The sequence below is a fragment of the Mesoplodon densirostris genome, chromosome 5 (assembly GCF_025265405.1).
Source record: "Mesoplodon densirostris isolate mMesDen1 chromosome 5, mMesDen1 primary haplotype, whole genome shotgun sequence".
Taxonomy (NCBI): domain Eukaryota; kingdom Metazoa; phylum Chordata; class Mammalia; order Artiodactyla; family Ziphiidae; genus Mesoplodon; species Mesoplodon densirostris.
In genome coordinates, this window is record NC_082665.1 from 84346464 (window position 1) to 84609449 (window position 262986).

General features: G+C 42.4%; 2 protein-coding genes, 1 long non-coding RNA gene and 1 pseudogene across 10 annotated transcripts; 2 read left to right on the plus strand and 2 right to left on the minus strand.

Annotated features, from left to right (window-relative positions):
- Positions 1-15491: 15491 nt before the first annotated feature.
- SCHIP1 (schwannomin interacting protein 1) lies at positions 15492-142267 on the plus strand. 6 transcript variants are annotated; one of them, XM_060099076.1, is made up of 9 exons: positions 15492-15648; positions 16175-16861; positions 112724-112842; positions 132705-132822; positions 133799-133996; positions 134966-135089; positions 137696-137789; positions 138216-138331; positions 141662-142267. In XM_060099076.1, exons 2-8 carry the CDS (start codon positions 16193-16195, stop codon positions 138295-138297), a joined length of 1404 nt encoding a protein of 467 aa, XP_059955059.1. In that variant the 5' UTR covers positions 15492-15648; positions 16175-16192; the 3' UTR covers positions 138298-138331; positions 141662-142267. The 6 variants fall into 6 exon arrangements, with proteins under 6 accessions (XP_059955059.1, XP_059955058.1, XP_059955055.1 ...); XM_060099075.1 differs by lacking the exon at positions 15492-15648 and adding an exon at positions 15676-15957; XM_060099072.1 differs by lacking the exon at positions 15492-15648 and having other exon boundaries at positions 15981-16861.
- A 12195-nt stretch (positions 142268-154462) lies between these two features.
- On the minus strand, positions 154463-174832 carry LOC132490479 (small ribosomal subunit protein uS2-like; annotated as a pseudogene).
- A 55258-nt stretch (positions 174833-230090) lies between these two features.
- Positions 230091-252886, minus strand: LOC132491155 (uncharacterized). 2 transcript variants are annotated; one of them, XR_009532638.1, is made up of 6 exons: positions 252810-252886; positions 238344-238436; positions 236419-236491; positions 235532-235648; positions 232972-233267; positions 230091-230475 (listed from the first exon to the last, which is right to left on the minus strand). It is a non-coding gene; the product is annotated as an uncharacterized LOC132491155 (long non-coding RNA). The 2 variants fall into 2 exon arrangements; XR_009532637.1 differs by having other exon boundaries at positions 238292-238436.
- Positions 252861-259094, plus strand: IL12A (interleukin 12A). 2 transcript variants are annotated; one of them, XM_060100001.1, is made up of 6 exons: positions 252861-252891; positions 253544-253698; positions 256662-256775; positions 257126-257167; positions 257228-257413; positions 258939-259094. In XM_060100001.1, the coding sequence occupies exons 1-6, from the start codon at positions 252876-252878 to the stop codon at positions 259092-259094; spliced, it is 669 nt and encodes a 222-aa protein (XP_059955984.1). In that variant the 5' UTR covers positions 252861-252875. The 2 variants fall into 2 exon arrangements, with proteins under 2 accessions (XP_059955984.1, XP_059955985.1); XM_060100002.1 differs by having other exon boundaries at positions 257270-257413.
- Positions 259095-262986: the final 3892 nt, after the last annotated feature.

Below are 262986 nucleotides of genomic sequence, written 5' to 3' on the forward strand. Positions count from 1 at the left end.
GGTCAATGCTCTTGGTCCTGGGAAGCCCCTTCAGGCTTTGCCTCCTAACTGCCTTCTTCAACCTACCTGACCCACCTGGTTCTAGCTGTAACCCAACTGTCCCTTTCTCTACTGAGTCCTTCATACTTGGTGCTCCATCTAGACAAGTGTTGCCCAAAATGTGATACACAATAATTTTAGGTGATACTCAGACAAATGTATTTTGAAAGTCTTGTATTTACATTCATATATTTGGCAGCAGGAATTGAGCACATAAAACCTGTAATTTCATAGAGAATATTGCTCAGAATGAGACAAATGTAGTAGTGCCATGGTAATCAACCTTACCTGGACCTCATAAATCAGGGGTGGGATGCTCAGGTATAATCATAAGTGTTCCAAGCCCTCAATAACTGAACCATTAGAAGCACAGACAGCCAGGACTCACACCAATAGGGAAGAACTCCCATTCACTGAATTCTACAGGCACCTCTGTGTTTTATTCGGTGATATGTTGAAATATCACTTCCTGAAGTTGCTGAGTATGTATATATACATTTAAATAATACAGATAAAACAGTTAATATCTTTTGAGCTGTCTAACTATATCCTCATGGGAGTTCAGCTTTTTAGTGGGTTAATATAGAAACTGACAGATTTGTCTCATTGATGTAGATCCTCATCTTTGTCTGAAATTATCAGTTAGGATTTCTAGCTATTTTGATCCAAAAGTTCCATTGTCATCAACAAGAAACTTATATTCAGCCATACATTTTATACATTTTCATGTATTATATTTTTCATTTGTCATTTTTCCTTTTCATTTTTAAAAGTTTAATAACTTTGTTTTTTATAGAATTTACTATATTTCATCAAATCTAATATACCACTGATAAGTAAAACACATCATTATTTTATGTGCTACTAAAATATGATGATGCCAATTACAATTGCAAGATGCCATTGATTCTAAGATACATCCAAATTTCAGAGGTGTTAAATTATTTTTAAAATTGATAAAATGTAGTTTGTGTACACTTCACTTCTATTTTAGCAGATAATACTTATATTCCATTTATCATAGTGATATAAAGCTTCCCCTTCGAATGAATTTAATTTAAAAACAATTGATTTAAAGAAAAATATTATGTAAATAGGAGTAGAGGTGGTATACAGTATGGCAAAATCCTGGAGGTGGTAGCCAAGTGACTGTGACTTGGACAGAAAACCTAGACCCAGATACTGCCCCTTGCCCTATCTGCCAGCTCAGGCCAACCCGACCACCCTCCAGCACCGTGCCCAGGTCCACCTGAGGGAGAGCCTGGGTCCTCCACTGAGAATGGGAGAGGAGTTTGAGGTGATCCCTATGCTCAGGTTGAGGAATATGGCTTTCATTCATTGAAGGTATTTTATGAGAGTGAAAAGAAATTCCTAGGAAGTAGACTCATTATAGGTACTGGAATAATGTGGACTTGCCTCTATTTAAATAACAGCATACTCGGAGGTTTCTGTTTTGTTTTCTTTTGAACCCAAGAAATAAGTAAGGAGGGGAAAAAGGCACTTTAGTCTCTGGGCAATTTATTCACTGATAATGGCTACCTAAACCCTAAACACTCAGTTTCAGTGATTATCAAATGAAAGAATGGTCAACTTAATTCTTCATAATAGATTTATCAGTTGAGAATAACTATGAATAACGTGAAGCAAAATGTATTTCATTGAGAGAGTAGAGAAGTAGCTGATTTCCTTGTTTCAGAATAGGAAAAGTGAAGAGAAATCACTTTAGAGGGAGGAGGGAAAAATGGTTAAGTTTCCATTGGGGAAACTCTGTGCTTTGTATAGCATCTACCTGGCTATTGCAGGGGATTTGTGTTCACCATGCCTCCAGCTCTCACTCTGCGCTAGATCCAGCCCTTGGACTGCTGTGCACATTTCTCTGAGAGCTATGCACAGAAAGAACCCTATGATTTACTCAGTGCTTATTTTTGAAGGTTATTATGAATCATTAACCAGATGCTATAGTGCACGAGGTCACAAACCATATAGGCGCGACTGCTGGCCTGTTTTTGCAAACTTGATTTTGAAGTTTTTAATGTAGGTGTAATTGAGAAGATAAATTGAATACATATGCATATTCTAATAAAGGTATTCTTCTGAGTCAGCAAATAATCACATCATAGTAAGCATCAATGAACCCATTACAGTATAATAAAATGGGAAAGTCTTATAATAAAAGATTATTTATAGCCTATTGGTTATTAGTATAATTTTAAAAATGTAATCAGAAACAATTATCAAAATTGATAATATTGGAGATGCAGCTGTTTCTACTCACTAGCACAAATCATTCTAGCAATAATTCTATATAGTAATGTCAATTGAAAGCTAAATCTCTTCCAAGTTCTTTGTTTATCCTTATGGGTGTTTTTGTTTATCAGATCATTGCTGCATATTTTATAAGAACTACGTCCTGGTATTCATAAAAGTTACTGACATCATACAGTAAATTTTGAAATGTATTCTAATTTTTGAAATTAGAATAAAATTATAAGAATAACCCAGTCCTGTATCCTTTCTCCAAGCAGATGTAGTTGTCAGAAAGCCAAATATATTTAGAAAGTAGAATCATTGAGATTTGGTGTCTTAGGTCAGGTTCCCTAGAAGCAGAGCCTGAGACAGGGATTTGGGTGCAGGTGGTTTATTAAGGGATAGACCTCTAAGGAAGTGAGAGAAGCAGGATGGGACAGGAGAAATGTCAAGTAGGATGCAAATCAGATGGTCTATCCATGGCCTGATGAAGGTGGAGGGATAAATTGCACTGTAGAGGATAGCTATGAGCCTTCCTAAGCCAATATTCACAGCAGCTGGGGGGTGGGTGTAGTGGCCAGGAACAGGGATCTGCTTGGAGTACTAACAGCATTAAATACATCATCTGGTGACGGGAGGCAAGGCCCAGGTGGGGAGGGACAAAGATGGCTTCCAGGTTTGTGGCTTGAACAAGTGAATAGATTCTTGTATATAACAGCAACACTCCCCTCATAGTACCAAAAATCTAAGATTATAGAATTGTGAAAAATTCTTCATTTTAAAAGTAAAGAAATTTTCCTTTAGCTTTTAATTTCTAGGTAAAAATAACAACTTCTTGACATATTTGCATAGGATCAGTTTTCCATTAAAAAATATATAAACTTTTGGGGCTTCCCTGGTGGCGCAGTGGTTGAGAGTCCGCCTGCCAATGCAGGGCACACGGGTTCGTGCGCCAGTCCGGGAAGATCCCACATGCCGCGGAGCAGCTGGGCCCGTGAGCCATGGCTGCTGAGTCTGCACGTCCGGAGCCTGTGCTCTGCAACGGGAGAGGCCACAACAGTGAGAGGCCCGCGTACCGCAAAAAAAAAAAAAAAAAATATATATATATATATATATATACATATATATATATATGTATATATATATATAAACTTTTTAAAAATGTTTGCTCTTTTTCCATTTATTCTGCTTCCTGTTGAAAATAGATCCCAACCGGTTCTAGGACTCTAATAATTGAAGATTCACCTAGGTTCAATCCCAATATTATGTTAGCTTTTAATGAAAAAGTAGTTATGTGTTGTTCTTATGTATTCATCCTTTACCCCAGAGGTCATCAAACTATGGTCTGTGGGCCATATCCAGCCTGCAATCTCGTTTTGTATGGCCAGAGAACTAAGAGTTTTTACATTTTTAAAGGGTTACTTAGGGAAAAAAAAAAAGAATATTCAACATGACTGTATGACTCACAAAGTCAAAAACATTTACTACTTAGCCATTCACAAAAGAAGTTTGCCGGCGCCTACTTCCCATTCATTAGGACTTCAAACTTTTTTGAAGTGTGCTGACTCAATCTATATTTTAAAGGAAAATTTGATATTCAGAAACTTTAATAAGTGATTTATGGAACCATAAAATTATTTGTTTTATAAAAGGATTCATCACAAAATATATATATATATATATTCTAGCCCATCTGAAAAATTATCTTAATGGACTTCTTTAACAAATTTAGAATCATTCATTTTAAGTAAAATAAATATGCATAATTTGTTCTCTGTTTTATAAAATATTCCCACCTGTTTTGTGATGATTGTAAAGAAATTGAAAAACACAAATAGATACAAAGGTTAAAAAATCACCTGTAATTTTGCCATCCAGAGTTAACCACTGTTAACATTTGGCTACATCTTTTTCTAGGCATATAACCATTTAATTTTTAAAATGTGGATCACAATGTATGTCTAATAATATACCCTCTTTTATTCATTTAATGTTATAATTTTCAGAAGTATCTTATTTGACTGCATTTATTCCACAGACTGAATATGTCACAATTTATTTAAATGCCTTCCCATTCTTTGACATTTAGGTTGAAGCTAATTTTTCACTATTGTAAATTCCACAATGAGCATCTTTATGCATAAATCTAGATCCTCATTTCTGTGTCCTTAGGCTACATTTTTAAAAGAGTAACTATTGTCTCTCTTCCCATTCTGTTCCTTGTCTTCCTTATAAACACATTCTTCTTCCTCCTATATCTATACATGATAGGGCTCCTCAGGGCTAGAGACTTGGCCTTCTCTTCTCACTCTATTTGTCTCCAGAGGATGTCACCTATACCCAAGCTTTCAAATACCATCTATATGCTGAGACTTCCATGTTTACATCACCAGCCCCAGATGATTCTTCTAAGCTCCAGACCTATATATCCAAATACCTTCATGTCATCTCCACTTGTATGTCTTATACCACCTCAAACAGAAAATGTCCAAAAAGGAGTCGATATTTCCCTTCCTTCTGCTCCCCTGCCCAAACTCCCCCCTCCTAATTGCCCAATTCAGTAGAGAGACATCACCTTTCCACTAAGTTCCCTACAGTAACAACCTGGAAACCATCAGTGACATCTCTCTCTCCCTCACCACCCCCATCTATTCAGTCACCAGGCTCTGTTGAGTCTACAATCTAAATATATCTTTAATATTTCCATTTCGCTCCATCTCCCCAACTCCCACCTAAGCCACAGCCATCTCTTTCCTGGACCACTATATTTGCTTCCTAATCAGTCTCTCTGCATCCACTCTTGTCCTGCTCTAACCTCTCCCCACGCAATTCTCCACCATGGAGAAAGTTTCTAAAATATCAGTCTGCTTTTAGAACCCCTAAGTAGCTGGTAGGATGAAAATCTTCATGGCAACCTGTTCTCACCTTTCCACTTTCATTTTGCCACTTTCCCTGAACTCTCTTGTTCCAAGCTAGTGGTTTCCTTTCAGTTACTCAATTGTGCTAAGTTTTTTCAGCCTCCAAACCTTTGTCCAAGATGTTCCTTCTGCCTGTAAGACCCCTCCCTCCCTCTTCAGCTGACCAGTCCATCTCCTGACCCTCCCCCAACACACAACACTACCTCCATGTGCCTCTCGGTGTCATATCTGTCTACCTTTTGGTACTTATTATAAATTGTAATCTAAATTGTTCCATATTTTTTTTCCTATGTAATGTCTTTTTCTCCCCTACAATGAAGTTCCATTTTGGGGCAAATAGTATTTGTCTCTTTCACCTCTATATCTCCCAGTGCCTGGCACGTAGTAGGTGCTCAATAAACATTCGTTGAATTAACAGATCATGGAGTATGAACTTTGTAAAAACATTTAAAAGATATCATCACATAGTATTTCAGAAAGTTTGTATGAACCAATTTATAAGCCCACCAACAGTATATGAGTGTTCCTACGATCACACCCATCCTGACACTGAGTGTTGTAGTTCTAAATAATTTTTAAACATTTTTACAGGCAAAATTTTACCTCATTATGATTGAAATTGCCTTTCTTTGATTACTTGTGAAGTTGAACACTTTACACAAATTGATAGCCTCATATATTTTCTGTGATTTTTAAAATTCATGACGTAATGCTTTATTGAACCATTTTTGTTACAATAAACAGTGCCACCAAACCTGCTTACCTTCATCTGAAGGTCTGGACAGATCTAGGAAATACTCCTCCACAAGGTTTATGTTTAGTCATTGATGATTTCCCCTTACCTGGGATGCTCATGTAATTTATCATGGAAATTGGGACACTTCTGAGAGTGAAGGAGGGTGTCATTAATAATTATGCCAAGACAACAGGTAGAAAGCAGGACTGTCCTGTACAAGCCAAGATGTTTGGTCTCCCTAACTCATTTTTATATAGACTTAAAACTCTAAGGATGTAGGGCTCAGAGTAGCGGTCCAAGTGGTGATCCAGGGATAAACTGAGGATAAACCTGCATTTTGTTCTGGATTTTAACCCAGATGGCCCTGTGCTGTGCTGTTCAGTGATTCAGTGGCTCACCCTGTGACTTCCTGTTGTCCCTGCTGCCATTCACTCATTTACCTCACCTACCTGACCCTTGGAGGCATCTGATAATTTCATACAACTCTCCTTTCATGATGAGGCCAGTGGCCCAAAGAGCTACAGGGACCACCTTGCCCATAAATGCAGAGCTGGTCAGAGGCAAAGCCAAGTCTCTTGGGAGAGTTCTCTCCTATCCCACCTCACCGCCTCCTTCTTCACTTTGAATGAATTCCTCCTGCTCACGTTGCACTGAAAATGCCAGCAGCTATTTTCTAATTTTAGAGTGCTTCCAAAGTTATGTCAAGAAGTGACCAGAACAGAGTTTTCACTTCCTAGAGCATCCTGCGAGGATGTTCCTCTTTGACAAGCATAACACATCAAAGTACAAGGCACGCAGTTTCTGAGCACTTCGTCCCGTATCGGGTAATGTGCACATGCGCTTCAGTTCCCCTCACTTGTAACGCTTCCCTGAGCTCAAGCAGTGTGTCTACAAACTTTCCCGGCTTTTCCTAAACGTCTTTTTATGTAATTTATACCCTTCAATAAAGCTCAAAAAATATTCAGAGTTGCTTGCAGACTTGCATTTTCAAGAATTGCGAGGAACTTAATGGAAAGTAGAACCTGATGACAGAAAACTTCTGGAAAAAGATGGAGAGTTTAGACAAGTTGAATTTGTGTCAGTGCCATCCAATCTGAGGTATGACTTGATTAGGAAAAGAACAGCGGCCTTCCTCTTCCAATCTTGTCAACAGAGAACAAATTTATCAGTGGAGTTCCTAATAGAACCTACGTGTACTGCTGTGCACTGAACAACTCCAGGGGGCGTCATTTACATTGCCATCTATGGGAATGGTGCCAAGTGGCCCCTCCTGGCAAGGACCTGTGGTGCAGTTCACAATCCTCCTGGCACTGTACAGGGCACATTCTGTGTGGCCGTATGCTAAGGTCCTGACTGACATCTTCTGTGTGACTTTTCTCTGATAAAGATGCTGTCCCTTTGTCACAGTTAGAGTTGCTTTCTTCACCAATGCCTACAGATTTTTCAGGGTAATCTTCATTTCAAACATGCATTCACCTAGTTTCTGTAAGTGCTGTAGTATTTGTCAAGCCAAGTGTCCTGGTTTCAGGTTTAGAAAATAGGTCATTGGAGCTCTCTTTTAAGGGCTGAGTTTTGCCCACATTTTGCTATTTCATTTTTATTGAGGAAAACGTAGGAAATAAATGCAATCTCATGGTTTGCTAGAGAATCAAAACATTTCAGATGTTAATGTTTTTTTAAAGTTTGTTTTCACTAAAATATAGCTCTATAAATGGAAGAAAGAAAAAATTATTTTAGGTGTGTATAGGATCCATCTCCAAAATATCTACACATACAGACTAATAAGTTAAGATCAACTCATTTGCTCTACAGAAATAAAGGAGAAACACCGTGTATTCAACCTACCTAAGGGAGATAGACCTTGGTTTTGAACTAGTAGAGGAACCAACTTTGTATCTCCTAAGAAGGAAAGTGATAAAATGACACAGAGACATTTCCTTTCAGTGCATTCACTTATTCATTCATTCAATTAATTCTTAATATTTGCTTAATACCCTGATCATGAAATCCAGTCCCTTCCTGAGGAAACTGAGGTCACAAAGGTGGTTAGAGACAGGGCTGGAAAGAAACCCCAGATGCTCTATATCAAGGACACTTCACCCCATAGTGCTGTTAAATATTACCATGTAGTTACACTCAGGTGATGAAATAGGAGAGCATCTGTGTACTGCGTGTGACTTGCATGTAATTCATGTAATAAAGATAAAATACAAACCCCTCTGCCAGCCATTTCTTTATTACTCTAAATGCCACAACTTAGAGAAGGTTCAGCGTTAGGGCTAATATCTTCAGAATTCGTTTGGGAATTTTGCAAATATAGTAAATCTTTTTTTTTTTTAACATCTTTATTGGAGTATAACTGCTTTACAATGGTGTGTTAGCTTCTGCTTTACAACAAAGTGAATCAGCTATACATATACATATATCCCCATATCTCCTCCCTCTCGCATCTCCCTCCCACCGTCCCTATCCCAGCCTTCTAGGTGGTCACAAAGCACCGAGCTGATCTCCCTGTGCTATGCGCTGCTTCCCACTAGCTAGCTATTTTACATTTGGTAGTGTATATATGTCCATTCTACTCTCTCACTTCGTCCCAGCTTACCATTCCCCCTCCCCATGTCCTCAAGTCCATTCTCTACATCTGCGTCTTTATTCCTGTCCGGCCCCTAGGTACTTCGGAACCCTTTTTATTTTTTTTTTTAGATTCCATATATATGTGTTAGCATACAGTATTTGTTTTTCTCTTTCTGACTTACTTCACTCTGTATGACAGACTCTAGGTCCACCCACCACACTACAAATAACTAAATTTCATTTCTTTTATGGCTGAGTAATATTCCATTGTATATATGTGCCACATCTTCCTTATCCATTCATCTGTTGATGGACACCTAGGTTGCTTCCATGTCCTGGCTATTGCAAATAGAGCTGCAATGAACATTGTGGTACATGACTCTGTTTGAATTATGGCTTTCTCAGGGTATATGTCTAGTAGAGGGATTGCTGGGTTGTATGCTAGTTCTATTTTTAGTACTTTAAGGAACCTCCATACTGTTCTCCATAGTGGCTGTATCAATTTACGTTCCCACCAACAGTGCAAGAGGGTTCCCTTTTCTCCACACTCTCTCCAGCATTTATTGTTTGTAGATATTTTGATGATGGCCATTCTGACTGGTGTGAGGTGATACCTCATTGTAGTTTTGATTGGCATTTCTCTAATAATTAGTGTTGTTGAGCATCCTTTCATGTGTTTGTTGGCAATCTGTATATCTTCTTTAGAGGAATGTCTATTTAGGTCTTCTGCCCATTTTTGGATTGGGTTGTTTGTGTTTTTTGATAATGAGCTACTTGAGCTGCTTGTAAATTTTGGAGATGAATCCTTTGTCAGTTGCTTCATTTCCAAATATTTTCTCCCATTCTGAGGGTTGTCTTTTCGTCTTGTTTATGGTTTCCTTTGCTGTGCAAGTTTTAAGTTTCCTTAGGTCCCATTTGTTTATTTTTGTTTTTATTTCCATTTCTCTAGGACGTGGGTCCAAAAGGATCTTGCTGTGATTTATGTCATAGAGTGTTCTGCCTGTGTTTTCCTCTAAGAGTTTGATAGTGTCTGGCCTTACATTTAGGTCTTTAATCCACTTTGAGTTTATTTTTGTGTATGGTGTTAGGGAGTGTTGTAATTTCATTATTTTACATGTAGCTGTCCAGTTTCCCCAGCACCACTTATTGAAGAGGCTGTCTTTTCTCCATTGTATATTCTTGCCTCCTTTATCAAAAATAAGGTGACCATATGTGCGTCGGTTTATCTCTAGGCTTTCTATCCTGTTCCACTGATCTATATTTCTGTTTTTGTGCCAGTACCATACTGTCTTGATTACTGTAGCTTTGTAGTATAGTTTGAAGTCAGGGAGCCAGATTCCTCCAGCTCCATTTTTCTTTCTCAAGATTGCTTTGGTTATTCAGGGTCTTTTGTGTTTCCATACAAATTGTGAAATTTTTTGTTCTAGTGCTGTGAAAAATGCCATTGGTAATTTGATAGGGATTGCATTGAATCTGTAGATTGCTTTGGGTAGTACAGTCATTTTCACAATGTTGATTCTTCCAATCCAAAGACATGATATATCTCTCCATCTGTTTGTATCATCTTTAATTTCTTTCATCTGTGCCTTATTGTTTTCTGCATACCAGTCTTTTGTCCCCTTAGGTAGGTTTATTCCTAGGTGTTTTATTCTCTTTGTTGCAATGGTAAATGGGAGTGTTTCCTTAATTTCTCTTTCAGATTTTTCATCATTAGTGTATAGGAATGCAAGGGATTTCTGTGCATTAATTTTGTATCCTGCTACTTTACCGGATTCATGGATTACCTCTAGGAGTTTTCTGGTGGCATGTTTAGGATTCTCTATGTATTCATGTCATTCATGTCTCTATGTATTCATGTCATCTGCAAACAGTGACAGCTTTACTTCTTTTCATATTTGTATTCCTTTCATTTCTTTTTCTTCTCTGATTGCTGTGGCTAAAACTTCCAAAACTATGTTGAATAATAGTGGTGAGAGTGGACAACCTTGTCTTGTTCCTGATCTTGGTGGAAATGGTTTCAGTTTTTCACCATTGAAAACGATGTTGGCTGTGGCTTTGTCATATATGGCCTTTATTATGTTGAGGTAAGTTCCTTCTATGCCTACTTCTGGAGGGTTTTTATCATAAACGGGTGTTGAATTTTGTTGAAAGCTTTTTCTGCATCTATTGAGATGATCATATGATTTTTCTCCTTCAATTTGTTAATATCATTTATCACACTGATTGATTTGCATATATTGAAGAATCCTTGCATTCCTGGGATAAACCCCACTTAATTATGGTGTATGATCCTTTTCATGTGCTGTTGGATTCTGTTTGCTAGTATTTTATTAAGGATGTTTGCATCTATGTTCATCAGTGATATTGGCCTATAGTTTTCTTTCTTTGTGACATCTTTGTCTGGTTTTGGTATCAGGGTGATGGTGGCCTCGTAGAATGAGTTTGGGAGTCTTCCTCCCTCTGCTATATTTTGGAAGAGTTTGAGAAGGATAGGTGTTAGCTCTTCTCTAAATGTTTGATAGAATTCGCCTGTGAAGCCATCTGGTCCTGGGCTTTTGTTTGTTGGAAGATTTTTAATCACAGTCTCAATTTCAGTGCTTGGGATTGGTCTGTTTATATTTTCTGTTTCTTCCAGGTTCAGTCTCAGAAGGTTGTGCTTTTCTAAGAATTTGTCCATTTCTTCCAGGTTGTCCATTTTATTGACATATAGTTGCTTGTAGTAATCTCTCATGATCCTTTGTATTTCTGCAGTGTCAGTTGTTACTTCTCCTTTTTCATTTCTAATTCTATTGTTTTGAGTCTTCTCCCTTTTTTTCTTGATGAGTCTGGCTAATGGTTTATCAATTTTGTTTATCTTCTCAAAGAACCAGCTTTTAGTTTTATTGATCTTTGCTATTGTTTCCTTCAGCAAATATAATAAATCTTTTCCCCACTTCTTCTTACTCTTTATGATATAAATATTTCAGTCATGCCTTTTCTCAAATGTTGCCTTTACAGATTAAAATCCTATAAATAGCACTGACCCCTAAGGAAGATGATCTCATCCATACCTTTAGACTGTTATTCCAGACAGTTTCCTATCCATGTCAAAATGAATACCCCAATCTCAGGGTGGCTACCTTCTTAAAAGATTTGTTTTAGGGGGAACTTAAGGCATCTAATTCATAACAATGTGAAATTCGTTTTCTGAGGTGTCTATACTCTTCCTTTAGACAATGAAATCCCTCAACTTGCTGATTATTGCTGAACTTGTTGACAGTTGAGGAGGTTGACTGGAGCACCTCTGAGCGGAGGGGAACAGCTGCTCTTGCCAGCTGCCTTTTCCTCTGCATAGACATAAATACTGCCCAAGGAGGCTCTGCAGGGCAGGAGACAGAGAACTCATTGAGGTTGCTGCAAGGAGACCCTGTCTGATATTTTTGCTTAGTCAGTACATCTGTATGCATCTGGACCAAGGGATGCTGAGCTCTTAGCTCAATGACTAAGAGCAAGGATTCTGAAGCCCATCTACCTGGTTCAAATCCTGGCTCTGCCACCTGGCTTTGACGTTAGTTACTTAACCTTACTGTCTTCAGCTTCCTTACCTATAGATGGAGAAACTATTTTTTTTTAAATATATATAGGGTTTTTGAGGATTAAATGTTACTATTAATAATTCCAGCAACAAATATCAAGTTCCTATTCCATTCCAATTACCATGAACAAGATAGAAATGGCCCCTTCCTTCATGGAATTTAGAGTACTTTTTCATACTAGGAACTCTGACCCATTTAAGGGTTGTGAAGTCGGTGGTGAAGTGTGACCACATTTTGTTTTCAATGACTTAGGATAGAATTTTACAAAATAAGAGTTTTAGGAAACTTTAAAAATATTTTTATATGTATGTGTGGCCTGGGTCTTGATATAAAATGGATTTCTTGAGTCTAGTAAAGAAGACAAGAAATTAAACAGCAACCTGGATTCAGCATATGTGATAAGTTCAGTGAGTGTCATGGGAACACAGGAAAGTCACATGATCCCCTTTGGGTGGGTACGAAGAATCAGGGAAGCCTTCCAGGAGGAAGTGGCATTGAAGCTGAGACTTAAAGGATGAGTAGAAATTAACCAAAAGAAGTTGGGGGAGGTTGGGCAGGAAGCAGTTCCTTTAAGGGCAGTGAGGAGCCCTGGTGTGGGAGGAGGTGTGGGGTGGCGGTTGGTTAATGAAGCAAGGAGAGACTTGCTCAGATTTGCATTTTAGAAAGGCACTCTGGCTGCTTGCAGAGAATGGGCAGGGAGAGTAGGGAGACTGTTTAGTTATTTCAGGACACAGTGGTCTAGACTAGGGTGGGGACAGTGGGTATTGAGAGGGACAGGACCCTGGTGATTGATGGGGAAAGGTGCTAGTCTGGGATGACACCCATCTGACTCACACGTCTGACATCTAATTTACAGAGGTTGCAGGGGACAAATCTAAGTCTGTAAGCCCCAAGCCCCTGACTTGAGGAACTGTTCCTGTAAACAGGAAGACAGGGCCTTTCAATCACTTTGCAAATCATCTCTCCATCCCGCTGGACATATCTGTAAACTGTTGCTGGCCTAGCAGTTGGCAGGGCTTCCTGTTCCAAAGTGGGACGGTTCTTGGCAGGAGATGGATAGCTGGAAACAGAATGCGAACTGGGCTAGCCAGGCACCTTTCATAAAGAGAAAAGAAAAGAAAGGAAACCTGGCACTTTCCCATCTGATCCAGAATATCTGGTCAGAAAATAATTTAAAAGGACAGATAATTCAAAGATGTTTCTATTTGGCTTTGAAATGCCATGCATTTTTGGCAGTGGATTTACCTTGCCAAATGTTTTTCTAAGGCGTCATTTTGCATTCCCTGAACACAGACCATCTGGGCAGCAAAGGGCTGAACCAGAGCCCAGGAGGGAGTCTGGGTGGCTGGCTGAGGAGGTACCGATACGTGAAAATTGGACGGAGACCACAACTCTCCCTTATCACCCCAGCTGATCAATACTTGTCTGTCTACCTCTGTCCTGCCACAGAGCAGGGAGCTTTTTCTGACCTAAGCCTTGCCAAGTCACATGGTGACTTGAAAAGCAGCTATCTAGTTCCCAGGACGCACCCAATGCTTTCTTGCCATATCTCTGAACACTCACGGGGCCACCTCTACTCCACAGGGGGGCAGCCAGCTGACCCAGGGCTCCACAGCAACCTCAAAATCAAACCATATTTGGAGCACGGGGCAGGCTGTTTACAGATGTCACCATAAAAGATATTTTCAGTTATAATCAGTCCTGTTTTATAGAAGGGCTGTAAAGGGGCCAGACCAGAAGGCCCCCTTTCCTGTTATTCATAAGATAGATAGCTGCTTCCAGACAAGTTAAAAGATTAGTTTATCTTCCCTGGCTCAAGCCTACCTAAGAGAGGAAAGGGTCACACTTCACAGAAATCACTTAAACAAAGGGTCTCTCCCATTTAGGACCTAGAAGAAATGTCAGGGTGGCAGCCACTCCCTACTAAACAATTCCAAGCATTCCCCCATTCCTCCATCTGGAGGGTGCCAAGCCAGGGTAGTGGCCTGGTCCAGACTAGAATTCACTGGGAATAATCAGTAACAGGCCCAAATCTGGAAGTTCAAGGAAACTGGTTTTCCCCAATCTGTAGTAAAATTAAGCAGATTCTTTTTTTCTTCTTTTTCTTAAAAAAATTTTTTTGGCTTTATTGAAATATAATTGACATATAAAATTGTAAGATATTTAAAGTGTCCACTATGGTGAAAATACACACACACACACACATGTTGTGGAAGGATTCCCCCCATCTAGTTACATCCATCACCACACATATTTATCTTTTTTTCCCTGTGGGAGGACATTTAACTTCTAAGTGCTGTTTTTCATAATCAGAGAAGAGGGCATTTCCTACTTCCCCAGGGTTGGGTAACAGTTTCTTCACAGTAAATTCTTAATCCTTAAAAGGTGCTCTGTGACCCATATCCGTTTTCCAAGTGTTGGTTATCTTTCCCTCCATGGAACCTTGTTCCTAAAGAGGACGAGCTGCCAAACTAAGGCCGTCGCTGTGTTTTGAAAAATCCAGCAGAGGTTTTTTTTCGACTCGGTTTCCTGAAAAATTTAAGGAAGCTAAGCCAGTGTCTATGCCAGGAGCTTGTGACCTGACACCCACCTCTTCCCCTCCTTTAATGTCCCCTTGATTGGAGGTGGCCAAAGGGGACTCTGGAGGCTCGCCCAAACCTTTAGCTCAGATTCCCCACCTCCATGCCAGACAGCAATCCCATCTCACACTCCTCCATTCCTCATACACACACCTCTCATAGGTCATCCTCGGCGTGCAGCCGGGAGGGGAAAGAAAACGTGAGCTAACGCAACAGGTTCCACCCACAGCCTGAACTTACAAGGGGAGACGGCCAGTTGACTAGAGCTGGGCGGTGGAGGGAGAGGAAGCGGCGAAGAGGAAGGTGGAAGGGAAATGATGGTGCATGACCACCAAGCACACGTCACTCGGACTCCCACATGGGCTTGTGTATGTGCGCATGTAGCGGGAGGGAGGTCCTGCAAGGGGTCACTTGGGGACTTCCGCGCGGGTTTGGGAGACACCGGGCCTGCGCTTTGGGATGCGCGGGGATTTAGGCGGGGTAATGAGCCCCGCAGAGAGGGCTTGAGGCTCTCCCAGGAAATATGAGTGTGTCTGGGGGTTAAAATTCACCACCCTCCCCAGGGCTCCGCCCCTACTAAGTGGTCCTGTCTGCGCCCCTAAAGCCCCGAGTCCCCTTCCCTCGGGCCTTTTCCCGGCCCCTCCAACGCGATCCCCGCCCGGCCTCCCACCCCAGCCTGCTTCCGAGAAAGCCGGGAGAGCGGACTGCGCCGCGCCCGGCAGCCTCTGGGCATGCTCGGTGGCGGGACCGGCTCCGTGCCGGCAGGGCGCGTCCTCCCTCCCCCAGGGCGGCGGCGGCGCCTGCAGCTACGGCCGCCGCGCCCCGGCCCCGCACACCTTTGGGGGCCGCGGGGGCCACCCTGCCCGGTGGGAGCCGAGAGCGGCCCCCACCCCGAGGCTTCCGGCGAGCCGAGGAGGGGCCGGCCGGGGAGGCGCGGAGGCGGGAGTGAGACCTCCGAGCTGCCTGCGGTTCCTTAGAAAGTAAAGCTCGGCTCGCCAGCGGAGCCGGGCTCCCGGCCGCCGGCGGGGGCGGGGCGGGGCCGGGTAGGGGGTGGTCTCGGCGCCCTGCGCTAGGTGCGAATTTAGTAGCCGCCCACCCTCTTCTCGGTCCCCGCCCCCAGGGAATTATAATTCTCTGGGAAAGTGTCTGGTTCTCGGAGAATCCCTGGGGCGGGGTGCGGGGGCGCGCCCGGCGCAAAATGGTTAAAACAAAGTCCATGCGCGCCCCGGGGTCCCTCTTATGGAAAGTCTACGTGCCGGTGGCTGGGCACCCCCTTTGCTGATTTGAGGGTTAGTTACCCGGAGGAAGTCTGCCTGTCGCAGGGGAGGGGATGGGATGAGGAAAGCCTCAGGCTGGTGCCGGCTGCCCCCCCGCAGGCCTCTTTGGGGGACGCACCTCCAGCCAGGCGGGCGCGGAGCCCTGGGCCGGGGCGTTCGCGGCGGGCGGCGGGCGGCGGCCGGAACAGGCTCGGCCCGGCGGCTCACTCTTTCTGCCTCCTCCCCCCAGGATTACCGAGAGGATGGGATGGATCTAGGCAGTGACGCCGGCAGCAGCAGCAGCAGTAGCCGCGCCAGTTCGCAGTCCAACTCCACCAAAGTGACCCCTTGCTCCGAGTGCAAATCCTCGCCGTCGCCGGGGGGCAGCCTGGACTTGGTGTCTGCCCTGGAGGGCTATGAGGAGCCCTTCCCGGTCTACCAGAAGAAGGTGATTAATGAGTGGGCGCCGGAGGAGGACGCGGAGAAGGAAGACGAGGAGGAGCGCAGCGAGCGAGGGTACCGGGATGACCGCTGTCCTGCCCAGGAGCCGGGGGACGTGAGCGCCAGGACCCGCAGCGGCGGCGGCAGGGGCGCCACCACCGCCATGCCGCCCCCCGTGCCCAACGGCAACCTCCACCCGCACGACCCCCAGGACCTCAGGCACAATGGTAACGTGGTGGTGGCCAGCCGGCCGAGCGGCTCCCGGGGCCCCCGCCGGGCGGTCCAGAAGCCTCAGCCGGCTGGGGGCCGGCGCGGTGGCCGGGGCCCGGCGGCCGGGAGCCTCTGTCTTCAGCCCACGGACAGCGGGACGTGCGTCCCGGAGGAGCCCCCGGTGCCCCCTATGGACTGGGAGGCTCTGGAGAAGCATCTGGCTGGGCTGCAGTTCCGGGAGCAGGAGGTGCGGAACCAGGGCCAGGCGAGGACCAACTCCACCTCGGTAAGTTGCCCGGGGTGCGTGCCCACGCGCGCACACACGTACACACTCCGCGCACAGCCCGCACGCGCCCTACCCGCGCTCCCGCCCGGCGGCGGCCCCATTCATCCTGCCCCGAGGGTGGGTGCCGGGCAGGAGAGCCTGATTTATGCTCCCCTGGGGTACCGTTGCTCAGTCTCTGAGCTGTCTGGGTTTGCAGGATGGGCGGAGAGGAGGGAGGGGCAGCCGGAGGGCAGCGGAAAGTCCGGTTAGTGGAACCAACGACTCATTTTAATGGAATTACTTATGGAGACGAGGTTGTGAGTCACTTGCCTGAAAATAAATCCGGGGAGATTTTGGCACCGAAGTCGGTGGCCTGTGCGTGGGTGATATTTCAGGTCGTAATAGTTGTGGCTTTGTCAGCCGTGGTGGGTGTCCCTTCGTTGCCACTAATGTCTCGTCCATATACAGGCTGTCCCTGCGCACAAGCACGCATTCGCCTGCCCACACCTCCGGTGAGGCAACAGGGATTGTTCCCTCTTGGCGTTTGAGCGGATGCTCCTGAATTGTAATGGGTTGACCGCCCTCCTCTGAGATTTTTTCCTTTCTGAAACCCGATCTATTGTTGACCTGAGGGAACGGGTGAATTGACCTGCTGGGATGAGGGAGTGGTTCTTTCCTCTGTGGGCTGACTCACCCCCTCTCCGCTGAATCCCTCCTAGTTTTGATAAGCAGTTCCTTACCGGAGGCTTGTGCCTCAGTTCAGGAAACCCAGAGAGGTAAGGGTGCTGGAGTGGAAAAGAGAGAGGTAGGGAAGGAGGGATACATCTATAATAAGAAGCTCTGGCAGGTTCACACTTGTCTCAACATCTTTTTTGCCCCTGAGAGGAGAGCAGATCAATGACTTAAAAGAAAAGCGTCATGAATGTGGCTCCCCTATTTATCACTGTTTTGAGATAAAGCAACAGTTGTAATTTGAAATCATTAATGAACGGATCCCAAATGGGGCTGAAGGGCATACAGTTTAAATGAGCTGCTTTCTGTGTGTGGCAGTGTGGGAGAATGCTTGCTTGCAGGTGTAATTTTTCGGCTCCAGGGCCCTGGAGCTACTGGAAATTGGGTGCATGCACTTCTGACTTCAGGGGTAAGGACAGTTAATTGGCACGGTTTCTATCAGAGAGAGCCCTTGGCTGACAGAGCCCACTGGTTAGTGTCCCTTGAGAAACTACCTATTAAATTAACACACTCATTTTAATACCAGCTGTTTACCATGGCCACTCGCAGACACGGAATCTTTCCATTACAGCCAGTACTCTGTCTTGTACCTTGCAATTCAAAACATGCTTTTCCCACCTAGTGCTGAGAAAAATACCTGATTAAGCTCCCTGGACTTAAACAGTGACTTGAAGATACATAAGATTCCTTTACTATGGCCTGACATTTTTACATTCCAGGAAAATGTAATAATTGTGTATACATGCAAAGTTAGGGTTTGATGATGACAATGAGTTCCATTATTCAAAAAGTTCTTGAGCACCCATGTGTTCTGTGCTAAATTCAAGGTGTGATTCTCACCGCTGCAGTTACACATCTGACCACGTGGGCCTGGAATTATGGTGAGCGAGGTAGGGATGCAGCCAGACTCCCCGTCCCCACCCCCAGGAACTTATAATTTAATGGCTAACGTAACAGACCAGCCTACCCCAACACACACACACATCTTCTTCTTCCTTATTGTTGTAGAGACTGAATCTTTCCTTCTTGGGCCATCTTTGAAACCTGAGGGTGTCTTGTCTCCTCACCTAGCGAACAGTTTGCATTGTGGGTTCCTCCCCTCTCCTTCCCTCGCCCTCCTGAAAATGTCCCCCCCTGGGCATTTCCTCCACAAGTCACACCGAAATTTGGGTTCCATCGATTCAAAGTAAGTATATGTACAAAAAAATGGCAGAAGGAAGTGGCCTGTGAAGTTGTTTAATATTGAAATTTTCAGTATTTTGGTTTGTATTGGAACAAAATTACTAGCTGCTGTTAGTTTAGAATAGTGTTTTTCAAATTGCAAGTTCCCCATGAAATCACCTTATCACTTTTAAAAAAATAAGATAGAATGTACTGCCGTGTGTTGCAGGAAGTCACAGTAAGATTTTTTTTTTTTTTTTTAGAAAGTTTTGTTTCAGTTTTATGTAGACGCCGGGTTACAGTGTAAGATTTCTTTCCCACTATGGGTCGCTGTCATAAAAGTTTGGAAAACACTGGTTAAAATCCTGTTTACCCCTGCCTGGAATAAGTGCAAGAATTTATAACCCTGAGGACAGAAGTTTGAGAGTAACAAAGGAGTTGGTGCAAAAGAAGAAGTCTGTCCTGAAGGAGTTGCTCAAATCGAGTGATATTTTTGCTCCTCCTTAAAAAGTTGTGTGTAGGGCTTCCCTGGTGGCGCAGTGGTTGAGAGTCCGCCTGCCGATGCAGGGGACACGGGTTCATGCCCCGGTACGGGAAGATCCCACATGCCGCGGAGCGGCTGGGCCTGTGAGCCATGGCCACTGAGCCTGCGTGTCCGGAGCCTGTGCTCCACAACGGGAGAGGCCACAACAGTGAGAGGCCCGCGTACCGCAAAAAAAAAAAAAAAAAAGTTGTGTGTAAATACATTTAAGTGAAATTAATACATAGTACTGGGAGGAGGGGTATAAAATGAAAAAGGCAGGTACAGTTCCGTCACCTGTGAAGAGACCCAAATAAGCTATTCCCACCACATGACTTTTGCCTGTGCAGTTACCTCTGCTGGGAATCCAGTGGCTGGTTCCTCCTCATCATTCCAGACTGTGCTCAACTCACCTCCTGAGAGAGGCTGTCCCTGGCCCCCCTCCCTAATACAGAGTAAGGCACTCCACCCCCTACCAAGGCACTTCTCGTGTATTTTCTTAGTGCTTATCACTGCCTGACATTATCATGTTCAGTTCTCCTTCATTTTTGGTTCTCTAGAATCGAATTGGAGTGCAGGGGTCTTGCCTGCATCGTTTAATTGTTGGAACCTAGTGCGTGCGATAGTGTCTGAGAAGTAGTAGGTTCTCAAATACTGAATAAATGAAGTGTTTATAAGACTCACACGGCCCAGACCTAAGCCAGCCCCCTTACTGTACAGTTGAGAAAATTGAGGCCTAGAGAGGTTAAGAGATTTGCCGAAGATCCCAGTAAGAAAACTACGAAAGGGCTTTTGTCCTTCCTTCTGATGCCAGGCTAGGTGTTTTCCTTTTGATGCTCAAAATTAGTTGAAACAAAAGGAAAGGAAAGAGCTTCCACCTTCCTGAAATAACTTAAAGGGTTTCCTAATGACAGTCCTCTCTTGGATTTCCTTAATGTTAAGTAAACTAGGAAATAATCAAAACCCCATGACTTTACGAGTCTCTTCTCACAGACAGGGTTTGGTTTGGTTTGGTTTGAGTGGAAACACGTTGAGCTCTGCCCAGCAAAGCAGCGACAGCCTCCTCATCCCTGTCCAACGCCCCTTTCTTCCTCTTGGCTACAGTGATACACTCAAAATGAAAGCCTGAGATCACAAGGATGTGTTGACGATCAGCTGTCTCTAATCCAGGGAAGATTTAGAGGCACGTTGAAAAACACACAATGTTTGGGTAGGACTTAAAACCTAGGGCTGACCTTTACCTTGTGAAGTTGTGAGCAGCTCATCTCTCCCTTGGTGCCAGTGGAGGGGGATGAGCTTGGAGGCTCCTGGGAACCACCTTTGGTGTCAGAGCAGGAGGTGCCTGGGGAGTCTTGAAGGAAGTTCTGGTGGCCTGACTTCCTGCTGTCTTCTCAGGGCTGCTCCATCACAAACCTGCATCGCCTCCCGCAGCCCACCCCCTCCTCAACGTCCCAACCCCTCACCTCGATGTCAGAGCCCTGAGGGCAGCGAGGTCACTTTATTCCACTGCCTTATCCCCAACAGCTCCCTTGTGCCTGAAGCACTCTTTGGGGGAAGGGGGAGCGGAGGGGGAGGGGAGAGGTTTCACCCAATAAACAGAACTACTCCTGGAAGTGCCCCCTCCAGTTGGCCAGACCCCTCCCCGCCCCCATCCCGTGTCCCTGTGTTTCTCATGGTCCTGCCCTGGACCTGCAGGTGTGTGAACACCCCTGGTCAACTCAAGGGCCACATACAACCCAGGAGTGAGATTTAGAACCAGGGTGCCAAGTTACATGAGTCCTGCCCCCATCTGTTCGCATTCATCCTCAATTCTCTTCTCCCTGCCTGCTCTATGGGAACTGGCGCAGACAATCCTGAGGGACAGTCCTGAGGGAAACCTGTAGCTTCTCTTCCCGTTTCCCTCTTCTGAGCACAGCCCCAAGCTTCTGTCTTTCTCCTGCTTCTCCAGGACCTTAGTGTGTCACAGTATCATTCTTCTGCCTCCCCATCACCAAGTGGAGGGGGGGGTGCCCACTGCCTCAACCTACTCGTCTTCCTAAGTGGAGTATAACTTTACCCTTTTTTCTCCGTGGTCCTTCTGTGAGGGTTTCTTTCCCTCAGAGTCTGTGATCCTCCATGCTGAGCCTGTTCTGCTTCTGGAAACTCACCCCTTTTTTCTCCCTCCTACTTCTCCCTCCTTTTGATTCTTTATTTTTTAAAAAATAGCTCCATTGAGGTAGAATTGACATACAGTTAACTGCACATTTAAAGTCAAGGTGATGCATCTATCTCTCACCCGCAAAAGTATCCTCTTGCTGCTTTGCAGTCCTTCCCATTCTGTTCCTTGGCAACCACTGATCTTAGTTCTATCACTATAAGTTAGCTTGCATTTTCTAAAACTAATGTAAAAGGAATCATATAATATGTACTCAATTTTGTCTGGCATCTTTCAGTCAGCATATAATTATTTTGTGATTCATCTGTGTTATCGTGTACGTCAATAGCTCATTCCTTTTTATGGCTCAGTAGAGTTCCATTCTATGGATATACCCTACTCCCTGGTTGATGGACCTTTGGGTGGTTTCTAGTTTTTGTCTATGACAAATAAAAAGTGCTGTGAACATTCACGTACAAGTCTTTGTACGGACATATCCTTTCATTTCTCTTGGGAAAATACCAAAGAGTGGAATGGCTAGATCCTATGGGAGCTGTGTGTTTAACTGTTTGAGAACTTGCCCGTTTTCCAAAGAATTTGCACCATTTGATGTTGGTTTCCTCTCCCACCTGTTGGTGTATTCCATCTGTGTCCTTGGGGATTTGCAGGACATCTCTCTTCAGGTGACTGGGGTGACTGATCCCCTATCTCTTAAGAGAAAACAACAACAAAGTACCAGGATCACATTTTATAGCCAACCAAAGTCATTACACCCATTGTTCAAAAAAAGGAAAGGACTCTTTTTTAAATTAAAGAGGAGTTCTAGTTGTAGACCTGACACATTTTCATTGCACTTTTATTATTTTTTACTGCCTGTGACAGATGCATTTTCCTCCATTAATGAGAAGATAAGAATAATTTTAATTAACATGTTAATTGAAGGCAAATTCTGATGAAGTTATTTCCAAAGTACTTGAAAGCAATTTGTCTTTTTATTTGTTTGTACTATTAACTAGTAGCAAACTTTAAATAACCTACATTTCTTCCGAGAATGGTACTAATTACAGGTTATTTTCAATGTATTATTCTGAAAGAATTACAGCCTAGTTACTCCTCCGTCGATGACACTACTAAAGTAGCTTGAATGGCTGAGTAGTTTGTTTCCTTAGTTACTCAGGCTATGTTTAAATTGCATGAATTCCCATTTTTAGAGACTGAATTAAGAGGTCTTTATTATTCCTGCAAAATACAGTAAAGTTTATAAGTTTAATAAGTTATGTGATTCATCAACCTGGGATACCACAGTGAAAACATTCTGAGTGGTTTGTAGTTATCACTTATCCCTCTTAGAGGGCACGACATGACAGTGTTAAAATCATTTTTTTTTTTTTACCATAACCGGCTTAGCTATATTCTCTTTTTTTTTTTTTTTTTTTGCGGTACGTGGGCCTCTCACTGCTGTGGCCTCTCCCGTTGCGGAGCACAGGCTCCGGACACACAGGCTCCGCGGCCATGGCTCGCAGGCCCAGCCGCTCCGCGGCATGTGGGATCTTCCCAGACCGGGGCACGAACCCGTGTCCCCTGCATCGGCAGGCGAACTCTCAACCACTGCGCCACCAGGGAAGCCCCTACTTAGCTATATTCTTTGCTTCAGCCTTTACCTTGAAACGTTTAGTGTCATCATTGTCTGCTTTTCTAATTTATGTTGATTTCTGTTTAAGAGCTGCAAAGGCTGCTCTCTGCATTAGCATGTACTCAAGACTTTAAAGAAATATGGTTGGGTTTTCCAAAAACTTAGGTTGCAGGTAAACCACAGGTTCTGAGGCTGTTTGTGTATTTCAGCTACCATCAGATAGTTCATCCTACTGCAGAAGAGCCTTTTGAAAATATTGTAGTTGGATTAAAGGAAATCTTTGCCCACCAAGCAGTTTGCACATAGTGGTCCTTTAGAACATTCTAAGGATCACTGTCGTGCCACAGATCTGAAAAACAGATAGAGATATTCTCATCACACATTCATTGAGCTGTTTGAACATCTCACCACTGACATCACGTCACCTTCCTCCATCCCTTTCTAGCTCAGAATGCACTTTCAACTCTAGAACCTTTGCCTGGCATTCCTTGTGACTTCACTCCCAGGAAGGCCCAGCACAAGCCCTTTGCTCTGTAGCAGGTCTGGACGCTGCTGTCCACCAAACCGCCCAGCACTCTCTTCCCCAAGGCGTGCTCTGATTCAGCTTCTTTGGGAAGCTGTGCCTGATCATCTCGGCTCTAAGCAACCTCTCTTCCGAACTTCTTACTCCACTTGTGTTCCACTTCTTCATTCTTAGGTTTTAAAAGGCTCATCCCTGGGCTTCCCTGGTGGCGCAGTGATTGAGAGTCCGCCTGCTGATTCAGGGGACGCAGGTTCGTGCCCCGGTCCAGGAGGATCCCACATGCCGCGGAGCAGCTGGGCCCGTGAGCCATGGCCGCTGAGCCTGTGCGTCCGGAGCCTGTTGCTCCGCAACGGGAGAGGCCACAACAGTGAGAGGCCCGCATACAGCAAAATAAATAAATAAAGAAAAGGCTCATCCCTAACAAAACTCAAACCAGACCTGTCAATCTCTGGTTCCAGGCTCTTTCAGTGACATGGTTTGCATTCTCTTTCTGTGGGTATGTCTCTTATCTGCCCAACTAGTTTAAATCCGTCCTCCCCTTCAAACACATACATGTACAGGCTCAGGCATTTCCTGAGGACTGGACATTTGATGAATGCTTGTTACCTGGTTAATGTATTTTGTACCACCTTTCTGTCTAGTTTTTAAATTTGCTCAAAGCCAGTATACTACGAACTTTATTAATGCTAATAATAGTAATTACAGATCCTTCCTTAAAAGTTTATCTGGACTCTGTGACATTACATTTGCATTTTAAAATAGAAATTTGTTTTTACTCCTGGACCTTTGCCTCTGAAGACATGAATGGTTTTGTTTTCTTACCTCTGAAACTCAGTCCTAAGTTGTTTTTTTTTAACAACAAGGACCTTTGCAAATGCTTTTCTTTAGCTGCTTTATGTTCCCTGAGCTGTTGGGACAGATGACACTTCATACTGTTGCTGCTTTATACTGTCAGTGACTGGGAGATTATTTTGCACACAGCTTTTGTAGAAATTCAAGCGCCATTTATGAAACTGAGCATTTTTCATAGAAAAGTAATAGGATTTTAAAGATAGAAAGGATCTGAGAGGTCATCTCATCAAACCCTCGCCACTTTCAAAGGAGGAAGCAGGCTTATGAAGATTAAATGTCTTTGCCCACCTTCCTCAGCCCAGGCCTGACCCAGCCTCAAGTCATCTGACTCACAATTCCCACTTTTAATGAACTCGGCCTCCTTCAGCTACCTTTTTAAAAAAGAGTCTTTTCACAACTTAACTGGAGGATAGATCTAGCCTCATCACTTAAGAGCTTCAAGACTGGAAGTAGCTTCTAATTTTTATCACCTGATAGAAAAGTTTCATTTTATTGTTTATTTCTTTTTCTTTTTTTAAAACTCATGTTGCAATACAATCATAAAATTGCTTCCTTCCATTCGGATTTCAGCTCATCACCGTATTTCTGCCAGCAGAACAGTACTCTTCCTGGGTTGACAGATTTTTTATTTTCTGTCCTTTTTCCTTTCCCATCTGTAAACACCTTTTCCTGGCTGTCCACCCTCCTCTCCAGCACTGGGCAACACGCAGTCCTCTCCTCTCATAGGTTCAGGGCTGACTGGCCCTTGAGGACCGTGAAAGGAGCCGCCTGAGTACCAGGAGGCAGAGGAGGGAGCAGCGAGGGTGAGGGCTGACCGTTGTGCATGTCACTTCCATTTACAATCCGTCCATTGACTGACTGTCAGGCTATGAGGCGGTGCCCGGGTTCAGAAAGACAGGGCGAAGAAGATTTCCATGTGGCTCACCGCACAAGTGGAAACATTTTGTTCTAACTAGACAGAGTTCTAAGTGAATCGTTTATTATAAGCCCAAAAAAGAGCAAAATAACAAAACCAAGAAGAGACTAGAAAGAAAAGCATTTGTGGAGTTCAGGAGAGGCCCATAAAGTAGTCTCTATTAGGACACTGGCTTTGTTAGAACATGGATGAAAACTAGGAATAGAAAAATGGACGTCAGGGAAGGGAGATGTGTTTGGGTTTTTATGTTGCCTGTATGACGTTTTTGAGTTTCCCAGTTAAATCTGTAGAAGTGAATCATCACTCTTTCTTCTTGTCAGGTCCAGGAGAGTTGTAATAATCACTCTCCTTCATTTACCAAGTCTTATGAAATCCATAAGAGCACTCATTGTTTCAGATGTTCTTGGTGTGTTTGCTTTGTTTTGGTTTGGTTTGGTTACTACTATTCACTTTTGTGAATGATTCTGTTATTTTCCTTATATATTTGTTAAATAATTATGTCAAGCATGTTCTATCCCCAATTTTCATCACTTGTTTTTCTCTGTTTTCATTCATACATATATTTAACCTAATTTTATTCTCTCCACCTGACCTGTTTTTTAGTATTTGTGTTATTATAGGTTATTCCCATTTTTTCCTACTTTGTGGTATTTTCTCTATAAAGTATCAATATATGCGATTCAAAGCTGACCATTGGGAATTCCCTGGCTGTCCACTGGTTAGGACTCTGCGTTTTCACTGCCAGGGCCCGAGTTTGATCCCTGGTCGGTGAACTAAGATCCTGGGAGGTGTGTGGCAGAGCCAAAAAAAAAAAAAAGAGAGAGAGAAAAAGGTGATGGTTTAGGCTAGGAAACACCAGGTGATAGGAATGAACTCAACCACTGCTTGTTCAGTACCAGATTGATGGTTTTTAAAGTACTTGTAAAATATTTTTTAGTTATGTTTTACTGACATGAGGTTATACTTAAAGCAAAGCTTACTGGAAGTGAAAAAGTTACCAGTTTTCCTCAGTCTAGCTTTGTATATCAGATTTCCTAATAATTGCCTCTTGTATCTGTACATTTTACTGATGCCTCTGTATCTCCATCCAAATATTTTATATTTACTTGTAATTGAGTGAACTTTTTGGTGTATCCATCATCAGCAATATCATGTCACCTTTCTCTCTCTTTTTTTCCTTCCATTTCTCAAAGTCTCTCCTTAATATTTGTGACTCATGAAAGTGATTGTGAATCTTCCTTGGGATATTAGCATAGTATACCAAAAAAAAATTTCAGTTTTTATGGATTACAAGGAGCATTGCATTAGTCAGCAGCTGATTTCTGCAGATTCATCAGTTCAAGAGTTTTATTACCCATGTCCTAATAGAGATGATTGATTCTTCAAAACTCTTCCTTGTAGAAATAAATGTCTTAGTTATTCGTGAATTTTTGGTTTTCTTTTTTTTTTTTTTTTATGTTACAAAAAGCTTCTATCAAGAAAGTGGTGGCGGCGTGGGGTTGGGGGCTTTTCCAGGTGATGCTCCATTTGCCCAGGTGGATGGGGTTGTTTTCACGGTGCTTGAGGAAGAGCAGAGAACAAAGCAGCATCTCTACAGCCTCACAATCAGGCCTCCAACAGGCAGATTTTCTACTGGCGCCTTCTGGACACACACCAGCCAGGCTGATAGGTCATTGTCCCCGTGGCAGCACATACCCATTGCTTCCTCCTCTCAGATCCCCCCGCTGTGATCCGCAGCCTGCCTCTGTTTCCCATTTCACTCCTGTGTGGGTGACCTGTCTGTGCAGAGAACCAATACAAAGTCCATAAGAAAGTGGCTCCTCTAGTACTGGGCACCTCTGGTGGCCAGAGCCCCTGGCCAGGCTCCCTCATGGACCTCTTAGTGATGGAGAGTTGAGGACAAGCACTCTCCGAGGCTAGCTAGCTGTGGCCAGGGACCGCTTGCTCACTAATAGCCTGTAGACATGCCCCGAACAAAACAACAGGTAAGTCTAGACAGCTACTTGGTTCTTGATGCTGTTTCCTTCTTGGTTTGCCATATATGGAAAGAACTTCGCTGTCTAAAAAAGTTTAAAGGGAATGAGGTAATTTCCTCGTAATTCCTGAGATCTCCAGCCGTGTTTTAAATTTAGGTTTGAGGTTAGAGCATTAAAAAAATAAAAACAGAAAAGTTGCTGTGTTATGAAATGCTAGGGCATTTTAAATGTCAAGTCCATCAGCATGATAGCTTGTACCCCCATTTTCTCCATCCAAAGAAAGAATAGTGTTAAACTTCTTTCTAAAATAGGAAGGGTCTGGACCTCTGGGAACCTGGCACAGTGTCTTCTTAGCAAAGAACGTAAAGCCTAATCTCCACTCCTATAAAAATAACATGTTTTCACATAGTTTCAAAACCAACTTAGCCTTCTGTTTTTCTCCTCATGGCACCAGAGGCTAAAAATTATGCCACTTATGAAAATTACAATTTTTTTCTTTGTGCAGTCTTACATAATTTTGGTCCATTTTGACCGGGGCTGACATTTTATTATAAGCAACAACATCTTAAGTTTTCTGTCCTTTTTGTTTTCCACTCTAAAATTGCTTCTGTGAGGAGTAGGACAAGACCACTGGGATTTTATTTTTGAATACTTAAATTATGTAAATTATGTAATCAATGATCTCCTGTTAGAGTTGTTATCCGGCCAACAGTGACCCCACCGTCTGACCCAAATAGCCCTTAAAGTAAGATTTTGTTCTAGAAGAACAACTTTAGGCAGCAGTAATTTAAAATTTTTCTGAATACTGGCTCTACTATGGTATGGTGGTTTCAGTATTAGATGTATTTTTCTTGTGTTTCTTATGGAAACTTTCAACAAAGTAAACGTACAATGGTTGTGCTTAAACTAACATGTAAGACCTCTGCAGAAAGTCCAGTGCACTGGAAGCAAATTGAAATTCTCTTTTACTAGCAAACAATCACACTGAGAATGTGAATATTAGAGCTGGAAGGCACTCCATAGCAAGGGTGGCAAAATCAGATGCTTCCAGAGGCCACGGAGGAAACTAATGAGAGGAGTGGAGGACAGGTCCCAGGGACAGAAGACAGCTGTTCTTTCATACTGCTGACTTGTTGCTGTGCCAGAATCTCAGAGTTATGATATGTCAGGAGAAGCCCAAGACCCAGGTTTTTATGAGGAGTATCTTGAATACTAAATGCACTGAAAATAACTTTAAATAAATACAGTTTTGTGGAGCTAAGAAACAGGTCTGTGGTTCAAAAGATGGCCTTGGGCTACCAGTTTTCCATCCCACACTTAACCCAACCCCTTCATTTTACAGGTAAGAAAACTGAGACCCAAAGATGTTAGATGACTTACCTGAAGTGGGGATGAGGTGGGGATGACTTGCTAAGAGGTTTGGTAAGAGTCTGGAAATGAGAGATGTCAGGGAGGAAAACTCCTGAAGGAGTGTTGGTCTTATTTACTGACACCAGCGTAACATATTTCCCCCTTTCAATGCTTAAAGTAATTTGAAACAATAACATCCAGAGGAAAAAAATAAGAGATGCCTTAGGTACACACCTTCCTATATTTCACTTTATTTTTATATACATTCCATTACTTAGAATTTAGTTTTCTCTTTCATCTTCAGAGCAGTTCAAAAATTGATTTGTTGTTTGGATTTGGGGTATTTCGTTATTTATGATGATGAAAAGGGAAGGGCTCTTTAAGAACAGATTGTCTTAAACATAAACATGCGTGTGCACACAGACACACACACACACACACACATACAATGCAGGATATGTGGCCTCAGTTCTTTTATCTGCTGGAAACTCATCTGAGACCATTTAATTCCATGGGGTGGTGGTAGGGGTGAGTTCTAATAAAATTTTTTGTTATATAGAATCTAATGAAACTTTAATATTGATGAATTGTATTGTTTTCATTTAACTAAATATATAGTATTTAGGAGGACTTATTGAAAGTATAGAGATTGGGAAGTTTTTTTTTTCTTCTTTAGAACTATTGGCTAGAAGTCCAAAGTCAACAGATTTCAAACAAATGAGACAAGTTTGGGGTGTTAATTCACTTTCCTTTGGAAAAATGGGAAATGTTCACTTAGCTTTTTTTAAAAAAAACTTTTTATCTGGGAATAACTTTAGATTTACAGAGGTGTTACAAAGGTAGTACAGAAAGTTTCTGAATATCCTTTACCAGCCTCCCCTGATGTTGACATTGTATATAATATGTATATTATATATAATATACACATATATAATTATTAAGAGAAATATACTTGTTTTCTGATATTTCTTCAAATATAATAAACAGTTTGAGTATATGTCAGTGTGTGTGTTGTATATATAACTGTGGTACACTTGTCAAAACTAGGAAATGAACGTTGGCACAGTATTATTACCTAAACTGGAGGCTTTAATTGGATTTATATTAGCTTTTAACATCAAGAAGGTTGTATTAAAACTACCCAACAAAGGTAATAAATAACATACAGGCTGTGGCTTGAGGAGAGAGGGGAGAGTTGGGTCCTTCGTATTGTCTCTCGGCTTCCACAAAGTCATCCCAAGTGAACTTGAACAAAGATTCTGCTAGTGTGTTTGCTTTGTAGATGCATTTTGAAGACTCCTACCTCCTCTTCCGATGAGGTTGGCTTCCCTCAGTCTCTCCGCTGCAGGAGGCATGTGTTGTGAAGGATCCGGAGAGGCAGGTGAAGAGAGAAACTCCACAGGCCTGTGGAGGGCAGGCTCCTCCAAGCAGGAAGGCAGGAGTCAGGGGACTGTGTTGTGAGCCATAGTCTGCTTTCACAGGCTGTGGCCAGCCTCAAATTGTCACTGTCCTTTGGAACGGTATTTGGCTCGCCAACATCTGAATCGTTTGTTTATTTGTTTTTTAATGATTTTTTAACATCTCTATTGGAGTATCATTGCTTTACAATGGTGTGTTAGTTTCTGCTGTATAACAAAGTGTATCAGCTATACATATACATATATCCCCATATCTCCTCCCTCTTGCGTCTCCCTCCCTCCCACCCTCCCTATCCCACGCTATGGTGGTCACAAAGAACCGAGCTGATCTCCCTGTGCTGTGTGGCTGCTTCCCACTAGCTGTCTATTTTACTTTTGGTAGTGTATATATGTCCATGCCACTCTCTCACCTCGTCCCAGCTTACCCTTCCCCCTCCCCATGTCCTCAAGTCCATTCTCTACATCTGCATCTTTATTCCTGTCCTGCCCCTAGGTTCTTCAGAACCATCAGAAAGAGAAAAATAAATACCATATGTTTATTTGTTTTTTAATGAGGAAGCAGCATTTTGGCCTGGGAGTCTCCTTCTTTAAAGTTAAGGGTCTGATGGAATTGTGAAGGCTCTGTGAGCCTGTGGTGTGAAAATTCCCGCAGAAGGGAGTAAGTTACAGTTGACTAGAAAGAGGTGTAAGTGGCCTGGGGGACAAAGCCCACTCAGGCTGTGAAATGAGGGCTACACATTTGGGAGACGTCACAGGCTAGAAATGGTGAGGAAAGAGGTTTGAGACTCGTGAAAATGGAAAAGGAAAGGAACTTGGCATATCAGAATGTTCAGTATTTGCTGACTGATTGAATAATCCGAATTTTCAAAACTAAACTGGCTGTGGGCTCCAGGCATAGTTTTATCAGCAATAGAAGGATGTCCCCATGACTCAGTGACTTCTCATAAGGAGCGTTCCGGTTACTCATTCCCTGCCTTTGTGTGGCCTGGTTTGGCTGGCAGGATCAGTGATTTCCTCTTAGGACTTCTACAAATTTCCCAGAATTCTTTTACTAATTACATGTTCAATGTATTGTGGATTATGATACTACTAAGTAAATGTTTCTTTCAGTAAAACCCATATAATCAGGTTGAAAACTGTGTGTTCTCCAGACCAAAATGTTTTTTTTCTTTTTTTTTATATTGAAGTGTAGCTGATTGACAATGCTGTGCCCATATCTGCTGTGAAGCAAAGTAACTCAGTTATACACATATAGACATTCTTTTTTTTTTTTTTTTTTTTTTTGCGGTACATGGGCCTCTCACTGTTGTGGCCTCTCCCGTTGCGGAGCACAGGCTCCGGACGCACAGGCTCAGCGGCCATGGCTCACGGGCCCAGCCGCTCCGCGTCATGTGGGATCTTCCCGGACCGGGGCATGAACCCGTGTCCCCTGCATCAGCAGGCGGACTCTCAACCACTGCACCACCAGGGAAGCCCTAGACATTCTTTTTTTTATATTCTTTTCCATTATGGTTTATCACAGGATATTGCAGGCCAAATGGTTTTACTAGCTGCTTCAATTTATATACTCCTTTGAAATTCACTAGATGCTATGCTCGAGGATGGGACGTATGCACATCACTGACGTCTATATTCTTAGGTTCTTCTTCCTGCGGTGGATGTGCATGGGGTTTCTGCCCAGCATGGGTTTACCCTTCCTAACAGCACCCAGGTTCTTTCTAGGGAATTACCTCTTTTCTGCTGTGTGCGATTTTGGTGGGAGGGCAATTGCAAGTGGCTGACTCCTGTTCGGGCAACCTTAGCCTAGGTTCTCCCTCCCCTGACTCTGCCACAGGTGGAAGAGCTCCCCTGGGACTTTGGGTCTAGAGCGTTCCCTGCGAGGCCCTCAGGAGCAATGGGAGGCCTCCTCGCGGTGGTGACCGCTGCAGAACCCTTCCCATGAGGGGACCACGGCCATGGCTTCTGCTTCCCAACCTTCCCTGCCTCCCCTGGTTTCTCAGTGCCCACCTCCTGTTGATTCTCTGAGCTTAAATCAGCCAGGGTTGGTTTTATTGCTTTCGAATCAGGAACCCTAACTAACAGTAGGCAGTCTCTCGACTTATGGCTCAGATTCAGACGTGACAGTTGTAGGGCCAATAGCACTAAGTAGAGGCCTTTAAGGTTTTTCGAGTCTTTCACAGAATCATTGAATATCAGAGGTGGAATGGGGACTTCCTGGTGGCGCAGTGGTTAAGAATCCGCCTTCCAATGCAGGGGACACGGGTTTGATCCCTGGTCCAGGAAGATCCCACCTGGCGCGGAGCAACTAATAAGCCCGTGAGTCACAACTACTGAGCCTGCACATCTAGAGCCCATGCTCCGCAACAAGAGAAGCCACCGCAATGAGAAGCCCACGCACTGCAACAAAGAGTAGCCCGTGCTCGCCACAACTAGAGAAAGCCCACATGCAGCAATGAAGACCCAACACAGCCATAAATAAATAAATTTATAAAAAAAAATAAGGTGGAATGGTCCTTAGAGCTAGAAGGGTAACTCATGCTGGGTGCAGTCCCCTTCTTTTTTATAGGTGAGGAAATAACCACATAAAGTGAAAGTGACTTTCAAGGTGTCATAAACAGAACATGCCGCATTGACATCCTATGCTGAGATCTCATGATTCAGCTACCCAGGGCATCTGGACCTCACACCCTCCTTCTACTTCCCTGACCCTGTGAGCCATGGTACCCATTTATAGGGTGACTGGCCAGAAGTAAAGACAGCCATCTGTGGCCTTGGAGACGATCAGTGGCCTTGGAAAGGAGCAAAGGTAACTGGACCACATAGGACTTCAACCTATGGCTGGTGGTGTTATAACCAATATTCAAACACTGAGCTGAAAGGTGCCCTCTGATGCCAGTCCAGACGTGTCCTCTTGATGCAGCTCAGACTTTGTATAAGGAAGTGATTATCAGCAGGCTCTGGAATCAGGTAGACCTGGCCCAAAACAGCAGTAGTAGCATCCTTATGATTAGGGGCATAAAAACAACCAATATTATGGTATAAATCTCATGGATTTTTAATGTGGATTAAAGATTGTCTTCTAGACATCCCTTATTTTATAGAAATTGTGCTTTTATGTTGTAAGTTGTAGTAAGTATGTTGTAAGTGTAGCAAGTCTCCAAGCTTTGAGAGGGTAAATTTTCTGAATTCATTTTGGAGCAAAAGCTATATTTTTAAAATTGCTTATGTGAAACTTTTCAGCAAAGTGAAAAGTCTGCAATATGATGTCTGCATGATGTCTGCCAAGACGTTCCTTAATATATGTCATTATTTTTTCTTCTTAGCTTTATTCAGTCAGTGACTATATATTTGCATATCTGCTATGCGTCAGGTATGGCGGATAAAGATGGGCAGAAGCTCACGTGTGGCTGTCATGTCATAGGGCTTCTTGCCCTCACGGAGCTTGCAGTCAAGCAGGGGAGACGCACATAAATCATATAAGGACACAAATGTGGCAGGTGCTGCCGAAGAAGGCCATGATGCTGTGAGAACTGCAGAGACATGCCCTAAGCCTGTTTTAATGAGAGAAACAAGCTGTTGCTTATTGAGTGCCTACTGGGCACACACTGATCTGGCTGCTTTTCATTTATTTGCCTAATGCACGACGGGGCAAGTTGAATGCTGTTACTCCCATTTTATAGACAAAAAAACTGAAGTGTGTGGTGAGATCACAGAGCTAGTGCAGGTCCCTCTGGCTCCAAGGGCCATGTGCTTTCCACTTCTCCTAGAAACCACTACACCAACTATTTGGAATTTAGCCCCTCTGACTTTTCATCACGCAATAACTGCTTATTTTTGCTGGTGGCTATGGCCACGTCTGAATATCTGTGATCTCTTGATATATAATATCCACTTACACCCATGTGCTTCTATTCGAGAATTTTTCATAAACAGAAACTTTAATTAATAATTAGAAATTCATTTGACCATAAATGCGTGGCTTTCTGTTTGTTTTCTCTGTTTTGGAGGTCCCCATCATCACCCCTATGCTTACGTTTAATCATCAAATCTATCCAGTTGTTAAGGCTCAGTCAAAAACTCACCCTATGTATTGGCTTGAAGGGAACATAATGATCCTCTGGTTGGGTGGAGGCACACGGAGGTAAAACTGTGCATTCTCACTCCCTTGACACCCAATCCGGAGCTGACTGCACCTCATAAACTGTTTTGTGCATAGAATGGGACAATGGGTCCCTGAGGTTCCAGGCAGCCCTGAATGGATGGAGCATGCCTCGGGAGCCCTTACCATCCAGTGGGCAATGCATTCGGAGAGCTTTCCCCCCAAAAGTCCTGGGACCACATTCAGCAATGGCTTCATCTGTGCCAGTAGGTCTAACAAAAGAGACTGTTACCTGAGGGACCAGGAAGAGGGACAAGGTTGGGTAGGGTGAAGCAGAGGGGCTCAAGCTGCAGCTGAACCCTCTGCCTTCTGTGATTTTTATTTTTATTTTGCTCGTTCATGTACTTACTTAATAGTCATTCACTCAGTAGCTGCACTGTGCTAGACACTAAGGAGATAAAATAGCTGTGATCTTGCCCAAAGGGCCAAGTTATTCTGGTGAGGGAGGTGGACATTAAACAGCTTCCTCGGTTATGTATTGAATGCCCGAGGTAAGTGCTGTGAAGGAGAGGTCCAGGAGGCAGAGGTAGCAGGCGGAGGACAGCGGAATGGAGATCTGGAGAGGAGGGGGCCCGGCGCAAGGCGGGATGGTAAGAGTTTCCTGGGGCGGAAGGGCCGTGGGGCAGGAGGGAGTTTGGAAACATTTGTGGAAATCAGCCAGGGGATCCCTGACCAAAATCACTCTCTTTCTCAACACACACATCCCAGGCATTTGAGTCTGTACTTCACTTTTGGAACTTTCTACCATCACTCTTAAGCCATCTTTTTCACAATAAAATCACCTTGCAATTTTCCTATAGTAAATTTTAAAAATGTTTATGCTGCAAGGTTTAATAATAGAGGCAATGCTTGAAATGCCATTTCCTTGTACCCAGAGAATTGGGGTACAGTGAGGAATAGAGCCTTTTAGGAAAATAAGAGGGAAGAAGCTATTTGAATTCAGAAGTGAATTCATGTTAAACTTCTCAGGCTCCAGGAACTTCTTGAGTGTTTTGGTTTAAAGGAGTTGGCGTATTCGTGGGGTTTTCTGCTCAGGTCTCCTGGATGCTGTGGGCTGGGAATATGTTAGAAACCGAAGTCCCAGCCTTTTTCCAAATGAGCTATTTGTGCTTTAGACACACTAAACTAGGGTGGGGCAGAGATGTCGAAATGCCAGATGCTGACAGGATTGGGGACAGAACGTCAGGCATTCTGATGCCGGCCATGTGAGCATTCCGTCCCGGGACTTCCTTTCAGAAACACCCACAATGCTCTGTGGGCAGGACCAGGGAGGTTAGAGAAACCCCTCACCTCCCCCATCCATCCAATTCGAGATGATTGGATCTGAAGTCTTGGTTAGGAGCTAACGGGTAATTTCTGGGTCAGAGCAGGACCAGTGAATTGTATGGGCTGAGGTAAAGCTTAATCCTCTCTTCTACCTACCCACAAGGAAAAGCTGTTGAAGGTCAAATAGGGTTTGCAACTTTGAAGTGAAGACGCTTCCTGCCACATAGCATCGAGTTGAACAAGTCCACACCTGTTCGTCTGGTCGTTGGTTAGTAAAAGGAATGAAAGAGAAGAACTGCGTGCCTTTGAGCTAAGGCTTTTTTTTTTTTTTCTTTTTTTTTGCGGTACGCGGGCCTCTCACTATGGTGGCCTTTCCCGCTGTGGAGCACAGGCTCCGGATGCGCAGGCTCAGCGGCCATGGCTCACGGGCCCAGCCGCTCCGCGGCATGTGGGATCTTCCCGGACCGGGGCACGAACCCATGTTCCCTGCATTAGCAGACAGACTCTCAACCACTGTGCCACCAGGGAAGCCCGAGCTAAGGCATTTTAAATACTTATTACTCTGATTCACTTTCTACCATTCACCTTCACTGCAGTTTTCCTTTCATCTTAACATTGTAAGTAATGCATCAGCCTTCCCTATGGGACAGTGCAGATCTCATTTAAATGGTAGAAACGTCTCCAGCTCAGGCCCATTTGCTACACAAGAAACGGGAAATATTTTTCTCAGGTTGGAGCCTAAGGATTCCCTGTAACGTGGGTACCTCCCGTTGGTTTCCATGACTATATTCCTTTAACCAATGGTTTCTGTTCTTTCAGTTTTCCTATAGACTAAATGGAAAAATAAACGGCCTCATAACATTGTGCTGGGTCTGAGAAAATTGTTTATACATCTCTATCAAAAGCAAAACTGCAAAATACTAAGTAAAAGTCAAAAAACCAATCGGAATTTTCTCCTTAGTATGGCTCCTTGGCTTTATAACCTAGAGGCTGAACTAGGGCCTAGAGGTTATGAACTAGACAAGTATTGCATGTTTTTTTGTTTTTTTTTTCCAAACACCCTTACCCGTTAAAAAAGAAAAAAGCCTTAGGGTGAACTCTAAGGTCTGTATTACTTTTTTAAAAAATCGCAACTATGTATTATTTGGGTCATCTACCCACCAAAGGCAATACACTTAAAATGCCATATCAGAGCGGTTGTGCAACTTCTCAATTTGATAGCTTTTCTGAAAAGCGTAACCGTGCATCCATAAATGTAATGAGAGCTTTTTTCATATTAAAGGCATGTTATTTGGAGATGGAATGTTTCCTTCTCCCTACATAACTGCACAGTGATTAAATATTGACTAAGAGCCAGGAGCTGACAGCCCTCGGCCTCACACTGGTAGATGCTGATGTGTGAGGCTGAATGTAAATACAGAGCCATCCCCAGCAGGGCCACAGTCTTCTGTTGGGAAGTGGGGAGCAGCAAGTTGTGAGTTTTGCACGCCATGCAGTGTCGAGTGCTCAAGAGAAGGATGCAATTTGAAACAAGTAATTCCTTAAAAAGCAACCCAACTCTGTCAAAAGAAAAAGATATTTTCCTAATCAATCTGAATAATAAAGAGGATGTTAGTCAGAAATTTTAACAAAACATCCAGGGTATCCACTGAACACTGCTGTTTGCAGAAACAAAAGAGCTATCTGTCACTGGAACGGCTTATTCTTTCACAGACAGTGATTACTTGGTTTCTATGAAACAGACTGGTTGAAATCATCAGATTTATTTCTGTGATACTCACTTGATTAGGAAATTTCAATACATCATCTGTAGTTTTCTTGTGTGTATATTTTCTTATTTATTGTTGTTTTAAGCAGTCTGACCATTTAATGCACACAATTAGCTGTTTCTCTCCTTCTATGGGGGGAGGGGAGGGGAAATGCGATGTTCTGCTTGGTTTCTGAAAGAAAATAGTTTTCATTCCATCCTTCTGTTAATAAGGTTCATTATGTATCCAATTATTTTTAGTCTAAGACTTGTAAACCCTGCAGCAAATACCTGGAATTTGTTTCAAAATAGCTCCTGTCCAGGCTGAAGGTAGAATATGAGCTTCAGCCTAAACTCCAACCCGTTTTGTTTGTTTTGGTTTGGGTTTGGGCTGTCTCTTAAGCACTAGACGTTGCTGAGGCACCTTCCTCTAATTTTGCAATCCCTGTTCATCCCTCACACATTCACACCCACTTGGCTCAGGCCTGTACGTTCCGACTCCGGAAGCTGAATGACAGTGCCTGCCAGGGCCTTGCCCCAGAGTCTGCCCCCCGCTGAGTACTTAGTGTGCTGAATGGATTCATGGCGAAATGATGAATCCCTTTCCTCAAATTCTGTTTTTAAGGTGAGTGGAGAGCAAATCCAACAGACTACTTCTTAGTGTTTTTCCCCTCCGAAAAAACACCTTTGTGGTTGAACTGGGCTTTCAAAGATCCAACCCAAGGACTGACTACTGTGTTGGAGAGGTCAGCTGTCAGCCTTGAGTCCTCCTTTCTGCTGGCCTCTGCCCTTCCACTGCACTGGGACCAGCTCCCCTCAGCCCTGCCTGAGGCAGTCAGCCAGCACAGAAAATCGGCTCTGGTTTCCATGAAACTTGACTTGGGCTTCAGTAGGTGGAATGGAGAAGGTTAGCCGAGGAATGTTTACTTTTTCCGATTTCGTGTGGCAGATAGAATGACCATCCCTGAGGTTTCAAAGTAGTTGAATGAAGATGACTTGACCCATGCTCCGAGCAGTCCCCTCCACCTGGAGACCAAGCCCTGCCTTTGTTCCTCGTTAGCTGCCCCACTGAGTGGCTAACACGGAAGGGAAGGGGAGCGTCCTTGTCCCTGAGTTCTGTTTCTGTCACCCAGGAAAGCACATTGTTTAGATTTTTTTAGATTACCGTTTTGGGGCAGACATTAAAATAGACAATGTTTGAGACTAAGTTTTCAATTTCATTCTTTCCAGAAAAGCAATATACTGATAACAGAAGTGACAAGATGCAGTCACCATGCTCATGACACTTAAACGAGTGGGTCCTGTGGATAGCACAGAATCTTAAGAATGGCCTGCTGAGTGCTGAGCATGCTTTCACTTGTAAGAAATTAAATTCAGAAACACTAAACACAATTCCTTGATGTGATTTCCTGTTGGTTCATCTATATACTCTAGAAGATTCCTGAGGAGAGGTTTATTGCTCACAGGAATTCAGTGCAAGTGTCCTCCAACAGTGTTGACTCTTTTCCAAGAGCCCCCTCTCAGGGCCAAATTATCCACTTCCCTTTCTCAGTGAGTTTACTGCAGATCATACATTTATAAAAAATATAGAGAGAGCCTATTATATCCTGGGCACTGAGCATATAGTACCAGAAGAAACCGGTAGAATCCTCATCCTTATGTAGACACATACATTAAACCTACGAACCCACCTGTGTTAGTGAGGGTTCTCCAGAGATCAAAACCAATAGGATGTGTTTGTGTTTGCCTGTCTGTCTGTCTATCTATTGAGAGAGATTTATTTTAAGGAAATAACTCTTGTCCAGGATGGCAAGTCTGAAATCTACAGGGCAGGCCACCAGGAGTTGATGCTTCAACTTTTAAATCCAAAGGCAGTCTGGAGACAGAGTTCCTTCCAAGTCAGGGGACCTCAGTTTTTTGTTTTTTGTTTTTTGTTTTTTTTTTTTTTTTTTTTGCAGTACGCGGGCCTCTCACTGCTGTGGCCTCTCCTGTTGCGGAGCACAGGGTCCGGACGCGCAGGCTCAGCGGCCATGGCTCACGGGCCCAGCCGCTCCATGGCATGTGGGATCCTCCCAGACCGGGGCACGAACCCATGTCCCCTGCATCAGCAGGAGGACTCTCAACCACTGCGCCACCAGGGAAGCCCAGGACCTCAGTTCTTTTCTCTTAAGGCCTTCAGCTGATTAGATGAGACTGACCCACACTGTGGAGGGTAATCTGCTTTACATAAAGCCTATGTAAAATCTTAGTCACATCTAAAAAATACATCTTCACAGCAACATCTAGACTGGCATTTGACCAAGCAACTGGGCATCATGGCCTTGCCAGGTTGACACATAAAATTAACCATCAATCCCCTACCACCACCCCCAAATAACTATGTCATTTCAATTTAATGGCTCTCAAACTTAAGCAGGTATCAGAAACCTCTGGAGTGCTTGTTAAAACAGAATGCTGGCTCCTGTTCCCTTGACTCAGGAGGTCTGGGATTGGGCCCAAGAATTTGCAATTCTAACAAGTCCCAGGTGATGCTGATGCTGCCGATGCAGGGACCACACCTTGAGAACCACTGGTCTGTGTAATCCAGGAGCTGCCCCTTAGCCTCATGGCTCAGAAACTGATTTTGTGATCATAAGAAAGGTTGTTTTATTTCTCAGGGATGGATGCAAACAAACCAAGATTACTAAGCTGCTGTGTAAAACATCAATGCAAATTTATAGATTTATATTAAGAACTAAAACTACCACAGTGAGCAGAATAATCATATCAGCTTGGGAGGGATCTTCTCCCCTAGGGCCGCTCCATGGAATGCTGAGCAACGATCAGAAGAAGCTGGAGAATCAGAGCCAGGGAATGGGGATGATTGACTGTCTTCTGCAGCTACCACACCACAAGGTCGGTCCTGTTCTCAGGGGCCCCTGGTCAAGGCCCTCTCTCCTTGGACTTTGTACATGGATTAAGACAGGGCTATTGTTTGGGGAATGGATGCTCTAAGTGGACAACTTGTTTGTACTGGTCTGAAAGAATGCTTCTCTCTGCACTGCAAACTCTACTCAGCAGTGGGGCTCAAAGTCCACAGAGATTGGAAATACTTCCAGTGAATCATTAAAAATTTAGTTTTTATAGTAACTTTTCATTAGGTGTAACACATACCGGTTTTTCTGTTTCTTTTTTTTTTTTTTAATAGTGTGCTCGGGGCACACTATCACCTATTTTGCCCTTTATTAATTTTATTTATTTATTTTTACTGTGTTGGGTCTTCGTTTCTGTGCGAGGGCTTTCTCCAGTTGCGGCAAGCGGGGGCCACTCTTCATCGCGGTGCGCGGGCCCCTCACTATCGTGGCCTCTCTTGTTGCGGAGCACAGGCTCCAGACGCGCAGGCTCAGTAGTTGTGGCTCACGGATCCAGTTGCTCCGCGGCATGTGGAATCCTCCCAGACCAGGGCTCAAACCCGTGTCCACTGCAATAGCAGGCAGATTCTCAACCACTGCGCCACCAGGGAAGCCCCAACACATACCGTTTTTATGAAAGTGGAGATTGGGCAGCATTAGAATTTGTTAGTGTGTGCCCTTTATATGCTGGGTATCCTTTCTTGGTTGTAATTTGAGTGAATTTATAATCTCCCCTTCAAAGGCTATTTTAATCTTTCTTTGCACATTAAGGGGATTTGGCTTTGAAAAAAAGTTATACATTTCATATTTTCAAAATGTTCCATGGCCGTTTAGAAGCCATTTTTCTCTGAGTTTTGGCTTTCTGCCTCCATTGTGCTATTTTTAGATTTTTACATTAAGAATGGGATTCTTAATACAGACCTTTGAACCAAATTGTGTTGCAAGAAAGTTATATTATTTATTTCAGTGTTCGTTTTTTAAGAATCCTGCAGTTGCCTTCCTCATTGTGAAAAGTTTGGCCTTTTGAGTAAAGATAGACCCTTAAAACTGGTTCTGAGAAATCTGTGGGCTGTCTCCGTCACCCCTCCCACCCGGCCTGCCTTGAACTTCTTGTGAAAGACAATTGAATAAATAGCCTTCGGACAGAGGGATAGGTGGCCGTGGAGCTGCCCCTGGGTTACTGTACCCAGACCTCAGTACCGATAAGAAGTAGATCTAGGGCTCCCCTGGTGGCGCAGTGGTTGAGAGTCCGCCTGCCGATGCAGGGGACACGGGTTCGTGCCCCGGTCCGGGAAGATCCCACATGCCGCGGAGCGGCTGGGCCCGTGAGCCATGGCCACTGAGCCTGCGCGTCCAGAGCCTGTGCTCCGCAACGGGAGAGGCCACAGCAGTGAGAGGCCCGCGTACCGCAAAAAACAAACAAACAAACAAACAAAAAGAAGTAGATCTACAGCAGTCTCAGTGACACGGCAAAGGCAGGTGCATTCTCATGCTTAACCTTCCAGTCTCATTGTCCTACCAACCCAGGATCCAGTCAGCAAACAGAAGCCATTCTAGGAATTTCAGGGAGCTGATTTAATATAGGGAACTTGTTACATGAGTGAAGGGAGGCTGAACGAGCAAAGAAGTGGACACAGAGGTAACTTAGAGACATGTAACTGCAAGAAGCAGCCACCACCCCTAGAATTGAGGCAACAAATGGGAAGAGATGATATGACCAGAATCTTCCTGGGAGGTGCCTCGTGTGGTTAGGGCACAGCCCCTGGAGGACATGGCAAAGTTTGGGGAGCATCCTGGGGGTTGGGCACCTGGCAGCCACAGTCAGGTCACAGAAGGGTCACCCCAGGGCTGGCACTCTCTGTAGCTGCTGAAGGAATGGACCTCACAGAGCACATGCCTCTCCCCTCCACTGGCCAGTCTCCCACTGGTGCTTCCCATGGACAGGATCTAGTGAGGAGCCAGGTGGCAAAGGAGCCTGAGTGCGGTTTGCATAGTCCCAGCCTTGGCATCGTAGAGCAGAGCCTTCCTTGGCTTTCTTTGCTTTCCTTCCTTCCTATGTTGGTCTTTGCTCTCTGTTCTATTCACTTATTTCTATAAAAAACTTAGTATCTCAAGTGAGGGTAATGTCAGTGATAAAGGGATCTCTAAGAACAAGGGAGGAGATCTATTAATCCATTCAGGTGATCCTACAGATGCTTCCCCGGTCGTTATTAGGAAATACTTCTATGTTAATGAGGGAAAGAAAAATTTCAGCTTATTTTTAACATTACATTTAAGTTTCCCAGAGACTTGAATGACTGTGTAATATTATCATTTCACTTTTGAGATTTTAAGTCTTGTTTTTATTTGGGGATAAAAGTATGTCCTCATAATAACCATTCTTATGTGCATGCCTATCTTGCATCTAGAAAAATTGATTCATTTTTCTCCTAAAGATTTTAGGAGAAAAATCTTTCATGGGCATCACTTTTTGCTACAATTCCTTTGTTTGTTCATATCAGAGATGATGGAGTTGGCAATGATAATGCCCTCCTTGTATTGGATTCAGCTTAGTTCAAGGAGCCTTTTGAAGGGCTTGTCCAATGCCCGGCTGTGCCCCGAAGGCAAGGGGGAGAGCATGGCTTTGGGCTTAGGACAGACTTGGCTTTGAGTTCCAGCTCAACCACCGAAGTTTCTTACCCTGTCAAGCTCAGTTTCCCCATCTATGATATGAGAATAAACACTAGTGTTGCAGGGCTGTTAAAGGATTATATATGACAAAGCACTTGACATCATGTCTGGGACATAGTAAGTGTTCTATAAATGGTAACATGTTTTTACTGTTATTATTATTATTGGCAATAATTCATAGTTTGGGTAGGCTTTGTAGACATTATTAAATTTAATAGTAAATTTTTCATTGCTTAGATATTTGTGTTTCATCTGTACAGTTAATCAGCATTTTAGTTGTTATTGGCCTAGAAGGGAATTTTTCTTTTAAAATTTTAAAATCTTTAAACTCATAAGTTTGTTTAGGATTTATACAACTCACTTTCCTACCTCCAGAAAGGATTTTAGGTGGCTGGCTTGTCATTTATAAGGTTTTAATAAGATAATTAAAAATAAATAACTCACATGTTTAAATCATTTTTTAGGTCTTTGGCTTTCATACTTACTTACAGGTTGACAGTTTGTTAATCAGAATGGAGATTTGATGTGGACTTGGGTAGGGAGATGTATTCTATTCCAGTGACAAGAGCACTGAATTGAAATTTTAGAAAGAACTTGGATTCTATTTTTAACCATGTCAGAGATTTGCCCATAACTGCAGGCAAACTATTTTATTCTCTCTGCTTGTTTTCATTTTGTATTTGCCATCTTCTTGATTCACAATGGTCTTATAAGAATTAATGAGAATGTTTATAAATAGCATATAGCATATATTTACCTTGGATGAAAAGGGCTGTGTGCTGTGTACAAACTATATCTTACCCTTCTTTTGTTGGTATGGGGCAAGGTTCTTAGCTCTCCCTGAGTATCAAATCCCTTAGAGCCTTCAATATATTCAGATCCAAGGCATCACCCACCCTACCCTAAGATTCTGATTCAGTTGGGACCCTATCATTAGCGTGTGTGTGTGTGTGTGTGTGTGTGTGTGTGTGTGTGTGTGTGTGGTCTATCTATTATCTATTTATCTATCATCTCTCTCTCTCTCTCTCTCTCTCTCTCTCTCTCTCTCTCTCTCTGAGGAGGTTCTGACATGCCACCAGGGTTGAGAAACACTGGTATAAAGGATCAAGCTAACCTATGTATTTGGTTCTTTCTCTTATGTTGTATCTATTGGCCATTTCATTGCTTATTGCATATGGGCAGATGCATTAGTTTCCTCCTGCTGCTATGATAAATTGCCAAAAACTTGGTGGCTTAAAACAACACATATTTATGATCTTACAGTTCTGGAGGCCAGAGTCGGAAATGGCCTTACAGGGCTAAAATCAACTTGTTGGCAAGGCTAATTCCTTCTGGAGGCTCTAGAGGGAAATCTATTTCCTTGCCTTTTCCAGCTTCTAGAGGCTGCCTGCACTCCTTGGACATCATTCCTACCTCTGCTTCTGTCATTACATCTCATTCTCTGACTCTACCTGCCTCTCTCTTATAAGGGACCTTGTAATTACATTGGGACCACCTGGATAATCCAGGGTACTCTCCCTATCCCAAGACCTTAACTTAATCACATCTACGAAGTCCCTTTGGCATGTAAGGAAATTTATATTAGGACATGGACATATCGGGAGAGACCATTATTCTGCCTACCACAGCAGGAAAAAAATTCAAATCCCCCCATTTTTCTTGAGTACAGAAATCTCTTGAGTTAACCACAGCTTGCCTTCTCTACAGTTTTGATAGGCAAGAAAAGAACACTTTGCAGAGGCTGGAAGAGATGACACCATGTTCAAAAATTTGATTTCATTGATTTTTTAGAAGGCTACCAATTTTTAAATTTTCAGTTGCCTTAGGAATTGTTTCAGAAATAGATTGCATGACATTTGAATTTCATCAGCTCTGAAATGGTGCATTGCTAATGTATCCCTCAGGTGGGGTACTTTTCTGATACTAAAACAGTGATTCTCAACTTAATCTAGAATTTATTCCTCCAATGAGCAATTATTGAGCCCCAAGTGTGTGTGTGATCTCTAGACACAAGAAGACTGCATTCCTGACCTCAAAGTCAGGGTCAAAGAAGTCACCCCAAGTGGTTAATATTTTTGTATTTTAATATAATTGATTTCTTTGTAATCCTATTTTTTTTTTTTACTATATGCATGTGAAAAACATTGTTCTGAGAGGGGGTCCACAGGCTTCGCCAGAGTGCCAAAGGGATCCTCTTGACATAAAAATAATTAGCTCCTATGAGAGGCCAACAAATAGGATTCTACTAGAATGGTAGTTCTCACCAAAAAGATGATCATGAGACACAGGAAGCTGCCCAAGGGAGGGGGAAGCTCCTGGAAGTGGTTTTCAACTCTAGCTACTTATTAGGATGATGGTCAGAAAGTGGGTGGGTGGTGCTACTTAAAAATACCAGTGCCTGGGACCCACCAACAGAGATTCTGACTTCCAAGGAAGGCTCCAACATCTGACACAGAAGTGATGTTGAGTTCGGTCTTGTAGAAGTGAAGCAGAATGGGGAGACCTGGAGAGTGTGGTAGAAGTCAAGGGTAAAGCCTCTGTAAACAGTTCCATAGAACTGAGACGAGGACACGGCCAGTAACTCCATTAGCTCATCCTGCCCCCTGCCCGACACCCCCCTGCCTGGCCCGATTCTTCTGCCAAACACTGTCTGCTGAAGACTCTGTGACCTTGGAGCAAGACAGAACCAAACTTAGACACTTGGCAGCTCAACAATCCTCTGTTCCCCCCCGCCCCCCCCACCGCCGCTTAGCCAGCTCATTTCCTTATAGGGAAGACAGGTTTCCAGTAGTTAAGAATGTGGGCATGAGCCAGACTGCTTGGAGGCTAATCCCAACTCCTCCACTTAAATAGCTGTGCGATCTTTGGAAATTTACTTAATCTCCTTACCTCAGTTTCCTCACTAATAATAACGTCCTAGGATAGTTACCAACAGCTGAGTAGGGTAGGTACTTTTATTGGCTCTATTTCACAGATGAAACTTCGAGATATTAAGTAACTCCTCCAAGGTATCACAGCTGCTGTTATGGCCTGAATGTTTATGTCTCCTAAAAATTCATATGTTCAAGCCCTAACTCCCAATGTGATGATATTAGGAAGTGGGGCTTTGGGGAGCTAATTAGGTTTAAAGAAGGATGAAGCCCCAGTGATGGGATTAGTGCCTTTATAAGAGGAGTAATAGAGACCAGAGCTCCTTTCTCTGCCATATGAGGACATGGCAAAAAGCCAGGAAGAGGGCCCTTCAAAGAATCAAATCTGCTGGCACCTTGATCTTGGCCTTCCCAGCCTCCAGGATTATGAGAAATAAATGTCTGTTGTTTAAGTCACCCATTCTATGGTAGTTATAACAGCCCGAATGGGCTAAGATAGCTAGCAAAGGGGCAGAGCTGGAATTGGAGACCGTATCTTTGACTCCCAAATAGAGATGCCTCACAAATAGGGTAGTCAATGTGATAAAAGTATGCACTAGGCACAGTGGTGGCCCAGAGGAAGGATTCACTTCATTTGAGTAGGTTAGAGGAAAAGAATCTTTAGCTGGGTCTTGAAACAAATGAATCCACCTGGATTTACCAGAGGATGTGGGAGAAGGCATTCCAGGAAAGGAAACAGCACATGGAAAATTATAGACACATGGAAGAGAGGCTGCGTTGGGGCACATTTGGCCATAGAGTAGGATATATGGAGGGAAGCCAGCAGCAATAGGGGGTGCTGTGGAGCAGGGTTTCTCCAGGGTTGTGCTGCATCAGGTATATATATTAGAGGCACTGGATATGCAGAATCCGGGCCTCTCCCGGGAATAATGAATCAAAATCACTGAGGTTAGAGCCTGGCCATCTGCATTTTAAATGAAACATGTCCTATGCATCTAAGAAGACTAAAGTTTGGTGAACCACATGCAAGGATATAGGGGAAAGATAAGTCATAGAGGGTCTTCTGTGTTATCTGAGGTGTTTGGACTCGGGCAGAGCCACTGCAGGTCAAATTTGGATTTTTAGGAAGATCAATCTGAACACAGTGTAGAAGAGGAAGGTGAGGTCTTTGCGGGGGGATGGCATCTGGTGTGGCGGGAGTGCATTCTAGCAGGGGGATAATGGTCCTAAGTGAAAACACTCCTGAACTAAGATAGCGGATGGCAGCAGAAGAGAAAAGGGCAGAAATAGAAGCCATATAAAGCGTGGAGCATCATCAGAACGTAGTGAGAGGTGGTCTGTGTGTGGAGGCGGATGGGAGAGGTGGGAGGTGTATCAGAGCGGAGTCTGGATTGTTGGTGGGCACGAAGTGACTGCTTGGAATCCACTGAGTCTTTGATGTACTACTTCTTGCAAAAGAGACCTGCCAGGGTTGAGTGTCATGTACCCATCCTTCCCAGATTCCCCAGAGGGAAACAGAGATGGAAACAGAGCATGACCAGGTGAGATCATCTGGAGGTAACAGAGAGAAAGCCATTTGTGTAACCATCGTCCTCCCTCTGTGACACTTGTAGGTAATGATAACCACAGTAAAGGAGATTTGCAGTTTTGATTCGGGATAGAAGTTGTGATGCAAAGAGTTGAGAGTCATTGTGCTAAAGCAAAGTGCTGATCTAGAGAAATACTTTGGTGACAAAGAAGCCTTAACATTGACCATGGAAAAGAATCACTCTGAGAGCATACCAAGACCATGAAATCATGAAAGGGAGATTAAAAACCGAAACTATGCGCTCTGTATGTCAGGGAGGGAGAATAACTGAAAGTTTCTGGACAAGCACCACTGTGTTTTTCTTCCAGATGATGTCATTCAGTTAGAACAAGGACTTAAAAGACCAGTGACTGATTATCTATTTTTCCATGACTAACTGGCATCTCCCGTTGTGTTTGGTGTTTGTATTTCTGCACCTTGGGAGATCCACATATACTAGTTCAACCTCATACCCTTCAAAATTATTGACATGAATGGCTATTGTTTAATTCCTCTAAATTGATGGGAGGCAATGGTACCACCCATTTCTGCAGCATGGAATTAATAAGTGGTAAGGTCATTGCATGCTTTTGACCCTGGATATTTATTTTGCCCGTTGGTAACAATTTCCAGCAGGTCATTATAAAACTTGATTTTATAAGATGTCCTTAAATTTCTCTTAGGTTAAAATGTGGAGTCCTACAGCCCCTTATTTCTTAAGACCTTCCTTCAGATTTTTCCTCCAAGGGATTTTTCTCTTTCTTCCCTTCCATTGTTACCTTAAAAAAAAATTAAGCATTATATCAACTTTGTGAAGTTTCTTATTGTAGACAACACATTTATAAGATACAAATTAGTATTGAAGTGTTTTAAAAGTAATTCTGTACTACATCGTTCTTAAAAAGGTAAAACTAAGTATTAGAAAGTGTACTTTATATTAGTATTACACAAACTAGAAAGTTGGTATTCCCTAGAGCAAGTTTTGGAGGCAGCTGGGCCGGGTCTAATCCTTTCTGTCCCATCTAGCTGTGTGACCTTGAGCAAATCACTTGACCTCTCTGTGCTTTGACTTCTGCATCTGTAAAATGGGGGTATTGATAGTACCTAACTTCAGGTCTGTTAGAGGATTAATTTGTGATGTGTATACCTGACCCATAATTAAGGTTAGTTATTTTTCTTTATCACCGTCATTTACTCCACTTTCGTAATAGCTAAACAGGACATATTTTTCCAGGGACCTACTGCAGTTTTCTATACCTGGTTGGCTCTTAACAAATGAACGAATCTGAACTTTTGAATTAGAATGATCATGAGATGAAACAGAAAGTGGTTTTAAAATCTTTCCTTGATTTCATGAGCCTTTGTTTTTAATGATAGTCGCAAAGCTCCTGGAATTTTCCATTTAGCTATCTTCCACTTGTGGCTTCACATATGCAATGAGAAAAGTTGGGTAATAGAGGGAGACGCTGGGCAGGGCAATTATTTGACCTACATTCCTTTGCTCTGGTGTTCAAGAGGCTTTATTCACAGTCTTGAGTAACAGCAAACATTCCATCTTCTGCGGGCAGCATTCTTTCTTGCTGAGGTAATAGATGCAAGCACAGTGGTGGGTTGCTCAGACACAGGTGAACTGCCTGGGCTGCTCTCCAGGAAAAGGAGGTGCCAGGTGCCACCACATGGCACAGTGCAAAGGAAGCAGGCTTGGGGCCACAGACTTGCACTTGAACCCTAACCCTGGGCAATGACTTAGCCTCTCTGAGCCTCAGCTTTCTCATCCATCAGATCATGAAATGAAGGATTACCAAGAGCATGGCACCGAACCTGGCACAAAATAAAGCATATTTATCCAGTGAAATTCTCCTCACTGCCTCCTTTGTGCCAGGCTCTCCTTGAGCCAGGTGCCAGGGACACAGGTGACCCAGGTCACAAGACAGCCTGACAGTGTTAACTGGCCAGCAGACAGACTGTCCAACAGAGGGCCATAGTAAGCACAGTGAGGGAATAAAGGATGGAGGTGAGAACACATGGAAGACAGAAGCTGAGACCTGATGGATGAGTTGGGAGTGTGCCACCCAACCTGGTGGGAGATGGGAAGGAAGGGTGTGCAGGAAAGTGCTGGGCACACAGAGAAGTTCAGTAAGTCTAGCCAGGGCCAGAGGGGTGGGGCGGGTGGGGTTTCATTTAAAAATTTGGACTTTATCCTAAGAATAATGAGAAACCTACTGCAGGGTTTTAAGTGGAGAAGTGATACCAGAGATTTGGATTCTAGAAAGATAACTCAAGGTCGAGATTGGATCTGAGGGGGAGCTGTGCTGAGGTCTGGAGTCCAGTTCAGTTGAGAGGCATTCGAGGTCTTTCAGGTGAGAAACGATGGAGGCCTGGTCTTGGAATGAGGAGGCTTCCAGGGAGAATAAAGTGGTGCTTTCCTTCAATCACTTACCCCATATGTATTAATTGAGCATCTATTATGTACCATGCACTGTTCTAACTGCCTAGGATACTGTAGTGAACAAAGTCCCTTGCTCATGGAGCTGCATTCAGCACATAACACAAGTGAATATAAATGAAACGCATATAACACTCTGATTTTATGACCAAGTTGATACCCACTTCCCCGATCCCACTTTAAGAAGGAGAGGTCAAGTAGAGCTGAGCATGTTTCAGGCCAGCCTCCCAGGGCACAGGATTAGTGCACATCTCTGACCAAGAGAATGGCACACCTGAGTCCCAAGAGCCAGAGTTTTCTGATCTCCTCTGAGATCCCCCCTTGCAGCTGCCCCTCCCCCAGTAACAGATAACAGAAAAGGGACCAATTCAAAGCTACTCAATACCAGGGTCACAAACTCAAATGCCTTCAGGAGCAGAATATCATTATTGGCTTTATGTTACACAGATGGTGTCTGGTGCTAGAAGGTGAACTTTGCAATGAGTCTGTTGGGTCTAAGGAGCACAGACCGCCATAGTAATTGCTGCTGTGAGGCTGTATGGCAGTGGTTCTCCACGTGTGGTCTTCAACGACTGGTGCGCCAAGAGGGTCCCAGTGACAGACGGAGAACTGAACATGCCAGATCTTTCTTTTGTTGCTCTTGGCCCATGACCTACAGCTGCATGACGTTCCATTTTCACACAGGACAGAGGTGCATGTGCAGACCCAGACACCTTAAGTCATATGTGCAAATTCATACGTCTTCAATACAGGCCAGGCAGGTCTCTAACTAAGGAAAGCTCCCCACAGGTGCCGAGAGAGTAGACTTTATCTAAGGGGGCCCAGATAGTGCTGTACACGGCCAGCTGTGTGTGGCTGTGTAGAAATGCCAGTCATGGGATTTTTATGTGAAAATCCTCATTTTTATTTTTATTTTTTTTCAGAATATAAAATAAGTGTCTTGAAGAAAATCCTCTTTTTTTTTTTTTTTTTTTTTTTTTTTTTGCGGTACGCGGACCTCTCACTGTTGTGGCCTCTCCCTTAGTGGAGCACAGGCTCCGGACGCGCAGGCTCAGCGGCCATGGCTCACGGGCCCAGCCGCTCTGCGGCATGTGGGATCTTCCCAGACCGGGGCACGAACCCACGTCCCCTGCATCGGCAGGCGGACTCTCAACCACTGCGCCACCAGGGAAGCCCCGAGTCCATTTTTTAAGCATGCAATTTGTAATCATCTGTGGGCTGGATATTCCCTTGATCTTTTCCAAGGCTGCTGTGCAAAAACCTCCACTTCTGGCAGCTACTTTTCTACCCTTTTCACTCCCCACTGAGTCTTTTAGTCCCTCATTATGTCCAATAGGAGTGACCCAAAGTTGGCCAAAATGTTCTTGCATTTATACAAAAGTTATATACAAAAAGAAGTTTGTGTATACAAGGATTTTATACAAGAAGGAATTTTCAGTTGGGGGAAGTTAGGTGGTACTGTTGTAACGTTGTAAATGCTGTTTCTCTAAGGGGAGAAATTTCTGAATTCTAGTCAACTTACAAACACATGATATGGAACACAAACATTTATTTATAAATAAAAGAGAAAGTGGGCCTCCCTGGTGGCGCAGTGGTTAAGAGTCCGCCTGCCGATGCAGGGGATACGGGTTCGTGCCCCGGTCTGGGAGGATCCCATATGCCGCGGAGCGGCTGGGCCCGTGAGCCATGGCCGCTGGGCCTGCGCATCCGGAGCCTGTGCTCCACAACGGGAGAGGCCACAACAGTGAGAGGCCCACATACCGCAAAAAGAAAAAAAAATAAAATAAAATAAAATAAAAGAGAAAGTGCATGCAGCTGTATTAAATATATATTAACACACACTACATGTAAGTACATAATACATTTTTCTTGGGAATCGTCAGATACATTTTCCTGAATCAAATGAATCAAGGCCTACTTAAAGTAAAAAAGAAAGAAAATCAATATATTCTATATGGGGCTTCCCTGGTGGCGCAGTGGTTGAGAGTCCGCCTGCCAATTCAGGGGACACGGGTTCGTGCCCCGGTCTGGGAAGATCCCACATGCTGCGGAGCGGCTGGGCCTGTGAGCCATGGCCACTGAGCCTGCACGTCCGGAGCCTGTGCTCCGCAACGGGAGAGGCCACGGCAGTGAGAGGCCCGCGTACCGCAAAAAAAAAAAAAAAAAAATATATATATATATATATATATATATATATATATATATATATATATATATTCTGTATGGATATTTTATCACTTTTATGGTGAACAATTAGGTAAATAGGTGCCTCTATTCTGGCCTTACGTAGCTTTAGATTATTTTTAAAATTAAATACAAGTTTTAGGAAGGACCAGATGTTTTGCACCTCCTTTTATGATTGAAATCTTTTTCTTTCTAAAATTAAGGTATTTTCTTCAAAAAGAAATAATCCATTTGATCAATACTACTACTGTATTTGTGTGCACCTTACAATTTTATAAATTTCTTTCATACACAGTATCTTTATAATCACCTTCTCACTTTTATTCACATCCTTAAAAACATCTCCAGGAGGAGGAAAAAACAGGTTTCACTGAAATAATAAAAATAAAATGTTTAGTGCAGTGCCTAACACTCAATCATCATGCAACATGCCAACAGTTGTTATTGCTACGATTAATATTATCCCTCTTGTTATAAGCCTGATTCACAGTTGAAGAAACTGAGTCTTAAGTAACAAGTCCACTAGGGTTATAAAACTAGTGAGTTTTAGAGACTAAACTTAGTAAGATATGGTTCTACTGATCTAAACTTTATAGACTTTCATTTATAACAAATAAAAACTAAAGAACAAATGAAAAGAAGCTGTTGTTACTAGAGCACTATTTATGTCCTGGGTGCGTTGCACATATTCGTTTGTTTGATTTTTTTTTTTTTTTTTTGTGCAGGTACTGTTTCAGGTTTCATTTTATAGATAAAGAAACTGGAGCTAGTAAGGGGTTAAATTACTTACCAAGGTCACACTGCAAGTAAATGGCAAGGCCAAAAAGTGCTCCTAGGTCTGAAGCCAAGGCTCCTGACCACCTTCAAGAGTACGCTGTCTCTTACTACATTGTATCTAATTGATGCTTGCAAGTAACAAGTATTTTATTTTTAACTGATAGTAAGCATTTGTGTCACTACGAAAATAGTCTTCATTTCATAAAATTGCCAGCTAAAGTAGGAGAAAGCAGTCATCTTGCATAGACAGTGTTTTCTGTAAAATAAACGAAAAGGTTTTGTTCTTGTTTTCTTTTTCTTTTTTTTTAAAGAAATCTTTATTTTTTTTCCCTGTCTGGGAGATGACCTTTCCGATGTTATACTGTGGATAGAGTCCATTCTGTAGGACGTGAGTGGGATTTGGGGAGTATGACGGAAATAACTGAGGAATCCATATCCCATTTGAAGTGGCTTGTCACGTTAAAAACAGTGCCATTCTGACATCACAGATGCATGGAGAAAACATAAACAATGGATACAGGGAAGTATCCATTCAGATTAGGTTTTGCAATGAGTAACAAAACAAAACAAAAAAATGCCAGTGCCTCAAATAAGATAGAATTTTATTTCTCATGCATGTAAAAGAAGTGTGGAGGTCAGGAATCTCAGGCAGTTTCAAGATGACTGAAGATTGTTTTCTGTTTTGCTGCTCCATCCATCCTTAATCCTCAGTACAAGGCTTTCTGCCTTGTGGTCCAGGCTGGCTGCTTAAACACCTACTACCATGTCATAATCTGGCCAGTGGGAATGAAGAAGGGCACGTCTCCCTATCTTTAAGGACACTTTCCAGAAGTCATACATGACATCTTTGCTTAGATCCATTTAGCCAGAATGTAGTCCCATGGTTGTGAACGCACACAAGGGAGGTTGCAAGGGAGGCTGGAAAATGTGGTCTTTTTTCGGGGTGGGGGCAGGGGTGTGCGGGGGCGTATGTTATCAATCAGGAATAGGGAGAGAACAGATATTGGGGGACTAGTAGAGTCTGCCACAGAAAGAGTGGAAAAGAGATATAGAGAAAGATTGACTCTGATCCAGCCTCTGTTCTAGAATACCTTATGTGCACTTGCCTTAGGACAGGAATCCTAGAACAGATGTGCAGATGTGGGTCCTAAACTTTTACTCTTTGAATGAATGATAGAAATCTTTAGGAGCCCGTGTCTTTAAAAAAGAATCAAAGATGACAATAATCTTTATTTTTTTAGTAGCTCCTTCGCACACTGCTTCACCAAAAATAAGATCTGCCTGGGGAATTACATCATTAATGAATCACTAGCTCCAAACCTACAATGACTATCCGAAGCTTCCGACTTCCATTTCAAAGTCTCTGCTGCCTGACAGATACAGACTGTGTACAAGGGATTTCAGAAGTTCTTGGCCAGCTGCTCTCAACAGTAAACATTCACCCAGGGAATCTCATCATGGGTGGGAAGTAAATACTGTTATTCCTCCTTATCTGTGGGGGATTGGTACCCAGGACCTGCCACGAATACCAAGCTCTGCAGATGCTCAAGTGCCATAGCCATTTACAGTGAATCATAAACATAATACAAGATCCGAGGATGTGGACCCCATGGATGTGGAGGGCTGACTGTAAATACACTGGGAAGAATGTTAAGGGAGCTGGCTGCTTTTCTGCCAGAGTTCTCCTTTCCTCTCAAGGAATATTGAAATAATAATGCTAGCAGCTATTCTTTGAATGCCAAACCCATTACATGTTACTACACTTAAACTTCAGAGCAACTCTGAAAGGTAGGGCTTTATTCATTCTCACTTTACAGACATAGAGGCTCAGAGTCACATAACTAGTATGGGGAGTTACTGAGATTTGAATTTGGGTCTGATAGACTCCAAAATCTATACCCTTTATCACCAAGAAGGAACAAGGACCCCTTCAATGTTTTTTTTGTGTGTAACAGCCTAAGGAAAGTAGGGACGTGTGGTCAAATTTTCCTGGTCCCTGGAGTTGTGTTAAGCCTCCCTCGACCCTCTCATTGGTTCTTTACTGAACCAATGGACTATAGGTAAAACCTCCATACAGTCAACTGTAGGAAATGCCACTGTTTTGAAGCTGTGAGGGTATAGATTGCTTAGGGCTGAGCAGGTGAGAAGGTCAGTATCAAAGAGCTGGGGCTCTGTCCCCATTTTTTTGCTTTTCAAATGTATGCTTTCACCACTGTACTCTTTTTTTTTTTCCAGTCACCTTCGTCTTATAGCCGTTCTTCCACACCTGGTGGTTGCCAGATGACTGTCTATATCTCTAGAGCTTTGGGTTTCTTCATCCTAATCCTCGGAGACAGAGGGAAAGGGAGAGTGAGCGAGATTTACAGAAGCTCTCCCAGAAGAGCAAGGACACTACTTGCTGCCGTCCTCAGAAAATTTCTTCTCAATCTCTATTGGCCCACATAGGGTCACCTGTTTATCTCTGAGCCAATATTGTGGAGCGGGGGGGTAGGATAATGCAAATTAATTCAGGCGGAGCCACAAATCCTACTCCCAGATCAACTTTCCCCAAGAACCTGGACTTTTGCAAGAGCAGCTGAGGGTAGCCAAATAAAAGTTAAGGCTGTTATTAAAAGACTGGGAGTGGGGTTTGGGAAAGCATCCACGGTGTCTTCTAGACTCTCCCTGTTGTGAGAATCATCCCCCACCCACCCCTAGCAGCACCCCAGGAACTGGGGCTCTTAGCTGACTCTCAACTTTTGGAAGGCTGCTGACCCCTAGTGGTTGGAGTAGAGCATTGGAGAGGGAGAATCCAGAGATTTGAGTTAAGCTGCAAAATGAGAATCACAGTAGCTGTGCCCCCCCACCCCGCTCCCCTTCGCGCACAGTGAGGGTGTTAGCAAAATGAAACTTCTAGAAGTAATTTAATGAATATGTGATTTTAGTTAGAACCTTTCCAAAGACCTTGGAGACCCAGTACACAGGCCTTCCCTGACCTTGCAGACCTGCACCTTCAGAGCACACTCTGGAGCCCTTGTCACACCTGTGAATAGTCATCCAAAGTATTTCTTTCTTCCTAAAAGGAGGCTGTGCTCTCTGAGGTCAGACCTGGCTGTGAAGCCCCCAGCCTTGAGCACCCAAGCCTCGAGACTTAGTGAAAACTTGTATAAGTAAATGAAGAGCCCAGATGTTGCTCAGCTCTCCTATCCCCTTTCCCAGCCACTACTTTCACTTATAAAGATCAAATAGATCAGCCTAATTGTACTCACAATAATTAAAAGTAAATAAATAAATAAGCAACCAATCATGTTTGGAATATGTACGTATAAATATGAAAATCTGCCAACAACCCAAAATACACATGCTTTGTGATGGTAGGATAGCAGACAAGACTGATTTGACTTCTGTGCAAGTCAGCAAGCACCACTGCCATCAGTTCTCCTTTGATCTGTAGACAAGCCGTGTTGGATGGGGTCCTTCTTTGGTCCGTGCATTTGGGGTAACAGGACTTTTCCTGCGTTCCATGCTTTGGGATAAGGGTGGAAAGGAAAAGCAAGAACATGCTAATGATAATATAGGATGGCTTTCAAGAAGATAGAATAAGGTTTTGTTTTGTTTTGCTTTTAATTAACTTCTAATTCAAGCGTGAGTGTGACAGCTCTCAAGGTAAGAGAAATTTTGCACAAACCCATGAGTAGAATGAACTACCACTAAGCCGTGGAGGGCACCGAAGGGCAGATAGGATTTCTCAGTCGGAGTTCAGGGAGAGAGTTCTGGGAAATGGTGGCAGCCACAGCTGTAGAAGCCCTGACCGCTGTTCAGTTCTGTTTGTCAGGGCTAGCTGCTGTGCAGGGAAGGAGCTGTGCTGGCCCAGTCCAGGGCCCTCTCCTGACACACAGCCTGCGAAGTCCCCTCCGGGAGAGGAGTCCCACACTGTCCTTCTCTTCCTTCCCCTTTTCACATGGAGAAACAAAATGGGAAAATGGGTTATGGGATGGGGAAAATTAAATCACTGATACAAAGTGACTGGAAAAACTGAACTATATCATTGTGTCCTAAAGTATTATATCCGTTTTGCTAGCCTGCTCTTATCTCTTAATTAAGTAAAGGAAATGCTGTTCATTGTCAAGACTGTTACCATTAATACAATTTGGTATTTTGGAGAGAATGAAGATAGGTACTAAATACTTATTCTGGTGTGCAGTTGACAAATTTCACCGTTCCACTTTGGATTTGTTCTTCTCCTTTGAGATAGATACTTAGTGTTCTTACAGAAATATGGGTGTTATTCAGTCAGTGTTTAACTGACTTCTAAAAAGCCACTAAAGTTGCAAAGTGATCCCAATCAGCTAGTTTGAACAGTCTCCTATTTTACACTGTATTTGTGCTTCAGGGAGAAAGTAACGGAAAAGGGTCCATGTTGGCTTTGTCAAACCGATGTATGAATAATGGACAAGCAATGGATGACCGGGGTTCGTGCCTGCAGAACCACTTGCACACCTGCTTTCCAAAGCGCTCCACGTGGTCCCATACTTTTTAATGTGCCAAGTACATAAATTTAGTTGGTGTGTTCTTCTAAGTGCTGGCTCTGATTCTGTATGAATTACATTCCTAATTCTGTTAGGAAGGTTGCAACACTTTGGGTACGAAAAGAGAAGTATTTTTAGAAATTTGTTCTCTACAGGTTAACTTTTGTCTCCAGAGTGTTTTTTTGGTTTTGTTTTTGTTTGTTTTATGTGTGTGGGTTTTTGTTTTTTTACTGTTCCCCTCCCTTTCCCACCCCCCCACGCCCTGCAGTTATAATTTGTGTGTGTGTGTGTGTGTGTGTGTGTGTGTTTGAATAGATGATATCTAGTTAGGAATTCTCTTGAGAAAAAATTTCAGCCTGAGAAATATGGGGAAACCGTGGCTGAAGAACTCTAAGGCAGCTGTTTAGTTTTGGCAAGAAAAAAATTAGGTCTTAATCTTCTTTGTTGGGTGTGTGAGGCACCGTTGCGCCACTCTGCAGTGTGATCTGTGAGGAGAGAGGCTAGTGCACAGGCAAGTGCTTTACACCTGCAGTCTTGTTACATCCTCCCAGTAGCCCTTTGAAGCAGGTATTATCATTCTACTTGTACAGGTGAGGAAATTGAGGCTTAGATAAATTATGGGATTTGCCCAAGGCATAGGCGCTAAAGGGTGTGGCCAAGTGAATCCACGCGTATGCAAACTCAAGAACTCTGTTCTTTCTACTATTCCAAGTGGCTCAGCTCTCAAATTTTTGTCTTAGAAATAAAAACACAAATAACAACAAACATTTGTTCAGCTTTAGTGTTTCTCAACAGAGTAACAGACAGTTTCTCTGGAACCCTTATGCTTTCACTGAGAATTTGATCGTTTTTGTTTTCATTTGGATAAGAAACCATTAATAATAAGCATACTCTGGATCATCTGGATCATCCCTTTATAGCAGAGTACTCCTCTATTACGTAAGCAGTGCTGGTTTTATTTGTGTTTCCATTGACCCCAAGAAGTGTTTCTCCACCCCAGAGATTGCTAGCTGCTTTACCCAATATCCCCTCTTTCTTTCTTCCTTACTAACAGGACCCTGATTTGACAATATTCCTACATTTCCCAGCCTTCCTTGAAATTAAGAATGGTCACATGACACTGTTCTAGCCAATAATATGCAAGAGAGTTATTGGGTGGGGCTTCCCAGAAAATTCCTTAAAGGTGGCGGATTTAGCAGGCTAATGCCTTTTACACTCTGTTCTTTCTCCTTCTGTAGCTTGGACAAAAGTCAAGCTATGACCAAGAGGGCAAGAACACATGCTAGGGATGGCTGAAGATGGAAAAGGCTGGGTCTCTATGACTACAGAAAACATCATAACAGCCCTGGACTTGGCTATCTACAGACACCTCATTATATGGGAACACTAGCTCCCTAATTTTTAAAGTAGCTTTATTGAGATATAATTTACATACCATAAAATTTACCTCTTTTAAATGTACAATTCAATGATTTTTAGTAAATTTTCAGAGTTGTGTAAATATCACCACAATCCAAATTTAGGACATTTCCATCACCCTCAAAAGATTCTGCCTGCCCATTGATGGTCAATTCCCAGTCCCACTCCCAACTGCTGGCAACTACTGATCTGCTTCCTGTCCCTATAAGTTGGACATTTCATATAAATGGGACCATACAATATGCAATCTTTTGCATCTGGTTTCTTTCACTTAGCTTATTGTTTTTGAGATTCATCCATGTATCAGTAGTTCATCCCTTCTTATTGCTGAATAAGATTCCATTGTATGGCTGTCCCATGTTTTGTTTATCTATTCACCATTTGATGGATATGTGATTGTTTCCACTCTTCTGATATAATGAATAATGCTGCTATGAGCACCTACAGGTCTTTTGTGAGATACATGTTTTTATGGCTCCTGGGTAGATACTCAGGAATGGGATTGCAGGGTCATACGGTAAATTTATGTTTAATTTTTTTTTAAGAAACTGCCAAACTTTTTCATAGTGTTTGCACCATCTTACGGTCCCATCAGCAAAGTATGGGGGTTCTAGTTTTTCCATATCCTCACCAATAATTATTTTATCTTTTTGATTCTACCCATTCTATTGGGCATGAAACGGTATCTCATTGTTGTTTTAATTTTCATTTCCTTAATGACTAATGATGCTGAACCTCTTTTCATGTGCTTATTAGCCCATTTTTAAATTGGTTTGTTTGTCTTCTTATTGACTTGTAAGAGATCTTTATATATTCTGGATATCAGAAATAATATTTGAACATATTTTCTCTCAGACCGTGGCTTATCTTTTTTATTATTGGTAATGTTTTTTTTTTTTTTTTTTTTTTTTTTTGCGGTACACGGGCCTCTCACTGTTGTGGCCTCTCCCATTGCGGAGCACAGGCTCCGGACGTGCAGGCTCAGCGGCCTTGGCTCACGGGCCCAGCCGCGCTGCGGCACGTGGGATCCTCCTGGACCGGGGCACGAACCCGTGTCCCCTGCATTGGCAGGCGGACTCCCAACCACTGTGCCACCAGGGAAGCCCTATTGGTAATTTTTTAAGCACAACAATTTAAAAAAAATATTTATTAAAAAAAAATTATTTATTTGTTTCTTTGTTTATTTTGGCTGCTCTGGGTCTTAGTTGTGGCACACGGGATCTTCGTTGTGGCATGCGGGCTCTTAGTTGTAGCATGCATTTGGGATCTAGTTCCCCCATGAGGGATTGAACACAGGCCCCCTGCACTGGGAACATGAAGTCCTACCCACTGGACCACCAGGGAAGTCCCTCAGTACAACAATTTTAATCTCGGTGAAGTCTATTTTTTCTTTTTCTTTTTTTTTTTTTCTTTTATGGATCATGCTTTTGGTGTTGTGTTTAGGAACTCTGTCTAACCGAAGCCACAAAAGATCTTCTGTATTTTCTCCTAGGAGTTTTACAGTTTTAGCCCCTACATGGGTCTGTGATCCATTTTGAGTTCATTTTTATATATGAGTTAAGTAAGTGTGTAAATTCATCTTTTTGCATGCAGGTATCCAGTTGTCCCAGCACCATTTGTTGAAAGACTGCAGTTTTCCCTATTGGGTTACCTTGGTACCTTTGTCAAAAATTGGTGGGCCATAAATGTAAGGGTTTAAGACAAATATCATATGATATCACTTATATGTGGAATCTAAAAAATGCTACAAATGAACTTATAAACAAAACAGAAGCAGACTCACAGACATAGAAAACAAACTTATGGTTACCAAAGGGGATCTGGGGGGAGGGATAAATTAGGAGTTTCGGATTAGCAGATACAAACTACTATATATAAAATAGATAGACAACAAGATCCTACTATATAGCTCAGGGAACTATATTCAATATCTTGTAATAAACTATAGTAGAAAAGAATCTGAAAAAGAATATATATATATGTATAACTGAATATATGTATGTATATGTATAACTGAATCACTTCTCTGTACACCAGAAACTAACAGAACATTGTAAGTCAACTATACTTCAAATTTAATTAATTAATTAATTAATTAAAGAGTTTATTTCTAGATTCTCAATTCTGTTCCATTTATCTACATGTCCATCCTTATGGCAGTGCCACACTATCTTGATTAATGTACCTCTGTAGTTAAGCTTTGAAATTGGGAAGTGTAAGTTCTCCAACTTTGCTCTTTTTCCAGATCGCTTTGGTGTTTCTGGATCCTTTGCTTTCCCGTATAAGTTTTTGGATCAGCTTGTCAATTTCTGCCAAAATCCTATTGAAATTTTAATAGGAATTGTGTTGAATCTATAGATCAATTTGAGGAGAATTGCCATTCCAACCCATGAATACAGAATGTCTCTCCATTTATTTAGGGTTCTTTAATTGCTCTCAACAATATTTTGTAGTTTTCAGTGAATAAATCTCATATTTCCTTTGTCTCTTAAATTTTAAGGTCATTGTTTTATGGACTTTCTTCTGCTAAATTGAAATCCTGCTGTATGTTCTATTGGCCAAATAAAATAGGAAATTAAAGGAATAGAAGTGGACTTAACATACATAAATGATATTTTTATGTGAAGGTCAAATGATGTCATGGTTCATTGTGTAAATGACAAGTTTCACAGTGGATAAAATGGAGACAAGTGTTGAGAAAATGGAATTATTGCATGGCACCTCCAATTATTGCATGGCATCTCCAATCCAAATGAACCTTTGCCTTAACGTTAGTATTGTATGTGTAAAAGCCAATAAAGCAACATCACCTGTCACAACTCCATATTTGTTCATTGAATTGATTGTATATCATTTTAATTTATATTTGTTTATAAATTTGTTTGTATTTTATGTGTTATCAGCATAAAAAATTTATACCTAGTTTTACATTTATTGGCCCAATATTTTTTCCCTTTAATAAGTATCTAGTATGCAACACTGGAAAGCACTGGTGTTAGTTTATTAGTGTACAAAGCATTTTCAGTTCACCGTCTTACTGTTCTCACAGCAACCCTGGAGCTTGGGTAAAATAAGGATTCTTAGTATCCCACATTATAAATGACTAAACTAAGATTCACAGAAATTAAGTGATATGTATAATTTTTTACATCTGTACGTGGCAATTCTGGGATTTAAAATTAACATTTCAGGCTCCAAATCCCTTACTCTTTTCGCTACGTATATCATTGATTAATGATCACTTTCTTAAACCCTGCCAAGGATACAAGAGAAATATAAAATTTAGGTAGGGAGGGAGATAAAACCCATGAAACATGCTAAAAGTAAAGTTAGTATAACAGAGCCCACAGCGCAGACATGAAGTTCTTTTGGCAGAATGCAGACAGGTGCATGGACCTGAATAACTGAGTAGGAACAATGCAGAGGATACCTTCAGACAACCCAGATCCATGACACCACCCACCCCCTTCAAAAGTGAAGCAGTGGGCTTCCCTGGTGGCGCAGTGGTTGAGAGTCCACCTGCCGATGCAGGGGACACGGGTTCATGCCCCGGTCCGGGAGGATCCCACATGCCGCGGAGCAGCTGGGCCCGTGAGCCATGGCTGCTGAGCCCGTGCGTCTGGAGCCTGTGCTCCGCAACGGGAGAGGCCACAACAGTGAGACGCCCGCGTACCGCCAAAAAAAAAAAAAAAAGTGAAGCAGTCATTCCCTGCCCACCCCTGACACTGCTGGGAATGTTGGCGGTTGACAGATCTCATCAGAGACCCTCTTTGAGGATTGCCCTAGGTGCCTTTGGCTGAAGAGAGCTGCCTTGCCCAAGGTCATACCTTCCTTAGGGCAGCCCATATCCAGTGTCTGGTTGAAGCTGAGACCTGATTCTCCCAGCTTGGGTCAACTGTCAAGGGCCAGCCTGGCTCTGAGCTCCCTTACAGGATCAGTGAGGCCTTTGCTGCAGCTGTGTCAGAATTCAGCCTCTCCTTCTGCCCTGCGTTGCTGCCTTTATTCCTTCACAGGGGTTGATCCCCAGGGTGTTCCTCAGTAAAGGTCCTTCCTGCTGGTGATCTTCACCTCAGAGTCCGCTTCCTGGGGAACCGACCTGCATCAAATGATCTCTTGAGGTTTCCAGGCAGCAGAAACAACATGAACAGAGGCCTAGAGGCCGCAGTTCCTCTCGAGGATGTAGCAGAGAGAAAATGGAATAGTGTTTTTAGAAGCCTAGAAAAAAATGGCCAGATGGTGGAGGACTTTGAAAAGCACGGTGAAGTATCAGCCTTGATAGAGAACGCTCCAGAGAGCCTGGCTGACCCACCCACTATAGATGTTGCTCCATGAGAATATTGGAGCTCACCCTGACATTCCTTTTGAAAAGTGAATTCCTAACCCAGATACATCAGCCCTGGACTTGGGGCAATAAGCGCTAATCCATCAGTGATCCTGTGAATCGGGCCCTGAAGCTGGAGAGGGAAGATCTGAATTTAAGATCTCCCTTGCCAGCTTTCTACCTGTGTGATTTTAGAGCTTCTGTTCCTTATTTGGAAAATGGATATGCTGTGAGGATTGAAATATTCCTAATTTCACTGGCATTTCATTGGTGTCATATGACAGGAGGCTTCCCTGGCCAAAATAACTGGATGATACTAGGCTAAACTTCGTTCAATGGATTTCTTTTCTTTTTTTTTTTTTTTTTACATCTTTATTGGAGTATAATTGCTTTACAATGGTGTGTTAGTTTCTGCTTTATAACAAAGTGAATCAGCTATACATATACATATGTTCCCATATCTCTTCCCTCTTGCGTCTCCCTCCCTCCCACCCTCCCTCTCCTACCCCTCCAGGCGGTCACAAAGCACCAAGCTGATCTCCCTGTGCTATGCGGCTGCTTCCCACTAGCTATCTACCTTACGTTTGGTAGTGTATATATGTCCATGCCTCTCTCGCTTTGTCACAGCTTACCCTTCCCCCTCCCCATATCCTCAAGTCCATTCTCTAGTAGGTCTGTGTCTTTATTCCTGTCTTACCCCTAGGTTCTTCATGACATTTTTTTTCTTAAATTCCATATATATGTGTTAGCATACGGTATTTGTCTTTCTCTTTCTGACTTACTTCACTCTGTATTTCTTTACTGTAGGATTTCTCAGTCTTGAATATGCTGCTGTGCCTTGTGATCTCAGAGAGGGGGATGAAATTCAAATCATCTTACCTTAACTTAACAGAAAGATCTTTCCCCACTCCTGACACTTTCCAGGGAGCATCTAATAGGCTTGTGTCCTACTGAAGTCATATTGAGAAACTGGCCCATCACAGAGTAGGCAGTTAATAAAGGATAAACTGGATTCTATTGATCACCATAGTCTGCCCTGCCTTGGCCTTAAACTAGGTTAGGAATCTCTCAGGACTATGTTAAGACTTCTCAGTGACTCTGGTACTCAAGATCAATGTGATCTTGCTTATTTAAATTTGGTAAGGTATAATCCACTTCAAGGGTACCTCCAAATCATGACATGTATCTTTTAAAGAATGATACTCTCTCAAGCCTTTAGATTAGGGGGATTCATGGGTTTCCAATGCATGCACTCTCCATTGGACTGGCAGTGGCCACCATGCTGTGCTGAAACATATGGCAGCTGCCTCGTGGGGACAGAGCAATTTGTTGAGAAGGATGATGAAGCTGTGCCTGGGCTGTGTGAGCAAGGATGCTCTGACGGATTAGTGATGTCATCTGTTGTCACAGCCTTAGTTACCTTTATTTCAGACCATAGTTAAATTTAACTTACACATTACTTTTTGAAGACAGTGGGAGAATAAAGTATACAAACTATCTCAAGTGTGGCATGTTCAAAACCAACTCATCATCATCTTCTCCTCTAACTTGAGTCAGTGCCAGTACCTTTCATCTCAGCTAAGGGCAATGGCCACCACCAAGGTACACGTGATTCCTCCCTGCTCTTCATTTCCTGTAATCAATCAGTCACCAAGTCTTGTCAATTTTACCTTCTAAATGTGTCTCAAATCATTCCCCTCCCCATTGCAGCTACTAACCTAATCCTACAAATGCTATTATCTCTCACCCCAACTGCTACAGCTTCTTCCATCTGGTCTCCCTGCCTCCAGCCCTGTACCCTTTAAATCCTCCCCCCAATCTACCTGTCTACCTGTTCAGGTGGGTCTCCTTCTCAAATCCTTTAATGACTTCCTCAGGGTAAAGCCTAACCTAAATGTGGCAGTAGAGGCCTCCCATATCTGGGTCCTTCCCTGGTCTCATTTCATGCTACTGTCTGATGCTCTAAGAGAGCAATCTCTCTGACCTGCCTGATTCACATTGTTTCTAGCTTCCATGCCTTTGCTTCTGCTTGTACCCTCTGCCTGAAATGTTTCCTCCACCCTGTTCACTCTGCTCTTTACTTGCCCAGTTAATTCCTACTCATTGCTGAAACTCAGCTCAGCCATCACTAACTACAGAAAACCTTTCCTGACCTCTCCTTCCTCCAGACTTGGTCAGGTGCCCTAACCTGTGACATCTATTATGTATAACTAGCATAAATCTGTAATGTATAGTATGATTGTCTGTTTATGTGTCTGTCTGCACTTTGAAAATGGGGTTTGTGTTATTTCATCTCTGTTCCTTGCACCTGTTAACATGACTGCTTTATCTGAAACATTCGATAGATAATGTGTGGACCAAGTGAAGGAATTAAATATCTATGATGAATAAAACTAAGCTAACAGCAGCCCATGCACATCAAAAATATAATCCATACTCAGGTAAAAAATTTTCTTTGTGGATTAAGAACAATTGCCGTGCCTGGCTGGTGAGGTTTCAGAGAGGAAAGCAAGCAATGGGTTTCACGAGTGAGAGTAGCAGAGTCTAATTCCTTAAGCGTCACATAAAGCAACGTGGACACTGAATTGCATCTGGTTTCCAGGGAAAGAAAGTCACTCTGAGAAGTGCTTAGCCGGGTTTAAAGTAATTTTCCCACTTTTGTATGGCCATTTTGGTGTTGGACCCTATCTGTACTTCGTGGCTGACTTTTAAAAAATGCCTACAATTCGGCTCATTTTTCTCGTGGATTACTATAAAAAGAACACCTTCTTACTACTGATTAGATCAGATTTAAGTTAACTCATGTGACCCTATGGTGAATGACCGAGTGGATTAAAACGTGTTTTCAACTAAAGCATTTTTATGACAACAGAGGAGGAATTGAGTGTAGCCTGTCACCTTCTGGCTAAATTCCTTACTGTACTTTTGTCACTGTATCTTTACTATGGCCAGGACTTCTGCCAGTGACAGCCTCTAAGCCTTGATTTTTGAATGGCCCCGGGAATATGGACTTCCAGACTCTCTCTAGCGCCCTCATTTGTTTTGATTTTCCTTTTTATACGCATACACCCACAATACGCCACAGTCCAGGAGCTCGAATTTAAAGTAAACATGCAGTCCCCTCACACTCGTCTGATGGTGAGACCCTCAGCAACTGTGGTCGACTGAAGCCTAGACACACATCCTAAACTCAGAAAACCCACTGAATGGTCAGCAGCAAAAGAGGGTTTACAAAGTCGTATATGTCACACCCAAGTAGGACAGGAGTGCGTAAAGAGGTAAGCTACAATTGTGTGGCAATTTCACTCATCCCCAAATGATGATGAATGAAAAAAACACTTTACACCAGGATAATAGTTTCAGTGCTCTTATCACGTGGCCCCCAGGCAGAGCGCTGTGTCTCATGCTAAAGTTCTAGGGATAAAAAGCAATTGAAAAGCTGTAAACAATAGCTGGGGATACTTTCAACTGGGAACAATAACCCTCTGAGATTCAAAATCAAAGTGGACAGAGTGTGCAAATAGTGCAGCAAGTCTGATCACTCTTACGCCTCCTGAGCATCTTGTCATCAGCCTCTGTCCCTGCTTGTTCCTCATCACCTCAGGTTTGTGTCCTCTTCCCCAGGAAGGGGCAGCGTCGCACCATGGGCAGAGCGCTGTCTGGGAGTCTGCTGGGCCTTCGTGTGTCCCTAGGGCAGCCTGTGGTGGGGAAATCACTGCCACCACCATCAGCCTCCTCAGCACCAGGAGCTGTGCCAGATGCTTGGCACTTGTGATCTTGTGCAGCCCTCATAACCACACTGCAAGGAGGCACTGAGGCTTGGAGGAGCCACGCTACCTGCCCAAGGACACAGAGAGAGGATCAGGCATGGCTGGCAGAGGCCTGCTCTGGTCTGTGCTAACATCATAGATCCTTTTCCTTCCTGGCAACTGAAGACTTTTTTTACATTAACAAAATTATATGTTATAGGCTCATAATTTAAACATGAAAAAAGTTTAATTGTGTGGTCCTTACATGTCCTTATCTGTCTTCGTTATCTATTGCTTTGTAACCATTTACTATAAAATTTAGTAGTTTAAAACAACAAACATATATTATCTCACAGTTTCTGATGGTCGGAAATTTGGGAGCTGCTTAGCTGGGAGGTTCTGGCTCAGGGTCTCTTGTGAGGTTCAGTCAGAATGTCCGTGGGGCTGTAGTCATCCAAAGGCTTGACTGAGGCTGGAGAGTCCTCTTCCCAGATGGCTCACTCACATGGCTGGAAGGCTGGAGGCCTCAGTTCCTCACCATGTGGCCCTCCCCATAGGCTGCCTGGGTGTTCTTGCAACTTGGCTGCTAAGTTCCCCCAGTGCAAGTGAATGGGGAGAGAGAAAATTGAGAGAGAGAGAGAGAGAGAGAGAGAGAGAGAGAGAAAGCAAATGTATCTTTTTTAACCTAGTCTCTGAAGTAGCTGGTGTGTCACTTCTGCTTTTTTTCTTTTTTTTTTTTTTTTCTATTCTATACTAGAAAGTCACTAAGTTCAGCCCACACTCAAGGGAAAGAGAATGAGGCTCCACCTCTTCAAAGGGAGAGTATCAGACAATTTGTGGACATTTTTTTTTTTTTTTCTTACGGTACACGGGCCTCTCACTGCTGCGGCCTCTCCCATTGCAGAGCACAAGCTCTGGACGCGCAGGCTCAGCGGCCATGGCTCACGGGCCCAGCCGCTCTGCGGCATGTGGGATCTTCCCGGACCGGGGCACGAACCCATGTCCCCTGCATCGGCAGGCGGACTCTCAACCACTGCGCCACCAGGGAAGCCCTGTGGACATATTTTAAACCACCCCACTCTCTCTAACCCATATCCATACATCTTTTAAGGCAAGCAAAACAGAAGAAACCCCCATCACTAAAAAAGCAAATTGCTTTGCTCTTTATCTGTTTAACTTTGTCTTGCATGTTCTGACCACCCAGTGCCTCCAGTTTCCTATCCCTAAACTGCTATCTAAGGAAATGGTTGTTTCCATAGCAGAGAAATCTTTACTTTTCCAAGGAATTTATAAGGACTGGGAAATACAGAGATACAGCTTATCCTCTTGATTAAGCCCTGACTTTGGGGGCTATCTCGAATCTGTCTCCCACTCTTTGTCCTGCAGGCCAGTGGCGTAAGGGGGGCTGAGCTGGTGCCTGGGGCACCCCACAGATTATTCCCCACATGACTTTCTCTTCCTGTCTCCTAGGTGAGGCCTGGGGCTCAGGGTGGGGCTTAGCCACGCCCCCCCATGACCTGGTACCCCCCCACCCTCAGGACAGATGGCTCAGGTAATCAGGTCCTGGGAACCATCTCTCTCTGGGCCAGTTGGTCTTAGTTGGGATTGGTCAGTTATTTCCAGGTTTGAATGAAGGCTGTGTTGGTTACCAGGGTCACATGCCAGACAACTTGGACAGCTCAGCTGATGGCCATTCCCAGCTCTCTGCCCAGAGGCCAGGTGGACATTCCATAAAAAGACTTCAGTGGTTCTAGGAGGGAAACCCCAAGGTTAATTCTGTATTTTAAAGTGATTTTCTCAGAGTAAGAGAGCAGAACCAGTTCTAGAATCAAGTTGTTTTTACCTTTCCCCTCTGCACCTACCTTAATCAGAATAAGTATTAGGAACTTCTGCCACTTAAAGGTAAATCAGACACCAAGACTAAACACTTGAAATTATGATTTCTTCCTGTGAGAGGAAATGATTAAATTTTCTTAAAATTATAATTACAGCCAAGTTATTCTTAAAGAAACATGTATATGTATATTTATATACATTTTCAAAAGAATTTATCAGTAGAGTATAGCCTATTTCAAAATCTTTAGCTTTCATTCTGTCTGAAATTAAATGAATCTTACCCTAAAACGGTACAGGCAGTTACTAGAGCAAGGTAACTGAAACCTGAAGAAAAGTAAGGAAAGAAGGAAAGTGTGTGCCTCTGTTGGATCATTCATTCAAGAAATGTTTATTGAGGTGACTGCTATATGTGAGGCAGTTTTCTAGATGCTGGAGACAGCTGTAAACAAAACAGTCCCTGCGGCCCTAAAGCTGAAATGATACCAGGAGTTAAACAATAAACAAATAAGCACATATATAGTATTTCCAATGTGGTAAAGTACTATGGAGGAAAATAAAGCAGAGCTTGAGGGTGGGGAGTGCGGGGGGGGCAAGGAGAGGCATCGAGGTGGAATTACCATGACTTCAGACAGGGTGGTCAGGGAAGGCCTCACTGCTAAGGCAGCATTTGAGGGGAGATCTGGAGAAAGTGTGGGAGCAAGTCACAGGCTGTGTGGGGCAAGAGAGTTGCAAGCATGAGAAGCAGAGTGCTTAACTTGATGAAGGGCTAATGAAGAGGGCTTTGTGGCGGGAACTGAGTGAGTATAGGAAAGAACAGGTCCACGAGTGCTGGGAGGCCGATGTGAGGTCTTTGTGGGCTCCGAGCAGGGATTTGGTTTCTACTCTGACTGAGATGGAGGCTATGAGAGGGTTTTGAGCAGACCTGAAAAGTGATGCAATCAAATTATCTGTTAGAAGAATTAACTCTGTCTCTTTTGTTGAGGGTAGACCAAGGTGGAAGAAATTGGAAGGACAGAAGCAGAACATCTGAGTAGAAGACCTTTGTGGTGATCCAGGTGGGAGACGGGGATGGTTCACAGCAGAATGGTAGGAATGGAGGTGGTGAGAAGTGGGCAGATTGTGGATATATTTGAAGGTCCAGCCAAAGAGGATTTGCTGGTGGGTGGTGGTATGTGAGGGGCAGGGAAGAATCAAGGATGATCCCCAGAGTTTAGACCTGATGAACTAGAAGCATGGAGCTGTCAGTTACTAAAACGGGGAAGAACAGGTGGAAGAGTTACAGGAGTTCAGGGCTGGCAGAGATCAGGAGTTCGTTTTAGGATTGATAAACGTAAGATACTTATGAAACGTGCAAGTGGAAATGGCGAGTGCGCAGTCAGATAAAGGAGTCTGGAGTTCAGGAAATGGTCCAGGGCAGAGGTGTAAGTTTTGGAGTCACCAGCCAAGAGACTGGTTGACAATTCTAAGAGAGTGAGTTCAGATAGAGAAGAAACCCAAGGACTGAGCCTTGGGTATTCTAGTGCAGCACTGCCCAATAGAACGTTCTGTGATGATGGAAATGTTCTCTATCTACTCTGTCCAGTACAGTAGCCACTAGATGTGGCTATCGAGCACTCAGGAACTAAGGAACAAAAGCTGTAATTTAATTTAATTCAAATTTAAATTGCCACACATAGCTAGTGGCTACCATATTGGACAGTGCAGCTCCAGTAGGTTAAAGTGAAAGAAATGAGGAGGGAGCCGCAGAGGACAGGCCTTTAATGTAGGAAAAGAACCAGGAGAGAATGTTGTCTAGGAAGCTGACAGTGTTGATGATTGTTCATAGATCTAGTATGAGAAAGACTGGGACTTGTTCTTGGGATTGAGGAAGGTGTAGCCATTTCAGTGGCATGGGGGAGACAAAAGCCTCCTCACTGGAGGGTGTTCAATAGAGAATAAAGGGCAGAGAGAAATTGTAGACAGTGAATCTGGACAGCTCTCTGAAGGAGTGTTGTGGTTGTCTAAGAGAGTGTGGGAGTGAATGGATAGAGAGATATAGAGGAGACCAGGCAGCGCTGAGGGCGCCCTTGGGGTTAGTGGTCATGAATTTAAAGTGAGATCAGTTAGTATGGCTGTGTATTTTTCTCCAGCCAAGCATATCAGCCTGGGAACAGGCACGGGGTAGCAAAGAGCTGAATTATTCACAGTTGGACCTTAACCAGAGGAGTGTGAAGTGAGAGGGGCAAGTGAGAGGGGCAAGTGAGAAGCAGAGAGAGAGTTGGTGTCTGCAGCGATGGGCCATGGAGTCTTCGATGTTGTAGAGAGAGAAGGGAGGACATGATGGGAGAGAGGCATGGTAGAAAGGTGGGCAGGAAATGGGGTATAGGGCCCAGTGCAGTTGAAGAATTGTTGGAATTAGAATAGTAGGGAGAGTTAGCCGGAGTGATGAGGCGAGATTGATGGAGAATAGGAGGCTTGGTCAGTGATGACAAGGTCAGGATAAGAGCATGGGAGCAGGTATAACTGAGATAGAAAGGAAGAAGAAGGAGTCAAGGAATTTACAGGCCAAGGTATTAGAGGGATTGTCTAGCAAACATGGAAACTCCTTGGAATTATAACAGGTCTCACATCAGAGAGGGACTCCTCAAGGCATGAGGTAGAGTCACCTGGGGAGGAATAGGTGACTGTAGCTAGGAGGGCTAGCCAGGGGTGACTGAGGACTCTGATGGTGGGAGAGTCAGAGCAGGGTGTTAGGGAGAGCAACAGTGGTCGGGAAACAGGAGATGAGCAGGGAGACACCTCCCATCCAACAGGCCCTTTAGCAAGAGGGAGGTGGGAAGGAAAAGAGCCGCCACTTGAAAGAGCTGTAGGGGAGACAGTGCCTTCAAGGGACTATTAGAGCAAGACAGTGAAGCGGTCCCCCTGGAAACGCTGTGGAGGACTTTGGGAGCCGGAGGAGGGTTTACAGAGCCATTGAGGGAGCGTAGCTAGGAGTGAAAAGACCTTGTGGTAAGGTTGATGATGTGTCTCCAAGACAGACAGTGAGGGGAACGCTGCTAATGTTGGAAGCAGGGGGAGGGTTCTTGCCCAGAGCACACAGACCTCTGGGGTCTTTGGGCTGATAGCAGTGGAGGATGAGTGGTCTTAAGCAGAGGATGTGGGTCAGGAGAGAATTACAGTACAGCCCCAGGTGTCCTGTGGTGTCTGCATCCCTTGCCCCGTTCTTTCTAAACTGAAGGCGGTTAAGCTTAAACTCATCATTGACCTCAGTTAGCTTCTGCTTCTGCAGTGTGGACTTAATCCCACGCTGGAGCAAGAAAGAATAGCGCCAGTGTCAGGGCCAGCTCGGGACCCAGCAGCTGGCATGTGGTGGGTGCTTGGTAAAGGTCATTTTCCTCTTCTCCTCCTCAGCAGCCTCTGAAATTCCATTTCCTCTCCTACTGAGGGAAGTTACGTCTTTCCACTGATATTCGCATGCCAAAATCAAAGATACTTTTTCTTTGTATCTGAGAAGCCGTGTAATTCTCAAAGGAAATGTCTGTGTGTCTGGTTCTCTCTCCTCCCCCATCTGCCACCCAGGACGGGTGTCGTGGGCATGTAACCTCTGCAGTTAGCAAAGGGCCCTGGACTTCAAGGGGACCAGCTCTTGGCTTCACGCTCTGCTGCTGCCATCCTGAAATTCTTAATAATTTTTGAACAAAGGGTCCCCGTTTTCATTTTTCACAGGGCCCCGCAGAGTATGTCGCTGGCCCTGTACTTATTCCAACCCCTAAAAGAACAAATAACAGGTAAAAATGACCATGGAGGGGTCAGGCCATTGGATTTATCATCCAATTGAATGATATCGTCCACTTGTCAACATTTCAGTAATGGTCATTTGCAAATAATGAAAACACCCTAACCATATAATTTGTAAATAAGAAAATAATTGAGTGCATCTGAAATCTTATGAAAGCCCAATTTTTATTTTATTTTATTTTATTTTCTTGCGGTACGCAGGCCTCTCACTGTTGTGGCCTCTCCCGTTGCGGAGCACAGGCTCCGGACGCGCAGGCTCAGCGGCCGTGGCTCACGGGCCCAGCCACTCCGCGGCATGTGGGATCTTCCCAGACCGGGGCACAATCCCGCGTCCCCTGCATCGGCAGGCGGACTCTCAACCACTGCACCACCAGGGAAGACCCTGAATGCCCAATTTTTTTAATCATCTATTTTTTTCAACATTAAGAACCAGCATCACTTTCAGAAGGATTCTTCATTTATTGTCATTACCCCCATGTATTAATACATTAAAAATCTGAAAGTTCTTCTTAACTCCAAGTGAAGCATGACTGAATTATTATCACGCCAAACAGAGCATTGAGTCCTCCCCTTGGAGCCTTTCTTACCTGCTTGTAGGAACTCTCTTGTCTTTCCAGGAGACATCCATTTCCTATAGTGTGTGCAGTCAAGAGCAATAGCCTTCGGGGAAGGAAAGAGATACGGGACAGGGCAGGTATGCATACCAGTTATTTATCTGGGGATAGACACCATACCTGACACATCCTCTCACTGTCTGGGAAAAGCAGAGTCCCTACATAGATTAAGGCATCAATCCTGGATTATGGTGACTTGTGCTAAATGAAGAGACCTCTAGGGTTTCCCAGATTCAGCAGTGCCAGACCCGTGCTCTTTGCATCCTTTGACCAGATTCATGATTAATTTATCATCGAGACAAGGCAAGTGAGTGCCTGGAGTCCTAAAACTTGGGTAGCTCCTTTACTGTGGAGATCACCATCAGTGATGACGCTGTGCTGTAGAACAGTAAGTATTTTTTATGGAGATCACGCATTAGGATTAGAGAGACTCAAGCCACATCCAGCATTTCTTCTTCAAACAGTAGAATACTTTCTGGAAAACCACAGCCTAAATTGTAGCTTATTGCTTGTTTTCAAGCTGTCATTTTTGTTTGTTTTCCTCTAAGAAAATACATGTGCTATTTTTTTTCTTTTTATGCCTTTTTTTTTTTTCCAGCCTAAATCTCCATGGAAGGCAGGCAGATTTTTAAATGTCAGTCTTTCACAAACCCAGTTCCTCTTCCTACTGGTCATTTTGCATCTTATTCGTTTGGTTAGAAAACTAGTTGGGACTCTTTATCATCCTTAAATATAAGAATTCTGACTTCGTACTCTTATCAATATCCTTTTTTTGGGGGGTGTACAAGTTGCCGGTGATAAACTGAGAAGGGAGGAAAAAAACCCAGTAGCCTGTTTCCTTTTTTTTCTTACTAATTTTGGATTCAATTGGAGGCGGTAGTCTAGTGAATGCACTTTAGTATGCATTAACCTTACATGGGAAGCTATAAATGATTATTTTTGCCCTCAGGTCCAGCTGACAGTCAGTCCTGTCCCTGAGGCAAACCTACAAGGTGAGGGGCCCCTCTGAGCCTGCCAGAGCCACAGTTCATAGAGAGGAGGGAAATGCAGCCAGAAGGCCTCACCCAGCTGACAGACTGGCCGTCACCCACTTAGCTGTCCAGGTGAGGTTTCCCCTGCTGTCTTGAGATGAGGAAGTGGCTACTTGACCAGCTTTGCCACAATGATGAACTAATAGCTGCTGATTGCAGGCACTGTCCTGCCCTGGGTCCCAAGGCCTGATATGAAAGAACTTCAAGGATTTCATTCATTCATTTCTTCAAATATTTGTTGGACACCAGCTATATGCCTGGCACTGTGCTAGATGCTGGATGGACAACAGTAGACATGATGGATGAAGCATACTGTCTAGTGGAGCAAATCAACATTATACATCCCACAAATTAACAGATACACATTGTGGTAAGCGCTAAGAAAGAAAACATAGTGTGCTAAGTGAACCTGAAGCAGGTCCTTATTTAGCCTGGGGGCTAAGGAAAGGCCTCCAACTTGAAGCCAGAGATGTTCCTCCCGCGAGGGGCGTCCAGGTTAAGAAACACCTTGTAAGAAGTCCCTGAGGCAGAAGCAATCTTGGCTTTTCTAGGAAACTGAAAGGCAGCTAGTGTGCCCAGAGCTAGGTAAGCAAGAATGTGAGAGGCACAAAGGAAGCCTAGAGGGTAGAGCAGAAGCAACGTTAGGGATTTAGGATTTCAGCCTAAATGTTGTGGGAAACCACTGAGGAGTTTTAAGCCAAGATGTGACATAATCTGACTTATGTTTCTAGAAGTATTTTTCATTCACAAAAGGGAAGCCTGCCAGCGCTTAATTTTGTATAACAACTTGGGAACTAGATCGAGAAAGCACGCAGCTGCGGAGACTATCAAATCAGGGGCAGCTGCGTGAGTGAACGAGGCTAAATTTCTTTTAAAGTGACGTTTTATAAATTTATGCCATCTAAAATTAGGGTCATAGGTCTGATCGCCTCAGTTGCAGTGACAGCTCTGCTGAAGAAATCACTTCGTCCTTTGGAAAATGAATTTGATTTTAAAGCCCTCAAAACAAGACCTAAGTAGCTTAAACCATCCGTATAAACTTCCGCCACTGTGCAAAGCAGACGCGAGCCTTTTCAGCGGGCTGCTATTCCTCAAGTTACACTGGGGGTCAGAGGCCATGAGAGGAGGAGAGGAAGCATGGGCGTCTAGGCAAAAATGGATCGTGTTTATTTTCCTTTTCTTCCCGCTCTTTGACTGAATGGCAGGAATGAGAACAAGTGAACTCTACCTTCCTATAACGTCGTCTCTGATGAGGGGAGAGAGGGGAGAGGAGTGAGGTAAACAGGTATTCTAGGAGGCACCAGACAGCAGAAGGACTGCTAATTTCTCTCTTGGCTTTCTTAGTAAATAATGAAAAAGCCCAAGCACTTACAAGCAGCGGACGTTTTGTTGGCCCAGCTTATGTGTCTGAAAGAGGCTCTCTTTGCTATTCCCAAAGGAAAACTGGTTAAATTAGGGAGTTTAGAACACTTGGGATTAATGTGCAGATTAACTTTACTGCTTATGAATAACCCACGACTGATCTTTTTAAAAGAAAATTTATTAAAATATAGTTGATTGGGCTTCCCTGGTGGCGCAGTGGTTGAGAATCTGCCTGCTAATGCAGGGGACACGGGTTCGAGCCCTGGTCTGGGAAGATCCCACATGCTGCGGAGCAACTAGGCCCATGAGCCACAACTACTGAGCCTGCGCGTCTGGAGCCTGTGCTCCGCAACAAGAGAGGCCACGATAGTGAGAGGCCCGCGCACCGCGATGAAGAGTGAGCCCCGCTTGCCACAACTAGAGAAAGCTCTCGCACAGAAATGAAGACTCAACACAGCCAAAAAATGAATAAATAAATAAAATATAGTTGATTTACAATGTTGTGTTAATTTCAAGTGTACAGTAAAGTGATTCAGTTATACATATATATATATATTCTTTTTTACATTCTCTTCCATTATAGGTTATTATAAGATATTGAGAAGAGTTCCCTGTGCTATACAGTAGGACCTTGTTGTTTATCTATTTTATATATAGTAGTGTGTATCCATTAATCCCAAACTCCTAATTTATCCCTCTCCCACCCCTTTGGTAACCATAAGTTTGTTTTCTATGTCTGTGATCTGTTTTGGAAATAAGTTCACTTATATCTTTTTTTTTTAGATTCCACATATAAGTGATATCATATGATATTTGTCTTTCTCTGAACACATAACTGATCTTAACCCTTAACAAGTTCACGCCTTGTCCACTGTTTGGAGTAGCACAATTTCCTAACCCTAACCTTTATATTGTGAAAGAATTTATTTCTAGAAGATGAGAAACTTTCTTAATTCAATAACTTTAAGATAAAGCAAGTTAATTAAATCATTCAATAATATTCTGACATTTTTATTATACTTCAAAATACTTTTTAGACTAGTGTTTTGTCTCCTGCCTTTTAGCAACTAAAATCACCTCTTTTGAGGTGCGAGAATGAGAAAGATTATAAATCCATTCCAGATTGCTGTTTAAATGGCCCTGGGAAAGCTGGTTAGAGAATTTACCTGAGGAAGCCCTTAAGTACTAAATCCCATTATAACTAGTTGCATTTCAACACTACTCTTGTATTGAGGGGGGAAAAAATATTTAAAGACCACTAAAGAATTTTAATAGTTCCTTAGAGATTATGTTGAGTTTAATCCTAAATTATTATGCCTCTGACCTGTGTTCAATGATAAAGTAGAAATATATGTCAGTTGGTGAACAGGCAGTTTTCAGAAGAGATATATACTCATAAATTATTATGTTTCTCTTCTTTTCATTATTTTTGTTTTCTATGAAATAAATTTTTGAAAATAGTAGCTCTAACTTTCATAATAAACTAAAATTTCATAATAAACTCATAATGTATGTGTTTAAGTTTTGAAATACTCTTTCCCACAGTCAATGTAAAAAGAAAAGTTGAAAATCATTGCCTTTCATTACATTTATATTAGGAAAGACCTTAAGTTGAAAGCAGATAGTTTTTGTGGACCTACCAAGTGCTAATATATAATGTGATATTAATTTTGTTTTGTGGTTGATGTTGTTGCTGATTTGGAAGCCTCATCATGTAAAATAAACTTGATTTTAAAGGACAACCATATGGTAGCCTGAAAGAGGGGGGCAGAGTGGGGGTTACAAGGAGATGATAGTTTGCGAATAAACCCATTTTATAGATTAGGAAATAGAGGCTCTTACATATGAAGTTGCCTAAGAGAATACATCTAGTCAGAGGCACAGTTGAGCCCAGAACCCAGGCCTATGAATCCTGGTTCAAGGCTCCATCCATTCCGGAACCATCAAAGATGGCCTAGATTGTAATTTTGGATATATTAGCACTAGTGTGACTTTTATACTCTTTTATTAATGAAGACTTATGTATTTATATTTATAACTGGTATTAAAAATATCATTGAAATGTCAGTAGGACAATGGAGCATATTTTTAACATTATTTTTGTTCTCTAATCCTATTCATAGTTTGAACTGATTGCAAAACATGGTTGTCCACTAGAGGTCACCTTTCTTCAAGATGAGGGTCGGTTCCCTTCCCTAATACTCTTGAGTCTGGTTTTAAATCAACCACCACCTGAGAGAGATAAACAGCCTTTTTTGTGGTCAGGGATTTCATGTGTTGCTTTAGCTAAATGCACTTATATTGGTAGGTAAGGCTATCAGTGAGGATGAAGGGGAGGTGTGCGCCCTTCTTCCACTACACACACACACACACACACACACACACACACACACACACACACACACACACACTTTGTGTGAGGTCTGGCTTGGCCCCTCTTGACAGACCAACTTATGTTTCTTTGGAAACTCTTGTGTTAGCCCTGGCAGGTTTATACTACCTTTCACTTTTTCTGCCACTGTTCTCTCTGACTACAAAGCCAGAGACTAAATGGAAACTAAAAGAAATGGTCCTTAAACATTGGCACAACTGGGGATGAAACCACGTAGTCTTCACCCAAATTTATCTATGAGTCAGTTACTATTTTTCTGCAGTGTGTGAATTTCAGTCAGGGTTGGCCAGAGAGTACTATGGGGAGAGGACTAGGACTGTGTCCAATAAACAAGCACTTTGGCAGATTCTATTGAAATATAAACCATCTCAATATTCTAGAGGGAGAGGGAGGCCACAGCTACAGCACTGCCTGATGCATCAGGTTTCAAACTATCTGTAGAACCCCAGAGCTGCTGGAGGTATTTTTAGAGGTTCATTTGCACCTATTATATGAACTGCTAAACACCTCAGCCCCTAAAAAATCAAATTGGAAATTAAAGAGTTCTGAGATGTGAAAGCAATTCAGAATAGAGATGCAAATGAGATTGTGAGGCTCTGGGCATTTGGAGAAGAGTTGTCCTGTAAAGCCGTGGTGAGAAGCATATAGCAACATTTCAGCCCAAATTGTAGGGGTTCATTCCCTCATATCTATGCAAAGAACTTCTCTCTGCCCTCTTTTCTGACATCAGCATATTAATTTGTCCTGCCAGGTTAAGTAGTCTTTTACAGTTCTCAAAACTGAACTTGTAAAGGTGTCACTGACCGTGGAGGTGGTGGCTCTGTACTGGTCTTGCTGAAAGTTCGTGCCTGTGCATGTCCAGGTGGGAAAAATGATCTGGGCTGTCCAAGAGGCCCAGCTGGTTCAGTGCCAGGTTAGGGGCAGCACATCTGTTTGGCACATTCCACATCAAGCCTAACAGGTGGATTGTGCAAATCACAAGTGAATGCCCAATGTATCAAATGAGGAGGTCTGGTTCCTGGTTGATGATGTATTGTCAGTTTGGGTAGTCTGTCTTTTCTTATCTTGTTTTTAATAAGAAATGTGAGCAGTTGCTGTATGTTATTAGTAAACCAGTTTTGAAATAAATTTCTTGTGACTTTGCTTTCAAGCTCCCGGACATGTTTAATGAAGAATATCCGGAGATTGCAGCATAAGCTATTATAAAGGACTGTTACCATTTCCAACCACTTATCTGTGCGAAACAGGATTCTCTTGGTGTGGCACAAACAAAATAAAGACATCAATGTAAAAATACAGTTGGAATAACACTGTAACTGACTTCTGTAAATTCTGTTTTCAAGTGTTTGTGTATAACAAAACAGCCTCATGTTCCCTGTGAGGGATTTAAGAAGTAAATAATATCAATTGGAATGAAAAATAATTTTATTTTGATTAAAAACAATTTTGATTGTTTCGTACATTCGTTTTCATTTGAAAAGCAGAGTCTAATACTTAAAAAGTGACAGCCATTGACTCACAGTTGACTCAGGCAACTGTTTTTTAATATCTGAAAGGATACACACAGGTGTAACCTTCCGCAGAATGGTCAAAACGTCTGAGTAAATTAGTTGACACATACACTTGTAAGATTCTCAGGTAATTTTGTTATAAGGATAAAAACTTACAACCTATTTTTACCCTTCTCTCTCTTCCCATTTCTGGGGCTCAGATTATGTGGGAAGAAGCTGTTGGACTATACAAATACCAAGCATCCTTTTCTGTGGGAAATGACCTTGGTGCAATAGTAGCCTCCAAGTCCACTACCAGGCACTCCTCCAAGAAGTCTCAGACCAAATTAAGATACTCAAATCACAGCTGATTAAATCAATTTAAAATGTGTATCAAGATGCAAGGGAAAGAGATGGGATGAGCTGCCATACTTAGTGTGATATTGTGATGTGGTCTTCGTCCCTGCTTCTGGCACAGAGCTCCTAAAACCCTTGGAATTTCCTAAGTGATAGGAGCCATAAAGGTGTCTCTTGCTATGTTAGTCAGGTGACTTTTGACCATACCTCAGGATGGGGACCAGTTGCCTGAAGGGCCAACCAAGGGATTAGAGAGTTGGAATTTTCAGTCCCACCCCCCTGACCTCAGAGAGGGGCTAGAGGTTGAATCAGTCGCCAGTGGCCTGTGATTTAATCAGTCACACCTATGAAATGAAGCCTTCATAAAAATCCAAAAAGGACAGGGTTCAGAGAGCTTTCAGGTTGGTGAGCACTTAGGGGTTTAGGGAGAGTGAAATGCTCGGGGAGAGGGCATGAAAGCTCTTTGCCAGTAATCTAATAAGCAAAATGTTTCTTTGAGTTCTGTGAGCTGCTCTAGCAAATTAATTGAACCCAAAGAGGGGTTCGTTGGAACCTCCCATCTATAACCTGTTGGTCAGGGGCACAGGTAACAACCTGGACTCGCAGTTGGCATGTGAAGTGGGGAGAGGGGACAATCACATGGACTGAACCCTCAACCTTTCGAATCTGATGCTATCTCCAGGTAGAGAGTGTCAGAACTGAGCTGAATTGTAGGACACCCAGTTGGTATCCAAGAACCTGTGTTTTCATGTAGGGAAAACCCCACTTCCACATGAATTGGAATTGGTACCAGAATCCTACTTGGGATATGGTCCAGGAATGTGAAGGACCGCACTACCTGAGTATTGGGTTATGCAGTATTTACATGTCCAGCCTTTCTGCCACAGCCACCTTCCCTGTTGATGATATGGTTACAAGTCAGCCTTGAGGTTGTAGAAGGGAAGCCCAATTAGACAGAAGGTGTCTGCCAATGACACACAACCGGCTTTATCAGAGACACAGGGGCAAGTCCCCCAGGCTCCCTCTGTAGCTTATCCCCTTACCTGATGAGCAGCTATGGAATTGTATTTCTTGGGCAGAGGACACATAGGGCCAGAATGGGTGTCACCAATGGGCAGTCAGTGTACCATCTAATGAATATTGAGTGCCTAGGGGTTATTTAGTGTGTCATGAATATTAGGAGCTTCTTTAGTCTTTCCATCACTTTCTATGCTCAGCTTGATCTAGGTCTAACACATCCAGTTAACTAACTTTCTTTCTTTTTCTTTCTTTCTTTCTTTCTTTCTTTCTTTCTTTCTTTCTTTTTGGCTGCATTGGGTCTTCATTGCTCCGTGCGGGCTTTCTCTAGTTGCGGTGAGCAGAGGCTACTGTTCATTGCAGCGCACAGGCTTCTCATTGCAGCGGCTTCTCTTGTTGCGGAGCATGGGCTCTAGGCGCACAGGCTTCGGTAGTTGTGGCACATGGGCTCAGTAGTGGTGATTCGCAGGCTCTAGAGCGCAGGCTCAGTAGTTGTGGCGCACAAGCTCAGTAGTTGTGGCTCACAGGCTCTAGCGCGCAGGCTCAGCAGTTGTGGCCCACGGGGCTTAGTGGCTCCGCAGCACGTGGGATCTTCCCGGACCAGGAATGGAACCTGTGTCCCCTGCATTGTCAGGCAGATTCTTATCCACTGCGCCACCAAGGAAGCCCCTAACTTAAAATACTTCACATCTCATGAACTCTGCCTCATCGTCTAAATCTTGTGCATTTCACTTGTGTCTGACAAGCCACTACATATTCATTAACTATGCTTAACACAGCTTATAAGTTTCATCTAGCCCATTTGTTTTTCTTCTATAGCATTAATCAGCATTACTCGAATATTCTCAAGTAATACAGCAACACCGTCTACAAAATATCTTAGAAGAGCTTCCCCCACACTGGTCCACCTCTCTGATTCCATTCTAGCCAGCCTCCCAGTCCTTGAGGTCTTCGCCATCCTTTCTCCTTCAAGGACCCAATCAAGATACTCACCCATGTGTGCTCCTGCATCTTTCCCCATCTCCACTACAATCTCCTCTTTACTCAACGTTCCTTTGTAATTTAACTGCCCATATCTTCAGTTCCAAGGCTGAATGAAACCCTGTTACGTGATCCTGATCTAACTTGTCCAGGACCTGGTCCTTCCAGTTATTTCCCACCCACCATAGTCAGTTTCTCCCTTCTTCCTGGTTCCTTCCCTGATGCCCACACAGACATTTGGATCTCCTTATCTTAAAGACCAGCCACCTATCTGATTCCATTATACACTCAAGCTACCACCCCAGTGCTCTAATTCATCCACAACCTTCTTTACAGACTGCTCTCTACACGGTCCCTCAACTTCTTAACCACTTGTAACTCAGCTTCCACCCCTAACACACTAGTATTCTCTCAAGGGAAACTGATGACTTCCTAATTGTCAAAACGTATGGCTTTTGGTTGTGTTTCCCTTTCCACCTGGTCGTCTTTTCTGCTTCCCTGCAGTATTTGAAGCCATGGAGCACTCTCCCCTTGACCCCTCACTCTGTTGGTTTTCCTTCTCCTCTCACCTTGTCGGCCACACCCCCTTTGCTTCCTCTTGCCCTCTGAATGCTGGCTTTCACCCAAGGGGATTGTCATTTTCTATTGCAGCTATAAAAGATCACCCCAAACTTAGTGGCTTAAGTCAATATACATTTATTATCCTACAATTCTGGAGGTCAGAAGTCCCTAATGAATCTCATGAAGTAAAATCAAGGTGTCAGCAGGGCTGCAATCCTTCTGGAGGCTCTAAGGGAAAATCCACTTTCTTGCCTTTTCCCTTTTCTAGAGGCCTCCCACGTTCCTGGGCTTGTGATCCTTCCTGTGTCTTCAAAGCCAACAACACTAGGCAGAGTCTTGCTCACGCTGCCATCTCTCTGGTTCTTCCTCTGCCGCCTCCTCTTTTTACCTTATAAGGACCCTCGTGACAACACTGGGCCCACCTGGATAACCCAGGATAATCTCCTCTTCTCAAGGTCAGCTGATTAGCAAGCCTAATTCCCCTCCCCCACCCCCAGCCCCCGTGGGGATCGATGTGCCCACCACAGTGATGTCTTTGTTTCTGATCAGTCCTTTCTCTACAATCTCTCCCTTCATCTCATCCATTTCTGCAACTATCCTCTCCCTGCAAAAGACCCCCACGTCCTATCTGTTGATCTGACCTCTTTTGAGCCCCAATTGCCTCCTGCACCTTCAACACAAAACTTTATGGTGAAAAATAAAAGACTTCATTACTGCAACCCAAACCCTCAGAATCAGTTCCTCCTTCTAACTTCCTGTTTCTTTCTACAGCACCAAGCTTACTCTGGCAGTGGTCTCGAAACCTCATGACCCCGTGTCCTGTTCACTCTTCCAGGTCGGATCACTGGCTAGGTGCTGTCAGTTTATTTTTCACAGTCTCATGGCATACATTCCTCTGTCTTTAACTTTCCATTCCCACTATCATCTCCATCCTTCAGGCCTCTATTCCTCGGACTGTTGATATTGCCTTTAATTAGGAGAAGGGGGAAAAAATCCATTTCTGTTCCTTTCCAGGGCACCTAAGAGCTGTTTTACATGTTATTCTCATTTTATCCTATCATCAACCCAATAAACCAGGAATTAACATCCTTAGCTTATAGATGAGGAAACTGAGGCTAAGAGCAATGAAGTAACTTTCTGAAAGTCATAATCATGTATTCGTTCATTTAAAAATATTGAGAGCCTATTATGTGCCAGGTATTATTTCAGATGTTGGGGATAATAGCACTGAATTAACCAACCATGATCCAGGTTCTAAGGAAATTTAATCTAGAAATAGAAAAGACAGACGTTCAAGAAGTAAACAACCAAATGAACAAGATTATTGCCATCTCCTGGCTAACCTAGCTAAGAGTTCTCTTGCTCTCCTGAATTCCTAGTGAGCAAAAAACAAAATCTCTTTGGTAGCACTTTACTCATTCATCACTCTATGCAGTCATTTGTATACTGCCTTATTTCCCTTACCAAACTCTTTGGGGGCAGAAACACTTCCTCACGTGGCACATAATAGGAATTTCTTTCAACCACAAGGTTGTAAGAGTCAAAGAAGATGTTGGGGAAAGTACTTTGTAAACTGTAAAGCCTTTTTCTAAGGTTTGTCGTCATTGGTGACGCTGACTCTGATCTTCTTTGGGCAGGTTATTCAAGGACCCGATTCCCCTTGATGGGAATAGGGTTAATTTTCCTCATAATTCCTTTTCCTCCCTTGCCCGGTAAAGAAGCACAACATAACGCTATGTAAAATGTCTACCTGCTTTCCACAAATTCCTAAGGAAAAACTTAAAAGTTATTGCTTAGGGCTTCCCTGGTGGCGCAGTGGTTGAGAGTCCGCCTGCCGATGCAGGGGACACGGGTTTGTGCCCCAGTCTGGGAGGATCCTACATGCCGCGGAGCGGCTGGGCCCGTGAGCCATGGCCGCTGGGCCTGCGCGTCCAGAGCACAGCTTAAAATAATGACTTTCTTGCTCATCTTCCTCACCCCCAATAACTTCATTTTTCCCCAATATTTCATTACAAACTGTTTCAAACTGAAAAGTTTTTAGGCGAATCTCCCTTTACGCACCATACAGATTCTGCAATTACTATTTTACTAAACTCCCTTTGTCAACAGCTTTCCATCTATCCATCCATCAATTCATCTCATTTATTTGATGCATTTAAAGTGAGTTGCAGACATCCCTATGCCGTCCCCTAAATACTTCAGCTGCATATCATTAACCGGATCTTTTTTTATTATTCTGAGGTAAATTTTACACACAATGAAATGCACAAATCTTAAATGTATTATTCAATTAGTTTTGACAGATGTATACTCCTCTGTAAACCAGGCCCTTTCAAGTCATACAGCTTGTGCCAGAAAGTTCCCTATGCCCTTCCCAAGTCAGTCCCTGACCCCAGTAATTCATTTTTGAAACTGTATTCTCAGATGACGTGCAGATGTGACTTTTTAACCACTATATTTACTACCCCCTGCAAAAAAAAAACCTTCATTCTGTTGCTATTTCAAAAATTTATTTATTTTAATCTTTTTTTTTCAGTGTTTTTGAGGTATAATTGACAAAATTTGTGTATATTTAAGGTGTACAATGTGATGGTCTTACATTAATATACATTGTGAAGTGATCACCACAATTCAAGCTAATTAGCATTCATTACCTCACATAGTTACTTTTTTTTTTCTTTTTACCCCTCACCCCCTCTCCCTGGCAACCACCTGTTTGTTCTCTGTATCTATGAGTCTGTTTCTGTTTAGTTATGTTTGTTCATTTGTTTTGTTTCTAAATTCCACATATAAGTGGAATTTATGCAGTATTCCACAGTGGAATACTGCAGTGGAAATCATGCAGTATTTGTCTTTCTCTGTCTGACTTATTTCACTTAACATAATACCCTCTAGGTCTAAACATGTTGTCGCAAATGGCGAGAGTGCCATCTTTTTTTTGGCTGAGTAATATATATATGCCACATTTTCTTTATCCATTCATCTGTTGGTGGACACTTAGGTTGCTTCTATATCTTGGCTATTATAAATAATACTGCAATGAACATAGGGGTGCATATATCTTTTCGAATTAGTGTTTTTGTTTTCTTGGGGAAAATACCCAGAAGTGGAATTGCTGGATCATATGGTAGTTCTATTTTTAATTTTTTTGAGGAACCTCCATACTGTTTTCCATAGTGCCTATACCAATTTACATTCCCACCAACAGTGCACAAGGATTCCCTTTTCTCTACATCCTCTCCAACACTTGTTATTTGTTCTTTTTGATGACAGCCATTCTGATGGATGTGAACTGATATCTCATTATGGTTTTGATTTGCATTTCCCTGATGATTAGTGATGTTGAGCATCTTTTCATGTGTCTGTTGGCCATCTTCATTCTGTTGCTGTTACTTGCCACAAATGAAAAAATGTTTTTCTGGATTTAAAAACATAATAGTTTGCTTGGTGGCAGAAATAGGACTGTTAGCTTAATGAAGAAATGCTCTAATATTTCTTCTTTTAAAACATACCTTGGATTCGGATTTAGGTAGAACCACACTGCAACCTCCCTCTTACCTTATGATGGATTTTGATTTCAAGGCCAGCCTACATTGGTTCAGTCAAAGGGGGTTTATTTCTCCAAGTCTAGTGGCCCTCAATTTAGCATTTTTTATATGAACACACAAAGAAAATCTGGAGGTTTTTTTTTTTTTCTTCCTCTTACTTTGAGGCCTTTTTGCTGCTGTTGGAGGATTTATGTTCTTGGGCATGTCACAAGTCTCTTAGGCCTCAGTTTCCATATCTGGAAAATAACAGTTTATCTCTTGAGGTCCCATGTAAATCTGAAATCCAATACTTTTTATGGGAAGAGAAGCTGTGAAGACCTGAGAAGAAAAAATAATCTCTATGCTACATAGATCACACTTAAACAGTTCATCAATATTTTTTAGTCCAAAAATAACAAATGTCACTGTAGCTTGGTAAGTTATTCTAGCTTAAATGTTCTTGGAACAGCTGGTTTCTGTTTAAAGTTTTTTGTACTAGCAAATCATAGTTTAAATTATAACACAAAGTCCTTTCCAATGAATGACTATAAAGGGAAGCTTGCTTGACATATTCCATTTTTTTTTTCTTTTTATCTTGTTTATACCTCTTGAGAGGTTTTTTGACAGGATTTAGGATACAATTGTCAGAAATCTGTTCTCCCCAGAGCCACCTCTGAGTCACTTCCACTATTTATGGAACAGCAACTGTGAAGAGTGGGATCATGTTTAGGCTTTTTTTTTTTTTAAACAACACATGATAAATGTCTTTAGGAGTTTATGTAATATATCCCAGAGCCTTCAGTTTTCAGAAGAGAACAGAGTCCAGGAAGCAACTTCTTAGACCTTGTATAGCTTGAAAACATGTTCCCAAGCCTTAAGGTCATAGATTGTCAAAGTAGTAACTTGGATAAAGTTTTAACAGCCTTTCAAGTAAAGCTGTTCTGTCTTGGAAAGTTGGGATTGTGTCTTATGTTCAGCATAAATTTCCATTTGATCTTATTTGCTACCTTGCAAAAGGAACTTTTACTTCGGCTTACTTTTCCTTGCACATACTTCGGATTCCAGAGCCTTCATCTGGGCAGTTGTATAGCAAGGCACTCCACAAAGAAGTCTGTCTCTGTCTCTGTCCTGTATGGATTACTCAATAAGGAGAGATGAAATTTTGGATGGGGATATGTTGCATGTTATTTCCTTTCACTGAAGAGTTTCTGGCCTCCTTTCTTCATCATCTTTTTAAGAAGACTCATAATCTAGCTCAGGCTTCTGCTTTGTTCATCAAGCTCTCATTGTGCCACCCTCCAACGAACAGGCCTCAAAAGTCTTGCACATGTTAGGTGGCCTAGCTCTTGCCTAGATTCCAGGGAGAAGGCCTGTGAGCTTTGCAGAGTGCATGTCCAGAGTGCTTTTTCCTTTGAACCCATTGGACCAGTGCTGAAATGCCAGCCTGTGAGATCATCAGCTGGGCCTTTCCTGCCACCTTTCCACTGTCCTAAACAGGAAGCTCAAGCCAGGCTTGTGAGTGTGTCTCTGGGGTTGAACTCAGAGGGCCAACTTTTCTCCTGTCAGAATCTCAAATCACGAAAATTAAGAATATTTAGAAAAATAGGTTTGTTTCTTTCCAAGAAGCAGAGATGTTATAAAATTAAAAATATATCACCAAATATTCCTAACACAAACTCTCAGCATTCCTTAAGATCGAGCTTGATATGAAAACTTGTCAAACATGTTGATTCCATTCGTCGGGCAAAAAGTACTTGTTTTTCTCAATTAATAGCATAATGAAGACTTTGCAGTTATTAGTAAGATTATTTAAGAAGATAGATAGATATAGCTATACCAAAATAGCTTAAGAATAATATCGCTATTGAATTTTTTTTATTTGATGGTTTAAATTCAGTCAAGATTTTATTGAATACCATTGATTTGCTCAGAGCCATTTTATTAAGAAATAGCAAGATGAGTTGCCCTATGGCGACTAAGAAATATAGATAAGAAAATTTTATTGTGTTTAGTTTTAAAATTATCTATCATTAAATTAGCTTCATGAATTTATAAGCCTAGTTGTTCCTCTTTATATATCCTAAAATCCTAGAACCACCCTGAAGTATTTTAGAAATCGGCTACTCTTTTTACCAGAGACATGTATGGTCCAACTTGTATGTCCTTTGATTACTATCTGAAAGACCAGAATCCTTTCCATTACTGTCTCTTAGGTGGAATGGTCTGTCTCTAGAATCATATTGTGATACATTGGGGGTGTCTGTATATTCAAGTCACAGCATTGGGCCATATATATATATGGCCTTACTGTCAAAAAAAAACTTGCAGTTTAGTTTCATTTTCATGAAATGAATGAATTATACTGACTTTAATACTTTAATAAGCTCCCTCCCTAAAAAAGTATAGGAAAATTATTTCATCTTATTTCTGTTTGACTTAAAAAGCATGCTGATAAGAGCCAAAAATAAGTGGGAAATCAAAAGAATTATAAAATAATATTTTTTTAAAAGAATGAAGGCCCTCCTCTTAGTTATAAAGTTGACAAACACGTCAGACACTGAACACAGAGAACATCCCTTCAGTGTCAATATTCAGAATGGATTGTTTTCCCTTTCGCCTGTTAAAAGTTATGAAATGATCCTTAAGGCCTCTCGTTTCATAAGCACCATGCAGGCAGCATCTGTGGGCAGGAAGGATGATGCCGGAGGTTAGAAATGTTCAACTGCAACATTGATTTGTGTCTGTCTCTCGCCTTCTCCCTCGCCGGCCTTTTTCCCTTTAATGAGGACTAGAATGTTTCCACATCAGTTAACTGCCTTCATAAAGCACCAGAAGGTCACACCAGCCCCAGACTGATCCTTTCCTTTGTGCCTATAATATAATTGGCTGATTGTGCCAGTGATGAGCGCGCCCCCTCCCCCAGCCCGGTCCTAGCTCCATGTTTGTAAGCCTCACTGCTGCTTTCCGAGGAGAGCAGCTCGGCTCGCTGCGCGCTTCCCGGCACAGGCAGTGCCACTGCGCAGGTTGATCAGCGAAACAGCATCCATTTTAATCTGCGGGGAGCCCCTGCCTTCCCAGGGCTTGCTCTCCGCCAGTGGATGCTCCGAGCTTTCCCTCCGCAGCTTCGCTGAGCAGTCCTGTTTGGGGTCTGCGTCCTAGGATGCACTGAGATGGTACATCAGGAGAACTGTTCGTATCAGGTAAGATTTAAAGCCTGATTGTGAGGCCGGCATCCTTTGGGAGAGGAGGCCTTCCTCTTCCAAAGCAGCAGGTTGCCTCTTTCCGGATTTTCAAGAGATTTTGCTATCCTCCACTCCTGGCCTTCATCGCATACAGTATCTGAATTGTAATTAGATTTTCTGGGGAGTAATGGGGCAGAAAACACTGCTTCTTTGGGCTTTAAAGCATATGTGAAATCCACTGAGGTGATCTGTGCTTTGCACATTCTATATGTCTGTGCAAATGAGACGAACTGCTTTGAACTGTAATTGAATTTCAGGGGCTTTGGAGAAGGAAAATCTATCTGGAATTTCACGTAGATAACACTGAAAAATACGATTTTTGCTCATTGCATAGGGTTGCGACTTGCTTCAGGTACAGTTTTTAGGATTGTCTTGAAGGAAATTATATAAATAGGAAGTAATTGAGGATCTAAGAATTTTCAAAAATTAGCTGGCATGCACTTGACGTTTAAAGTTGCTCTTGTATGTCTCTGCAAACTTATTTTTACTAGTGTGTTGTTTTAAATGACTAGTAAATAAGAATTAAGGTACCAACATGCATAAAAAACTCCAAATAGAAAATTTTTAGTAATACATACTCATCTGTGTGCTAATTTGCTCTCTGGAGTTTTGAAGTAAACACAGATGATTTCAGAAGACCAGTTCTAGAGTGTGACTGGACTGTGGAGGCAACATTGAAAGTATCCTCGTTGTCAACAGACAACGAGAATGTTCTCAGAGAAATTGCTCTTTGCAGCAGCAAGCATGGCTAGTCCAAGTCCTGGATAGTTAATATCAGGGTATCACTCAACTGACCGAGTTTAGAAGCTCTAAGGGACCATTTCTCTAGTCTAACAATGCCTCTTCCTTGTGTGAGGTAGGTTACCTGAGACCAGCAGGTGTTTCTCATAAGGTCGGGTTTCACAGTGGTGAATATATGCAGGCAGAATAGTACATCTCACAAGACTCAAGGCAGTCGTTTCTCAGCTAAGTAATGTGTGCCTAGAAAGTGTATTCATCCACTTTTTCTCTGCTTAATAATTGGAAGTTTGTAACTGTAGACTTGTCTTATAGTATTTTTATTTTATAATACATTTAGGGCCATAGATCCTAAATATCAAGATTGTGCTTATTAGGAATTCATTCCAAGAGAAAAGGGTCATGATCTGAGGAAACAACCAAAACTTACACAGAATACAGTTTGGGAGCGTAGTGTCAACATCCATGGAGAGCCTAACCTACTTATGGCATGGCTACAGGTGATTAAATTACTATAATAATTAAAATCATTTTTCTGCTCAGTTTTCAGAGATGCTATGTCATTTAATTTTTGAAAGGCAAGATACTATAAGATTATTCCCTATATTTTTTCATTAGGTTGAACATGGAATCACTGGTTTTACAAGTCAAAAATTGGTCAAATATCAGCAATTTCATCTGGAGAGGAGAGATTTTTTAGCCTACTGCTTCCAGAGGAAGACAAATTGATTTTATTTTATATGAACTACAACATATAACAGTCATTATGTGTTCGATAGTTTTGAAGTATTTATTGCTTATTTTCACAATAAAATTATGTGCATTAGGCAGATAATAATAGGCAATAGATTCTGCATCTCCATGGAGTCTTATCGGACTATCTTCATGTGTATGTTCTTTTGAAATGCCCTCCCTTTATTCATAACTCAGCATAAACAAAAACATTAACCTTGAAGCCACGTCTCAATCCTACTTAGAAACCTTAGTTTTAGAACCCACTGGGCACCGTGTGCGTTTGGATTCAGCAAGGGCGGTTTCTCTAAGTTCTTGGCTTGATGTTCATGGTCACTGGTGATATCGACAGTTTGATGTTTTTCAGAAACTTCCCCCTTTCTGTTGAAGGCTTGTTTATTTATTTACTTATTCTTAAGGATGATAATGTAGTGGTTAAAGCAAATTCCTCAAGGTTAGCATCTTAGTGAGTAGAAGGAATTTATTTGTAGGACTGATTTCTTTCCTCCATAAATGTGTACCAAGGTTTCTTAATGGAGAGCCCATGAAGGGGGCTTCGGAGGCCATTCCCCTCAAACTTACTTGGGCATTTTGGTGCACATGTCTAGATATATGTTGTTATTACTCTTGTTACCATCAGCAGCAGCAGCAGCAGCACAGTAACGGCCTCCTAACTGGGGCTGCTCCTGCCCTTGCCCCCATTCCATAGTCTGTTTTCAACAAGCATCCAGAATGATCTTTCAAGACCTAAGGCAGAGCCTGTCACCCATCTCAAAATTCTCCTCCTCGACATAAAAGCCCATGTCCTCCCAGGGCCCCCAGGGCCTTACATCACCTCACCCCTGATTCCTCTCAGAGTCCTCTCCCACGTCCCCCTCCCTCCATCCCTTCCTCCCCTCGCCCCATGCTGGCCTGGCCCTGCACTTGCTGCCCCCTCCTGCCTGACATGTGCTTCCTCCAGGTACCCTGTGTAGGGTTGCAGATTTAGCAAACGATCTGCAGTGTTCGGGGCATGTTTATATTAAAAAATTGTTCACTGTTTACGTGAAATTCAGATTCACGCAGGCATCCTATATTTGTCCTGTGGGTAACCCCCATGGCTTTCTCTCTCCCTTTCTTCAGATCTTTGCTCAGATGTCACCTTCTTGTGAAGGCCTTCTCTGGACTTACTATGTCAACTTCCAACTCCCCAGTTCTATCCCAATATTTCTATTACACTTTATTTTTATATTTGGCATTCGTCACCAACCATCAGACTTTTACTCATTTGTCTATTTTCTGTCTCCCTCTCTCCATGGAAGCTCCATGAGGGCAGGGATTTTTAGGTTTGTGTCCATCTGCTCTCCCAGTGCTAAGAACAAGCTCTCAAATAAAATGGATGGATGTGCCTACTGTATATAAAATTGACTAAGAAAAAAGACACTGTAAACATTCTATAGCACTGTGGTTTGTTACATTTTGATGGCCATTGGGGTGACTTTCAATCCTATTCCTATGCTAACCTCCTACCATTAATCTGCCCTGGTTTCAGTGTTTGTGGGTCTGATTATTCCCTTAATTCTTGTTACTTTTCTCATCTGTGAAATGGGATTTTTCCTAGTTAACATCCTGGCATGAGAGTTGGCAGGTCCCTGCCAGAGGCCACCTTTCTGCATAAGCAAGTCAGTTGCCATGAATTAAGAGCCACCTTCTCCCAATGAACATAAAGGGCTCAGTGAAGATTATAAGCAGCCCAGGAAAACCATGCGTCACTTCACTTCCCAATTATTTATTACTAATATGTAGAAGTATAGCTGATTCTCATGTATTGCTTTTCCAAATAGATGACTGTTTTGAAAAAAAGAGTTTCATTGCTTCCAAGAGCTTGAAAACCACTGCTTGAGGTGGATGGATGCACTGTGCTTTGACCAACTTAATCCAAGGAGGGATGATCAGAGAGAAATTCTCAGGCAGAATTTTTCATGGTTGTTTTGTTTTTAAAGGTTCTCACATTGTCATCATCTTCGTGTACTTTCCTCCCTCCCAGGGTTTACATTAGCACAGAGGTTACTGAGGCATGTGTTGTCATTTTCAGTTGTAGCCGTGTTAAAAGATAGAGCTATCAACCTCCATTTTCCAGTCTTGGGAGGAAGCCAGTCTCTTCAGGAAAGAGCCTTGCCCACAGCTTCAGGCCTGGCAGCCTTCAAGAGGCCAGATTCTTCTAAACAATCTCTGATAGAAAGCTTTGAAATATCATTAACTTGAAAGTACACACTTAGGTCAAAGGGTCCATTTTGCTTAAAAACTCCCAAATATTTTCTCCTCTCTCCCTGCAGTTAATTTTGGAGATTGATGTGAATGTAAAGCCAATGACACGCTTTTATCGCTTTCTTTCCATTGCTTAAATTCCCTTATCACCACCCCAGATATAAACCACACCCTCACGTTCTTAGCTCCCATAGGAATGGAGGAGAAAGAAAGTAAAATGGTATGTGAATGACTCTCGTCCTTTTCCTCCCTTGGGAGCATAAAGAAACTCTTCTTCAAATACACACCTGGTCTTAAAAAAGCAGAGTAGAAATCTTTGATGCTTCCCCATTTTCTTTAGGATAAATTTCCAACCCCTTTGTATGGCAGTCAAGGCCTAACCATGATCAGAACCCTGGGCAAAAACACTCCTCCCTCCAAGCCCTATATTTCTGCCCCCAAATTGCCATCAGTCCTTTTTCTTTGCTGTGATGCCTCAGCCTACAAAGTCTGCCACACACACACCTGCTTCTACCTGTTGCAAGCTGATGTACTCTGAGGCTCAAATGTCACCTCCTTCAGGAAGCTTTCTCCTTCTCAGTGCATTTTGCTTTTACTTCTGTTAGAACCCATTTACAACTAGTGACATATAAGTCTGTCTCCCCCATTAGACAACAGGCTTCTTGAGAACGAAGACCTGATTTTCATTTCCTGCCCTGCAAACAGAGTATGTGTTCAATAAATGTGTGTTGGACTGAATTGCATCTTCTGCAGTTGGTGCTGTTCCGAGTCCCCAGGACGAGGATTTTGCATCATAATACCAGGGAGAAGCTCAGATCTGTGTGCTGCAACAGGGAGTTGGTGAAGCTGATCCTGGTATTCCTTATACCTGGCTTATGAGCCTCTTGCCCAGTTGCCAGCATCCCATATGCTGAGATGGGAGACACAGTGCACAGAAGAAAATGAAAGAGACAGATGCCCCCCTTCCCAGAGACAATGCATTAAGAACACACCTCCAGATCTCCTTCTCCTTCACCAAGAGAATTTTCCCAAGGTGAACCTCATGGTCCATCCCCAAGTACTTTTTCAAAATACCTGTGGTCACTTGAGGCAAATACTCATCCTCAAGCCACCTTTCTTAATATATTGAATTTTGCAACGTTTTCAGAAATCTTTTTACCATATAGAAGGATAATTTTACTGGCTCCTGAAACACCAAATACCTCTTGGACAAAATGTTTCAGCCCAATTGAAGTGTCATACCCAGCACATAAAATAAAAGATGTCCTATATTGGTCTCAAATGATAAAACTAGGGATTATATCAGTTTAAACAGTACATTAAAAATTCTTGCTGGAGAAAGTAGTAAACAGCCCTTCATGCCCATATTCTAGTGGGTTATTTCATGGTTAACAAAAGAAAGGAAATACAGTCTCTCCCTGTTGACACCAGGGCAAGGGAGGGCTCATTTCCCAAATCCCTCTTCCTGTGAATGAGAAAACAAGGTATCAAATTTGACTCCATTTAAGATTCCACTCAATTTAAGCCTGGTTTCATCCATAGCAGGGAAAAAATATATTGACCTAATGGAGAGGGGAATTTCAAAGCATTTAGTGCACTATTTGATACAGGCTTTGAAATATAAGTTCAATGAAAAATAAGTAAATAAAGTTAAAGTTCAATGAAGTTATTTTTCCATCTTGTTCTATAGATTTTTATTTGATTGGGAAATTTTTTTCACCATAGTTAAGTGCTGAAGAATACTTTGTTTACATTGTTTTGCCTGGTTGGGGTATAGTTGTGTTTTGCCTTGTTGAGATACAGTGTGTTTGTCTGAGGAGAGAGTAACATATCCATCACCTTAAAAATTAAGAAAATAGTTCTGGATGTAAACTCGTCTGCACTTGTTTTTAGGCTGTATATCTGAAAATTTAATGTTGTGTATTTTTTACCACAAAAGGAGCACAGGGACAGGTGCCCAAATTGGGGGGGAAAATCATTTTAACAGGATTTCAGTATGGGCCTGATCTGAAATAGAAATTTAGTACAAGCACATCATTCCTATTTAAAGTAGCACTGGGGGCCTCAAACATCACGTTTTAGACATCAAGGGATTTTAAGAAATAAATGTGCATATGCATATTTTAAGCCAAAAGTCTAGTATTTTCTCTTGGAAAGGGGCTGGGGATAGAGGAGGGGAAGGAAATGGAAACATCACTATGATACATATCAGTGCATGCATGATTTTTGGAGAGTAGAGACCCCACCTTCACACACACACACACACACACACACACACACACACACACACGATCTTAAACTAAGATTTCACATGCAGAAGCTCAACATCAATAGCGCCATATTCTATTATTTATTTATATTCTCTATACCAAGGGAAAATTTGAAATCTTGGTGTACTTAATATTCCCCTGGGCACTATCTAGAAGCATCAGAAATTACCAAGCTTCCTGAAATAGAAAGTACTTTGACAAAATTGCTTGAATTCAGAAGAAAATAACCATCCAAAGGCCTAGTGACAATCAGCGTAGGAGAGCCATTAAGGGGGAAAGAATGCTAAGAACACAGAAAAACATAATGAGGGCATTAATCCTGGTCTCCCTCGGAAGCTGTGCCACCGTCATCCAAGTGACTGCAGTTGAGTTTCTTGTACTCACGTCTTCAGCTGGGCAGAAAGCTTGATGTCTGTGGTCCTCAGTTTTTCTGATGTGGGTCAACGACTGGCACTCTGTCTTCTCCCAACACTTTCACCTCCTCCACTCCATGCTCCCAGTGCCATTAGTTTAACTTTTTAAACCTACACTGAAAAGTCCATTGCAAAATTACACGCATGTGTTCATGGTTTATCTAGCTATCGGAATACCTTAATTGAAAAGCAAAGCAAATTTAGACAAACATTGCACAGAAGAAAATAGTTTATTTGAAGAGAGATTATAAATCAGGTGTCAGTTTGTATAGCACATGGAATTTGGATATTAAGGTGGAAGGAAAGGCGGTAGGAGGCTAAAGGATTAATCAGGATGAAATAGTTTCCCTCAATAGGAATAGGAAAATCTTTTGACAATGCATAAGTGATTTCCCAGTAATGCAGTCGGTGTTCTCACAGTCAATAATTTCCACCAGTGACCGATAATGATCATTTAAAAGCATTAGCTCACGTGAGCAATGCACCTTGAAGTTCAGATCATGGCTTGACAGGAAACTGAAGCTCTCCATTCTAGTCCTTGAATTTCAGGGCAGTGGGGTGAGCAGAGGCCCTTTCAACCTCAGGGACTGTAAGTGGCTCTGTGTACATTTTCTAAGGGGAAGCGTTAGTATCTGGGCCTATGTTTTGCCAGCACAGTTCATTTTAGAGAGGGCAGCAGTAGAGGAAGGAACCGGGAAGAATTCTCGGGAGGAAAGACATGAGTGACTGTTATCCCCTTGTTTGTGCGTAGCTGCTACAAAACCACCAAACATTATGTTCAGCTCAAGCCTTTTGAGGTCGTGTTTTGTTTTTTCCTTTCCTGCATTCATTTGGACCTCTTGGAAGTGAAGTTAATTACAGCGTTGATCCCAGGCATCTGAAGTCAAGATCTTGCCACCATGCCTAGAAATATGATCTAAAATAATATAATCTCTTACAATGAATTTTTTCAAGGTCTAGAGCTGTGCTTCTAAAATTTAAAGCGCACTCAAAAAATCCTACCGCTCTTTTAAAAGTGCATTTTTTTATTCAGTAGGTCTGGGGTGAGAGCTGAGCGTTTGCACTTGCAGTCCGCTCCCAGGTGATGTGGATGCTCTGGTCGGAGGACACACTTCGAGTAGCAAAGCTCTAGAAAACATTGAAGATCAGTTCACATGTTAGGAAAATAGCAGGTATTTTAAGCCAGCACAAGCCATCCAGATAGCGGTGGTACAGCTCCTTCTGGAAAGGGTCTGGACTACGAGTCTATGTGCTGAGCACTTCTTTAGGGAGGGTGCAAAATAAATTCGTCACCACTGGGGACCAAAGTTTCAAGAGGAGATGTTTTATCACTTGTCTCTCTATAGTACTTATTAGAGAATCACTTATGCCAAGAAAAGATGTAGCGGGTAGAGGAGGGGAATGATCTTTAGTACTTTCTTAGTACTAATCCTTGCTGCTGTTGTATGGCTGGGGAATTTCCATCTTGGATTTTGAGGTGCCCTTCTCCAAAAGGTAATATATTATTAATGTATATGCATATGCATATATATGTATGTGTGTGGTCAATGTATTATTGGTGTACGTAAATTATTTTGAATATGTTTATACATATACATAGTTAATAGTGAGGATTCAGTCATTTTAACTATATATTTAAGGCCACCCTGTTAAAATTAAAGTCAAAAGGTGTTAGTAATTAGGCTTATAGTTTTATGTACTTTACTAAGTCTTGTACTCTCTAAGTTTTTATTGGGAATTTTCTGGCGGTCCAGTGGTTAGGACTCAGAGCTTTCACTGCGGTGGCCTGGGTTCAATCCCTGGTCGGGGAACTAAGATCCTGCAAGCTGCGTGGCACAGCCAAATAAATAAACAAATTTTTATAGCTGCATCCATGTTAGCTCTTGATTATAGACTGCTAAGCGGGCTAGGATGCTAACTTAGGTAAGAGGCTGAAATCGCTGAAATTCACGGTAGGCCCCCTTCTTCAACCTGAGCAGACCCATGTTTACCTTCTAAATGTATGTGGTTTCCACAGAAGATTTCAGTTGAAAAGCACTCATATGAACTATTAATGTTTCCTTCTGTGGACAACGTTCCAAGGACAAGGGAGATCTCTGCTAGACAGAAGCCCTTCCCAAAAGCAAGTGTGGGTCGGGAGATACAACTTCCGTCAAACTGTCTGACAAAGGTATAAGACATTCTCCTGGGAATTGAGGTGGAGGATGAGGGTGCATGGAGTTAGAGGGGTGTTTGGATGTGGGTCATGGGATGCAGGGAAAATATTTGCTTTAAGGAAGTAGGGCTGCTACAGTGAGACACCTTGATGCTACAAGTCTACCATGAATTGAATTTTTTTTAATTTGTGGAGAGGAAGGGTAGACAAGTGAATGTGAGCATGTCAGCAAAGGTTCAGATGCCAAAAGCTGTCTTGAACAGCACTTTTGCTTTAGGACTCTGTTCTTAACAGCATTGAGGTTGGTCAGGAATTCACACTGGAAGAAGTATTGACTGGTACATTTGCTGCTTTCTGTCTGAGCATGTCAGACTATAAGACTGTGCTGCTGAGCAGAGCCTTGGCCTTTGAATTCTTCTTTGGCCCATTTCTCCTGCACACAGTAACTTTTAAAAAATACTGGATATAAGTTTTAGTTTATGGCAGTAGTAATTCGATAACGAGGAGTGTGTGTTTGTGTGTGCACTTCTGTTTATCTGCTTCTTGCATCAAAACATCCTCCAGCTGTGGGCCTTTTCCTTCTCTGTATGTAAAGCCAGTAAACAAAACCAAAAGCCATGGGAAAAGGGTAAAGAGAGCAGCAGAAAGGAACGTCCTCTTTTGTGAAAAAGCCTGCCACCCGCTTTTAAAGAAAAGTTGATGGATCTTTTTCTCTTGCCTATATTAATAGAACAAAGCAGCGATCCTGGAGCAGAAATGAATTTGGAAATGTGTTGGAAATGAATTTCATTCTTGTGCTGGGGTTTCTCCCTGAAGATGAGACTTTTACATCTGATTTTAAGGAATGATTGGTTACGGGAAAAAGGAAAAAAAGGCAAGCATCTGTCTTACAGGTTAACTTTTAAATTATACTGTTTGGTTTTTGGCACAGAAGACCCGGCTTTTAACTCACCAGTGAAGTCTGCGAGGCTGGGCTTTGCATCTATTTTTATCCCATACACTCTACCCCTGGTTCAGAAAAAGGTTGCTGGATTCCTTACAGAACTCCTATCCACATTCAGCCCTGAAGGGGGGAGTTGGGGAGTTGAATCGGCTTTTCCTCGACTTGGGGTAGAAAAGGTGCTGGGGAGAGGAATCCAGGCAGGATCATTCAGGGTAAGGTGACGGCAGACGTGGGAAGGCTGGACTCAACCAGCTGAGTGTCAGGGAAGAGTTAGTCTCAGAGAACAGCAGCTGCCCCCGTGCTGGAGCGCAGGACAGACCAGGGAGGCCAGGTGGGGCGGTGTCTTTGGGATAGAGGGGGGCAAGGTTACGTACAGCCGGACACAGACTCTTAGCTGGCTCTCCATGACAGCATGAGCGGTAACCAGGGTCCTGGGCAACTGCACGTCAGCCTATCAGAATTCATGGGAGGTTATTTCTTAAGTGAAATTCTAAAGAGTTAAAGGATGAATTTGGACAGTGATGGAATGGATGACATCATCAGTCAAGAATCCCCATTGGATATGGAGGGGGATTATAAAAAGGTAAGGGGGGAGAGCTCTTTTGTTTGTAAACAATCGGACCATTTTTCTAACTGGGAGAAAGAGCACCCTTGAGGAGTGGCCAAATTCCACACTCAGTGGCCATTGCCATAATATATTCAGGAAGGCTAAATGCTCAGAATCGAATGCATTAAGCTGGGAGAGTTCTTCTTTCTGTGTTTCCCAGTTTGTATTCATTAATATATTATAGCAGTAACTGGAATACACATGTTGTTATTCTGAAGTTGAAAAACATTCTATGATGCATATGGTTTCTAGGCAGGCTTTTTATGTGAAGGAATAATTTTTTAAATTACTGACATGTTGACAGTTCACCTACAAAAAATAATTACTAGCATGTTTAATCTATCTTTCTAAGTTTGGCTTTTTTAAACAATGAAAAATATAAAGTTTTACTAAGACAAGTGTGAGGTTTTAAGAAAACCTATACAGTATCTGCTAATTCTTTGCTTGCCTTTTCTTTTGAAAGTCAGTAAATATATTTTTGGTATGTTATTTATGGTAATTGTCTGGTAATAAAAGCCGCAAGTAAAAATAGCTTTAGTTATATGGGTGAGGTAATGAAATTAAACTACAAGCATATGCTTGTCTGTCCACAGAAGGCTAAACACTATGTCCTTCCCCCTTACTATTTCCCATAAGTCAAGTGTAGGTCACAACACAGCCCGGTATGAAGAATCAGGGACCTTCCGTCATGGACCTGGAAAGACCTGTTTTCCCTCAAAGGCAAATATCCTAAAACAGTAAAACTTGCTCCTAAATTTTTAATTTGATCAAATACGTCACTAACTTTTTTCCCCTAGGTTGAGATAGAAGCTTCTGTCTTGCTAGATCTTTACGTATAATAATGTAAAATATGGCAATTTAAATCTTATATATGTAATTGTGTGTGAGTATGAGGCTTGTTTTAAGGACATACTTTATTTCTTAGAGCAGTTCACAATAGTTTATGTTATTTCTCCAGGAGCTGAAACTTAAATAGGTTTAAATGACCTGCCTTGTTGCTCTGTGTGTTTTTTGTCCTTTGTGATCCCCAAGAAGGAAGTGAGGGCCCAAGGGGATAAGTGCTCAGAGTCTTGAAACCCTGACACCTCTCCGATGGTCCCTCCTGCCGGAAGTGGGTGTGCAAAAGATACTTGGGACACTCAGCAATCAGAGTCGGGCACTTACCCAACCCAGTAGAACAAGTGCACAGTTCTCATATTGCCTCTATTTTCAGTGCCAAAGGACTAGTCACAGTTTTCTTTGTCACAGCGTTTCTCAGCTAGGAAAGTGTAGGTCAGTTTGCACTTAGGAAAATGAAAGACATACCACTGCTAATGCAATAACAATAAAGTAATGACCACTGTAGTTTCATCCTACTTAGAAACAGAGAGAGCCCAGATGCCTGGAGTGACTGAGCCATGGTATGCGGGCAACCTGATACAGCGTTGACTAAAGTGACAAACATGTAAGGCTCAAGTAGCTTTAAAACATCAACAACAACAAAACAGAGTTGAATTGTATAACCCTTAATCTCACTAAGGCAGTAGAACACCACATGTGACTTCAAGAGAAATAGTATCTGAGAGGTTAGTACAAAAGACCACTAGATGAAACTTTTAGATGTGGAGGATGCCCAGAGATCAGTATATATTGTTGTGGACCCTAAACATGGAAGTCGTTCTGTTGTCATTTCAGCTTTTAACTATTTTTCTCAGGCAAAGTGCTTTCAAATGTACGCATATCATGATAACTACAAAGGCTTCCTTTTTAAAAAACCACTATTGATCATTTCATTAAGAACTTCTAGTGAAACAGGGCAACATATGCTTTCTTTAAAATACAAAGGATAGAAAATAATTAGCTAATATAAAAATCACTTTTCCTAATTAGAATCTTTCTTTTCTAAGTTTTTTTTCTCTGTTTTGTTTTTGCTGTTTGGCTGACTAACTAGAAAATTAAATTAGATGCCATAAAGCAGTGGTCTGTAGGGTTTTTTCATCTTGTATTCATCAGTAAAATGTTTTTAAGCCCAAGCCTTTAATATACATATATTCTATTCATAAATTACACATATATACTACTGTAAAAATACATCTTGTATGTATAAAACATATACAGTCGTCCCTTGGTATCCACAGGGGATTGGTTCCAGGATCTCCACAGATACCAAAATCCCAGGATGCTTAAGTCCCTTTTATGAAATGGCATGGTATTTGCATATAACTCACACACATCCTCCTGTATACTTTAAATCATCTTTAGATTACTTATAGTACCTAATACAGTGTAAATGCTATGCTATGTAAATAGTTGCTGGGTACATGGCAAATTCATGTCTTGCTTTTTGGAACTCTCTGGCATCTTCCCAAATATTTTTGATCTCTGGTTGGTTAAATCTGCAGATGCAGAACCCAGAGACATTGAAGGCTGACTGTATACAAATAGATATTTTTAAGAATAAGATGTTTAAAACGTAAATAAAAATAAAAGTTTTAATAATTTCTTCTTTCATCTCCTGTCACTCTGAGGTCAGTTGTCCAAAACACTTGGAAAATTGGTATATCCCTGCCTGGGTGCAGTAGAATTTTTTATACCAGTTGCACTAATAAATACTGCATGTATATAGGGATTATTTTACAAATAATAAAGTATAATAATAATAATAAATAATAATAATTAAAAAAAACTTCTTGTGAAATAGCTAACCCCTCACAACTTCTGGGGCTTTGTTTCAAAGTCAGGCAAACAGCCTTCAGGGGAAAGATCACTTTATGATGACTAAAAGTAGATTCCACCCAGGCAAAGGAAGGAGAAGAGTACACATCTGTTCCATTTCCTTGGGGAAGGTCCTGATGTTTCATTAAGGACCTCTGGTTTGCTCAGTAATAGTAGTAGGACTGTACTCAACAGAAAGCACATCTTAGTATCTAGGAAGGAAAGCCTGCACCTTGGCAGAATCCTAGGTGTGCAAGTCCGGTCTATCATGGCCCTGCCTTGCTCTGAGCAACCTCTGACCCTCTGGGTCCCACAGCCCATTGTCTTGAGGACACGGAGGCACATACCCTGCCAGTCAGTGTCCTGATCCCATCAGCCGTTACTCACCAAGAGCCTTCCTGTGTCCCTGGCATTGTGTGCGGGGCCAGGATCACGAAAGGGAGGCCGGGCTTTCCCTCAAGGTGCTCACAGTCCAAATGGGGAGGCGTACAAACAAATAAGCTGCCGTGGAATTGATGCCACCTGGAAGGAGGTGGCCCTTCAGATGGTCAGTGTGGACCTAGAAAACGCACAGCCTGCACCATCTCAGGGCTGGTGATAGATCCAAATTATACCAGTGGAGAGAGAGAGAGGAAATCAAGAAAATTTAACATGAAGCACGGTAGAGGACTGGCTCCCGCTTTGTCCCAGAGCAGAGCAAACACTGGCAAGCTGGCCTTGCCTTCTGTCCCCAGGCTACTCCTGGCAGAAGGAGCTGCGGGCAGGGCCGTGTGTGGTCGGAGGATGGGCAAGCCGACTTGCCTGGCTTTGTTTCTCCCGGGTGCTGTCTCTAGTGTGGTGCATCCAATTATGGTGAAAGATTAGGGAGGAGCCCGTGAAAAAATTAAAAGGCTGGAAGGAACAATATTTAAAGTGAAGCCACAGCTGCGCCTCATGTTTTTTTAAAAAGGTGAATGGAAATGACTGCTTGAGATAAACTGTAATAAACAGGAACACAGAATGCCAGCTGCCATTCCAGACAAGAGCTCTGCCCTCCCCACACAATTACTGAGGAAAAGCAGCCGTCGAACTCCATGAACCCTCCCATCTTCCTGTCTGTAAGGGCTGAATATGCTTGAGGAACCCCGTTAAGTTACTGAACCCCGGAGCCCAGCCCTACCTCAGCCCCCCGGGACAGTCTCTTCCACTTTCTGGGCCAGGGTCTCCTTTTCTTTCAAGGGAGGAACGGGCCCGGTTGGTTTTAGGTCTTGTAAATATGAAGCCTCGTAACTCCTAGTTCAGGCTTCTTTGCATCGTATCACCCTGTTGGCGCACCTCAGTAAGCCAGCGTGGTAGGGAGAGTGGGTTCTTTCAGATAACGAGATTTTCCAGATACATGGTATGTGAATTATACCTCAATTTAAAAAATAAACACACACACACACACACACAAATCGAGTCCCCAGATAACACTGTCCTGTGTTAAAAGTAGTCTCTGAAGGCAATCATTTGAGAACCCGAGAGAGATGCACCCAGCAGTTCATGTTTTGGATATGCTGCTCAGAGGTCAGGAAAACTTTAATTTTTGGGGGGAGGGTATGGTTTATTTTTTAATTGAGATATAATTCACATACCATAAGATTCACATGTCCAAGTATATACTTTGATGGTTTTTAGTATATTCATAAGGTTCTACAAACCACTAGTATCTAATTCCGGAATATTTGCATCAGCACCCCCCAAAACAAGCCTGTCCCCATTAGCAATTACTCCTCATTCCCACCTCCCCACCACAATCATCAGTGTATTCTCTGTCTTTCTGGATTTGTCTGTTCTGGACATTTCTGGATCTCTTTTATCCTTTTCTCCACTCTTCTCAGCAGGTTACCCTGCCCCTACCTTTAATATTAGCAACAAGACCATTTAGTGAATTTCTCTCTGGATCAGACACTGTGCCAAGTACCTTCTATATAGTATTTCATTTAATCCTTAATACAACCTAAAAAAATAAGGTATCTTTATCCTTTTTTTCAGAAATAGACACTGGGGCTTAAAGTGTTTCCATAACTTGCAGTAGTAAGTGTCAGAGTGAAGAGGTTAACTTGGGTCTTCTTGGCCCCAATTGCCCTGTGCGGGGCTCCTGCTCTCCCTCCTGGTCACACACACCTGTGTTCGGCTACCCCAGATCCTCAGCCCACCTTGACATGGGAGGCGGGGGACACCAGCTTCCTGGTGGTTGATTGTGGTTTGGCTGTTGCATAACCTTGCAGCAGGTGTTTTGGACTATTGTGTTCCGACAGTGATACTGAATGACTGAGGTGGTTTTACAGACTTGTAAAATGGCACCTGTTAAAAATGGAGTCCCCAGATAACACTGTCCTGTGTTAAAAGTAGTCTCTGAAGGCAATCATTTGAGAACCCGAGAGAGCTCAAGATGCACCCAGCAGTTCATGTTTTGGATATGCTGCTCAGAGGTGAGGAAAACTTTAATTTTCAACTGTGTCCCTTTAGGATTTGACATTGAAACACTCCCACTACAGAAGTCATCCTTGTAGATTGCACCCTGGGCTCCTTTACTTCCACCAGAGTTCCCATTCAGCCAGGAAATGGCTACTGAACTTCAACCCTAGGGGTTTGTTAAATACTTTTGCTCCAGTCCTTAACAATTAGATGTTCAAGTGTTAGGGACTCTGCAGGACAGCACTTCTTTTTCTTTTTTTTTTTTTTTAAAGGAGATGTTGGGGGTAGGAGTTTATTAATTTATTTTATTTATTTTTGCTGTGTTGCGTCTTCATTTCTGTGCGAGGGCTTTCTCTTGTTGTGGCAAACGGGGGCCACTCTTCATCGTGGTGTGCGGGCCTCTCACTATCACGGCCTCTCTTGCCGTGGAGCACAGGCTCCAGACTTGTTAGAAATGCAGGCTCAGTAGTTGTGGCTCACGGGCCTAGTTGCTCCGCGTTATGTGGGATCCTCCCAGACCGGGGCTCGAACCTGTGTCCCCTGCATCGGCAGGCAGATTCCCAACCACTGCGCCATCAGGGAAGCCCAGGACAGCACTTCTGTCTGCCTACTCATGTTTATCTCCTCTCCCTATAGCGTGAGGAGAAAGAATGCAGTCGATAGGCCAAACCATCCTCAGGGTTAACTAATTGTAAACAAACATCTCCATCCTCTGAACTGGCATCCCAACCCTTTTGATGTTGGCAAATCCTTAAGTAAAACAGATGTCAGAAGGCCCCTGGACCCTCCATGGATGCCCGTCCTGGACTTCAGGTATCTAAAGGCAGCTCTGCCGTGAGTCTGATGCTGAGCAAGCCGAATCCAGGTCTCAACATTGCCCAACAGCCTGGCCTGACATCTAGTTCAGAGGACTTGTTTAGGTAGATGGGTGCAAGGATGCAAAGATAAGAGATTTCAACAGCATTTCAGGAGACCTTTCTGGATTGTTTAGTGTAATATCTGAAATAGAAAATGCCAGAAAAACAAACTGAAAACAAAACAACCAGACTAACTATCCATTCAGTGATACGATGGAAAGATACTAGGTTATTTAACTTTCGCTTCCACTAATAATTGAAAAGCTCTTCCCAGAAAGCTTGCGTCTTGAAGTATGATGCAAAAACTTGAAATAACCTGCACAGAGCAAGTATTTATGACCTTGACATTCAAAAGCATACAATCCATATTTTTACAGAATGCTGTTTTCGTATTTTGATCTTGCGATAAACCCATAGTGAGAAAATAATTAGAAAGTACTATCAGTATATTTCGGTTTTCTTTTATTTTTTGTTTTAAAGAAAATTAATAACATTTGCCTAATTAATGAATGTTCTGTCCTTCTGGTTCCTAATGTTTAAAAGCCTCAGACTCCTCCACACTAGAATGCTGCCTATAAATTTAGAGTAAAACTTTCTTTCTTAAGCCGAGGAGAGAAATAAGAGTGACTATTATTTTACTAAAGGAAGAGTTCTTTTCCACCGGGAGCTCCAGAATCCCAATTGCATTCCCTGGTGGATGCCGCTAATGGCAATGATGCCGGATATCACTAGGCAATAGATTGCACTGAAGCAACAGGATCATTAATTGCTTCAAAACAGGCATCCTGGCAAGGCCTTTGGCCGAGGCCAGACGGCTGCAAATGCAATGCACCTGGATCCAGAGTCTGGCCATTCCACAGGCAACAGATCTGTGCTCAATTAAAGAAGAACCAACTCTGTGTTGCGTGTCGCTCCTCGATCTGTTCAGGTGTGTAAAGCCATGGTTCTCAGGATGTTTGAGCCAGCGGCATCTGGGAACTTGTTACAAATGCACTTTCTCAGCCCCACCTCAGGCCTTCTGAATCAGAAAAATAATCTCTGGTTTTGCAGCCTTCCAGGTGATTCTCATGCATAATCAAGTTTGAGCACTACTGGTTTAAAGAAATTTGTGACCAGAGAGAGAGAGGGCCACGTTGTGTGTGTACCCACCCATGCGATTCTCCACTTGGCACACCGATGGCACAGCAGCCTCCCTGCATCCAGAGTTTCTTCCTGGGCCTTGGGGGACCAGGGTATTCATCAGCTTCTAGAATAATGCTGCCCCCAGCCCTTAGGAAGTTTTTTCTCAATGGCACATTGCTTTCCTTTTTCCCATTGGGTATCATTGCTTTAACAGACATGAGGCCTGTGTGGGACACCCAGGTAGAAGATGGAGAAAGAAAATTCAAGGCCTGGAGGCTTCTTCAACTTAGAGAGAGAAACTTCTTGTGAAATAGCTAACCCCTCGCAACTTCTGGGGCTTGTTAGAAATGCAGGGTCTCAGGCCCAGCCCCTGAATCAGAATCTGCATTTTAATAAGATCCCCAGGGGATTTGTATGCACCCTGAAGTGTAAGAAGCACTGATGGAGGTAACAGCTTTAGCAAGGCAGAAAGGAGGCTGCTAGAAGTGGTATCTTCCTGGCTTTGTAGTGAATTGTACTGGGGCAGCATTATAAAATAAGCACATCCAATCATATAACAAGCTATTTCAGTTCCCATGGTGCACAGGTAAAAGTAAGAAACCGTGGAGCTGGGGAGGAGGGGAAGATCCATCCAGGGAAGAGATGGAAGACAGGAAACCTGGGAGGAAACATTTTCCTTCCTCCCACTTCCCTTCCCCACAACTGAATCCCATCCAGACCCCGGTTGTCCCTGCTCCCAAGCTTACATCTGCTTTTGTTCCTAGAGCACTGCTGTGCCATTCGCATCAACTGCGCCCCCTGACTCTGGAAGCCAAGCTTCCTTAAATATCTTCCTCCTTTGGGGAGTTTAAGGAACCCCTTCCTCTGGGTCAAACAGGCCCTCTCCTTTCCAGCTATGTGGAATCAGCATCTGTGCAGGAGTCAGAAGGAAGCAGCTGCCGGCAGTGTCCTGAGAACCAGCTGGCTTTCAGTTTAGGCTCAGGATGTTATGTTCCAAAGTGTGTTTCTGAGAACCCCAGTGGGCCCGCAGCTGCCCCCAAGAAAATGCAGTTTGCCAATTAAATTTTGGAAATGCGCAAGACACACAGTCTTCTGCTTATACATTTATAAGACCAGCATGTGAAAGACTAGGCGGCCCCTGCTTCAGAGACACAAGGATGCTTCGAGCAAGGTGAACGGGGTGCCAGAGGGATGAAGGCGGGACCCAAGGAGGGGCTCGGGAAACCGGTGTGTAAGGGCCGGGTGCAGCCGTGTCCCGAAGAAGGTATGGAAAGGACTTGGGGACGGACCAGATTTGGAGATAGCTGATATTTACCCAAGCAGAACATTAGCTTGGGCCGTTTGCTTTTCATTTCTTTTACCAAATCCCCCCTCTTTCTTCTCGTCGACTTTGGGGAATTGCAGCAGAACGGTGGCACAATGGGAAAGGCTGAGCACCGGTGTTCGGGGTCTGAAAGGGCTCAGTGGTCTGTGTTCTGAGATCTTGGCTCACATCATGCCCTCAAAAGCCATCGTGAGCCTTATCTGCCCAGGCACAGGGGTGGCAGCAGGGAATTTGTCGACAGGCAAGGACAAAAAACTGCCTGTGGCTGGTCAATGGTGAGTTTGTGAGCACATTTTCACTCTTGATAATGGTCTTTATAGTCTTTCTGTCTCATAGTGATGAGCCGCTCCTCCTCAGGTGCCCTCTTGCTTTTTGCCTGCAGTATCAATTTTAGACGTTTCACTTTTGTTTTATGACAGTATTTCCCAAGGCCATTTTAGGAGGGGACATGGCTCCACTTGCCATAAACACAGCTGGCGAGTGTAGTTTTGAGTCCGCCTCTCCCTTTTCCTGTGCACTTCACTGTTGCTCGCCCTGGGGCATGTTTGGGCTTTGGGGATTTGGAGGACATAATTGCCCTGCAGGTGTAATTCCTTAGAGAACAAAAGAAGTTTGAAACTACACATACATACACACACACACACACACACACACACACACACACACATACTTTACACATGTGGGCAACAAGAAGGAAATCAGGTTCCAATTGTTGAATTTTTAAGAGAAAAACTGTTTTACTAGTCAGTTGAATCATAGTTACTTGAAAGGTTAGGGCGGTTTGTTCCGAAAGGAAGATTGAGCAGTGGTGTCCAAAGAGTGGCTCTGATAAGAAGATATTTGTATTGTTAAGTATTTGCGGTTATGATTAGGCACGTGGTGTGTATGTTTTGCAGTCAGGTGTGTTCTCCTTTTCTGAGAAAGCATCACATCCATCTCAGGAAAGAAGTCGATCTGAATCGAAAAAGTCACGCCTCTTATCTTCAACATGGTGTCCACGTGGACACCTTACCGATCGATGTGGAGAAGAGATGTGGAAGATCTGGCACCAGAAGGATGGACTTGAATCCTAGCTCTTCTATCCAACAGTAGGGTAACCTTCCTTCACCCTGTTTCCTCATCTTCAGACCAGGAATTGTTGGAGGATTAATCATAATAGCTACCATTTATTGCAGATTTACATTACCATAGGGCAGGTACTGCTACTAAGCAATTTACCTCAATTTTCTCATTTAATCCTCCAACATCAAGTGGGATCCTTTACCTCTGGACTGGGAAGGGCTTTCCAAGCACAGAGCCAGCAGACATTTAAGAGGGAGTGAGCTATTGACTTAACTGTATAACATTTAGACTCCAAACTCAAAAGGACTAATCATATGCTTACTCTAAAATTTTCAGAACTCTCAGACCTTTATAGAAAAATAAGCAAACCTAGGAGTAAGTAGTTTAGAGAAAAGCAAGTACATTAACTGAAAAAATTTAAATATTTAATCTCACTGGTAATCAAAGAAATTAAAATAAAAAGAAGAGCACTTTTTGCCTATCAAATTAAAAACACTAGCATTTTTTTTAAGTGAAAATACTCAGTGTTAGCCAGGATATAGTGAAAGCTGCACCCTTTTTCGTTGCTGGTGGGCATGTACATTGGAACAGATTTTCTCTCGAGCGGTGTGACAATGTGTCAGGAGCCTCAACAAGTGTTCACACTCAGCTAATCTGGTAATTCCACTTCCAGGAACTTATCCTGAGGAAATAATCAGACATGTGGGCAGGAATTTATGTAAGATGCTAACTTCTCTGTAATTTTTAATTGGATACAACCCAAATGGGTAACAATAGAAGATAACTCCAGAGGAGAGAATGATATGCGGCCATATACAATTGTATTTTTTAAGAATTTTGAATGGAGGGAAATTCTCATAATATAAACATTATGATCTCAATTTTATAAAAAAAAAGAGAAAAATACACATATAAGGTAAAAAACTAGAAGAAAATATACCAAAGTGTTAGCAGCGATCTGTGTCTAAGTGGTGGGATTATGGTGGCTTTTATATGCTTTATACTTTTCTTGATTTGTTCAGTGGGATCCAGAGAGAGAAGAGGAGAAGGGGAGAAAGTTTGTGCATTACAAAACAGTTGTCTTTAAGCTGTTAATGAAGTATTCCGGTATAAAAATAGTAATTAATGTAAATAGAAATATTTTTAAGACCTTCTCCACTATCTATAGCTTTAGCATACAAAGTAAATCAGGAAAGATAGACATGAAATCAAGTGTGTGTTCACACCTCACACCTGGGATAGGTGTTTTCTTGAAATAAAACCTCTTCCAGACCCCAGGCTAATGTTGGACAACATTAGTCATTAACACTCATGTTGTGATCTACCGATTTTATATTTGAATATTTCATTCCACTCAACAGTTTTCTGTCTGCAGAGGACATTCAGTGAGATTCTCTTTTGGCTGTTATATGGATCGAGAAATAGGTTCACTGACTACATTGAATCTGTGTGGCAGATTTGGGGATTTTGAAATGACTTTGTTTTAAATAAAGATGTCAAGTATTGTGGTCCTGTTTTGGCAGGACCATCACCAGTACCAGCCTTACATATTTGGAAGGGTGGGTTGCTTTAATTAAGGTTCCCAGCAGTACAGATGCAAGTAGTTAGTGAAATTAAAAGCATTCTTACTTCCCTTTACGACTTTATGGTTACTTTCTCAGGACTCAGTGCTGTGCTAGCCCAGTAACAATATGAGATCAGCATCACGTCTGTAACTGTATAAAAGTAGTCTTGGGACTTCCCTGGTGGCCCAGTGGTTAAGAATCCGCCTGCCAATGCAGGGGACACTGGTTCGAGCCCTGGTCTGGGAAGATCCCACATGCTGCGGAGCAACTAAGCCTGCGAGCCACAACTACTGAGCCTGCATGCCACAACTACTGAAGCCCGTGTGCCTAGAGCCCATGCTCTGCAACAAGAGAAGCCACTGCAATGAGAAGCCCACGCACACCAACAAAGAGTAGCCCCCGGTCACCGCAACTAGAGAAAGCCCGCATGCAGCAAGGAAGACCCAATGCAGCCAAAAATAAATTAAAAAAAAAAAAGTAGTCTTTCACCTTGTGGCTGTATTAACATATACGCACAAATACAGGAGCTCCTAGTATGACACAGTTCCACTGGTACATGACAAAATGGGGGGGGAGGGATATCTATATAGACAGATAGATTTAAATATAATTGCTAAGTATGAAAGTTGAAAGAATGCTTGTAGTGTCCAAGAATTTTAAAATGTTAGAGAAAAGGAGAATAAAGATGAGCTTTCCTTCGACCAGAAGTTCTCAAACCCATTAAAACTAAGTACCCAGTGCTAGAGTTTAGGGATGTGTATTTTACACTTGATGTTAGCCCAAAGGCACAGAAGCAATGGGAATGTGCATTTTAAAGTCTCTACAGGAAATTCTGATGCAGACTGTTGAAGCTGACGCTGTCTTAGCGGTGCTGCGCTGTTGTATATTTTATTCTGTGCTTCCCATATGATATCTACTAGCCACCTGTGGCTCTGGAGCTCTTGAAATGTAGCTAGTATGACTGAGGGACTGAATTTTTTATTTTAATTAATTAATTTTTAATTTGAATGTAAATAGTTACATGTGACTAGTAACTATCATATTAAACAGCAGCCTTAACCTGTAGTATATTGCCCTTCACTTGGGGATGAAATGAAGCCATTTTTCAGCCTGTCCTTCCCATAGGTTGTACATTTCATTACTGTGACACAGTGATGCTCAGATGATGGCTCAGAGCTTTCACTGTAACTTGTGGGTACTGGTAGCAGCAAATGTGGCTCCAGAACCTCCTACTGGGAGAATCAAGGCCGTCGTGCGTTCCGTAACCACACCCACTCACGTGAGCTGGCTTTCGTTATATAATTTGTTCCGCAGTCTTCAGCCCCCTGCCCAGAACATAAAATGGTGCTTCTCACAGCCTCCCTCATCCCACGAAACAGAAAACCAAAATCTCATTCTCACCCCAGGATGTCTAACTCATTATTTGTTTTTTGTAGTTGTTTTATTTTTAGCTAAGGAAATCATGTCTCATCTTCTGTTGTTTAAAGGGTTTAAAAGTTCAGCGTGGTGAGTTTTTATGGGACTTTTATGCTAAGCCAAGTGTTGTAAACGTATCCAAGTTATCTCAGTAGTGTAGTTTACCAAATCCTTTTCCTATGCACACCGACCTCACTTCCCTCAAAATATGAAACAGATGGGTCCAGTGAGAATCCTCCAGCTATTCCAGGCACTAGGTTAGCATTTCTCACAATCTAAACCTGGTGAGATGAGCTTGAATGGAAACAAGAGTCCCCATCAAGACTGTAATGGGTGGAGGTGGGGGCTGTGTCTTCCGTCCTGGCCGTCTTCTAGCGTCACAGTGTGGCTCCTGCCTCTCAGAGAGGCTTGGTGCCTGTTGGTTGAACGAATTAATGTTCTTGCCATAGAGAAAGTGGACTGAAGGGACCATGTAAAGAAGGGAAAAGATCCAGGGAAGGGCCACATTGGAGATAAAAGTGATTTGGGGGCTTCCCTGGTGGTGCAGTGGTTGAGAGTCCGCCTGCCGATGCAGGGGACACGGGTTCATGCCCCGGTCCGGGAAGATCCCACATGCCGCGGAGGGGCTGGGCCCGTGAGCCATGGCCGCTGAGCCCGCGCATCCGGAGCCTGTGCTCCGCAACAGGAGAGGTCACAACAGTGAGGGGCCCACGTACCACAAAAAAATAAATAAATAAAAGTGATTTGATTTAGGACAAAGTGCTTGCCCTCCATGACTTTACTCTGTTATATTTAGCAGGTAAGAAGAAGAAAGATTATAGTGCCAAATAACCTACAGGTGACCCTTTAACAACCCCTGGAGATAGGAGCGCCGACCCTCCACGCAGTCAAAAATCTGCCTATAATTTATCGTTAGCCCTCCGTCTGTGTGGTTCCCCATACGCAGATTCAACCAACTGTGGGTGGTGTAGCACTGTAGTATTTACTGTTGAGAAAAATCTGCTGTAAGTGCACCTGAGCAGTTCAAACCCGTGTTGTTCAGGGGTCAACAGTGGTCCTGTCTCAATGATGATCATTTACTACCATGATGGTGATTTCCGAGACTGGTGATCATAAAGGACTCCAAAGAATTGAAAATGTTCACAGACGTGGAATCAGGAAAGACTGGTTGAATTTCAGTCTTAATAATTCAAATGCTCTTGTGCTTTGGCCTGTTTATTTTTTGTCTAATATTATAGTTCTAAGAGACTTAGCAGTTAGATTGCCTCTGGTTGTGACGTATCTGCCTGCTTATCGGCATGTTTTATTTTCCTGAAATTTTAGGCACAGAAAAATGAAAGAGAATCTATCCGACAGAAGTTGGCACTTGGAAGCTTCTTTGATGATGGCCCGGGAATTTATACCAGCTGTAGCAAAAGCGGGAAGCCAAGCCTTTCCTCCCGGTGAGTGTTTTGAGTTGATTCTCTGATATGTACCTAATGGATTTTGTCATCTGACTATGTATGTCTAATAAGAGATATCCTTTAAATCTTTGAGTATTTTTTCCCCATAATACTGCCACCTTTATTTGCGTGCTAGACAGATCCCTCTCCACCTGTTTGTTGGGTTTGTTTTTTGGGTTTTAGTTTTGGGGATTTTTGGCCCATTTGCCCAGCCATTTGAGGTCAGATTTCTATATTTCATTTTTTTTCTAGACACAATTCTGATTTTGCATTGTGAAGGGAGAATCAAGCTACACTCTTAAACAAGCTGACTGATGCTTGGAGAAGTGTGGCAGACCACCAGATTTCCCATTAAGTAGTCCCAAAGCATCCAGCCTAACCCCCCGATGCATTTGATTGCAATGAATACTGATAACTGAGAAATACAATTCCCACTTTGATCATTGAATGTTTATTACAGAGCTTAACCTGTCCTGCAGGTGGTTTGTTTTTATTTTATCTTAATTGATTTCAGGGTATCATTGATCATTTGCATAACTTCTAATTCCAATTAAAATATATTAAAATTATAATTCTATCTAGAAAATAGGATTGTAGCCAGAGCTTCTCAAACTTTAATGTGCATATGTATCACCTGGGAATTGTGTTAAAATGCTGATTCTGATTTAGTAGGTTGAAGTGGGGTTTAAGATTCGTATTTTTTTTCTTTTTTTTTAATTAATTAATGTATTTATTTTTGGCAGCGTTGGGTCTTCATTGCTGCACTCAGGCTTTCTCTAGTTGCGGCGAGCAGGGCCTACTCTTCATTGCAGTGCGTGGGCTTCTCATTGCAGTGGCTTCTCTTGTTGCAGAGCGTGGGCTCTGGGTACACAGGCTTCAGTAGTTGCAGCACACAGCCTTGGTAGTTGTGGCTCGCAGGCTCTAGAGCACAGGCTCAGTGGTACACGGGCTTAGTTGCTTCGCAGCATGTGGGATCTTCCTGGACCAGGGCTCTAACCCGTGTCCCCTGCACTGGCAGGCGGATTCTTAACCATTTCACCACCAGGGAAGTCCCAAGATTCTGTATTTCTAACAAGCTCCCAGCTGATGTTCATGCTGCCAGTCCATAGGTCACACTTCGATTGGGGAGGGTATAGACAATCTGCAAAATTAACTATTATGAGTACAGGTATTCCAAGTGATTAAAGCACATAAAACATTGTTTTAATAAAGATGGTAGTAACTGAAGACCTATCAGCATTCTCTTGATCCCTCCCCAAATATCCATTTCTTGTCAGAATGTCTGGCTCTTCCTTTGGGCTCTCTAAGAGCAAATATCCCCTGTATAAATACTAGGTATACTTACCATGTTAAACCAGGTGTGGGAGACAAATGATAGCATTCATGCATTCATTCAGCCAACGGATTTCCACTCTTTCCTTCATATGAGGCCCAGAATTAGACACTTTAGTATCTATTTTATCGAGCTTTCAGTAAGCCTCATATTTCTGTCTGATCCTTACAGATTCATCAAAATCAGCAAAAATCAGAAAGCACACACACACTCATATATGTGCATATTTAGGAGTCACTCCTGGTGGGTTAGTGCCTGGAGACAGGAGCTGTGGCCTGGCCATGCAGTGTTTAGGCATGTCCTCCTCAGCTGGGTGTGGGCCAGCTCAGGCTCAGAGGATTCCCTCGCTCTCGGCATATGTCATTCCAGAGTTGGAAGGTCAACGTTCCCCTTTGCCATGGAAGCACCTCTTTCTCCTCCTAGTGGGATGTGGGCAGGAGGACCTCGGGCCTAGGGACCTGGACACCTGAGGGTTAGTCCTAGTCAGCTTCTAATTCTGAGACTTGAGCAATTTACTTAGTTTTTACCATGCCTCAGTTTCCTCATTTTTGTAAAATGAGTAGATTGGGCCCCATAGTCTTATAGATCTCTGCTACTGCCCTCTAGTAGTCCCCAAAACACCAAAAAGTTTTCTTCTAGAAACCCCATCTCTTTGCTCAGCCATGTCATATCCATCTGGTCCAAACGGGAGCTGTGGTTTTTAAAATCAAAGTTGTGTGTGTGTGTGTGTGTGTGTGTGTGTGTGTGTGTGTGTGTATTATATGACTTTGAAAGTAAAGTAGAATTAACTACAGAGTATATAATAACAACATAAAAGTAACAGTCCTGGTCCCATCCCTCTCTATCCTCATCTCACTCTCCAGAAACAATAACTTTTAACTCCTTAGTTGTTTCTGCTGGTATTTATATCTCTGAGTAAAATGCTTATCTTCTTACCTTTTACTTGTAAACCATTTACTGACTGCTAAATACGGAAGGTTGGGATTTAACTCTCTTTTACAGCCCTCCCACAGACATATCTATATATCCCACCCCGTCCTCCTAATATAATTACTTTATAATTTGGGGTCAAATAACTGTTCAGTTTTACATTATTAAGATCATATATTATTCACCTTGAACCATGTAGTAAACTATGATTACTTGAGAAAGTTTATTGTTTGTTCTGAAATTTAAATTGCCCCATTTTCCCCTTTGCCAGTCCCTGATTTGACTGCTGTATTATATTCCACCATGTGAATGTATCACAGTTCATCGAGCCACTCTTCTGATGATAGGCATTAGGTTGTTTCAGAGGTTCTGCTCTTATAAACAGTGCTGATTATAAACATCCTTGTATGTGTCTTCTGCTGTCTGTGTGCAAGAGTTTCTCTCTGGTGTGTACCTTGGACTGGTATTCCTAGGAAAATACATGAATGTTCCTATTTAGAAGATAATACCAAACTGTTCAAAATAGTTGCACGAGTTACCCTCCTACCAGCAATGGTTCAGAGATCCTGTGGATCCATAGCCTTTCTAACACTCAATATTGTCAATTTCTTTCACACTTTTGTTAGCTGAACGGGTATTAAATGATATTTCATTATGTTTATTAGCCATCTCTGTTTCCCCTTCTGCGAAATGTCTTTTTGGGCCTCATGTCCAAATTTCTATTGGATTCTTTATGCTTTTTTCATTGATTTATGGAAGTTCTTTAGCTATGATACTAATCCTTAATATGCTGTATGTATGGCAAATATCTTCTCCCAGGTTGTAACTTGTCTTTTCACTTCCTCAATGTGTCTTTATGACCAGAAGTTCTTAATTTTAATTTTAATGGTCATTTTTATTTAACTTTTCTTTTAGAGTCAGTGCTTTCTGAGGCTTGTATAAAAAAATCTTCTTCTACCCTAAGGTCCAAAAGGCATTAACCTAGATTTCCTGTTAAGAGTTAAAAGTATTGTTGTTTTTTTTAAAGTCTGTAAGCAATCGGGTTGGTTTCCTGATTTAGAATGGAGAAGTCTAATTTCATCTTTTTCCATATACATGACCATTTTTTCCATCATATTTATTAGTAACAATTCTCTTTTACTGACTGATCTAACAGATCACTTATGTATGACTATACATTAATGGGAATACATTCTATTTCATTGGTTAGTGTTTCTATCCCTGCACCAGTACCATACAGTCTTAATTACTATAGCTTCAAAATAAGTCCTGATGTCTGGACTCTTTACTCTTTTACTGCCTATTCTTGGTTTTTTATTCTTCCATATAAATTTTAAATCATCAAATCAAGTTCAGCAAAATACTGTCTTGGGATTTTTGACTAGAATTGTACCGAATCTGGAAATACTGGGGTGGCCAAAAAGTCCATTCTGGTTTTTCTGTAAGATATTATGGAACTTACGGAAAACGAACTTACGGAAAAACCCAAACGAACTTTTTGGCCAACCCAATAATTTAGGGGAGAATTACATTTTCACAGTATTGAATTTTCCTATCCCTGTTTTCCATTTAGAGATACTGCATATCTTTTGTTATATTTATTTCCAGATATTTGATATTCTGATATTATCTTAAATTCTCTTTGATAATGCTTTCTTGTTGTTTGCTGCAGCTTACTTTGTACACTAGTCGTGTATCCAGCCATTTCGTTATTATTATACCTAGTATTTCTCTCCTCTCCTATTATTTCCAGTAAAGTTGTCTGTACATTCTTTGGAAGTTTAAAACAATATCATCTACAAAAAAATAGCAGCTTTTAAAATTCCTTTCTAATCCTCCTACTTCTGGTTTCTTTCTTTGTTTTACTGCACTGGATAGGTACCCTAGTACACTGAGGATTAAAAATGGTAGTAGTTGGGATCCTTAGCTCATTTCTCATATTAAATGGAATGCTTCTAATGTTTCCATTTAGGATGATGTTAATTTTATGTTTTCTTTAATTTTACTCTTTATGAGATTAACATTGTTCCCTTATATTCATAATTTTAAAAACATTTTTATCATGAATGGGTATTTGATGTTATCATGTGCTTTTTCTGCATCTGTTGAGATGATTGTATGATTTTCTCTATTAATCTATTAATGAATTACATTTATAGATTTTCAAAATATTGAACAATCTTTGCATACCTATTATAAACCACAATTGGTTGAGGGTATTATCTTTTTTTGAACAGTATTGGATTTTATACATAATATTTTATTTAGGGTTGTTATACTTACATTCATGAGTCACATGGGTCTGTTGTATTCTTTTCTTGTAACTTTTTTTTCTGGTTTTAGTATAAGTTTATGCTGGTGTAAATGAATTAGCTACTATTCCCCCTTTCGTATTGTCTAAGAAAAGTCTACATAATATTGGAATGAGCTGTTTCTTACCAGTATAACCATCTGGGCCCGGTGTCTTCTTTGTATGTTTGATTTAACAGCTTCTGTTTTTTAAGTGGTTTTAAGATTGTACACACTTTTGATTTCTTCTTGAGTCAGTTCTGATGAGTTATATTTTCTAAGAATTTGTCCATTTCGTTTATGTTTTCAAAAATTTTCCCATCATACTTTCTCATTTCACTGAAGGCATTAATTTTAGTTAAATTATTCAAAATGTTTCCTTCTGATTTCTACATTGTCCATGATTTTTTCTGAGTTTGTTTTTTTGTTCATTTTGATTTCTATTAATAATTAAGTGTAAAACACTAAAAGCTGTTGTAAAGTTTCTGGTTGGGGCTTGGAGACATATATTGTCTTCTCAGAGAGACCTTGCCTGACCACCAAATTAAAAGGTAAACTCCCAACCTACCTACCACTTTCTCTTCTCTTACCCTGCTTATCCTCTTACCCTGATTTGTTTTTCTTTGTGGTCCTTATCATTACCTGTTGTTGTATTATATATAGTTTTAATCTGTTCCTTGTCTTTCTCTAGTACGAAAATAATTAACCCCAAGAGAGCAGGCCTTTGTTTTGTTCACCACCATAACTATTGCTTAGATAGTGTCTAATACATAGTCAGTCACTGAGTAGTTGTTGCATTAATGAATGGTGAACTTCACTTTAGAATGGTCAAGTAAAAACACAACTATTTGTAAGGGTGCATCCAATTATAAGTGCCCAAAGCTCTTTTCTCTTGGGCTGTAAGTTGTCACAGGGAAGAACTCTTCAACTTCATCCTAAGGAATTTTAAGCCTGACTGCCAGTGTACGACTCTAGCAGGGGAATGGTTGACAATTCAGCATGTAGAATTTCACTTAATTCCTTTGATTTCAGTAAGGCGCTTCATTGCCACCTCAGCTGTGCCTGAGGGAGCCCTAGCCCAGAGCTCCCCTGATTCAGCCTCTCTAGATAGTGAACTTTCTCATTCTGCCAGGCCACACGTAGTCAGGGCAAGTTAGAAGATCTAGGTTTTCCTTTCAGTTGTTTAATCAGTCTTGGTTTGTACGCAGCCTTACCCCACTCCCCTGCCTTTGGATGCACCTGAGTAGTACCAGGATCCTGAAGTGAAAATGCATGTGCCTTCTCTACCAGCCACCCCTGCAGACACCTAGCAAATTGAAGTAAAGTCAAATACCCCTCATCCATCTGCATTTTGTCTTTCAAAATTTTTTCAAACTCTCTTGTGTGCCACTGTCTCCTTTTCCATTTCCTTTGTCCATGTAGGTTCATACCTCATTTCTTCCTTTAATATTGTTTTAGTAGGATTTCAGAAGAGAGAGAAGATAAATTCCTGTGTTCGATATGCCATGTGTAACTAGAAGTCTCATGAAGGTTTTTGTTGTTTTTAATAGCAGAAATATAAAATCCTGTGCAGAAACCATGTATGTAAAACAAAGCAGACCTCTGGTCCAGGAGGACTGAAGGAGAGGGGTTGGGATACCCCTGCCCAGAACATGCCATCCCCCACCATTTCCCTTCAATGCTACTTTACTTCGCACTCAGTGCCCCTCACCATCCCTCCCCTATAAACCCTCAAAGCCCACCTGAAACTCTTCTGGCAGAGCAGAATTTGAGAATGACTTAGTCATCTACCCTCTTTGGAGACACAGCTATCTAAACACATATGTATTTCACAGTAGCTCATAACAAGCTACACTTGTTGACTTGCCATAAGGAAGATTATTTATATCCTGTTCTTTCATATGTTTTCCTCTCCACATTCTGGGATGAGATCATCCTCTCTGAGAACACGATGACTTTTTGGATTCCCCTTAGGATGATGGTTAATAATGAGACTTAACGTTCCTAAGAAATGTCACTTTTTCCCTGTAAATTTAAAGTCTGCAAAGACTGACTGCCATTCTCCTTCCTCAGTAATAACGTAGGAGAAAAGCCTTAGGAAATGTTCAGTTGCAATTGTGTAACCCATATTCTCCATCCCTATTAGAATTAGTGTTTCTCTAATGTATTACAATTTCTGAAATTCTTCATTGAGCTAGAAGTACCTTACCTCTTTCTTACAAAAGTACTTGAGGGATGTTAGAACTTTGAGGTCACTGATGTGGCACTCCAAAATGCTCCAAAGCACACATGTTGAATTAGTTAAATAATCAAAACCAGGTAAATATTAGCTGAATTTACTGCTTTAAGGAGCTCAGTACTCAATTTTAAATGAGGCTGAGGACTTACAATTAATTGCCCAAGCCATGGATTCTGAAGTGCTAAGCTTACTTTTAAGGCAGGGCCTACCCAGGTAAGTAGGATCCTTTGGCAAAATAGTGGACTTCTATTTATGCATTTTAAAGGGTGTTTACCTATAAAAATTAACTTCATATTTGAGAAATTGTGAAGTAGCGGGAGGGTCCTTTGGGAAGACAAGTTTAAGCTGCTCCTGTGAGGGTAAGTCCTTCTCTGTTGGCCTTTGGGTTTCAGCCCCACTGAATTTTTCTAATTAGTGCTATCTCCTAAAGCACTTTTTAAAAGGATGACAAGCTATTAAATGTAAGCTAGACTTAACGATAATCCCATAAAGACATTTCATGCCCAATACTGCAGCAAAAGAATTTTTGATATTGCTTCATAACTCAACTAATTAAATTTGACTTATACTGAAATGTGGCAAGTATAGGAAGTGCCATATTTTTCTTCAAAATGTGCTAATCCACACATAATCAGCCTTTTCAAACTGAGATCGTATGACCTTTGTCTGTTTTCTCTGTTTAAAAATGTTCCAGCTAAAAGCTTAAAAGGAAATGAGAGAAATGAATTACCTATTTTTGAAAGAAGTTTCTAAGAAATGTTAGATTTACTCATGTTCTTAGAAAAATTAAATATTCCTTTTCTCTTATGACTAGTATATTACTTTGCTATAAAATATTTTTCCATTGACCAAATTGATCTTGAATCAGCATTATATTTTGGATTCTGAGTTTATATAGCTTAGTGTTATTAAAGGAATGGAAACTGGCTTGGCTGCTTTGAAAACACAAGACAGAGTGGTCATTAGTAATAGACATCTAGGAAGTCTTTCATCTTTCAAACATTACAAGCTGATCTGACATCATGGAGAAAACTTTTTCTGCCATCTCCATTCTCCTTTTCTCAGAGTAACACAAAATGAGCCTGACCCCCGACTTCTCTTCTTCCCTTACCCCAAGATAGATTTTATTTACATGCACATAAATATAAATACAACATAATACAGTCTATTCACAAAGTATGCAATGTAATATTGTAACCTGGAAAAGGCTATATACCCTTCTCTCCATGCGTTGTGAAGATTATGAAAAACAGAAATTCCCCAGAGAGCTTTTGAGATGCTCATTTGAATAATGATTACCGTTTACTTATCTCAGCCATTCCAACATCCCCAGATCAAAACTCATTTCTTTCTTGTTCTTATAGGTTTATTGGTGCATGGTTGAGATAAGACCAGTAATAGTTACCCACCACCTCCTCTTGTGTTTGGGCTGCGTGGAGGGGAGGGAGTGGGGAGGCACCATAGCCCAGGGAGTTGTATCGATAGGACAGATAGCAGTGATCGAGAGAGCCTTTAAAGAAATTGGATTCATAGGCGCTTCAAATGTGAGGAACTGAGAATCTGAATATATAATCTGCCACAGATCACAGGTCAAACCAGCCTCATTTTGCCAGGAAAGTAAATCATCCTTTTGTCTCTGACGGTAATAATTTTTGCATAATTTCCTGGAAGAAGTAAGCACAGTGGTCATATATACCCAGCATGAGTGAGAAGAGGTGGTCCTGTTTCAACACAATGAAATTTGCTTTCGTGAAGTAATAGGTACATACTACAACAACCTATTTGTAACATGCAACATACCTTTTGAACTTCATATTAATCTCATACATGTGTACTATTAATTTGCTTAGAAAATCCTTCATATGAGTAATTCCAAAGTACCTGTCATTGCAAATGGTAGTTTGCAAATTCTTTTTTTTATACTATTTGAAAATTCATCGAGTAATCCACAGAAAACCTATCGTTTTTATGCCCTCCTCCAAGAATTATCTGCAGTATTCTAAAACATTACACAATTTTTAAAGTGAAGCAAAATTTGAAGTGGATCTTTTGAAGAGTAATAAGATTAAAATGGCAAAACAAATTTAATCATGTAAGCAATTCTTCTTTTACAAACCTGAAAGAGAAGCAAATTGGCATTTGTGAAATTTTCTTTGTCTAATAAATAGCCTCACTTTACAATAATGCCAATGACCCCAGTTTAATTAGGTGCAATTAATTTTGTGCAAGCGAAATTTGACATCTTGCTAGAGGCATATCCAGCTGTACTCTGTCTTATGAATTTTATTATTATCACCAGTGAGAATTCAGTTGTCAGAGCTACTGCAAAACGGTGGGAGACAGGGAGAAAAAGGCCACAGGGCTGCATTTTATATTTAAAAATGGCTCCAGTGGACAGCCAAATGTTTAATTAAAAGAACTTCTAGAAATGATTTTTCATTGGTGCATCATCTTTGACAAGTTATCATGACTTTATTACTGAAATTTGCACTCCCTTTAGACAGTGGTCCCTCAGATGTGTCTGGACACACAGCTCATATGAAGACTGGCTCCTTTGAGAGTTTACATAAGCACTTACTGCTATGAGAAAACAGCCTCACTGACTGCATGCGAGCTCTGTCATCTGGAGTTTTAACACAATCCTTTTGTTCAGTATTTTTGTAAAATTTTCTGTGCCCCTCAGATTATTCTCACTCAGATTATCACATGCATTAAAAACCCATGGAAGATATTTCAGAAAACCACTGCCAATTAAATGGTGACACATGCCTCCTTAACACTTAGAATTTTTTTTGTTTTTTGTTTTTTGTTTTGGTGATGTGCCTTGCAGCATGCGGGAATCTTAGTTCCCCAACCAGGAATCAAACTTGCTCCCCCTGCAGTGGAAGCGTGGAGCCCTAACCACTGGACCACCAGGGAATTCCAGAATTTTTGTTTTAGTTATTGAAAAGTCCTTTCAGGTTTATTTGGGTATATATTTTTACCACATGTGTCTTTTGTGCATACAAAAAAATAAGAAAAAGTGAAATTGGTTAAGGTAGTCCTACACCCTTTTCACATTCACAATTCAATTCTCCATTTAACCACTTTCCCTTAGAGTTGTCCATCTTTGCTTTTCCCCACAGGGTCACCCTTTGTGCCATCAGGAGGTGCTGTGCCTCACCTTCCAAGCCACTGTCCCCCATTCTGCAGGTTTCGACGCTGGCACTTTTTTATTATCAGAAGGCATGAATGGTCAACTACCAGAGCCCACTTCTTCTTCAGTGGTCCTTATATGGTTTGTTGGCTGACAGAGTTACAGCTCAGTAGAGCAGTCATGCCACCAGCTGCATGGGTGGCTGAGATCGTGAGACATACCCCGACGTTGAAGATGGCCAAAGATGAATAACCATGCGTCATAGAATTAATGCAATTCAGTAAATCTACTGCATTCTTTTTAATGACTGAATAGAATCAAATGACCACAAATTAAGTCATGAAACAGAAGGTCTTTGAGATGAAGCTTACTATGGGACCAAGCCTAAATGGCAGCCCCAACATTATTTTAAACATGAACATAAGAAGTGGTGAAAGCAGTGATTCAGTGTTCAAGACAGTAAAAGAATTTGCAATTAAGATTTTCACCAAATCTAACCATACCCCTCAAAAACATCCACAGGCACTGACTCTTCAACTGCCATATCTTTACCCCAGCCTCACAGAGGTAAACACCGGTCCGGAAGGGGATAAGCCTAACTTCAGCTCCAGCAGCTGAAACGCATCAGCAGGTCCGGCAGATACAAGTTTAAACTCTGTCTGGGCTGAGCAGAGTAAATAGGCAGGCTGGCTTTAAAAATACAAAGAGTGAAATGTATATCCTTTACTTGAGAGTCTATCATCTATGCAGATCCAAAAAGGAGAATGGGATTGAGACTGGGTTGGGGAGGGATGGCAACAGTTGAATCAAAGAGTCCATCCATAGAAATGTTCACTTATAAGAAAATTTGTTTCTTACTGCCCTCCTCCCTGCTAGGGGCAGGATCTCCTACCCCCAGCACCCTGCCAAAAACAAAAGCCCAACCGGACTCATACGTGAGTCATGGTCCCTGCATAGACACCATCTGAGTCAGACACGCAGCCATCCTCTTCCAGCTGTCAGATACTTAATCCTACTCACCTTTCTCCAACACACAGTGCTAACCAACTCACCCATTCTCTCTCCTTTTCCTTTTTAAAATTCCTGCTAAAGGCCCACACATAGCAGTTCAGAGGCACTCAAAAGAGAAAAATTTGAAGTCAACTGAATTTCTTCCACGAAAAAATATCTAGCTATATTTCCTGCCACTTTTTCTTTACAGATAGCTCCACATTTTTTTTTACAAACTTGGAATCATAGTATACCTATTGTTTTAGAGCTTGGTTTTTGTTTCTGTTTTTGACTTAACAATACATCAGGAATATTTGCCCATATCCATAACTGTTCCATTATATATATTTTTACTAGCTGCATAATGGCCTGTCATATATTTCACCATAATATACTTTTTTTTGTAGTTCTATCGATCTTTTTTGAAATTGGGGTATAGTTGTTTTACAATGTTGTGTTAGTTTCTACTGTACAGCAAAGTGAATCAGCCATATGTATCATATATCCCCTCTTTTTTGGATTTCCTTCCCATTTAGGTCACCACAGAGCACTAAACAGAGTTCCCTGTGCTATACAGCAGGTTCTCATTAGTTATCTATGTTATACATATCAGTGTATATTTGTCAGTCCATAACATACTTAATCTCTTATTGTTAGACACTGAAGTTGTTTCCAATTTTTTGTTTTGTTTTTGTTTTGCTTTTTTTTTATCTTCTCTTTTATTCTTCCATTCATGAATTTATTCTAGCCTTCTTATAGTGCCCTGGCTTCTCACCACACTCTCCTAGAATAAAATGCCAACTTTGTGACCTTGTATAATTTAACCTCTGAGCCTTAGTTTTCTCATATGCAAAATGGAGATCATAATACTTGTTTTAGGTGTATCTGAGGATTAGAAGTAATATATATGAAGTGCCTACAATATAGTAGATGCTCAAAAGTGGCGATTCTTTTTATTTCAGAAAGTAGATTGCTGAGAAATCATTTGGCTTTAATTAAGAGAAAGTAGACCACATTTGGCACCTAGGAGAGATGGCTGTTTTATTCCATTATTATTGCAGTATCAGAAGAGTGCTCATTCTGGTCTTCAATTCGTGCAGAAAATATTTCTGGTGAAAATGCATTTTTTAACATTAAGATCCTATAATTCCAAATTTAATTACATATACGTGGTCATTATTGAAGGAACTAGACACTGATGTGGAATTAGAATCAGCAGCTGTCTGAGGAATGCAAGTATTTATAGCTCCCTAGAGAATCGGGTTAGGCTACAAGGGCTGCTCCTTCACCATAGAAAAGCTGGTGAACGTTAGTCCACTTCTCTATCCGTTACTTAAGTAGTGAGAAGATTCTGTGGCCATGTGGAGTCGGATGCCTACCAGCCCTCACGCAAACACATACAGACGGAAGGTCCAGAACTAACGAGCCTTAGAAAAGGGAGCAGACAAAAAGTATGTGCAGGATTGGGAGAAGAAAACCCAGAGAGGGCCATTCACACTCCAGCCGCCTTTGGAGCTACCTTCCGTGGCTTTCGCTGAGGAAACCAAAAGCCTGAGTCCTGTAAGACGTGGGGTGAGGACAGGACATGAAGAGACATGGTGCTCCCCTTTCCCCCAGTCCTCTCTCTATCACAGAGTTTGAAACTGCCCTTAACTCCTCTGGGCACATAACGGTGGGAGAGCCGGCTTTCCATCCCTCTTCTGCATTTGCTTCCCCCATCCCGCAGACCACTTTTCTACTGAAGTTAGTTCCCTGCTCACCTTACTTACTAGTTAATGTCCAGGTAAGTGAAAGTGTTTCCTTTCTCATCTATAAGATAGGGAGTGTCTAGTAAGTATTTTTTTGAGTTCTCTTCCAATGCTCTATATAGTCCACATTTCTATTTGTATATTGTGATTTAATGATCCAAGCATTTGGTACCTGTTAGAAGACCTGATTTCTGTCCCTGGATCAACTACTACTATGCATCCACTTAATATAGGGGTCATGAACTGTAACATGCCTGCAGGGGCCAGCAAGAAACATAAAGGAATGAAGTAGCCCAGATAAAAGGCCATAGGTGGGACCGTAGTGAACTAGAAAGTGTGTGCCCTGGCCAAAGGGGAGGCATCAGCTCAGCACTGGCCAGTTGGTGCTGTGGGTTTTGCAGAGATGTTATTGCCTGATCATCAAACGAACAAACAAATGAACAGTTAAACATCCCCTTTCTTTCTAATATAGTTGTAAAAATCATTTATAGTCCTTCTGTGTGTATGATCATATATGTTAGACCAGCAGTGTTTGCACCTATGTGAATATCACTCTTTTTTAAAAAGTCAGCTCAGCCATAAGAAGGAATGAAATTTTGCCATTTGCAGCAACATGGATGGACTTAGAGGGCATTATGCTTTGTGAAATAAGTCACACAGAGAAAGACAAATACTGTATGATATCACTTATATGTGGAATCTTAAAAATACAGCAAACTAGTGAATATAACAAAAAAGAAGCAGACTCACAGATATAGAGAAAAAACTAGTAGTTACCACCTTTGGCATCTAGGAGAGATGGCTGTGGGGAAACGGAAGCAGGAGGGGCAACATAGGGGTAGTGGAGTAAGAGGTACAAACTATTAGGTATAAAATAAGCTACAAGGATATATTGTACAACACAGGGAATATAGCCAATATTTTATAATAACTATAACGGAGCATAACCTTTAAAAATTGAGAATTACCGTATTGTACACCTGTAACTTATACAACATTGTACAGCAACTATACTTCAATTTTAAAATTTTTTACATTTTTAAAAAGTCAAATTAGGGCTTCCCTGGTGGCGCAGTGGTTGAGAGTCTGCCTGCCGATGCAGGGGACGCGGGTTCGTGCCCTGGCCTGGGAGGATCCCGCATGCCGTGGAGCGGCTGGGCCTGTGAGCCATGGCCACTGAGCCTGCGCGTCTGGAGCCTGTGCTCTGCAGCGGGAGAGGCCACAGCAGTGAGAGAGGCCCGCGTACCACAAAAAGCAAAAAAACAAAACAAAAGTCAAATTATCATCCCATGCATTGCACACTCTTTAGCAAAAGAAAGTTAACACAATCTCACTAAAGTAAAATAAGAAATAGCAGTATATTTTCACAATAACAAATATTGGGAAGTAGAAACTTTGCGTTTCCTTTTTTTTTTTTTCAATAGTAATTCTGTAACTTTCATGGTAAATGTCAATACAAAACAGTCAGTAGGGAAAAGAAGAGTAAGGAGTAAGTTTTGGGAAATGGGAAAGGTATTTCACAATTTATTAAGGAATAGAGGCACCTCATTTTAACCCACCTCAGCACATTCTGTAGACACACCATCACACACGCAGTACATCTAGAACTTACCCAAACCTCAACTGTTCCCACGTTCTTTCTTCATGACAAATCCTTAGAAAAATGAAATGTGTTTACAGCTACCCTTGGGTAATTACAATCCACATTTTATATTCCATCCCCTTTGAAATTCTCATGAAACAGGGAAAGATAATGGGTGATAATATTCATTATGTAGAAAGCCTTTGAATAATGCATCAGAGATCCATTAAAATATATAGAAATAATATATTTTAACAGCCCAGCCATGAACTAGTTGGGAATACTGAGTAATGAATGGCATGGCAGGGCCAGAGGCTCTCACAGCCACACTGGTTTTGGACAGAGGATGAGCAATGCATGTTTGAAATCCATAGGCATTTCAAAGTTTCCTCTCACTCTGTTTCTTAAGGAAACCATACAGTTGCCTTGAAATTATAAGCAACTACAGGAGGCATTATGTGCTTCAAATTATATTGCCATCACAGGCAAGACCTAATAAATCCAAACCTAAGGTTAAGTGCAGTATGGGGGAAAGGCCACTGGATTCAAAAACCAGAGGCCCAGCCTATAGTCTCTTGCTTTGTGATCTTGTACCATTTATCTGTTGCCATGGTGGTGATGTGTAATAAAAACCCACCCACACCAGTGGCATCCGATGTTAAGCACTGATTGCTGCTGCTGATGAGAGCTGGGTTCCCATGGGGCTTACTCGTGTGTCTGTGATTGATTGGCTACGGATTGGCGAGGTACCGCTACTGCTTGCTCTTGGCTGAGCTCCGTCAGGTGCCTGGGGCTTCAGTTGGGACAACGGTCGATTGAGCTCTGTGCTACGAAGCCCCTCCTCTGCCAGCAGGCTGAGCTGGACTTGTTCTGCGGGCAGCGGCACGGTTCCCTGGGGCAGCGGGGAGTTGGGGGGCGGATGCAGGGGCTTGGAACTGGAATACTGTCACTTCCTCTGCATTCTGTTGGCCAAGGCAAGTCAGGAGGCCAGCCCAGGGGGACCAGATAGAGAGAGGGGAAGAATTGGGACCATTTTAATAATCAGGCTGTCACAGATCTGGGGCAAGTTATCTGACTTCTTTGAGTAACCGCTGCCTTGCCTGTAATCCACAGGTGGTTGTACAGCCCAAGGAGAGAATGAAGTGAACACACTTTTTTTTGTGTGTGTGTGGTATGTGGGCCTCTCACTGTTGTGGCCTTTCCCGTTGCGGAGCACAGGCTCCGGACACACAGGATCAACGGCCATGGCTCACGGGCCCAGCCGCTCCGCGGCATGTGGGATCTTCCCGGATCGGGGCACAAACCCACGTCCCCTGCATCGGCCAGTGGACTCTCAACCACTGCACCACCAGGGAAGCCCAGTGCACACACTTTTAAACTCAAATTCACTGTAACCGTTCAAGTGAAATTAACTAAGGCATGGTGCAGGGGATAGAACCAAAGAATCTTCAGCATTCCTCTGTGGATGCTGGCGGTCTAAGCTAGTGCTGGGAGATTCCTGTTTTCAAAAATCAGAAAACACCAAATAGTTCTGGGATTCGGAGCTGGCCGTCAGACCAGGCCACTCCCAGTCACTGCAACCCAAGGCCAAGGACAAAGGCCAGATTCCCAATGCTTCTGCCCCACTAGAGGTCACAGCAAACTTTAAGACCATCCCATCACTTCTCCCACGGAGTAAACTGGTCTTGTCCCTGTATTTTGAAATAGGTATTATCTTTATAGCAAATCATCTCACCAGGTAGCTAGGTTTTTGAGATATCCTCTTAGTAAAGATCCTTCCATCCCCATCATTCTCTCAATTCCGAGCATATTTTCATAATATCCCTGCTGACAGTAGTTGGAGGTCAGCACATGTGTTTTCTAAGTAAGTTTTCCTCACTGTAAATGCCAAGTGGACACTGGTGCTGAACAGCCTATCAGCTAAATGCTTTCCCGATCCTGGCCAACAGGAACTGTCACTCAGAAAGCCACGTTCACTCACACTGAGATGTCCAGGAAGCACACTTATTCTCTGTCTCTTCACGTTTCTGAGCCTTCTCCATCCGTGACAGCCCCCTCTCCATACCCTCGCCTCCCTGTCCGTAACTCTGGGCTGCAGTGTGGTTTTTTCATGGCATAAGGAGAAGAGGTTTCCGGGGTGACCAGGACGCAGACCTTCCAGTAATCAAATCCACAGGCAAGGCAGACATCAAGCAGCCTTTTGCTCATAGCCCTCTGCCGGATCGCCATTCCAAACATCAAGTAACCCTGAATTGGATACCTTAAATTATATCACTAATTAACAAGAAGAGGTTAGTGTTTTGTTTTCACCTCAGACAGTGCCTGAGAGCTCCAAGCAAATTAACCCCTGGCTGCGGGGATCTCGCCAGACTGCGTAGCCTGGTTATAGGCGAGACACCGCAGCGTGAGGGACAGGGGCTCCGAGTGGCTGGAGGGAGGGCCTCAGAACAGCCATGCCTCCCCGGGACGGGAAGCGGCCAGGAACAGGGGTTATCGTTCCTGGACCCAGTGGCACAGAGTCCTTCAGCAGCACTGGCCGCTGCTTGGGAGCTGTGGTCGAGTTTCCCCAAAGCCGCCTTCATCTTAAACCCTCTTAAAGACTAAAGGCAAACAAATCCTTCTTGAAACCTGAGTCCGTTTTAAGATGTCTGTACTAAAATCCCCGCTGAACTATTAGCTGTAATATCATATAATTTCCTTTTCCTGAGAGTAACACTCTTGGTGATTACCGCTATAAGGAATCATAAAGCTCACCCTGTAAGAAGCTCTGCTCAGTTTCCCACGGTGATAATGTGTTACTAAGGCGATTTTCTGAATTTCTACCTGAGGTGTTTTTTCATTTCACTCCGACTACTAAATCCTTCCCTTTTCTTTTTTCTTGGTCTTTCCTGAGTTAGAAACGCTGCATGGGATAGTTGATTTGGGTCTGAGTTGATCCTTAGCACAAAGGTCAGTTTGGGGGCAGAACAACAGAATTTATGATCAGACTTTCTTCATAATGAAAATATATATCTTTGGCTGTTTTAAACCTTATTTTGCAGTGGTATCATGTGTTATTTCATATTTTTATAATCTGTGTATATAGTGTCTTCTTTCTTCTTTTCCAGACTTTAGTTATCCAATAAATAGGAAATACTACATAATCCTTGATTCGAATTAGGTTGAATTTAAAATGTCTTTTTTATTTTAAAATATGACTTTAAAATATGTCTGTTTTTAATTTGCACTTTTTAAATTTCCGCTGTTGTCCGATCCATGGATCTAGAGTTTTATTGTTAAAAATGGGTTGATTTGGGGTTTTTTTTTACCAACTACAGACAATAAAATTTAAAACTTAATTTATATGGGGTCAAAGGGTAACCTGAACATATTACATTTCTCCAGGAAAAAAAAATATATATATATATATATTCTAATGGTAGAAAGTTAAAAGGAGACAAATTCCAGCTCAATAAATGTTCAAGATGCCTAACAGTGAAAGTCAGCTCAGGACGCCCCCAGTGAGTCAGTTGTGCATCTGGAATTGCTGTGACCAGGCCGGGTATTCAAGTAGGTGACTGCAGGGGTCCCTTTACAAAGTCACATCACCTTTAAAATTCTGTGGTTTTTTTGTCTAGGCTTTCAGAAAGTAGAGAAAGGAGGATAATGAACAGGCACAGAGCACCTGCCCTGTGCCCATCTCTGAGCTCTTTTCATCCTTTCTACAAACCACTGAATTATTCACCCTATTTGACAGATGAGGAAACTGAGGTTCATAAAGTAATGTGCCTTGGGAAAGAAGTAAGGATTCAAACCTAAGTCCTACTGATTCCAAGCACCCTGAGCTGATCACAGCAGAACCTGTCGCTTTCTGCGGCCAGCCCTAGGCCTGGGTCTGCTTGCCTGCACCAGGGGGTAGTGGGGGAATGGAACTGGACCTACAGAGGGAAAGGCTGCGTTTCTCTCTTGGGGAAAATAAGCTGGGACTTTCCGTAATTAGAGAAGTTAACAATAGGTGGCGGTACATACCCGTAACAATGATGGTGCCTGTGCTAAATCAGTACATTTTCTTTTTCTGAGTTCTGTATTGTTTTCAATCAAAGTGCTTTAAATGAGTCATTTGAGCAATTTATGCAGAGCATCCCTACCCATTTGAAAAAAAAAAAAAAAAGCAAATGGGAATGTCAGCTATCAGACGAGTTGCTCTTTGCATTTCTCACTGTGACAATAATAATACCAGAGCAGATTTGGTGTCCCCTGTCCTAAACCTGGCTTCCAGGAACCTCCTTATGACCCCTTGCTGCTTAGGAGTTTCCTTCTGCCTTTTCTTTCTCTAAACTTACAGACTGGGGCTACTAGGGATGCTAAGAAAGTGCTTCTTGAAAAACACTTTGTTGTCAAACAGCAATGAAATGTGTTCGACTTCAAATGAAGGTTAGGACAGAGTTGGATCCACAGCCTGGTTGCGTGTATAGCAGATACACAGCCGGCTGGCCCTTTGTGACCACATTTCCAGCAACATCCCTCTGGAGCTTCCCAGATTCGCCACAAACATAATGAGCTCCCAAGACATCTCTGCCTCTGAGGCTCTGGACCCGAGGCAGTCTGTAGAGCCTTGTCATGTTCCAACATTCTGCTTTTCTGACTAAGCTGGAGGTTTCCTTAAGTTTCTCGAGAGTGAACCTCTGGTGTGTTTTTTTCTTAATGACATAAATGGGCTCCCTTGGTTGGCTTTTGACAACCGCCTCAAATGAAATTTTCCTTCAGACAACCTTATTTGAGAAAAAAAAAGGAGTCTTTCTTCGGAGAGCTCTGGCCCCGGGATGCTGTATTTAATGAGTATCATTGGATTGTCCCCGTGGGGTAGGACACTAGATGACACCAGGCAGCCTTATTTGGCTGAGGACCCATTCCTCTTCATAGACAAAAAATGAAGAACCTAGGAGTAAGACAGAAATAAAGGCACAAACTTACTAGAGAATGGACTTGAGGATATGGGGAGGGGGAAGGGTAAGCTGTGACAAAGCGAGAGAGTGGCATGGACATATATACACTACCAAACGTAAAATAGATAGCTAGTGGGAAGCAGCCGCATAGCACAGGCAGATCAGCTCCGTGCTTTGTGACCACCTAGAGGGGTGGGATAGGGAGGGTGGGAGGGAGGGAGACGCAACAGGGAAGAGATATGGGAACATATGTATATGTATAACTGATTCACTTCGTTATAAAGCAGAAACTGACACACCACTGTAAAGCAATTATACTCCAATAAAGATGTTAAAAAAAATGTAAACTCAGTGTCTCAACGCATTTTCATTGTGTACCAACTATGTGTTTGGTATTGTGCTGGTTGCTATAATGTGGCCTGAAATTACTTTTCTCCCAACATGAATTTGTGTGTGGAAAAAAAACTAATACAGTATGAGTTAAAAGTTATCATCTTATCATTTATCAACTTATCAAGTTATCTTCTAGTAAAGGTTATCATTTATGAGTTGGGAGTATTATTGCTCACTCACTGCTTCCTGTGAAGAACACATTAAACTACTTTCTTTAGCAAAATCAGGCAGTTCTTTTGGATGCTACCAGATAACAAATAGCTGAATGTAATTAGTGTCCTGTTTGCTTCTGCCCAGCCTGCAGAGTGGGATGAACCTGCAGATATGCTTTGTCAACGACAGCGGCAGCGATAAGGACAGCGATGCTGATGACAGCAAGACCGAAACGAGCTTGGACACCCCCTTGTCTCCCATGGTGAGTCCCAAAGCTGCCACTGAGGCTCAGAGTGTGCTTTCCTGGTCATTTAGCTTCTTTTCTGTTGTTAGTCAGAAACAAACATTTCAGAGATTAAAAAAGCAGTGTCTCATGACATTTCTTGACACGGCATGCTCCTAAAATTTGACAGTGATTGAAAAATAAAAACTGTGATCCAAGAAGGAAACATAAGCTCTGTTAAAGTTAGCGACCACTTTCATACTAAATCATAAGAGAAATCACATAGGCCCTAAAAATTATAAAAGAAAATACACTATATACCAATCCTTCCCCACTGGGCTTAGAAATATGAGCACAGACTAGCAATGGGACACATTTTAAAAGGCAGGGGATGGGGTCCAGGCAGGGGTGGGAATGGTAGCACATAGCTGTTGCTCAGAGAAACCAGCAAGGTAATGTGGGTTAAACATTGGTTACTATTCCTTGCACACGTGTTACAAAAGATGTCTTGATGATCCTGGGTGCTTGTTGCTGGATTTCTTTCCTCTCTGGGAGGTCTATCGCCTTTCGTACCAAAGACTAACTAACAGGAACCCGTGTTGGTTGTTGAGTGCAATGCCGCGTCAGAACTGCGTAGGATATCTGAGATCCTGTCCGCTCCAGGGAGCAACGCACCGCCTTAGCTCTGGGTTAAATATTTTGTTGTGTCTGTTCACTTCAAGAAAGGTTTGAGAGTAACAATCAAAGAAATGTCTCAAGTTTGTTGCAAATATATATTCTCCCTATTATTAATTATGTTACTTTTTATGCTAAAATCAGAGTCTATCACTGACTGAGGAAATAAAGTAGCTTTTAAAATGTTACTTGCGATTGGTACAAGTCAAATCAAGAGTTGAGTCCCTTGATGGAGGGGACTCTTGGCTACTTTGAGAGAGGGCTCAGGGAAGACTGTAGCTCATCTCCAAAGATGGTACCCGGCACGCAAAGCTCAGGGCTGCTCTTTTTCCCTTCACAGAGCAAACAGAGTTCTTCCTATTCTGATAGAGACACTACTGAAGAGGAATCCGAATCCCTGGATGACATGGATTTCCTCACAAGGCAAAAGAAATTGCAAGCCGAAGCCAAAATGGCCCTTGCCATGGCCAAACCAATGGCCAAAATGCAAGTAGAAGTGGAAAAACAGAACAGGAAAAAGTCTCCCGTCGCTGATCTTGTAAGCAGCGAACGCTGAAATGCAAGCGAGTGTTTGGTGGCTGCAAGTGGTTGAGGCTGTCCCAGTCCTTTCCCAGAGTTATGCAAACTTGGGTTTTTACAAGGCAGTGTGTAAAACGTACTGTCATTGAGAAATATTTAAGTCTGTTTCTTTTTCCTTCCTACTGTATCACTGAAGGATACATACGCAACAGATTTCACTCACAAAAGTAAACTTTGCTCTTGATTCATATCTACTGTGTTTCTTAGGGGCAGTATTAGCTGTCATGGGAATATTTTAATTCCTTTAAAGCAATCTCAGTTTAATCATATCTACTGTGTTTCTTAGGGGCAGTATTAGCTATCATGGGAATATTTTAATTCCTTTAAAGCAGTCTCAGTTTAAGAACCCATTGCTATGGCAAACTCACTATTGCTTTAGCTCTTGTTCCCGCCTTTTCAATGAAGACAGTATGGCAGAGTGGATGAGAGCCCTGGGCTTTGGAGCTTAAGACTAGCTCTGCCATTGACCTACTGTGGGGCTCTGGACACGTCTCAGTTTTCTCATCTATAAAATGGGAATAATAATAATAGCTGTGTCAGAGCACGATTGTGGAAAAAGTAGTCAAAGCACTTAGCACAGTGCTTGTAGCATGCTATAAGTTAATAAGTAGCTGATATTATTAATTTTATCCATGTCATTGACATTACTTGAGCTCCCTGGTAATTCATTTGTGGATGTAATAATTGACTCTCAGTTGTAGACCAGTCCAAACGCTTTTGATTTGAGTAGTGTCCCATTCTGATGCCAATAGTGTTTCAGATGATGTGCGTATATGGAGGGCCTCACATTGGGAAAGTCAGATGGGGAAAGCTTTTAAGCAAGGAACCTGAAGTGGGTGAATGAAGGTGGGTCTTTTAGGAGAAAACTGGGTCGTACGTTCAGTGTGCTTGCTGCTCACTCCTCCATTTCTTCCCTTTCTGTCTTCAGCTGCCACACATGCCTCATATAAGTGAATGCTTGATGAAAAGAAGTTTAAAGCCCACTGACCTGAGAGACATGACTATTGGGCAGCTACAAGTGATAGTCAATGATCTCCATTCCCAGATAGAAAGTAAGTGTAAGATGCTCTGGAAAATGGGATATTAAGTGTAAAATATCATGGGATGGATAGTACTATTTCCTGGATTCAGTTCCTTGGTACGTTTCATTGGGGTCCTCCTATGTACTTGCAAGGAAAAGAAGAGAATCACAAGGCTCTCTTTTCGTTTTTGTTTTTTTTACTGTAAAATGTTGAGAAACTTTAAGACTTTTTCAAGGTTCACAAAGGTTAGGGATCCTTTTTATTCATCTGAAATCCCCAGCTCCCAGCACAGTGCCTGGCATATATTTGGCTCCCAACGCCTGTTTGTGGAATATAATTTAGTAGTTACAAGTCATTTATTATACAGTTATACTCTCAGCTTTACTTGCACGTACATTCATTTTAGGTCATCAAATTCTATTCGACTTATGCTGTGGGACTCCAGGTGGTGAAAGTATATGTGACCGATATGTGAAAATTATAGGGTGAGAAAGCATGGGCCTTTTCCCCCCAGAATGAAGAAGGGCCTCCACAGGAAGTGTGCAGGGTGGGTGGTGAGTGAGTGGCATTCACTCGAAGTGGTTACTCAGGGAATGGCAGGTGCTGGACCAATGAGAGAGCTCGCTCACTGGGAAAGCGTGCTTAGCCCAGGTGAACTCACGAGCCCTCCAGCCTCTGGGACATACAAGTCCATAAAGTCCGTAGGCTGATAGATTAAAACCACCTAAGAGACATGCCAACCAAATGCAAACCAACTAGATGTATTTACTTACTCAGGTACAATAAAGGTATTGTGGTTATGTTAAATTTTTTTTTAAAAGAGACCTGTCTTTAGAGACACATACTGAAGCATTTACAGATGAAATAATATGATGTCTGAAATTCTCTCTCAAATGATCTAGTGGGAGAAGGGGAGATAGATGAGTTCAAGACTGGCCATGAGTTGATAACTGTTGAAGCTGGCTGGATGCATGGGGCAGGGGGATTCCTTAAACAATTCTCTTTACTTTTGTATCTCTTTGAAAATGTCCATAATAAAAAATTTAAAACTTCATACAGAAAAGACATTCCCACGCACTATGCAGGCACTCTACTGAGTACTAGTATAAAAAGCTACCCTAAGAACCCACTAGAAAAAATAAAATTGGATGTATTCAGTGGCAAGTTAATACCTTCAGCATTTTAAAATCAAGAGAAAGGATTTAACATCTTAATTAGGAAACCATAGATTCACAGGCTTTTTTAAAATTCTACTACATTTTAGGGGCTTCCCTGGTGGCACAGTGGTTGAGAGTCCGCCTGCTGATGCAGGGGACACGGGTTCATGCCCCGGTCTGGGAAGATCCCACATGCCGCAGAGCAGCTGGGCCCATGAGCCATGGCCGCTGAGCCTGCGCGTCCGGAGCCTGTGCTCCACAGCGGGAGAGGCCACAACAGTGAGAGGCCCGCGTACCACAAAAAAAAAAAAAAAATTCTACTACATTTTAATTTTAGTTGAGCATAAATTACTAGGAATTAAGGACTTAAAAGGCTTTCTGATCTTTTACCACTGAAACATCCTCCGTAGACTTTTAAATAATAACATTGCCAGCTAGTCCTTTTCAGGAGTAGATGGAGTTTTAGACCTCTTTGTATGACTTGTTTTGTCCTTTTTTAAATTGAAAAGTAATCTGAACTAAAGGCAGACAAGTGCATCATTTGAGGTCAGGATCTCTGGAAACATTTCCAAGGAGGACCTCACTGAATATCCCCTTCCCTTCTTTGGTGTCTGGGCCCAGAGCTCTTGCTAAATGAATGCTATCCCTCATGTGTCCACATGTCCAGACCTAGAAGCTTCTATTCTTAGCTGATGTGAGGGGGAAAAAGCAAGAGAGAGCCCCCTGCTTGTTTATATTTTTCAATGGCAGAAGCCAAATTAAACCCAGTACCCTGATTTCAGGAAGACTAGTTATGTTTCCATCTATTTTATGCCCAGTATAAATCCTAAAGAATATTTTCCTCAGCACCCATTGTCCAGAGAACTCAGGGGTTATTTCTTCAGGTCTTACACATCTGGTTCTCCCACAGCTTTAGATATTACTGTTTCCTAGAACAACCTGCACATAGGGCTGCCCCTTTCCTCGACCCCGAGGAGCCTTTGAGCATCCTCAAGGCGCCTTCCTCCGCAGCAGGGGCTCTGATGTGGCTCTTGCCGGGCGCAGTGGCCCCTCCAGCTCTCCGTGTGGCAGGAGCACCCTGAAGATGAACGGTGGAAAACTGAACGTGCCCCAGACTTCTGCGTTCACATTTCTTGAAAACCAAATCCCACTTCCTCTAACAAGCTGTTTTCCTAACAGCTAACAATTTCTTTTCCCACTCTAATGTGAATGTAATTGGATATACTTTGTACTCCTTTTCTTTCAACACTTCTATAAGTATGCAAGCTAGTCGTGCTCTCAAATTGGTGACTTCTCCTGGGCTTATGAGAAGCTAATGTAAGAACTCTACATTTTAGCAGAAATAGCCTCCTGCTATGTTTAGCTGTTTGTATATATGTATGTATCTATCGTACATATATAATGGTGCATAAGTAGTTTCACATCCTGACTTAGATGCAATTTTATCTGTTTCTAAATGCTTTCGTTTCTTTGCCCCAGGCTTGAATGAAGAGTTGGTCCAGCTGCTTCTCATCCGAGATGAGCTGCACACAGAGCAAGACGCCATGCTGGTGGACATCGAGGACTTGACCAGGTCAGTGGCGCCTCATCTTTCCAAAGAAGGAAAGAAGCCTGGGATGGTTGGAAGTCTAACAATTAAGGCAAGAGCGAGCTCTAGAGAACTTCTTTCCTTACTTCCATGAGTAACTCGCCTAATCTCTGCGGGTGTCAGCTGTTTAGATGGAGGGGAAGCGGCCAAAACTGCTCCCATCCAAATGCATGGCTTCTTCACTACTATCCTCCCCTAGTGATGGATTGTAAGTGCATTAGAACTTCATCCACCCCCACTTAAATCAGGTCAGCAATTCTGGCCTAAGGACTTTATCCTGAAGGACTGTCCCCTTGAGAGTCGTCCCTAAGCCATTCCATGCTGGCACGATTCCAGCACGTGGTGGGTGCCACCAAGTGGCACTTGCTGTTATATGACCCGACTCTTGATCGCATCTGCCATGCCCGGAAGCAAGGACACTGGCATCTTTCCACAGCACCAGCGCCACCAGATTGCTCTCACCATGGGGAGACTCCAAGACTTGAGTTTCTAGCTGGGCCTGGTTCCGAGCGCCTGTCTGTAAAGAGGTAAAGAATGCTTCCTTCCCTGGGGGTTAGGGAAACTAGGCTAATGCTGGTCAAGATCTTGCATTTCTTCATAGTTTTCCTTGTGGAAAAGCCTCTCACCATAAATATATAAAGTATATGAAATACTGTGAGCATTCCTATGATCCTGTATTGTATTTACGATGCCACCTTTTCTGAGACAGTTTATAGGAAGTCTTTAAACCACAAGGCAACAGTTACTATTAATCCCAGAAATGGTATTCAGAGAGTAGAAGCTCCCAAGGAGAGAAAGAAAACTGCTTGTCACGGTAACATAAGGAATTAACCACATGATCCAGAACCATCCAAGAGAAGTTTGAAAACATATGTAGTGAAAATGCTCTCAGCACTCACCACAGGGACCACTTCTCAATGTGTAACACTGGGTAAAATATTTTTCCAAATGCAGTGTTCTAAAAATAGCTTGGGTAGCAAAATAAATGCTGCAGAACTATGTTTACGTTTGTTTTTAAAGACCTGTGGGCAGCACTTTCTTTTGTATGCTTTGGATGTTATATTGCCTCAACCCTAACAAAAAAACAAAAACAAAAAAAACCAGAAGTTCTCCTCATACCTTCTTAGCATATTTGCCTGCATGTGAAATATAGTAACACTCAAATACTATTATTGCCCCCTACAGCTGTATTCAGGCACTGCACCAACAATTGTAAGACACCTGCCTTTTTGTTAGGCTAACAACTTTGCATATAGGGATTAAGATTCTGGGAAATCAGTAGTGAAATATACAACCAAGACATGCATCTTCTGAAAAATATATAGACTCTTTTGTCAATTCTGTGGCTTGCCTATGATAACAGAGACCGTTTCTCTGCCCCTCAGAGCAGTGTTGGCACCCCTCGTTGCTAAGATGACATTCAGAGGCTCCTCCCTTCTCTCAGAACGTTAGGCTGTTACTTAGGTTTGCAGTGAATTTTGCTTATCCCTTCAGATGGTGTGATCATGGGAGACACGGTGGGCAGAACCATGGGGTTCAAAGGAGAGGGGTCACTAATTTAAAGGTACTAGAGGAACCCTTTAAATTAGAGCAGGTGCAGAGAAGTTTCTATGCCCATTCCTGGCTGAAGAAATATAATTTTGCTCATGGAGGGACCTAAGAATACTTAAACTTCCCTAAAGGTAGCAGTGCCAGAGTTTTGCAGCCAGATCCCAGAAGGCTGAGAGCTTGGCCGCTGAGAAGCCCTGTTCACCTATTCCCTTTACCTGTGCAGCTCCTACCATTCAGGTGTCAGTTCAGATCGGTGGTTCTCAATTTTGGCTGCACATTGGAACGAGCCTGGGGAGCTTTTAAAATACTGATGTCTGGGTCTCACTCCCAGAGATTCTGATTTAATTATTCTGTGAAGTAGCCTGTGCATTAGGAGTTTTTAAATCTTTCCAGATGATTCCAATGCACAGCCTAATTTGAAAACCATGGGTTTAGATACCTCTTTGGAGAAGTGCTTCCTGATCCCCCAAGACTGATGTAGGGCCCTCTGTGCTCCTGGCAGCATGGCATCCCTCCCAAGTAGAGGCTAATCCTATTGTATTATATGGTTTACAACCAACCTGGCTATAAGCCCCCTGAAAGCAGAGACAACAGTATTTTCATTCATTGCTGTGTCCCCAGAACCTAATACAGGGCCTGCCAAGTACATAGTAGGTCCTCAGTAGGGACTGTTGATAAAAAGAAGTCCTTGTGGGGCTTGAGTGAAATAAATCCTAATAAAGACTTTATAAATAGTTGATGAGAACCTTTTGGTTTTATGGCCGGAAACCCTTTCCCTCCTTTGTTTACAATTTTAATGAAATTCACCCTTGTTATGTATGTCTCAAAATAACACCCAGCTTTCAATATTTTCTGAAGCTCTTGCCTGCCTATTCTTTCCTTCTCTCTCAGAAAACCCCTTGTTTGTATGCACACACACACACACACACACACGCACAGATACATATTTTAAAACTGCTATAAGAACTATACTTTAATTAGCTACCATGGAGTCTTAGTCACTGGGCATCAAAATATTTCTTGAGCTTTGTTCAAGTGAGGCCCATGAGCTACTTTATGAAAATGATAAAGAAGATGGTCTGCTAGAAGGCATAATTTCTTTTTTAGGAATAGGGTGCTGTTGATGTCTTTTTCCTGAGTCCCTTTGTTGGTAAATGAATATCAGAATATTCTCTGTGGGCTGCTGCATGTGGCAGGGACGCTGCTGTCGCTTCTCTGTGTCTGAATGTATTTGTGGTCTTCCCTGTAACACAGATGGGAGACATTCTGCATAATGCCAGTGAGTTAAACTTGATGTCACTGACTACCCAGGTCTAGGCAGCACCGAGAAACAGCCCCTGGACCTTTGATGACAGCTGGAAACCACACCCTTAGATGCTTTTCTCTTGCCAGATTTATAATTTCCTAAGATCCTCTTTCAAAACATTTGTTTCTTGCAGCCTTCAGACCCTGCCAGTCTCTGGGAAGACGTTTACTTAGTGCCCGATCGAGTGATGTAAGCAGCTTGGCCATTCCTCCCACTCCATCTCCACTGGCCAGCTGCCGGTTAGCCCAACTTTGGGCTCACAGGCCGTACGTAATAGGGCTTGATGAGTAAGACTCACCCCACCCTGTTGCCCCCTCACTGCCGTGATCTTGCCCTTGGGACTAACTGAGGGGGAAAAATATGCAAATGTGGGAAATCTTGACATCCACAAAGGCCTACCGTTTGTTTGGAAGACATTAGCCTTTGTAAGAATAAAATTGAACTATTGTGTTATTAACAAGAGCCTTGTTAATACTTAGGTTTGCATCTATGTGCGTGTTTGGATAAAGTCACGCAGTTACTTTCTATCACAGCACCTTGTTTTGACTTTTTGCTTAGCACTTAATCTTCTATCTGCTATCTCCTTGCTTGCTGTCTGTTCCATTAGAATATATGCTCCATGAGAACAAAGATCATTGTCTGCTCACCACCAAATCCCCAGCACCAGGAGCACAGAGAAGGCACATATTAAACATTTGTTGAATAAATTATCCTAGTTACTTTTCTCTTTTCATTTTTAAACACGGCACTTTTCTTCTCAAAGCAATGTGACATCTACATGTCTCAGGTTAATCCAGTGGCTTACTAAATAAAAGGAATCGTACATAGAATATAAAAATTGGAAGAGGGCAAATCCATTTGAATTAAGTACCGTTTCTTGATTCTCTTGATTTCACTGTGAGTAACTCCGAGCCTCCGTTTGCAGGATGTTTTAGCTGTTGATGGGAAAGCAGTTTGGCTTTCTCCTTAGCACTAAATAATTGCATTATTCATTTTACAGACACGCTGAGAGTCAGCAGAAGCACATGGCCGAGAAAATGCCTGCAAAGTGAAAAGAAGCCATCCAACCAGAGGACAAGCTAGAATTTATTTTGCTTCTGTGGTTGTAAAAATGCTGTTGCTAAAGGTGGCATAGAAACAAACAAATATCAGTGTTAGTCATCGATAATGTCTGAAGCTTAACGTCCAGTGATTGGCCTTTGCTTCTTAATTTATTTTAATTTTTTTACTGTGCCACTAAATACCAGGCATTTTAATAAAATATTGTTCCAAAAAATGTACAGTACTTACACCATCACAGATCATGGTTAATCAAAGAGGGTAGTTTTAACTTTATTTTTATTTGTTTAGAGATTCTGAGTTGGAGCAGTATTTTACCATTGACTGCTTTCATTCTTCACTGTAGTTTTAAAGAAGAACTGTAAATGACGGTGCTATCCAAGTCAAAAAATACATGCCTGCCTCGTAGTGAAGTTGTAGGTCTCTGTACTATGTATATTTTAATCAGTTTTCAACATTTTGTGAATGTTGACTACCTGAAGTTCATTTTTAGATGTGCTATTAACATTCTGTTGGATTCAGAGGGTTCCTTAAAAGTTTTATGTATAAATATGTAAAATAAAAATTAAAACTTTGTTTCATAGGATATGTCTTTTTGCTCACTAGCAAGCCCTACACTGGATGTACTTCGTCCCTCTTCACTCTTCCTCAACTGAAATCCCCACCGGGAAGCTTTTATCAGTGAGGAAACAAAGGTCTCCAGAGGACAAAAAATGCAGGGAATCGCCAAGAAGATTGTGGAGAGTATGGGAGTGTGTGTGTGTGTGTGTGTGTGTGTGTGTGTGTGTGTGATCCAAAGATGACAACATCAGGCACATCAGAGCCAGCACTGTTACTGCTGAAAGTTATCAGTCTGGAATTTCAATACTTTATTATTTAATAGCTGCTGGTCTTGTCAGAGCCAATGACTGCATCCAAACTGCATTTCCCGAATTTGCTACGTGAACAGATGATGCCTGCGTTTACACTTTTCCCAAGGCCAGTTGGTGCCATTTTTCACATTTTAACCACTTCTATTGGTCTCATGAAGAAAAATGCCAAGTCTAAAGCAGATTACAGACTGTTCCTCAATAGGTAGAGAGTTTCAGAAAATCGATGTAATTAGCGAATGTCCACGCAGGTATTAGAGAACCTTAAACTAAAGCTGAGATGAGCAATCAACATTCCAGAACCACCCACAGACCACCTGGTTTCACTATAAGGTCCGTGATGTAATCTGAAGATAGAAGGTTAGTCAGCTTCCTTTTTTAAAAATACCCAGATAGCTATTTTAAGTAATTCAGAGTTGCCAATTTTCATAGCCTTCTTATTTTAGTAAAATAGTCCATCTTACATTGAAACACTCATCATTTCTTTATGGGCTTCAATCAAGTTATTTTCATTTGGAATAGAAAAATAATGCAGCCCATAAATATATTTTGGTTTTCGACAGTTGGCTACGGAAAAAGGTTGCTCGCCACTGGGCTGAAGGGTGGAGCCCAAAGTCCTCTTTGCATCAAGGTCTCTAACTGAGCCCCGAAGTCCTGCAGGAGCTGTCAGTGCTCCCCTGGGGTGACCCCAGCCCTGAAAATCCAGGCACAGCTAGTGGAGCTTTGTTGCTTCAGCTGGGTGAGAATATTGGTCACTAAGTCAGCGGTTCTCATCTTCAGCGACACAGTGGAATCACTTGGGGAACTTTAGAAACCACGGGGGCCTGGGTCCCACGCCCATAGACACTGATTTAATTGGTCCAGGGTGTGGTGTGGGCAACAGGATTTTTTAAAGGTCCCTCGGTGACACTAATGTAAAGAACCACTGCCTTGGACTTCCTTCTTTTTTAGCTTTTCTTAAACCATTTTTTAGTATCTATTTTTTTTTCTAACTGAAATATATTCCTATTAATTTGGAACTTTGGGGGAAAGCCAACCTAGGAAGAGTGCCACGAAAATGCCTGAGCCCAAGTGAGAGCGGTAACGTGACCGAAACCTCCTACAGTGACATCTGTAACCTGAAATCCTGACGCTAAAACTCAGCCCACCAAGAAAGACGATCTTCATTTTTTAAATCCTTGCTAGAACTGCCAACTCCAATAAGAATTTAGAAATGAGTTTTCTCTTTGTCTTAAGCAATGCTGCCTCTCTGGCTTGAAATATGTTCTGAAGAAATCCAGGGCCTCGAAATGCTTCAGTTGTCTGAAACCCATAATTATAAGTGAAGAGCCCTAACTCGAGAAGGAAGGAAGTGAGATTACACCCACAAGTGCCCCTCAAAACACTTTCGGGGGCAAAGCCAGCTGAAAGAAGAGCAGTTCTTCCCACCACCCCAAGACCATCACAGGAGATTATACCAGTGTACCCATGTTCCTTTCACACTTCCCTGCCTCTGGTAGAGATGTCACCAAGTGACTCACCTCCAAGGGGATTCTTACAAAATTGGGTCTTTCCAGTCCCTTTGATTAGCTTTTTCAGCAAGGACTGGGATCATTCCCAACAGGATTCTTATCTGCACTAGATCACCCTTCCATACATTAATTAGCACCCTCACTAGTTTACCTGGCTTAGTTAGATGCTAGAATTCCTGAGTTAAAAAATAGGGCCACCTATCCTCCCAATTTTAAGAGAGAGGCGTAAGCAAGAATGCACAGGCTCTGGGGCCAGAAGGGACTGGGCACAATGCTGACTCCACCATCTTCCTAGTGATTTGACCTTAAGCAAGTTACTAAAGCTCTATGTTATCTTATTTTACCTTCTGCAAATAATACCTCTTGGGATTATTCTAAAGATTGAATAAAACAGTGTCCGTGAAAGCACTGGCACCCAGTAGATACCCAATAATTGTTGACAGGAGAAGTAAATGATCACAGTTTGGGTGGAGGAGGCATTCTGTATTTTACCAGTTTCTGAGGTTTAACACATCCTTGTAGGCTTTTTCTTGTTTATTAATCATTAACTTACAAAATAGATGCTTAAGGGAAGAGTTCAATCTTCAAGCCCCCCTCCCTCCTCCAAATACTGATGTTAAAACTTAGAGTGTATTCTCACACATCTTTCTCCACACTTATTCAAACAGATACACACATACAGGTTTTGTATTTCGATTTGTTTATGCAAAGGTAGGAGCACATAAAACTCAGTGCTTTGCAACCTGCTTTATCCGTGGACACCCTTCTAGGTCAGTACATACAGACCTAAGCCATTCTTTTTAACAGCTGTATAGTAATGCCCAGTATGCTGGAACATACTTTTATTAGTCATTCCCTTTACTGATGGACATGAAAGATCTTCCCAGATCTCTGCCACTAAAAACAGCAATGCAATAAACATGCTTGTACTTACATCTCCTTGTGCTTTAATTCTGTGATGACCTCATTTTTTTCTTTAACCATTACTTGGTATTTGTTTAGATACTTCAAACTACAGAGAGCTAAAGTAGGGAAGACCAGGTGAGTCTACTGAAGAGAAGTTCAGTTTCTTAAAACAAAATTAGACCAACTCCTCTTATATGACTAACACCAACTCATTTCTAGAGCATAGGTGTTACTTCCTTGATGCAACTGCTTCTTTCTCTCTACTACACACACACACGCGTGCACGCGCGTGTGCACACGTGCACGCAACTTAGCCTCCAAGGATTGTCATCTGCTTCCTGAATACAGATTTTTCTCTATTTCCTGTTTGAGGGTAGAGGCAAACCTCAGCCATCTTTGTAATGAGAGCCCGCAGCACAGAACGCAGAGTTTTCTCTCGAAGAGAAACGCTGATCTTTGGGACCCACCCATTTTTTTTTTTTTTTTTTTTTTTTGCGGTACGCGGGCCTCTCACTGTTGTGGCCTCTCCCGTTGCGGCGCACAGGCTCTGGATGCTCAGGCTCAGCGGCCATGGCTCACGGGCCCAGCCGCTCCGCGGCATGTGGGATCTTCCCAGACCGGGGCACGAACCCGCGTCCCCTGCATCAGCAGGCAGACTCTCAACCACTGCGCCACCAGGGAATCCCGGGACCCAGCCTTTTGACACTTCCACTAGCTGGTGGACCCTACTCTTCCTGATGCCTGACACCTCTTCTCTCAGCTGCCGGAGGAGCCCCTCAGCCTGATTTCACTCAGGTTTAATCTCATTGTTTTCAAGCTTGAAACCCCGTGACTGGCTGACTCTTCTTAAGTCCCTCCCCTCTCAAAATTTTGATCTATGATCCCGGAGACTTTCCTTCCACAGAATGTCATCTCTGCTGTCTCTGACAGACAGCTCTATGGCGGGTATACCTAGCCATCTACTGAAATTCATCCCTCTCCACCATGTTCTTAGTTACAGAGTTGTCCCTGGGAAGTGGCTAAACAAACAGGGACTGCATTTCCCACGCACCATCCATTTGCATTTAGATGTGACCCATGACCAATTTTCACCAACAGAGTGAGTGGGATGTGTCTTAATTCTAGCCAAGGCTTTGAAGAAGGGGTTTGCCTTCTCCATGGTTTCTTTTTCTCCTCGCACCAGCTGCTATCACAAGGACCTAGAGGAAAGCAGAGCCACAATATGGAAGGAGTTTGGGTCCCTGAGTCCACTGCACGAGGAGAGCTGCCTGCTGTCCAGTAGGGTTTGCCCCATACGGTTGCAGAAGTGAGAAGAACTCTGATTATGTTTGAGCCATTATACTGCATTGAATCTCTTTGTTACCATAGCTAGCATTACCATAACTAATGCAAGTCCTTAACAAGGACAGCCATAGTCCTTTAAGGAAGAGCTGGAACACAAACCCAGGTATCTGAAGACAAACGCTGTGTTCTTAACCACCAACCCACACTGCTAGAGGCTGTGCCTCTTCCCTCTAGAAAATCTTCTCTAGGTCATTGACTCACCCTTTTTCACTTCATGGACCTCTTCAGTTTAGTTTAAATCCTAACCCCCAGTCTGTATTTTCCTTTAGCCACTGGGGCAGAAACTGGATAAGGTCAAAATAAGATTTGTCATGAGCAAACAATCAATTCATGCCAAAAACAAGAACTTGGATTTTACTATAATGTCAGAAACACAAATATTTATCAAGTGACTACAGGAGACCACTTTGGTGTCCAACTGGAAGAGCCTTGAGTATCTGCAATCCTCAGCACCAGGCTTTGACTATTACCACCCAGCTGAATTCTGATGCTTAGAAATGCAATTACCTTTTGCATTGACGTTCATTTATTTTTTCTAAATAGGATATGACACATTCTTTATGAAGTAGGTTGATGGGTAATGAGTTTTTCAGGATATTTTAATTGAGGCTTATAGTCAGTTGTTGGTATAAATTAGTATTATATTAAATAATTTATGAATTATGGTCTAGCTGTGCAGAATGAAAAGAACGTCTCACTCCTAATTTCTGAGAATCCAAAAGGTCTTTCATTTAGTAGCTTTGGTAGGAAATGATTTACCAGGACTAATTAATTGGCCGTAGGAAATGCTTTGCCTGAGCATCCTTCTCTCCATCCATCCCCCTATTCTATAACAATGCTCTGCCTATGTTTGTAACACGGCCCTTGTTTTTAAAACTATTGAATCCACTTCCTTGCACACTGTACAAGAGCACAAGGTAGAAAAGTGATACTTAGTGAAAAGCAGTTTTATTTTCACCCTCCAGACTAGCCATTCAAACTTTCTTCATGATTATTTACTACCAGAGTCTCTCTCCTTTTATATTCAATCAATACCTTATTTGCTTTCTGGCTTTGCAGAAAATAGTGGCATGTATTCTGACTCTGGTAATGCATAGACAAGGCTGGAAGTGAGTTTTTTAATTTTCTGCCTCATAAAGTTACTTCCTTTCAGATGTCTGTTAGTTCTCAGTAGAAATTACAGTCTGTAATGATGTGTTCTCTCACCTTATGAGGGGGCTTTTTAGGTCACAGAGCACCCCCATGTATTAGAAATGGCATTTGAAAGACAACCAGGGGTTCACCTTGGGAACAATTCAGATGTGAGGGTTCAAGGTGAAAACGGTGTGGACTCTTTAGGCAACAGGGAGGGAGGACTTTCCTGTTTATCACAAAGCATCCGCTTCCTCTTTCCAGTGATGTGAAGGACTCCCGTCCCTGCTGCTTAAGAAGGCTGATTTTAAGATGTCATTGCCTCTGATGCAAATCAGGCTGAGAATGGAACTCCAGGCAACTCTGTCAGGCTAAGTAATTTTTTTAAGGAAGTAATAAATGCCTCAGGAGCAATAATTCGGTGTGGGGATATTTCGTATGGGAGGAATAAATCCGTCTCCCTGCAGTTCTGGCTAAACTAAGAGTGGTAGGAAAACAGAACATGGGCCTTTTCGGAGTTCCCAAACAGTCTGACCACACTGCAAGTCGGGGTGCTGGGTCTTTAGGGAGACAGCGGTTTTCACTTCCCAGACCCGAGGCCAAGAGCCGGAGAGGCGAACGTGCGGACTAGGGATGTGGACGCTTCAATGAGCGGCCCAGGAAACCAGGCAGCATCTGCAGACCGCGGCGCCTCTGCTGCAGGCCTTCTCACGATGGCCACATCCTCCACGATGGCATTTTGGTGCTTGGAACCCGTTTGCCAAGCAGCTCCTGGTGCTATCGCCTCTGTGAGAGTCAGAGGTAGAGAACCCCCGCCGTGCCTTTCAGGGACTTGCAGTTTCCCGTGAGGATGTTATGTTCTGCAGTCCCCACTGGGACCCGGTGAAGCTCTGGGGCAGGCCCGCCCCCAGGGGGTCTGAGGCCTAGAAGAGGTTTGGCAAAGGCAGCCTTGAAAGGGCTGAACGACTGAGGTTTTATGAGTTTTGCAAGCAATATGTAAACAATTAAAAACCTCATTTGAGTTTCCTCTATTTCCCAAGCTGATCTGAGGACTATCTCCCCCAAACACTCAGGCAAGAATCACTCAGGAAATGCAAATTAATGGGCTTTAGAGGGAAGGGGTAAATCCAATAATAAAAAATAAAACATAAAAGTTTAGAATTATGCCCTTTTTGGCCACACTTGAAATTTGTTGTCCATTTGCCCCTTACAAGAAAGAGTCCTAGATAAATCGTTGTCTTGAAATCTAAACTGTATCTCAAGTCTTATTTTCTTGGTCTCTTGTTTCTACTATAATCAGCCCAGTCCCCTGGTTTGCATAACTGCTGTGCCAATGTAGTACCAACAATGCCCTCCCCAATCCACTAAACTTAAAAGTCTCAATGCCCACTTCCTCTTTTCAAAAGTACACACATGTGTATCACTTCCTAAATTACACTCATTGTCAAGAATTTTGGACTATAAAATCATCCAAGAGTTGTTTTTATCTGAGACATTTAACCGCTCCTTTAAAACATCGCTGTTGCCTTCACTTCATATCTTAAGAGCCTCTGTACATACAAGTTGGGGCCAAATATACTCATTCATCCTCAGAATTTTGAATTTCAAAGAAAGCAGGAAGTTCACATACAAATGACTTTCATTTCAGGTGTTTGCATGGATTTTCCTCTACCACCAATTAATTGGGCAAGCAGCATTGCTTTCACATCACACCAGAAAGTGAAAACCAAATCTTAGGGCTACTTCAGATTTCTGAGATAAGTACTTATGGTCATTCCCAACTCAAGGTTACTCAGGCTTCTTGGCTCAAGATGAAAGCATTTTCATTGGGAATTCCTTTGGCTTCACTTTCCAGGCCAGTCATGCAAACCATCCAAAACATAGACCAGTCTTACAACAACTGCAAGGTGGGGGTGGGGGTGGGGGCGACAGGTCTTCATGAAAATGGTAGCTTTACCTTCCAAGTCCTGAAGCCAAGAGCACAAGAAGGTTGACCATGAGGACTTGTCCAAAGAAGACTGGAGGAGAATGGAAGAGGTATTTGATAAAACCAGTATTAGAGGCAGCTGGGAAGGGGAAAAGAAGACACTGAGGTACACTAACATGTAGGTTGAGCTGTGTAGAGGGGCAAGGAGTTGGATCACTTGTTATGTACATCTCTTCCAGAGGTCACACGTGCAGACGTATTTAGGAGCCAGATTGGTAATGGAAGTAACTGAAACAAGTTGAGTATAAAACAAAAAAGAATGATGGAGAGCACATACCCTGACTAAAGGGATTCACAGCTAAATAAATGCTAACTACACACATAACTGTTGAGCTGACCCGGCTTCTGCAAAACTTTTCTAGGATTTAAAAATACCCTGGATTCGTTGCAGAGTACATCACTTCTACTAACTAATGTTTTAGCTATACGACATTATTAGCCACCATTGAAAGTCATTCTAAGAAAGAGCCCCACAAAATGTACTATTATGTTTACTGACAGAAAGATATTATTACAACGTTACACCATGACAACTTTATGAGGGCCTGGGGAGATATTCCTTTCAGGTGTCAACACCAATATTAGTCAAGTTTATCTGATGATCATTGTCAATTTTTTGACTGATAATGTTGCCCTCTTTGCTTTGGTTTCCAGGAAGCAAAGAACTAAATTTGCAGCGCACCTATGACAACTTAGTTAAGAGCTTGGGGTGATGTAACTGTTAAGTGACTGTATTATCCCTGTAAGTTGCCTCAAATTCTTTTGAGGAACTGAGAAAGGTGTCATGAGCAAATAAATATCTCCCTATATTTATTTATTTACATTTTTATCTATATATTTATCTCTATGTATTTATTTAGCCCTCTCTGGCTACCAACACCTGGAAACTTCTCACAGTGGCAGAATCTCCAGGTAGCTGCCAAAGACAGAAATCTCTTTTGTTTTAGAAGATCAAGTAAATAAAAACAAGTCCTGATGTCAACAATACCCCACCCCAAATCTCCTTTGTCTCTCCTCTCTTCCATATTTCCACTATCATACTGTAATCAGATTCTGCTCTTGTGATCAGTGATTGCTATTGTCTTTGTATTCTCAGTGCATGTTACCATTCTTCTGGCTTCTTTGGGGATCTCTTTCCAACTCTGTGTGGTTCTGCTGGGGCTGGGAGACTTGCTGCCTACCCTCTCTATCACAGGAGTGACCCAGGCAGTCACCCCAAATGGAATACCCACTCCCCCCACCCTCCATTAATAATTGGTTCATTAATGTGCATGTGACCCTAGCAGCACCGATCAGAAGCTTCCCTGGAATTGGTATACAGATACTGGACTTGCTTAACTGAGAAAATAAGAGCCTGGCAGCCCTCTTGTATACTATGGGGAGAGAGAGTTTGCATCAGAAGCTAAGGAGAGCAGCAGAGCCAAGAGATGGTGGGGGAGAAAGAGAAAACCTTGATGACATCCTAGGATTTGCATTTAGTCTGAAGCCAGATCCTCCCCTGGACATTTTGTTATAGCAGCCAATAATATCCCATTTTGTTCATACTAGTTCAGCCAAGTTTCTGTCAAGACTGAAAGAGTCCTGATTGTACTCTGTCTCTGATGTTATGGCCTTGTCCCTATCACCTCAATCCACCCTCCACACAGCTAAGTGATCTTGTAACATTTCTAAGAAACATCTGATCTTGACATGGCCCTGCTCAATGTACTAAAACCTGTCACCCACAGGATAAAATAGAAACTCTCTGCATGATATTCAAGGCTTATTATGTGGACTGACCACCCTCAGTTACCTGAATAGGCGTTAATAGTGACAATACTATGTTCTCTGGCTGAGTCAATGTTCTCTGGGCTAAGATACACTTGGGAAGAAAGTTTAGTCTTGTTGGCTTTCCTGTTGTGTGGTCTGTGATTTCTCTTGCTGACCATCAGAGTAGAACCTTGGACTGAGCCCTGAAATAGGGTTAGGTCCCTCCTTGCTAAAACTATGATGCAGTGACACAGAAACGAACCCTATGATATTAGATCTCTCTTGTGAAGTTCCCAACACTGAATCAAAACTGGGGGAAAGGGGACACCATAGTAAAGTAGAGGTAGTAATAAGAATACCTTTCATTTATACTTTCTGGAGAACTAACAGTAACCTGTTAACCTGAAAAAGTTATTGAAACTTCCCAGAGGTGTCCAACTTGCCCCCAGGAAATAATCTAGACTTTTCACATTAGTTCATTATCTCGTATGATCTCAGAACATTCCTGAGAATAAGGGAAAGCAAGCAGGTGTGCTTTTTATTTTGAAGAAAGAGAAATGGACACAGAGGGATTAAGAAGGGCATTTCCCAAGGCTTGACAGTGACTGTACAGCCAGGATTAGAATGCCACACATGTAGTATTAGCCCAGTGGTCTTCAGACTTTTTGTTGGCATAGCCCCCAGAAAAATGCTCAAAACTCTGCACTCCTCATAGATTTCTAAGGTGACTTCAAAATTTGTCCATCCTATATTTAAAGAACTTCAAAATATATAATTTCCAGAACTTTCTAAATATAAACATTTAAAAATATATCTGATGTGTCCAATGGAATGCATCTTTTAAATGTCTGATAGAGGACTTCCCTGGTGGCGCAGTGGTTAAGAATCCACCTACCAATGCAGGGGACCCAGGTTCGCTCCCTGGTCCGGGAAGATCCCACATGCCGCGGAGCAACTAAGCCCGTGCGCCACAACTACTGAGCCCACATGCCACAACTACGGAAGCCTGCATGCCTAGAGCCCGTGCTGTGCAACAAGAGAAGCCACCACAATGAGAAGCTGGTGCACTGCAACGAAGAGAAACTAAAGAAACCACTCACTGCAACTAGAGAAAGCCCGCGTGCAGCAATGAAGACCCAACACACAGCCAAAACAATAATTAACTAATTAATTAATTAATTTTTAAAAAATAAATTTAAAAAAATGACCAATGGAACTTAAACACCAAACCAATTTGAGTATCATATCCTTTTTTTTTTTTTTTTTTTTTTTTTTGGCCGCCACCACACGGCTTGTGGGATTTTAGTTCCCCAGCCAGGGATCGAACCCAGGCCCTTGGCAGTGAGAGTGCGGAGTCCTAACCACTGGAATGCCAGGGAATTCCCTATCATATCCTGTTAAAAAAAATAAATGAGTGAGCTCTTCTTTAATTTATTTATTCTTATTCTATTCTACTTCCCCCTCAAAATTTAGTACTAATGTAATTTTATTTAGTTTTTCGAAACGGTTTATTGATCACCCTATCAAACTTCTTTACACATAAATATATATATATATCAATTTAAATTTTTAAGTTTCCTGTGACCATAAGGTTCTAAGTAAAAAAGTCTTCTATATTTGTTACAGTTACTATAATTAATCATTTGACTAAAACAACATACATATATTATAAACTTTGATGGACAATTATAGAATAAAAAGGGAAATTGTATTGGAAATGCACCTTTTATTGAGAGGAGGGTTTTTTTTCCCCATTTCATTCATGTATCTGTCAATGAATATTACTTATTGACAGAATGAGACAGTTCTCCATCATTTCTATTCCCATTATTGTATTTATAGATGTAAATCTTAGAAAAATCCTGTTCATAATTAAGTAGGTGGGACTGGAAAGACCCTTGTACAGTGACGTCAATCAATTCTTTGAGTTCCATTTGAATTATATGCCAAAAACATGTTGTGATCTACCATCAAAAATTATTTTTAGCCATCTTTCAGATGACAACTCCATTAGTTCTTGAATTTTGTGACAGCAAAGTATTGGAAACCACTTGACTTGCAAAAATATATTAACCAGTCATTAGAGCCATTTACTGTCTCATACCTGTCCCTATACCTCCCAGAGTTTCTTCATGGGTGTTTTTTTTACCACCTGGGGGAATGCATCTCAGTAAGACTGGAGAGAAAAGCTGTTCATTTGTGGAGTAAGAGAAGAAGGATTGTAAAACGGAAGATGGAAAAGAAACCAGCAGGACAGGTTTCTCAGTGCATTCTCAGGCAGGTCAACTTTGAGAAATAACTCATACAGAAGTTGAGGATCTGGAAATTGATTCCCCTAAAGCTATCCATCCCATCCATCTCTTGGAAAGTCTTTGTAAACTCTTTTTGGATAGGCATACTGCAGTTTGAAGACCACTGTGTTAGCTTCTATCACCTTTTAAAATATCCTTCAAACTTGTGACCCATCCTTACACCTGGTATTTCAATCACCAATGATATGTTGGGCATTCTTCCAGTTATTGGACATACAACAATCAATAAAAGAGACAAAATTTCTGCCTTCCATGCTAGTGGAGGAGATAGACAATAAATTATGAGTTTGACTCCATTTTACACTGAGTGTGACAATGACATGGACATGCATGGCAGAGCCAGAAATAGAAAGCTCAGGCAGCTGCTGATCTTGGAACACAGCTGTCTTGTCTCCTCTGTAGCCTGCAAGGGCAGAGGATACTGTGACCTTTGTCTTAAGTTTCCCTAGCACCAAGCAAAATGCCAGGCACATAATAGGCTCCTTCATACAAATTTGTCTAATTAATTGAGTGAAGTTGCAAGTCAAAGAAATTGTATTTATCTTTCCAAAGTGTCTGACACAACTGTCCTTTAAAGGAGGAATACTGTAGAACCATTCCTAAAATCAAAGCATTTTTAGATCCAAAAGGAAACTCAGTAACCACCTGATCCCATTTCTCCTTTTCTTTCTTTTTTTTAAAGAAATTGTTTATTTTCCATCGACCTTATTTCCATCTTCTGTTTAAGAGTCTGTGGAAGAGCAGCTTTGAGACCACTCTGGTTGTTTCTCCCCATTTAGCGGTCTGAGCAGCGGCGGCAGACCGGCCTTCAGAGGCTGGCTGCGCGCCGCGGTCCTTCCGGAGGAGCTGCTGGAAGGTGCTGAGGCCACCTGCGCCTTCAGACCCGTCTGCAACTTCGGGTTGAGTGGCAATAAGTTCGGGACCTGGAGCGGCTCATTCACCCCGAAATTCCTCCGGAGTCTCAGCCTTTTCAGCAGCCGCCTGCTCTTCCTTTTCAGTCTCTTCACAGTCCCTGCAGAAGCAGAAACACGACCTGACCTCCCACGAGCGCGCACCGGAGATGGAGCCGCGCAGGCGCACAATCCCCAGGCCAGCACCACCACATCAGACCCGCCGGGAGCTCCCCTCAGTGCTGCAGGGATGGCAGCGTCCACAAAGCACAAGGGGAGAGTCTGTGTGACATGGAGCAACGGTGGGCGGGTTACCATAAGACGCCTCTGTGAGGCTGGTGGTCACCCCTGATAACCGCACAACACACAGCGGAAGGCTGCCTGGATCCGGTTAGGGAAGCTGCCAGGAGTGGATGGAGCACCTGCAATAGAGAGGCTCCCGTGGCGGCAGCAAACTTCAGCACAGATCGCTGGCTCGCATTCCTGGAGGGTATGACACTGGCACCTGCTGGGTTTTCAATGTCGAATATGGCACGAGCTGCTGGCAGAAGCTTCTCCCGGGTTCTCTTCAGATTTATGAGGTAACGCCATCACTTTTCCTTTCGTAGATGTGCTGTTCCATTTGGAAGTCAGGTTGGTGCCACCGAAGTGGGCTCTGCTGTGAGGGATTTGAGGACATCCTCCTCCTTCATTTGCAGGACTTCAAAGGCTCTGGATATTATGAAATTTTCCCTGTAAGTTACAAGGGGGAGCCCAGAACCATGCCGCCATCTGGACCCCTCTCTGGCTAGTGTGGAAAGACTATTTTGCCTTTCCTTGAAGAAGAAAATGTAAACATGGAAAGGTGAAGCAACTTGTCAAGGTCATGAATCTAGTCAGTGACAGATGCTATATTTGTGGCCAGTGGAAAATTTCTAGATACCTTCAATCCAGGCAAATTCTGCATCCAGTTTCCTTTAACGTTGCCCCAGTTCGATACCTGCCACTGAGAAATGTCCCTGCCCCATACCCATGTAACCTCCCAACGAAACCTTAGTGTCTATATAAAAAGTGAAATAAGAAAATGTTTCCCCCTTTATTTCATGAATTCCCTTGGAATTCACAAAAAAATATATATATCGTAACAGAAACAATTGGTCAATTGGGTCATTTAGAGTGGCTACTTCTACAACCCAAAATGTGGTTTCTGGTTTTTAGCTTGGAGAGTATGAATGGAACTTCTAATGAATGGGAGTCTTGCACAGTTTCACTGTGAATTTAATATCTGTAAATGGAGCCCCAAGGCCAAATTTCCCATAAAGGGTTAGCAGGATTCTTGGTCAGGAAGATTCCTTAGACAGAGAAATAACAGTTCAAGTGGAAATGCAGTTGCTTCTGTTCTGAGGCCTCTGGGGTAAGTCCTTGGGGTGGGTGCTGCCCCTACTAGAGGGAAGTCCCTGGTAGCTGAATGAAGAGGTTCCAAGTAAAAGAAAGAAAGAGTTGTTTTATTACCCTGGCACAAAATGGAAACCAAACAAGTAAATAAAGGAAGAGTTTCTGAGAGAAGAATTTGTTGGTTTGGTTTCTGGGTGTGTCCCCAGTGGTTTCACTTTGCATTTCTGTGGCATTTGATTGGAGTGATATACTGTGAGAAGTTTCTGCCCCTGGCTTTCCAATAAGAAACCCTGGAAACCACACTCAGGGGTAGGGACCAATGAAACCCAAAGAAGAGATGACTTCATAGCTATTCTTCAACCTCCACTGATGACTCTCAGGTAATGAGCTCCATCCCCATGCTCTCTTCCGTGTCCTAAGCTGGATTTCTCACTCCCCTCTGGAAGTCTTCATTTGAAGGTTCCCAAAACATCTCATATGGACCCCTCTCTGACTAGTGCAGAAAGACCATTTTGCCTTTTCTTGAAGAAGAAAATTTAAGCCTGGAAAAGTGAAGCAACTTCTCAAGGTCACGAATCTAGTCAGTGACAGACGCTGTATTTGTGGCCAGTGGAAAAATCTCTAGAAACCTTCAATCCAGGCAAATTATCTTCATTATCTTTGCCCCTGAAACTGCTCCTTCTCCTATTTTCTCTTGTTCAGAAAACAGCCCTACCATTTATCTAGGTACCCCAGTCTGAAACTTGAAACTGCTTCTTGAGTCTTTCTCTGAAACCACTTCAAATTCAAATTCATCATCAGGTCCTGTCATGGCTGCCTTCTAAATAAATTTCACACCTTGCTCGTCCTCAGCAGGCCTAGGGCCAATGCCTTACTGGAGTGAGTCACCAGTTCTTACCCAGGCTGATATGAAAACCTCCTCCCCAGAGTCCCAGCCTCCACGAAGTTCCCTCCAATCCATCCACCACATCATTCCTCATGCTTTTTCAGAAAAGCAAACCCAATTACCTACCTTTCCACTCTGCAAAGTCCTTCAGTGGCTCTGGCCACAGAGGCATCTATGAAATATGAAACAAGGAGGAAACCTATAAGTCTGGATGCGTGAGCAGGAATTCTAGCCCTGCTACTCATCTTGGGCAAGTCACTTGGCCTGTATGAGCCTCCATTTCCTTACCCATAATATAAGGTATTTTGAACTAGGACAATAGATTTAAAGTTTTTAGTCCAGGATCAACAGTAAGAAATACATTTAAACCATCACACACACACACACAGACACTTATGCATAAACACACAGCACACACAAAAATGCACACACAAAAAACACATATATGCACATGCAGACCACACATATACACACACAAACTCACCTGCTACACACAAATACACATATGTACACACAAATCATATTGTAAAACACAAAGTTTCCCAATATGAAATGTAGCCTTTCTATGTACAATGTACTCTGATACTTTTTGTCCATATTATTTAATTTAAAAATTTTTAATGATTGAAGTAATGCTAGTTGTGACCCACAAAACTGATGACAGGACTCATTAGGAGGCTGAAACCTGCTGTTAAATACTGAGCTACATGATTTCTAATTTTCCTTCTAACTCTGAAGATGTAGGTGGGCCAAGTCAGAAAAAAGAAGAGCTTCCAGAATATAAGAAGAAAGGTTAGGAAGAATTCCTTCTAACTAATAAAACCCTGGGCACAATAGCCTTTCCATGGCGCCTGTTTATTGTTTGTAGGAAAAAGTCTTCAGCCTCTTAGACCTTCCCTGATTTCCAAAGGACAGATTCAAACAGGTGCTCATTAGGGGAGTGAAGGAAGGCAGAAAGGAACAATAGTACTGCAATGGGACAGGGTCCTGGTTCCTCCTGGGGTGGGGTGGGGGATTGGGGGAGAACAATCTGATATACATCTCTGAATTCTTCTACGGAAACTAAGGCCTCCACCCAGGGGGAGGATGGTAGCTTCAGGCTGAGCACAAGTATGTGGACCGCAGACAGATTGGAACCAGGAGACTGATGACTGAGATTCCTGGAACACCACCTAGCTACCTCACCACTAACCAATCAGCGGAAGGTTACACATTCTGCAGCCCTCCCCCCAAATTTTGCCCATAAAAACTTCTTCCCTGAAACACAGGCAGGAGTTCAGGTCTTTGGAGCACAAGCCACTTGTTCTCACTGCTCAGACCTTCAATAGACCTTCCTCTGCTCCAAACTCCGACATTTCGATTTGTTTGCCCTCACTGGGCACATGAACTTGAATTCAACAACACTAATACCATAAAGCACTCACTTCATCACAAGGCAGTCCCATATCCTTGTCAACAGCTCACTATTTTGCTAATTGCAAATAGGGAAACCACAGACACCAGTTAAAAATTAACCACAGAACTTCCGGGTAAGATGGCGGAAGAGTAAGACGCGGAGATCACCTTCCTCCCCACAGATACACCAGAAATACAGCTACACGTGGAACAACTCCTACTGAACGCTGGCAGAAGACCCCAGACCTCCCAAAAGGCAAGAAACTCCCCACATACCTGGGTAGGGCAAAGCGGAGAGATTCCCGCACAGAGGAGCGGTGCCGAGCGGCACTCACCAGCCCGAGAGGCTTGTCTGCTCCCCCGCCGGGGCGGGCGGCGCTGGAGCTGAGGCTCGGGCTTCGGTCAGAGCGCAGGGAGAGGACTGGGGCTGGCGGCGAGAACTCAGCCTGAAGGGGGCTAATGTGCCACAGCTAGCCGGGAGGGAGTCCGGGAAAACTCTGGAGCTGCCGAAGAGGCAGGAGACTTTTTCTTCCCTCTTGGTTTCCTGGTGCGCGAGGAGAGGGGATTAAGAGCGCCGCGTAAAGGAGCTCCAGAGACGGGTGCGAGTCGCGGCTGAAAGTGCGGAGCCCAGAGACGGGCGTGGGACGCTGGGGCTGCTGCTGCCGACGCCAAGAAGCCTGTGTGCGAGCGCAGGTCACTGTCCACACCGCCCTTCCGAGAGCCTGTGCAGCCTGCCACTGCCGGGGTCCCGGGATCCAGGGGCGGCTTCCCTGAGAGAACGCACGGCGCGCCTCGGGCTGGTGCAACGTCACGCCGACCTCTGCCGCTGCAGGCTCGCCCCGCACTCCGTGCCCCTCCCTCCCGCCGGGCCTGAGTGAGCCAGAGCCCCCGAAGAGGCTGCTCCTTTAACCCTGTCCTGTCTGAGCGAAGAACAGACGCCCTCCGACGACCTACACGCAGAGGCGGGGCCAAATCCAAAGCTGAGACCCAGGAGCTGTGAGAACAAAGAAGAGAAAGGGAAACCTCTCCCAGCAGCCTCAGAAGCAGCGGATTAAAGCTCCACAATCAACTTCATGTACCCTGCATCTGTGGAATACATGAATAGACAACAAATCATCCCAAATTGAGGAGCCAGGAGTCAGTGCTGTGCCTCTGAGGTGGGAGAGCCAACTTCAGGACACTGGTCCACAAGAGACCTCCCAGCTCCACATAATATCAAACGGCGAAAATCTTCCAGAGATCTCCATCTCAACACCAGCACCCAGCTTCACTCAACGACCAGCAAGCTACAGTGCTGGACACCCTATGCCAAACAACTAGCAAGACAGGAACACAACGCCACCCATTAGCAGAGAGGTGGCCTAAAATCATAAAAAGTGCGCAGACACCCCAAAACACACCACCAGACGTGGACCTGCCCACCAGAAAGATAAGATCCAGCCTCATCCACCAGAACACAGGCAGTAGTCCCCTCCACCAAGAAGCCTACACAACCCACTAAACCAACCTTAGCCACTGGGGACAGACACCAAAAACAACGGGAACTACGAACCTTCAGCCTGCAAAAAGGAGACCCCAAACACAGTAACATAAGCAAAATGAGAAGACAGAAAAACACACAGCAGGAGAAGGAGCAAGATAAAAACCCACCAGACCTAACAAATGAAGAGGTAATAGGCAGTCTACCTGAAAAAGAATTCAGAATAATGATGGTAAAGATGATCCAAAATCTTGGAAATAGAATAGACAAAATGCAAGAAACAGTTAACAAGGACCTAGAAGAACTAAAGATGAATCAAGCATCGATTAAAAACACAATAAATGAAATAAAAAATACTCTAGATGGGATCAATAGCAGAATAACTGAGGCAGAAGAACGGATAAGTGAGGTGGGAGATAAAAGAGTGGAAATAACTGCTGCAGAGCAAAATAAAGAAAAAAGAATGAAAAGAACAGAGGACAGTCTCAGAGACCTCTGGGACAACATTAAACACACCAACATTCGAATTATAGGGGTTCCAGAAGAAGAAGAGAAAAAGAAAGGGACTGAGAAAATATTTGAAGAGATTATTGTTGAAAACTTCCCTAATATGGGAAAGGAAATAGTTAATCAAGTCCAGGAGGCACAGAGAGTCCCATACAGAATAAATCCAAGGTGAAATACGCCAAGACACATATTAATCAAACTGTCAAAAATTAAACACAAAGAAATCATATTAAAAGCAGCAAGGCAAAAACAACAAATAACACACAAGGGAATCCCCATCAGGATAACAGCTGATCTCTCAGCAGAAACTCTACAAGCCAGAAGGGAGTGGCAGGACATAATTAAAGTGATGAAGGAGAAAAACCTGCAACCAAGATTACTCTACCCAGCAAGGATCTCATTCAGATTTGATGGAGAAATTAAAACGTTTACAGACAAGCAAAAGCTGAGAGAATTCAGCACCAGCAAACCAGCTTTACAACAAATGCTAAAGGAACTTCTCTAGGCAAGAAACACAACAGAAGGAAAAGAACTACAATAACGAACCCAAAACAATTAAGAAAATGGGAATAGGAACATACATATCAATAATTACCTTAAATGTAAATGGACTAAATGCTCCCACCAAAAGACACAGACTGGCTGAATGGATACAAAAACAAGACCCATATATATGCTGTCTACAAGAGACCCACTTCAGACCTAGAGACACATACAGACTGAAAGTAAGGGGATGGAAAAAGATATTCCATGCAAATGGAAACCAAAAGAAAGCTGGAGTAGCAATTCTCATATCAGACAAACTAGACTTTAAAATAAAGACTACTAGAAGAGACAAAGAAGGACACTACATAATGATCAAGGGATCGATCCAAGAAGAAGATATAACAATTGTAAATATTTATGCACCAAACATAGGAGCACCCCAATACATAAGGGAAATATTAACAGCCATAAATGGAGAAATCGACAGTAACACAATCATAGTAGGGGACTTTAACACCCCACTTTCACCAATGGACAGGCCATCCAAAATGAAAATAAATAAGGAAACACAAGCTTTAAATGATACATTAAACAAGATGGACTTAATTGATATTTATAGGACATTCCATCCAAAAACAACAGAATACACATTTTTCTCAAGTGCTCATGGAACATTCTCCAGGATAGATCATATCTTGGGTCACAAATCAAGCCTTGGTTAATTTAAGAAAATTGAAATTGTATCAAGTATCTTTTCCGGGGGCCTCCCTGGTGGCGCAGTGGTTGAGAGTCCGCCTGCCGATGCAGGGGATACGGGTTCGTGCCCCGGTCTGGGAGGATCCCATATGCCGCGGAGCGGCTGGGCCCGTGAGCCATGGCCGCTGGGCCTGCGCGTCCGGAGCCTGTGCTCCGCAACGGGGGAGGCCACAACAGTGAGAGGCCCGCGTACCGAAAAAAAAAAAAAAAAAAAAAAAAAAAAAAAAAAAAGTATCTTTTCCGACCACAATGCTATGAGACTAGATATCAATTACAGGAAAAGAGCTGTAAAAAATACAAAGACATGGAGGCTAAACAATACACTACTTAATAACGAAGTGATCACTGAAGAAATCAAAGAGGAAATTAAAAAATACCTAGAAACAAATGACAATGGAGACACGACGACCCAAAACCTATGGGATGCAGCAAAAGCAGTTCTAAGAGGGAAGTTTATGGCAATACAATCCCACCTTAAGAAACAGGAAACATCTCGAATAAACAACCTAACCTTGCACCTAAAGCAATTAGAGAAAGAAGAACAAAAACATCCCAAAGTTAGTAGAAGGAAAGAAATCATAAAAATCAGATCAGAAATAAATGAAAAAGAAATGAAGGAAACGATAGCAAAGATCAATAAAACTAAAAGCTGGTTCTTTGAGAAGATAAAGAAAATTAATAAACCGTTAGCCAGACTCATCAAGAAAAAAAGGGAGAAGACTCAAATCAATAGAATTAGAAATGAAAAAGGAGAAGTAACAACTGACACTGCAGAAATACAAAAGATCATGAGAGATTACTATAAGCAACTCTATGCCAATAAAATGGACAACCTGGAAGAAATGGACAAATTCTTAGAAATGCACAACCTGCCAAGACTGAATCAGGAAGAAATAGAAAATATGAACAGACCAATCACAAGCACTGAAATTGAAACTGTGATCAAAAATCTTCCGACAAACAAAAGCCCAGGACCAGATGGCTTCACAGGGGAATTCTATCAAGCATTTAGAGAAGAGCTAACACCTATCCTTCTGAAACTCTTCCAAAATATAGCAGAGGGAGGAACACTCCCAAACTCATTCTATGAGGCCACCATCACCTTGATACCAAAACCAGACAAGGATGTCACAAAGAAAGAAAACTACAGGCCAATATCACTGATGAACATAGATGCAAAAATCCTCAACAAAATACTAGCAAACAGAATCCAACAGCACATTAAAAGGATCATACACCATGATCAAGTGGGGCTTATTCCAGGAATGCAAGGAATCTTCAATATATGCAAATCAATCAACGTGATACACCATATTAACAAACTGAAGGAGAAAAACCATATGATCATCTCAATAGATGCAGAGAAAGCTTTTGACAAAATTCAACACCCATTTATGATAAAAACCCTGCAGAAAGTAGGCATAGAGGGAACTTTCCTCAACATAATAAAGGCCATATATGACAAACCCACAGCCAGCATCGTCCTCAATGGTGAAAAACTGAAACCATTTCCACTAAGATCAGGAACAAGACAAGGTTGCCCACTCTCACCACTCTTATTCAACATAGTTTTGGAAGTTTTAGCCACAGCAATCAGAGAAGAAAAGGAAATAAAAGGAATCCAAATGGGAAAAGAAGAAGTAAAGCTGTCACTGTTTGCAGATGACATGATACTATACATAGAGAATCCTAAAGATGCTACCAGAAAACTACTAGAGCTAATCAATGAATTTGGTAAAGTTGCAGGATACAAAATTAATGCACAGAAATCTCTGGCATTCCTATATACTAATGATGAAAAATCTGAAAGTGAAATCAAGGAAACACTCCCATTTACCATTGCAACAAAAAGAATAAAATATCTAGGAATAAACCTACCTAAGGAGACAAAAGACCTGTATGCAGAAAATTATAAGACACTGATGAAAGAAATTAAAGATGATACAAATAGATGGAGAGATGTACCATGTTCTTGGATTGGAAGAATCAACATTGTGAAAATGACTCTACTACCCAAAGCAATCTACAGATTCAATGCAATACCTATCAAACTACCACTGGCATTTTTCACAGAACTAGAACAAAAACTTTCACAATTTGTATGGAAACACAAAAGACCCCGAATAGCCAAAGCAATCTTGAGAACGAAAAATGGAGCTGGAGGAATCAGGCTCCCTGACTTCAGACTATACTACAAAGCTACAGTAATCAAGACAGTATGGTACTGGCACAAAAACAGAAAGATAGATCAATGGAACAGGATAGAAAGCCCAGAGATAAACCCACGGACATATGGTCACCTTATCTTTGATAAAGGAGGCAGGAATGTACAGTGGAGAAAGGACAGTCTCTTCAATAAGTGGTGCTGCGAAAACTGGACAGGGACATGTAAAAGTATGAGATTAGATCACTCCCTAACACCATACACAAAAATAAGCTCAAAATGGATTAAAGACCTAAATGTAAGGCCAGACACTATCAAACTCCTAGAGGAAAACATAGGCAGAACACTCTATGACATAAATCACAGCAAGATCTTTTTTGACCCACCTCCTAGAGAAATGGAAATAAAGACAAAAATAAACACATGGGACCTAATGAAACTTCAAAGCTTTTGCACAGCAAAGGAAACCATAAACAAGACGAAAAGACAACCCTCAGAATGGGAGAAAATATTTGCAAATGAAGCAACTGACAAAGGATTAATCTCCAAAATTTATAAGCAGCTCATGCAGCTCAATAGCAAAAAAACAAACAACCCAATCCAAAAATGGGCAGAAGACCTAAATAGACATTTCTCCACAGAAGATATACAGACTGCCAACAAACACATGAAAGGATGCTCAACATCTTTACTCATTAGAGAAATGCAAATCAAAACTACAATGAGATATCATCTCACACCAGTCAGAATGGCCATCATCAAAAAATCTAGAAACAATAAATGCTGGAGAGGGTGTGGAAAAAAGGGAACACTCTTGCACTGCTGGTGGGAATGTGAATTGGTACAGCCACTATGGAGAACGGTATGGAGGTTCCTTAAAAAACTACAAATAGAACTACCATATGACCCAGCAATCCCACTACTGGGCATAAACCCTGAGAAAACCATAATTCAAAAAGAGACATGTACCAAAATGTTCATAGCAGCCCTATTTACAATAGCCCGGAGATGGAAACAACCTAAGTGTCCATCATCGGATGAATGGGTAAAGAAGATGTGGCACATATATACAATGGAATATTACTCAGCCATAAAAAGAAATGAAATTGAGCTATTTGTAATGAGGTGGATGGACCTAGAGTCTGTCATACAGAGTGAAGTAAGTCAGAAAGAGAAAGACAAATACTGTATGCTGACACATATATATGGAATTTAAGAAAAAAAATGTCATGAAGAACATAGGGGTAAGACAGGAATAAAGACACAGACCTACTAGAGCATGGACTTGAGGATATGGGGAGGGGGAAGGGTAAGCTGTGACAAAGTGAAAGAGCGGCATGGACATATATACACTACCAAACGTAAGGTAGATAGCTAGTGGGAAGCAGCCGCATAGCACAGGGAGATCAGCTCGGTTCTTTGTGACCGCCTGGAGGGGTGGGATAGGGAGGGTGGGAGGGAGACGCAAAAGGGAGGGGATATGGGAACATATGTATATGTATAACTGATTAAATTTGTAAAATAAATATATATATATATATCTTTAAAAAAAAATAAAACCAGGAAAGTCAGATTGTATATTTATCAGTATATTATGCCTTTGCCTCAGCAGAATAAATGCATTCTATTATTAAAAAAAAAAAAACAAAAATTAACCACAGACCTCAGTTAAAAATTGTGTAATTGGCTTCATGATAGTATCCACAATTCCCCATTTCTTTAGGCAGCCAGTCCCTTTTAAAACAACACACAGAAGGTGTGGGGAACAGCTTATTTTTAGCTTAATAATTATCTTGCAGACCATTCTACTCATATATCTATATTCAGATGCATCTCTTTCTTAATGGCTACATAGGATTCCATTTTATGAACTGAGCCTATTTTAACTAATTCCTTATTGATGGCCATTTCTACTATACTACAGACATCCTAGAAATGAAATTCCAAAAACAAAGAATATATGCAGCTGTCATGTGACAGGTATAGCCAAGTTATCTTCCACGGAAACTTTACCAGCTTACACCCTACTTACCAAGGATGAGTGACAGTTACCCCAGATCCTTGCCAACATTTGTTTGAGAATCAGCCATATGGATTCAAATATCAGCTTCTGCTTGATGTATGTGACCTTGAACAAGTTGCTGAACAACTCTGAGCCTCGGTTTCCCTCCTTTCGGCAAAACCCACAAGGTTGTTATGAGGATTAAATGCAATAGTGAATGCAGTAGATCTTTTATAAATTATCAGGTGTGGTTGGCTGCATCTTTTTTTTCCAGTCCCATCCCAGTAATACTAATATAATATTTAATTTTAACATGCTATTGTATGTTAACTTACAATTGTAGCAGTGTACATTCCTTGAGGGTAGTCAAATTTAAACAGCATGCTTCCTAGCTTCTGTGGCAACCTTCTGTGCTCAATAAACATTGACACATCATGAGCTCACATCTTTTTTTTAAATATATGGTTTTCAAGTGAGTCTTGCTTATTGATGATCTTGGGTACTTAAAGTCTTCTAAGCTCTTTTGCAGGACAGAAAGTGCTTAAGAACTCATTGTAGATGATCAATATCTATCACCAAAAATAGTTAATTATTGTTCTGACAGAAGTTGGTTTTGGAGTGCCATAATATAACAAAAGAAAAAATAAAACAACATTTCTTAGAGCTATTTATTAGAACTTGAATGTTTTTAACAGATTTATTGATGTATAATTTACATACCTTAAAATCTATCTGTTTTGAGTATAAAATTAGTGATTTGGGATAAATTTACAGAGTTGGGCAAACATCACCAGAATCCAGTTTTAGAACATTTCTATCAACCCAGTAAGATTCCTGAATGCCCGTTCACATCTCTGCAAGTTCATGACATCAGTTAGCCAGAGATGAGTGAAGAGCGTGGATCATCTCTGGTCCCCACCCCTCCCAGCACGTGCTCAGAAGGCAGCCAGTGGGTGTGGGGTAGTTGTTCAAGCTGCTCCATAGTTTTCTCATTTCCAGGATCTCCTAATTAAATTCCTAGCTTGTTAGCCATAATACTGCTTTCCCCAACCTGGACTGCAGCCACAGGGGAACAAAGTGCTGGCTTTCCCTATTCGCTTGCCACCAGGATCATTCCTTTAACTGACAACACAACCGGGGGTAGGTTTCCTGCCTTCTGCTAAAACTCGGTTGCACTCCCTCCAGTACTGAAGCTGCGGGCTTTATCGGTTTGTCCCAGCCTCCTAGAACCTTCTCACTGACTGAGCTGGCACCGGGCTGAGAGCAGTCCAGGCAAGAATGCCACAGATTCCCACTATTCTTAATGAAATACAGCAGTTCTTTATGAAAAAAAAAAAAAAAACACTTCTCAGTTTGTTGTTTGCCTTTGGTCAATTTCCAGAGCCCTGAAATGGATGTGGTTGACAATGTTGTCTCGTTTTATCATTATTTTCTAAGGAGATGATTTGCTGACTTGCTTACTCTGCCTTATTGGAAGTCTGGAACTTGGGTTTTCTTTCTTTTTTTTTTTTTGTTTCTTTTTTTTACCGTATGCGGGCCTCTCACCATTGCGGCCTCTTCTGCCGCGGAGCACAGGCTCCGGACGCGCAGGCTCAGCAGCCACGGCTCACGGGCCCAGCCGCTCCGTGGCACGCGGGATCCTCCCGGACCAGGGCACGAGCCCGTGTCCCCTGCATCGGCAGGCGGACTCCCAACCACTGCGCCACCAGGGAAGCCCAGGAACTTGGGTTTTTTTTTTTTTTTTTATTTTACAAATTTAATCAGTTATACATATACATATGTTCCCATATCCCCTCCCTTTTGCGTCTCCCTCCCACCCTCCCTATCCCACCCCTCCAGGCGGTCACAAAGAACCGAGCTGATCTCCCTGTGCTATGCGGCTGCTTCCCACTAGCTATCTACCTTACGTTTGGTAGTGTATATATGTCCATGCCGCTCTTTCACTTTGTCACAGCTTACCCTTCCCCCTCCCCATATCCTCAAGTCCATGCTCTAGTAGGTCTGTGTCTTTATTCCTGTCTTACCCCTATGTTCTTCATGACATTTTTTTTTTAAATTCCATATATATGTGTCAGCATACAGTATTTGTCTTTCTCTTTCTGACTTACTTCACTCTGTATGACAGACTCTAGGTCCATCCACCTCATTACAAATAGCTCAATTTCATTTCTTTTTATGGCTGAGTAATATTCCATTGTATATATGTGCCACATCTTCTTTATCCATTCATCCGATGATGGACACTTAGGTTGTTTCCATCTCCGGGCTATTGTAAATAGGGCTGCTATGAACATTTTGGTACATGTCTCTTTTTGAATTATGGTTTTCTCAGGGTATATGCCCAGTAGTGGGATTGCTGGGTCATATGGTAGTTCTATTTGTAGTTTTTTAAGGAACCTCCATACTGTTCTCCATAGTGGCTGTACCAATTCACATTCCCACCAGCAGTGCAAGAGTGTTCCCTTTTTTCCACACCCTCTCCAGCATTTATTGTTTCTAGATTTTTTGATGATGGCCATTCTGACTGGTGTGAGATGATATCTCATTGTAGTTTTGATTTGCATTTCTCTAATGAGTAAAGATGTTGAGCATCCTTTCATGTGTTTGTTGGCTGTCTGTATATCTTCTGTGGAGAAATGTCTATTTAGGTCTTCTGCCCATTTTTGGATTGGGTTGTTTGTTTTTTTGCTATTGAGCTGCATGAGCTGCTTATAAATTTTGGAGATTAATCCTTTGTCAGTTGCTTCATTTGCAAATATTTTCTCCCATTCTGAGGGTTGTCTTTTGGTCTTGTTTATGGTTTCCTTTGCTGTGCAAAAGCTTTTAAGTTTCATTAGGTCCCATGTGTTTATTTTTGTCTTTATTTCCATTTCTCTAGGAGATGGGTCAAAAAGGATCTTGCTGTGATTTATGTCATAGAGTGTTCTGCCTATGTTTTCCTCTAGGAGTTTGATAGTGTCTGGCCTTACATTTAGGTCTTTAATCCATTTTGAGCTAATTTTTGTGTATGGTGTTAGGGAGTGATCTAATCTCATACTTTTACATGTCCCTGTCCAGTTTTCCCAGCACCACTTATTGAAGAGACTGTCCTTTCTCCACTGTACATTCCTGCCTCCTTTATCAAAGATAAGGTGACCATATGTCCGTGGGTTTATCTCTGGGCTTTCTATCCTGTTCCATTGATCTATCTTTCTGTTTTTGTGCCAGTACCATACTGTCTTGATTACTGTAGCTTTGTAGTATAGTCTGAAGTCAGGGAGCCTGATTCCTCCAGCTCCATTTTTCGTTCTCAAGATTGCTTTGGCTATTCGGGGTCTTTTGTGTTTCCATACAAATTGTGAAATTTTTTGTTCTAGTTCTGTGAAAAATGCCAGTGGTAGTTTGATAGGTATTGCATTGAATCTGTAGATTGCTTTGGGTAGTAGAGTCATTTTCACAATGTTGATTCTTCCAATCCAAGAACATGGTACATCTCTCCATCTATTTGTATCATCTTTAATTTCTTTCATCAGTGTCTTATAATTTTCTGCATACAGGTCTTTTGTCTCCTTAGGTAGGTTTATTCCTAGATATTTTATTCTTTTTGTTGCAATGGTAAATGGGAGTGTTTCCTTGATTTCACTTTCAGATTTTTCATCATTAGTATATAGGAATGCCAGAGATTTCTGTGCATTAATTTTGTATCCTGCAACTTTACCAAATTCATTGATTAGCTCTAGTAGTTTTCTGGTAGCATCTTTAGGATTCTCTATGTATAGTATCATGTCATCTGCAAACAGTGACAGCTTTACTTCTTCTTTTCCCATTTGGATTCCTTTTATTTCCTTTTCTTCTCTGATTGCTGTGGCTAAAACTTCCAAAACTATGTTGAATAAGAGTGGTGAGAGTGGGCAACCTTGTCTTGTTCCTGATCTTAGTGGAAATGGTTTCAGTTTTTCACCATTGAGGACGATGCTGGCTGTGGGTTTGTCATATATGGCCTTTATTATGTTGAGGAAAGTTCCCTCTATGCCTACTTTCTGCAGGGTTTTTATCATAAATGGGTGTTGAATTTTGTCAAAAGCTTTCTCTGCATCTATTGAGATGATCATATGGTTTTTCTCCTTCAGCTTGTTAATATGGTGTATCACATTGATTGATTTGCGTATATTGAAGAATCCTTGCATTCCTGGAATAAACCCCACTTGATCATGGTGTATGATCCTTTTAATGTGCTGTTGGATTCTGTTTGCTAGTATTTTGTTGAGGATTTTTGCATCTATGTTCATCAGTGATATTGGCCTGTAGTTTTCTTTCTTTGTGACATCCTTGTCTGGTTTTGGTATCAAGGTGATGGTGGCCTCGTAGAATGAGTTTGGGAGTGTTCCTCCCTCTGCTATATTTTGGAAGAGTTTGAGAAGGATAGGTGTTAGCTCTTCTCTAAATGCTTGATAGAATTCGCCTGTGAAGCCATCTGGTCCTGGGCTTTTGTTTGTTGGAAGATTTTTAATCACAGTTTCAATTTCAGTGCTTGTGATTGGTCTATTCATATTTTCTATTTCTTCCTGAGTCAGTCTTGGCAGGCTGTGCATTTCTAAGAATTTGTCCATTTCTTCCAGGTTGTCCATTTTATTGGCATAGAGTTGCTTATAGTAATCTCTCATGATCTTTTGTATTTCTGCAGTGTCAGTTGTTACTTCTCCTTTTTCATTTCTAATTCTATTGATTTGAGTCTTCTCCCTTCTTTTCTTGATGAGTCTGGCTAACGGTTTATCAATTTTGTTTATCTTCTCAAAGAACCAGCTTTTAGTTTTATTGATCTTTGCTATCGTTTCCTTCATTTCTTTTTCATTTATTTCTGATCTGATTTTTATGATTTCTTTCCTTCTGCTAACTTTGGGATGTTTTTGTTCTTCTTTCTCTAATTGCTTTAGGTGCAAGGTTAGGTTGTTTATTCGAGATATTTCCTGTTTCTTAAGGTGTGATTGTATTGCCATAAACTTCCCTCTTAGAACTGCTTTTGCTGCATCCCATAGGTTTTGGGTCGTCGTGTCTCCATTGTCATTTGTTTCTAGGTATTTTTTAATTTCCTCTTTGATTTCTTCAGTGATCACTTCGTTATTAAGTAGTGTATTGTTTAGCCTCCATGTGTTTGTATGTTTTACAGCTTTTTTCCTGTAATTGATATCTAGTCTCATAGCATTGTGGTCGGAAAAGATACTTGATACAATTTCAATTTTCTTAAATTTACCAAGGCTTGATTTGTGACCCAAGATATGATCTATCCTGGAGAATGTTCCATGAGCACTTGAGAAAAATGTGTATTCTGTTGTTTTTGGATGGAATGTCCTATAAATATCAATTAAGTCCATCTTGTTTAATGTATCATTTAAAGCTTGTGTTTCCTTATTTATTTTCATTTTGGATGACCTGTCCATTGGTGAAAGTGGGGTGTTAAAGTCCCCTACTATGATTGTGTTACTGTCGATTTCTCCTTTTATGGCTGTTAATATTTCCCTTATGTATTGAGGTGCTCCTATGTTTGGTGCATAAATATTTACAATTGTTATATCTTCTTCTTGGATTGATCCCTTGATCATTATGTAGTGTCCTTCTTTGTCTCTTCTAGTAGTCTTTATTTTAAAGTCTATTTTGTCTGATATGAGAATTGCTACTCCAGCTTTCTTTTGGTTTCCATTTGCATGGAATATCTTTTTCCATCCCCTTACTTTCAGTCTGTATGTATCTCTAGGTCTGAAGTGGGTCTCTTGTAGACAGCATATATATGGGTCTTGTTTTTGTATCCATTCAGCCAGTCTGTGTCTTTTGGTGGGAGCATTTAGTCCATTTACATTTAAGGTAATTATTGATATGTATGTTCCTATTCCCATTTTCTTAATTGTTTTGGGTTCGTTATTGTAGTTCTTTTCCTTCTGTTGTGTTTCTTGCCTAGAGAAGTTCCTTTAGCATTTGTTGTAAAGCTGGTTTGGTGGTGCTGAACTCTGTCAGCTTTTGCTTGTCTGTAAACGTTTTAATTTCTCCATCAAATCTGAATGAGATCCTTGCTGGGTAGAGTAATCTTGGTTGCAGGTTTTTCTCCTTCATCACTTTAAGTATGTCCTGCCACTCCCTTCTGGCTTGTAGAGTTTCTGCTGAGAGATCAGCTGTTATCCTGATGGGGATTCCCTTGTGTGTTATTTGTTGTTTTTGCCTTGCTGCTTTTAATATGATTTCTTTGTGTTTAATTTTTGACAGTTTGATTAATATGTGTCTTGGTGTATTTCTCCTTGGATTTATTCTGTATGGGACTCTCTGTGCCTCCTGGACTTGATTAACTATTTCCTTTCCCATATTAGGGAAGTTTTCAACTATAATCTCTTCAAATATTTTCTCAGTCCCTTTCTTTTTCTCTTCTTCTTCTGGAACCCCTATAATTCGAATGTTGGTGCGTTTAATGTTGTCCCAGAGGTCTCTGAGACTGTCCTCTGTTCTTTTCATTCTTTTTTCTTTATTTTGCTCTGCAGCAGTTATTTCCACTATTTTATCTTCCACCTCACTTATCCGTTCTTCTGCCTCAGTTATTCTGCTATTGATCCCATCTAGAGTATTTTTTATTTCATTTATTGTGTTTTTAATCGATGCTTGATTCGTCTTTAGTTCTTCTAGGTCCTTGTTAACTGTTTCTTGCATTTTGTCTATTCTATTTCCAAGATTTTGGATCATCTTTACCATCATTATTCTGAATTCTTTTTCAGATAGACTGCCTATTACCTCTTCATTTGTTAGGTCTGGTGGGTTTTTATCTTGCTCCTTCTCCTGCTGTGTGTTTTTCTGTCTTCTCATTTTGCTTATGTTACTGTGTTTGGGGTCTCCTCTTTGCAGGCTGCAGGTTCGTAGTTCCCGTTGTTTTTGGTGTCTGTCCCCAGTGGCTAAGGTTGGTTTAGTGGGTTGTGTAGGCTTCTTGGTGGAGGGGACTACTGCCTGTGTTCTGGTGGATGAGGCTGGATCTTGTCTTTCTGGTGGGCAGGTCCACGTCTGGTGGTGTGTTTTGGGGTGTTTGCAGACTTTTTATGATTTGAGGCAGCCTCTCTGCTAATGGGTGGTGTTGTGTTCCTGTCTTGCTAGTTGTTTGGCATAGGGTGTCCAGCACTGTAGCTTGCTGGTCGTTGAGTGAAGCTGGGTGCTGGTGTTGAGATGGAGATCTCTGGAAGATTTTCGCCGTTTGATATTATGTGGAGCTGGGAGGTCTCTTGTGGACCAGTGTCCTGAAGTTGGCTCTCCCACCTCAGAGGCACAGCACTGACTCCTGGCTCCTCAATTTGGGATGATTTGTTGTCTATTCATGTATTCCACAGATGCAGGGTACATGAAGTTGATTGTGGAGCTTTAATCCGCTGCTTCTGAGGCTGCTGGGAGAGGTTTCCCTTTCTCTTCTTTGTTCTCACAGCTCCTGGGTCTCAGCTTTGGATTTGGCCCCGCCTCTGCGTGTAGGTCGCCGGAGGGCGTCTGTTCTTCGCTCAGACAGGACAGGGTTAAAGGAGCAGCCTCTTCGGGGACTCTGGCTCACTCAGGCCGGGCGGGAGGGAGGGGCACGGAGTGCGGGGCGTGCCTGCAGCGGCAGAGGTCGGCGTGATGTTGCACCAGCCCGGGGCGCGCCGTGCGTTCTCCCAGGGAAGCCGCCCCTGGATCCCGGGACCCCGGCAGTGGCAGGCTGCACAGGCTCCCGGAAGGGCGGTGTGGACAGTGTCCTGCGCTCGCACACAGGCTTCTTGGCGGCGGCAGCAGCAGCCCCAGCGTCCCACGCCCGTCTCTGGGCTCCGTGCTTTCAGCCGCGACTCGCGCCCGTCTCTGGAGCTCCTTTACGCGGCGCTCTTAATCCCCTCTCCTCGCGCACCAGGAAACCAAGAGGGAAGAAAAAGTCTCCTGCCTCTTCGGCAGCTCCAGAGTTTTCCCGGACTCCCTCCCGGCTAGCTGTGGCACATTAGCCCCCTTCAGGCTGAGTTCTCGCCGCCAGTCCCAGTCCTCTCCCTGCGCTCTGACCGAAGCCCGAGCCTCAGCTCCAGCGCCGCCCGCCCTGGCGGGGGAGCAGACAAGCCTCTCGGGCTGGTGAGTGCCGCTCGGCACCGCTCCTCTGTGCGGGAATCTCTCCGCTTTGCCCTACCCAGGTATGTGGGGAGTTTCTTGCCTTTTGGGAGGTCTGGGGTCTTCTGCCAGCGTTCAGTAGTTGTTCTGTAGGAGTTGTTGCACGTGTAGCTGTATTTCTGGTGTATCTGTGGGGAGGAAGGTGATCTCCGCGTCTTACTCTTCCGCCATCTTACCCGGAAGTCAGGAACTTGGGTTTTAACACGAGTAGTTTTCTTCTATTTGGCTTCTCAGTGTTCCAGCAGCTTTGATCCTTTGCCTCAGTGGACATTCTCCTATAAGTGATGATGCCTTCAGAAGGCGAGTCAAGACTCAACGTCACCATGCCAGACCTGTCAATCAGGAGGTAGCTGGACATCACTCAGCATACACAGATTGTCTTGGTTCTTCAGGAGCAACTTGATGGGCAAAATGAGCATAATAGGACAAGAAAGTAGCAGTAAAAAGATGTACTAACTATTCAGAGAGTAATAAAACCTCCTCTGTGGTTTAAAAGCTGAGAACTGAACCCTTCCCCAGCCTAGAAAATCCAGAGGCGAAGACCTTTGGACAAATGGCAACCCCGTACAGGACTGTGCACAATTAGAATTCTAGGAGAGGGCTGTAGGGCTGAAAGAAGTTGTTGTTTTGGGACTGACATATTTTATTCTGTGCAGTGTAGCAAATTCAGGACTCCTCTTATATCCAGAGAGAGGAATCCCTTTACTAATATACCAAGAAGGCATATAACATAATAGTTGGTATGTAGGGTCTGGAGCCAAACTCCCTCAGCTTGAACCCATTCCCCCTTTCTGCCTGCCTCTTTTATTGCAGTGTGACCTTGGACAATTTTCATAAGCTCCCTTGGCCTCACCTGCCACATCTATAAAATGGGGAAGAAGATGATATAAACAATACCAGCCTCAGAGGCCTGGTACATGTGGAAGTTCTTAGAATCATTCCTGACCCATCACTTGAGCTCAGTAGAAGTTAGTTCTTATTAATATTTTTAAACATCATCATTTCTAGGGTTCCCTAGCATATGCCACCTGAGAGGCTATTGGCCGTGAAATCTCCTTACCAGCCCTGCGATAGAGCAGGGGAATGAGAGCAGGTGCTTAAGAATAGTGCTGCTTTCAGATGAAGAATTGTGCCCAACAAAACGGTACTGAATCCAGTCAGAATGACCCATTGGCCACCACATTCCTCAGACTCATGTTCTGAGGCTCCTTGGGACCAGTCCACCTCCACCCCCTGGGCCATCATGCCTCCACTGTGCCTGGGCCACACCCCTACTGCCCAGCACCACTTTCCCCAAGCTGTGCATCCAAGAGGCAAAGGTCCCTTCACCTGGATTCCTTGCTCTTCCCTTCGCCTCCTGTGGCCAGGGCGTTGGCAGCCTGCACCGCCCAGATCAGCTGGCTAGCTCAGCCTGGCTCCAGGCAATGGCTAACATACCCTAAGGTGACACTTGGGAGCCCCATAACCCTGCCAAGACAACAGGTATCTGTCTTTCTGATCATCTGAGATAACAAGCCACCAGACCGATAAAGACAAACTAAGTGAAATATATATATACACACACACACGTGTGTGTGTGTATATATATGAAATATATACACACACACACGTGTGTGTATATGAAACATATATAAACACACATGTGTGTATATATATGAAACATATATATACACATATGTATGTGTGTATATATATATACACACACACATACATATGTGTGTCTATATATATATATGCCATATTCTGCATATGGGTCAAAATTACAAATATTCCAAAATCTGACTTCAATTCTTCCTTAGGGCTACATGAAACACCATAGAACATTTTCAGTGATTCTTAATCTCTTAGAAATATAGGCCAGTGCTATTTGGAGAGCTCAGTATTAAACATGCTAAGAGTCTTTACATTGAATTCCCACTTTCATGCCATATTAACATAAAACTCAGATCTACACCATATGGGTTTAAGTGAAAAAAATAAAGGTGAAGACAACCAAATCAAAACAAAACAAAGCACTAAGTAGGCAACATGTGTAGTGGATTCAAGTGTAGCCAGTGAGCACAGCCTGCCTGCGTTCATACACTCTTCCCCAAGTAGCCACATGAGCTTGGCCAAGCTGACTGACCTTCCTGCACCTGCTCCTTCATCTGGAGGACAGGGATAATCATAGTACCTGCCCCACGGGGTTGTTTTAAGAAATAAAGTATGTAATGTGTGTAGCACACTTAGGACAGTGCCTGACACATTGTTGGTGCTTATAAATGTTAGATGTTCATTATTTATTCTAATTCTTATCCTATTATTTACTGGCCAGATAACTCATCATTTCCTAATTGCTGGTCCAGGGAACTCAAAGAGGCCACAAAAACCTGCCACTAAATGGACTTAGTTTTTCAGACCAAAAACTCACATGACTCATAATCAATAAGGTAAATAACATATAAGTCAATGTGTTCAATGCAATTTGTATTTTCAGTGATAAAATAAATAAAGGAAAAATTATTATTCAAACGTTTTACTCTTTTTATTGAAAATGTTGAGAAGAATATAGTCTATGCTTTCAAAGATTTAACAGTCTGCGGAGGAGAAGTTTTATATTTTACCAATCCACACTAAGCCAGTGCAGGGACACACTGCTAGAATAAGCACTTAGAAAGAGCCTGCTACGCTCTTTCATTAGGGTGTAAATTATAGATGCAGTAGATTAGTGACTGTCCCAGGACACACTCAACATCAATAACAGCACTAAAATAATTAGAAAATAGTTATTTTAATGAGAATGTTTCATTGTGCCTAAAATGTGCAAGCAGTATGGCTTATGCTGAGTACTTGCCTTCCTTTTAAGAGTCTGGAATTCTGGTATGTACTAGGCAGAGTGTGCCTACATGACCAGCTCCCAGTAAGAACCCTGGTCACTGAGTCTATTTTTTTTTTTTTTTTTTTTTTGGCTGCGTTGGGTCTTCGTTGCTGCACACGGGCTTTCTCTAGTTGCGGCGAGTGGGGGCTACTCTTCATTGCGGTGCGTGGGCTTCTCATTGCAGTGGCTTGTCTTGTTGCAGAGAATGGGCTCTAGGTGCATGGGCTTCAGTAGTTGCAGCACACGGGCTCAGTAGTTGTGGCGCACAGGCTTAGTTGATCTGTGGCATGTGGGATCTTCCCGGACCAGGGAGCGAACCCGGGTCCCGGGAATTGGCAGGTGGATTCTTAACCACTGCACCACCAGGGAAGTCCCTGGTCACTGAGTCTTAATGAGCTTCCCTGGTAGACAGCATTTCACACATGTCATCCCAGTCTGTGGTTGGAAGAATTCAGTGCATTCTGCATGACTCCAATGGCAATAAACTCTTGGAAACCCGCACCTGGTTTCCTCTGGTCTTTGCTCCATGTACATTTTCTCTTTGCTGATTTTGCTTTGTATCCTTTCGCTATAGTAAATCATAGATGTGAACACACACAAACACACAAAGAAAATAGTTATTTGAAACAGGGTGCTAAATATATTTATAACACATATAACAAAGGCATAATATTCACAGTATCTTTTTTAAATTAATTTTTTTGGAGTATAGTTGCTTTACTATTCACAATATCTTAAAACATCTTACTTATCAACTAGAAACAGACTAACAATTCAAGTTATAAATGACAAAAGAGAATGAGTAAGCAACTTATAAAAGAAATACAAATGACCATATTATATGAAAATATTCTTAACCTCGTTAAAAATGAACAATATGTAAACTGGATATATTTGCTCCTAACACACTGGCAAAGAGAAAAATAAATAATTGGTAATACTTAGGATAAGTAGCAGTTTGGTGGCAGTGTGAAATTGTACAGCCTATGGCAGGAATGCTACAAGACTTTTCTTCCTCTTAGGTTCAAAGCCAGCTGGAAAAATTTCCATCAAAGTCACATTGGCTCTAACTGAGTCTAATGCTCTTCCCTAAACCAATCTCTGGGGCCACAGAATTCAGTACCATGATTGGCTTAGCCTGAGCCAGGATTGGAACCCCTTCCAAAAGAGACAAAAATTTGGGCATCTTCAGCATGAAGACATGTAAAGCCACTGAAATGAATAAGATCACCCAGGAAGAAAATTTAGAGAGGAGCCCCAGCACCCAGCCTTGGGAAACTACAGTATGACCACAGATACTGTGAGTACCTTTCCAGTTATTCTGTGCCCTTACATTCATATTTATGTACATCTATTTTTATTTTGTCTGTTAATGCACAAGGGATTATAATGCTCATGTGTATTGCTCTACAGCATGTTTGTTTGTTTCACTTACTATTATATCCTGGAGAAATTTCCATGTCTGGCATCCCCAAGTTAAGAGCATCCCTGACCCATTTTTCTGAAGAATTAACTCTTGACTGGGGCCGAGAAGAAAGTGGAGGTGGTCTGCTCCCCAAACACATCTGGTTTATGCCCCCACCCACCTCCCCCACCTTCCTGGACAATGGTACCACCATTTCCTGAGACTCGTTTTATGTTTTATTTTTTGTTACCCTTTTCAAAATTTATTTTCATGATTTGGTCTCTTTAGGGATACTTTTGTGCTGTCATTTCAATGAGATTTGAGAAGGATAAGTATGTAAATCATATGGTCAGTCAGCTCTAGAGAAGCAAAATTTTCATAATGTAATTTTAAGGGATAAAAGCAAGTTGCAGAAATATTTATATATACATGTATAACACATATATATTTACATATAATACCATTTTCAAAATTAATAAACGTATGCTCTGTATGTTTAGAAATTGAGCAAGAACTTTCCAGAGTATACATTTCTACATTTTTAAAAGTTTTTTGAATGGGCAGAGATCGATACTTTTTAAAAACAGTAAACTGGGACTTCCCTGGTGGCGCCATCGTTAAGAATCCGTTAAGACCCCCTGGGACACGGGTTTGATCCCTGGTCCAGGAAGATCCCACATGCCACGGAGCAACTAAGTTAGTGCACCGCAACTACTGAACCCCGCATGCCTAGAGCCCATGCTCTGCAACAAGAGAAGCCACCACAATGAGAAGCCCGTGCACCACAATGAAGAGTAGCCCTCGCTCATCGCAACTAGAGACAGCCCGCAGACAGCAATGAAGACCCAACACAGCCAAAAACTAAATAAATAAATACAAATTAAAAAACAGTAAACTGATTTTTAATTTTTTAATGTTCACTGGAGAAATTATTGAAAATTCAACAAACAAAACTAATTAAAAAAAAAAAAAAACCTTCCACAGTCCTTTCACTTTGGTTATAGCTATCTGGCAGATAACTATTTGGGCTTACATCCCCTTCATCTTTTCTCCCTGCAAGCATGCAGACACTAGTTCTCCCCAGTGCAATCACTGTTAACATGATGTTTTCTCTCAACAATATGTCATAAGCATCTTTCTAAATCAATAAAAGAAGTATCAACTGGTCTCAAAGAATAGATTTAATATCCTCTGTCCACAGAGCAATAAAATCAATCAGTGTGAGATCAATGTGAGAATATAGGGAAAAATACATTTGGAATTTTAAAGACATCATTCTAATAATGTATGGGTACAAGAAGAAATTGCAAGAAAATTTCAAAATATTGGTAACTAAAACATAATCAAAGCTCTAAAAAATCAAGATGCAATGAACGTTGTATTTGTATGGAAATGTGTAGTCTTAACTGCTTTTATTAAGAAATATTTAGTAAATAAGATTTTAAAAATCTGGGTATGATATTGTGATTTATAGGAAGAAATATCTATTTGGTCTTTCAGATTTCTGGCAGAGCTCCCAAAACCCTCAGAGTTTCCTAAGTGTTGAGAGCTATAAAGGTATCTTTTTTTATGTTAATGACAATTGCTTCATTTGCAAATATTTTCTCCCATTCTGAGGGTTGTATGGGAGGGTTGTATGTCTTGTTTATGGTTTCCTTTGCTGTGCAAAAACTTTTAAGTTTCATTAGGTCCCATTTGTTTATTTTTGTTTTTATTTCCATTACCCTAGGAGGTGGATCAAAAAATATTTTGCTGTGATTTATGTCAGAATGCGCTTCATATGTTTTCCTCTAAGAGTTTTATAGTGTCCGGTCTTACATTTAGGTCTCAAATCCATTTTGAGTTTATTTTTGTATATGCTGTTAGGGAGTGTTCTAATTTCATTCTTTTACATGTAGCTGTCTAGTTTTCCCAGCACCACTTATTGAAGAAACTGTCTTTTCTCCGTTGTATATCCTTGCCTCCTATGTCATAGATTAGCTGACCATAGGTGCATGAGTTTATCTCTGGGCTTTCTATTCTGTTCCATTGATCTATATTTCTGTTTTTGTGCCAGTACCATATTGTCTTGATTACTGTAGCTTTGTAGTATAGTCTGAAGTCAGGGAGTCTGATTGCTCCAGCTCCGTTTTTTTCCCCTCAAGACTGCTTTGGCTATTCGGGAACTTTTGTGTCTCTACACAAATTTTAAGATGATTTCTTCTAGTTCCTTAAAAAATGCCATTGGTAATTTAATAGGGTTTGCAATGAAACTGTAGATTGTTTTGGGTAGTATAGTCATTTTCGCAATACTGATTATTCCAATCCAAAATCATGGTATATCTCTCCATCTGTTTGTACCATCATTAATTTCTTTCATCAGTGTCTTACAGTCTTCTGCGTACAGGTCTTTTATCTCCCTAGATAGGTTTATTCCTAGGTATTTTATTCTTTTTGTTGCAATGGTAAATGGGAGTGTTTCGGGCCTCCCTGGTGGCGCAAGTGGTTGAGAGTCCGCCTGCCGATGCAGGGGATACGGGTTCGTGCCCCGGTCTGGGAGGATCCCATATGCCGCGGAGCGGCTGGGCCCGTGAGCCATGGCCGCTGAGCCTGCGCGTCCGGAGCCTGCGCGTCCGGAGCCTGTGCTCCGCAACGGGGGAGGCCACAACAGTGAGAGGCCCGCATACTGCAAAAAAAAAAAAAAAAAAAAAAAAATGGGAGTGTTTCCTTAATTTCTCTTTCAGATTTTTCATCATTAGTGTATGGGAATGCAAGAGATTTCTGTGCATTAATTTTGTATCCTGCTACTTTACCAGATTCATTGATTAGCTCTAGTAGTTTTCTGGTGGCATCTTTAGGATTCTCTATGTATAGCATCATGTCATCTGCAAACAGTGACAGTTTTACTTCTTCTTTTCCAATTTGTATTCCTTTTATTTCTTTTTCTTCTCTGATTGCCGTGGCTAAGGCATCCAAAACTATGTTGAATAATAGTGGTGAGAGTGGACATCCTTGTCTTGTTCCTGATCTTAGAGGAAATGCTTTCAGTTTTTCACCATTGAGAATGAAGTTTGCTGTGGGTTTGTCATATATGGCCTTTATTATGTTGAAGTAGTTTCCCTCTATGCCCACCTTCTGGAGAGTGTTTATCATACATCAGTTTTGAATTTTGTCAAAAGCTTTTTCTACATCTATTGAGATGATCATATGGTTTTTATTCTTCAGTTTGTTAATATGGTGTATCACATTGATGGATTTGTGTATATTGAAGGATCCTTGCATCTCTGGGATAAATCCCACTTGATCATGGAGTATGATCCTTTTAATGTGCTGTTGGATTCTGTTTGCTAGTATTTTGTTGAGGATTTTTGCATCTATATTCATCAGTGATATTGGTCTGTAGTTTTCTTTTTTTGTAGTATATTTGTCTGGTTTTGGTATAAGGGTGATGGTGGCCTCAGAATGAGTTTGGGAGTGTTCCTTCCTCTGCAATTTTTTTGGAAGAGTTTGGGAAGCATGCGTGTTAGCTCTTCTCTAAATGTTTGATAGAATTCGTCTGTGAAGCCATCTGGTCCTAGACTTTTGTTTGTTGGTAGATTTTTAATCACAGTTTCAATTTCACTACTTGTGATTGGTCTGTTCATATTTTCTATTTCTTCCTGGTTCAGCCTTGGAAGGTTATACCTTTCTAAGAATTTGTCCATTTCTTCCAGGTTGTCCATTTTATTGGCATAGAGTTGCTTGTACTAGTCTCTTAGGATGCTTTGTATTGCTGCGGTGTCTGCTGTAACTTCTTTTTCATTTCCAATTTTATTGATTTGAGTCCTCTCCCTCTTTTTCTTGATGAGTCTGGCTAATGGTTTATCAATTTTGTTTATCTTCTCAAAGAACCAGCTTTTAGTTTTATTGATCTTTGCTATTGTTTGTTTCTATTTTATTTATTTCTGCTCTGATCTTTATGATTTCTTTCCTTCTGCTTACTTTGGGTTTTGTTTGTTCTTTTTTCTCTAGTTCCTTTAGGTGTAAGGTTAGAATGTTTGAGACTTTTCTTGTTTCTTGAGGTAGGCTTGTATTGCTATAAACGTCCCTCTTAGAACTGCTTTTGCTGCATCCCATAGGTTTTGGATCATCGTGTTTTCATTGTCATTTGTCTCTAGGTATTTTTTGATTTCCTCTTTGATTTCTTCAGTGATCTCTTGGTTATTTAGTAACATATTGTTTAGCCTCCATGTGTTTGTGTTTTTAAGTTTTTTCCCCTGTAATTCATTTCTAATCTCATAGCGTTGTGGTCAGAAAGATGCTTGATATGATTTCAATTTTCTTAAATTTACTGAGGCTTGATTTGTGACCAAGATGTGATCTATCCTGGAGAATGTTCCCTGTGCACTTGAGAACAAACTGTAATCTGCTGTTTTTGGACAGAATGTCCTGTAAATATCAATTAAATCTATCTGGTCTATTGTGTCATTTAAAGCTTGTGTTTCCTTATTAATTTTCTGTTTGGATGATCTGTCCATTGGTGTAAGTGAGGTGTTAAAGTCCCCCACTATTATTGTGTTACTGTCGATTTCCTCTTTTAGAGCTGTTTGCAGTTGCCTTATGTATTGAGGTGCTCCTAAGTTGGGTGCATATTTACTTATAATTGTTATATCTTCTTCTTGGATTGATCCCTTGATCCTTATGTAGTGTCCTTCCTTGTATCTAGTAACATTCTTTATTTTAAAGTCTATTTTTTCTTATATGAATATTGTTACTCCATCTTTCTTTTGATTTCCATTTGCATCAAATATCTTTTTCCATCCCTCACTTTCAGTCTGTATGTGTCTGAAGTGGGTCTCTTGTAGACAGCATATATATGGGTCTTGTTTTTGTATCCATTCAGCAAGCCTGTGTCTTTTGGTTGGAGCATTTAATCCATTCACGTTTAGGGTAATTATCGATATGTATGTTCCTATTACCATTTTCTTAATTGTTTTGGGTTTGTTTTTTTAGGTGCTTTTCTTCTCTTGTGTTTCCCACTTAGAGAAGTTCCTTTAGCGTTTGTTGTAGAGCTGGTTTGGTGGTGCTGAATTCTCTTAGCTTTTGCTTGTCTGTAAAGCTTTTGATTTCTCCATCGAATCTGAATGAGATCCTTGCCGGGTAGAGTCATCTTGGTTGTAGGTTCTTCCCTTTCATCACTTTAAGTATATCATCCACTCCCTTCTGGCTTGTAGAGTTTCTCCTGAGAAATCAGCTGTTAACCTTATTGGAGTTCCCTTGTATGTTATTTGTCATTTTTCCCTTGCTGCTTTCAATAATTTTTCTTTGTCTTTAATTTTTGCCAATTTGATTACTATGTGTCTCGGCGTTTTTTTTTTCCCTGGGTTTATCCTGTATGGGACTCTCTGTGCTTCCTGGACTTGGGTGGCTATTTCCTTTCCCATGTTAGGGAAGTTTTTGACTATAATCTCTTCAAATATTTTCTCTGGTCCTTTCTCTCTCTCTTCTCCTTCTGGGACCCCTATAATGCGAATGTTGTTGCGTTTAATGTTGTCCCAGAGGTCTCCTAGGCTGTCTTCATTTCTTTTCATTCTTTTTCTTTATTTTATTCTGCCACAGTGAATTCCATCATTCTGTCTTCCGGATCACTTATCTGTTCTTCTGCCTCAGTTATTCTGCTATTGATTCCTTCTAGTGTATTTTTCATTTCAGTTATTGTATTGTTCATCTCTGTTTGTTTGTTCTTTTATTCTTCTAGATCTTTGTTAAACATTTCTTGCATCTTCTCGATCTTTGCCTCCATTCTTTTTCCAAAGTCCTGGATCATCTTCACTATCTTTATTCTGAATTCTTTTTTTAGAAGATTGCCTATCTCCATTTCATTTAGTTGTTTTTCTGTGGTTTTAACTTGTTCCTTCTTCTGGTACATAGCCCTCTGCCTTTTCATCTTGTCTGTCTTTCTGTGAATGTGGTTTTTGTTCCACAGGCTGCAGAATTGTAGTTCTTCTTGCTTCTGCTGTCTGCCCTCTGGTGGATTAGGCCATCTAAGAGGCTTGTGGAAGTTTCCTGATGGGAGGGACTGGTGGTGGGTAGAGCTGACTGTTGCTGTGGTAGGCAGAGCTCAGTGAAACTTTAATCCACTTGTTTGCTGATGTGTGGGGCTGGATTCTCTCCCTGTTGGTTGTTTGACCTGAGGTGACCCAACACTGGAGCCTACCGGGCTCTTTGGTGGGGCTAATGGCAGACTCTTGGAGGGCTCACGCCAAAGAGTACTTCCCAGAACTTCTGCTGCCAGTGTCCTTGTCCCTTGGTGAGCCACAGCTGCCCCCGCCTCTGCAGGAGACCCTCCAACACTAGCAGGTAGGTCAGGTTCAGTCTCCTATGGGGTCACTGCTCCTTCCCCATGGGTCCCGATGCACACACTACTTTGTGTGTGCCCTCCAAGAGTGGAGTCTCTGTTTCCCCCAGTCCTGCTGGAGTCCTGTAATCAAATCCCGCTAGCCTTCAAAGTCTGATTCTCTATTAATTCCTCCTCCCATTGCCAGGCCCCCAGGTTGGGAAGCCTGACATGTGGCTCAGAACCTTCACTCCAGTGGGTGGACTTCTATGGTGTAAGTGTTCTCCAGTTTGTGAGCCCACCCAGCAGTTATGGGATTTAATTTTATTGTGATAGTGCCCCTCCTTCCATCTCCTTGCAGCTTCTCCTTTGTCTTTGCATGTGGGGTATCTTTTTTGGTGAATTCCAGTGTCTTCCTGTCGATGATTGTTCAGCAGTTATTTGTGATTCCAGTGTTCTTGAAAGAGGAAGTGATAGCATGTCCTTCTACTCTGCCATCTTTAACCAATCTCTCCAGGTGGACCTTAAATGTAATCATATGTATCATAGGAGGGAGATTTCACACACACACACACACACACACACACACACACACACACACACACTGGAGAAGGCAATGTGAAGACAGAGCAAAGAAAGATTTTAAGGCTGACCTTGAAGATTGGAATGATGCATCCACAAACCAAGGAACAATGGCAACCACCAGAAGCTGGAAGAGGTGAGGAGTGGATTCTTTTCTGGAACCTCTAGAGGGAGAGCAGCCCTGCCAACAGCTTGATCTCGGCCCAGTGGTATTTTTTTTGTGCTTCTGGCCTCCAGAACTGTGAAAGAATAGATTTCTGTTGTCTTAAGTCATCAAGTTTTTAGAAATTTTTACGGCAACAGTGGGAAACTAATACACAGTCCTATAGCACCCACCAGAAGAAACGAATTAAAAGGTATAATGGGGGCTTCCCTGGTTGCACAGTGGTTGAGAGTCCACCTGCCGATGCAGGGGACACGGGTTCGTGCCCCGGTCCGGGAAGATCCCACATGCCGTGGAGCGGCTGGGCCCATGAGCCATGGCCGCTGAGCCTGCGCGTCCGGAGCCTGTGCTCCGCAACAGGAGAGGCCACAACAGTGAGAGGCCCGCGTACTGCAAAAAAAAAAAAAAAAAAAAAAGGTATAATGAACAAAAGTTCTTAATCACAAAGCAATAAACACTTCAAGATACTTAGGAACAGATCTTGCACTGTACAGCACTCATCATGGACTTTCTGTATGCACCCAGGTCTGGCTTCCCTATCAGAGCAAAAGTTCTCTGAGATTGGAGAACACATCCTTAGGAATGATGTGTCAAGTACAGGTGCTAGAGATTTAAAAATAAATAGACATAGACATAGACCCTCTCTTCAAAGCAGACAGACAGGTAATAACAGTAGAATTCAGTAAGTATCTCAATGGTAACAAGGGTTCCGTGGAAAGTTGGTAGGGAAGAGGGTAGGAGCAACTAGCCTTGAAAACTACCTTGAAAAATTAAGAAAGTTTCAGAAAGGAGATAGCACCAGAACTGGCTCTTCAAACTTCAGACCAAGAAGAGGTGGGGAGGTCAGTGCAAGTAGAGGGAACAGTGAGTGCAAAGATAAGGAAGTATCAGGAAAGAACCTGACATGTTTGGGGAAGGGTACAAAGTGCACTCTGATTATTTACACTGCGGGCGCTATTCCATACATATTATATACCTCATAGGAAAAAAGCTAGAGAGTCAGAAGAAGCCAGATCAAAAAGGAAAGTTTTCCTTAAACCAAACAAAAGTGTGTCTTGGTGAAAAGGGAGATAGAGAAAGTCTTCAGCTGTGGAGCAGATTTGATTTTTTCTGGTTCACTCTGGTGGCAGGTGGGAGTGGACTGGTATCAGGCCAGTTAGGAGACCATGAAACTGTCTAGGTAAGAGGTGATGAGAACATGAGGAAAGCAGTGGGGGGGGGGGGACAGGGGACAGATTGGAGAGGTTTTAAGCATTGAGGACACGGAGACCAACTAGACATGGAGGCGAAGGGGAAGGAACAGTCCTCCAGAATGGCAGCCCCACAGGGACAGGGAATTTTTATACCCTGCTGTATCCTTGGCATTTATACGAATTCCTGGCACATGGTAAGTGCTCAAAAAACAACCATCTAATGAGTAAATGATGTATGATTCCCAGTTTCTAGGTTGGAAGATAGATTCAATGGTGACATGAATAAGCAAAAACATGGGAGGGGGAATCAATTTATGGGCAGAAGTGCAGTGGCTTATTTGAGTCCTATTTGTTATGTCTGTAAGTGAGATGTGGGTTTGGAGCTCAGGAAAAAGTTTGAAACCACTGGAAAATGATGAAATTTCCCAGGAAAAAAGCACCAGAGCAAGAAGGGATAAGATCAAGAATGGACCTTCCCCCTTACTCAGTCCGCTTGGGCTGCCATAACAAAATACCATAGATTGAGTGGTTTAGACAACAGAAGTTTGTCTTCTCTCAATTTTGAAGGCTTGAAGCCCAAGGTCAGGGTGCCAGCATGGTGGGGTTCTGGTGAGAGCTCTCTTCCTGGCTTGCAGATGGCTACATCCTCCCTGTGTCCTCACATGGCAGAGAGAGAGAGAGAAAGAGAGGGCTCCCTAACATCTCTTCTTATAAACTCACCAAGCTCATCATGATGGACCACCCTCAGGACCCCATCTAAACGTAGTTACCTCCCAAAGACTTCATCTCTGAATACCATCACCTTGGAGGTTAAGGCTTCAAAATGTGAATTTGGGGGGTTGGGGGGGACACAATTGAGTCTGTGGCAGAGATTGCTAATGCCCTTTGCGAGAGCTGCTTCAGAATTGTGGGAGGAGCAGAAGCAGATGATAATGGTAGAAAGTGGATGGAAATAACTTACATTTTTAGCCCTTTGTGCCTGGAGTATAATAGGACCTTAACAGACATTCCTTAAATGAATGTTTGGGGGGATTCTCTGAACCTGAATCTGCCCCCTTCCTAACCTAAAATATTCAATAGTTACACCTTATGTTGAGTTTCTCCTGCATCCTTCCACCAAATCCCTCTGGACTAATTTTTGCTGTAGATTTCACTGTTGTTCTGGTGAAAGCACCCGATAGCCACACCCCAGTGGAGAGCACCAGCCCGAGACCCAGAAGCTGGCTTCACACTGGGAAGTCCAAGGCTGAGACATGCTGTGCTGAATGTCTACAAGATCATGGCTGTGATCGTAGACTCAGGGCCCAGAATGCTTTGGGAACGCTATTCCTGGGCTTACAAACTAAAAAAAAAAAAAAAAAAATTAACAGCTGAGCAGGTAAAATAAATGAGTAGAGCCAGCTGCATGTAAGGCAGCTGAGAGTGGGGATGACTGGGGAGTGTCCACAGGTCTGCATAAGGTGACCTTGACTCAGTTCCAGCTAACTAACCCACGAAGAATTATGGTCCAGAACTGCCGGATATTTGTATCTTCCAAGAGAGGCCATCATCTCAGATTATTCTATAATACTGCCCAATTTTTAATCTTGGCAACTAATTCAAATTAGCCATGGGGGTTCAACAGGGCACACCTGCAGGGCCATGAGACACTCAAGTCACAGGAGACTCTCAAGTTGCCTGTGGTGGCCCTGCCTTAGATCTTGCAAGAAGTAAATGAAAGATTCATGAAGAAAAGTTTTACTCCTACATTATAAGTCATAAAGTTAGAAACCTCATTAACCCCCAGGGTATGATTCGGGTTGAGAATAAAAATAAAGTCTCATTAAATTCATGGAAACAGAACCAAATTTGAAGTTACAGAGGACACCCCGAGATGTCAGGCACGTCCCTAACTGCTCAAGAAGGACAAGCAGGCTGTTGACAACACAGCCCGCCATGTCCCCATCAGAACAGACCCTGCGAGGAATGGCCCACAGGACGATGATGTCGTGCAGATCCTCTCTCTCATTAGGAGCAGGTGGGAGTAGCAGTGGGGGGACAGTCAGAAAAAAACAGGACAGGATCAGCTTTCTCATTTATACAACAAAGGGGCTGAGCCTGAGATATTCTCTCCCGTCCCTTCTACTCTGCAATTTGCACAGAACGATGGGCTGACGTCATTGCTGCTCTCCTGCCCTGACACTGTGTTGTCTTCTGACTGGCAGGAAGAAGCTGTGCCTCCTAGACTTGATGAAAAGCTGTCACCACAGGCCTCAACAGTCAGCACACTGAACGAACATCTTGGGGAAAAAAAAAAAAACCACTGTCAGAAATTCATAACCAGTAAGTGAAGACTGGCCAAGGAGAAAGACAAGACTAGCAGGAATAATCTGGTATTTTTTGGTTTTCCACTCAGCATCCCTTCCCTTATTAGAAGAAAAGAGACAACTTAAGAAAAACTCTTGCTCTGGGAAAGTAGATTACACTCCTTTATCCATTCAGTCACTCACTCAACAAGTATTTATTGAGTCCTCCAGGCTCCAGGCCCTGTGGGAGGCTGCGGGGCACCGCAGTGAAGGGCAGGCATGCTCCTGCCCTCAGGACGCTCACGTGCTCCCAGGATGGGACAGACCTCAAAGAAGTAAGCATAATAAACCAAATTTAGGTAATACAGATTTTATATATATATATATATATATATATATATATATATATATATATTAAAGAAGATGTTGGGGTAGGAGTTTATTAATTAATTTATTTATTTTTGCTGTGTTGGGTCTTCGTTTCTGTGGGAGGGCTTTCTCTAGTTGTGGCAAGCAGAGGCCACTCTTCATCGCGGTGTGCGGGCCTCTCACTATCGCGGCCTCTCTTGCTGCAGAGCACAGGCTCCAGACGCGCAGGCTCAGTCGTTGTGGCTCACGGGCCCAGTTGCTCCGCGGCATGTGGGATCCTCCCAGACCAGGGCTCGAACCCGTGTCCCCTGCATTAGCAGGCAGAGTCTCAACCACTGTGCCACAAGGGAAGCCTTATATATATATTTTTAAGATTTTTTGATGTGGACCATTTTTAAAGTCTTTATTGAATTTGTTACAATATTGCTTCTGTTTTATGTTTTTGGTTTTTTGGCCACAAAGCACATGGGATCTTAACTCCCCAGCCAGGGATCAAACCCGCACCTGCTGCACTGGAAGGTGAAATCTCAACCACTGGCCTGCCAGGGAAGTCCCAAGCTTATATATTTTTTAAATGTATTATTATTTTTTATGAGCTATGAAAGAAGGCACCATGTGCTGTGATAAAGTAACTTCAGGAGTTGTGCAGAGGCCCCTTTAAAAATGACATAATGATATAAAATGATAAGCTGGAAGTTGGAGGAGGAGTAGGTGGCAGGAACGGCTCAGGGAAGGGTGTTGTAGGAAGAGGGCATAGAAGTCCAAAGGACTGAATCAGAAAGAGCTTAACAAGTCCTAGAAACCATCAGAGGGCCAGTTGGCCAGAGCCTGCTAACAAGAGGGTGAGTAAACCGAGTCTGAGATTACTGGAGAGGTGCTGGGAGACTCCGATAGCCACCAAGAGGAGTTTGGATTTTGTTTCAAGGGCAGTGGGGAGCTGTTTTTAAGGGGATATAAGGAGGGGCTTGACATTACCTGAATTTTTTCAAAGATCCCTCTGGCTGCCACATGGAGATTAGACTGCAGGAAGGCAGGAACCTCATTACAAAGCAGATAACAATCATCCAGGCCAGAGAGACGGCTATGGAGAGCAATGAATGGTCTTGGGATACGTCTTAGAGGCAGAACGGAGAGAAATGTTGATGGGTTGGATGTAGGTGATGCAGGAAAAAGAAGAATAAAGGATGACCAATAGATATTTGACCTGAGACACAGACATTTGTGGGTACCATTTACCACAGTGAGGAAGGCTAGAGAAAAAGTGGGTTCAAAGAAGAAAAGATGGTTACATTAGTAAGTAAGTGACTGGGCTTGGGAAACACTGTCCTGGAAGATCCCACAATGTCCCACGTCACAGTGCTGATCATGCCACTGCCTTGCCTGAAACATGCCAACAACTTCTCAATGCCATTGAGACACATTGTGAAGTAGCAAGGAGTCTAAAATGCTTTATGGTTTGGGCTCAACTTTATCTCATCAACTTTATTTGCCAGCTTCCTCTGCTTCCACTTGCTACACACATTCTACCCTCCTTTCTTTTTTTTTTTTTTTTAACATCTTTATTGGAGTATAATTGCTTTACAATGGTGTGTTAGTTTCTGCTGTATAACAAAGTGAAACAGCTATATGTATACATATATCCCCATATCCCCTCCCTCTTGCATCTCCCTCCTACCCTCCCTACCTCACCCCTCTAGGTGGTCACAAAGCACCAAGCTGATCTCCCTGTGCTATGCGGCTGCTTCCCACTAGCTATCGGTTTTACATTTTCTACCCTCTTTTCTTCATTGTTATTATTTTTGCCATTCCACATAATTTGCAGCTGCTTGAATATGCCTTTCTCTCCTCACACCTTTTAGCCTTTGGACTTATTGTTTGGTTTCCCTAGAATAGTCTTCCTTCTTCATTCATTTGCTGAACTCAACTCAGCTCAAAAGTGATACCTCTTCTAAGAAGACTTCCTTGATTGCTCCAGGCGGACTTGCCTGTTTTCTAACTGGACAACATAGTATTAATTTAGAACATAAGAACAGGGAGTCAGAGGGCCTGGGTTCAAATCTACCCAGCAGCTGGGAGTTCCTCAAGGTCAGAGACTACACCTGGATCAACTCCGTACCCCATAAGCGCCTGGGACAATCCTTGGCACAGAGTACGGAGTTGCCTGGTGAAGATCTGGTGAAGAGGTGTAAAAGACGTCACTGTTCATGCTAGGCTTCAAATCCTCAAACCAAGTTCTTAAATCTTCCTTTTAAACTGAGAGGATACACTCCAGAGACATCTATGTCTGCACTACTAAAGGGCCCCAAATGAGAAGTGGTTGCACTCATTTTCCTCCAGTGCTTTCTCTCCCCTGTGACTTTTTTTCTCATCCCAGCCCTTCAGGCTCACCTCTGTAGATCCAATCCTTACCCCAACTGCGAATACCCCAGCCCTCATCGGGAGTGGAGGAGGTCAAGTGGTGGTCTGCAAGATTTCCAGATACACTTCAAGGATCATTTAAATTTCCAAGAACCCATTGACTGAAAATTAATTATTAAAAGCCTACTATGTGCTTACTACCAAGCTAAATGTCTTGGTGGATCAAAGTTTTATATTATGGGGTGTGAAACATGTACAAATGCTGGGATCTTTTAAGAAAAATAATATAAAGTGACAAATACAAGTTTAGGAACAGAGTCCAGAAAAGCATGGTAAAGTGAGGGACCTTGAAGCTTAAACTTTATTAGCTTCACATAAATCTGCTTCTATCTTAAGAGCTCTTAACCTATTTTGTGCCATTTGATAGCCTGGTAAAAGTACAGGTCTCTTCTATATTTTTAAATGCATAAAATAAAATACAGAGCATTACAAAAGAAACTATTTATATTGAAATACATCTGGGAAATACATTGGAAAAACAAATTTGTGATATAGTCATCTGTTTTTCTTTATTAGGGCATTAAACACCAAGATCTTGCAACAGGTCAAAGAACTAGTGCTTTCCTTTCTTTAGAAGAATTTCCCTACTGTGAGTTCAGTATCTACTTTGTCTCAGTAACCAGCACCCTCTTGGGTGCCTTGCACATGGGTGAGCTGAACACCCCCCAGTGTTCACAGCTGTGCCAGCCAGCTTATGGGTCCTCATGCTCTGTCTCTAGTAACCAGTAGTGGTGGCACCAGCTTGAAAGTTGGAGCCATAATCACATGCACCCCACATATATGTTCTCCATTTCTTCCTTGTTCAACCATCCAAAAGATCTCATGTTAGTCTGGAGATTTGCACCACTGGCTGGGAGGCACAGGAAGAAAGAAAAACAGCAAGATTCACAGTCTGCAAATCTGGGTTCAACTAGTTAGGTGGTCTTAGCAACCACTCTGAATCAAATCTCCAAAATGGGCAGAAGGAAGGTTTCTGCCCTGCAGGGGTGTTCTGCATACGGGAAAATATGTTAAAAGCACTTTGATAACTAAACATTTCCGGGAAGAAGTTATATAATTTGACATCCTGAAAAAGGAAGAGAGAATATTGAATTTAGTGATGCTTCCAGCCAACCATTCTCTCAGTATTGTGAGAAGTGCTTTAACATTCATTGCCAAGTTTATTAAAATTGATTGTCTGACATAGTATGCGCTCTGTCCCAAGGCACATGATAGAGTAAAGCAGGGCTGGGTTCAAACTCAGGTCCCTGGGTTCTGAGTCCACTAGTTTTTCCATTCTGCTGGGTAGCTGGGTTCCAAGTCAGCTGGGAGCCAGCCTCCATGCTCAGGGGGTCAGACCATAGTGTACAGTGAGTTTCCTCACATATTCCTCTACTTAGGTCACCCAAATTCTGGCTGTCCCCCTTTTCTTCATGGCTTCAGTACTCCTCGAGACCACAAATCCATCTGTTAAGACAGAGCAGACTTCTTCCTCTTCCTGAAGGCCTTGGCCCCTGGGGTGAGGTCCAGCTGTTAGTACAGCTGTTAGAACAGCACTTATTGCTTCATAATAAGTCTTTACTCCCCTTCATAGGACCCTCACCAAGCAATTCATGCACACATTTAAAACGTCTTGAATACCTACAATGCGTTAGGCACAGTCCCAGGCCCTTTGTGGGGGGACAGATTTGACCCAGGTAGAGTCAGTCCCTGACCTTGAGAACCCCCAGATGATGGAGTTAGGATGTGAACCCAGGCAGGTTATGAGTTTTATTTTTTTAATCTTTATTTTATATTGAGTATAGTTGATTTACAACATTAGTGGTTATGAATTTTATATGGAAAGTGTTCTCAGAGTTCACCGGATCCAATCCTCCCATTTTACTGGAGGAAAATGCTACTTCCATATTTACTAGGTGCCAGGCAGTATTCTAAGGACTTTAAAAATGTGAAATAGAGGGGCTTCCCTGGTGGTGCAGTGGTTGAGAGTCCGCCTGTCGATGCAGGGGACACGGGTTCGTGCCCCGGTCCGGGAAGATCCCACATGCCGCGGAGCGGCTGGACCCGTGAGTCATGGTCGCTGAGCCTGCGCATCCGGAGCTGTGCTCCGCAACAGGAGAGGCCACAATAGTGAGAGGCCCACGTACCGCAAAAAAAAAAAAAAAAAAAAAATGTGAAATAGGTACAAAAGAAAAAATGAAGGCAAAGAACTTTTGAGTAACTTGCCTAAGATCACATAGCCAGGAATAAATGGCAGAGCTGGGCTTCAAACCCAGAGAATCCAGCTTCGGCATTCACACTCTCAACCTGCTTTACTGAGGGAGGAGTAGGATGCCGGCCCCTCTGCCGGGTTGCCAGCCCTTCCCCACCCCCCACACGTGTCCGGATGCTCCCCCAAGCATCTGGCAGGCCAGACCTGACCCAGTCTTGAGTCAGAGAGCAGAGATGCTATCAGTGACAACCCTGAGAGCAAACAAGAGACCAGCTTGTTCTCTGCTATTTTTTTCCAGCCTTTAGTCAGCCTGGAGTGGTTAGTTTCCCAGCACTTCCAGTCACAGAGAAAAGCCCCCAAGACACAATGGAGACGGAGCAAACAGTGGCCCCCACCCGCCCTTCCAGCTAAGCCTTCTCCACTCTTTTCTCCCAAATCCTGCAGCCTCCTTTGCCCTTGACCTGACTTTGAAAGGACAAATCATCAGCCTCCCATTAGGGCTGACATTTGAGTGGAGGAACATCAATAGATGTGTTGAGAGAAATCTGCTGATTGGATCCAAGCAGTTCATGAAATGTGGCATCAAAAGCCCCTCCGGGGGCTCCCAGGCAAAGTGCTCCAGCTGGTCCTGGGCTGAGCAGACCCGCAGAATCTAGACAGAGACCTCAAGCCTGCCAGCCCTGAGTCTTGGCTGCAGAGACACTCTTCCCTGCCCAGTACATTTTTGCAGCTCCTTCCTGCTGCCAGAGAAGAACAGACTGGTCTCCTCTGCGCTGTTGTTTCCAGGTCCCAGCTGTTGTCAGCATCAACCCCTCTCATACCCCTGCAATACAAGGAACCTGGTCTGAAAACACCCCAGACTCTGGCTGGTTTCAGGGTCTCACAATTGCTTTCAAGCCATCATTTGTCCCATACTTATTGAGCATCTACTATGTGCCAGGCATTGTGCTCCATGCCAGAGATCAAGTAGTAAATAAGGCAAATATGATCCCTGCCTTTAAGGAACTTGCAGTCCAGTGGGGAGGCAAAGGCAATCACAACAAGGACTAACAAGTACAGGACAAGAGGAATGTAGCCATTGTCTGGGTGGTCAGGGAAGGCTTCCTGGAAGAAGAGATATCTAATCTAAGATCTGAAGAATTAGTGTGGCTTAACTAAGCAGAAGTAAGAGGAAGGAGAACTGGGTGAAAAAGTATTTGAGGTAGAGAAAGGAACATATGCAGAGGTCTTCATGAGAGGAAACACTTGGCTTTCAAGAAATGAATGTTGTGGAGAATGTGAAGGGCAGAAAGGTCATGGAATGTGGAGAAAGGCTGGAGTGATTACAAAGGGCTATAGACCAAGGTAGAAGTTAGATTTATGAAAATAATCAAGGCCATTATTGGGTTTTATGTAAGCAAGAGTGTGTCTGGCTGACCACTCATCATTCCTCTGGCCATGATTTAAGTGACCTGGCCCTTCAGCTCATATGTCAGTTCCACAGAAGGGCTCTCCTTGAGCATCTAGGTTGCACAAGGAGGAGGGTCAGAGCTCTGGCTTGAGTGAAGGTTGGACATTTTGACTGAGCTTGGCTGTGACTGAGAAGCTATGAGACCTGGCTGGGCTGAATCCTAAAGAGGGATTCAAAGATCTCAGTCAGCCACAGCTCTTGGAAAACTAAAGTCTCCCAACTTATAGTCAAAGGGTAGAAGCTCTTCCCTGAATGCAGTTCCACAAGGTCAGGGAATCCCTTGTGACAGTGAACGCCAGAGGGAACCAAAGCCGGGCCTTTGAGGAAGAGGTTTGAGGAGAATGTGGGCGTTTCTCATAAAAGGGTAAACAGGAGCTTTTATTTTCTCTTGGCCTCAGGCAGGTGTGAATTGCAAAACCAAAATATTGAGCCTTTTCACCAGAAACAGCGCTACTCTCACAAGAAACCACCCTGAAAGGAGTCTCATTACTCAGCTCTAAGGGTTTAAAAACCCCACAGGGCTTAGCAGCAACGCTGAGAGAAGTGAGAGAAGGGGAGACCTGTGAGCTCATTGGGTGAGAGTGGGACCCTCTGCAAGGGCAGGACCCGCACCCATCTGAGAAACCAAAATAAAGAAGAGGCACCAACACGGAGTGCGTTGGAAGACAACTGGTCACCTCCAAAAGACGGAAATGAAAAATCCCACAAATGTGAGTGGAACCAGGGTGAGCGGAATTTCCTCCTGCTGTTCAGGAAGGAGGGTTTCATGAGGCAGGTCTCCAAGACAGAAAGCAATGGTTCATGGGTACAGTGCTCTGTGTCTGCCTGGGCTGCATCCTCAGAAGACCCTCAGGAAGAAATGAGGTCCTAGTGCTCAAAAGTTCCCATCGGTCTTTCCTCTTGAAAGGCCATTGTGAAAAGCCTGACAAAAACTCGACAAATGTAGATATTAACCATGTGTTGAGTGAAGAGAACTTCTCAAGCAAGAAACTAGCAACTAATTTTACAGATGTGTAGAAAATAAATATCACCCCCTGGAAACACGTCTTCCTATCTCTAACACCACATCTCAAGTGGTGCTTGAGGTCCACCCAGGCTCTGGACTCTGAGAGGAGAGTGTTTCTTGACGCAGGTGAGACTCGCATGGACCAGCCTTGAGTAAGTCTGGCTTCTAAATAAGTTCGGAAACCGAGGGTCTCCTTGGTGATCAATGAAAATGATAAATGGGCTGGAAAAGTGACCATTATGTGGGAAGGTAGAAACTGAGGTCTTCTTTTAGTCTGAAGAAATAGGTTGAAGAAGAAAAGCCTGGGGAACCAGCGGGGCTTGGGCAGCAGAGCACTTGATAACAGTCATTAGATACATTAAAAGCTATGTGTAAGATGTGAGTAAGGGGGCTTCCCTGGTGGCGCAGTGGTTGAGAGTCCGCCTGCCGATGCAGGGGACGCGAGTTCGTGCCCCAGTCCGGGAAGGTCCCACATGCCGCGGAGCGGCTGGGCCCGTGAGCCATGGCCGCTGAGCCTGCGCATCCGGAGCCTGTGCTCCACAACAGGAGAGGCCACAACAGTGAGAGGCCCGCATACCGCAAAGAAAAAAAAAAAAAAAAAGATGTGAGTAAGGTCTTTTCAAATGCAGTGGGGAAAAATGAGAAAATGCACTTAACTAGCCACTCAGTCCTCTAACACAGTTTGCACACTCCCTTCCCCCAACTACTATCCTCTGGCTCCAAAAGCTATTTAGAGAACCTGGGAGTTTGTTTGTGTTTCAAGACCCCATATACTCTTCACTCGTCCTACGGCTTTATCTCTGCAGCCATCATTTTTCAAAATAGCTGCCAAACAACTACGGACCACTGTTTGACAGAATATGAGATCATTAGTAAAATACAAGATTTCATATGAGTAAGCACACTATCTCAGCTATCACTTCTGTCCTTAAAAGTCCCCTCCTTACCCGCGGCCAACGTCATAGGCGCCTTATAAAAATAATGATAAAGAGGCTTTAAAGATTTCAAGAACTCTTGGCTTCTCTCACATTTGGATTCAAGCCCCCTCACTTTAGTCTGGTTTCCTAAGACCATTCTGTTGCCGCAAACCTGGAGTCTCCACGGGGCCTCTGCATGGATGACTCAGTTGTCCTGAAACATCGGTTTTGTTTTTTGTTTCAGTCCAATTTCATTTACCGTCTCATCTTCGGTTTCGTAGTTTACAGTCTATGGGCAAATCCCACCCGACGTTATTGGTCAGCTCCACAGTTCAGCTCCCTGAGGAAGGCTCCTATTCTCTATAGAGGGAGGAGCCTACAAGTCCTGTCGGCTGGAAGGTTAACATGAGTTCAGGAAGACCCAACCAACATCTCACAAATGGCATTCTTTGGAACAAGCCATGTTAGTGGATTACACTAACATCAGGACTGCAGAGTCAGATAAATGGGGAGAATGCTGGGCTTAAGTTTATCACTCTAAATATGCAAGAGTTGTTGATTGAATATGTGAATTAAATACCTATCAATAGGACCTCTCAAAGGCTTTAAAGTGCTGGTGTGCATTATAAACCTCCAGGAGGGTGACAATTTGCTCAAAACTTCCTCAAGGGATCCCTCTCTTATTTTTCACCAAATACCAATTAACATCTCATGGGACACAATTATACTGAGGAACTCAGTTTGGGAAATGCTGACCTAGTTTCTTTCTCCCCTCCAATGTGATTTATCTACTGTTTTAGCCAGTCATATCTTTGAAGCCAAAGCTACCTAAAAATAAATAACTATTTTTTATAATGCATATTTTCCTCCAAACTGCAAAAGAGAGTTTCCCAGCTGTGGAATCAGTTTTTTATGTAGTTCCCCAAAGGAGAAGCACAGGAGAGAATGACTGGCCCTTTAGAAGAGCCATATGCGTTAAAGATCTTGAATGACTGGTTGAATCCCAAGAAATAGAGGCTATTTGGTGATTTGCTATTGTTATTTTCTGGCCAAAATACCTGATTCAAATAAACTTAGGTAAAGTTTTAATATCAGTACGGTTTTCATGCAGTAGCTTTAAATTAAAGGTCATTTTTCCTAGAAGTTTGAGTGCCAGATAGCATTTAATGTAGCTGTGCCTCAGTTTCTCCTGCTTCATGAGACATCCTCCTCCTCCTGCCTTCTATGGATGCTAAGAAAATGCCTGAGTCACCCATAAACTCAACAACAAAAAACACAAACAATCCAATTAAAAAATAGGCAGTAGATCTGAATAGATTTTTTTTTCAAAGAAGACACACCGATGGCCAACGGGCACATGAAAAGATGTTCAACGTCACTAATTATTAGGGAAACGCAAGCCAATACCACAATGAGATATCACTTCACACCTGTTAGAATGGCTATTACTGAAAAGACAAGAAATAACAAATGTTACAGGGGATGTGGCGAAAAGGGAAGCCTCATCTATGGTTGGTAGGACTGAAAATCAGTGCAGCCACTATAGAAAACAGATCCCTCAAAAAATTAAAACAGAACTATCATATGGCCTGGCTATTCCACTTCTGGGTATTTATCCGGAGAACAAGAAAACATTAATTTAAAATGATATATACACTCCTATGTTCACTGCAGCATTATTTACAGTAGGCAAATATGGAAACAAGTGTCCATCAATGGATGAATGAATAAAGAAGATGTAGTATACATACACAGTGGAATACTACCTAGCCATAAAAAAGAATGAAATCCTGCCATTTGCAGCAACATGGATGGATCTTGAAGGTACACTAAGTGAAATAAGTCAGAGAAAGACAAATACCATATGATTTCACTCATATGTGGAACCTAAAAACAAAACAAAACAAAAGAACAAACAAGACAAAAACTCAGAGATCAGAAATCAGATTAGTGGTTACCAGAGGGGAAGGGGATTGGGAGTAGGTGAAATGGATGAAGGGGGTCAACTGTTTGATGACAGATGGTAACTAGACTTGCGGTCTAGTGTGGGAATCACTTTTTAGTGTATACAGATGTCAAAGTATAATGCTGTACACCTGAAAAAAATATATATATATAAATGCCTGAGCCAATAGATGTAAAGAATCTACAACTTTTCATACATCTGTGCTTTGTATGTATTCACAATTAATTATAACATTTTATCTACCATGCAATTATTTATCAGGAGCAGACAGAAAATATGAAGTTGGTATGGTCTCAGAGTGGCCAAAAGAAACATCTATTTCATGGTTTTGCCCTGAAGTTTATACACCTTCCTCACTGTAGTGATTCTCATATTTTCACTCAGAGCCAACTTTTCTTTTTTTTTTAATCACTTGGACAACTTCTCAATTTTAAAAAATTAAAAGAAATTTTAAACATTTTAATACAATTTTTAAAGGATACATTTCATTTACAGTTATTATAAAATATTGGCTATATTCCCCATGTTGTACAATAATATATCCTTGAGCCTATCTTACACCCAATAGTTTGTACCTCCCACTTCCCCACCCCTATATGCCCCCACCCCACTGGCTACCACTAGTTTGTTCTCTATATCTGTGAGTCTGCTTCTTTTTTTGTTATATTCACTAATTTGTTGTATTTTTCAGATTCCACATATAAGTGATATCATACAGTACTTGTCTTTCTCTGTCTGACTGATTTCACTTAGCAGAATGCCCTCCAAGTCCGTGCATGTTGCTGCAAATAGCAAAATTTCATTCTTTTTTATGCGAGCTAACTTATTTTTATCTCACACATAATGCTAACAAGTTTAAGAACTAGTTTAAAAGTTTAAGAACAAACTTAAGTTTCTGAGAAGTAAAAAAAAAAAAAAAAAACCAAGCCTGGGGCTTTTCAGCGTGATGGACAAATGACCTTACTGCAGTGATCTGTTTAACCCCTTGTCCTGGCAGCCCTTTCATTTTGATGGCTGTGGGCTCTATCTCTGTACATCTGTAAGTCTGGCTGATGTCTCACATCTGGAAGCAATCCTCCTTGGGAGGCCCAGGAAGAATAAGGAGCCACCAGTTCCTCGGTGGCTCAGCATCACACTGGTTTTAGAGCCCTGCTCTGACAGTAGTACCCCGGCTGTCCATCACTGAGTTCTGCCATGTTCTGAAGATATATCCCTGCCTTGTACCAATCTGGTTCCCGATGAAGTCAGTTTTGGGCCAGTCTACTTTAGGACACTCTAATTTGAAGGCTGATATTTTTTTCCTTTAAGAATGATGACTCCATTTTTCAAAAACAAAAATTAGGACAAAATCTGATGACAAATACTTTTCTGACTTGTGTCTCACATTCAGTGGCACATTTAATACATTATCATTATTGAAGCAAAATCCAAAGACAGAAATAAATTCAGCTATTTACATCTATATGTAATCAGCTACACAATTATTAAACATTAGAAATTGGAATTTTCTTTGAAATCTGGGTTACATGGCCACCTTTGTTCCAGATACCTGTAGGTCGACATATTTGCTTCTTGAATTAACTTTATTTCTCTCTGCTATGGGAATATTTCTACATATAAAAACAGGCTCAAGCATTTTAGTTTTTACGGCACTAGGAAAAAATGAAACCTGTTTTCTTTATGAAAAAAAAAAAAGAAAAAGGAGCCCATTTCTATGCGTGTAGACATATGTGTCTCCCTCTGGCTTCCTGGCCAAGTCAAACAGGTTGGTCCAGCGCAGAGGCCTCTTATAGTGTGGCGATCTGGGCTGCATGTGTGTCATCTGTAAAAATAAAGCACAGAACGAGGGCTTCTGTCCGTTTCAAATGCGATGATATGCATGCTAGTGCTTTGAGAGGGGCTATAAAAATACAAGGCATATTATTACCAGTGGGGTGGGGATTCCAGCCAGGTACCACAGTAAACGTGGTCAGGAGATGGGGGGAAAGACTCTCAGGAAGCCCCTGAGGCCTTGCCCACCTACTCCTTAAGCTGCAGAAAGGCCTCCACCCTGACCCTGGCAGGATGAGAGAGACTCAACCTCTCCTTTTCTGCTTCTTGTGGTCCTAGAACTCCGCTCCCTTCTGACCACCCTCTGTGGAGAGAAAGTAAAGTAAAATAGATGGCAATAGAAGAAAGCAATGTGTACGCATTCTTATGAGCCTGGCCATGTTAATACCAATCTTTTCCTGGGACAACTGCTTCATCCCTGTAAGTCTGGCTGACCTCTCAACTCTGAAACAATCCACCTTGGGAAGGATGGGGCAGGATAAGGAGCTTTTATATTGCTGCATATATTGCTCCTAAAAAAAGTATTTATACATAAGATATATACATATCATATATATATATATGATATGTATATAAGATATAGATATAAACATATAAAATCTGGAGTTTGTATCGGTATCCAGCCAGTCCTTTCACTGGAATCATGGCCTTTCATTAGAATCACTGTCCTTCTATCAGAGGTCCCCAACCCCGGGCTACAGCCCGGGATCAGCCCTCCTATGATACAGGGCAGAGCTGTAAATGTTGAAGAATGGATCTAAAAGTAAAAACGCCCAAGACTGGCCCAGGTATTAACAGTTAAAATGTGAAAATTGGTCTTCCAGTAGCTGGAGCTAATGGGCTTCAGGAGGCAAATCACTGGGTAAATAAAGGCTTGTTCTCTAAATCTCTGGTCACTCTAACAAGGGGGAAATCCTCTTTTTTGGTTGAAAGAATTCGTAAGTAAAATACTTCATTCTACAGGTAGCAAAACCATGGTATTGTTACTCAAGAGAGGATGAAAATATAAACAAAGTTATAAACTTAGGTAAATTAATTCCATGAAAATGCATTTAGCACCTATGATGTTCAAGTTGCAAAGGCAGAGATTCTTAAATGATGTGGCCATGGCATTCTGGAGTGCTATAACCAGGGGTCCCCAACCCCCAGGCCGCGAACTGGTACCGGTCCTCAGCCTGTTAGGAACTGGGCCGCACATCAGGAGGTGAGCGGTGGGCGAGCCCGCAAAGCTTCATCTGCCGCTCCCCATCGCTCCCCATCACTCCCCACCGCTCCCCACCATTCTCCACCGCTCCCCACCATTCCCCATCACTCCCCACTGCTCGCCACTGCTCCCCATCTCTCCCCACAGCTCCCCACCGCTCCCCATCGCTCCCCATCACTCCCCACCGCCCCCCATCGCTCCCCATCACTCCCCACCACTCCCCACCATTCTCCACCACTCCCCACCATTCCCCATTACTCCCCACTGCTCCCCATCACTCCCCACCGCTCCCCATCGCTCCCCAACTCTCCCCACCGCTCCCCACTATTCTCCATCGCTCCCCATCACTCCCCACCGCTCCCCATCGCTCCCCATCACTCCCCACCGCTCCCCACTATTCTCCACCGCTCCCCACCATTCCCCATCACTCCCCACCACTCCCCACCGCTCCCCATTGCTCCCCATCACTCCCCACCACTCCCCATCGCTCCCCATCACTCCCCACCGCTCCCCACCATTCTCCACCACTCCCCACCATTCCCCATCACTCCCCACTGCTCCCCATCTCTCCCCACTGCTCCCCATCACTCCCCACCACTCCCCACCACTCCCCATCGCTCCCCATCACTCCCCACCACTCCCCATCGCTCCCCATCACTCCCCACCACTCCCCACCATTCTCCACCACTCCCCACCATTCCCCATCATTCCCCACTGCTCCCCACTGCTCCCCATCTCTCCCCACCGCTCCCCACCACTCCCCACCACTCCCCACCGCTCCCCATCACTCCCCACAGCTCCCCATAGCTCACATTACTGCATGAACCATCACCCCCCACCACCGCCTGCCATAGAAAAATTATCTTCCATGAAACTGGTCCCTGGTGCCAAAAAGGTTGGGGACCACCACTTCTATATCTCCTTTGATGTCTTTCTATTGATGGGCCAACCAAAGTATCTAACTAGTTATCTACCAGGACAGTGTACATGGAAACAACATAGCCCGCTTGTAGTAACTTCTCCAGTCATAGAGCATCCTAGGTCAAGACTGGCTTTCTTAGTGTTTCCCTGTGGACAAAACTTACTACAAATGATAAACTCTCTCTCTCTGGATTGTATGTCTGTTCCCCTATGTTCGTGCACTGCTCTATACCTGGGTACATGTTCTTTAATCACTCTTTCATTCATTCATCAAGGATGTATTGATCTTCTTCAATGAGTCAGATTTGCCTAAAATGCCTTTTTTAAAAACAAAGACCATTTGCCTTCTCTCCTCCAGAGCCAAGCCACATACCACCTCCTTGGGGCCACCTTATTTGTGAAGAATTGCTCATTGCATTTATCACACTATATTTCACCTGCTCACTGCCTGCCTCCCTCACCAGTCTATGAGTACCTTCAATGCAGGACCCAATCTTGATCATTTTTTAATTCCTAGTTCCAAATACTGGCACATAGGAGACAGTCAATAAATGTTTGTTCACTTGAATTGAATGTGACAGATCCAGGGTCAGGCATGGCAATAAAAAGATGATCAAGACAAGAACCTGGGGACTTCCCTTGGGGCACAGTGGTTAAGAATCCACCTGCTAATGCAGGGGACACGGGTTCAATCCCTGGTCCAGGAAGATCCCACATGCCGTGGAGCAACTAAGCCCCTGCGCCACGACTACTGAGCCTGCACTCTAGAGCCCGTGTGTCACAACTACTGAGCCTGCATGTTGCAACTACTGAAGCCCACGCGCCTAGAGCCTGTGCTCCACAAGAGAAGCCACAGCAATGAGAAGCCCGCGCACTGCAACGAAGACCCAACGCAGCCAAAAACAAAAAAAGAATACAAGGACCTTTCCTCAAGGAGCCCACAGCCATCCCCTCCCACTTCACCTTACACAAGCCTGGGAAGTATCCATGCCCTTTCTTCTTTTCCTTGTTCTTTCTAGTCCTGCATTAAATATTAAGCAAAATAAGCATGTGCTTACTTGTTCAAGGGGAAGGGGCACCTTGTCATTTTCCCCTACCTCAGGCGCTTAACTTTCACGGCTACTCTAGATAGACCTGAGCAGAATTTTTTTGTAATTGTTATTATCCACTTATGTTCGATTCTAATCAGCATTGTTAAAAACAATTTTCTTTGACACACTGACTAAATTTTAAGTTTGATTTGAAGGTGTCGTCAGATACCTCATTTGTTTCCACCTCATGGTGTGAGAGTTTCACTTCCATTCAGTGTAAACACAAGGTCTGGGTCTGACTAGCATTTAACTCATCAGCTGATTTGTGTAACAGACCTGTATTTGAAGTGATGGACCAGCCAAGGAGGCAGCATTGTTGGTCCGTGTTTAGGGCATCAATTGACCTTAATCTAGCCCTGCTCTTTCCATTACTTTTCAGCAACTGTGGTGAAAGGCTTGTTGTGGGAACATGAAACATCTGGATAAAAAGAGGCACCTTGGGTATCAAGTCCAATCTGGCCCTGGTCTAACTGCTCAGTGTTTTTTCTTACATGTACCCACCCCTGTGCTCCATTCCACTTCCACTGGGACCCTCAGTTTCTCCCCAGATCACTCCCCTCCACAATATGGACTTCTTCTCCAGCCTATTCGCTCATCTAGAGTTTAACCCTAGGAGGACTCAGCTTCAGTCCGACCTCCTCCAGGGGGCCTGTTTGGAAAATGCCTGGACATAACACATCGTGGCAAGTAATAGGCATGGAGCATCCTTATCCAATGTCCCATGAGCTCTTGTGTGTCATTTTTGAATGTTCACTTATAAATATTTTTTAACTCTCAATTAGCAAGTTCCTGGAGGTCTGAGTTGGTGTTTTCTGGTACAGGGTAATGTGAAGAGTAGGTGCACAGAAAATGTCTTGTATTAAATACTTCCAGATTTCAGTTGTTCACGGGACCCCCATCTCTCCCCATTCTCCCCTTTCCCAAATCACAGATCATGGTTGTCACTCTTTAATCCAAATTCGGGCACATTTAAGAGTCTTGTCTGCATCTCTCCCTTAAGGGAGGACATCCCCACGAAAATTCAAATAAACATAGTTATGGGAAGTTTGAACCTGACACCCTCATTTATGTGTCCTCCTGAAGAGCAGTGGAGAGTTTCACTTCCTTATTGTAGTAAAGTTCTCTCCTGTCTTTCAACAAGTGAAGGAGGTCTCCTGGGAGGGATTAAGCAGGCTCTAAGCAAGGAAATCTCAATATGTCAAGTACCCACCATCAGCAGAACTGTCTCCTGGAGCCATGGGCAGGGACTGCTGACCTGAGCAAGGTGGGCAAGGTGACAAGTTTGGAGCTGAGCAGGACGGCAGCACCAGTAACCTCAGCTGCCGCTCTGCGTCTGCCATAAGCCGGGTATTCTGCGAAGAACGTGACAGGCACACTATCCTTTAATCCTCACAACACTCCCATGAAAGCACGACTATTATTGCCCCCATTTAACAGATGAACAAACTGGGGCTCTGTCTATCTAACGGCATGCCTGAATTCCAGCATCAGCCCAGCCACTACACCACAATGAGTGGGGTTTTCTAATAACTACTTAGGCTCAAATCCAAGAAATAAAAATGTTAAACATGAACTGAGTATTCTTTATGAGCATGAACTGATTCTGAAGTTGAGGCTTCTAAAATGGCTCCAAACATAATTTGAAGTATTTTCCAAGTGTTTAGATGTATTGGGTCCAGAAAGCTCTGAGGATTATAGAAAAAAGGTTGCTATATGACGCAGCAAGACCAGCTGCCTGCTCTGGCCAGTCTTGAAAGCTTCACTAAACACAGACAAAAATATAAACTCACCCGACTGCACAAGAGCAGAATGGTGCTGCGGGTGACCCTTCCTGACCCAGCTAGGGATCCCACCTTGACCTCTAATTGCCTTTATTGTAGACGTGATGGGCAGGGCCAAAGATATGACAATAGCCGTTGATTACAAGTCACTCACCTGCTGGGAGGGGATGATTCAAGGGTTTTAGTGCAGTGTTCTGGAGCTCAGCTTTTGAAATGCATTGGTTGTGGTACATGTCTCTTTTTGAATTATGGTTTTCTCAGGGTATATGCCCAGTAGTGGGATTGCTGGGTTATATGGTAGTCCTATTTTTAGTTTTTTGAAGATAAGCTCAGTGCTTTGTGACCACCTAGAGGAGTGGGATAGGGAGGGTGGGAAGGAGGCTCAAGAGGGAGGGGATATGGGGATATATGTATACATATAGCTGATTCACTTTGTTGTACAGCAGAAACTAACACAACATTGTAAAACAGTTATACTCCAATAAAGATGTAAAATGCATTGGTTATCTGTTAAATCATTGTAGTGGGGAGTTACCAGCATGAGAGAGAGAGAAATGGGGGTGGGGGGAGGAAGAAGGAAAGAAAGAAAGAAAGAAAGAAAGAAAGAAAGAAAGGAAGGAAGGAAGAATAAAGAAAGGAAGGAAAGGAAGAAAGAAAGGTGGAGGGAGGGAGGGAAAGAGGAGAGGGGGAGAGGGGAAGAGGGATGGGGAAGGGGGGGAAAAGAGAGAAAATGGAGTGCATTTCACACAGTTTAAGTATTGTTTTGTTGGAAATCATTTTTTAAATATATAGGTTTACTGGAACATGATGTAGAAATCATAGTCTAAAGACACATGAGAAACACTGGCTTTGATCCTTGAAGTAAAAAGTTTCTTCAAAATACAGACTATTGAACTTCCACAATGACTGGACTAAATGGAAACCCTTCCAAAGTTTTCCTTCCTTCCCACCTAGCTTAGCTCGCTGGAGATGTTTGAGAACATTTCACGTTTGTTTAACGCGTCCACAAGATTCCCTCCCTATCCTCCATCCTTGGGAGCTAAGAAAACACATGAGTGACTATTTCCCAAACCCTTTTTTCCTAGCCACATAAAAAAGGTTTCAAACTGTCTTAAGTTTCTGAGAATTTCTTGGGCTAGGCACTGAGTGTAGGATGCAGACCCCCAATGAGCCCAGGCTGAGTGAGTGACCCCACTCTGCTCCCATCTCCTCTCTTCCTTTGTCTCTCACCAAATTGGGATGCCTTGTGCTTAGAACTATTTACTATCTCTGCATCCCCACAATTCAGTGCACTGTATGCAACAGGCACTTCGTAAATGTTTGGTGAATAAAAAAATATATAGTGAATCTACTATCAGTAAAGATCACCTAGGTGAAGTACATTTAGCTTTGTTACGGCCTTTCATTGACCAAGAGGTTAATGAAATTTGCTTGCATAGTGAGTGTCTGGCTTTGAACCCAATTAAAATTCATCTTCCTCTCATTAACGGGGTTAAGCGAAGGTCTCCAAATTACAGTAAAGGATCTAGGAGATGCGTGTTCCCATCTCATAAATGGTGGCCCCAGCGAGCATTGCCATGAGACCAGTTATTTGCCTAAGAAAGCAAATAAATAATACCTGGAAGAGGAAAAATGCTTCTGCGTTTGGGATACAGACAGGTGAACAAAGGAGAGAGGGGAAAAGGCAGACTCGGCCTCACAGGGAGAAGCTTGGTGGATCAGGAACTCACCCAGAGGTCAGAGAAGATGCTGGGTGCCACACTGGGAACCAGTGAGGACTGTTGGGGAGAGACTTTTCTGGGTGCCACACACATGATGCCTCTCAGTTGTCCCCCAACTTTGCCCCAAGGGAGTTTAGTGTCAGTCCTTGAGAGAGAGGGCTATTAAACATCAGACCATACAGCACCCTTTCTGGGCCAATTCAGGAGCTGTGTCACCAGGGGGGGCGGCGACTGTCCCCCACCTCAGTCCACACAGGGTGAAATCCAAACAGTAATGGCATCACAGAGATTGCCTCAGGGTGAGGGACCATGGCTGCAGAGGCTCCCGGTCAGACTCCCAGCATGACAGTGTGAAGCCTGCGCCCAGAGCAGAAATACTCTGAAAGGCATCACGAAGAACTATGGAGTCGCTCAGAGACTGAGGAAAAGAGAATCCTGTGTGTTCTGGCCCAGGCTGTTGGGTAGCTGCTCAGCGCTAAAGTTAGCTTCCCTTCCTGTCACCATTATTAGCCAACCTTTCATCTGACCCTTCTCAGCTGATGTGGCTTGGCAGAAAATAGGGCTACACAGCACTGTGGAAAATCCTTCAGCCTCAATCAGCCTTTTTCCAAAGAATTCAGATATCTGCCAACCCAACTCTGGGGAGCTCATTCATGTCCAGGAAATGTGCTAGTGAGTCAGGCCCTGGGAGCCTAATTTCATTATTAAGGAAGGTTCCTATCCTATGAGGAACTACAGATCTGGACTCTATCTCTCTTAGCGTATTCTAAATTTAGGATACGGGGTTCCACTGTGCAAAGCACACTTCTCTATGAAGCCACAGAAATCCCTTCTGAAATTACAGCCAGGCAATACTCTTTTGTTTCTATTCCATTATCGCATCAATTCACTGACAACATGTACCAAAACATCTAGGAAATTTTCAAGCTTTGTACAACTCTTGAAGAGACTTAGACAGAGGAATACTGTCATTGACTCACGGTTTCCAGTAAGAGGGAAAAAAACCAGGCTCCTTATTTCTTAAGAAAAATCTACCCATTGAAATGTCATCCACTTGTTTTGTTAAAGACCTTGGGTGCTCACATGCCCTATAAGCTCTTGAGGTGGAGACAGTGTGTCCTCATATTAAAGGAGAGAGAAAACATTGGTGGGCTGAGGGGTGTCTCATGTTTTTAAGATTTAAATTTCTACATTGCACGTTAGATTGGAAAGCCACCAAAACCAGCTGTAACAACAATAGCTGTTGTTTATTCTGTATTTACCATATGCCAAACACTTTCTATGCAGCGCCTTATTTAATCCTCAAAACAACCCAAGGAACAGAGCTGACATTCAGCCTGTGTGCAACAGTAGGTTTATAAGCTACTGAAATATTTCCTTACTGGTTGGTAAAATATTCACTGCCCTGGGACCCCTGTATGGCAGCTCCCACCCTCCCCACGTACACAGCATGCTGTCTATCCTTACTCTCCTCTGAAGGCCTCCAGGACTGTTGTTTTCTAGACTAAAGTGTTAATGCTGGTGACTGTTGTGATTGGGCAGTGTCTAGGCTGCACTCCTGATTAAATGTTTTCAGTGTCTCCCCTGCCTTATGAGGTACATATGGTTATCCTCATTTGCAGATGAAGATCGGGAAGCTTCAGACAGTATGGCAGACTCTCTTTTCCAAAATTAGCTCCAACAACATTTCCAAGCACACATGCTCTTCAAGAACCTTGTCACTTCCCCATCAAGAGTTGGTATCGGGCTTCCCCGGTGGCGCAGTGGTTGAGAGTCCGCCTGCCAATGCAGGGGATGCAGGTTCGTGCCCTGGTCCGGGAAGATCTCACATGCCGCGGAGCGGCTGGGCCCGTGAGCCATGGCCTCTGAGCCTGCGCGTCCGGAGCCTGTGCTCCGCAACGGGAGAGGCCGCAACGGGAGAGACCACAACAGTGAGAGGCCCACGTACCGCAAAAAAAAAAAAAAAAAAAAAAAAAAAAAAAAGAGTTGGTATTTATCTCCCCTTCCCTAGAAACTGGGTGGGCCTGTGTGGCTGTCTCAATGAACAGAATGTGGCAGAAGCAATGCTGTGTGACTTCTAGGGCTAGGTCAGCAAAGGTGATCCAGTTTCCACTTGGCTTTCTCCGGACACTCATTGGAGGAATACAACCACCATGGAGAAGAAGCCCTGGCCACACGAAGAGGCTGTGTGCAGGCGCTCTGGCTGACAGTCTCGGCTGAGGTCCCAGCTGACAGACAGCCTCAATAGCTAGACGTGTGAATGAAGGAGGCTTCAGGTGATTTCAGCCCCCAGCCTGTGAGTTTCCAGCTAAGGCCCCAGACATCAGGGAGCAGAGACCAACTGTCCTGCTGTGCCCTGTCTAAATTTCTGACCTAAAATGTATGAGTATGCCAAATGGGAGGACTTTGTTACATGGCACTACATGATCCTAACAGAAAGATTAAACAACTTGCCCAAGGTCACACAGCTAGTCAGTGGTGAAGCCAGGATTTCTACCACAAATCACCTGACTTTGAAAGCTGGCATTCTTAACCACCAGGTGACACTGATCCTGTGGCCACAACACCAAGAGGCAACATGGTAGGGCAAAGATGCCAGCTGGACAATCTTTCAGTGGATGCATGGAGTTGAAGGATGGGCCAAGCTCTTTTTATCCTGTGGCTCTTTGGTTCCCATTTCCAACATCATCTTCCAATCCAAGATGGCAGCTCCAATTCTCGCCATCACAACTGCATTCCAGGCATTAGGAAGAAGGAAAGAAGAGAGGAGCGTGCACTGCTCCTTTCAAGAAAATTTCCTGGGAGGCGCAGACCCTATTTCTGTTAAACGTACCACCATCCAGAACTTAGGTACATGGTGTACCTAGCAGCAAGTTATCTTGGGTGACCTTGTGTCCAGTTAAAAACTAGAGGCAGGGCTTCCCTGGTGGCACAGTGGTAGAGAGTCCGTCTGCCGATGCAGGGGATGCGGGTTCGTGCCCCAGTCCAGGAACATCCCACATGCCACGGAGCGGCTGGGCCCGTGAGTCATGGCCGCTGAGCCTGCGCATCCGGAGCCTGTGCTCCACAACGGGAGAGGCCACAACAGTGAGAGGCCCACATACTGCAAAAAACAAAAAACAAACAAACAAAAAAAACTAGAGGCATATTTCTGTATATTCTAAAGAGTAAAAGGAAAGATCTGACATTGGGACAACTCTCAATCTCTGTCATAGAAAATAAAGGGGATTGGGTAGGAAAAGTGATTTCGAATTTGGAGCTATACTAATCCCTGTCTTCCTCTACTTTCCCCAATCCTTTGGCTTAAAAAAATTATTTATCATCTATTAGTAAATGTTTTGTAGAGGATTTAAGCTGACTTTACTGTAAGAGTTTTGAATACCTTGAGACAACAGGAATCCCCTGGCTGTGTTGCAAGGGGAGATCTGCCCCGAAGGTAATCTGGGCTCAATCTACTATGGTCCATCGTGCTCCAAAAGAGTGGAAATGCTGGGTGGACCAAGAACCTAAAAAAATGGTGTCCTATTCAGGCATCACACCGGAGAAAGCCACACGTGGTTGGCTGGTGGTTCTGGCATGACTGAGAAATAAGTGTTACAGTGAACTCTGAAGGAGCCCATTTCCAGTTTTCAAGGTGTATTTCCTTCCCTCTTAAGTGTACATCTAGAGAATATTTCAGATGATAGCTGCTCGGATGACTACACTGCTGAAACTGATTTCACTGATTACTCTCTAAAATCTGAATGTCTACTGTCTTCTACATTTCCAAAATCCTTCCCAACATGGAAAGCTTTTAGGTAGGTGAAGGTGGAAATCACAGGGTCCCTTGGAACAAATACATCATTTGATCTCATTACAAGCCTCTAAGGTTTACAGTTTTCAGTGCTTGATGACTCACACACAAAGAATTCTTTAAAGAAGGGACCTGGAATGCCATAAACAACAGGAGTTTAAAAGAAAGAAAATCATGGCATCCCCAATACACAAATCTGTCTTTACATCATTTTGATGAAAATTTGCCACCATGTAACGAAATAAAACAGAAAATCAAGTATGGCTTAGCAACAGGGAGAAAGGGCTGCAAATAAAATGTTCTGTTGGCACAAAAATGCAACATCTGTTTCTGAAGTGGAGTCTATCTGATCTTAATTAGAGATGTCTTCAACTTGTTTCTACAGGAAATAGGACTACAGCCTGTGTAGAATGTTTCACCCAGGCCTCCAGAGGAACTCGGGAAAGAGTACATAACAAGAAGGCCTAACCCCATGAACTCCCTGAAATCTAAAAGCCTGATCCTGAAATAAAACTGGGTAGGAAATCTGCAACCAGCAGATGAGAAAGGGGCAGAGGTTTGTGTTCTGCCCACAGAGGAACAGGGTAAATTTTGCTATGGATATTTCCCTCAACCACATGTAAAGCCAGCCTGAATATAAAAGCAGTGTAAGTCGGCATAGCATTTTGTGATATACAAATAGGTTTTTACACACATCACCCTTAGCCCTCTATAAGACTTTCTGCAGCTTGTAGGGAAGGCATACTATCCATTTAATTCTGATAATGGAAACTAAGTTTCAGAGCACTTGTGATTTTCTAGGAGTCGCCAGCTGGCGAATGGAAAAGCCAGAACTCAAGCCAGGTCTTCGATCCCAAATAGATTATTCTTTCCACTACACCACATTCCTCTCTCTCTCTCTCCACTTTTCCAGTAGTCCAGACTGTGTAAATACATATAGCACAGATATAGTGGTTTTAAAATATGTCCACAGAATTCTTCAAAACTCCTTCTTAAAACCGTAGAGCATACTCATTCCTCTCCCTTTCAGCATGGACTGGACTTACTGACTGTCATCTAACAAATAGAATCTGGTAGAAATGACTGTGTCATGACAAGTTCATAAAAAGCATTGTGGTCTTCTCCCTGCTGTCTCTTGGATAACTCATCTGGGAGAAGCCAGTGGCCACGTTGTAAGGGCACTCAAGCAGCCCTGCGGAGAGAACTAAGGCCCCCTTCCAACAGCCAGCAAAGAACTGAGGCTCCGGCCAACAGCCTTGTGAGTGAGCCACCTTGGAAAAGGATGGAGTCCCAGTCAGGTGTTCACATGACTGCAGCCTCCTCTGACATCTTGACTGCAGGCTCGTGAGAGACTGTGAGCCAGAACCACCCAGCTGAGCCACTTTCAAGTTCAAGGCACATAGAAATTGTGAGATAACAAATATTTATGGCTTCATACCACTAAGTTTTGGGGGTAATTTGCTACACAGAAATAGATAACTAAGATATTATGGAATACTTTATTTTGTTCCTTGACTCCCAAGAGTGTGTTTTTTCCACTATACCATGCATTTTCCTACCTTACTCCACTTTTCCAGGTTTCCAGACTGTGAAGTACATACAACCCAAGAAACTCCTCATTCAGTTCCTTGACTCCCAGAAGCCCTACATTTTGGGCACATTCACCCAGATTCTTATTATCCTTTAGCTATGCTATTCATCTGAGTCAGTACATTAATATTTAATAATTTAATAATAATCGTCCCTTCCTGATACTATGTCTGTGTTTTAACAGGGAACTTCAACACCTTAAGCTAAAGGGCAGTCTCAGCATAAGGTAGAGTGGGAGGGGAATTTCTGGCCCTTGAAGATCCCTAGAGCTGTACTCATAGTGTTGCCTAGTCTTTCTCTTTACGTGGATACCCTACAGGCTATGCTCACTGTGTGACTACCCATGACATCCAGGGACCCAAACCCTGAATTTGAGAAGGGTCCTACAAAGGAAGTATTGAAACATGAAAAGTAGAAGGTGGAATCTGAAAAGGCTACACACCGAATCATTCTAAATGCTATGACATTCTGGAAAAGGCAGAACTATGGAGATGATAGAAAGATCAGTGGTTGCCAAAGGTTAAGGGCAAGGGAGGGATAAATAGGCAGGGCACGGAGGATATTTAGGGCGGTGGAACTACTCTGTACAATACTGTACTGACGGACACATGTCATTATGTACTTGTCCAGACCCATATGCTGTACACCACCAAGAGTGAACCCTAATGTAAACTATGGCCTCTAGGTGATCATGATGTGTCGATCTAGGTTCACTGATTGTAACACATGTACCACACTGGTGCAGGATGTTGATAGTAGAGGAAACAAGGGCATTTGTGGGGACACAGCATAGATGGGAAACCTCTGTACTTTCTACTCAATTTTGCTGTGAATCTAAGATTGCTCTTTAAACAAGTCTATGAAGACCTAAAAAATAATGTCTAAAAAAACAAGTAGGAGGTTAGTCTAGATTCATAGGTTGTATGGAAGAGAGGCAGACAGCAATGGAGAAGGCCACAGTTTTAAGGAAGGCCTCCATCCAACATCAGAATTCTTGATGCCCATGTAATGAGGAGTTAGGATGGCACCTCATGAACAGCAGAGTCTATTTCTGAGCTATTTGTTTCCTGCCCAGCCTTGGGCTAGATTCTGGGAGTACAGTAGATGACTTCCCAGATCTACATTCCACTTAAGGAAACAGTATAACACACAAAAAGGAGAGCAAGCAAGAGCAACAAATACAACCCAGGATGATATTTGTTGCTGAAATGCAAGGCAGTGAGGTCAGGTGTGGATTGGCTAGTAAGGTGGGGGATGAGAGGTGGCTAAAGTGGGGTTTAAATGATGCAATGCGGGCCTCCCTGGTGGCGCAGTGGTTAAGAGTCCGCCTGCCGATGCAGGGGATACGGGTTCGTGCCCCGGTCTGGGAGGATCCCATATGCCGCGGAGCGGCTGGGCCCGTGAGCCATGGCCACTGGGCCTGCGCATCCGGAGCCTGTGCTCCGCAACGGGAGAGGCCACGACAGTGAGAGGCCCGCATACCGCAAAAAGAAAAAAAAAAAAAATGATGCAATGCACAGAAGATAAGATAAAAGGTAAAGAATTGGGTGGAAGAGTGACTATTTGGTGGGGATTCGAGTGAAGGTATCTTAGAGGAGCTGGATTCTAGGTGATGTTTTGGGGGCACTGTTTTGGGATTTTCAAAGAAGTAAGTCTATGGACTTTTTTTTTAGCTTTTATTTATTTATTTTTACATCTTTATTGGAGTATAATTGCTTTACAATGGTGTGTTAGTTTCTGATTTATAACAAAGTGAATCAGTTATACATATACATATGTTCCCATATCTCCTCTCTCTTGAGTCTCCCTCCCTCCCACCCTCCCTATCCCACCCCTGTAGGTGGTCACAAACCAATGAGCTGATCTTCCTGTGCTATGCAGCTGCTTCCCACTAGCTATCTATTTTACGTTTGGTGGTGTATATATGTGTTTCTCTCCAAAGTCTCGGAAGATGGAAAGCGCTGCCGATGGTGAAAATGGAACGTGGATGGGCTCCCTCTGCCTCCACAGGGAGCCCTGCCTGCTGCTGAGTGGGGATTACGCATGGGGATGCTAAATCTGCTTTCACAAGAGGACCTGGTGTTCCCGCCCCACCATGTGCTTTACTCCCAGAGCCCAGCAGCCTGTGGAACTACCCACTCTGACCCCAGGCAAGGGTTCCAGAGGCCAGCTGGGTGCTGGGGTAAGGCGGGGCTGGCTTGTGGGCTGTGGGTACGAGCCCAGGGCACTCAGACAGACAGAGTTCAGAACTGACTGCCAGACACACAGTGGAAATGAAGGATTAGGGTGAGGGGCCCCCAAGGGGGCTGCCGATCAGGAGGCAGAACCAGCAAGACAGAGCCTCTCTGAGATGGGAAACCGAAAGCCCAGACCTTGTTACAAAACCGCTCTCAAATAGGAAGAGGACCCCTAAGGTGCAGCCCTGAAACTGTGCCTGTCTTTATCTGGTTCCTATCTGTGAAATGGGGGTGCTAAATTGTCCTTGCCTCACAGGGATGCTATGAGGATTAGGTGGATTCGTACATGCACGATCACTTAGAACTATGCCTTGCACAAAATAAGTGGTTAATAAGGATTAGTTGTTGCTGTTGTCATGAAACTTGGACAGAAGCATCAACAGCTCCTAGAAAGAAAGTGCCAGAGGAATACACACACCACTTGGTGACAAATACACATCTTGACAGCAGGCTAGAAACTCTTTCTGAAAGCATTCTGCTGAGCTGACTGCCCTCTGCTTTAGGGAATGGTACATCCGGCCAAGCCCCCAGGATCCTGCCTCACTCTGTGTGAAAAGCCACAGCGGGGCTGCGCAGTATCGGCCCGCCAGTCTATCACCACCCGTCTATCACCGTATGCTCAGTGCGGACCATCCCTCAGCCAAGCAGCCACACCAAGCCTCAGCCCCCAGCCTGTGGTCAGCAGAGCAACGCTGCTTTCTCCTTTCCATCTGAATGGGGAGATGTGACCTCAGAAAATCAAGTTGCCATTATCTCGGGCACAGCCCACCCTGAAGCCCGCAGTAACTCCCTCGGTTTCGTGAAGGAGCAGTTCCCAGGGTTATCTTTAGAATTCACACTCCAAATGCTGTAGCAAGGGAAGAATTTTACTGATGAGTGAGGAGATGAAATGGCTTCGCTCAGTCGTCACAGTCACAGAAGGAGGGGCCTTGGCTTGTCGGTAGGACAGAGAAAGTGTTTCAAAAACGTACATGGCATCCCCCGAGAACTTTCACTTTCTCCCCACTGAAGCAGCTTTCCTTGTCACCATGTGTTAGGTGTCCCCAAGGGTGAATGATTCAGAAGTCTTGGGATCCTCTTCCCTTTCTTTGTGGAGACCCCCCTCCCCACTACTCTTGTGCCAGCATCTGTGTTTTATTCCTCGGCTCAGCTGTCTTCTAGACTTGGAAGCATCTAGCAATGTCGGTCATTCATTCAGAAATATTTCTTAAGGACCCATCATGACCCTGCAGGTGAAAAGATGGATATGATAAATTGTCTGCTCTCTAGGGTCCCTGTCTACTTGGTGGGGTGACAATCAAGAAAAAAGCAATGTGGTAAACTCTACACTATAGGATCGTTACATTATTATAACAGGGTTACGTGTATTGTAACAGTGTATTATAGCAGTGTACCTGAGGGTCCATACCCATAACCCACCCCCTGATGAATGTCTTAGAGTCCATCCCTGTCAGGGAGAGTTATGTTTTAATAAAAGTACTGAAAAGCAGAAAAGCTTTCAACACAAAAGAATTGGTCTGTGGGGAAGAAGAAACTCCTTGCCAGTGAGAGAGAATTGGGGGCAGGAATTTTCCTTGCATTTTTCAGTCATTTGAATGTACCTTCCTTAGACAGTAGTCCCAGGACCTAAGACTGTAACTCTGATGCCCCACCCTCATGCCAAGTGTCTTAGCAAAAGAATCACCTAGGAGTAACAGTTTTTCTATGGAGAGGGGAAGGTTTGTCTGCTGTGAAGAAAAGCAAGATTTTTTTCACCATGTCTTTACACTAAGGACATGATTTCTTCCAAGATTCAAACCCCTTTCCAGGGGAAGAAGATGTCTGGAGTCGGTTGCTAATGCATCATCATTTATCTGCAAAGGATGCTAATGGGTCCCTGGCCATGGAGGGGGGACTGTCATGGTCCAGGATGCCCAGCTGATGCCCAGCAGCATCAACTAAAATTAGGCTTTACCTCAGCTGGAAAGATCTCCCTCTTTTGGGAAAAGTTATTATGGGAGATAAAGGGATCTAGTAGTTGCCTTTTTATAACCCATTTCTGGCTAAGAATGACTTCACGGAATCTCAACCACAAGGAAAAGGGGAAGCACTCTACTATTTCAGGCATCTTGGAAAGAGCCCCTGCTTTGAACTCTGACCTGACCACTGCCACTGATCATGGCCAAAATTAGGGGCATGCTGTCCTGGGACCCCACCACTGCTAAGAGTTGACATTCATTTAAAAATAAACAAAACTGGAGAAAAAGCCACTGGAGTTGGGTCTGCAGGTCAACAGAATATCCATAGGACAAACACAGTGTGAAAGGGTCCAAGACAGAAGCCCTGGAGAAATAAAGGGACACAGATCCTCATGCTGCCTTCAAAGAGTTAACAACCCACATGCAAATTCCCCCCAATAGAGCAGAGATTATCTAATAGCCACCTCTCCTCAAGGGCTGCTGAGTGGAATACTCAGTGCTATAAAAGAAGGGGGAAGCTAAGGAGGAGAGCAATTCTGTTGGTCAAAGAAACTTAAAGGAAACATAGGACTTGTGTTGGGTCCTTGAAGCCCAGAAAAAAGGCAAAATAAGGCAGTCTTAGGACGAGTAATTGTAACTCAAATGACGTTTTCAGGTGTCTGAGTCACAGATCTGAGTTGTATATATGAGGGGTACAGCACACTAATTTACAGAAACTTGAGCTGGCTCACATAGCAAATTTTTATTAAACTATGAATTGATTTTACCTGGGAAAGATTTGTTTTTACAAAATGACTGAATCAATTCAGATGGAAAGAAACCAACATATTTTTCTAAAATGACTGATCCCAATGAAAGCAAATGCATTTATTCATTCATTTTCTCATTCAACAAACATTGAGTGTCTGTTAGTGCCAGCCAGTGTTCTACGTATAAGGCTCCTGCCTTTGGAGCTTACAGTTTGGTAGGGGAAAGCCATACAGTAAAACAGATTGAATAAACAAGGAACTATCAGGAAGTAATAAGATGAAAGTAAAACCAAGTTATGTGCTCGAGCTACTAATCCAGATTGGGTGGTCAGGGAAGGATTTTTGCGAGAAGTGATTTTTAATAAGAAATGTAAATGACAAGAAGGAGTTGGAAAGGCAATGATAGGGCACTGGGGTCATTCCAGGCAAAAAGGAACAAGACTGAAGGTAGAAGTAAGCTTAATATGTTCAAAAAACTGAAAGGAAACGAGGGCTGGAAAGTGATGGGCAAGGGGAGGGTGGTACAAAATTAGTTAGGAAAGCCAGGCAGGGCCACATCATGGAGGCCTTGTAGGCCAGGGTTACAGGTTTACATGTGATGAGAAGCCATCAGTGATTTCAGGTGCTGTGTGGAGTGAGCAGCGGTGGCAGGGAGACCACATCAGGGGCCAGAAGCCTGGTGGGGATGGCCATGGCTTGGACTAGGCATGCATGCCAGCTGACCCAAATCTTGACTTTTCCATTGCCCATTGGAAAGCATCAACAAGCTGTACTTGTGTGTGGTTGAAAAACAAAAACAAATTATCCCAAATAAGATTCAGTCAAACCATATAGGGATGCTTTTTTCCAACAGGCCTTACTAGAGTTCAGTTAGAGTCTCAGACAAAAGGACAGACCAGACACCACTGTTGAGGTGTCCATGAATCTTTAGGAGCCTAAGAATTTGGTGAGAAGATGGACTAACTGGACTGGGTCTTGGACAGCTGATGTGGAAAGGAGGTTGGTTGCCATGGTAAAGAGCAGGGGATACCCCTGCATCGCCATCTTCCTAAAGTAGCAATGGTCTGTCCCTCTGGTGTAAGATGATTTCATGGAGACTCAGTTTGATCTCGAAAGGCATCATAGAGAGTAAGTTTGGAGAACACGAGATGGGACTTGAATATGAATCTCCTCTGGTACCTTCTGAGCTTCTCAGCATATCATTCACTGGTTCTTCTTGGCTGGGCAGAAGAAAGGATCAGATTTCATCACTCACTGTGTGCACAGAGTATTATATAACATTCTACAAGGTACACAGAAACTTTAAAAAGCATATTATTATCATTTGCCAGATGCCAACTGTGTTTATATAACTTGATTTTCTTGGTTACTGGTCTCCATTTTGTAAATTAGTTCAAATCAATAAATCAAACTCCATTTCATTCTACGAGAGAGCTTCAGACTAGGCTAGCAAGCCCTGTGTGGGAGCTCTTTATAAAAGAATAAGAGAGTCAAGGTTGTGTTCTTAATGCCCATTTTATATGCATGACTTGAGTTGAGCCCTTATGCATAATTCATGCAGTCATTTACAGGCTTTTACATGACTCCTTCCTTTAAGAGTTAACTAACAGAGGACAATATCAGCCATGGCAACCAGGACATTATGTAAATCTATCTCTGCACCAACAGAAGAGGGGGTGGGCTGAGAGGAGGAAAGGGGGGTACACATGCCTCTTGATGTTACTCATCATTTATTAATGTATTTAACTGAAAAGAATTTTGGGGCTTCCCTGGTGGCAGAGTGGTTGAGAGTCCGCCTGCCGATGCAGGGGACACGGGTTCATGCCCCGGTCTGGAAAGATCCCACATGCTGCGGAGCGGCTAGGCCTGTGAGCCATGGCCACTGAGCCTGCGTGTCCGGAGCCTGTGCTCTGCAACGGGAGAGGCCACAACAGTAAGAGGCCCGAGTACCGCAAAAAAAAAAAAAAAAAAAAAAAATTTTGCAGGGTAAATATGTGTTTGTACATTGCCTCTGGGTGTGAGGGCACTGTTTAACCCTGTGAGCAAACTATTTGAATAAATGGAAAATAACTGATTTCACTCATTTCATTTCCTCTCCTTCCAAGGAACAGCATCATGAGAAGGTGAACAAAGTCTTGGATTTGATATCAGATGACACAAAATTCTTGTCCCTATAGCCCATTATACTAATCAAGTTACTTAATTCCTTTGAGTCTCAGTTTCTTGTATATACAATATAAATAAAAATACTTGTTACCATTTATTTACCTCATACAGGGTGAGAGGGGACTACACAAGGGTATAAATAGGAAGAGGAAAGAATTATTGGGGGTCATCTGGAAGGCAAGTGACCAGATGTCAGTAGTAGATTTTCCCAGAGTCATTGGGATGATACAGAACCAAGTCAAAGCACAGGTCTAGCGAAGTCTTTCTATGACAAAGGTCCTCACATAACTGCTGTTCACTGAATTGCTGGAGGGAAACAACGTGGGACCCTCTATCTTGCCAAATGGGACTTTGAAATTTTCATTTCCAAAAGCTGATCCAAAAGCAGTGATAGGGTCTGACCCACGAGTATTTAAAATATTTACCCTTTACCTGACGAACAGATGTTTCCTTCAAGTGCAGGTATAACGCAAGACTGAGTCAAGAAGCAAGTTAGGTGCTCTCTCTCTCTCTCTCTCTCTCTCTCTCTCTGTGTGTGTGTGTGTGTGTGTGTGTGTGTGTGTGTCTCCTAGGCTTTCAGTACTGAGACCAGGCCAGGGCTCCTGTCCAGGAGAATCTTCCAGATGGACTGAGTGAAGCCATCACAGTTCTTTCTGGATTTCATACACAGTCCTGGAGTAGCTTCAAACTAATGGGTGATGACTCCTAGACTAACAGAATTCCTATAGAAAGACAGAAGCCACATTTCCCTGTGAACAACTGGCTTTTGACCTTATTTCCAACACCTGAGAACTGAAGACACCTTCTCGTATATCCCCAGTACTTACTTTTCAGTATTTCCTATTTTTAAATTATGGTGTAACTGCATTCTTATCCCCCATTACAGAGGATTTTTGGATTGTTCTGATTCAGCTGTGCAGTAGACAGTACTGTGTTTCTGTTCCAAAATAACCTGTTATTTTTATTATAAAATAATATATGCTTATTATATACATTTCAGAAATCAAAGAAACATCTGAATGAAGAATTAAAAATTCACTGTCAATATTTGGTGTCTTAGGAATTTTTTTTCTGTACCTATGTGAATATACCTGTAATTACAACATTAAGAAACATGGTCTATTTTCCCATAGGAAAGTTTACAATTGGGGTTGTCTTCTGTCTGGATTTCATCATTTCATACATCACAGGGGCCACAAATGATGTGCCATAAAACATAGCAACAACTATAAACTTCTATAACTACTTAAAATTATAAAATGAATAACGGGTAATGAATAAATGGGTAATGTTCATAATTCCTACCATAGATAGCATCCCAAATTACAACAAATGCACAGAGGATTCCAAGCCACTGAGCACCACTGCTAATTTTTCAAGAGGTGAGCATTCTTGGAACCAAAGAGTTCTCTTCCCAACCTTCCAGGAAGAGGAGTCTCCAGGATCACCAGAAGAATGGATTCTTCACAGCTTTGTTGTATTCCCAGCAAAAGTGATACCCATAGCCCCAGTCTCGAAGTATGACCAGTTATTGGACTGATGTCACTGGGGTCTTTGCCTTTACTCTCTGGAAACTAGAGGTCAGTTCATCCCATAATTCTTCCTATCCCTAAACCATAGTCCAAAAGGCAAGCCTCTCTCAGTTTCTGGTATCTCGCATATTCTTAATTCTGTATTCCTTAGAATACCTTTCTCCATCTCCTGCCGTTATGATGTTTTTTTCTAAGAAAACTTCTGATCATTCCCTCTGGAATCCTCACCCCATGTAAAGAAACTTCCAACGCCTCCTATTTCTGGTAATATCGTAGGTTATTTGGAACAACTTCCTGCTGGAAACAACTAAAAAACAGCTGAGTTCATCTGCACTCTCTCAACACCTCCATTTTCATTTCCAAAGGACATTGAAACAGCTCGCTTCACTTCAAATGTCACTGTTCATTAACACCAGGGCAGGGAAGATGCACTTCTGAACTGTCAGAGATTAAATAGTTGAGACAGACATAAAAGCTTTTTTTATTTTTTCATAAAAGCTTTTTATGTTGATGTTCTTACATATCATTTATTGACAATCCAATCCTGTTTAACGCTTTCCCATCTCATTTCAGGGTTTGTCAAGAGCCTGCTGGGACATTTTTCACAAGTCATTTTGGACCAATTCCTTGGCAAGCAAATGAAATGCCTTTGGAGGGTGGCAGGCCAATGGTGGCCATATCAGGAGAATCAAACTGTGATTCTCTGTTTGGTGCCAAGAGGGCCCATGCTCCCCTTTACACTTGGTTCAGATGGCTCCCCTCTTTGTGTGTGAGTGCGGTGTGATCATTGCCTCCCCCTCTGAGCCCCTCCTGCCCACTCATTTTTCCTACTTGCAGTTTGTGTGAATGGTGGGCAGAACTTAGGACTGGAATGGAACTCTGTAACAAGCAGGCGAGACAGACATGCTCCTTGGTCGATGGGAGCATGCAGTCAAAACCAGACATCACCATATGGTAAGTGGAAGACCTACAGATAGAATACTAAAACCCCACACAAATATGAAAGCAGTATTTACACGGCACAGCCAGTCCAGGGTCAAGTACGTCTGAGCATAAAGAGAGATCCGGAGCTGGGAGAAATACCAGGTGTGTGTACCTGCGTTCAGAGAGCACTTGGGCCCCATTAACATACCTACACTGAATGTCTAGTATAGAAATGGTTGAGACATCATTCTCATATCTGATACCAGATTTCTTCACCTTTAATGAGAGTGCATACAGCACAGCAGTTAAAGCCCAGGCTTTGGATCCAAAAGCCCAGGCTCTGGACCCAAACATATCCAGGCTTAGATCCTACTTCCCTGAACTATACTTTTCTCAAGCCAAATGGGAATAATAACAATACCTCCCTTCCTAAGATAACTGTAAAAATTAAATGAAAATAGGCACATAAAGTACTGAATATAATGCCTAGCACATCCAGAGAACTTAAAAACTATAAGCAATTGTCATCATATATTAACTTATAAGTGAATTTCTTTTTTTGGCTACTTGAGATAAATGGTTAGAGACTGAATCAGTTTCCTTGAATCTCCAGCAATACCAGCAAACATATTGATAATATTAATTCCAACACTGTGATTATAATATGTTTATTTTAAAGGTGAGTTTCATGAGTTTTTAAAAATTCCACCTATCATTGTCTTTATTTTCATTTATTTATTTTGTCCTGTTAAGGATACTTTTTTTTTTTTTTGGTAATTCTATATATTTGAAAGTCCTTGTAGAAATTATCATAGTCTTTCTCATTTCTTTAGTTTAACATTTCTGAAGTAGCTAGCACATAATAGTGTTTCTTTAGAACAGTAACTTGTCATGTGTTGAAATTATACCTTAAAAGCATAAACTTCTATAAAATATTAGAGACCATTTTAGGTGAAGTCATTTTCTTCTTTCAATAATTCTGTGTGTGCAAAGATTTAAGACCAGAGGCAGTAAAATTCATAGTCTGAAAGGGCTATCAATCTTCAGGTAGCCTGAAGGACATGGCACATTGTTAGTGTTTAATAATAATGTATCTTATCATTAACACTGACTTCTTCTTTGCTCTTAGAGTGTTTTAGAAAATCTTCAATGGATGTGCCACCTTGTGGGGTTAGTTGTACCAAGAACTTGAATATGGAAGCCACAGATGTTCACAGCGTCATCACTGAGGTCTTTGCACACCAAGTCGATCTCAGTAGATTCCAGGATTGGTTAATTCAGTGCTAGATCACCAAGAACCCAGATTCTATCTTTCCATTCTGCTATCTATTTCCAGTGTGTCACCTTTATCCTCAGGCTGTCTGCCTTTCTCATAACTTCCCATCCAGGCCTAAGAGTATCCGAAGGGAGAAGAGGTGTCTGGCTTACGCATCCCTTTTTAAACTTTTTTCTATGAAAGAAAAGGATTTAGCTTTCTTCTCCCCACCATATAATGCCCCTTCCTAGTCCACCATCCTCCCATCAGAGTCACATCACAACTTTGATTAGAGAGATAGTCAGTGTTTACATTCTGATGACTATTTGGACTTTATTCAAACTGAGTCAGAAGTTGTACTATGATTTATATTCCCTTTCCTCTGAAACTTTGTGTATCCCCTAGAATTAATAATTACCTATTTTTATTTGCTTATTTTTCAACATACTTCCTAGCAATTTGACTGCAAATTCTCCATTAATTCTCTAAATTCCTCTCAAGATGTTTGGAGACACTGGGTATCTATCAAATCATATTCCTGAGGAATTTTCTTTTGGAGACTTCTGACTTGTTGTGATCTGGGCGGGCTGCCATTTGAGGGTCTTTCTTTAACATCAACCTAGATGTTCTCTTTCCTTGTCTCTTCTTTCAACTGTTTTCTTTCTTGGTTTACTCCTTAGTGTTTGTGGTGCACACCCTCCAGTCACCTCCCTAGAAAGGAGTGGATCAGAGGTAAATTTATGAGACCTTGACAATGTCTCTGTCTTATCTTCATTTGATTGATAGTTTGGTGGGTATAAAATTACAGGCTGGAAATCATTTTGCTTCTGATATTTTTGAGGACATTTCTCTACTTTCTTTTAGTTTCCAGTTTTGCTGTTGAAAAATCCAGAACTATTCTGATTCATGAATCTCTTTTGCATAGGCTGTTTTCTTTCCCCTCTAGAAACTTGTAAGATCTTATCCGTGTCCTCTGTGCTGTGAAATGTCTTGAGACTATGCATTGACTTGAGTCTATTTTCATCTATGTTGATGGCCACTCAGTCAGCTATATTTCCTTTAGTTCTAGGAAATTTTGTTGAACCATTTCCTTGATGATTTCTTTGCCTCCATTTTTTCCAGTTCCACCTGATGAATCTTGTTTTTAATTGTCAATGTAATGAGCAAAAAAAGATAAATTTAAAAAGGCTCAATTTTCATTTCTGTGGTTCCTAGTGATGTAGCCTATCTTTTCATACTACCTTTACTATCTTTATTTCCTAGGTTAATTATCTCTTGTATCCTTTGTCCATTACATTCCCTTCCTTTCTAGCAGGTCTATATTTAAAACTGAGGGAAAAAAACCTAGCCTATGTTTAAGTAAAAGATTCTTCAACCATTATAAAAGTAAAACAAGAAGAAACAAAGGAAGAAAAGAGCTTAGGTAGTCCCACCCCAAAGACAGCCAGCCACAGTGGATATTTTGGTGTTTTCTTCCATCCTCCTTTTCTTTTCTTTCTATGCATATGATTTTGTACTGTGTTGTTATCTGACAAAGTTGTGATCACCTTGTGTGTACAATTGTGTGCTCTACAATCCTATCTTTACTTTGAAACCCCTAAAGAAGGCACTTTGGAAGGTGTGAGTCACTCAGTCCTTTAAAAAAATTTTTATCAAGGCGTTTTCTCTTATAAAATCCTAATTTTCACTCTGCCCACATAGCACTTGCTCTGAAATCAAGGCAGGGAAAAGGCTGCACCTCTGGGGACATGTGTAACTGGAAAATCTTAAAATAGTTCTGTGAGTAAAGGGAGTGAGTTTAAGATAAAAGTTGTGAATCTCTATGTTTCCAAGCTCAGGAATTCCCCACTCTTGGGACAGCTTCCTGATTGTTCTTTCTTTCCCGCACGAACTGTGCCCAGACCCTCTCACTCTCCCCATCTAAGACCCAGGTCCTTGCCTCACCTCTCCTCCCTCACTGCCCGTTCTAGATCCCAGTGGTCCAGGTATCTTCCTGACTCACTCCCTCACTTCCTTGAAGTCTCACTGCCCAGCCACACATCCTCACCCACTCTTGGTCCACACTCCCAATTCCCTCCACCCTGCACAATCATTTCTTTTGTTCCTCATTACACACATTATTGTGATTATTCCTTATGCTGTGTCCCCTCCCCACCCCACTCTCACATTTAGGGATCTTAGTTATTGTTTACTGATGTATCCAAAAATAACTAGGACAGTGCCTGGTACACAGTATGTGTCAAAAAGTATACATTTTGCTGAGAGAATAAATGATTGCTCAAACCAGCACCCTAGATGCTTTTACCACCCTGGTTTTCTCCCACCTTCATTGTGTCGATTTCCAAACTTGAATTTACCCAACACCCATTTTCTCAGCCTCTGATGCTGTGGCTTCTGCTATTTTCAGGCTGCTGAGAGTTGCTGGAGAAAATCACAGATGTCTGCCAAGCGGATCCACCACAAAAATCATATTGCTGAAGCTCATGTGTGCCTTTAATCGTGCCTAACAATCTTTGTATGTATCTCACGTTGCCTCCCTAGCAAATTCCACACTGTGATGTTCTAAAACATCTTTGCTTTTTGAATTTGCAAAGAGTCAGACTTGTGGCCCAACCATAGCCAGTGTTCAGACTTGAGCAATTGTTTTCGTTTTTGTAATAGGTTCTTTCCAGCTCTTATGTTTTCTCTATTCTTGTTGGCCTCTTCCCCTTACCTACTTCTAACCTAGGCAATCTTGCTGAACTTTAAATCTACTCACAAGCTTCCTTAGATCATTTTGTTTTAACAGAGAGGTTTATAAGTTTGTTGTTGTTGATTTTTTTAATGTTCTTAGATGATTTTAAAGCTCTTTGTAGCTTAATTTTGATGGCCATGTCATATTCTAATATATGATAATGTACTTGCCTTTACTAGTGTTGGACATACACATATTATTCCATTAATTTTATCATAAAAACCTAGGCACGGGGCTTCCCTGGTGGCGCAGTGGTTGGGAGTCCGCCTGCTGATGCAGGGGACACGGGTTCGTGCCCCGGTCCAGGAATATCCCACATGCCATGGAGCGGCTGGGCCCGTGAGCCATGGCCGCTGAGCCTGTGCGTCCAGAGCCTGTGCTCCCCAACTGGAGAGGCCACAACAGCGAGAGGCCCGCGTACCACAAAAAAAAAAAAAAAAAAAAAAAACCTAGGCACATAAATCTTTATTTTGCATTTCTGCAAATTCCTTATGGTAGATTCCTAGATTTATTGGAGTCAAAAGGTATAAGCATTTTAAGACTCATGATAAATGTTGCCAAATTTCTTTTCAGAAAAATGGTACTGATTTATGTTCCTACCAGTCACGGTGATCACCAGTACTAGCATTCTTGTTTTATCATTTTTTCCCAAATGGATCGACAAAGAATGTTTCATTTTAACTGCATCTCTTTGGACATTTGTGAATATGACATTTTTCACATATTCAGTAACTATATGTACTTTTCTTTTTGTGAATTGTCTATTAAATATTTTTCCCCATTCATCTCTTGAGGTATTCATGTTCTTGGTCATTTTATCTGTTTACTTGAGAAATTTATGGCAGTAAGTTCGTGTAATGTTTACTAGAAATAATTTTCCAGCTTGATAATTGTCATTTTATTCTTTTTGGTTTTTTCTTTTGCTTCTTTATATGTACACACTGTTTTTAAATCTTGTTAGAGCTATGTATCTTTGCCTTTGGGATCTTTGCATTTGTTTTTAACCTTGGAGAGTCTTCTCTGATCCAGAAATTGGATATTGTCTTCCAGTTTTTATTTTTAATAGTTTGACATTTATAAAAGTTATTCTTCATATACTGGCATGCATTATGATATAAATTTTTTCCCCAACTAGCCAACCACTTGGTCCAGTTTTGGAGTTTTTAACTGGACCAACAAATAATATCCTTTCCCCTTCATGAGTTAGAAACCAATTAAGAGATAAAGGCAATGCAGGCCGATGTTGTCTCCTTTATTTCTGGGTAAAGCTGATTAGAATATGTAATTTAAGATTAAACAGCCAAAATAGTCTGTTAATACACCTCACCCCTGGATTAAGCTGCCTGGGCCACCCGAACCCAGGCCCTGCTAGACCACAGTGAATCCCCAAAGGGCAGGAGCAGGAACTTCCTCAATAAGGGGCCACAGAGCAGAGGACAGAACAGCACTCAGCTTCTCTGCAGCCCAGCAGATCCAAGAGAGGAGGGGTCTGAGCCACTCACACTCTATTTCTTCTTCTAAACTCATCAGTGAGGTGTTTCCCTCCTCCTACCCTAGGGAATAGAAAGTGAGGGCTTGGGAGAGAAGTGGGATGTGGGACTCTAGTTGAAGACCCGTGCGCAGAAACACACACTTAGCAACACTTTCCCTCCAATCCTTCCTCCCACCCCCACCAATAAATATCTAGGACCATTCATCGGAGAACCCCCCACTTCCATCCTGTGCTGTGTACCATCTTTATCATCATCATATATATTCTATGGGCTATTTCTGGCCTATCTATTCTGTTTCCCTAAACTATACTAGCAGTAGAAACAAACTGAAAACATTATTGTTCCTTTCTGTTGTCTTTTACTTTCTGGGAAAACTAATCCCTCTCCGCCATCCACATTTTTTTTTTCTCAAAATGTATTAGTTGCCCACGCGCCACAATTACTGAGCCTGCACACCTAGAGCCCGTGCTCCCCAACAAAAGAAGCCACCACAACGAGAAGCACGTGCATTGCAACGAAGAGTAGTCCCTGCTTGCCGCAACTAGAGAAAAGCCCACACACAGCAACGAAGACCCAACGCAGCCAAACATAAATAAATAAAATAAATAAATTTATTTTAAAAAAATGTATTAGTTACTTTTGCTGGCTGTCCTCTAGCTGCACTTTAGAATGATTTTGTCATATTCCAAAAATAACTCTATTGGGATTTTGATTGGAGTTATAGTATAACTATAAATTAATTTGGTAGGAAATTGACATCTTTATAATATCCAGTTCTCCCATCCAAGAACACAGTATGGTTCTATTTACTAAAGTCTTCTTTTATACTTTGTAGTAAAATCTTGTCATTTATTCATATAAATCTCTCATATTTCTTGTTAAGTTATTCCTAGGTATTTCATCTCTTTTGTTGCTATTGGGAGTGCAATCATTTTTTCTGTTATGTTTCCTTACTCATTATAGTTAGTAAATAGAAAATCCGGTAATTTTCAGATATTTATCTTAACGTACATGCATGTATCTTTCATATATTAAGTCATTCTTCTCACTCTTTTATTCATGTCAATACTTTCTTCCTTGGCTTTCCAGACTGGAGCTTTCCAGTTGGTGCGCTGCGTGCGGTCCACTGCTGTGCCGAGAGGGGGACTCGGGTGCTCTGTAAGACACTGACTCCCCAGCAGTCAGGGAGGGTCTGGTGCAGCCACTTGTAACTAGTCACCTACATTCAAGAAGCTCCTTGGAGGCTCGAGAGAGCCCTAAACAGAGGAGCTCTGATTGTGTGAGATCACTATTAGCAATGAGAAGAACCGGCCACATCCCACACACCTCGCTTTGCGGCAACCAGTTAAACAAGCTCAAGGGTGCCCTCCAGCCAGGAGGCCCCCTCTGTGCCAGCTGCAGAGCACATCTCTGCCTTGTGGCCCTAGGACCATGGAGCTGCTGGAGGGGTTTGGGTACCAGGTGCCCATGGTGCCCAGATCACAGCCCAAGGGGGCTCAGGGCAGGCACTTCACAGGTGGCAGCTTGGAATCTTGGTCGTGACACAGGAGGTGCTGCCACGTATTTGTGCTGATGGATTCTTTTAGTGACATTCAAGCTATTTGCAAGGTGACTGCTCTAATAACACCTGTCTTTTCCTCACACTAGAGCTTCATCATTACTTTGAAGTACATGATATGAAAAAGCTATATTGTTTTGAAAAATCTATTTGCATCATCACAACAAATTTCAATATCACATTTGTCTATAAAGCAGAAACTAACACACCATTGTAAAGCAACTATACTCCAATAAAGATGTTAAAAAAAAAAGAAAAAAGAATGAAAAACTGTTAGATTTTCCTGGCAACTATTATAAATTTTTAAAATTAAATTAAATATTTTAAATTAGCAATTTATATGAACAGAGTTTCTCATTCGTGTTGACTAGCAAGAGATGATCATTAAAAAGTCAAAACCGGGCCTCCCTGGTGGCGCAAGTGGTTGAGAGTCCGCCTGCCGATGCAGGGGATACGGGTTCGTGCCCCGGTCTGGGAGGATCCCACATGTCGCGGAGCGGCTGGGCCCGTGAGCCATGGCCGCTGAGCCTGCGCGTCCGGAGCCTGCGCGTCCGGAGCCTGTGCTCCGCAACGGGGGAGGCCACAACAGTGAGAGGCCCGCATACCGCAAAAAAAAAAAAAAAAAAAAAAGTCAAAACCAAGAAATGCTGATGACCCCTTATATAATCTTATATTAATCTCATATTAAAGATTTAGGCATATAATCCTATATTAAAGTTACATCCAGAGAAGTAAGCCTAAGTATCTAGGTAAATAATCTGAGAATATTTTACATGGAAGTTTTATATAAATTCAATATTGAATATCTTTTGTAATACATTACATTTTATTTTTATTATCATAATTATATAATATAAAAACACACTAAAATTTTTTCACCAAGCCACAGAAAATTGCCTCCAAATCCCCTATGGCTTACTCCAATATATCTTATAGATACTATCATTTTCTTTAAGGGCCATGTGTGGAAAAGGGCTGAGAATCTCTGTTTTAGAACAGTAAACATATCATCTGCAAACCATGATAATCATGCACTTTCGTTTGTAGTAGACTTGTTATCTCTGCTTTAAGCCATTGCACCAGCAAACACGTCCACACAAAAAAAGAAAAAACACACAAAAAGACCAACTGTGGGTTTGATCCAATCACTTCCTGTGCCATCAGGCATCCCATTTTTCTCCTGAACCATTAATCTCTTCCTCTCCTGGGCACCTTCCCTTCAGCTTAAAAAAACAGGATCAAATTCTCCATCTGAAAAAGGAAGGAATATTCCGTCAGCTTTGCATTCTCAAGCAAGTATTTTAGCTCTCAGCTTCTGTTCATCACCAAACTTTGTCAAAAAATGTTTATGCTGACTTCTCCTCCTCCCTCTGCCCTCATTTACTCCTCAGTTCACAATAGTCTGGCTTCTGCTCTGCCCACCAAAATCATCTCAGATGATCATCTTCTTTGTGCAAAACGCTATGGTCTCTTTTCAGTCCTCATCATCCTTGGCTTCTTTGCTGACCCCCCTCTTTCCCTGTTTTTAAAAGCTATCATTTATTCAGCACTTCTTGTGATTCAGGAATTGTGCTAAGTGCTTTATTTAGATTACTGAATTCAATCTTCACGATAGCCTTATTTTAGATAGGCCTCACTCTACCCATTTTACAGATGAGGAAACTGAGACTCAGAAACATAAGCAAAATTCCCCTAGGTCTCACAGTAAGTAAGGGGCAGTATTGGGCATTCATATGTCCAAAATCTTTTCAATCCCTTGTTGTCTTCTATGACATTTTGTTTGCCTTGTTCTTTATTCTTATCCTGTATCTCTGTGGCTCGTTTCCAAAGTTAGGGAAATTTTTGGGAATTCCCTGGTGGTCCAGTGGTTCGGACTCCAAGCTCCCACTGCCGAGGGCCTGACTTCAATCCCTGGTCGGGGAGCTAAAATCTCACAAGCCACGTGGTGCGGCCAAAAAAAAAAAAAAATTAGGGAAATTTTCACTCATTATTCATTCAAATATTTTTTCTGAAGTTTCCTCCTTCTACTCTATCTCTGGGACTCTAATGACATGAATGTTAGATCTTTTGGTATGCTCCCACAGGAGAGAGAGGGGCTATGCTCTTCCTACCCTCACCATATCTTTTTTTTTTTTCTCTGTTGTCCAGATTGGATAATTTTCATTGATTTGTCTTTGCATGTACTGACTTTTTCTTCTGTTATATCCATTCCGCTATTCAGTCCATCTGGGGAACTTTTTATTTTGGTTATTGTATCTTTTTATTTCAATATTGTATCTGGTTCTTTTTATATCTTCTATTTCTTTGCTGAGACTTTCTATCTTTCCATTCATTTCAAGACTGCTTACCTTTACCTCTTGGAGCATTTCTATAATAGCTACTTAAAAGTGATAATTCCAAAATCTGTTGGCTGCTGTCACTTATCTTGTCTCCTGTGAGTTGACATTTCCCTGGTTCTTTGTATGATGAGTAATTTTGGATTGTACATTTGATACTCTGATTGTTGTGTAATAAGACTCAGGTTCTTGTTTATATCCTATGGAGAATTTTGATATTTCTGGCTTAGCAGGCAATTGATCTGGTTGGGTTCAGGTCACAAGTTCTGACCCGCCTTCTATGGGTTGCAGTTCTAATGACAGTTCGGTTTTCTGAGTCTTTGCAGGCTATAGGGATCTGTGCCCTGTATGTGCCGTCCAGTGACCAGTGTGGGACCAGCATGGTGGCCTCTCCCATAGTTTAGTTCTCATAGTCTTTGGCAATCTATTTAGGGCCATGTCTATACATGTACAGGCCAAGGGTGAGCCCAGGGATTCATAAACAACTTGATGAGGTTGATTTCCTGAACTCTTCTCTCTCCATGATCATCTTATCTTTTCAGTTCCCTGGGGCTTCCCTTTTCAGTCTGGGTGTTTAGCTACCTGATTCTGCTGTCCACTTCCTACAACATGGAGTGTACCTTCCCAGACATGGACTATGCACTCGATATGGTAGGGTCAATTAAGTGCCATGTCCACCCCTGGACCAGTAACAGTCAGCAGGGGGGGTCTCCTTAAGCTGATGGCTTACACCAATTAGGACACTCCTAAGGGACTGAGGATGATTGACATTTGACAAAACTGGGCTCTGTGAAGAACAGAGACATGGCCGTTGGGTAGACAGCCAGTAGTGTTTAGCCAGTGCTTCTTTCCTCCTTTTCTTCCCTAAACCACTAAATGTCAGCACCACCCTCCCAATCACTCAAGCTTAAAACCTCAGAGTTTTCTTCCCCTCTGTGCTTCTCCTCCCCATCCTGTAAACATCCAGGCAGATGCTCAGCCTAAACATGCCTCCTCATCAAGGCCTCTCTCTTTAATCCTCTCTGTCTAGCCACATTTTAATTTTAATTTTAAAAAAATGTTTGGCCGTACCCCGTGGCATATGGGATTTTAGTCCCCTGACCAGGGATCAAACCCACACCCCCTGCATTGGAAGCACAGAGTCTTAACCACTGGACCACCAGAGAAGTCCCCTAACCATGTTTTAAAGCTCTCCTTTCCTGTTTCAGATTTCCCTTCTCTGTGGTTAGCTTCTAAAAGCAGAGAGGAACTGATCATCAAACTCCCCTGGCCTACAGAAGAAAGTCCTCAGCGCTGTGATCAAGGCCTCCCTGCATCTGCCCTAACTTCTATGCCTAGGGTCACACGACACCCCTCTACCCCCCAACACTCCACCAGCTACATTTGACTAAAAGTCAGTCCTTAAACATACCTTGCATTTTGTGCCTTTTGTTCCAGCTGTGTCCTCCTAAAAGACGCTTCTACATAATCACAGGATTCAAGGCTCAGCTAAGACACCATGAAGACTGAGATCACACAGAGTTAGCATTCATCTCCCTTTCCCCCGAGGCTTTATGGACATCTCTACTGTAGCTCTTGATCACGATGCCTTGAGTTGCACTGTTGTCTCCTTCACTAGAGCATGAGCCACTTAAGACGTGAGACCCATTCTCATTCTGTTTTGTAGCCTCTGAAGTTCCTGGCCCAGTACCTCAGACACAGTAGATACTGAAGACATGGTTGTTTCATTAGATTCAGTTAAATGGACTTGACTCTATAGCCTCTGGTATAACATTCTTGGGATCAAAGCAATCTAGAAAAATAATTTTCTCCTTCTAATAGGCTTCTGTGGGTGTTTTATTCAGAAAGGCATTTAATAGAAATTATTCTCTCCCCAGCATAGGCTGGGTGCTCACCTCTATGCCACTATAGCTCTCTGTACCCATCATTTTATATCATTCATCATTTTTCAATTACTTGATTTGTATCTGTTCCCCGACCTCATGCTTTCATATCATTCTTTGAAGGCAGGGACTGATCTTTCTTTTTCTCCACTGTATGTCTGACACCTACCACAGTTCCTGGTTTGCAGAAAGCACCCACAAATATTTATTCTTTGAATGGAGTTGAGTAAATAAGAGCTACTGGGAAGAGGTAAACAGAGGTTTATTGCACTGCAAACTGCAGTGATAAGAAATAAATTCAGATATCTAGAGTCAACTGACCAACAGAAAAAAGAAAACACCATATATAGTCTACGTTTATCAAGACAACCTTTGCCTTTTCCTTCTCCCATTCTCTTTCTCCCTCTTTCTTAACTTCTCCAATTCTTTCATTCTCCTTTATTCTCCCTCCTTGTTTGTACATGGGGATGGGGCTGCCAGTTGTCCCCTCATTTCCATTCTCATCTTCTTACATGTGAATAGAGTTTTTAGCTTGTCATAAGGCCACCTAAGTAAAGTTGACATTTCTTAGCCCCCTTTGTGGCTTGGTGTAGCCATTTGACTAAGTTCTGGCCAGTGCGATGTAAGTAGAATGAGGTATGCAACTTTGGGACCATACCCTTGAGAGAAAGCAGTGTGTTCTCCCCTTCCATCTCTCCCCTTCCCTACAGCTGAAATGCAGATGTGCTGGCTGGAGCCAGAAGAGTCATGTTGGTCCACAAAGTAGAAGTTGCATGTTAAGTGTAGTAAGAAGATCAAAGAAGCCGGATCCCTAACTCCACATAACCACCAGACCCACCCTGGCTGCTTCTACCCATATTGTTAGGAAAGTGATCTAGAGAAATGTCTATTTTATTAAACTTTGTCTCTAAAATAACACCAATACTTACCTCCTTAATAATATAATGCATGGCCATATTTATGGCCATTTATCCCAATAGAAAGAAAAAAAAAAGATAAAGGTACCTTTGAAAAATTCTACTCCCATAGACCAAAACTCTTGGCTATACACCATGTGACAATACTTCTATCATCTGGAACCTACCTCCAGATGAGAATGATATGGGCTGTCGGTGCACAATATCTCATTTCCAAAGGATAATATGTTACCACAAAGGAATTAATGCAAGCAAAAGACATTTTGCAAAAATTTTATGTCTTGCTCTGTGTCTTGAAAAATTATGGATACTTGCTACTTTGGGATATTTCTATTAAAAAATCAAGTTGACCTTTCAGTGTCTAAATGAGAAAGGAAATGTTATAATTGGATGTCTACTGAGAATCATCTTGGCTATAAGAAAGGGGTTAGACTATACCCATTTGGAGTTTTGGGACAAAAGAAAAACATTACTGATTATTATTTAATGTTACCTTGAGTAGACAGCAAAAGAGATTCTATTGAAAAAGCCCTTTGAAGTATGTCTCTCAGAGTTCTGAATCTTTCATTCACTTCTCAATAAAAATAATTAACTGGGCTTCCCTGGTGGCGCAGTGGTTGAGAGTCCGCCTGGTGATGCAGGGAACACGGGTTCGTGCCCCGGTCTGGGAAGATCCCACATGCCACGGAGCGGCTAGGCCCATGAGCCATGGCCGCTGAGCCTGCACGTCTGGAGCCTGTGCTTCGCAACGGGAGAGGCCACAACAGTGAGAGGCCCGCGTACCACAAAACAACAACAACAACAAAAATTAACTACTTAATTTATGGTCTGGCAAAGCGAGGGGAATTATTGGCCCAAGATCCCCCTAAACCACCTAGAGTAAGTACTGAAATGTGTCCATTTCATTAATTTAGCCACTGAGAGCTTTGATTACTTACTCATATTTATGCAACTTTTCAAACTTATTGATGACAATAACTTCATATTTTGTATTTTTTTTAAGTAGTCACTTAGGATTCTTAGATTTAACCTCATGGTTTCTAATATGCATGAAAAACTTGGGAAGTATATGGTATGATATTACATAATTGCTGCAGTTCACAATGGAAATTGTATTCTAGAATGATCTATTTGACAGTTCACAACGGTCTGGGAACATTCGGGATCTCACCTCTCAGCATTATGACTGTCCTCTCTCTTCAGCAGGAAGCTTGCCTGGTTCAATAGACTTTGTTCATCAAGAAATCTGATGAAGGTTTCATTCTATAGCGTCTAGGGTTTGTGGTTCCTGAAGGACAAAGAGAAGAGACTATTTCCTTTCAAAGCCCTTTTGTTAGTCCTTATTGATAACAGAGCGAATTGAGTGTTAGTTACTGGTCCCTCTTCCTTACAAATCATTCCCTTGTTGAAGGGACAGAGCAAATATTACTGGTAGGTGTGCAGTTTGGAAGGAAGACTATCACTCAAGAGATCTCAAATGAGCAAAGGCCCTTCACAGTGGCTTCCGAGTGTTCATTGCTCTGTTCAAGAACCTAGCACAGGGTCATGTACACAGCAGGTGCTCAACAAATATCTGCTGAATGAATAAACAAATAGATTCAGTGCATAATGCAAGAAAACGTAAGAAATACTTCCTGCCTTCAAAAAGTTTACCAGTCATACATATACATTACTTAAATTAAAAGAAACCAATTTCCTAAGAAGCAAAGGATTAGTACAGATTTTAAGCACTGTAGCTTTCCTGGAAGGTCATTCTCTAGGGCATAGAATGCAAGAGTTGACAGGGCAAGAACTGGGGCTGTGTGTGGAAGGCTCGAGATGGCTGGCTGAGAGCTTGGAGTCCGCTGTGGGTCACAGGGAGCTACTGTGGTTTGCTCCGTTGGAGGAGACAGACAGGAGAGGGCAGGAAGACCACTTAGGGGGCAACTGCTATCTGGTCCACGTGACCAGGAAAGAGTCTAAATTAGGGCAGTGGCAGGGCAATGGAAAAGAGGAATGACAACAACGAGAAGGACAGCAAACATCCCCTATGGGAGCCAGGAAGTAAACCTGCAATACCTCTTCCTGGAATTTCAGCTGGTGAGTCAGTCAACCGTGGGCTGCTTTGACACAGGGTGGACTAGAATCAGCTCTAGAGTAGACAAAAACTTTTTATAAAACAGCTCTATTAACTTTGTTTACATTTTTTTCAGAAATACACAAGGTCATTTATTTTAAAAAATATACAAAGTATACAGAAACAATAAAAAGTACCCCAAATCCCACTCCCACCCACCAAGATTACTGCTATTATTTTAGTGAATACCTTTCCTCACATTCTTCTATGCACAGATACATACAAAGTATGAAAGAATCTTATTAAGATACAATCATTCCATATATGCTGTTCCTGAATCAATTTTCCTTACCCCCTAACATGTTGTAAACATTTTTCCATGTTGATCAATATTGATTTACATATAACAATGTCAATTTGTTTGTCTATATCACAATGTTCCACTAATGGATATTTAGATTCTCACTCTGTGTGTTACTGTAAACAATCCTGCGATTAACCTTATTATGTATATTATTTTTCAACTGTATGATTATCTCCTTAATGCAAATCTAAGAAGTTGGATTGGCTAGGTCAAAGGTATGTATCATTTTATGTTTTGATACATATTCCCAAACCATATGGGATACAAAACCCTCCAGAAAAGTACATTCATTTATTTATTTACTCAATAACTATTTTTTGAGCACCTACTATGTACCAAATATTGTTCTATATGCTGGGAATACAATAGTGAATAAAATGGACAAAGTCCCTGCCCTCATGGAGTATACATTCTAATGCAGGACAATAAGCAATAAACAAACAATTAAACATATAATATATTGTCAAATAGTGGTAAGTGCTAGGAAAGCAAAATAAAACTGAGTAGGGGGCTGGAGAGTGCCAGGGGGCAGGGGGAGGGAAGACAGTGTTTTACATAAGATGGCAGGGAAGGGACTATGAGGAAGAGACATGTGATCCGACGTGTGAATGACCATGGGGACAGTGGTGCAGAGAAGGAACAGGAAGGGTAAAACATCTGACGTGGGAACATGCCTGGCGTGTTTCATGGCCAAAAAGCCAGTGTCTCTGGAGCAACTCGAACAAGAGGGAGAGTTGTGGGAGATGCCAGTGGAGAAGTGGCCAGGTCAGAGCAGAGAATTAGGGATGAGCACTTGTAGAGGTGTTCTAACTCATTATGATATTGGCTGAAGGAATCTGGGATTCTAGTCTGAGACTTTTAAAAGGAGAAGGAGAAAGAAGGAACTGGGTCTGCTTTAGTTGTGTCTTACCACTTCTCAGTCTTCTATTCATTAGACACTGCTTAGTGGACGTCTGCACTCTTTCTCCCTCACCACTGCCCACCCAACCCCGCTTTCCCACTTATAAACGGCATCTTTCCCACTTATAAACAGTTCCGGCAAGGAGGGAACACAGGTAGGACTTCATACCTGGGAGGTGATTTAAGCTTCTCTTATGTTCATTATGTAGGTCTTACCTCACAATACCTCCCAACTTCAATCAGATTTGAAAACTCCTTTTGCCAGCCTCTTAACTACACTGAGAGATTCTCTGCTCCCCTGATTGGAGACCCTCTGTCACCCTAACAAAAACTCAGGCAGCCTCGTGGGCTTATCATGGCTGACTTATACTAACTTTCCCAAGCCCTCCTAACACAGAATTTTTAACATGGAAGGTGGTCTATAAATATTTGCTGGAAAAACAAAAGAATGTATTCACAATTTTTCTCTGAAGGCGTCTTTACTTTGTAGGAGCTCTATTCTACTACTTTGATTAGCATCAGTTTCAGAGGATACATTCTGACCATATTCTCCATGTTCTGATGCACTTTGATTACAGCTCCCTGAGCCCTGCCTTTGGGTGTCTCCTTACCATCTGCTGGGAAGGTCCAGGGGATTTAAACGTGCCCAAGGAGAGCACTTACAGACAACGCTTAGGGCAAGCCTCGAGTAAACGCAGGGCTTCACTCTGCTCCAAGATATCTGCCTGCGATGATGATTTCTTCTACAGTGATATTCTAGAAATTGCACAGCGAAAAAAGGAGTAAGTTAGAGCAAAACAAATTTTTTTAATTAAAAGCAAAATGTGATTTGCTGACAATGGAAATTGCAATGTTGGTTAATTTATTGTTCTTCAGTTTAAACAAAATTAATAATAGCGTTTTCTTCTGGCAATAAAAGTACTTTGTACTCATTCTAGACAAAAATTTTAAATATCAAAAAGCATAAAGGAGAAAATAAAAATTACTCATAATCCATTATCCGCAGATAGGCATTGTTGACATTTTGCTGGATTTCCTTCCATTTTAAACATCATTATGATCATACTATACATCTATGGTTTTATATCTCTTTTTCACCTGACAACAAATTCTGAACATTTTCCCCAAAATACGTTTTTTAATATTATTACTAAAAGATGCACAATGTTCCAACTATGCCTTTGTCATAATTTATATTGTGCCTATTATAATTAGTAGAGACCATTAGTTTTCAACCTATATTATAAACTCTTATAAATAATGTTGCAGTGAACATTCTTGTACATAATCATTGTCTAAATCTCTGAACAATGCCCTAAACTAGACCCTCAGAAGTGTAATTATTTGGTCAAAATATATGGTATTTTTTAAAGGCTTTTGATAAGTATTTCAAAACTACTTTCCAAAAAGTTTATATTAACTTACACTCCCCTCCCACTACTCTCAACCATCCCCCTCATGCCACTGTATTTTAAGAGAGTAGCAAAGATATGCTGGGTTCAAATCCCAGCTCTACTGTCTTAGGAAAGTTATTTAACCTCACTAAAGCTTAGTTTCCCTGTAAATCGGGGATAGTAACAGTATCTAGCTCATAGGGTTGTTGTGAGGATTAAATTAAATAATATAAAATTGCCTAGTACGGTCCCTAGAACATATCATGTAGTCAATGTTAGCAACTATTACCAGTAACCAGTAAAATCACCCTTCCCCAGATCATTCCAGAGTAATATTTGGGTACAAAATCCCCTAAACACAGTCAGAAAAAGTACCAAGCTTCCCTGTTTAACAAGACTGTTTAAGTAGCTGAAGTCACTCAATTATTGTATCCATACACAAAACCTCAGCATTCTAAAAATACTAGCCTATTTGGTTTCCACCTGGAAGCAAAGAGGGTCTTCTGAAAGGTGTTTTCTGCCCTTTATACATTATTTTAACAATGGTATGTTTTTCTTTATTATTTCAAGGGAAACATTTATTTAAGGGCCAATGGCTCAAATTTGGATTTGTTTTTTCCAGCAAGAGAAGGAATCAACATAAACAGCCTTGTAATTCATCACCATAAACATATCTCATAAGCATCAATCCACTACATTTTGGCCAGAGCCTCTCAAAAGAGATCAATGTTTTTTTTTTTTAAAAAAGTCCCTGAGCAACTTAACAAAGAAAAAGTTATTCCAATTAATGTGAAAGGTCTGCTGGAATTTTGCTTAGAATTCAGTGAGTTTTTTGTTTGCCTATTCCCAGAATTTTTGGTTGAGATGATCCCAAGATAAATAAAATCACCTGTAGAAAGTTGTTTATTAGATAGATGCCCTAAAATTGTTGCATGAAATTGGTTTAGCTCTATTTAAATCCAAAATAGATCAATTTAACATGCTTTATGAGAATATATTTGCTTAACCTTTTTATAGAGTTAAATATTTACTGGGTGTGGGAACAATAGTTCTCAGCTTCTGGAGAAACCACTCAACACTGTTCTGTGTCCATTGTCTAAAAGGATATTACTACCAGTGGAATAAATATACAGAATGTGCTCTAAGGTCTTTGGAGTTCCTTGACATTGGGTAAACTTATGCCACTGGTTAGGAGAGAAACACTGGGGCATTTCATGCTGTGAAAACAACAGAGGAAATGAAATTGTAGGATATCAGAAAAGGCCCTGGCTGCTACTTTCACCTGGAGTTTCTTCTCTGGAAATCTACTAAACAAAAAGTTTTGGTCTGACACCAAAGATAGTATTCGAGAACAGAAAACTGATTCAACTCTTCCCTTTCTGAAGTACAAATATGCCCAATGCTTTCCTGTCCTATTTTCCTTCTCCCTACTCTGAGATCAGTGTTCTCAGACCCTGTAAATTTCCCATGCAGTGGGTCCCAAATAAACAGAGGTATACGATAACAAATAGTTGGGTTTAGACATCTTCCTGTTCAACTGCTTTGGCTAGAAAAGATGGGTAATTCCTCCTGTGAGATAGATTAGAGAAAAATTCTAACTTAGAGTTGTCCAGAACCTGAATGAGAAAAAGGTACCCTTTCCTCCCTGCTGCAGTGGGTATCCCTTAGCTTGACAAGCAAAGCACAGGATAGATTTGCCCTAAACTATCTCTTTGGGCTGCACAATCGTACTGTGTATCCCTAAATTTCATTTTCATAAATGCAATATGTGTTGCTGAATTCTTAACGGTAACACAAGAAAAGCAACAGGACAAATGATAAAATATAACTTCAGACCTCAGCTTTACATTGGAAATCAAAATGTTTTATTGTGGATCTGCATGTGCCCAGCTCTGTGAAAGGCCTGCAGGGGATACAAATGGAAAAGAAAAATCCAGTGAGCTCCTGAAGGATGTTATGGTATAAAGGTCTCTCTGTATATTTGTTATTGCTTGTTATAGATCTGGGGGAAGGGAGAGAGAAGAGTATCATACTACATTCTCAATAATAAGAACTTGTTTAATGTCCTATGCTTCTGTTAAGAGTGACCTCAAGAATCAGACCACATGGATTCAAATCCCAGCACTGTTACTTGCTAGCTATATGACTTTCAGTGACTGACTGAGATGCCCTGTTCCTCAGTTTCCTCATCTATAAAAATGGGGATGATAATAGTAATGACTTATGTTATAGGTCATTACTATTATTCTGTGTCCATCACAGTTCTTCTAGTACCAAGGACAGTATATTATTTTTTAAAAGGAGAACACCATCAGTTGTCATAATCACTCTGAATTTAAACTTCAACTTTGGAACTCTGAGCAGACCCTGTATTTAAAATGGTTATTTGGTTTCTACTTCTAGCCATGGCAGGCAGCTTGTAGCAAGAAAATCCTCCCATGAGAACACCTAGAAGAGTTAAATTAAAAAAAAAATTTTAATGTCTGAAAACATTGAAGAGCCACCAAGGCAGCCAGGGCTTGAAGAGTCAAGATTCTTGAAAGAAGGCAAACTCACTGAGATAAGCCTGACATTCTACAATTCCCACTGAGTCATCTGCTGACTCATATTTACAATGGGTAGAGGGCAGAGAAGCTGAGCAGAAAGTGGCTATTAAAAAGCAGAAAAGGTCAGCAGAAGTTTTGGCAGATTCACTGGAGAGACAAATATGGGCGCTCAGGGCCACCAAAGGAACCAGGACTTGAGATGCCAAGATTTTGGAGGGAAAGGAAGTGCAGAGAACTGATTTAAATAGAATTATCTGCTTTGGGACTTCCCTGGTGGCACAGTGGTTAAGAATCTGCCTGCCAATACAGGGGACACAGGTTTGAGCCCTGGTCCAGGAAGATCCCACATGCATGGAGCAACTAAGCCTGTGAGTCACAGCTACTGAGCCCACGCACTATAGAGCCCATGCTCCGCAACAAGAGAAGCCACCGCAATGAGAAGCCCATGCACCGCAACGAAGAGTAGCCCCTGCTCGCCACAACTAGAGAAAGCCTGTGCACAGAAAAGAAGACCCAATGCAGCCAAAAATAAATAAATAAATGTAAAAAAACGTTAAAAAATAAGTAAATAGAATTATCTGTTTTTTGCCTCTACATATTTGCCAGTTAGTAAGCAGAACAGGCTAAGAGTTAGAGAGGCAGAACAAAAAGTGGCAGTTAAGAGACTGAGAAACTAAACAGAGCTAATGACAGTACCACAGTGCTGGATAAATAAACATTAGCATTCAGAGCCTACCAAAGCAGAGTGGCCATGGTAAACACCTTTTGCTTTCAGTTGGAACTGATAGGACTACATCCTAGAAATAAGGGTAAATAGATATAGACCAACCTTTGAAAAGGCTTAAAACCCAGCCTCAAGTAAGCTTATTCCCTGATTGGTTTAAGGTATTCTGCTTTTAATCTGTCTGCCAGAGTTAATATCATTGAGAGTCTTTACAATTTCTCATATGCAATGTCTGGCATTCAAGCAAAATTACCAGGCATACAAAGAGACAGGGACAAGAGAAAAAATACACAATAGAAACAGACACAGAGATGATCCAGATACTGGAATTATCAGACACAGAATGTAAAATAACCATGATTGACATGTTCAAGAAAATAGATGACAAGATGGAGAATTTCATCAGAGAACTGAAATCTATGTATTACAAAAAAGCCAAATATAAATTCTAATACTGAAAAATTCAATAAATGAGTTCAAAAACAGTTTAGACAGATGAAGAATGCATTAGCAACCTGGAAGATTGGTTGGCAGAAAATATCCAGATGGAAGCATCCAAACCAAAAAAGAAGAAAAAAAGGTGGAAAATCGCATAAAAAAGCATGTAAGACATTGTGAAAAGGTTGAACATATATGTAATTGGAGTTCCAGAGCGAAATTGAGTTGAGAGCAATAGGAGCAATACTTGAAAAGGCAATGACTAAGAATTTTTCAAAACTGATTTAAAGGGATCAAGGTATAGGTTCAAGACGTACTACAAACCTCAAGCAGGATAAATACAAACACACACATACACACACACACCTAGGAATGTTCATAACCAAGTTTCTGGGAAAACAAAACAAAACAAAAAAGAAAATCCTAAAAGCAGCCAGACTATCTTCCCAAATTACCTTCAAAGAAGCAAGAATTAAACAGCAACTTAGAAACAGAAACAGTGGCAGCTGGAAGACACTGCAATAACATCTTCAAAGTGCTGAAAGAAAATAACTGCCAAACAACAATGTATTTCAAATATTAAGCCAAAATAAAGACATTTAAGACAAACGAAAGTTGAGAGAATCTGTTGCCAGTAGACCTGTGCTTTTTAAAAAAAAAAAAAAAGTATAAAAGGAGCTCTTCAGGCAGAAGGAACATTATCTCTGATAGAAGACCATACAAATGTGGAGGAATGAAAAATGCTAGAAACTAAACAAATAAATAATGACTATATAAAACTATAAAAATGGCTGTTTGGGGACTTTAAAAAGCTAGTAGTAACCAGCCTACTTTTCAGGGCTTGTATGTTGAGAAAGGTTAATTGTTTTTTAAGAAGCAAAAAAGGATCATCTTAACTAGGAATATACCACTTCCTTCCACATTAGGAGCCTTATAGCATCACGATGCTAACCCCGGCCCTTCTACTCACTGAAGAATAAGACATGTAATGGGCCCCTGAGGGATTATTTAAAGCTTCATTAGTCACTGTTTAGAAACCAATGTCACAAGGGGAAATAGCAACATGCTAAGGGCAATGCTGCTGTGTTACAGGGCTCCACCCATTGTCTCACTGTGTGTACATTACCCCAATAAGTTGCCCCAACAACCCCACCAGGTAGGTGTTTTTCTCTCTATTTTATAGAAGTTCAGAAAAGTTAATGAAATTGCCCCAAATTGCACATTAGAAAGTGACGGGGGCTGGATTTTAACCCAGTACTGCAAACAAAGCCCATGGTCTTTCCACTCTACCAGGCCAGAGGCTAGAAAGGCTCCAGCCAGTAAACTAATGTGAGTGCACATAATAGTTAAAAGAGAAGATCTAAATGTGCGTAGCACACATGTAGAATATTTTTCAAAATAAGAGTGAGAAGATGGAAGGATGGATGGATGGATGGATGGATGGATGGATGGATGAATGGAGTCAGACACAAAAGCTCCTGCCTCAGCAGTAGATAGTTAATCCACTGACAGATTCAATGTTTATATTATAAATCAAGCAAAAATGCTGAAACTTAGAGGAAATTCTCTTTTCAAAAGCTGCAGCAACATGGATGGACCTAGGGATTATCATGCTAAGTGAAGTAAGTCAGACGGTGAAAGACAAATTATCATTTGATATCACTGATATGTGGAATCTAAAAAAAATGAAACAAATGAACTTGTGTACAAAACAGAAATAGACTCACAGACATAGAAAACAAACTTACAGTTACCAAAGGGGAAAGGGGGGGAGGAATCAATTAGGAGTTTGGGATTAAAATATACATACTACTATATATAAAATAGATAACCAGGGACTTCCCTGGTGGCGCAGTGGTTAAGAATCCTCCTGCCAATGCAGGGGACATGGGTTCGATCCCTGGTCTGGGAAGATCCCACATGTTGCAGAGCAACTAAGCCTGTGCACCACAACTACTGAGCCTGCGCTCTAGAGCCCATGAGCCACAACTACTGAGTCCACGAGCCACAACTCCTGAGCCCGCAAGCCACAACTACTGAAGCCCACGCGCTTAGAGTCCGTGCTCCGCAACAAGAGAAGCCACTTCAATGAGAAGCATGTGCACCGCAAAGAAGAGTAGCCCCCGCTCGCCACAGCTAGAGAAAGCCCGCACGCAGCAACGAAGACCCAACACAGCCAAAAGTAAATTAATTAATTAATTTTAAAAAATAGATAACCAACAGGACCTCCCGTATAGTACAGGGAACTATACCCAGTATCTTATAATAACATATACTAGAAAAGAAACTAAAAAAGAATATATATATGTCTCTGAATCACCTTGCTGTACACCTGAAACTAACACAACATTGTAAATCAACTGTTTTTCAATAAAAATTGAAAAAAAACAAGCTGTCAGAATGCATCCAGCAGCTCTCTTAGCAGTTCACTTCACCTGCCATTAGGTGATCTTTCAGAATACAAATAAAACAAAGCAAAAAAATAAATAAATAAAGCTGCAATATATTTGCATGTTAAATAATTCAAACAGTACAGAGGATATTAAATAAAAAGCAGGTTTTCCCCCTACTTCAAAGATTCAATCTCCTTCTCCAGAGGAAATGGTCATTGATTTTCTATGCTCTTAGGAGTGTAGATCTATGTTGATATTGTACCTATATCTATGTGTATGTATATATATATATATATACTTTTTTCCTTGCACAAATGGAAGCATATTACACACTGGTGTGAACCTTGATTTTTCACATGACTTTTCACATAATGAAGATTGTCCCTAACAAATGTATAAATCTAATTCAATCTTTTTAATAGCTACATTGAAAAATTCATTGAAAAGATAAATTAGGCTTTATTGAAACAATTCTCTATGAATGGACATTTAGAATGTTTTGAGTCTTTTGATATTAAAAATAATACTTTTAATGGAAATCAGCCTTTATGTATACGTGCAAATAGTTTACAGGATAAATACTTGGAAGTGGAATTGCTGAGCAAAAGTATACATATATTTTTTATTTTAATTGCTATTGCCAACTAACCCTTCAAGTGTATTGCACTGGATTATACTCCCTCCAACAGAATATTGAAACCTATTTCCACATACCCATAAGTCATCAAACTTTCTAGTTTTGCAAATTATAGGTTAAAATTCATATCTAGTAATTTTAATTTGCATTTCTTTAATTTTGAGTGCAGCCGAGTATTTGTCATATGTTTCTAAGTAATTTGTATTTTTCTTTCTTTAAACTGTCTATTCATAACCTTTGCCCATTTTTTTATTGGATTGTTGGCTTTTTTCTTTTTAATATTCATATTCATATACTAAGGAGATCAGCCCTTGATCTGTCATACGCCGTTGCAAATTTTTTTTTGAGGTTATCATTTGTCTTCAAATGTTATCTATGGTATCTTTTTCTTGTAGAAATGTTTGTTCTTTATATAGTCAAATTCATCATTTCTTTTCTTTTTAATGTCTAAGCATCAGCATCATCATGCATGATGTTGCAATGCCCAGGAGCTGTATCATTTTTGTTTGTTTGTTTAACTGTCTCAAGATGCAGAAAAGTTTGCAACAATATTCATAAAAATATTTATTCTGGAGCATCAGTAAGCAATAACAACACCTTTCCTGGAATATTTTCTTGAAGACCACTGTTGATACTTTTGAGGTTCTTCAAGACAGCATGATAACACATGGATGTGTTGCCTGTAGAAACAATGCTATGAATATTTAGGACTCCCCTTCCCCCCTCATTGGGGAGTTGCCACTTAACATTTAAAAGAGTGCAAAGAGGCAGATGTGGAAGAAACTGGTGAGTGTGTGCCTTAATCCAAAAATAATAACTGCACCTCTCCTTGTATAGTGATATCTCATAGCGATGACACTCTACCACTGTACAAAAGTCTTACCTGGTCATTATATAATCTGATTCATATGACAAAGCTAGACAATCAGGGATTACTATCTCCATTTTGCAGATATGAAAATTAGGAAAGGCAGTGGCTTGTCTAAGCTTACATGGTCACCAAGTCGCAGAAGGGGGTAGAACCTAAGTCTTTTGATCATAGATGCAAAGTTACTTTAGACTCTACCGTAGCCTCTCTGGCTCAGCTCACTACTTTTCTCCCTGCTGCTGAAACACCTCACCACCAAAGAAGAAATTGCTCCATGGAACCAGCCTCATCAGCATGTCATGTTTGAGGTTGGTATATGCAGCAAGGAACATTAGGCTCTGCCTCTTAGCTAACAGGTCACCTTTTAAGAGCAGAGCTGTACTGGACCCCACACTGTCAGATGGCATGCGAACACCAGCTGATTTATGTTCAAATTCAATAGCCCCTATAGAATAGAACTGCAGGAAATCTGACAGCAGAGTCCTTGCTATATGATGAAGGACGCTAGTGTTTACAATACCTACCTACAGATTCACATTTACAGTTTCAACTGATCACAAGTCTCTTTGGAATCTCACTTCTTCCAAGAATGGGCTGCCACTCTAAATTATGGCACCAAAGATACAGTCCCAAGTCTATTGTTCAGAGCCTATGACTATGAACATGTCTACTCACGGAGAAGAATAATGATGAAGGCAGGTAGCCTGAGCTACTACTGATATTTGGTATGATCGCAGGTATCCAGCACTACTGCTAATTTGGATGGTGTAACTTCTTTTAGTTTGGGGAAGCGAGGGGCCATCCTGTGTACTGTAGGATGTTTAGCAACATGTTGCATCAATTCTCCACCCACTAGATGCCAGTAGCAACCCCCTTCCCCCATTACGATAACCAAAAATTTCTCCAGACATTGCCAAATGTGCCCTGGGGAACAAGATCGCCTCCAGTTGAGAAACTCTGATACAGAGCCTTAATACATTCTGCCAAGTTCCTGAAAAGACCTTTGATTCCCAGTGATGGATCTATTAGGTGAGATCTCAGATTGGCCCACTGCTCAAACTGAAAGGGAAAGGAATGACCAATAGAAAAACTATCTGAATATACTAAAGTACAATTAAAGTTTGCAAACAACTATCGAGTTATCTGCTTAGAAAGGGTATCTTTACTTGTCAACATTTGGGGCAGAATAGGGACTTCAGATGAAGAGGATTAAGTTGATCATTAAGTTGATCATGACTTCAATTCATGATATCACAGGTCCCTTCTTTTATATGTGTGTATACTTATATTTATATATTTTATTTATCTCCATTCCTTATTCTCATGCCCATCACTCCTCAATGGGATCTATCCTAATATGTTTAACACATATCTTTTTGTTTGCAGGTGTCCTTGTATAATGTGTACAATTTTGAATACATTCTTCTCATTAAAGTATACGGAAGTCCACAATCACTTACAATTCTGAAACCTCCCAGCTTTGAACACCAAAGGTGTTTTTCTTAAGCTCACTGAGCAGCAAAATATGACTCATGGGATGTGAGGTTATTTGTAGCCTTTATCCACTTAATGTAACCATTCCTACATTTTGCTGCAGAAATATTGTGTTCAATCATGAGATGTTACCTTTTCACTTTCTAAAATCCAAATTTTTTGTATTCCCAAACAAGTCTGACTCCAAGGGGTTTAACTGTCTATCTCTAGTGTTATATACAGATCTTACTCTTTTTTTTTTTTTTTTTTTGGCGGTACGCGGGCCTCTCACTGCTGTGGCCTCTCCCTTTGCGGAGCACAGGCTCCGGACGCGCAGGCTCAGCAGCCATGGCTCACGGGCCCAGCCGCTCTGCGGCATGTGGGATCTTCCTGGACTGGGGCAGGAACCCGTGTCCCCTGCATCGGCAGGCGGACTCTCAACCACTGCGCCACCAGGGAAGCCCTCTGTTTTTATCTTTATGTTTTTACCCAGTATTATGTTTTAAAGATCTACCCATGTTGATGCAGGTACATATAGTCCATTATTTCTAACTGCTGCAGGGTATCCATGAAGGGGATCCCTCACATTTCACCTACTCATTTACCTACTGGTGGGCAACTAGACTGCCTTCAACTCCCACTACTACGAACAGTGACTTAAAGAACATCTTCATATACAGGCTTTATGGATCTGTATAAGAATCTCTTTGGGATGTACATGCCAAGATAGAATGCTGGGTCATCAGGTATGCAAATACTTAATCTGACCAAAGCTAGACGCCAGAATGCCCTCTAGTATAGCTACATCAGTCTACTTGCATTATAGAAAAGATCCTAGAATCCTACATTTCACCAACGTTTGTCAATATCCAATGTACTCATTTTTGCCAGTCTAAAAAGTACAAGGTGATACCTTATTCTTATTTTCTTTGGCATTTTTCAGATTATAATATATCTGAGCATCCCATGATGCTGGTTAGCCTTTGGGGTTTCCTCTTTGTATACTGCCTGTTCATAAGTTCTGCCCATTTTCATTGGGGTTTCTTTTTCTTGCTGACTTGTAGGAGTTCCTTGTATACTCTCCTATTGGTTTTAGACATTGCAAAATATCTTCTCCCAGTCTGTCAGCTATCTGTTAACTTTGTTGATGGTTAACAGGAAATCATAGTACAGAAATTCTTAATTTTTATATAATCAAATTTACGAGTATTTCACTTATGGCTTGGGGCTTTGACGTTTTTAAGAAGTCCTTCCCACTCTTGAGAGACAAAGATAGTCTCCTACATTTTCTTCTACTATTGTAATAACTTTATTTTTCACATTTGTCTTTAACCTACTTCCAAGTGGCTTCACTTCTGTATGTTGTTTTAGGTTGGAGTCCAGTTTTATTTTTCACCTTACAGTGAGAATTTTCTAGTAAACAATCCATGCTTCCCTGATTGTCCTGGGTGCTATTGTATCTTTATACTAAATATGCATATATATGAGTCTGTCTGTAATTTTCTATTTTGTTTCAAAGGTCCATTTGGCTATCCTTTTGCCAAACACTATTTTTATTATTATTGCTCTGAACTATGTCTTTATATCTGGTAGAGCTACTTCCCCATCTTTATTATTCCTTTGCAAGCTTAACTTAGATATTCATGGGCTTTTATTCTCATATATTTTAGAGTAGGCTTATTATTAAGTTCTTCAGAAAAGTTTTTTGTAATTTGTGTTGTGATTGCATTGAATATGTGAATTAACTAGAAGAGACTTGAGCTATTTACATCTCAAGGTCTTCCACCCAAGGGTATGTGTTTCCCGTTTAAATTAAATCACTCTATGTTCTCGATTAAATTTTCTCCAAAGACTATTTTATGCTTCTACTAACCCATGTAATAATCACAACAAACCTATGGTACTTTTATTATCATCATTTTCCAGATGAGGAAACTGAGCCGAGAGAGATAAGTAACTTGCCCAAGAACACACAGCAAGTAACTAACAGAACCTGGATTCAAATAGTTTACAGTCCATATTCTTAACCACTGTACTGCCTCTCCATCTACAGGCAGTTGCTTTATAGTTTGGCTGCTACTGTGAATGGTATTTTGTTTTTATTACTGTCTATTTATTATCTGGTATATTATTTTTATTATATTTCTAATTGGTTGTTGCAGATGTAGAGAAATTTGGTTGATTTTTGAAAGTTGGTATTTGTATCCAGTGAAGGTGCTGAATTCTCTTATTAGTTCTAGTATTTGATCTGTTGTTTCTGTTGCTAATAGTGACAGTTTTTGCCTTTTATGTTCCAATTTTTAAATCTCTCATTTCTTTTTCTTTCCTTATAGCATTGGCCAAGACTGCCAGTACAATGTTAGATATCATGTAGTAGTAATCATGAGCAAAGAATGTCTCTTATAGAAAAGTAATGTTATCCCAGAAGAAGGCTGTTGTTCTATCTTGGCTAAAGGATGTGCAGCACATCAGAGAACTTTCACAAAAGTATAGGCTAGAAACTGTGTCTGGTGGCCAAGAATCCATTCTGAGCAGAGGCCCTACGCTCATTTATGCTGCAGAAATTACTTTTCCATAGGAGATGGCCCTTCCAAGGGAGAAATAGCTCAGTTGTGATAAACTTGACTTCATCTGACTTAAGTACATTTAACTCCATCCTAAACCCCTATGGCAACAACACAGCTCAGCACCTGTCATTTGCTTCACACAATCTGCTATGCAAGTGTTTCTGACAATGCATTGTTCTCTGTTCCCAAGGGGTAATTCACAGACTGCAGCATTGGAAGGAGCTTTGGAGATCAACTATTGCTCCCGTTTTACACAGACCTACAAGTCCCTATGGTGGGTACCTCATCACCCTTGAGCAGATGAACTGCTAGGGGGACTGATGCCAAAAACAGAGAGAGTTTGAATCAGACAAGGGGTTAACACAGCTTTCTCCTTTCTCCTAGTTGGCTTCATCACTCCATCTTCAGTAAAGTTTGGCCCTGCCGAGTGTTCATGGTAACATCTCAAGGCTTACCTCATCCTTCCCGACTTCAACAGGGATCCAGAGGAAGCACCCTCTCTTCTCTCCTGTATTCTAAAAGGCTTATCCCTATCCAAGTTTAGTTAGTGTATCTGCACAAAGGTGGGCACTGGCAGCTCCATTGTGAAGTCCTGGGGCTTTAGTGCAGTCAGATCCATCAGAGATGCTGAGTGGGTGACCAAACACACCCCTCCCTTTCACACATACCCAGGGTGACTAATGCTCGTGGTAGAAATGAGTGAACTGAAAAGTCCCACAGGAACCTCAAACCCAACACATCCAAAGTGGAACTTCTCAGTGTCTCCTCCAAACTCACTCCTCTCTTACAGTAACCCCTGTGCAGGAACTGGAACAACCTCCATTCAGCCATTCTCAGCACCTTCCTATCCCTCTCACCTGAGGAGTTACCAAGTCTTGGTCCCTCCCCACCCTAAGGATCCCTCTTGCCCAACCTCCATTCTGAATAGGGCCTTGGCCACGCCCTCCCACTCCTGACCCCTGGGATCCATCCTCCATACTACTGAAAGATCTTCCCATCATGCAAATCCAGCCATGTCTCCTGCCTAAAACCCTAGAAGGCTCCCCACCACCCTCAGCAGAATGTACACTCCTTAGCACAGCATCTACTACCCTCACGGCAGAGCGCCATCACCCTCACCAACCTCACACCCTGTATAGGACCCCTAGATTGCCACCTCCCTCTACCTTCCTTGACTGTACTTCTGATTCCTGTTCCCTCAACCTAGAACCTGCATCCCATCCCACTGGAAGCGGTCTAATGCCTACTCACCCTTCAACATTCAGGTCGCAGCCCCCTGCTTCTGGGAGCTTTTGCTGTCCCCTCACTCCCGTTGCTCCTTCTGACTTGCCCTCTCTCTGGCCTCTCCTGCCAAGACCCTGCACATCCATCCCACTAAATTGTAACGATTCTCTCCTGGACACTGTAAAAAACTGGATTCTCTAGGAGAGTAGTTACTGCATAGCCAGTCTGGTTTCATCCCTTTCCGTGTTTAAGAGGGTACCCAGGAACAAAACACATTGAGTCAGATTTGGTGTGGGAGCGCCCCCAAAGTGACCTGTTCACTGCTGGGTGCCCCACACCTGGCACAATGTCGGCCGGGCACACCGTGGACTATCTGAATAAAGGAATGATAAATGAATGATTTGCCCACCCCTGTCCAGAACCAGCCCAGAGGTCAGGGCTCATCCTGGATATAGATGGAGAGCGGGTGGCCCTACTCGGCGCTCCGTCGGGCGGGGGCGCTGCAGGGAGGCGGGGCCAAGGGTGGGTACCTGGGGGCGGGGGCCGTCCGAGGGTGGCGGGCCAGGGGTCGGGCTTGCCCGGGGACCCCGCGCCGCGACTCTGCGCGAATTTCTCTTTCGTTTTGGGCCAGGCCGGAGGCGGCGGGGCCGTCCCGGAACGACTGCGGCCGGGTGCACTGGGAGTTAATCCGAAAGCGCCGCAAGCCCCGCGGGCCAGACTCCACGTGTCACCAAGAAGCTGATGTAGAGAGGAGATAGAGAGAGAAAGAAAGCAAGAGACCAGAGTCCCGGGAAAGTCCTGCCGCGCCTCGGGCAATTATAAAAATGTGGCCCCCGCGGGTCGGCCTCCCAACCACCGCCCTCACCTGCCGCGTGCACCCGTCTGCGTCCAGCTGCCCGCTCGGTTCGGTGCCCCCGCAGCGCCGCTCAGCATGTGCCCGCCGCGCAGTGAGTAACCAGCCCGAGACTAGCGCTCGGCGCTTGGGTGGGGAGGGGCGGCGGCCGGGAAGAGGAGGCAGAAACTTGGGACAGGCTCCGCGGAGCCTGGAAGGCAGTGAGCAATCTTAGGGCAGAGAGAACGAAAGGGGGAAAGACATTGCGGGCTTACCCTGCGCTCGATAGGATATCGTCTCTTTTAACCTTGAAAGAGCCCTGTGAGCTAAGTATTATGCCCACTTCACAGATGAGAAACTGAGGCCCCACGGGATGGTTTCTTGCCCAGGGTCCTAGGCTACAGCTCTAAGAGGGCAGATCCCAGCCGGCTTCAAAGCGAGGCTTTGTCACCCCACTGCTTACAAAACACTGGGTCGCTTCACCACCTGGCCTCACTTTCCCTCCTCCTGAAATGGAGACTTTTTCTGGGTGAACTCTGTCCACACCCCTGTCTGAACTCACAAGGTGGCCGCGACAGCGAGTAGGCTTCTAATGCTAGCACAGAGCGCTGGCCTCCAAGAACCTGATTCATCTCTCAGTTGTTGAAGGAAGACTGGAAACGGGTGGAGGGAGGCAGGTGCTCAGAAGAAGTGGATGGGTGGAGATGGCCAGAAGAGATGGAAGATGGAGGTAGGCCAGCTTATCCTGCCCCTCCATTTCCTTTCAGGCCTCCTCCTTGTGGCCACCCTGGTCCTCCTCCACCACTTGGACCACTTTAGTTTGGCCAGGAACCTCCCCGCCACCACAGCAGGCCCCGGAATGTTCCAGTGCCTCAACCACTCCCAAAACCTGCTGAGAGCCGTCAGCGACACCCTTCAGAAGGTGAGCTTTTCAATGTCCTGGTTCCCACTTTGCAGCCTCTGTAGTGAAGGGGCATCTCCGAACCCTTGGTCACCTGAAGGAACTGCAGGGAAATTGTGGAAGTTAATCAGGAGCTGTCAAGAGAAGAAGAGGGAACTTTACAAATGGCCCAACTATTAGCTAGAGTTGCAGTGAAACTGTGTCTCCAGAGAAAGCAGGAGAGGTGATAAATTATAATGGCATTCGTTTGGGCTGTGTCTACACAGAGGAAAGTGGATACTTACAGTGTTCCTTGTAGCCTGCCAACAGAGTTGGAATTGTGTCAGGCCCACACTGTTCCTCTGACACACTTATCAATCCAGGAAACCTCTATTAGGGGCGGCCTCTGTGCTCCAGGGCCTGCGAAGATGAATTAGCCTTGCGTCTAATGCTCCTCTCCAGCTTCCAGTCTGGTGACTCGGCTTGTTGCTGGAGCATCACATTTCAGGGAGCTCGTGACAGTGCACATCCAGGCTTCATTTTCTAGGGAGAGAGTCATCTAATTTTATTTACAGCTTCAGTCATCTTTTTAGCTTTCATATTTTAATGCAAAAAATTTTTTTTTCTTCCTTTAAAAGCACTCCAACATCTATTGCTTTTGCTGCAACAACCTAAGACTGATGTTTTAAAAGATGGCCTTTCGCCTTCCTGCTCTCTAGTCAATCTTTCTTGAAGATTTCTAGCTTGTTGCTTTATGAATATCTTAAAGTAAGCTCAATGCTACGAGTCCTTCTTAAAGAACCCCATTTTCCCCCTTCTAATCTTTCATAACGTGCTGCCAGTTTTTCCTTACAGTTCAATCCATCTTAATTAAAAAGGCAGCTCACCAAGTGAAAACTGCAGAGATAGGTGCTTTGATTCCTAAAGAAAGGTTCGATCTAGGTAAAATGTAGGAGCTCCTGTTTAAATAGATGCTTTATGTGAAAAAGCTGTCTCTTCTACTCTCAGATGCAGCACCAAAGGTGAAAGATTGCAGAACTCAATTTGATTTTTTAATATGATTCCTGCATCAATTTTGCCAGAACAAATCAGCTGGCTACTTGCAGAGGAAATAGAGGTGGCAAATGCATGTGACTCACAGGCCATATCTAGTCCACAGATCTGTAGAGTTTGGCCATGTCTTTTTTATTTCATTTTGATTTTTGAGTTTGATGCCATTGAAAAAGTAGACCTCCCATATAAGTATCCAAATTTCCAGCTTCTCCTGAAAAGATCTGAAAAACTATAGCAGTGGGCCCACATTTTCAAGTCTAATTTTTTTTTGCTCTATTTATTCATTTTTTTCATTCAGCAAGTACTTATTGAGTGCCTACTGTATGCCAGGCACTATTTTATAGATTCTCGAAGGTCATCTTTTTTAACGATGCAATAGTAATAGAGAGAGAGTCGCCGTTTTCATTTTGGAACAAAGGAAAGCAATTATCACAGAAATAAAACTATTGTGTTATTTGGAGATTTTTTTTTTCTTATTGAAGTATAATTGCAAATCTAACTTTTTAGAACCTGCTCAGGATAGCAGCTGCCTCGATCTGCTTGACCACGTCCAGGAACAGTGTATTCATTTTCTATTGCTGCTGTAACAGATTACCACAAATTTAGTGGCTTTAAACAACACAAATTTATTATCTTACAGCCCTGGAGTTCAGAAATCCAAAATGGGTCTCACTGGAGTAAAATTAAGGTGTCAACAGAGCTGTATCCCTTTCTGGAGACTATAGGGGAGAATCCAATTTTCTTGCCTTTTCCAGCTTCTAAAAGCAGCCCACATTCCTTGGTGGGACCCTTCCATCCTCAGAGCCAACAAATGAGACTTAATCATGCTGCATCACTCTGAGCTTGACTCTCTTGCCTCTCTCTTCTGCTTAAAAGGACCCAGTGATTACACTGGACCCACCCAGACACTCCAGGATAACGTCTCTATTTTAGAGTCAGCTGATTAGCAACCTTAATTTCATCTGCGACCTTAATTGCCCTTTGCCACGTAACATAACCTAGTCTGTGGTTCCAGGGATTGGGAGGTGGATATCTTTGGCAGGGGCATTATTCTGCTTACCACAGACGGGAATTTTACTACTTGTACCCCAGCATGTTCTGTACTCTCAAGCTTTGATTCATGGCTCACACTGTTCCCTCTGCCTGAAATTCCCCCTCCTCTGTAGATGCCCCATCTCTGGGGAAGACTTTGCTTCCCTTTCCACCCCCTTCCCAGAGCTTTCTGACCCTTCTCAGCCCTTATCACTTGCCAGCATGTCTCCTGGTCATTTGGGCACTTGCCTGACTCCACAGCTGAACTTGGAATTCTGGGGGACATAACATAGTCCCCTTCTTTGTCACCTTCCTTTGTACCTAGCATAGTGCCTGGCACACATCAGGCTTGTTAAATGGAACAATGATCTCGCTCTTCAATCAAAAAGTCATCGACTTCTTAATATCATAATTATAGTCAACATGCCTGTAAGATGACATCTGTGTGTGTGTGTGCGCACGCGTGTGTGTGTACACCACATATTAAATCTCCGCTTGTCTTTAAGGTTGCATGTTTGTTATGTTCATCATGTAGTGACCTAACAGTCCCCCTTTAGAAGCTATTCTTGAAAAAGATATTCATAAAACACAGCCATGCTGGCAAAAGGAAAAAACGGTTTTCACCAGAAGCAAGTGTCACAGCGTGGTGTAGAGGCTGATTAGCACAGCCTGTTGAAATGATTTATAGTGTTTACGTAATGGAAAAACATATCATCCAGAGAAACATGTCCTAAGCAAAAGGGGAGGAGGGATGGAGAGAGAGTGTAAATGATCTGTTTCCTTTTGTCTTATGAAGACTCAAATTCCTACAGCTCAGAGGTGGAGGTCAAGGGCAGCCGGCTCTAGCTTTGGTGCCAGTGCCATGGGGAGCTGGGTGCCTTATTAATCTGGTAAACTGGGTTTCTCTTTATGTTTTACAGGCCAGACAAACCCTAGAATTTTACTCCTGCACTTCTGAAGAGATTGATCATGAAGATATCACCAAAGATAGAACTAGCACAGTGGAGGCCTGCTTACCACTGGAATTAGCCACGGTATAGAGGGTTTTCCTCCCAAAGCTTGTAATACAGTTAAGAGCTGTGCATCAGACCTCGTCTTCTTCCAAAAATGTGCATGCTTCTGGGGTCCATCACCATGGGACTTTAACAGGTCCCATTGTAGAAGTTCAATTTAGAAAAAAAATTTATAAAAACATGGTTTTTCACAACAGTGTGAGATATACTTAACAGTACTGAACCGTACACTTAAAAATAGTTAAGATGGTAAATTTTACATGTATTTTTTACCACAGTAAAAAAAAAGAGATAAGTTTGAGAAGAAAAGTCAGAAAAATTTACATTAATAATTAATGTCTTTGATGTGGTTTTTTTTGGGGGGGCTCTAGAATGAGAGTTGCCTGGCTTCCAGAAAGAGCTCTTTTATGATGGTAAGACACAAAATTCTTTCCTCAAATGCAGCGGCAGGGGAAGGGGGGGTACGTTTTTAGCCCATCTCAATAGTTCCTTCCCCACTTTGTCGTATTATGCAGACCCTGTGCCTTAGCAGTATCTATGAGGACTTGAAGATGTACCACATGGAGTTCCAGGCCATGAATGCAAAGCTTCTGATGGATCCTAAGAGGCAGATCTTTCTGGATCAGAACATGCTAGCAGCTATTGCTGAGCTGATGCAGGTAAGGTCTTCCTCATGCTGAGACCACCAGCCAGGGTCCGTGATGAAGGGGTATACCATCAGCCCTTCCTGGGTTGGGGGAGGCCTGAAATGCCCCCTTCTGAAGCCAGTTACATATTGGGGGAGACAGCCTTGAGGGCACCCTCTAGAGAGAGGGCAACATGAGCAGGTCACATTAAGGAAAGCAGCCTCCTGCTTGTTGACTGTGTGGTATGCACCAGGCTCTGGGCAAAGGTGCATACATTTCCTTATGCTGTCCCCTTGGCAGCCACTTGGGGTCTGTGCAAATGAGGAGACCAATCTTAGAGGGTTAGCCACTTATCTGAGGTCACACAGCTTGGAAGCGGCAGAGGCAGGATTTAAACCCCCATCAAAGGGATTCCACTGCACTCATCTTCTCATGCATCTCTAAAGCCTCTGGGATGTACATGCAAGGGGCTGGCATGCATATCTGCAAATACTGCTAAGAGAAGACAAGCGGGGCTGGTGCCTGGATATGATGCATGCTGAACCAAACTGTGAATGAAAGAAAAGAATGACCTATCACCTGGGGACAGCCACAGTATTACTCACAGACAAGAATGTGCTTTGTAACTTTCTGAATCACCATAGCACATGATGCTAACATAAAACACAGAATTATCCACTTAAGAAAGAGCAGGGTGAGTGCCATGTTGGCCAGGGCATGGGATAAAAATACGGCATGAGAAATGATTGTCTGAAAAGAAATTTATTTCATTCATCCTTTTTAAATTTTTTTTTGGGGGGGGCACCAGATTACTTGTTTGAAAGGCAGTGAACATCATGCAAGTATCAAAGAATGTTACCATCTAGAGAGTTGTAGATGATATTTCATTTTCAGGACCAAGAGTCGAATCAGTTCTACCAGTAATCAGACAACTATGCTCAGACCTTTTGTCCCTCTGTGCCTCAGTTTCTTCCTCTGTAAAATGGGATGACTTTACCCACCCTACCTTTCTTTTAGGCTTTTTGTGAGGAAGTACAAGCAAAACTGCTGATCATTGTGCAAATATATAGTCTTGCATTGTGTTATCAAATTAAAGGGCTCAAACTGCCAGGTTTATTTATCTCACATGAATAAGTGTCTTTAGTCAACAGGTCTGATACTGACTGAGAGTTTCCAATCAATAGCAATCCATCACCTCCCCATTCTCAAAAGGAAGCCGCTTCTTAATGTAACATATAAAAATTAATTACATATCACAGCAGATGTCATCTTAACAGAATTGTTCCTTTCTGAAATACAACTCCCACTGATGATTTTCTAAATAGCTTTCAGGGTCTTTTCAGAGCTCACTGAAGATCCATGTGCTTGGATAATGAGCATTTCTTCTCTCAGGTTCTGCCTGCCCATCTGGCTGGGAGTAGATTTGATTTGGTTTAGGAGATGCAGTGAGGGAGTGGGTTGCAGGCTCTGAGACATGCATTGGCTTCACCCATCTTTACGGATGAACGTTTTAATTTTGGAATACTGTCTATGTCATGCTCAATATTTATTCTCCTAGGCCCTGAATTCCCACAGCAAGCCTGTGTCACAGAAACCCTCCATGGAAGAACTGGATTTTTATAAGACTAAAATCAAGCTCTGCATACTTCTTCATGCCTTCAGAATTCGTGTGGTGACCATCGATAGAATGATGAGCTATTTGAGTTCTTCCTAAAAAGCTGAGGTCTCTCCTAAACTTAAAGCCATTTTGATAAATATTGGAACCAAAGAAATTATAATAGGGCATGGGTTAAGAACTGGGGCGGGGGTGGCTTGACCTGTTCCTACTTAAGCTGGTACAGGAATTCTTATGCTTGTTTACATTAGTCATTACTCCAAATTTGCAGGATGTGACTGTTCTATCCACGATTCCTTTGATCAAGTCTATTTCATATTTACTATGGATAAGTTATTTTTAAGTTTTCATGAGCAAATTGATGAGGGGAAATGTCCTCCCAGAACGTGGTTTTTTTTTTTCCCTTTAATAGAAGAGCAAGAATTTATAAGCTATTTCAGTACCAACGATTTTGTAGGAACAAACACTCAAGCATAATTTATTTTTAAATATTTATTTATATAATTTTGTGTTCATGAAAGCATGTGAACTTATATTTATTTATGTTATATTTATTAAGATATTTATTGTCAAGTGGATTTGAGATATACCTTATGTTGTTTTAAAATAAAATGACTGAATTAAATTCTCATATTTTTCTAATGTGATTGGAATACTTTGAGTGTTAAAATACACATCACGGGAAAACTGAAAACTCTGATGAAATTTGAACAAAATCACCTTAGAAAGAATGCCATGATATTCTTACTCATTTCCTAGTTCCTTTAATCTCATATTTTAAAGGGAGCCTCATAAGGCTAGATCTGACTTAATACTGAGGCCGTTGAGTGAGTTAGTTTTTGAGAATATACTTTATTACTTTTGTTCAACATCTGAATCTAAAAATAAAATACATAAAAATGTTTTTCCCTATTAACCACAGCCCCATAACATACTGTACATTAAACAAATACAAAATAATAACCACCAACTGGGAAAAGCATCATTAAGAGGTCTTCTAGTCAAATTATTCTAATTTTTGTGACCCTTTGGGCTCTCAGGGGGAAGTTGTTTCTAAATTACAACTAGAAAAACTCTCCCTTTGCTTTAAATTATATAGAACTTCTGCCTGAACCACATGGATAATTGCCTTCCTTTGGCTTAAGAGATGTGCTTTTTAATTCTTTAAACCAAGAGAATTTTAGAAGATTTACCTGATGGAATACCATGTAATTTTCAAACTCTGATAATCACATTCCTCCTTAATATGAAAAGGTTGTAAGAAATGAATGATTCAGAGTCCGTCCTGTCCCCCCTACCTTTCCTCATGTGAATCCTCCCCTCCAGAGCTCAATTCTTATCCCTATAAACAGGGAGGGGAGTGTGTATGGCCACCCCAGGTCCTCACGTGTGGGGAAACTTACACGTTTTTCAGAGTCTCACCCCACTTGATGTACAATTAGATAGAAATCATCAAGCTGGATCCCATCACATACCTTCTTTTCTTTAGGAATTCCTCCCCAAGCTTGGATGACTGGCAGGTGATTCACAGGTAGGAGTTTCTTGCCTTTAAGTATCGGTTTTGGGGTCAGCAGCTTCGACTGTGGCGAGAACTCATGGCTTTGATGAAGCTGGCGCTGTCGAGTTGCTGCCATCCCCGCCCCGACCCTGCCTTCCTCCCCCTCCTCCCCCTCCTCCCCCCGCCCACCCATCGAATGGCAACTTGTCTGTTGTCTGGCCGGTTGTCTGTGCCCAGAAACAAGGAGAGGAAAGCCTGTTGACTGTGCTACAGACTGGGTTTATACAAAGGGCCAAAGTGGCACACAAAGGGTCGCTTTCGTTCTAGAAATTGCCATGACATATGCTTCAAACACATGACTGGGGCTTCCCTGGTGGCGCAGTGGTTGGGAGCCCGCCTGCCGATGCAGGGGACACGGGTTCGTGCCCCGGTCCGGGAGGGTCCCGCGTGCCGCGGAGCAGCTGGACCCGTGAGCCGTGGCCGCTGAGCCTGTGTGTCCAGAGCCTGTGCTCCGTGGCGAGAGAGGCCACAGCAGTGAGAGGCCCGCGTACCGCAAAAAAAACACAACACAACAAAACAAAACAAAACAAAAACATGACTGGCCCAAGAAACAACTTCACAACTAATTCCATTCTTCACTACATGGCCAGTTTTCTGGCTTTTTTGTTTTAAGCCTGGGTCTGCCATTTATAACTTGTATGATGTGGCCATGTTGCTTTGCCCTCACCCTACCCATTTCCCCTTCTAAGAAGTGAAGATAGGGACTTCCCTGGCAGTCCAGTGGTTAGGACTCCACACTGTCACTGCAGGGGGGCACGGGGTCAATCGCTGGTCAGGGAACTAAGATCCCGCAAGCCACGCGGCCCGGCCAAAAACAACAACAAAGAAAGTGAAGATACTACTAGAACCTTGATCTGATCGATCAGGGGTTAAATGGAGCAACTCCTACAAAGCACTAGCATTGCACCTGGCACATAATCTGTACACAATAAATGTGAGCAATCTTTGACAATGATTATTAGCCTCTGGGTTTGGTGACCGGGCCAAATCGGTTAAAGCCTCTTTGCTACTATTTTCTTATCTGTGAAATTCAGAAAACTGTAGCCCCTATTTCACAGCACTATTGTGAGGACTGAATCACTCAGTACACTGCTGGCATCTAGTCAGTGCCTAACACCAGTTTTTTTAAATTGTTAGACTGTTTGCTTGAAGACTTCAGTGACGCCCTGTCCCTCCGGGGCACTCAGCTATCCGGGGCGTTCAGCAGAGGAGGCCATCTGGTGCAAGACACGAACAGAGGGTGGGAGCAAAGTAACTTGGTGAGACCGAGGTCCCCCCTAAAAACAGGCCCCAGACCTAGCCTACTAGAGACATTTGATAACAAATTACTTTTTAAAAAAGGAAATAAATGTTTAAGTGTTTCTCACACCTAAAAATGACTGAATCAGAGAATTAGCATAAAAAACAGCTGACAGCTGCCCTACTGAGAGCCGAGAGCTTTGGGGAAAGGGGTAAGTTCTGGGGAGTGGTCTGGCCAGACATCCAGAGGTGGGTTTGGGAAAACTCAGGAGATGCACAAGGGCCTTAGACACCTTAAGGAGGAGAGAAAACCAGCTTTGTCTGAAGCCAGCACAGACAGAGACCGTGAGTCCCCCTGGCCATGTCACCCTGGGCCATGTAGTTGCTGTCCTTGTTTAAGGACAAAACATTTGGTTTTACCTAGTGTAACTGTGGCTTCCTAGTTTAAGGCAAAGTGCACCTACAATATCGCTGTGGACTGAACGTTTGTGTTCCCTTAAAATTCATGTTGAAGCCCTGATCCCCAGTGTGACGGTATTAGGAGATGGGGCCTTTAGGAGGTTAGGTCATAAGCATGGAGCCCTCATAGTGGGATTAGTGCCCTTATAAGAGACTTGGAGAGATCTCCCCCCAACCTCCACGTGAGGACACAGTGACAAGGTGGTCTGCTGCAAACCAGGGATAGCTCTCACCAGACACCAAATCCACCAGCACCCTCATCTTGGACCTCCCAACTTCAAGAACTGTGAGAAACACATGTCTGTTGTTTAAGCCGCCCAGTCTGCAGTATTTTGTTGTAGTAGTCTGAGCTGAGAAAACTTTTAAGTAAGTCAGAAAGAGAAAAACAAATACCGTATGCTAACACATATATATGGAATCTAAGAAAAAAGAAAAAAAAAAAAGGTCATGAAGAACCTAGAGGCAAGATGGGAATAAAGACACAGACCTACTAGAGAATGGACTTGAGGATATGGGGAAGGGGAAGGGGAAGGTGTGACAAAGTGAGAGAGAGGCATGGACATATATACACTACCAAACGTAAAATAGATAGCTAGTGGGAAGCAGCCGCATAGCACAGGGAGATCAGCTCGGTGCTTTGTGACCGCCTAGAGGGGTGGGATAGGGAGGGTGGGAGGGAGGGAGACGCAAGAGGGAAGAGATATGGGAACATATGTATATGTATAACTGATTCAC

Coding starts and splice junctions, on each gene's coding strand:
- SCHIP1 (XM_060099072.1), top strand. CDS start 16,004: ATGAGGAAAGCCTCAGGCTGGTGCCGGCTGCCCCCCCGCAGGCCTCTT. Junction 16,862..112,723: donor CGAGGACCAACTCCACCTCG/GTAAGTTGCCCG, acceptor CTGAAATTTTAG/GCACAGAAAAATGAAAGAGA. Junction 133,997..134,965: donor AGTCTCCCGTCGCTGATCTT/GTAAGCAGCGAA, acceptor TTCTGTCTTCAG/CTGCCACACATGCCTCATAT.
- IL12A (XM_060100001.1), top strand. Junction 253,699..256,661: donor TCAGCGACACCCTTCAGAAG/GTGAGCTTTTCA, acceptor TATGTTTTACAG/GCCAGACAAACCCTAGAATT. Junction 256,776..257,125: donor TACCACTGGAATTAGCCACG/GTATAGAGGGTT, acceptor GGGGGGCTCTAG/AATGAGAGTTGCCTGGCTTC.